The 288,358-nt window shown below is 38.4% G+C and overlaps 11 protein-coding genes, 1 long non-coding RNA gene and 1 other non-coding gene across 14 annotated transcripts in view; 5 read left to right on the top strand and 8 right to left on the bottom strand.

The window, feature by feature from the left end:
• LOC117297818 (ceramide glucosyltransferase-B-like) overlaps nt 1-7,628 on the top strand; it is a 16,958-nt gene extending 9,330 nt beyond the window's left edge. Inside the window, exons 7-9 of the mRNA XM_033780965.1 lie at nt 1,060-1,146; nt 4,523-4,712; nt 5,690-7,628. Coding sequence (XP_033636856.1) covers nt 1,060-1,146; nt 4,523-4,712; nt 5,690-5,854 — 442 coding nt within the window. The 3' untranslated portion in view covers nt 5,855-7,628. The remainder of the gene's footprint in view (nt 1-1,059; nt 1,147-4,522; nt 4,713-5,689) is intronic.
• A 4,972-nt stretch (nt 7,629-12,600) lies between these two features.
• On the top strand, nt 12,601-35,225 carry LOC117297987 (ankyrin repeat domain-containing protein 13C-like). Its single transcript, XM_033781195.1, has 11 exons — nt 12,601-12,779; nt 15,577-15,618; nt 19,814-19,918; nt 21,787-21,918; nt 22,461-22,672; nt 25,951-26,150; nt 27,706-27,796; nt 29,745-29,824; nt 32,295-32,361; nt 33,203-33,332; nt 34,849-35,225. The coding sequence occupies exons 1-11, from the start codon at nt 12,656-12,658 to the stop codon at nt 34,980-34,982; spliced, it is 1,317 nt and encodes a 438-aa protein (XP_033637086.1). The 5' UTR covers nt 12,601-12,655; the 3' UTR covers nt 34,983-35,225.
• Nucleotides 35,226-45,608: 10,383 nt separating this feature from the next.
• Nucleotides 45,609-79,384, bottom strand: LOC117297543 (E3 ubiquitin-protein ligase UHRF1-like). The gene is made up of 16 exons (XM_033780638.1): nt 77,803-79,384; nt 74,588-74,818; nt 70,725-71,101; nt 69,266-69,434; nt 67,153-67,324; nt 65,504-65,690; nt 63,362-63,485; nt 62,731-62,838; nt 59,859-59,963; nt 57,744-57,850; nt 56,472-56,634; nt 55,449-55,586; nt 54,511-54,649; nt 50,917-51,056; nt 50,263-50,361; nt 45,609-47,369 (listed from the first exon to the last, which is right to left on the bottom strand). Exons 1-16 carry the CDS (start codon nt 77,953-77,955, stop codon nt 47,223-47,225), a joined length of 2,559 nt encoding a protein of 852 aa, XP_033636529.1. The 5' UTR covers nt 77,956-79,384; the 3' UTR covers nt 45,609-47,222.
• A 1,486-nt stretch (nt 79,385-80,870) lies between these two features.
• Nucleotides 80,871-98,138, bottom strand: LOC117297415 (histone deacetylase 3-like). The gene is made up of 11 exons (XM_033780446.1): nt 97,997-98,138; nt 95,655-95,737; nt 94,270-94,494; nt 93,807-93,919; nt 88,795-88,928; nt 87,672-87,826; nt 86,345-86,499; nt 84,148-84,206; nt 82,442-82,521; nt 81,842-82,002; nt 80,871-81,242 (listed from the first exon to the last, which is right to left on the bottom strand). The coding sequence occupies exons 1-11, from the start codon at nt 98,058-98,060 to the stop codon at nt 81,170-81,172; spliced, it is 1,302 nt and encodes a 433-aa protein (XP_033636337.1). The 5' UTR covers nt 98,061-98,138; the 3' UTR covers nt 80,871-81,169.
• Nucleotides 98,139-100,462: 2,324 nt separating this feature from the next.
• Nucleotides 100,463-102,178, bottom strand: LOC117297417 (tctex1 domain-containing protein 1-B-like). Its single transcript, XM_033780447.1, has one exon. It carries the CDS (start codon nt 101,884-101,886, stop codon nt 101,437-101,439), a length of 450 nt encoding a protein of 149 aa, XP_033636338.1. The 5' UTR covers nt 101,887-102,178; the 3' UTR covers nt 100,463-101,436.
• Nucleotides 102,179-104,725: 2,547 nt separating this feature from the next.
• LOC117297414 (nuclear pore complex protein Nup155-like) lies at nt 104,726-143,786 on the bottom strand. The gene is made up of 35 exons (XM_033780445.1): nt 143,749-143,786; nt 141,663-141,829; nt 140,969-141,106; nt 139,959-140,055; nt 138,901-139,064; nt 137,873-138,036; nt 136,888-136,987; nt 135,932-136,097; nt 130,856-130,953; nt 128,871-129,050; nt 127,657-127,757; nt 127,283-127,447; nt 126,741-126,851; nt 125,513-125,675; nt 124,754-124,819; nt 122,157-122,304; nt 119,647-119,713; nt 118,957-119,063; nt 117,953-118,050; nt 117,146-117,279; nt 115,821-115,880; nt 114,589-114,720; nt 113,869-113,946; nt 113,291-113,351; nt 112,762-112,897; nt 112,295-112,445; nt 111,191-111,295; nt 110,453-110,607; nt 109,968-110,097; nt 108,987-109,100; nt 108,398-108,518; nt 107,294-107,404; nt 106,699-106,835; nt 106,139-106,245; nt 104,726-105,341 (listed from the first exon to the last, which is right to left on the bottom strand). The coding sequence occupies exons 2-35, from the start codon at nt 141,808-141,810 to the stop codon at nt 105,188-105,190; spliced, it is 4,167 nt and encodes a 1,388-aa protein (XP_033636336.1). The 5' UTR covers nt 141,811-141,829; nt 143,749-143,786; the 3' UTR covers nt 104,726-105,187.
• A 3,679-nt stretch (nt 143,787-147,465) lies between these two features.
• Nucleotides 147,466-148,314, bottom strand: LOC117297710. Its single transcript, XM_033780860.1, has one exon. The coding sequence runs from the start codon at nt 148,312-148,314 to the stop codon at nt 147,466-147,468; it is 849 nt and encodes a 282-aa protein (XP_033636751.1).
• A 2,828-nt stretch (nt 148,315-151,142) lies between these two features.
• LOC117298077 (extracellular tyrosine-protein kinase PKDCC-like) lies at nt 151,143-154,350 on the top strand. The gene is made up of 5 exons (XM_033781313.1): nt 151,143-151,169; nt 151,471-151,998; nt 152,669-152,794; nt 153,106-153,319; nt 153,856-154,350. Exons 2-5 carry the CDS (start codon nt 151,471-151,473, stop codon nt 154,083-154,085), a joined length of 1,098 nt encoding a protein of 365 aa, XP_033637204.1. The 5' UTR covers nt 151,143-151,169; the 3' UTR covers nt 154,086-154,350.
• A 4,308-nt stretch (nt 154,351-158,658) lies between these two features.
• LOC117297430 (RNA exonuclease 1 homolog) lies at nt 158,659-185,069 on the bottom strand. Its single transcript, XM_033780465.1, has 14 exons — nt 184,683-185,069; nt 180,578-183,231; nt 179,985-180,062; nt 178,959-179,354; nt 168,898-169,029; nt 168,145-168,391; nt 166,959-167,099; nt 166,479-166,592; nt 165,076-165,149; nt 164,020-164,130; nt 163,341-163,456; nt 161,004-161,142; nt 159,376-159,496; nt 158,659-158,762 (listed from the first exon to the last, which is right to left on the bottom strand). Exons 1-14 carry the CDS (start codon nt 184,786-184,788, stop codon nt 158,671-158,673), a joined length of 4,521 nt encoding a protein of 1,506 aa, XP_033636356.1. The 5' UTR covers nt 184,789-185,069; the 3' UTR covers nt 158,659-158,670.
• Nucleotides 173,502-176,873, top strand: LOC117297431. Its single transcript, XR_004519883.1, has 3 exons — nt 173,502-173,735; nt 174,537-174,633; nt 175,668-176,873. It is a non-coding gene; the product is annotated as an uncharacterized LOC117297431 (long non-coding RNA).
• A 9,728-nt stretch (nt 185,070-194,797) lies between the features above and the next one.
• LOC117298098 lies at nt 194,798-194,904 on the top strand. Its single transcript, XR_004519950.1, has one exon. It is a non-coding gene; the product is annotated as a U6 spliceosomal RNA (small nuclear RNA).
• Nucleotides 194,905-199,222: 4,318 nt separating this feature from the next.
• LOC117297626 (alpha-N-acetylglucosaminidase-like) lies at nt 199,223-221,702 on the bottom strand. Of its 2 annotated transcripts, XR_004519905.1 has the most exons (20): nt 221,539-221,702; nt 217,698-217,797; nt 215,756-215,913; nt 214,754-214,935; nt 214,315-214,533; nt 213,550-213,711; nt 212,979-213,053; nt 211,990-212,053; nt 210,852-210,925; nt 210,341-210,497; nt 209,622-209,771; nt 208,610-208,752; nt 207,412-207,571; nt 205,813-205,898; nt 204,602-204,706; nt 203,778-203,898; nt 201,354-201,460; nt 200,500-200,657; nt 199,694-199,818; nt 199,223-199,656 (listed from the first exon to the last, which is right to left on the bottom strand). XR_004519905.1 is itself a non-coding variant. In XM_033780753.1 (19 exons), the coding sequence occupies exons 2-19, from the start codon at nt 217,768-217,770 to the stop codon at nt 199,760-199,762; spliced, it is 2,253 nt and encodes a 750-aa protein (XP_033636644.1). In that variant the 5' UTR covers nt 217,771-217,797; nt 221,539-221,702; the 3' UTR covers nt 199,223-199,759. The 2 variants fall into 2 exon arrangements, 1 of the variants encoding a protein (XP_033636644.1); XM_033780753.1 differs by having other exon boundaries at nt 199,223-199,818.
• A 2,390-nt stretch (nt 221,703-224,092) lies between these two features.
• On the bottom strand, nt 224,093-280,400 carry LOC117297492. Its single transcript, XM_033780564.1, has 15 exons — nt 279,625-280,400; nt 257,021-257,180; nt 245,019-245,318; nt 244,252-244,381; nt 243,926-244,083; nt 236,082-236,248; nt 234,409-234,550; nt 233,577-233,665; nt 232,800-232,902; nt 231,801-231,902; nt 230,876-231,017; nt 230,100-230,236; nt 229,406-229,726; nt 228,492-228,634; nt 224,093-227,677 (listed from the first exon to the last, which is right to left on the bottom strand). The coding sequence occupies exons 2-15, from the start codon at nt 257,106-257,108 to the stop codon at nt 226,523-226,525; spliced, it is 3,177 nt and encodes a 1,058-aa protein (XP_033636455.1). The 5' UTR covers nt 257,109-257,180; nt 279,625-280,400; the 3' UTR covers nt 224,093-226,522.
• Between the last annotated feature and the right edge of the window lie 7,958 nt (nt 280,401-288,358).

The raw sequence follows: 288,358 nt of genomic DNA, 5'->3' as shown, positions 1-288,358 counted from the left end.
ATTGTGTCGTTAAAATCTCACGTTTTTAGCCTACACGAAGTTCCTGTTTTTCATGTCAGGTACGTACGTGCGGGCAGACGTCAGACTTGAGCATGCAACAAGCCCAAAGCGGCGACGTCACTCAGAAACAACACCATTTTTTGACGTTCACATTCAGGTATTTGCTCGCATAACGTGCAGCTAAACCTCGCTTTTGAACACCACCAGGGTTGTACTTGTAGCTAGATCAATTTTAGTGGTGGGCAATAAATCAAAATTCCACCAAGGGTGAGTGGATCAACAAAACTTTTCTTGTATAATAATGGAGCCATTATTGCTGAAGTGGGGCCAGGTTTCTAAATGTTATGGGGCCATGCAGTTAGTTGAATGGCCTTTTTACTGTGTTCTTTCTCTGTGATATTTGATACTCTTTATCATGAGCTGTGTCTCAGGTCAATCCACTATGGGCAATATTTTGAAATCTTTGCAGGGCAGCACAGTGTATTCTGCTCCGAGTGTTGGGCAAAAACTGTGAGTCCGGAACACCACACTGCAGAACTACAGCTATGTCAGATGTTTGATTTATAGACAAAGCCTATTGACAAAACCTAATACAATACATAAAGTGCACTTTGTATTTTAACTCAACATGGATGTACACAGTACATACATAAAATGAACTCATTTAAATGTACCATTTCAACACACTGGTGCTTGAGACTTGTATCAACTTCAGTTAATTTTCTAAAGGTTTATGGTTTACTAAATGTACATGTTAAAGTAAATGTAAGTATAATTTGTTTCTTTTTATCTGAAACACACACCCAAGCTTGTATACGCCTGCAACCATGAACCTCCTATTGTCCCACTTTTGTTTATACTTTGTTAACTTTTTTGCAATAGCTCCTATTGGTTTTGTACACGCTTTCCAACTGTGGACCTTTCCTGAACCATGGACCCTATTGTCCTCTTTTGTTATAGGTCCCCGGTTTGAATGTGTATACCTACTCATGTATACTAGTTCATGTAAAGCTTCTTTTTGCAGTCAATTTAATAACTCATGATCATTTTTTTATACAGTGGCCTGACTACCAAAATCAGTAGTTATCCTGCAATGCAGAATTCAGCTAATTATTCACTGGAATCATTCGGCAAAAGAATGGTCAGGTATGTTATCCAATTTTCTATTCGTCTAGAGTTGTTCATCTGAGTTAGTGTTGAACAGTGCTAAGTTGATTCAACTCAGCAACTTTCTTTAAAACCAATAAACCAAATGTTGGTTATGCTGGATTTAAAGAACAAGAAAAATGTCCAATTCAATGTTGTAAAGTACTCATTTTCTAATAGATAGAGTCCTCATTTAATTTTTTCCCACTCACATGAGTACTATATTTATTGGAAAATGGGTTCAAACACACAATTGTCTTTGACATTTCCCTTGCTCTTTAAAGTAGTATATTTTTGTTGGCAACTCTACCATTCAGTAGGATACAGGTGCAATGCACATAGATTAACACAACTATTACTTAAACACCTGTAAACTGGTTGTTTTTTAAACAGTTTCCATTAAGTCAACAATTTCAGGAAACCTGACAAAGAGTCGAGGTTTGTTTTGAAGGTTTTTTTTAAATCATTCCTTCTATTAGCAGCAGTTGGTATTTGACCTTCAATGTTATTTATCATGATCAAAGTTTTATCTGTAGTTGACATGTATTGTTAGTCATCCGGTCATATCAGGTTTTTTGTTCATGCCATGGACATTCACCATGGATCCACAGATTTCAGATTAGTTTTTATCACAAGCCTGCGTTGTTACAAACAAACTATACTACAAAATGATTTTTTTAAAGTGCCCTTACAAAATAATGTATCACAGAGCTGTACTCAGAAAGAAAAATAGGAAAAAAACAAGAAATACATGTACCATCACCAACCCTGTCGGGCCTTAGAAAGTGCATACCAACTTTGCTGATTTGTCATGTTATGTTAACTGCATACTTATATAACAGGTGCACTAATTGCTGTACCATAAAAGGAAGACTTAACTAGTCATGACAGTCTATATGTTGTCTTAGACTTAAACCCTTAGTCATAGTGCACTGTAATTTCTAGTTCTGAATAACCCTAAAATACTGTGAATGCAATGCCTACGCATGTTTCTAGTTCTGAATAACCCTAGTATACTGTGAAGCAATGCCTACGCATGGTTCTAGTTCTGAATAACCCTAAAATACTGTGAATGCAATGCCTACGCATGTTTCTAGTTCTGAATAACCCTAGTATACTGTGAATGCAATGCCTACACATGTTTCTAGTTCTGAATAACCCTAAAATACTGTGAATGCAATGCCTATGCATGTTTCTAGTTCTGAATAACCCTAAAATACTGTGAATGCAATGCCTACGCATGTTTCTAGTTCTGAATAACCCTAAAATACTGTGAATGCAATGCCTACGCATGTTTCTAGTTCTGAATAACCCTAGTATACTGTGAATGCAATGCCTACGCATGTTTCTAGTTCTGAATAACCCTAAAATACTGTGAATGCAATGCCTACGCATGTTTCTAGTTCTGAATAACCCTAAAATACTGTGAATGCAATGCCTACGTATGTTTCTCTACAATGTAGGCCTCTTGCATCATTTTTATGGAGTTTATATATAATACCTCATGAATTTTGACATCAAAATATCAAAAAAAAACATCTCAACATTGTCCTTATTCCTTTTTTTTAAAGCAAATTGTTTTGATAAAGTATGAAAAGTAAACATTTAGGACTTAAAGAATTTGAAAACAAAGTTTTTCGCAGTATTTTGCATTTGTGGTGTAACTGTGTGTGACTGACACTGTTTGTGGTACGCATTTGAAGTGATTCACAGTCCATTTGAAGCATTTCACATCCTTTGGGACAAATCTCATATGGCTCATAATCCTAAACACACCATGGACTCATAGGTTGCGTTCGTTTAGCTTCCCTGGGTCGACCCCGTGTGCTCATCCAAGTGGCGTCTTTTATTTTTTTCCAAGCAATTGTGGGCACTGATAATTACCCCACGTTCGTACTGGAAAAGTCACCTATTTTTTTCAGGACGACTGTGTGCAGATATTTACCCTTGTTCCACCTGGGGAAAAAAAATAAAGCACCACGCTCGGGCCAGCCCCAAGTGACCCACTTTTGGATAGGGAATAATTTGGATTGGGTAATTTGCTTACTTTTTTCCTATATAAAAGAATATAGCTGTTTTGGTAATAAGAATCTGTTTAAGTAAGTCAATATATAATGTCAATGTTTTATATAATGAGTAGGGTAAATGGCCTTAGCTTTCAATCCAAACCGGACCTACTTTCAGAAGCATAAACAAGTCCCAACAAAATACATGGACAATAGTGCTGGGCGAATAGTGAAATTTTGGTATTCGGATACCGCTGGCCAACTATCCGAAATTAACCGGATATTCAAATAGTTTTTTCGCCGCTAGGGGGTGCTATTTAAAAAAAAATAATAATAAATAAAAATTTAAAGATGGCGATTTGCTGTTTCTTTGATCGTGATTGACTCTACGTACGTGAAGGAAAACTTTCGTAATCTTTGAACAAATTACGTCAGAAATGTCATTGTTTTAATTCTTCACGGAGGTGAGCATAGTTAAATACTTAATTTAAGCTGTTTTATGCTGTCTTAATAGAAGTTTCATAAGGATTCAGTCAAAATATTCCTATCGGTTGTCGCCCGACGTCCGCGGATATTCGGATATTAAAGAATATTTGGTTACTTGGTTGTAACTACAGAACTATCCGGTTTATAAATAGCTATTCGCGCCCTATGCGGATATCCGGTTAAGAAAAAAAAGGCATTCGCGGTTACGATAGGAAAACCTATTCGCAATTAACCGGATATTCGAATAATTCGCCCAGGCCTAATGGACAAAAAAGAGGGGATAGGGATTAAGGGAAGGATCCAGAAAAAAAATCGTGACTTTTAGAAACAATTGGCGACTATGAACCAATAAAGTGGTAAGAACAAAGGATGTTCAGTATGAAAGGATTGATTACTGGACCATTGAAGTGGTAAATGCAATGTATTATAGCAATGCACGGAAATATGAAAAGGTAGGGTGTCAATGTTTTATAACAATGCACGGAAACATGAAAAGGTAGGGTGTCAATGTTTTATAGCAATGCACGGAAACATGAAAAGGTAGGGTGTCAATGTTTTATAGCAATGCACGGAAACATGAAAAGGTAGGGTGTCAATGTTTTATAACAATGCACGGAAACATGAAAAGGTAGGGTGTCAATGTTTTATAGCAATGCACGGAAACATGAAAAGGTAGGGTGTCAATGTTTTATAGCAATGCACGGAAACATGAAAAGGTAGGGTGTCAATGTTTTATACAAGGTTGTGCTGCTGTTTGTATAATTTGTATTTCTATTTGGCTTGTACAGCGTCATGAGCGTCATGTTGGACGGACCTGAATACTCTACAAGAGTCAATTTATTTTTATTATCATTATTACTATTATTATGATGTGACTTTTTCAGATGGACGACAGTTCGAACTTCTTCAGTACCTTCCACTATTATAATGGAACCCTTCTCCGAGGCAATAGTGTGTGGTATATGCGCTGCATGGGCTGCTAACTTCCTACTAGGCTGGGATCCAATTGTCTTCTTCATGGTTCACACTCTGCAGTGGTTCTTATTGGATTACATTCAACTACGTGCTTTGCAGGTGGGTGGTCAAATTCTGACATTGTTCTAAAATATTTTTCTGACTTACAAGGCACTGGACAATATTGGTAGTTACTCAAAATGATTGTTAGCATAAAAACTTACTTGGTAACTAGCAATGGAGACTGGTCTTTGACAATTACCAAAGGTGTCCAGTGCCTTTAAAGCACAGGGCATACACATCCTTGGGATCTACCCCCATCATTCAAAATTATGAAAAAAGGTGAAAGGTTGTATAGCACTACGACTTCTTATTGGCACCTGAACAAAGATATTGACAAAATAAGGAGACTGCTAACAAAGGGCTAGTTAGCTCAGTTGTTAAAGCACAGGCACGTTAATCCGGAGGTCGTTGGTTCAAACCCCGCTCTAGTCAATTTTTCTGTTTAACCCCAAATCATTTGACAATTTACCAAGTCAGTTTCCCCGATTTATTATTCGATAGTTATAATAAATTAAAAACAGTTTAGTATGAGAAATAGTTACAGCAACTTCTTTTAGATAATTATGTTAAGAGATGTTTTAGAAAAAAAAACACTTTGAAATGAGCCTCAGGCTGTTGCTCAATTCCAAGTCCTGCAATATTGGAAAATGTGCTAAATCAACTAGGGTTGTGTTTTTGTTGTTTTTTAAAACAAGTTAAAACTTTAACATGTCTGGTACTTCTCTATTCTGATCATTCTGAAAAAGTAAAAATCGTTGGTCCAGTATTATAAGGTCCTTATAAATGTCAGTTTGTAATGTCTTAAAGTCCTAAACTAATTGTACCATATTTTAAAACTTTTGGTACATATGTAATGAAAATATTTCTGTCGTTTGATAAAAGAAATCTGAGTTTTAGCCAATGTAGTCTAGAAAGATGTTTTGATTTATTACAAATATGAAGTTGCAAATAAGTACCTTATGGTACCTAGTCGACGAAATACACTTCCCTTTACTGGTCCTAAAGATTAATTTCTTTTTCTTTTCTTCCAAAAGGTGGAGCCACTTAATATGTCAAAGTTTGACTACACAGTTGCATGGGCGTATCGTGAGTGTACCACTTTGTACCACTTCTTGAAGGGTTGTTTTAACAATAAAGTAAAGTGGCGTACAGGAACTTTCCGAGTCAAGTGGGGTGGTTACTTAGAAGAAGTCCATTGATGAGTGAAAACATACTGAGGATCAAGTGTAATGCGTAAGTAGACTACTGCCTGCAATATCGTCGTGTTTGATGGATGTGTCATGAACGGGTTTACATTATCATGAATGACATCACATAACATGCTCCAGCATGAACAATTCCTTATATATAATTGAAACAATCACACGTACTCTTTTAGATATTTTTGTATAGGACTAAATATTAATCGTTAGATTTTGTATCAATTAAAAAGTGTGTTTATTATTCTCTCCTTTGATGATTTTGAAATATTTAAGAGTGTACAATTTTTTTTGTTTAACGGAACATGAACATTTGTTGTAGTTGATGTCCTAAGCCAAAGATAAAGGAAAATGGTTCAGTGTTTACTGGCACTAAGCCAAAGCACATAACTTACGAGCCCACCAATCACAATCAACATGGTCTGGAATGAATTCAAGTTTGCTGATACTGTGTAGCAGATACACTGGGACCATAGAGTTATATAACAGGACTAGAGGGCGCACTGGTGATGGTGCGTGCACAAAGCGGGACGGAACTGCATGGAGACACGCGCACTATTTTGTAAGATGAACGTTGCACGCACGTTGAATATGAAGTAGGCCCATATAGGCCTTGTATGATACATGCTATGCGATGGTGTTTTTTTTCCATTTTACAAAAGGCCGCATGCGCGCATGCCGGGCCATGTAACTAGGCCAGTGCGCCCTCTAGTTCTTACATATAACTCTATGACTGGAAATCTCCTCTTCTTCCTTTCTAGTGCAGCCTTCATAATTGAAGATAGTCACACTGCCAAACACACCGGGAGAACACCTTCTCTCTGCTATAAGTGTGTACTGTGGTCTTTAACGTGTGTTGGTAGTTTTAATAACAACACACGAGACCTACAGCTTTACGTCCCATCTGAAGGACAAAGCAATTTTTAAGTCTCTTGCTTAACAACGCAAGTGTCCTGACCGGGACTCAAACCCACACTCTGCTGATCAGATACAGCAGAGCTTGAGTTCGATGCTCTTAACCGCTTGGCCACAACACTTCCAATGTTGATCTAATGTCACTATCATGTTGGTCTCATCTCATTGGAGTAATTCCCATTGTACTAGTTGGCAATAAGTGTATTACCAAATCTGAAGACAGTCATGTTTTTAAAACTGTATCGTAGAAACTACGCTTAAAATCTTGTGTCTTTGGGAGAGTAAACTCAGTGTTAAAGCAGGCTAGGCCTAATCTTGGTTGTGGTAATCAACACCATTGGAAATCTGTTTGGAAACATATCAAATGTTAGGCTGTGCATCATTAAGTGGTGCTTTTTAACACGATTTAAAAAAAAATGTGAAAAATATGTTGGGTATTTCTCTTTAAAAAGGAGCTCAAATTTGACTGTATTATAGTTTCAATTCTGGTATGATGGGGTCGCATTGCGAACAAATTCACACGTAGTGTACATCTCATGTTAAAACACCGGACAGCATTAAAAATCCTTTAATAAACTTACTAATACATGTACATGTATTTGTTTCAAAATAACTTGCCCAAAGCTTATGATGGCGTATACAAAATTACAGGGATTACTTGACAAAGAACTATGGAAACAAAATTATTTTATTTGATTACATGTTTGTTTTATTGGTACACATTGAGGTGAATAATGCTGAAACTTCTGGGTTGTACACATGTATCGTGGGTTAGGGATGCTTAAACACTGGACACTATTGGTAATTACTCCAAATAATTATTAGCATAAAACCTTACTTGGTAACTAGCAATGAAGAGCTGTTGTAGTATAAAACATTGTGAGAAACGGCTCCCTCTGAAGTTACCAAATTCGAGAAAGAAGTAATTTTCAACAAATTTGATTTTGAGACCTCAGAATTAGATTTTAAGGTCCTGAAATCAAGCATCTGAAAGCATGTGACAGCTCTGTGTGATAAGGGTGTTTTTTGTATCATGATTATCTCACAACTTTGACGACCAGTTGAGTCTAAATTTTCACAGGTGTTTTATTTTATGCATCTGTTGAGATACACCAAGTGAGAAGACTGGTCTTTGACAATTACCAAATAGTGTCTAGTGTCTTTAAATATACTGTTTTATCAATTAATGAAGTCAAGGGTGGCTCTTGTTTTCACACAAGTTTTTACATGCACATGTACACTAATAAATGGTTATGAAGCTTATCACTTCCTTTTAAATTGATTGTACATAGATGTGTATATAATATATATACATTTATATCTTGTTTGTGTCGTCTACAAACCCTTAGTGCTACCTCTTCATAAAGCATGTGTGCAGTAGGCCAAAAGTAAAAACCGGTTAATAGAGCTGTACGAATGTCATGTATTCTTTTGTTGCAAGCTTAGACTTGCTTTCCACCATGAGGATATTCCAAAATTGTCAATGATAGATGAATGGTTATAAGGACACACAATTCAGATTGAATATTAAGTTTTATGCTTGCACCCACATACAGGTTTAAAATATATATGAACCGAACAGCATGTGGACTAGCATACTTTACAGAAATTCATTTGGATAACAAATCGCCTACAGTCTACTAAGTGTACACTGCCTTAAGTTGCCTAATACGTGTAACAGTTAGATTGCAGATTGTCATTTCAGCAGATTGTCATTTCAGAAAATTGTATGTGGAATCTGAAATGTATTGCAGCCTGTACACATGGTACAGCTAATTGCTTGATTACATTATTGTAACTGTTGAAAACTGCCTTAGTTTGGGTTCCTTTTAAAGATATATTACATAATTGGTTTTGCTAACAAAACAGTTGCTGGCACTGTGAGCACTTTATGTAATCCACCAGATATATAAGCTGACAAACCTGTAGAAGTTTGAGATTGATCGGCCACCTGGGTTTTAAACAAAAGTGAAATTTGCATGACATCGATGCATCAAGAAAAATAATAAAACACTCACTGAGCGATAAACTTCAAACACGAAATAAGATTACTTATTTCTCAACAATTATGACATTTCAGACAATAATATTTCATGTGAACTTTTCTACTATTATCATAACTAGACCATGATCTTTACGATTTTTTTTTCTTACCAATTCTGTTGACAGTAGTCGACACACATCTAAATACAGAATTACAAAATACTTGGCAACATACATTGTACATGTACACTCAACCAATTGTGCCAAGGAAAAACAACTTCAGAGGTCTCGGATTTAATGTTCATTTCTGTTGGATGGGGAAACGTAGTCCTGATGTCTATTTAGTGAAGAGTGGATAGTGTGACCATTTGATAAACCTTGTGTACATACTAGGCACCACAGATGATACAATGTACATAAAAATGTGTATAGCATTATGTCCTTAATAGTTATTAGACCATTGTATAATGAGGGGTACTATATTAGATATAAATCAAATTGTTTCTATGAGTAATGTGGCATAACAATTCATTGTTTTATGGCATCTGCTGGCTATAGTCAAATTAAGAAAATGCTAAGATTGGTATGTGCTTAACTGTATTGTTTCTGTTTGGCGCATACTGTATGACAATTGTAGGATACTAACCATAGAATTATAAGAAATAGAAGGTGCACTGGTGATGATGCATGCACAAACGCAACGGGACCACAAGGAGACACGTGCACCATTTTGAGAGATAACCTTTGTACGTGCGTTGAATGTGAAATACACCTCGTGTGTGTTGATAAATACACGCTATGCGATGCTGTTTTGTCAACTAAACGCAACGGGACCACAAGGAGACACGTGTGCCATTTTGAGAGATGAACTTTGTACGCGCGTTGAATGTGAAATACACCTCGTGTGTGTTGATAAATACAAGCTATGCGATGCTGTTTTGTCAACATAGAACATGGTTGCACACTGGGCCGCGTATCAAGGCTTGTGCGCCCTCTAGTTCTTATATAGATGATGTGACTTATGTTTACATTCAAACTGCCCTCTGTTGACAAAACACTGTACACGTCATGTTTCGCCGGACAAAAAGACGCATAGTCATGGTAAGATTGCGTGTACTTTCTAGCTGGCTGCCAAAACATAGGTTTTGTCCGGCGGTATGCGCACGAATCATGTTATGGTTTTCGAGTGATGCCAGAGGTCACATCGTCTATATATAACTCTATGATCTTAACTTACAATTTTGCAAGATTACTTCGTTTGGCTTCTAGCTTGTAGCTATTTAGGATTTGTTATTATAATGTTTGTACTGCTTCAAAGCAAACATTTTCTTATAATTACTTGGATATAAAAGCAATTTTAATTTTATTTATTAATATTGGTAAAAGTATTTTTGTAAAGCATTATTATTTGTACTAAGTTAAACAATTGTACACATTACACGTCTGTTTTATACATTTGTTTTAATACATAGATAATTAATTTTCCTTCCAGTAATCAGTACGGGAACATCAAGGATCATTTTAAAGAATCAACAATGCATGAGTGTAGACAGATTTTAAGTTTATGACGTTCAAATCAAATAGTATTGAACTGAAGACTGCCCTTTACATCCCTGTACACACTGTAGGTTATGACATTTGGGTGGCATCAATGGCTTGTGCGTATTAAATGCGCTCGCTTCTCACCAAGGTGACCCCAGTTCGATTCATGGCCAGGGCCATATGTGAGTTGAGTTGTGCGTTGGTGCTCTGCTGTGCAAAAGGGTTTTCCAGACTATCCAGTTTTCCTTCCTCGGGAAAAATCAAACCCTTTCGATCTTGGCTGTGCTCCGTGGTCATAATGGGTTGATGTGGCTGGCAGCCAAAGGCGCCCTTGCATGCCAGCTTCTCGAACACGTTGTAGCCGCATCCTTCGCAATTCAGCTCTTAGCTGCGAGTAAGGATGATTAGCCCCCCCCCATATTATTATATTTAGCAAAGCTGTTGAGGCTGTTAAAGGCAGATGGAGAAAATAAATGAGCAGATATCAGGAATGCTGAACTTACTGAGCAAGCCTGCCATCCTGCTTTTACCATGTTGATGCCATTGTCAGCTACTGAATGTTGGGTTTTTATGAGTTTTACATGGCTTTTCATGATAGAGTTGTATGCTAGTTTGCAAAGTAAAGCATGGGCCCAATTGCACGGTACTAGTTAAAGACACTGGCCATTGGTAATTGTCAACGACCAATATTCTCACTTGGTGTAACATATTCAACAAAAATAACAAAGCTGTGAAAATTTTGACTATATTGGTCATCGAAGTTGTGAGAGAATATTGGAAGAAAAAACACCCTTGTCACACAAAGTTGTGTGCTTTCAGATGCTTGATTTTGAGACCTCAAAATCTAATTCTGAGGTCTCAAAATCAAATTTGTGGAAAATTACTTCATTCTCGGAAACTTTGTTACTTCAGAGGGAGCCGTTTCTCACAGTGTTTTATACTAACAACAGCTCTCCATTGCTAAGTAATTTTTTATGCTAACAATTATTTTGAGTAATTACCAATAGTGTCTAGTGCCTTTGAGTGGGTATCATGATAATGGGAAATACTGTTTGCATTTCCATGCATCATGAGGTAGCAGGGCTTGCTATTGATTGTGTATGATGTATTTCATGACTTTCCACGCAGGAAACGGAAACAAACTCTTGTCAGTAGGATTTGAAGCTTTGCATGGTAAAAATAAGATATAGAAGGCTTTGCGGTAACACCATGTAAGCAGTATGCAGCATCAGAGTCCAGCATTCTCCAGAAGACGATCAGAGCAAACGTCGAGTTAACCAAAGGTTCTTTTCAGAACCACCCCAACTCATTTAGAAATAGTCATTACATGGTGTTACCGCAAACCCTTCTATAAACTCTTGTCAGTTCTGAATTATTTTTACAAATTGTGTAGTAAGCAGGGCCATAATGTAGACTACAAACAACATCATTGTGCATATTATGTATAGAACACCATAGGTAAATTCAGGGAATGGTTTTGACCAGCAATTGTGCATCGCAAAAAAAATAGACTGAACTTTCGTTGTGCACACTAAATGCCAATATTGAGTAGCAACTGATACTTTTTGTGTAGCATTTTGCTGTGCTATTCAATGGAAATCTTTCACTGTAATTACCATGATGTATTATTGACAAGTAGACATGATTCCAGATGATGTACAGTTACTTGCCAGGTGCTTCATTTATCATGTAAATTATCCCTGCTGACCACTAATTATGTCATTTCCCAACATTTGAAGAAAGTGTGTGGCTCATCATAACTTCTTTGTGTGTAATAATTATTAAAATGATTCTGAGATTGTAACCGTCTCTGAATATTTTTTTGACAACTAAAAAAATATCTTGTAATTGTTCTTTGTAAGTGTCTGAGTCTGTCTTTATAAGTGTTCCAAGCGAACCTGCCCAACCCCCCCCCCCCCCTCCCTACAACCAGTGCCCAATTTCATAGTGCTGCTAAAGCACACAAATTTGATTAGCATGAAGCTTCTCCCTTGATAAAAACAGGAATGCCAACCAAATTTCCACTTGATTTTCAGGGCAAGCAAACGACAGCTGAATACCAGTGAGAAAGCAACATGCAACAAATGGAAATTTGGTTGGTAATCCTGTTTTTATCAAGAAAGAAATTTCATGGTAAGCAAACTTTTGTGCTTCGCAGCTCGATGAAATTGGGCCAATCTGCCTAGCTATAATATAACAGCCGAGTGTTCACTGCTGACTGATGATCATGAATAATATGGGCCAAGTCCCTTGATGGATGGATCGATCCCAAAGAAATCGCGCTCCCGTAAGGACACACGTACAGCTGAAACTACTCTGTGTATACACACACGTACATGATGTCCATGTACGTAATGAATAATGGCTGCCCTTCAAAAAGGGCCACTCTCGGAGTATCCACTGCATGAAAGCGTGTTCAGCGACGATAAAAGAAGACTTTCTGCTCTTTTACGTAAACATGATGTAGCTGAGAAGGATGTCCATGGTATGTATTGAGTTGAATTAAATTGTATTATAAACAGATCTATTTATTTAACATAAATGCAAAGACTGCTGTGAAATCGATTATTTCATTTATGCGAGAGTACTGGACAACCAGCATAGCTAGCAATAGCATTTTAGTTAGCATGCCATTCCATAGCAAGTACGACCGGCACAGCAGTACGTACGACGACCGTGGTCTTAGAATGGTAGAAATGGAGTGAAATAGATAGCAAAGACAGGTACGACCGGGTTGAATATTGTACCGGTCACTTCGGCACCTCCATTTTGCAGTTGCTGGTTGTCGAAGTTTGCAAGTTGCAAACTCAGCGGGTCCTACTAAAAGCCGACAACTCGCCGACAACAAGTCCAGAGCGCCGACAACTCGCCGCCAACAAGTTTTAATTACCTCGAAAATTGCCAATATACCATAGATGTATTAGAACTATATGTGTTCTGTAATTTAAACATAAATTTAATGGAAAAAAATTCACGAAAAGTGTGAATTTTTAACCAGAAAAAAAACTGAACGTTCACGGAAAACGGTCGGACGCAATCTTGGCTTAAAATCGTGTTCGGACCAGTCCATTATGATGCGGGTGAGTCAGACTTAGCAATAGAGGGCGGGCGTCGTGCACTGTGCACACTGCAGTGAAGGTCTTCACATGAAGCCCGCCCTCTGGTGTTGACAAGTGCTAAATCTACCCGTATCATAATGGTCTGGTCCAAACACGGTTTTTAAGCCAAGATGGTGTCCGACCGCTTTTCGTGCAAGTGAAGTTTTTTTCGGGTTAAAAATTCACACTTTTTGTGAAGTTTTTCCATTAACTTTATGTTTATATTACAGAACACATATAGTTCTAATACATCTATGGTTTATTGGCCATTTTTGAGGTAATTAAAACTTGTTGGCGGCGAGTTGTCGGCGCTCTGGACTTGTTGTCGACGTTGTCGGCGAGTTGTCGGCTTTTAGTAGGACCGAACTCGGCACCCACAAACCACAAAAATTCGGCCAGCTGAATTCGGCACATTCAAAAATTTTGACACCTGGCGGAGGACTGTCGAAAACTGCCAACCAATGCAATATTATTACAATTTTTTAAACAGTAAGAAAATAGTAAGTATTTTGTATTATTAGACAGTATAAATATCACAAATTAGGCGTATTTATCTTTACATAATAGTAGAAAAAAAGGATGGAAGAGCTTCAGACATTTTACTAGGTAAAACTAGAAACCAAAATTGCAAGAAATTGGCTCCGTCTGACTAGGAGATGGTGACCTGCGAATTGACAGCCTACGGGGCCCGGGACCTTAAAGTTTGGGTTAACAGCATAAATAACTATTTGACACTATTTTTGAATATTTGTGGTTCATACAAATTGTGGCTATCTTTTTCTGCTTTGCATTTATGGCTTCCCATGCTTTCCAACCTTGGTTGACAAAAACCCTGTCGATGACATTGAAATAGAATAATAATAATTTATAATAATAGTGTGGCGAGTTTCCCGCGAGACTAATTTGAGTTCGGGAGTCCAGGGAGAAGTCCCACCGCTGGTCCGAAAGTTCCCCTTATCCCGAATCCAAATCATACCTCAGACCCGGGGAGTACTACAAGCAGTCTCGGGCTAAGGCTGCAGGCTCGTTTGGGTGGAAATCTACCGCCCGATCGGTTACTGTTTGTCTGTTGGGTCGGAGGCAGCAACGTGTCCCGGCGGATTTACCGCAGCACCAAATTCCATCCCGTCTTCCACAGCCCGTCACACAACTCCTGCTTGAAACACTTCTTACTTCATCATTTGCCAAAATCACACTGCCAGGTTTCCCGAGCCTCACCCGAAAAGCCAAGCCGTGGCATGCAGACGCCGCATGCACACAGGCACCCCGTGATTGGCCACTGCCTGCCTGCCTCTGCCCAGCGACAAGCCCGCTGCTGCATGAATGGTCAAAAAGACCCGCCACTCACTCCACTGACCCCATGACCGTACTCCGACCTACTTACGCAATAGAAGTTCATGACCCCTTACGAAACACACAGATTAGACTTGTGTTGGTCCACCCCAATTTCGTCACAATAGTAATAGTTTATAATAATATCAAAGCGCTTCTGACATTATTACCCCTGTTCACAGGGCCACATATTTCATTCCTTAAACCATCTCAGCTCCCTGGCGGAGTATATATACATACGCACAGCTGGTGCTGAGAGTTACCGTGCTCCAAGCTGATTATCTCTGCCCTAACAGGTTTCCATTTTACCAATGGGTGGATAGAAGCAATGGTTAAGTGTCTTGCTCAATGACACAATTTTCGCAAACGGAATTTGAACCCACATCCCGATGACTTAACCACCAGAGCGTATTCTCTCGGCCATGACACCCCCACAAGAAATGACTAGAGTTAATGAACATTGTTGAAAACCTCATTTATAATGTTTTATTCTCTTCTCTAGCTGTTAGTGGCTTTCATACCAAAATGCTAGTTCGCCAAAAGCGGCTAAAGGATAACTCTAAATTTTTCCACTTAAACAAAGTAAAAATCAAACACTGAAGCAACAAAATTTTGATGTTTCCTGTGTTTACATTAAATTTTATGTAGAATTCTAAAAGAAAAATGTTTTGCATGATTATTTCAACACTTTTTTACTGAAGGAATCGGCTATTAAAACAAATTAACTGTTCTTTATTACACAAACTGATACAAATCTACAATATATCTAATCATGTATGTTCTACAAGTACAATGTCAAATTGAGTCAAATGTAATGTATTATAAATGTAAATTACTTGTTTATTCTTACAGGGAATACAGCACTTCATCTGGCTGTCATGCTTGGTTATAAAGGTAGGCCCTACGTTTTTAATATAATGACATGGACATTTAAGATTACATGTGACTGTCATTATCTACCATCAGTATTATATCTTCAAACTTTGTGAGTTTAATGTCAATTGGTAATTGTCAAAGACCCGTCTTCTCACTTGGTGTATCTTGACATGTGCATAAAATAACAAACCTGTGAAAATTTGAGCTCAATTGGTAATCGATGTTGCGAGGTAATAATGAAAGAAAAGACACCCTTGTCACACGAAGCTGTGTGTTTTCAGATGCTTCATGTTGAGACCTCAATAGCTAATTCTGATTTCTGAGGTCTTGAAAACAAATTCATGGAAAATTACTTCTTTCTCAAAAACTACGCCACTTCAGAGGGAGCCGTTTCTCACAACATTTTATTTTATCAACCTCTTTCCATTACTCGCCACCAAGTAAGGTTTTATTCTAATAATTATTTTAAGTAATTACCACTTCAGAGGGAGCCGTTTCTCACAATGTTTTATATTATCAACCTCTTTACATTACTCGCTACCAAGTAAGGTTTTATTCTACTAATTATTTTAAGTAATTACCAAGGTGTCCACTGCCTTTAAGTACCCAGACCCTTTAAGATTCAAACTGTTAATGCAAGTTTTGAACTGGCACGAGCCAAATGTATGCAGCCAACCAACTTAAAGTTGGGCTACAGAATGCTCTGAAATAATACTTTTTTTAGAACATGTCAATGGAGTCCATATGAAACAAGAAAACAATATAACGAGTGGCTTACCTCACGTTTAAACATGCTAAAAATGTTTGTTTTTCTCTGAAACACTCCAAGCCAAAGTTCTGAAAAATGTGAGGTCAAACAAACCTGCGCAGCAAAGGAATTTGGACGTCATCGGTGCTATTTGATGAGGAAAAGAGCACCCTCAATTGGCTAAAGCTGGAGAACTGTGCACAAACTCTATTGGGAAATAACCCATTGAAGTCAAGGGGGTCATTGCGTATCATTGTAGATAAACAGTTTTTGACTCTCAGCTGAAAATGCTGCGCGGCACGGTGCATCTTTGACTTGAATTATTTATTAATAAATGCAAATTTTAAGCGTAAAATGGTTATAAACCATTCTACGACGTCTATTTGACAAAAAAAAGTAATAGGAAAAATATTCAGATTATCCTGTAGCCCCTGTTTAAATTGGGTCATTGGAATTTGCACAATCATCTGATAGCAACCTCTTTTGACTCAATTTCCTCTGACCGTTTGTTATCAATCCTCATCATGTTGATATCACTCGTTTTAAATATGGCCATAATGGTCTCCTCTCTGGATGAACCTGTCCAAAGTATTGATGATTTATGAACATGCAAATTGTTAGTAAATTACTTATTTCTAATTTGTGGTACATGTACCTGCTGCTAATTTGATAGAGGATTCGAACCAGACACTTTCAGTGGTCTAAAGGTTAAATTTTGTTGTCTAGAATATTGCGGGGGTGGTTGGTTCCAATCCATTCAAGTAGTATCCTGCAAATGTATGTCTGCATGACTCGTGAGAGCACTGTACTAATGAGGCATTTGGTGTAGGGTAAAACTCTAGTTATCCATCCATGATCCAATGACCCCAATGGAAATAAGTCTTAAAGGCAGTGGACACTATTTGTACTCAAAATAATTATTAGCATAAAACCTTACTTGGTAATGAGTAGTGGGGAGCTGGTGATGGTATAATACACTGTAAGAAACGGCTCCCTCTGAAGTAACGTAGTTTTTGAGAAAGAAGTAATTTTCCATGAATTTTGATTTCTAGACCTCAGATTTAGAATTTGAGGTCTCGAAATCAAGCATGTGAAAGCACACAACTTCGTTTGACAAGGGTGTGGTTTTTTTCTTCATTGTTATCACGCAACTTCACTGACCAATCGGGCTCAAATTTGTACAGGTTTGTTATTTTATGCATATTATGTTGAGATACACCAAGTGAGAAGACTGGTCTTTGACAATTACCAATAGTGTCCAGTGCCTTTAAGTTATTGGCTTTTTGGGTTATCCTTGGATAATTTTGTGCAGTATTTTTATCTTGTTTTTTATTTTGGTTTACATTAGACTATTTCATTGCCGTTTCTCCTGTTGTTGAAGTTGTTGTGTTTGTATTTTTGGCATGTCCTTGCTGTTTGTATAGACTGAACAAATACAATCAATCAATCAGTTTACAGTTTGGAATTTATCATGCTGGAAAGCACACGTATTTATGTGTATTCGATAGTGCTATATAGAATAGAACATAATGTTCTGTAATGCAAATGAATCTCTGTTGCTGAATACAGTGCTACATGCTGTTTATAATAGTGGTAATATTGTGTGAATGATGCTGGTATCATTGAAACACAAACACTGTAATTAAATTTCTCTGGCAGTAATTTTTTTTGCATTTATATGTATTTAAAAGGAATACTAGCGCTTTATGCGACAAGGATAAGTGTTTTGCATATAAAATGAGGGAGTTAAAGGGAAGGTACACTTTTGGTAATTACTCAAAACAAATATTAACTTAAAAACTGACTTGGTAACAAGCATTGTAGAGCTGTTGATAGTGTAAAACATTGTGAGAAACGGCTCCCTCTGAAGTAACATAGATTTGAGAAAGAGGTAATTTCTCACTGAAATAATAAAAGACTTCTAGCTAGAAGTCTTTTATTTCCATCTGAAAGCGCACATATTCGTCCAGCAAGTGTGTTTTTTCTCTCATCATTTTCTCGCAACTTCGATGACCAATTTAGCTCAAATTTTCACAGGTTTTTTATTTTATGCCTATGTTGGGATACACCAAGTGAGAAGACTTGTCTTTGACGATTACCAAACGTGTACCTTCCCTTTAAAGCAGGCTGAGTTAAAGGCACTGGACACCATTGGTAATTACTCAAAATAATTGTTAGCATAAAAACTTCCTTGGTAACAAGCAATGGGGAGAGGTTGATAGTATAAAACATTGTGAGAAGCAGCTCCCTTTAATATAGGTAATCTTAAAATTATTTTTGTATTCGGCCCCAAACCATCTGTCCTTAGTTCTCTATGCTGTGATTAAACAGTTGAAATCAATTGTTCTGCATTTTAGGCAATAGCGGTATGCACTGCTACTTCAAGTAAAGGATGATACATGTAGAAGGGCTTAAAAGGCACTGGACACGTTTGGTAATTGTCAAACACCAGTTTTCTCACAACAAACCTGTGAAAATGTTGGCTCATTTGGTCACCGAAGTTGCAAGAGAATAATGAAGGGGGAAAAAACCATTGTTACACAAATCTGTGTGTGCTTCAGCTGAATTTTATTATTATTGGAGTGAGAAATTACCTCTTTCTCAAAAACTGCGTAACTTCAGAGGGAGCCTTTTCTCACAATGTTTTATACTATCAACATCTTTCCATTGCTCATTACCAAGTAAGTTTTGATGCTAACAATTATTTTGCGTTATTACCAATAATGTCTATCGCTTTAATAGTACAGATTATCATACATAAATATTTTTACACTTTACAGTGTGTTTTGTACAATTGCTTGTGATTTTTTATACATGTACTGTGATTTTAAGTTCTGGAAGTATTGAAAATTGTTGCATACTAGGCCTATAAGATAGGATTTCAATTGCCTCTAGCTACTGGGCAATCTCAGTGGTCTAGTTGGTAAGACACTGCTTTAGAATTGCAAGGGTCGTGGGTTCGAATCACACCAAATTAATATACCTACAAACTCAGGAAAGTACAGAGTATACAGTGCTTATATGAAACATGTAAGGGTGTAAGGACAAAACAAAATTAATATTCTTTATCCCCGATGCAAATTTAAAGGGAAGGTACACGTTTAGTTATTGTCAAAGATCAGTCTTCTCACTTGGTGTATCCCATCATTAAGCATAAAATAACAAGCCTGTGAAAATTTGAGCTAAATTGGTCATTGAAGTTGCAAATTTGTGTTCTTTCAGATAGGAATAAAAGACTGGCCAGAAGTCTTTTATAATTTTAATGATAAATTACCTCTTTCTCAAAATCTATGCTAATATAGAGGGAGCCGTTTCTCACAATGTTTTATACTATCAACAGCTCTCCAATGCTCATTACCAAGTCAGTTTTTAAGTTATATTTGTTTTGAGTAATTACCAAACGTGTACCTTCCCTTTACTTGTATTGTGAACTAAATGTATGATTTGTTTGATGTTTTTTGATAGAGTGTATTCACTTGTTGCTAGCCCATGATGCACCTGTCAGATTAAAAAACCTTCAAGGATGGACTCCATTAGCGGAAGCAGTCAGCCGCGGAGACAGACAAACAAGTAAGAATTTGCATTCAGGGCAAAATTTCATAAAGCTGCTAAAGCATGAAATTTGTTCCTTGATAAAAACAGGATTACCAACCAAATTTGTATTTGTTGTATATTGCTTGTTACTGGTATTCAGCTGTTGTTTGCTTGTAAATCCTGAAAATCACATGGAAATTTGTTTTATAGTCCTGTTTTTATCAAAGAAGAAATTTCATACATTAGCAAATTTTTGTGCTGAGCAGCTCTATGAAATTGGGCCCAGGTGTTTTTTGTTGTTTCCTCCTGGGCAAGCTGTTGGTGGATTCTGCAGTGTCTGAATGAATTGTACACAGGTTAGGTTAAGCCTCGGGATATTAATTTATGTTGTTCTGAAGGGCATTTCTACTGGATAGCTTTTCAAGGGTACAATGTTATTTGAATAAACGTTTTAGTTATTGTACTTCATGTATGTTTTATTTATTTGTTAGTTTTGTTTTGGCCCCATGACCTTTAACATGTTCATGAAGTGTTTACCAATATCATAATGGTTGAAAGCATTTTGGTCACTGAATTACTCATTCTTCAAATTCACATTTGATATACTATGTATTTATTTATTTGTTTATTATTTACTGGTATACATAAATGACCAGCAGCATAAGCTGAAATGGTCAGAGTAATCTTAAAAATAGCAACAATCACATATAAAAATGCAATAAAGTGTAAAATGTATTACTTTACAAATGTTGCATAAAACAAGTACATTTAAGGGCAATTAGGGAATCAAAAATCAACAAAACTCACTGGTTCAATGGCAAAAGGCAAGAACATAAAAAATACAAACAATCACAAGAAAAATAAGAGGGATTTGTAAAAACAAAAGACAAGAAAAATAAAAACTACTTCAACATGTTGGCAAGTTGTGGAATTGTAGATTTCCTGTATCTCTCTGTATTGCATTTAATTGAGTTTAAACCAGACATGTTACGTGAGACCCTAGAATTAGTGCTCGATTTGGAAGGTGGAAGCAACTGTCTGTGATAGTCAATTTCAAAAGTCTATTCAGTTGTGAAGTTATTTCTGCAATCAGCCAGCGATGGAAGTTTGGTCAATTATAGTAGATGAAGTATTAGACACTTGTATATTTAACCAAAGTATACAACTGTACATACATGCATGTAAGTTGTACCGCTTAGTCAAGTTAGCTAAACAAAAATCATTCTAGATAAAGAAAATGAAGAATGTGAATAATATTAGATATTTTAAAGGGACTGGGTACTTTTTGTAAAACAAAACACAATGTCCACAGATTGACATTAAATTTACTTCGTTTGAAGTTAATGCTGGTAGAAAGTTTACCGAAAAATATTACATGCTGAGGTGCTGATAGTTTTACCAAAATGAGTAAAACATTACTTTTGTGACGTGTTTTACTCATTTCTCAAAAACTACAGCACTTAACGAATTCATATTTAATGGGAAGCTTTCTACCATCATTATCTTCAAACCATGTAAGTTTAATGTAAATTTGTGGACATTGTGTTCTGTGTTACAAAAAGTACCCAAATTAAATCATTTTTTGTCACAATGGTCCCGCATACATGAACATGCAAAATCTTTGAGTTAATGTTTATAACATGGACAGTTTTAACTTGATGTCAAGCTTGCCTGCACAATACCTGAAAGAGCACTGTAGTTGGACTTCTTTGAAGAACCAACCTACCCACAATGCGCGACATTGACCCCCTTGCATGTTCGGTGCACAAATCTCCAAAATTGTTTGATCAACTTTTAAAACTAACATGGTGGAAACAACTTAGCATGATTTTTCTACATAATTGACCAATGTTGACTTTGGGTGGTGACATGTAATTGTATTTGTGTGTTTTTTCCCTGAATAGTTACGATGTTATTAAGGAAGCTGAAACAACAATCAAGGGAATTGCTAGAAGCAAAGCGCCCTCAACTCATTCAAGCTTTAGAAGACCTAGGAGATTTCTACCTTGAACTCAGATGGGATTTCCAAAGTTGGGGTAAGATGATGTGAACAGTAACCATGGAGAAAAAATGAGTTGTATGGCCTTTGATGGTATGAAAGATGAAGGTTTGTAGCCAAAGTGGGCGGTTCTGGGCAGGCCTGCCCAAGACTCTTAATGTTTGCCCACCACTCTGAGCAAATTATATTGGGCTGCCCTGCACAGATTTCAAAACATTGTCCTGTGTGCATTGATCTGAGACACAGCTAATGATAAGGAGTATCAAATGTCACAGAGAAGAACATTCAAAAGACCATTCAACTTATTGCATGGCCCCATAAAACTAACAGTTTGGAAACCTGACCCCAACTTCAGCAATAATGGCCTCATAATTGAACATGAATAATTTTGTAGATCCACACGCACTTGGTGGATTCTGAAAAAAATAGTTTTATTGCCCACTACTGGTCTAGCTACAACCCTGGCAATTACACAGTGCAACTGGGTAACTCACAACCACCAATATTATTTTTGGGGGGTTATTATTATAATCTAACACTTGGATTTTTACCAAATAAGATCTCCCTTTTTCTTGACAGTGCCTTTAGTTTCCAGAATGCTTCCATCAGACACATGTCGTATTCTTAAGAGAGGAACGCGCGTACGGATGGATACAACGCTAGTTGATTTCAATGATATGAGGTGGCAAAGAGGCAATAACACATTTCTATTCAATGGTGATGCAAAACCAGATAACTCCTTAGTGGTTCTGGATAACGACAATAAACTCTACCAGAGAGTCCGATATGAGGTAAGCTGCTCATATCTTGCAGAATGTTTATCATTTTTAAAGCCTTTTCACACGACAGCAATTTAACAAGGGTCCCTTGCTTATTTTTAGCATGGTTACAAAGCTTTATAAAATGCACCTTGTGTGAAAGGAAAATAGTGTTTATACTTTCCATAAAGGACGGCAAATTTGAGAAGATTTCACTGTTAGGGACCTTGGACAGTCCACACATTTTTGTCCTTTCACGTGCTAGAATATAGCTAGGGACCCCTGCTAAATTGCTGTGATGTGAAATGGCTTTAGGGGACTGGTCTTGTAACAAAGGTATCTGTTATACTTGAATTAATTATTACCAGTAAAGAGCAAATGGGTTATTAATTTATCCTTGGTGAACTTGATTATCAACTTAATGCCAGTTATGTATTCCAAAATGTGTTGATTCCAAACTTAATTTTCTGCCAAAAACGCTCTTTCAAATCAGGGGTTTTTAATTGTGGACTGGTCTTTGGCTCCCCCAGAAGCTTTTCGTTTTTGGTCCACCAAGGTCAAATGTCAAGAAAGGGATTGGCTTTTGATGCATTGTGTTTACAAAACAATACTTTTCTTTTCATAGAATGTTAAATTTGCATCTAATTTAAATTTACTATTCCCGAGGTTTTCACAGGACTTGGGAGTATACAGTGCTTACACACATCGGTGTATGGGTTAAAACTAAAATTACTATGATACTTTTCTTGTTATTTATATACTTTTGTCCTAAAGGAAGGACACCTGTTTGATTGAGTGTGATATTTATGGTAAAATGTTTCTTCCTTCCGTGGTCATGCGATTCACATGGCCTTCCACTGAGTAACTAATTGACTGAAGCTGGACTTAATTTTAATTAGATGTTAAATTTGCATCGGGGATAAAGAATATTAATTTGTGTGTAAAAGCTTGAGCTAATAATCCTAATATTTGATATTTCTGTTCTTATCTTTGCTTGAACCTGTGGACATCATCTATGAACAAAGCACTACAAAATGAGACAGGTTAATTTGAATACATACTGAGTATCACATGGTTTGCCAAGCGTGCGATAATATTTGTATTCAGTGCACAGTAATATGGTGATGGGAACATGTATTTGTTATACATGTACTCTACTTATTGTATCTATCAATGGTGCTGATAATCACCCTAGTTCTTTTCTGGATACATTTTGGTTGCACAAAAGCATGGTTATTTTTCCGCCATCATTTATATCTCTTTGTCTACCAACCTACACAACTTTCCTTTCTTATGTGCAAATATGCACATTGCTGAGTATTTCTGACATTTAAACTGAGTTTGTTGGTGACTGTATATATAAATTTTCCTTACCAACTTTAATAATAATTTGCATTTGTAGTGTGCCAAATCAATCTTAACAGATGTTCAAGGCAGAACAGAGACAATTTAAACACAACAATACATGTGCATACCCAGTGAATTAGTTGAGTACAAACTGTGAACTTGACTTTGTTGTGGCAATTACCATGGTAACCACCTGATGTAAATTGAATTGATGCTAAACAGGAAGTGAGGTACACCGGCCTTGACTGTGTTGAAGCCAAAAGGAAATATCTCATTTCCATGACGTCAAAACATCCCGTTTCTATTACGTGAAGAAAACCTCCTTGTCAAATTCTTTGAAGTAGTCAATAAATTGTGCACACCCACATCACTGGTTAACCAAAATGCTGTGATAAAACTTACAGTTATTTGTTTGTGTGTTGTATTGATGATGGTGTGATCGAAAACTTACATCCATGACTCCTTAACTGAACAAGAAGTTGTTAAAACAGCGGCTTATTTTAGCATCAGAAATCCAAAACGGTTACTCTGAAATGTGTAAACCGTGTACAGTCAATTCTTGTAATAACAAGATCGCTGGAACTGGCCAAACTACCTAGATAACAGAAATGTTGTGTAGACAAACTCTTCACAAGCAGAACCTCTTTATAACAGGGCATTATTGTTGCAGAACAGTTACTTATTTATTCCATATGTCATCCTTATTGCCATTAAGAACTTCTCTCTAAGTATAAATGTTTTTGAATTGATTTTTTATATCATTGATTAAAGCCATTGGACACTTTCGGTAAACAGTATTGTCCAGGGCCCACACTTCGTGTATCACAACTTATATATAAAATAACAAACCTGTGATAATTTAGGCTCAATCAGTCATCGTAGTCAGGAGAAAATAACAGGAAAACCCACCCTTGTTTCCGCACGTTTCACCGTGTCATGACATGTATTTTAAAAATAAATCCGTAATTCTCGATATTGAGAATCTCAAAAAGTAAAGCATTTCATGGAATAGTATTTCAAGAGAAGTCTTTCACCATTGCCTTCTGTAAACCCTGTTTACAAGTTATTTGTAAATCTGTGAACTTTTTTCTTTTTTTTTCTGTACCGAAAGTGTATTATGGCTGTGAGAAGTGAGAAGAGAAGTGATACATTATAACAATGGGTTGTTTCTTAATAAAGGCCCTGGACATGTTTGGTAGTTATCAAAGAACAGTATTCTCACTTGATGTTTCCCAAGATATGCATAAAATAGCAAACCCGTGAAAATTTTGACCCAATTGGTCATCGAATTGTAAAAAGAATGATGAAAGAAAAACACCCTTGTTGCTTGACTTTGTGTGCTTTCAGATGCATAATAAAAGACTTCGGTTGAAGTCTTTTATTGTTTGAGTTAGAAAATACCTCTTTCTCAAAAACTTTGTTATTTCAGTGGGAGCCGTTTATCACAATGTTTATACTATCATAGATCTCCATTGATCATTACATTAAGTCAGTTTTTATGCTAACAATTATTTTGAGTAATTACGAATAGTGTCCAGTGCCTTTGGGGAAAAAGACAAACTCGATTTGGAAATATTTTCCTGACAACCAAAGTTGAGGGTGTTTGTCATAATCAATTGGATCAGTTGTAAATGGTTGCACTTTGCATGTTTGAAGTTATAACATCTATTGTTGAAGGGGTTAGATCAGACCTGTATGCTCTGTTCTTGAAAGGGCAAATTTTACAAATTCTACTGGAGCATTTCAAGGGCACCAAGGCATTTTCTCCTAGGTTAAGGGCACTCATGAGAAAACTGTAAAATTCTACTGGAGCATTTCAAGGGGCACAAAGGCAATGACTTGGGGGCATGGAGGCAATCACCTTTGTTGCCTATGTGAAGTATCAGACCTGTTAGATTATTTGGTGTCAATGTCTTATTATTCCATAAATTGACTGTCTTTACTCCATCTTTGCTTTCTTGTAGGAAACGGAGAAGGAAATGGAAGAGGAAGTAGACATTATTATGAGTAGTGACATTGTCACGGTAACCATGTCAACTAAACCAATCACATTCAATCGTGCACAGAGTGGCTGGTTATTCAGGGAAAACAAGAGTGAAATGGTTGGTAACTTCTATGCAAATTTCTACACCATCAATAACGTGATCATTGAGACAAGAAAAAGGTACATTTACTATCAGTTACGTTATAACAGGCCTGGAATTACATGTTGTATGATCTCTAATGTAAACAGTGCTGGTCATGAACCCTTTGTTAGTCACTGTACCACCCAAAACTGCCTGCTGTCGATTTTACCAAACTTGGGATTAATCTCACGACTTATAATAATAATAATAATAATAATAATAATAATAATAAACTTATTTAGAACGCGCCTTTTGCCAAAGGATACAAAGCGCCAGGTATTATTACTGCAAGGAGTGGGACGAAGTTTGAGATATAACACCTAATCCTTAGCACCATGTAATGGTTAACAAGGTGCTGTGGCGCAATATGCTGCCAGGAACACCGGGGCGAACCCCTTCTCTTTATGATAAGTGCACTGGGTTCTTTTACATGCGTTTACACAACACATGGGACCAACGGCTTTACGTCCCATCCAAAGGACAAAGCAATGGTTAAGTGTCTTGCTGAAGGACACAAGTGTCACGGCTGGGGATTCGAACCAACACTCTGCTGATCAGAAACACCAGAGTTTGAATTCGATACATTAAACCCATCCCAAGTTCCTAACTCGAGATAGGATTAATCCTAGCATTTCTTGAAATTGGCTGCAGGCCATTTACTCACTGGACGTCCTTTAACACTTATCTTGGGAATGCAAGTGGTACTGGTTTCCCTGTGTGGAGCAGACCATAGTATGTGCATTAATGCATAACAACAGCGACGATGTTATTCTGTGTAGTGGGGACCAGATAACTACAATGCTTTAAGTAGGATTTGAAACTTTGCATGGTGGAAATACGTTATGGAAAGGTTTGCGGTAACACCATGTAATGACTTTCTCCAGAAGACGATCAGAGCATACTGATCGAAACGTCGTGTTGAAAGCAACGGTTCTGTTCTGAAACACCCCAACTCATTAGAGATAGTCATTACATGGTGTTACCGCAAACCTTTCCATACAATGCTTTATGTACTATAATGTAAACTACAACAGCAAGGATGCGATTTGCAATCCATATATACATTACAAGTTATATAAATATATATTGTGTTGGCACGGATTATACTGACTGTTTGCATTTAAAGGCACTGCACTCCTTTGGTAATTGTCAAATTCTCATGCATACAAAAAAAACTGTGAAAATTTGGACTCAATTGGTCATTGCAAGAGAATAGTTGAAGAAAAAAACACCCTTGTGGAATAAATTGTGTGCTTTCAGATGCCTTGAATTTGAGACCTCAGCTGAGGTCTCTAATTCAATTAAAATATTTTTGTGAGAAATTACATCTTTCCCAAAAAATAATTACTTCAGAGGGAGCCATTTCTCACAAGCTTTATACTTTCAACAGCTCTCCAATGCTCGTTACCAACTAATCTTTTATGCTAACAATTATTTTGAGTGTCCAGTGCCTTAACATACATTGTAAATGCATGCATCAAATAATTGATGGTATCAACACGTCATTTGATAATCAGCAAATGGCTCAAGTTAAACAGTGAAATCCTTGTTGTGTTTGTGCAAAAAGCTGAATTGATTGAATTTTGTTTACAGGAGAGAGCATTTATCAGAAGACGATGTACAGAAGAATAAAACAGCTTTAGAGAATTTGAGCAAAGGTGCTGTGTTACCAACAAACCTCCAAGTAAGTACAGCAAACTTGAATCAATATAAATAATAATTATATATAGATTTATATGGCGCACTTATTGAAAGGAAAACAGCTGAAGAAAATACGGTAACTAGCAAAGCAAATGAGTTTTCAGTTTCTTCTTGAATATGTTGAGAGAAGTTTGACGTAGTGTTGCAGAAAGCTTGTTCCAGATAGCAGGTGCAGCTTTGACAACGGCACGCTGACGGTTCTACCAACAAAAAAGAACCTGAACAAAAATAAAAACCAATATCTTGTCAAGTGGAGCCTTTAAATTTTGGGCTCATTCATTTAGTAATTTATTAGGGTTGTGCTCCCAGTAAAATATAACAATTTAAGACTTTCAATTAGTTTAGAAATCTAATAGTCATTTAAAATTGTTATTTTAGAAAGCTATGGTTAGAAAAGATATCAGTGAGTTATTATTTCCAAGGGTTCATGGAAATCTGATATTCCAAGAAAACAGTTGTTGAGTCATCCTTGATCTACCCACACTGGATGACACATAATATGCTTTTCCTAGTTTGCCAGCTCATGCACTGCACTGAACTTATCACTAGCCTTGTCACTTATAAAGATGATATGGGGCTCTTATACTTGGACAAACAGTGGGCAAAGTGGGCAAAGTAAACCAACTGACTTTTCCCCCACAGATTGGCACTGCATTTATTATATAAAACATTTTATCACTAAATGGTAAAATGAAGTAGAGTGTGAATACTTTGTAGTTATATGAAACACTAGAATGGTGCCTCACACAGTTGTAAAATAGTGACAGGGAGAAATCTATGAAGAAAATAGTGTCCCATACTTGAACAAACTTTTACTATTTTAAAATGCTGAGAAAGAGCCCACTAAATGCGTACGAATGATGACCTGACTTATTTTTATTGTCCAGTGTTTTTCCAGTTGCCTAGTAATAGTTGTACAGAAGGACTAATACACAACATATTTTCATGGTGTATATCAACTGATACAGCACTGATACATGTGATAAGGTGTTTTTGCTGGTAGAATTATTTTGTTTTGCTAAGCTACTTTTAGCTCTGTGACCCTTGGAATAAGTACAAGCAGAAACGGCATTCAAAGCGACTCAGTAATTCTTAGTTTTCTTGGAATCTGTGAATCTGTTGGGTGTAGACACACAAACATTATCAGTACCAGTCTTCGGCCCAAAACAGAATGTATCTCAAAGCAAATTATTATGTAAAAAAAAAGAAAAAACGCGGGGGGTTTACATCAAACCCAAGACAGCTCTATGAAATGTGGCCTAAGACAGAAGTATATAAGTTAATCACCTGCCTGTACGTCTAGTGGTAAGGTCTGGTAGTTTGGTTCAAAAGTCTTAGTATGCCTTGTTGTTATTATTATTTATTTTCTCTTGTGAGGCGCTGTGTTAATTGTAGAGCTCCATAGAAATGTTTATTATTATTAATTATATTAAAGAAACCTAAAATAAATTCACAAAACAATTTGCAAATGATGATGCTAAGTTATTTCACCTCTCACATATGAATTGGAAATGTGATTTGAAACATGTGTATCTGATGCAAGTTGGTCTAATTCACTCCATCAGTTTGTTTGACAAGTTATGGTTTAGGGGTTGATTTTGTACTTCTTAACAAAAGACAAGTGTATAAGGCAAGAAGATTACATAAAAATTAGTACTGCACAGCGAACGATTTCCCTTGTATAGCAGAGCAAAATGCTACACAAAGTGTACCAGTAGCTACATGTAATCAAATATCATAATATTCTACTCAATAGTGGCATTCAGTGTGCACAAAATTAGTTCCGTCTAAATTTCTATACTGCAGGAAAAAACACAATGAACTCTTAGTGGGTGCTGTGACGTGCATGTGAGACATTTCATTAGAGTGAATATTACTGAAAAGTTTGACAAACGAAGTAAACTGTTTATCTCCTTTTCAAACAATGACAGCCTCATTACAGACAGTCATTAACATCACCACCGCCCAATGATATACCATGGACTGAATACATCAAAGCTAGACCAGGACGGTAAGATATCTAATTAGGCCTATAAAAAAAAGTTGTTGGATTGCCCTATCCCGACCGACCGTAAAAGTAACAAAATTGCGGTTGCGGTTTCTTTTTTGGGGTTTTTTTTTCGGGGTTTTTTTCTTCCTTTTTTTTACTTCCGAATTTTGATTTCATGAATATTGTATGCTTACAAAATGGTAGATTTGACACAAATGTTTGTTTTTGGCCAACTACTTTCAGTCGACAATAATTACCCAGTGCAACAGTCGTGGTTTCAACGTTCACAAAAACACAATGTACAAATGTAGATCGATTTCCCTCACACGCATGGATAGGGCGAGCCTGTGTCACATATCAAACCTCACGCCCGTTTATCCGATGTCATGATTTCACAAGGAACCAGTATAACACTCCATTGAATCACAGAGGGTTGCCAGTAATACCCATATATGGTATCGCTCGTTTATTGAACGGACAAAAAACCTGGTGAATGAAATGACTCTTGGGAATTGTTTTTGAAGGAATTTGCCATAATAAAGACGCAAAAAGAGTGATTGTAAGCAAGATGTATAAGATGATACCTTGCTTGTTTGACAACTAGATCATTCATGAAATGTTAATGCAGTTTGGGGCATACTTTGACATCTGAAAAAAAAGAAAAAAAATCCCAACCGACCGACCCAAGCAGCAAAATCGGGTGAAAGGGCAATCCAACATATTTTTTTGGGGGGCCTTATCTTAAATTGTTTAAAGACATTGGACACTATTGTTAATTAAGCTTGAGCAACACTGCTTTTAATATCCCAAGATGTATCGTCAGAAAATATTGCGATATTCGATTATATCGTGATTCATATTTGAACTCTTAAATTCTGACATCTTACGAACGTTCCCAAATTTTAATACTCCAAAAAAGTAATAACTTGAGTTTCATTATACATCTGTCGGGTGTACTGTCTACCCATGGTGTGAAAACCTGGGCCTTTCAGTTACACACACATACTGACATAAAGTGTCTTTTGAAGTGTCTACTGCGCATGACTGTTTTTACATGTGTGCATATTTAGCTAGATCCCGCCCATTTCATTCTAGCTAACCAGTAAGCATCCATAATGCACATGTGGTGACTTCTGCTGAGTTGTGGTTTGTATTATGATCCCAATGTGGTTTTCATTTCGCGGCACAGGGCGGCTCCACACACAGGGGGAAAATGATACTATAGTATTGCTTCTGTAATGTCTGTGTGAGACGGCCTGGGCGCTAAAGACTTTGATGTTGTTTTTTCAAATAAACCCTGTCATTTCGGGATAAATTGGGCAATCTTGCGGTTGGTTCTGGGACTAAATATGTTTTTAAACAGCCCATTGTGGTTGCAAGACGTCACAATTAGGGAATACATCGTGATACTTCATCAAAACCATGAATTGCCGATAATTTGATTAATAAAAAGTCTAGATGATATGGTAATCGTTTGAGAAATGGTATCGCGATTTTCGATAATTTTGAGATATCGGCCAAGCTTTTTGTTAACTACTCATAATCATTGTTAGCTTAAAAAAACTTACTTTGTAACAAGCAATGGATAGCTGTATAGTACATTGTAAGAAACGGCTCCCTCTGAAGTAACGTAGTTTTTGAGAACGAGGTAATTTCTCACTAAAATAATATTTTAATTGAATTTGAAACCTCAGCTGAGGTCTCGATTTCAAGTTATCTGAAAGCGACAAGGGTGTTTTTCTCGCAACTTTGATGACCAATTGAGTTCAAATTTTCACAGGTTTGTTATTATATGCACATGTTTCAATAAACCAAGTGAGAAGACTGGTCTGTGACAATTATCAAAGGTGTCCAGTGCCTTTAAAATGAACAAGAACATTTACTTTACCATCATTGTCTTATGACATTTATGACATATTTGTCCACATTCTATTGTGAAATAATACATGGTTATTGTCTGATTTTCTGAAGCAGTGGCATATTGTTATGATTTTGTATGTGACATCAGATTGGCAAACATTTATACTGAAGGCCTCTGGATCATAACATGAGTTTGCTTTTGTTGTCCCTTGCCCATCTTGGGGTATATTGTCATGTATTTTGTTTTTGTACTGTTAAAGGGACTGGGTGCTTTTTGAAATACGAACAACAATTTTGCCACGGTTTTGCAATAAACTCACACAGTTTGGAGATAATAATGGTGGAAAGCTTGCCTTCAAATATTTACTTGCTGCGGTTCTGTAGTTTTTAAGAAATAAGTAAAACAATGTCACAAAAATAGTATTTTCACTCAGTTTTAGCATGTAAAACATGTTTACAAGTTAGGGTTTAAAAATCCTAAATGTCAATATTTTTTACAATGCTCAAATAATTTTCTTCTAACTGAGACAAAGGCAAATGAAATAATAATTATTATTATTTTTGGTGTGGAAGGATAGTTGTTAGGGTATTGTCTTAACTTTATTCCGACTTTGTGTCTTATTGTTTGCAGATCCCACCTCGGCAGACAACAAGTATCTAAAGAAACAAAGAAGATATTCAAGGCTTCAATAGCAATGGTCAGTATCATCTTATTTATTTATTTTATATCTTTAGATATACACAATGATTACAAGTTTAACATGGGATGTCATGGTTTTACAAAAGTATAAAAACTGTCATCTTGAGATGTGTAAAACCAGACCTCTGCCAACGATAAAAATATTGGTCAACTGATTTTGTTTACTGTACACTTGTAATGTTTCATCTGATCGCTGATTTGCTCTTTTATTCTTAAATATTGGTGTTATAGAAAGTTGGAATCAAATCTTGGTCATGACATATGTTAGGGCAGAGATGGTTTCTGTTTGTTGTTAGTTTGTTTTTTACACTGTGCAAAGTTTCTCAAATTTAACACTCCTAAAACTGGTTCTAATCTTACAACTGTAGTCCATGCTTTATATTATTTTGTGTTTTAGTAGTTATCTTTTGATGTTCATAGACATGTTTAATTTATAGTTAACTTTCCTATGTTTTTGTACAAAAATTGTTTTATACATATTTTATTACTCGTTTTATTAATACTTGTATTACAACCAGATGTGGGGGGGCAGGTCTATGGACCACAGTAATTATTTTGCTTTTGTTTCTCCTAGTCCATCTGGAAGTATTTTTTGTATTGCCATGTACTGTTGAAATGGCTGAAGAAATTATATTAATAATAATAATAACTGGTTACTCGCAGCAGCGGCTGTATACTCCCAGGGAGCTGAGGTGGTTTAAAGAATGAAATATATGGCGCAGTGAACAGGGGTAATAATGTCAGAAGCGCTTTGGTGTGCCCTTCGGGATGTGATAAAGTGCTAAATAAAAATTGATGGTTATATAAGAAGGTTTGTGTTATCCTTTGTATGCATGTAGAGTGAGGACTTTCCAATGGAGATACCAGATCTGCTGAATATTCTAGAAGTACTAACACCGATGAGACACTTCCAGAAACTACGAGATTTCATCTCAATCAAAATGCCAACTGGATTCCCTGTTAAAATAGGTAAGCTATATTCATTTTGGTTTTACCCATAAACACCGATGTGTGTTAAAGTACTGTATATTCAGTACTTTCCTGAGTCCTGTGAACAAAAATCACAGGCATATTATTGGGCTGTGATTCGAACCCACGACCTTTGCAATTCTAGAGCAGTGTCATACCAACTAGACTACGAGGTTGACCGGTAGCTAGAGGCAGTTTGAATCCTATGTATAGCAGTGGGTACTGAACAGGCTGCTCTCGAACAGGCTGGTCTTGGAGAGAGCACAATGTAAGTTCAAACAATGATTATTATTATTATTACTATTAATAGATGTTAAGTTAACATTGGGGATATAAAATATTCATTTTGATTGTTTACACCGATGTGTGTAAGCACTGTAAACTCAGTACTTCCCGAATTATGTGAAAAACAAATCACAGGCATGTACTTGGGTGGGATTCGAACCCGGGACCTTTGCTTAAAGGTAAGCTGTTATGACTCATGGAACACTGTTTGCCCCCATGCTTTCTTGCCTGCTTACAGGGTTGTCCATTGATAATGGTTTTTGCCACAGACACAGCGGATCATGTTCAGGGCAGTCTTTGTATTTCTTATGTGTTGTAGTGCCAGCAGAACTACTCCTATTTTTTTGCCGGAAGTACCCCCTACAAAAGGTGGTGCACCCCTTGTGCACCCTAGTTCCGGCACTGTTTCAGCCTCGTGGTCATAAACTACCAGTGAAAATTCTTATGGTTTAGAAAAACTAACAATCAAGTTTAGAAACAAACAACAAGCATTTTGCTGTCATAGGATGAGATGAATAAATTGTGGGGTGTCTTTGCCGAGCGGACAAGAGCACGGAAAATGAGCTCTGCCGAACTGCTGTTTCTGTTCAACAGAGTGTGGGTTCGATACCCGGTCATGACACTTGTGTCCTTGAGCAAGACACTTAACCATTGCTTCTCTCCACCCAGGGGTAAATGGGTACCTGTGAGGGCAGAGATGGTTCTTGTGATTAATTAGCTTAGTGCCCTACATACAGCACAGGCTGTATGTTCCCTACAGAGCTGAGATGGTTTAAGGAATGCTTTACGGCCGTGTGACAAGGGGTAATAGTGTGAAGGCGCTTTGAGATGCTCTTCTTGAAGCGTTATATTAAAAAAATGACTATTATTATTATTATTGTATATTTGGTTTGCGGTAACACCATGTGTGTATCTACTTGCCAGGTAGAGTTGTTCTTAGAGAACTGTCTTGCTATATTCTACTGCCGCGGAGTAGATAATCGGAGGTTTGGGAGACTTCTCAGTTCTGAAAAGAACTGTCCTGCTTTTTAACTATTACCAGGGCGGATGGTATAGAAAATAGACTGGACTACTGCTTTAGCTTATAGGATCGTAATTAACTGTACTGCCGCGGAGTCAGTTCTGAATTGGTCTAAATGTTCATTGATACCTCACCATGCAATGCCTCAAGTCCTATATATTATTATTATTATTATTGATTGACGTTGATGAAATATATTGGTTCCCTTAGATGTGCCAGTCCTGCCTACCATAACAGCTCGAGTTACATTTCAAGACTTCCAGTATCGAGATAACATCGCCTCATCTCTCTTTAGAATCCCTCGGGATTATACTCAAGATTCAAGCCGCTTCCCAGAGCTCTAACACCAGCTAGCAAAACAACTCACCAAAGATTCAGGCAAGCGTTACACACGATTCCTCTGCTATCAATGAAGTTCTCTTCCAATTGCTTCAAGTATTTATTAACTTACTGAGTATCTTATGTTATATTCTGAGTAATATGTTGGTTAACTATTCATCTGATGCTTAAAGGCGCTCGACACTATTGGTAAATAATTGTTAGCATAAAATAACTTACTTGCTAACGAGCAATGGAGAGCTGTTGATTTTATCAAAATTTTGTGGGAAACGGCTACCTCTGAAGTAGTGTAGTTTTTAACAAAGAAGCAATTTCTCACTCAAATTTGACCTTGATTTTGAGACCTCAGAATTAGAATTTGAGGTCTCGAAATCAAGCATCTTAAAGCACACAACTTGTGCAACAAGGGCATTTTTTCTTCCATTGTTCTCTCGCAACTTCGACAACCAATTGAGCTCAAATTTTCACAGGTTTGTTACTTTATGCATATTTTGAGATACACCAAGTGAGAGGACTGGTCTTTGACAATTACCAATAGTGTCTGTGTCTTTAATCTAGTCAGTTTATTGTATTATCTGTTAAAGGGTGTGGGTACCTTTTGTAGGACACAGAACTCAATGTCCACGGTCTGAAGAGAATGATGGTAGAAAGCTTTTCTCAATAATTACTTACTAGAGTGCAGTAGTTTTTGAGAATTTAGTAAAATAAATCACGAAAATAATTTTTGTCTCAATGAGATGAAAAATACTCTAGCATTGTTTTACTCATTTCTCAAACTCTACAGCACCTCAACAAGAATATTTTAAGGAAAGCTTTCTACTATCATTATCTTTAAATGGTTTAAGTTCAAAGTAAATCTGTAGACATTGTGTTTTGTGTTCCAAAGTACCCAAATCCTTTACCAAGAGCCATCATAGAAAAGAAGAACAAATCATCTCTTGTAATCACATGATTATTAATTTGGGGGTATCTTGCCAAGATTTTACTCTGAATTAATAGAACTTCCATAAAACCTTTTTTTAAAGTACTTTGAAGGATTTTTTATCTACTCTTTTACTTCAAAATTTTAAAACCTTTTCTAATTGAAAATAGTCTTTGTTAATGTAGCTGAATAAGTTATTCTTTTGCTAGATTATTTCAACAAATCATGTTAAGCTCAAGATTTGTTCCTTTCTTGTATTGGAATAGTGTTAGCTTATTTTTGCGTAGTTTATAAGTGCAATCCTCATGTTTATTTTGAGCTAGACTAGTTAACTTCAAAATTGGACAAATACAACACTGAAAATATTCTTTGTTTTGGAGCAAGTTTGAGTGTGCACCACCATGGTTAACTAAAGGTTGACCATTTGCACTCGAACCCAGGCTGGTCGACTATTGGTTAGCTTCGAGCCCATGGTTTCTTCACTGGTCCTAATAGCATGTTCTATTCTAACATGTGTAAAGCGCAGAGGGAAACCAGTGTCACTATAGCGAAAATTAATGCGGAAAGTTGACTAGACTTCTAAACGAGTCGTTCCAGTGAGTGCGTCACAGCGCGTGTATGTTGCTGGTCAGTAGTCAACCACGGGTCAACTTAATGTGCCCACTCGAACTTGGTATTTATTGGTTGTTCTTTTATCACCTGAAATTTTCATTTTAATTCAGGATATTTTACGGGAGAGTTTGGTTATTTGTTAACAATAGCATTCCGCACTTGTGCTAAAAGTAGAAGCTAAGTTCCGGATTGCAGACAAAAGTGTCAGATGACATTTTTACACTAATGCAGTTTGCATGTCGATGACACAGTGATCGTGTAGGTGGTGTGGCATGTTTGTCTGACAGCCGTGTATTTTAACAAAAGTGAGGTCATAAGTGCGGGGTGCTTTTGGATGTATATCAGTTTGTTGGATCCAATGCTCCTGGTTAAATCTTATACACAGGGTGTGTTGTATTTTACTAATACTAAGCGGGAACAGTTTGGATGTAAGTATAGACCTTTATCACGGTGTGGTCATCTTGATTTTACTCCATTCCAAATCATTGTAACCTAACTGAGGCTGGACGATATAATTGTCTGGTGCCATGTTTGCGCAATGAATGTTAGCATTCATTACTGTTATTGGAAATAGGGAACATGACCAAGATGGTGATAGCGTGATAAATGTCTTTACTATACCTCATACATATTCATGACCGAGAGCCGAGTTCTCATTGGTCCATTCATTACCACGTGCCAGGTGTTAATTTTTCTAATTACCAAGCATGCACGCGAGTATTCACGCAAGTTGCACTACCGTTGCGCAACGTCATCTCCGGGCGCTATTGATCGTGGTACTGTTTTGTATACACGCACGAACAGTGCTCTCTTAGCGACATCCAACACATGAACAAACTTATCATGTGCATTTTGTTTCACAGTCATCATTTTCTCTTGCTCATAACTCATGTTCCGGTAACTGAATATGTATGAAGTATAGTAAAACAATTATAACATGGTTTATTTCGGGTGACTAGTCGATGAGCTCCCCTCGGTATTGGAAGTTGACCAACTAACCTCGGGAACTAGTTTGTCACGGCTTCGCCTCGGGAACTAGTTTGTCAACTTCCAATACCTCGGGGAGCTAATATAGACTAGTCACCCTCAAACCATGTTATATTTGTATCATACTCCTCACTGCCATGCACCAAACATTGCCAAGTTACAACCTTTGTTTACAGGGCAGTGCTTTTGCTCCTAGTCATTGTACTGACTACTGCCATGCACCCAACAGTGCCAAGTTACATTTTATAATCTTTGTTTCTTAGAGGGCCGTGCTTTTGCCCCTATTGTGGTGTTGGGTTTGAACACATTTTTTATAAATCGTTACTACAGCACTTCATTTTGTAAACAAATTTGTACTTCAAAACGTATGTTTTTATTTGCACTGTTACCGTTTTGCTTGTAACCAAATGGCATCTTTTGTTATAATTGGTCAGCTACATGTATACGTTGACATACATTGTGAGCTCCTCATTCAAAATGATTTTCTGATTGTTTTATTTGTCATTGCATCGGTGCATGACTGATAAAGAGATATAAAAATCACCTGTAGATTATTTAGACAGACATGTCATTTGATTCTAGATGATTGATTCATATCATATCATCAGGGTTGTAACTAGACCAATTGTGAGTCCTGGGTAGGCCTGCCCAGCACCGCCCACCATGGCTACAACACATCCATTTCAAACAGATCATACAGTTTCCAAATCAACCAAATAAAGTTATGAAAGATGTGGCTTATGGATTCATGAAATGTATGTGCTCATGAAATCCTTTTTTTTCCCCACTTTTTCAAACCAAAAAGTTGTTTATGTTTATATTTTATTCTTTTAAAGGCACTGTACACATTTGGTAATTACTCAAAATACATATAAGCATAAACACTTACTTGGTAACAAGCAAAGGATAGCTGTTGATAGTATAACAAATTTTGAGAAACGACTCCCTCTGAAGTAACCTAGTTTTTGAGAAAGCGGTAATTTCTCACTAAAATGTTAAAATACTTCTTTATTCCTGTCTGAAAGCACACTTATTTGTACGACAAGGGTGTTTTTTCTTATACCATTTTCTTGCAACTTCAATGACCAATGAGTCCAAATTTTCACAGGTTTGTTATTTTATGCATATGTGTTGGGATACACAAAGTTAGAAGACTGGTCTTTGACAATTACCAAAAGTGTCCAGTGCCTTTAACTCACTTAACTTCTGTAGGCCTACAAAAAACCACCATTGAACTATGGGTGCTAGTTATTGTCAAACAGCATGTAAAAGTCACATGTTGTTATTCTGTATGATCTGTCCCAGTCAAAGTTTCCCCTTTCATTCTTTCAATTCAGTCTGTATTTTGTCTTAAGGTATTTCAAGTTGAACTATCAGGGTGACTGGCAATTATACCATACATTAATCGATAGTTTGTTCTTGTCGCCATTTTGCGTTTTTTAAACTAACAAAGCAACACTATAAAAGTTTATATATTTATTATCTAACCACATGAAACCAAACAGTTTTAATTAAGAATATATTTAATAGACTGATCAACTTGGTTTAAAATAAAGTTGTGTTTTTTCTTTAAAAAACGTGTCAGTAAAACAAACGCAATCATAAGGTGGGAGCTCTGTTTGAACAAGAACGCCAGGTAGATGAAAGAGCTGGACTTCAGTAAGTTTGATCTCATATGATATGTCCAACAAAACAAAACTGCTCTTTTCAAAACCAATTGAACCTCACATAAAAAAAAAAAAAAAGACATTGTCACATTTTCATAAAATGAAACGCATGACCCAAATAGTTGGTCTAAAAAGTTTTATGCCATCTGATCGGAAAGTAATTATCTCTGGAATACCATTATCAATTATCCCTATTTTGTCACCATTATTTAGGTAAATCCATGATCTACTTAGAAATGGACTTTATTTGTTCAAGATTTGTTTGTGTTCTTAAAGCATAGCTCCCATCCAGTGATTGCGTTTTTTTGTACTCACCAAGTAAACTGCGCCAATAAAGTATCTAAACACTTACAAATGGTCAGATTTATCGGAACCTGAAATAGTATACAAAAAATTAATTGTACGTTGCTATTCACCGTTAATTTCTGCACGTTTTGACACATCTTGTGTTGCGCTACGATGTTGTTTGGTGGATTTGTGGACACTTGAGTGGCTTAAGGTCGAATTTCAAAAGTTGCAAAAGCCCCTATTCACCCCAATTCCAAAAGGGAACTCACATAAGCATCACACTCAGACAAAATGAAGACAAAAGACACAAACTCGTTTCGTTTACATGACCATGAAATTAATTGCCGTATCTTTAACTCTAAAACTGCTGTTATCCTGTCCTCCATTCTTGTTGTGTCCTCCATCATTGTCCTGAGCGGCAAGGAGTCGTCTTCTCATACTCTCAATGAGACCTCTGATCTGTCCCTGGTCAATCCCCTGCCATTTCCTGATCAGGATGCGTTGCAAACCCCTCGAGAGTGGTGTCAGGCTTTATGGCTTTGTTCACTTTCTTCTTCTGCTGCAGAAGTCACCCTCGGACGGCCACTCCTTGGCAGGTCGTCCACGTTTCCCTGAGCTTGGTAGCGATTCCACCATTTACTGACCGTCGCTGGTGACGTTTTCACCTGATGAGCTGCAGCTCGCATCGACCTACCGGCTTCTATCAAACAAACGGTCCGTCCTCTTTCCTGTTTGGTCGTTTGAGCCATCTTTCCTGTTATCTTGAAACACCCGTTTGCTTACCATTGTTGTATGCCTCCCATCTTTGACCCCTTTGCTTGGTTACTGACAATTATTGCTGATGTTCATCGCAACCGATTTATCCAAAACGCGACCAAAAAAAATCATTTATAAAAGGCAGGCAAAAGAAACGCCGATCTTACTCGTCACAATACAACGATTTAGCTTGAATAGGGGCTTTTGCAACTTTTGAAATTCGACCTTAAGCCACTCAAGTGCCCGTAAATCCACCAAACAACATCGTAGCGCAACACAAGATGTGTCAAAATGTGCAGAAATTAACGGTGACTCGAAATGAATAATTATTTTTTGGCATACTGTTTCAGGTTCCGATATATCTGACCATTTGTAAGTGTTTAGATACTTTATTGGCGCAGTTTACATTAGTGTAAGATCATGGGTGAACTAAACTTTGTAGATTAGTGGTGCTACACATAAATTATGTCTGGGTGTTAATTAACCAGAAAACTTCCTTTACCCACTGAGGATAGAAAATTGTACAGTTTAATTTTATGAGAAAAAAAGTCTGAGTAAAATTTTCCACATTTATATGCATATAGTTTTGTATTGCTTAGTTTTTCTTCAAGTGTTGTCAGTCAGTGTTTCAGTGTGTATAAGGCTCAGGTGAATCCTTCAGCAGCTTTATCATGTATCTCAATGTGAGTTTATATAACGCCCAAGCAGGGCCCCATTTCATGGCTCTGCTTACCACTAATTCGCTAACGATCACCATTCTCGCTTACGTGCAAACGCTGAATTTCTCTGCTAGCTGTATAAGCGTAGAATGCCTAGTAACGTGGAGTACGCACGCACATGAGCCAAAAGTCTGTGCTAACCCGTGAAATAAGCTTGGCATAAGCACAGAATTCCCTACTTCCGTAAGCACTGATTCTTTGGTTACAGTAAAGCAGAGCCATGAAATGAAGCCCTGATTAGTGCCATTTAATTGGAGGATTGTGCGCCATGTAACAGCAACGTACCATTGCACCCTATGTCATTCATCCTACATTTTTCGCTCTATCCAATTTGCGAACTATATCATTGCATGCACGTGTCTTTGATAATGCAGCAGTACAATTACTGAAATTCAAATGCATGAAGTCACTCATGAATCCAATTCTGCCGAACTTGTCAAATTTTGCCTGAAATGTGTACAAGCCTTGTGCACTTACTTGTCAAGTTTTGCCTGAAATTGCTTGAAAATGTGTACAAGGCCTTGTGACTTTGTGACTTTGTGAAGCTTGCAAATTGGCACTCCTAATAACCAAAGTGACTTTATGGTATGCTTTTTTGTATTCATATTTTCTGTGTACATCGAAGTATATACTCCTCAGGAAGGGACCAATGAGCACGATGACCTTGAGCTACTTTGGGTATCATTGAAACTGGGTACCAAATCTTGGCTTCTACCAGACTGTTAACCCATGAGCACGATGACCTTGAGCTTCTTTGGGTATCATTGAAACTGGGTACCAAATCTTGGCTCCTACCAGGGCCCAATTTCATAGAGCTGCTTAACGGTAAGCACATTTTTTCGCTTAACGTAGCAAAAATAATTGCTTAAAACCATTCGGATTCCATGCTAAATGTACACGAGCTTAAGCACGTAAACAATCTGCGCGCGGAGATTTTAGATCGTTTGCTTAAGCAAAACAGAAGAAGGCAGTGTATTTTGCACTGTGCATGGCCTAGGGCTGCTTAACGGTAAGCAAATATGTTGGCTTAACGTAGCAACAAAAGTTGCTTAAGCGTAAACCTATTTCACCAGCGGTTGCTAGCTTAAGCACGTAAACAAACTGCACGCGAAACATTTTAGATCGTTTGCTTTAAGCGAAAAAGAAGAAGGTGCTGCTGACAAAACGGCGGGCAAAATAAATGCGGAGTGCACTCGAGTGGCGATACAAAAAAATTCATCACCTTCTGTGTCTGATATGTATTATTTGTAATGGTTCAAATTGCCCATCGAAAGGTTTACACACTAACTTGAAAGTAAACAAGAAGATAATACATTGTACAGCATGATTCTGAAGCATTTTAGACACTCGTTTCGCCGTGTCATGACATGTGTTTAAAATAAATCTGTTATTCTCAATAGCGATAATTGTTTTAATGTTGCTTAAAAAGTAAAGCATTTCATGGAATAATATTTCAAGTGAAGTCTTTCACCGTTACCTTCTGTAAACCCTTTAAGTTATTTGTTAATCTGTGAACTTTTAATTTTAGTTCTGTTCAGAAAGTGTCCAATGGCTTTAGAACAAGCAGTACACAGATCTAGGCAAAGGAGACTAAAGGAGAGCTACACCCACTAATGCCCTTCCCCCCCAAAAAAAAAAAAAAAAAAATAGACATGATTGCATTTGTGCACAAATGCAGAGCTGTTTCGTCAATAAAATGTTCTTATTTCTGAACTGAATTTGAATTTTTTTGTGTATTCAAAGCACTTTGCCCAATCTGGCATAAATAAAACAATAATTCAGATTATACCATGTTCAGTTATTTCAGATTATACCATGTTCAGTTATTTCAGATTATACCATGTTCAGTTATTTCAGATTATACCATGTTCAGTTATTTCAGATTATACCATGTTCAGTTATTTCAGATTATACCATGTTCAGTTATTTCAGATTATACCATGTTCAGTTATTTCAGATTATACCATGTTCAGTTATTTCAGATTATACCATGTTCAGTTATTTCAGATTATACCATGTTCAGTTATTTCAGATTATACCATGTTCAGTTAGCAATTGATGACTTAGATGCACAAACTATTCAGATTATACCATGTTCAGTTAGCAATTGATGACTTAGATGCACAAACTTTAAAAAATCATAAAAAATCATGTGATGACGTCATGACTACATTTCACAATTCACAAGAAGTTGCCAATATCTAACAACCTACTAAGTTTGAACATGATCGCAATATTACTTCGGGAGTTATAATAGTTCAAAAAGTGCTCCTTTAAGGCCGCGTCACGTGACCCCTGATGATGTAATTGATCTGAAACTTCACACATATGATGCCTGCCTGACAGTAAACGTGTGTGTAAAATTTTAAGTGATTACAAAAAACTTCACCACAGACATGTTCAAAAAGAGTTTTTAACCTGCCGCTAGAGGGCGCTGTTGCAATGTGTGACGTCATTAATATTGCCAGACACTAACATCGTTGAAAGCAACTCTTTTTTTTTGCCACTTTTGAATTAGAGGCCACTTCCGGTTACGACCGGAAGTAGAGGTCATGTGAGGTCACCCACACAAAACAAAATGGAGACCTAATTTATCCCTACCCAATCCCGCAACCAGAAACCTACTGTCTCTTTTGGCTGATTTGATATAGATTTTCAAAGATTAAAATAAAAAACCTTTAAGATGACGTCACGTGACCGGTGATGACGTCATCATAACATCATTGCTTTAGGATCAACATTGCATCATTACCTTCGATCCCTGAAAGTTTCAATGCAATTGCTCTCTAGGAACTATGCAAAAAATAATAATAATAATAACAAAAACTTTTACAAAAACAAGAGCTGTTTCGCTGCGCTTCGCTACTAAACAGCTAAAAACATCCAATCAAGATTGGCTGTTTGGATCTGTTTGTGTGTTTGAACAAAATAAAAATTACAAAAACCACAATTAAGGTCCATCACCAATCGTTTAATCAATCCAAGTGCGTGGAAGTTAATTCAACATTATTAAACATTCAACATTTGATATTTAAAAAAATTGATTTTGTCCTTCAAACTCTTAATAGTAAATACATACACATAATAAGAGATGTCAAATTTGCATCCGGGATAAAGAATATTAATTTTGGTTTTTACCCAAACACATACACATAACCTGGAACAAATTTCCTCGCCCTACGCTTTGCAGGAATATTATGATGTGACAATTCCAGTTTATTTTGTGGCTTGAAGGGAATTTTAATATCCTAACAGAGAATAACATTCTAAACACAACCAACAAACCCAAACCCTGGGCCCAATTTCATAAGGCTGCTTAGCGACTGATTTTATGGTTACTGTGCGATTTCCATTTCATAGCGCTAGTAACGGTAAGCACTGCTAATGCACATGAAAAGACATGCTAACCTTCTGATGCTTAACGCACATGGATACATGTGTTCACTTGCACAAAAGTAAATTTTTCTGCTACAGTACAAAAATGTGCTTGCCGTTAGGCAGCGCTATGAAATTGGGTACAGGTGTGTGGGGCAATTACTGATGGTATGTCATATCCTGGAAAACCGAAGCAGAACACAAATGTCTCAAAAAGGAGCAACTAGTTAGCTTAAACAATTTAATAATGTCCAATATTGACGTAAGACCAATCAGAACAGAACGCTATCTGCCGTGTAACTTTACAACTGCATGTATAAGTAAAAAATACATTACAACATTATTTCAATTAACACAAAATACATTAAATGTAAAATATATATATCCTCCATAATATAATATGATTGAATTGTCTTTGTGATGAGTTTTACATTTTACAAAAAATTAGAACAATGTAGCCTTGAAGTCAAATCATTAAATGAAGAGAAACTCATTAATGCATTGGTCACAACAGGTCATGTCATCGACAATAGCATTCAATCATTTTCAACGGAAAGCTTTTCTGTACAATTTAACCGTAGCCCAACTATGGTTATTTATACCATTGCTTTTACCAACTCTCCAGTGCTTTGGGCCGCTGCTACTATGGGCATATTGGTGCGTTCCAGTGCTGCTACATGCTGGTACTATGGGCGAAGCGGACTCTGCAAACTAGTGCTATGGGCGTATTGGCAAAGCTGGTGCTGCTGGTACGTCTACCCCCCCCCCCCCCCCCCCCCCCCCCCCCCCCGAGGGACTTGAGTGACCAGAAGAGCAACCTATTTCCCGAGGCTGAAGGCTGAGGGAAATAGGCCCCTCTATTGGTCACTCACAGGCCCGAGGGGAAATAGACGTACACTCGTTACCTATCTGCCAGTCGATATGTGTTTTATAACACAGCTCGGTCTTAAATGTGAAATAACAGAAATCTGGAAAAGGAAGCTTTGTGTTTGCTGTTCACGATTCAAGTCAAGAGAGGGCGCTGTAACCGGCACTCTTTTTTAAGACTAATGCCCACTCGAGAACTTGTTCCCGCACACACGCGCGCGCGATGACTAGACTATATTAGTTCATCCCACGTGACCGTGTTTCCGCCAACCAGAATACAGAACAAGCAAGAGGTGTGTTATAAATTATCTTAATATTTGAACTATACCTGCCAGTCACTTATCACACTAGAATTGGCATTTTTGTATTTACTTTAACAGTCAATAGATTTTATACTATTAATATTTCCCAATACATTTAAAGGCACAGTACAATCAATTTGTCAAAAAAGTACTTTGTTTTAATATTTTTATAAAAGAAATATGTACAATAGTCGAAGCATTTGGATATAAAAAGCTACAGTTAACTACTCTCACATTTTGGCAGTACACTTAAAAAATGTTAAATTTAATATTGTTTAAAATGAGGTAAGAGTAAAATTTTAATGTAACGAGTTTTAAATAGAACATGAATAATTGGCAATTTATCAACAGTATATTACTCTCCACAGCTCAACATCACTTTATAAAGAAATAGAAAAATGTATTTACATATATTTTACAGTGTTGAAGGATTTTTGTACTCTTTAGTTTTGACTCCATAAAATAGCTGCATTAGCTTGCAAAGTAAAAGGGAAATCATCCAAATTCAGGGCATGTTTGTAAGGATCATTTATAATCTACTTTTAAAACATCTTTCTAGCCATATCAGTTTGATAACAAACGGTTTCAAACTTTTTTCATGGACCAACTCAACTGATCCAAGGCAACCAATGAGTGCGTCCTGTGTGTGCGATTTCATTGTGAGACCATTTTTATGGATGCACGTATGCATTTTTTTTGGCCATCAGTTGATGTTATGAACAATGACTAATAAAACTTGTAGAAACGATCTATGTGCAATGACACACAGACTATTAGGCAAGTAGACATGGAAATATTGAAGACTTTTGTCTTTGTTACAGATAGATCCTCAGTAGTGACCATTTTAAAATTGTTATTTTATTCCATCATAAACAAAAAAACTGCCAATCTCAAATACATTTTTTTTAAATTAAGCAAAAAAGAGAAGGCAATTTGTGGAAAGCACTTTGAAAATTAGTCTGAACGTTTGGAGATGCTGACCCTGCAGGGCAATCAACACACCAAAACCCAATCCTAACAGGGTTTAACATTCTGTAGCCATTCATTGTATATACATAAACAATACTAAAAATGATTCTCACTGTTATAACTGGATTTCAATTAACGTGTATCCCTACTAGGCTTCCATAAGATGCCTCCACACTAAAGACCATCTTTCCTATACATTTCATTACGTTGTGCTTGAGGATTGTTAAACTTTACATCATTCAGACCATCATAGTAATGTCAAACATCAATTTACTGCCTAAATTTAAACCATTTCAACAGGCATGAATGGATGATTAGCAATTCATTGTATTCCAATTCAAACATAGACTTGGATATTGAATCCAGTACTTTACAGTGGCCCTGTAGCAATGTAGAGACTTGATAGATACACGTATTTATTACAAAAAAGCCTACAGAGTATTGAACAACAGGCAGCGCACCTGCATTGCAAGTCTATTTGGAGGATTGTACGTGTGTACAAGGATGGTACACGTGTTTACGCGTAAACACGTGTACCATCCTTTTGTGTATATCTTGACCCCATAGAGACGCCCTGCGTGTTGTGGGTCTATAGATGCAATAGACGCCATCTTTACAGGCAAATTGCATTTCGGCTTGCAGGTGCGTCAAGCGCTTAGTTTGTTAATGAAACAACACTGCTTAGTAACCAATCAGGCAATGAGTTTTGTGAAATCTGCGCAAAACGCATGGCTGCAAAACGCATGGCCGTAAAGGTGGTTGATTTACGTCATGTGGGAACTTAACGCCCCACATTATAACCTGGAAACAGCTCCTTCAATATGACTTGTAGTTCTTTGTTGAATACCATACTATAGCCTTTACCCAAGTCATAACGACAGTAAGGACATTGGCAAACATCGGCTTTGAATGATCGCTGAAGACAAGACTGCAAAGAAATCCACATAAATATACAGTTATCGATGGTTTGCTAAAACTAAAAAGCATATCAGACATCAAATGGTTCAAATAATTAAACACTGACCAGTAAAAATCATTTTTATTTTAGTAACGACAATGCATTGCCAAATCACGCTCGTGTGTACAAAAAACGCAATCTACAATGTTTGCACAATCTTCAGATTGCACGCGGTTTATCAGAACCATCAATTTGAGCTGCCGTACAAACAAAACGCAAATTTACCGATTGCGCATGCTTTTGTTCTCCCAGCAGGTTCAGCTAAAATTCGGCAGACGCAAAACGCTTATTGCACACAAGTTTTTCCCGATTCGTTTAGCAAATTTGTTAAATGCGCTCCACTACTAGCGAACAGGCAGAAGAAGTGAGCGGAGGATTTTGGACATCATTTTTAGTCAATTTTTTTTTTTTTTTTTGGAAGGAAATAATCTGACACAATCGTACCTTCACAATAACCATAAACATCTCCTGTGTACCTCATGTGAGTTTTAATTATTCTAAAGAGGTTTTTGAACACTTTTTGTCAACAATTAAATCTCTGCAATTTTTTCTTATTTTTTTTTTTTTAAACTTGGGCGGCGATTTCGAAAGGCCTTCTAAAACTGGCAAAATTTTTTTCCAGGTGGGGGGGGGGGGGAACTTTGACAAATCTCACGCATAGCTGGCCTCTGGACTTGGCATCTCTGACATATGTTTATTGCTCCATGGTATTGTTGGTCACATAATGCGCAGTTGTTTGGGGGTTTTGCGGGTTGATTTCAAGAAAGGCTTGAAAGCAATCATGTGTTAAACCATTGAGTGGTTAAACAAAGTCGCGGTTGTTTTTGCTGCTTTTAAAAATATTTTTTTTATGAATTTTTTTTTCTCACAAAAAAGACGCCGGCAACCGACCGGCATACCCATAATAATATTGTCAAGAATCACCGTAAATCTCGTAGGCTTCTCTTCATGGATGTTGCAACTATCTTGATGTTGACTTTTTGTTGGGTTTTTTTCTGGACGAAAGTGGGAAGATTTTGGGAACTTCGGTATGATGTCTTATATTTATGAATACTTATTAAAACTACAATAATAGGCAATGTTTAAACATGATAAAATAACTAAACCGTAAAACTCATAGGCTTCTCTTCATGGATATTGCAACTATCTTGATGTTGACTTTTTGTTGATGTGGACGAAAGTGGGAAGATTTTGGGAACTTCGGTATGATGTCAGGGGTTTCCCTTAACTTTTTTTTTCAATCGCCCGCCGGGCGAGTCAACCACAATTCTCGATCGCCCGCAGGTTTTTTCAGTAGCCCGCATGTATTTATACACAAAATTTTTCAAAAAAAAAGCAAAAACGAAAATGAAGTTAAAATTGTTTTGGGTTTTTTTTTTAGGATTTTATATCTGAATTTTAACCTTAAACTATCGCTTTTCCATCAACAACAACTTTAATGACTTCATGGTTAGGGGGTCGGTTGATTTGAACATGTTTTTGAACTCCGTTTGCAACAAAATCTTCATGAATCAACGATCAGTCAACAACGCACATCGAGAAATAATTCAATGAACTTTGCCTCGCAACACCCTGTGTTGGCAAAAGTTGTCCATGTTATTGGAATTCCTCCAAGTCTGTACATTGTGCACAGTCTGCAGGCATTATGCACAACGTGCGGCAATTATTTACTCCATTCGCGAACGTGTATTGCATTGAAGTCTAGTCAAGAACATCATGAATATGGAATTATCAACAGCCATCAACGGCCAATCACAGCGTGCAGAGTGTTGGTCAGAATGGACTTTGGACGACTGTGTGTGTGTTGTGTATGTGCTGTGCATACTACATGGACGTACCAGTGGGCGACCGTGTACATGTACTGTAAGGATACTCGGCACCATGTGGTTTGTGCATCGAGTTTTCAATTAATTGTACTTGTTTTCTGAAACGACCAACAGCAATTCCGGTCCTGATCACGGCAAAATTAAATCTAGCAAGTATCTAGAATTGTCAAACTTACTAGTTTAAAAGCTTTAGTAAAAGTTTTCTGTGGGATTTTGCCACTGAACCCTCATTTATATGTGAAAAGAAATAATTATTTGACTCGCTCGGCGGGCTAGTGAGAAAGGGTTTTCACTCGCCCGCCGCTATTTTCACTCGCATTTGGCGACCGGGCGACTGCTAATTTCGAACCCTGGATGTCTTATATTTATGAATACTTATTAAAACTACAATAACAGGCCATGTTTAAACATGATAAAATAACTAAAGCGATCACACGTAACCCTCCCCACCGTAGATTTGAAGACAAAACATAAACAGTTGATGATATTTTAACAGTCGGTTTTAAAGTGTGTTTTTTTTATATAGTAAAACACTAACTTTTTTTAACAAAAAGTTCTTATTACATAGGAATACTTCGATGTCGAGTGCTTACAATAAACCATGGACTAAAAAACTACCAAAATAAAGATCATATTAAATTTTCCAATTTGCTCTGACAAATAATCTGACCTGTTTTTAAATTAATTTTAATAATATTACATTTTTAAAGAAAAAAATTCTCTCAAATTAATGAGCCCCCTTAACAGCACAATAACTTGGTACACATAAATAAAGTATGGCTTCCAGTGCAGTTAAGTTGACTTTGCCATTCATGATGAATTTTGAAATAGCGACGATCGGAAATCGAGCAGTTGGTATACAACAGTATACTATTAGTTTAAAATAAAATTGACGGACCAGTCAAAAACCTGGCGGACCAGTGAAAAATTAAGCCAATTGGTCCTTCTGGCCAACCCCTGTAGGTTATTTGTAAATCTGTGAACTTTTTTTTTTCCTGTACCAAAAGGGTCCAATGGCTTTAAGTAAAGCGACTTACCTTGCAGATATTATGCTGACATGGCATAGTGATTGGATGATATACAACTTCCTGGCAACATATGCAAGTAAACGCATCTTCAACTGCACTCAACAATTTCTGAGAACAAAACGTAAAAGAATTCAGTAGTACATCAAATTTGTAGGAAAAAACCAATTCCCAAAGAAAGTTAAGGCGATCCTTTTGGTTGACAGGTGGTCACATGATGATTTCTTTCCTAGTATTAAAAAAACAATCCTAGTATTAAAGACACTGGACACTATTGGTAATCGTCAAAGACCAGTCTTCTCACTAGGTGCATCTCAATATATGCACAAAATAACAAACCTGTGCAAATTTGAGCTCAATTGGTCGTCGAAGTTGCGAGATAATAATGAAAGAAAAAACACCCTTGTCACACGAAGTTGTGTGCGTTAAGATGGTTGATTTCGAGACCTCAAGTTCTAAATTTGAGGTCTCGAAATCAAATTCAAATATTTTATTGCGAAATTACTTAACAAAAACCACGCTACTTCAGAGGGAGCTGTTTCTCACAATGTTTTATACTATCAACAGCTCTCCATTACTCGTTGCCAAGTAAGGTTTTATGCTAACAGTTATCTTGAGTAATTACCAATAGTGTCCACTGCCTTTAAATGAATCTAGCCAACATACCTTGCCTGTTTGGATCTCCTGGGCTACCTCTTCCCACACCTTCTTGTTGGTTTCATCACAATCAATCAGTTTCTGGATGTCACTCGGAATTGTCACCTTGGATTTCTTGGGCGTTGATTTGGCAGTATCTTCTTCAGTTTCTACACAATCATAAAATAAATCAATTCTGGTTTATTTATTAACCGCACTGGCAGCCAAGCAGGTCAAAATGTACATTTACATTTTACATAAGTAAAAGAAGTTCATATCTGTAAAAAACTATATATATACTAGATGTAATTCTTTAATAAATTGCAAGAAAAACCCACAAAATGAAAATACAAGAAGCTGGAACCAACACTGGAGGCCAAGCAGGCCGAAAAGTAAGTATAGTTCATATAGGAAAAGATATATATCAATTGTTTATACAAGAAAAACCACAACAGCAAATACGTAAAGCTCAAACAGACAAAGAAAAGCTACATGTGAATGGCACTGAAAAAGATATAGACAAAATACCTAGAAATGCACAGCATAAGTATGGTTCTCATAGGAAACAATTTAGTTTAGGGCAAACTAGGATAATGTAAGGAATCATGGACATCTTGTACTTATCTATACCGTAATTTTCGGATTATAAACCGCGGTTTATACGTTGACTTTGACATTTTTTTGAACTCCTGCGGTTTATTCTCCGGGCGGCTTGTAAGCCGACGTATAAATATTTAAGAGAAAAAACGACATTTTTAAAAAGAAAGATCGTTTGTAAAATATTCTAAATAATGTTTTTTTTTTTTCTTAAACGAGAACAAAAACCTGCCTGTGTGATGACAAAAACCTGTTGAAAATCCCACCACAATTGTATTCCATGTTTCCTTTGTAAAACCATGGTAAAACGTTTATCAACCGCCCTCAGCTAGCTAGCTCCCCCTCTCAGCGCAACTCGGTTTAGACTAGACTGGTGCCCATCTATTTATCCGAGCGATCTCTACATGCTGACTTCAGACATTGAAGCTATACTCGTGTCTCAGCGAAATAGACTCGTCCCCTGTCTATTTTTCCCACGATCTTTATATACTGACGTCAGACATCCAGGCTACACTCGTGTCAGTCAGCGGTTTCTGGAATGGACGTACGCAAAGAACTATGCCGCTCCGGGGGGATCAAACAAAACGTTTTCAACCTGCCCCGATTGTTGAGTCCAGTAACATTGGGAATTTTATTTCCAGGCGGCGTAAATGCGAGGGCGTAGCGCATTCCGTCGGCGAACATCGCTCAATACGGTGCCACCAACATCTGTTGTGCAATCTCGAGATTGAGCAGCGCAATTAATAGATTGCTAGCTTTACGAACTCGCATGTGTGTACATGTGCTTAATGTGCACGCTGCATGATACATTACTACATACACACATACACACACGCTACGTCCGTCCGCCCGTCCGTCGTTGCAATAATCTGTTGTGTGGATCCTCGTTGTGGGACTACAATAAAAGGGAGGGAGAAACACCGGCCAACCACCCTACTTTAATTCCCTTATTGAAAGACCCATTTCAACCTTATTTCCCGTCTACTCCGATGTTTAATAAAAGTGAATCCCCTGTCCTTGTGATTACGCAAACAATAAGGAAGCGCATTTTGTTTCATTACTACCGCTATACAATAAAAGTGAGGGAAAAACTTTAGCCGTCCCCATTGTTATTTCTTTAATATTTTATAAAGGAATTTTGCATGTTTAAAAAATGTTCCTATATACATTGTAAACAGAAACAACAGTCATATACAATACTCTCGTTTGTGTTGTGGTAGCCCTGAAAAGGACCGTCTGAAGTTAATTTTTATTGCAAGCAACACGAACTCACTTACCTACAAATAAAATAGGATTAAACTTTGTCAACTTTTTAAATTGTTATTGGATTTTTTCAGTATCACAATAATAAACGTATTTTCAGTTGTAACTTTCATCAATAATTATCCAACACAAACAATTATGTGGTCCCGCAAAGGGGGTGCTGCCAGCCTACAAAAAGAATGGTATCCTATAATAGATCATTTCAATTATGATCAATAGTGTAAACTTCAATACATTTCCACTTTAATTACGACGCAACTCCCACATTGCGGCAACTATACAAGACTGACTGATGTGCCGCCCGCCTGTCACTGCACATCGCCACAAAGAGAACCGCAAACAAGCACGGCCCCTAAGTGTTCATGCATGCGGTGATTGGCCGTTTGATGATTGGCCGTTGTTGATTGGCCGGTGATAGTTCCATTCATAAAATCTTGGCTAGACTTCGGACGGATCGAGTAGAGCGGCTGCCCATTGTACAACGTACAACGTCTGACCCACGCTTTGAGGCTCGGGGCCCAGTCTAATCAAACGTGAACAACTTTTGTCAACAGAGGGCGATGCGATGCAGGGCAAAGTTCAACTATTTCTCGGTGTGCGTTGTCGACCGATCTTTGATTCACGGAGAGTTTGTGGCCAAAGAAGTTCACAAAACATGGCCAACACAACCGATCATCAAATCTCAAATTCTTGAAAGGGGTTGTTGATGAAAACAAAATATAACTCGGGACTGATAGTGTGAGATAAAAAATCACCCGTAACGCGGCAGGTTTGCATACTTCACTTCCGTGTTTTGAGGTTAGTTTTGTCATGTTTTTTTTTTTAATTTTGATCGCGGTTTATACGCCGCGCGGCATATACGCCGACATCTAAATATTTTATTGTATATTTTGAGGAAGTGCGGTTTATACGCCGCGCGGTTTATAATCCGAAAATTACGGTACGCATTAAACATATTACTACATACTCCTTATACATGAAAAACAATGGGGGTGAATACTCATCTTATGTACAGTCTATGACAAGTGTTTATCATTGTTATTTACAATATACACAACAAGGCATGTTTAAAGCATCTAGACACCTTTGCCTTTTGTCAAAGACCAGTCTTCTCACTTGGTGCATGGAGGAAGGAAGAGAAGGAGCTCGAACGACCCGCCAAACAGCAGAGTAAAGCCCGTTTTATACTTCATGCAAATGCAAATGCGAACGCGAAGCCAATGTTGACGTCACAAATTCACGTCGAATAATTCGCAGCAATTGCCCTCTGCTCTACTCACCTGCGAGACAAGAATTGTGAATATACACTTCTTCATTTACCGTTTGTGGTGTTTACATGGAAATATCATAGCATATTTTTACATTTTTAGCCACTTTCCTGTCACTAGCGGTGGTTCAAAATTTGGGTATTAGCACAAGAGGGTGGTTGGTATTCAATTGTGTTTTTCGATTTTATCAGGTCTCCAAAAAGTAGTTTTTTCTTTATTATATCCATACGACACCATAGTTGCGTGAAGAACCAAGTGCGCACGCGCAAACTTACAGACGCCAGGTCGCCCACTGTTTGTATAAGGTACGTGGGTGATTACAAGGTGTCGTTTAAGAAACCGCAGTACCACAGGTTCGGCTTTTGAAGTCCCTTCGTTCGAGCTCCTTCTCTTCCTTCCTCCATGCTTGCTGTACCTCAACATACCATTGATAGCAGTTTTACATTTTCATTACAAAATATGCCGACATTTTGTTGTTAGCAGCAATGCCTCTTACCTTTTCTTTTTCTCTTTTGACCTTTGCCCTTGTTTTGACCTTTCTTGACCGATTTGACCTCCTCTTCACTACCAGAATCTTTACCTCCGTTTCGTTCTTTCTCTTTGGTGGCCATTGCTTCAAGGTAACCATCCGGATACTATCAAATATATCAAAATATATCAAAAACAAATGTCAATATTTAAAGTTTAGACATGCAAGGTCAAGTTACAAACCTAGGCCAAATAATCCAATTTCACAAACTAGTCATAAGTGCAGATGTTTTACACAAAGAACTACATCAGGGTATCTGCACATTTCAAAAAGTTAAATTAAAGACCTTTTTAGACCCTTAAACAAAAAGTGGGGGAAAACAGGGTAGAAATAGCTAATCCTGCTTACACCTATTACTTTTTGACATTCAGCATAACTTGTTTTTTATTACATGCTTCATCCATTTCTTGTAAGGGAGGGATTTTTTATTGGTCTTATGGTTCTTAATGCCTTCAATTTGGGAAAATCAATTTAATACTTTGTAACGCTTCTTAAGGCCTTCACCTTGGATAGTTTAATTTCAGACACGTTAATACCTTTTAAGGATCTGTAAAAAAAAACCTGTACACGAACAGGTTTGGGGCTAACCCAACAAATCAAAAGGCCGACAACGCACAATTACTATTAAAGCCCGGTCCATACTTTCTGAAAATGCGAATGCGATACAAATTTTGATGTCACACATTGGCAATTTAGTAATTTGCATCAGTTGCAATGTACCCAACTTGTGAACATTGGCTGTGAAAACAGGGCTGTGACGCCCTAATTCAGATGGCATTCGCAGTCGCAGGAAGTATGAAACAGGCTTAAGTTCTCCCATATTTGGTTATTTTACTTTTCAATTCTCATTTCGACACAAACGGAAAATATGTTCTCAGAAGGAAAATTAGATTGAGTGACATTACCTCCATGACAAGACCAAGTGCTTTGATTTTCTTCTGTCCTTGTTTAGTCCATGGAGCATGCTGAGGGTCATCTCTACGTAGTAAATACCTCCATACTAAGAACCCACTTCTCCCTGTCTCAGGCCAAAACTTCACAACCTACAAAAGGAATCAAACAAATACATACATTGCTCTGTTACTTTGAAAGATGATGAAAATAATGAAACAGATCAAGAAGCAGTTTTAAAATGAAAAACTGAAATAGAATCCATGCAATAAGCCATTTGGGAGTTAGATTTGAATAATGTCTGGTACAATGCCTTGCTTAGGCAAAAGTTACAGCTTAAATTGGAGTTCCTCAGACTATATGGACAGTTGTTATGTCAAAATGGTTTGGGGCAATCTTTTGTATAGCAAACTCCAGATGAGCAAACATGGGTGTTCACCGTCTTTTAATTAACTAAGCAAAAGCTTGCCCTGAATCATGGGACATAGAAACCGTCTTTATAGTCTGAGAAACTAAAATTTAAGCAGTTACTTGTTATCCAGCAAGTCATTGTACCAGACATTACTCAAATCAAACATGGGAATGGCTTATGTGATGCACAATAAATATTGTTATACCTGGGTAACAAATTGTGAAGTTTTGTTAGTCAAGAACAAATCATTTGATATAACACAAAGATGCATGTTACATGGCTCGGGGGTCGGGTATCATGAAAAGTAATGTACACAGGTGTACATCACCTTGATCGTGTCCACCGTTGGTCAATTTCCAGCGCTGTGTACGAAACACCCGCGGGATCGAGGGAACAGTGAAGAATTGTTTCTTATTTGAGAAACTGTTCGTCTGCTAATTAAACTATGCATTACTCCATCATAATAATGTTTGAAGATGACAACAGAACTTCAAGAAGAGGAATAACAATGTTACAAAGGTATAACAAAACGGTGGCAAATGGCACCCACGCGTGTACAAAACGCCATGGATCCCGTCACAGCATGCAACAGTTGTATAGTGTTTGCAGAGTTAGAAAAGTGTACCTTGTAAAGACCATCATAGCGATTGCCTTCTTCTGGGGCATACTTGGAATGTTTTCGCCCCTTAGAGTTCCTGATGACTCGCACTGCTTTTCCTGCACGCCAATCTTTTGCTTCATTACCTTTCTTGGAATCTAATGGAGCGTTGCAGTTTCTGGCAAGAGCCCTAAACGGTAGAAATATACAATGACTGGGTTTAAGAAAAACTACTAGCTGCAGATCTGGCTTCAATCTGGGCCCAATTTCATAGAGCAGCTTAGCAGCCAATTTTTGTTATACACAAAAAGGCATATTAACCTTCTGGTTCGTACTGCACGAAAACAAATGACATCACAATGGAAATCCATGGTGAACGCCCTAATAAATATGGCCGCCTTATTTTTCTGCTAACCTCTGAAATATGCTTGCACCTTAGCATAATTTTTCTGCTACAGTTAGCCCAAAATGTTGCTTTCCGTTAAAAGCAGCGCTATGAAATTGGGCCCTGGCTTTTGATCTATAGATTGCTATGCCATGACTAATTCCTTATACAGTATCTTCACTTACATGTTCATTGTAGTGAGCTTTTGATCCATAGATTGCTATTCCATGACTAATTCCTTATACAGTATCTTCACTTACATGTTCATTGTAGTGAGCTTTTGATCCATAGATTGCTATTCCATGACTAATTCCTTATACAGTATCTTCACATACATGTTCATCGTAGTGTGCTTTTGATCCATAGATTGCTATTCCATGACTAATTCCTTATACAGTATCTTCACTTACATGTTCATCTTAGTGAGCTTTGATCCATAGATTGCTATTCCATGACTAATTCCTTATTAACAGTATCTTCTAGGCCTTGGCAACTAGTGAAATTTACTACACGACTAGTCGCACCTCAAACATTCACCACGACGACAACAGTCACAACCAATTTTTATTTCTCAAGATGCATTGTGGCAGTGTTTGCCGCAAGCGCTATATTTATAGTAAATTCAAGCTGAGAGGATTGGAGGATTGTTTCACTGATGTCTGATTGTAGTTTGTAGTTAAGTTATGTTGTCATAAATGGTCGTGACCAACACAATTGGTTCATAAAACAGGCAGTCGCGACTAATTTTTAAGTAGTCATGATTTTAGTTATACAACTACTTACTTTTGTAGTAGTTGTGTCAGCACGATTAACAGAGTAGTTGGAAAACGGTAGTCACAACTCGACTAATGATTTAATAGTCGCGACTACGACACAAGCCGCATTAGTCGCCCAGGCCTAGCATCTTTACTTACGAGTTCATCTTAGTGAGCTTTTGATCCATGGATTGTTCAGCTGTCCTTTTATTGCCAGAGAGGTCACGACCTCCACTACCAGTGTACAGAAACTCTTCACCTCTATCCTGCACAACAAATCAGATATAATCACAAAAGACTATTACAAGGTGGGCTATGTCACCTCATTATTAGACATGTATCTTGTACATAAAGACACTGGACACTATTGGTAATTACTCAAAATAATTGTTAGCATAAAAACTTACTTGGTAACGAGCAATGGAAAGCTGTTGATAGTATAAAACATTGTGAGAAACGGCTCCCTCTGAAGTAACGCAGTTTTTGAGAAAGAAGTAATTTCTCACTAAAATATTTGAATTAAATTCGAGACCTCAGCTTAGGTCTCGAATTCAAGCATCTGAAAGCACACGGCTTGTGCGAGAAGGGTGTTTTTTCTTCAATTATATTCTAGCAAACTCATTTCTTTGTGAAAGCCTTAGTTCACATGAATGTTACCTCTTTGTGAAAGCCTTTTTATGAAAGCCTCATAACAAATTGATAAATAGCCCAGACAGTTTGGCCATTCCTATTATTGGTCTAGGTGTTTAAGCTGTGGTCGTGGGATAAGGTACTCCCCTTCGGCTTGGGCCTTTATCGCACGGCCAAGACTCTGCCGACTCTGCCGGTGGCTACCCTTTTCAGGGATGCCAGTGACTCTTCCTTCACAGCCTGAAAAAATATTTGCTGCGAAGGAATGTGACCCCCCCCCTACTCAGACCCAAAAATATAAACATAAAGAAAGAAGAATTTCTGACCCCCCCCCCCCCCCCCACAACAGCAGACAAAGTCTGATTTTCGTCTCGAATATCTGTTTTTTATTTTTCACAAGATTCAAAGTCACCTGGAAAGATTTTTTTTTTCTTCAAACATTAGAGTATTTGTTTCTGAACAATAAAATAATTTTTGGAGTAATTGTTTTTAACGATTTATATGTTTACAAAAATAAGTAAAGTTGTTTCCGCCTACATGGGGAAAAAAAAAATTTCCCCTCTCTGCTCCTAATAACAATCTGTCTTCGCCAACAACCATGTTATGGTTTTGCGACTTAAGGATCGGTTGTAAAAAACTTAGCAATTAAATGTTCAATCACAAAGATGACCCATCAAAGCACATTGGGAAAACGGGTCTAAATACTTACCGTCAACTTGCTTGGTGCCGCCAACTCGCCAGCAACTCCTCCAAAATAAATTTAAAATCCACAAAAGATGCATAAAACTTTAAAGTATTAGCCTAAAGAGCGTTTGAAAAGTTACATTTCAGTTCTATTAATTTATTTTTTTGTGAATTTTGGTTTCTTTAAAGCCATTATACACTTTCGGCACAGAAAAAAAAATAACTTATAGGGTTTACAGAAGGTAATGGTGAAAGTCTTCTCTTGAAATATTATTCCATGAAAACAAGGGTGGTTTTTCCCTGTTATTTTCTCCCGACTCCGATGACCGATTGAGCCTAAATTTTCACAGGTTTGTCATTTTTTATATCAGTTGTGATACACGAAGTGTGGGCCTTACTGTTTACAGAAAGTGTAATGGCTTTAAGCTACAAAGCCGTCTGCGGCCATTTTGCATTTTCACAGAGCCTTTGTACAACCTCGACAACAGAGGGCGCTTTCCTGCATTTGGAATAGTCTTGGCTCAAGGTGTCATTGATTGGTACTGCATGTGTAGTATGCACTGCACTTTATGTTAATTGATCGCTGACGCGGTGGGTAAAGACTAGTTCATACCTGCCATCTGTGTGTGGTTCAGTTGTTGAGTTGACGGCGAGTTGACGGCACATATTATTTTCTCCGGCCAGATGAATAGGAGCGCCGGAAATCTGTTTTCAATAAATACATTTTCTCCGGCCAGATGAAATACCGAGCACCGGAAATCTGATTTCAATAAAATATATTTTCTATGGCCAGATGAAATACGGAAATATTTTTTCAAAAAATATTTCTTTTTCCGGCCTGATGAAACACGGAGCGCCGGAAAAACTCGGGAGAAAATTTGAAAAAGCCGGAATTCCGGCAATAGCCAGAAAACTGCATCCCTGCCTTTTATTCCCTTATTAATCATCTTTCCAACTCACCTCGTCATCTTCATAACCTCCTGCTAAGACAATGGAATAAGCTCCTTCAATCTCTCGGCCATGAATACCAGCAACATGAGGGCGATGTACTCCTGCTTCACTCACCTACATTAACAATGCACACAAAACTATTCTCAGTTTCCAACCTCGTCAAAGTTTGATACAATCATCATGGAAGTGCACCTGTACATAGTTTATCCAATATCGGCCCTGTTAAAGGCAGTAGACACTATTGATAACTACTCAAAATAATTATAAGCATAAAAGCTAAATTGGTAATGAGTAATGGGGAGAGGTTGATCGTATAAAACATTGTGAGAAACAGCTCCCTCTGAAATAACGTAGTTTTCGAGAAAGATGTAGCATTCCCCGAATTTGATTTCGAGACCTCAGAATTAGATTTTGAGGTCTCGAAATCAAGCATCTGAAAGCACACAACTTCAGGTGACAAGGCTGTTTTTTCTTACATTATTATCTCCTAACTTTGACGACCACTTGAGTTCAAATTTGCACAGGTTTGTTATTTTGTGCATATGTTGAGATACACCAAGTGAGAAGACTGGTCTTTTTACAATTACCAGTGTCCAGTGTCTTTAAGTCTATGTGCACCATAGTCACATACCATCATCTTTTTCCATCTATTAAATTGTGGCAGTACCCGCTGCTAAAACATAGGATTCAAAATGCCTCTAGCTTCCTGGCAATTTCGGTAGTCTAGTTGGTATGACACTGCTCTAGAATCGCAAAGGTCGTGGGTTCGAATCCCACCCGAGCAATATGGCTGTGATTTTGTTCACAGATCTTGGATAAGTACCAAGTATACAGTGCCAACACACATCGGTGTATATGGGTACAACCAACATGAATAACCAGTAAACCTGTTTGAAAAAATCAGAGTACGTTCAAGAAATCTAAGATATGTAAAACGGTTACTAAGCTTCTATTTTATAGCATTAATGCGAAAGTGCTATTGTAGCAGTATGCCATAAGCAGACTGACTCAAGTCTAGTGTTTACTTCCCATAATGCATTGTATCACCTTATAACATGGCCGCCCGCATGTAACAGTCAACTCTCATTATCTGGAATAAAGCTTTACTTATAATCATAACCTACGAAGTTGTATCTTCTTACATGGTGTCAGAGTAAACCACAATGGCCACTTTTGGATCGTAAGTTCTTCATCAAAAAGGAAATGTAGTTGATGTACACGGACCGCCTTGGCGAATATTTTACGGCCAACAACATAACGGGCAATCCTAAACTCCGTCGTTGGATCACAGACGTACAAGCTTATCAGCGATCTTCTTGCTCCAAAGAAACCAAACCATTGAAAAGCTACCCACCACCAAATCTCCCCTGGGAACATATCGGTGTTGACCTTTTCCAATGGAACGGCATGGATTACCTAGCCCTTGGCGACTCATACTCCGGCTGGTTTGATTTTGCCTCGCTCGACGACACCTGTGCCTCCACAGTTATTGAGGTACTAAAGAGACAATTTTCCATCCATGGGATCCCCCGCATCGTCATCAGTGACAACGCACGTCAATTTGATTGCTTTGCCTTCAAACAGTTTGCACAGTCATGGGGTTTCCAACATACAACAAGTAGTCCCTACTACCCTCAGTCCAATGGACTCGCAGAAAGCTCCGTCAAGCGTGCCAAACTACTCCTGGAAAAGACAAAACGCGAAGGATCCAACCTTTACCGGAACTTGCTGAACATTCGCAACGTCCCAACCGACCCCCAGCTTGGCTCACCTTCCCAACGTCTCATGTCACGCCGTCTTCGAACAACCGTCCCCACCTCGACGCCCCTCCTCAAACCCAGCATCAACACACGCGTCACGGCTCAGTTACGTAAGCACCACCAGCAGCAGAAGTCTTCATATGACAAATCCGCTAAGCCCCTCCGACCACTGAACCCAGGACAAGTTGTCCGCCTCCAAACACCCAAAGGACACGATCAGCTTGGCATTGTCAAGAAACACTCCGGCAACCCCCGATCCTATATCGTCAGTGCCCAAGGCAAGCTATACCGACGCAACCGGAGACACCTCCTACCCGTCTCCGAACCACCCCCACAGCAAAAGCACTTGCCCGACTTCTACGTGCCCCCCCAGGAACCGCTCCCTCAACCCGCCATCGCCCCGGCTCCTGCACCCCAGCCTGCCATCACCCGCTCCGGTCGCATTTCCAAGCCGAACCCTAAATACACGGACAGTTTTGTGTAACTGTTATTGCTATGCCAACACTGGATTTGTGCCGATGACCCGATTTCCTGCTAATGACTTTGGACTATCCCCCGACTATCGGATTTCCTGTAAATAGTTTGCTATTTTTACTAATAATAATCCCTTGTACACACATCGAGTACTAATTAGTCCACCTTAGTACTGTAGGCAGAAGTGTTATTTGTTTCACTAATTGATGTTTTCACCTCCTGTTCTTTTGAGGAAAAGATAATCACCATTGTTTCGCAACATTTAAGAAACCATTTTTTCTCTAAAATTGTTCCATGTTAAATTAGCTCAGTGAAGCAGTTGGACTCTAAATCAACAGACACTTATTTACAAACTCAGTAGTTCATACTATATCCATTTGTTATCCAAAGCTGTTTGTTTATTCAAGTACTGAAACAAAACTTAGAAGAGAGGATGTAGCAGTATGCCATAAGCAGACTGACTCAAGTCTAGTGTTTACTTCCCATAATGCATTGTATCACCTTATAACATGGCTGCCCGCATGTAACAGTCAACTCTCATTATCTGGAATAAAGCTTGACTTATAATCATAACATACGAAGTTGTATCATCTTACAGCTATTACCGAGATATCTGTGACAATGATAATGATTATTATATACTTTACCTGAACTCTAAACTTCCATGATTGGCCAACATGAATACCAGGGATCTCTCCAAAGTGATTGGGTGGAACGATGGTACAAACCTTGGTGCGACCCTGGCAAGCCATTCCCTGCACATATAATAATTATATCAGCGTCAAATTACAGTCTAACAATACAATATTTAGGCATTGTGTTGCGTTAAGGACTACTTTGTAAATGTAACAAAAACGTATATATTTGACTGGTGTTTTCAGTGCTTTAATAATCCTACGGATAAGAGCACCGAACTCAAGCTCTTGTGCTTCTGTTCAGCATTCTGTTCAGCAGAGTGTGGGTTCCAATCCTGGTCATAATACTTGTGTCCCTGAGCAAGACACTTTACTACAACTGCTTCTCTCCATGGGTAAATGGGTACCTGTGAGGGCAGAGAGGGGTTCTTGTGATCAGCCAAGTAGCGCATATTTGTCGCACAGGCTGTATACTCCCCAGGGAGCTGAGATGGCTTAAGGAATGAATCAAGGCCCAGTGACCAGGAGCAATAATCTTGGAAGCGCTTTGAGAGGCCCTTTGGGTGTAAAAAGCGCTATACAAAAACTGGTTATTATTGTTCCTAACATCTTGTGTTACTGAGCAACTTTGAATAATACTGACCTTTCCCCAATCTCTTGTGCTTCCGTTGATAGAGGACGCCATTTTGGCTTTCTTCTTGCTATGTTTGAGTTTCTGTCCAGCCATCACGACTTGAGATGCATCATTTTTACATAACGGACAATACCTGAAAACAACAAACATACAAAGCACACACTATTTACTATCTGGTACCTCATTAGGGAGATTCATGGGGGGAGTGGCCTAGCGTTAGGGAGGTAGTGCTTTCTGCTCTACCGGCCAGGCTTCGAATTGATGATACCCAAGCCTACTTATGTATGGACTGTAAAAGGGGTAACCCCGTTTCAGCCCTAGGAGTAGGTGGCAACAGCTCCTGGACAAAAAATAATTGTAGCCCACAACTTGAAGTGGCCTTCAGGCCTTGTGTGTCTGGCGACTGCATACAAGAATTAAATAAATAAAATAAAAAACAAGCTCAAGCTATAATGTTTGTCGGAGCGTGGGTTCAAGTCACAGTTGTTGATATTATGGTTCATGGAAGAGATTCAACATAATTTGTGTAATAGATGTTAAGACACATCGGTGTATGGGTAAAAACCTAAATTAATGGTCAACCATAATTGATTTATCGTACAGGGCCCAATGTCACGGCTCTGCTTACCGCAGAAATCTACATTTATGATCACCATTCTCCGCTTACGTGCAAGCGCTGAATTTCTGCGCGAGCGTAGGATGCCTAGTAACGTGGGATATACAAGCCCAGAAGCCAAAATTCCCTGCTAACCGCGTAAGCACAGAATTCCCTGCTTCCAATAGCGCTGATTCTTTGATACAGTAAGCAGAGCCATAAAATTGGGACCTGGTGGGTTGTCCTAGATGGGTAGTACGAAGAGGTCGTACCGATGGGTTGTACAGATCTGGATATATATTCTAAACACTCTTAATAGAGCCAAACAAGAAGAGAATATATTGAAGAAATTTCAGTTTTTGGAGGAAAAATGTGGGAGGAAAATCCCAGAGAACTCGTCCAGGGAAAACCTACAGTCAAGTAGGGATTGAAAACCCAATCCACATAAACTGCTCATAAAAAGTAATGAAACTTTTTTCAATCCAGTATATTTGTTATTATTTAATACTCTCTCTGTATATGGTATATATCAATGCACAGCTGAACTGTTCCTCTTTAAAATGATATCACATTAGCAATGATTACATGTTGCTGAATCTGGCTACATGCATAACAATGAGGCAAAGTCACAAATCAAATGTGCCAAAATTACCATTGTCTGTGAATGGTCATTAGGTAATGCTCATTATTCAAACCGATCAAGCTTTTCAGAACCATTATTGATTTACACAATGATTTGCACCAGTGAGCTCATCGGACACAATTAAACCCCATCTCATGAAAAACACCTTGATTGGTATTTGCAAGACGATATTCTACAGCCGAATGCAGTCCCGTACTTGCAAACTCTTGGACCAAATGCCATCTTTCAAGATGACAACGCTCGCCCCCATCGAGCCCGACTGGTGACTGACTACCTGAAAACTGTTGGGGTGCACCGGATTGATTGGCCCGCTAACAGTCCAGACCTGAATCCCATGGAACATCTGTGGGACCAGCTTGGCCCCGCTGTCCGTGCCCAGAACCACCAACACATCAACTGTGGCTGACCTAACCAGGTTCCTTATTGAAGAATGGAATGCCATCCCTCATCATCAGCGCATTACAAGACTTGTGTGCAGCATGGCGAAGAAGGTGCCAGGCTGTCATCAACGCCTTCGGATCATCCACTCGCTACTGAACTTTAAAGTGTATTAAGATCAGTAAGTTGTCTTGCTCTATACCAAACTTATTGTCTCAATAAAGTGTTTTAATTACAGTGTCAATTTGATTGTTCACACAGTAACACAAAATTGCTAATTTTGGCACATTTGATTTGTGACATTGTCTCATTCTCATTAATGTGGTCAAGTCCAGCAACATGTAATCATTGCAAGTGTGGTATCATTTTTAAGAGAAACAGTTCAGCTTTGCAATGATATATACCATATACAAAGAGAGTATTAAATAATGACAAATATACTGGATTGAAAAGTTTCCTTACTTTTTGTGAGCAGTTTATGTGGTATTCAATTCGGGATCCCAGAGGATATCAAACGATTTTTAGATGTACTTACCACTCTTCTACATCAGGTATTTCTTCCAATGGTGGGTCTAGGCATGCTAAATGATATGCCATATCACATTCATCACACATGAGCTGTCTATCTGGGTCGTCTTTACCGCCACATTTATGACATGCACACTGCTTACACTTACGCTTTGGGTTGTCTTTACAGTGTGCACATTCAGCCTTATTAGACCCTGGTTGGACAAACAAAAATCAATCAAAATGGTTGCAATGCACAGCTGAATACATGGTCAGGTAAATCAGATGGTCCTATAGATAGTGAATCCCTATCAACAACCTTTGTTGGTAAATTGGGTTTTTGCTTTTGACCATAATAAATCTAACCAGCCACGGACAAACATGTTGATGCTGCCTGTAAAATGGCCGACTTAAAAGTGTGAGATTTAGTGGGAACTATCTATAATTGCTAGATTTATTTCTATAGTAAAGGTTTGAGTGAACACCATGCAATCATAACCTCTAAATGAGTTGGGGTGGTTCTGAAAAGAACCGTTGGTTTCAACTCGACGTTTTGATAAGCATACTCTGATCATCTTCTGGAGAAAGCTGGACTCTGATGCTGCATGCTGCTTAAAGCAATCGCACAACATCGATTAACAGTATTGTCCAAAGGCAGCCCTGATACTACGGCTAGAAAGGGGCAAGGCAGTTGGCAATTGCCGTCGTGAAGTATCAGGGCTGCAAAGGCCCAAACTTCGTGTATCACAATTTATACATAAAATAACAAACCTGTGAAAATTTAGGCTCAATCGGTCATTGGAGTCAAGAGAAAATAGTGGGAAAACCCACCCTTGTTTCTGCACGTTTTGCCAAGTCATGACATGTTTTTCTCGATATTCTCAAAAAGTAAAGCATTTCATGGATAATATTTCAAGGGAACTCTTTCACCATTACCTTCTGTAAACCCTGTAAGTTATTTGTAAATCTGTGAGCTTTTAATTTTTGTTCGGTTCAGAAAGTGTCCAATGGCTTTAAAGGGAAGGTACACGTTTGGTAATTGTCAAAGACCAGTCTTCTCACTTGGTGTATCCCATCATGTGCATAAAATAACAAGCCTGTGAACATTTGGCCTCAATCGGTCATCGAAGTTGCGAGAAAATGATGAAAGGAAAAACACCCTTGTTGGACACATTTGTGTGCCTTCAGATAGGAATACAAGACTTCTAGCTTGAAGTATTTTATTATTTTAGTGAGAAATTAACTCTTTCTCAAAAACTACATTACTTCAGAGGGAGTCGTTTCCCTCAATGTTTTATACTATCAACAGCTCTCCAATGCTCTTTACCAAGTCAGTTTTTAAGTTAATTTTGTTTTGAGTAATTACCAAACGTGTACCTTCCCTGTAAGTATGTCAGAGTCCATAATCGATTCATTTTTGTTTAGAATGGTGACGTCATGCATAAATATTAGGAGAGGGGTATTAGTAGTTGTGGTGCAGAGTTTTTATTGTATTTTTTGCCAAGTTTGAGAAGCAAATCATAGCTTGCTTCGCATGTTTAGGGATACGATTTGCAAGAACTTAGCCATGTATGAATGTTTAACAACAATGAACCAACTGGGAGTTTCATGTTGGTGCTATCGATTAGCCACTAAGAGAATTAGCTCACCAGTCAACTTAAAACAAAAATAGCTTACTTTTGAAAGGTTCGTTTTCTCCATTGAGAAGGTCTGGGTCACAGGTCACTTCTCCTTGTTTCTCAATCTTGAATATTTCATCTGTTAGTCGAATACGGCAATCCTTCAATACATTTGCATCGATTCCAAGTCTGACATTACCAATCATTTCTTTGTATGTCCTGGTTGATTTCTGTGAAAAAAAAATGGAAAAAAAACTTGTTCAATTAATTCATTCAGCTGATGTGCAGCATCAAATTGCGGCCCTCCAAACATCGGATGGTGGCCCTCCAAACATATTGTCTTCCACTGCTGTACGCAGCTCTTCCCGCCTCAGGCCAGAGTCCCGGCACAAGGTGTTCACATAGGTGGATTGTGGTCTGCCATGGGAACTGTCTCCCCAAGTAGGGGCCCATAGCACCAGCCTGCTCATTTAGATGTTTATTTAGTAGTATTAATTTGTGTAAATGCTTTGATATGGTTTACAATGAGGAGCGTTCTAAATACCTGTTATTAACATTATGTCCGAGGCAGTGACCTGCTAATCTCAGCCTTCTTGTCCTAATCTTGGTGCTAACTCTTGGTAGTCCACCGTAGAGCTCAAAGTTTGTGATAATAACTTGTAAAATGCTCATTTCCTTAAAGGATTCGGGTACTTTTTCAAAATATCCACAGATTTACATTAAACTTACAGGGTTTGAAGATAATGGTAGTGGAAAGCTTCCCTTCAAATATTACTAACTAAGGTTGTGTAGTTTTTGAGAAATGAGTAAAACAAGTCACAAAATAGTTTTGGTCTCATGAGACCAAAACTATTTTAGCATGTAAAAACCCTTAACCAGTTATGATATTATACCAAAACCATAGCATAACTGGTTAACACGTTTTTACATGCTAAAACTGAGACGAAAATTATTACTTTTACTCATTTCTCAAAAACTACAGCACCTCAGTAAGTAAAATTTCAATGGAAGCTTTCTACTATCATTATCTTCAAACTGTGTAAGTTTAATGTATATCTGTGGACATTGTGTTTTTTGTTAGGAAAAAGTACATATACCCTTTAAGCAGGACACTTAACCATGATGCTTCATCCTTCGGATGGGACGTTAAGCCGTTGTTCCTGTGTGTTGTGTAGCGCACGTAAAAGAAGCCAGTGCACTTATCAAAAAGAGAAGGAGTTTGCCCCATTGTTTATGGTTTGATCGGCAGCGTGTTGCTATTACAGATTTTCCAACATTATTACCAAAAAATAGTTAATGGCCTGACATTTCGACCCTAGCAGAGTCTTTTTCAAAGGCTAACCATTTCAAACAAGACTCTGCTAGTGTCGAAACGTCGTCCATTACTATTTTTTGCACTTATACCATCAATCCTTTTGGTTGGTAAGTTGTTTGCAACAGCTAATTCTATTTTCTCATTATCACTTTCAGGGCATTTAGAAATGGGAACAAAGGTGTGGTGAATCGGTCTTGAACATTTTGTTCATGGTTGTGTGAATCCCATGGAACATCTGTGGGACCAGCTTGGCCCCGCTGTCCGTGCCCAGAACCACCAACACATCAACTGTGGCTGACCTAACCAGGTTCCTTAATGAAGAATGGAATGCCATCCCTCATCATCAGGGTCATGGTTGTGTGATAAAGCAGCATGATCCTTTATCACAAGGCCACAACCCTGCCAGTTTTAAACAAATGTTTAAAGGCACTTGGTAATTAATAATAATAATTGTAAACATACAAACTTACTTGGTAACAAGCAATGGAGAGCTGTTGATAGCATAAAACATTGTGAGAAACGGCTCCCTCTGAAGTAATGTACTTTTTGAGAAATAAGTAATTTTCCACTAAAATATTTGAATTTGATTGCAAGACATCAGAATTAAAATTTGAGGTCCCGAAATCAAGCATCTGAAAGTACACAGCTTTGGGTGTTTTTTCTTCAATTGTTATCTCGCAACTTCTACAACTAATTGAGCTTAAATTTCCCCAGGTTTGTTATTTTGTGCATATGGTGAGTTACACCAATTGAGAAGTAAGTTAGTGAGAAGACTGGTCTTTGACAATTACCAAAGGTGTCCAGTGTCTTTAAAACTTCGTCCCACTCTTTAATTTCCTTTTCATTAATACTGTACCTTAGCAGTGACTTGTACATCATACCAGAAACCTCTTTCCTTTGGTTCATCAGGATTGTAGTTGACCATCACCACATCGTTGACTCTAACGTCATCATAGTCAATCATCGTACGTGCACGAGGCCTTAAGTATTTATCTGGTAGTTTCAGTATACCTTGGTCTTCATACCTGAAACAACCAAACAGGAGAGAAAATAAAGAGAAGAATCCAGTTAGGATGGGTTAAGTTTGGCACACTCAGCTACATCTTTTGAGACCACATCCATCTTATATACATGAAAAGGCAGGTGTTTGATCAGTGCATCATACCTGTCCTATCGTACGGTGCTGAGACAAGGACAACCACCAAATGGCTTGAGAAAAAAATCAAGGGTGACAGAGAGAGCAATGGAAAGGAAGTTGGGTGCTTTGGATTAACCTCCCCGTGTCGATCCCCCGGTGCACATTCGGGTGAGCCCCTGACAAGAGCTAATCGAACGTTCACTCGCAGTGACGTCATGTACCTCGGGCCAGCCCCAAGTGACCCATTCCACAAGCAGGGCACTTGGGGCTTACTGGGGTGAGCCCCTGGAATGACGTCAAAGCTATTGGAACATACCGGGGTCGACCCGAGGAAGCTAATCGAACACACCCTATGATAAGAGTAACAAAGAAGGACAGGGTAGCGAATGAGGACCTAAGAAAGACATCAAGAGTGCAGGATATTATTAAGACGATTAAATAAAAAAAGTGGAGATGGGCAGGCCACCTAGCAAGGAGGCATGACAGCAGGTGGCAAGAAACTCCAAGAAACTGGACAAGAGAAAGAGGGCGACAAAACAGAAGATGGAGAGATGAACTAATTACATATGGGGCATTGCTTGGCAATAGACAGCGCAGGATAGAGTGAAATTGAGAATTGTTGAAGAGAGTCGGTGAAGAGGCTTTCCTCCTGCAGTGGAGTTTAACAGGCTAAACAGAGGACATACCTGTTATATACAAACAACATGTCTGAACAGTTAACACTTGCAATTGTATCATTATAAAACATAGGATTCAAACAGTCTCTAGCTACTGGGCGATCTCGGTTGTCTAGTTGGTATTTGACACTGCTCTAGAATTGCAACGGCAGTGGATTAAACTAGCGACTAATGCGGTTTTTGCGTCTATGACCCATAAACTCACCTAAGACAAGTACCATTTTCAGGATGATTCGGTTTATGTTTAGTTGCAAATATTTGTGGTTAGTGATCTTCATTGGTATATCATGATGTCCTGTCAAGGAAATTGTGTTGAGGAAAACATCTAATTTCCATAGAGAGTGAAAAGGAACATGACTTTCTGGCACTGACGACACCGCAGCGATTGTGCACAGCGCCCAACACTTCAGATTGGTGTATTAATACACTGCACCCATGGCTAAAACAGGTGGCAACCTTTTCTGTGTGTCTGTGATGAATTATTGTCTTGGTTTACCTACCCTTCGAACTTGACGTGGTATACAAAGCCATCGTCACAAGTCTGCAGTTTTGTGGGTGCTTCAGTTTTGATGTCCTCTGATGAATTGGTTCCTTTTGTATCCTCTGTAGTTTCCACGGCGACTCCATTCATACATACATTTTGTTCCTTCATGATACTGTTTACTTTCAAAGCCAGGCCATTATCCATCTTGGGGTTGTCGTTTTCATCTTTGATGTTGTGGTTGGCATCTACGAGTTTGGCGTCGTTGACATCAGTCGCTGTATCTGTGTGCTTCAGTTCAGTGTTTTCTTCTTCGGACGCTTTAGATAGATCTACGACACTAGCTTCAAACCACGCTCCTATGCTCAAGTCCAACGCATCAAGCAAGTCACCAATCTGTATGACACATGAAGAAATATGTACAACTTATATTGCAGTAGTCGAAGATAAGCTCAAAACCTAGGCTACACATGATTGTAGCAACACATAATACATTTAATACATTGTCAGGCTTGGAATGTATCTTTGAAAGGTCAAGGCCATTTTCATTAAATTACAAAGGGCAATTCCATTGGAAAATCACAATTAACCAATTGGGAAAATTTTATAGGGGCACCAAGGCCAAAACCAGGGGCAACGGCCTACATAGCCTGGGTGTAATGGGCAGGCCTGGGTTGTGTTATTCTGGTTTCCCTGTGATTTTACTTTTGGAGTTTATTTGATACATGATTTGAGGTATTGCATGGTGAGGTATCAATATATATTTGGTTTGCGTAACACCATGTGTGTATCTACTTGCAAGGTAAAGTTTGTTCTGTAGAGAACCGTCTTTCTTTTTTTGATATAATCAACAATAAGCCAAATTAGCGGATTGACAATACAGTCAATCACAACAGTGCGCCCTTTTGATTGTCCCCAAAAGCATTGTCAGCTAACAGGCCTGTATTTTTCATTTTTAAAATGGCAAGGGCACCAAGGCATTTTCTCCTTAGGCAAATTGTAAACTTCTACAGGACCATTTCAATGGCACCCAGGCAATGACCAGGGGGCATGGAGGCAAACTTGGGGTCTCGAAATCAAATTCATGGAAAATTACTTCTTTCTCGAAAAACTACGTCACTTCAGAGGGAGCTGTTTCTCACAATGTTTTATACTATCAACCTCTCCCCATTACTCGTTACCAAGTGAGGTTTTATGCTGATAATTGTTTTGAGTAATTACCAATAGTGTCCACTGGCTTTATGTCATTACCATGCCATAAAGTCAGTTTAGGATCTTTACATGGCTAACATGAATGCGCTTTAAAATGCAGAATATTGCAACCTTGCAAAACATTTGGGTTATACGGCGGTCAGAAAAGATGCATTTTCTGGTTGAAACTGAGGCCACATTGAATTTTGTGGTTGAACCAGCACATGGAATGTGTCTACAAATGCAAACCTGTGAGCTAAGGAATTTGCTTCACTTCCCATCAGGTGAGGCATAAAATAAATAACAATGTTATAATTTGCAGTGAAATGCACATTATTAACTAGAACATGAAGGAATGGAGTAACAGAAGGGAGCACTTCAGCCAAAAAATCATCTACTGACTGTTGGAGTGTTAAACATTGTAACTTTAAATCCCACGCCGCTGAGCAACCGCAGGAATGTGTGCGATAGAAAAAAAATCATCATAATTATTACCCAGACATAACCACAGACAAAAAAGTTAACCCCCTCCCCCAGCCAAAAACAAAATATGAAACCCCAGCCCTGATACTTCGCGACGGCAATTGCCGTCGTTGCCCCTACCGATTGCCGCAATGCCCTTCAAAAAAACAATTTTTCACGGCAATGATTGCCGTGCCCTTTTCTCATCATTGCCGCCGTGCCCTTCCTCCCGAAAACAAATTATATTCAACGTTGTCAAAGTTCGAAAATAAGCCCAAAAGTCCCGATGTCTGTGTAAATTTCACGCAACGAAATATACCCCAATTTCACGCACGTAAGGCACAACAGCAGATTTCAGGCCCGTTAGTCGTAGTTCTTTGCGTGCGACAAAAAAAATACTCGAAACATCGAATGCTAGAGGGCGTTTCGGAACAGAGCGATAGCGTGAGATTAAACGCCCTCTAGTGGTAAAATTACGCGAACCAACGCTAAACGCCTTGAGAAAAAGACTCGACGTGTCTTTGCATGCTGGGATAGTGGTTTTCCCCATGCTTGGTACATGTGATGTACCATCATGTACAGCATAGGCGTCGCGCACCGCATGCATTTATTCTGTCAACATTGTGTCAAAATGGAGCAGTTACGTGGGAATTTTAGCGTCTCTACGAAAAACAACACAACGTGCATGACCAATAGAAGGATTACGTATGAACAAAAATTATTTATTGTGTATTGTAAGTAGTTGTTCTTTATTTTGTTGAATTGGATGAATGCTTTCTTTTTTCATTGGGTAACAGTTAGTTAGATTAGAAAATGGAAAAATTGGAAGAACTATTTTTTACAGGCAACTCGGAGGTTTTTTTTCAAACTGCCGTCGTGCCCTTCGCAACTTTTTATGATTGCCGTGATGCCCTTCCAAATTTTTGAAAATTGCCTTGGTGCCCTAAATTTTTACAAAAAGTCAAGGCAAAACTGCCGTGCCCCTTAAAAGCCGAAGTATCAGGGCTGAAACCCCCCCCCCCCCCCCCCCCCGGGGTGGATTTCACAAAAAGTTGGGACTAGTCTTATCTCTAGTTAGGACGAGTTACTCGTCCGAACTTAGGACTATTCATGCAATTTGTATATCACCTAGGACTAGTCGTAAGTTAGGACTAGTCCTTACTTTTTGTTAAATCGACCCTAGATGTTTTAGTAGTTTTACTTTATGAAACACACACTGCTAATGCCATTTAAACCTTTTACAAGACAGCACCTAGAAAGAGCAAACAATATCAAATCCTGTAGGTAGGTCAGTTAAATTCAATCAAGTTATTTATCAATTGATAAACATCTTAACTGTCAATCACGGTTTACAAAGTTCAGTGTAAATGAAACAATGCCACTCTATGAAGAAGTTTTATCTTGGCAAGCCCTGTCTATAGTAAGCACTATACATTAGGCCAAATTAAAACAAACACCAGTTGATCGTCCACTCCCTCATCCTTTTTTGAGGCTGCATCATTTTTTTTTTTTTTTTAATCCTATTAAGTTTTAACTTATCTTTTAAGAACTATTAACCACATAAAGCAGGTGTTGACTTTTAAACTGAAGAATTGTGGCCAGTTTAAGTTAAAATGCTCTTTGGCCCCTAAATAAAAAACAAAAAGGCCCTCATCCTCTTCGTGGAAAACCACGATGATCAATTGATATTCTTTTCACTTTGCCTTATGTGGTTGGTGGTTACAAACAGCTCTCCTCAATGTCAATGACCTTTAACCCCACCCAACAAGTAAAGAAAGAAATGGACCACCTGTATGACCACACACACAAGTTTACCCCTGCGCTGTAATGTTCAAACCCATCCACATAACTCTGGTTATTTATAGCTCTAGGTAAGAATTGGTTTAGTGGGATTTGAATCCTTCAAAGGTACAAAAACCCTTGCAATATTTTCAGTGCCGAGGCAGACCACTCAATTAAGCAACAGGGGTGTAATAGGCTGTTAAGAAAAAGCCTGAACTCTGAGCGCAAAGTGCCAAAGAATGCGAGCTCAAAAACTTACGCGCATGAAGCCCAATTAGTAACAATCTTTGATTTTAAAAGCCCTATGGTTATATCTCCATTTCTTTTAGATTTGATCAGTGAAAAAAAATAAATAAATCCTTTTTTTTTTTAGGACAAACAAAAAATGGATTGTTTAAAAAAACAGACAAATCACATTCCTGATAGATTGTATAGCTTAATGCACACCTTGTATGTTCCTTCAGCTAGTCCTTCTTTACTTGTAGATGGTTGATCATCCGATTCCAAGACTACTTCACTGCCCCCTGAAGTACACGTAGAATGCTCGGAGTCACTGGTCTCTGATACAAAACCACTATCTGCTTTAGGCTCTTCGGGAATATACTCTGCTTTGATCATGATCTGAATGATATCATTCCGCCCAACGCTGTAGTCAAACAATGTCTGTCCATTCTCCAACTGAAAAATACCAACAAATCGACGATGCAATCAATCACTTTATAAATAAACACATTTTTAAACCAGGCCTGGAATTTCACCTTTGAAAGAGCAAGGCCATTTTCATTTTGCAAAGGCCACTTTCAGTGGAAAATCTTGAAGTCAATCGGAAACTTTTAAAGGGGCACCAAGGCCAAGACCAGGGCCAACGGAGGCCATGCCCTCAGTGTCATGCGTGTAATTCCAGGCCTGTTCAAGTAAAACTTCATGTATGCTAAAAATATTCATTTTGGTTTGAATACCCATATACACCAATGTGTGTACTGTAAGCACTCTGTATACTAGGTAATTTCCCAAAATCTGTGAAAAAATATCACAGGCATTATATATTACTCGGGTGGGATTCAAACCCACAACCTTTGCAAATCTAGAGCAGTGTCATACAATGCTAAAATAGTCGGCATGCTTCAGAAACAAGAGTGCATTATTACATTGTGTGGTGTTTCATGTGAACCAGATGAACTAGTGCTTTTCATATCCATTCAACAGTAATCCAGAATGCCGAGGGCCTAACCACAAATTGTAGTTTCAGTGACCACATTTCTCTGCTTTAGTGCACTATTCAGCAACTCCTAACAGTTGATTCATTCTAGTTGCTAAAGAGGAAATAATGTGGTTATGTTGAAACCAGCAAAAGAGACATGGTAAAATGTTTAAACATGAGCGAGTTTGCCATTGGCACAGAAGCTTACATGGATATTAATTAACGTGCTACATGAAAAGATGTGGCAATGTAACATGTTGAGCTTTCCTGATTCAAGGAAAAGTGTGAAGTATTGTAAAACAAATATTATACCATGGTTTATTTGTTGAATGCACTGTCAATATACACATGTAGCTACATATTGATATCTGTCACCCTCCATTTTCCTGATGGTTGAAGATCAGAGAATTATGACAAACCATAGGTAGGCTTACAAAATTAGATGGCATATTTTTGGAAAAGCACAGACTTCAGGGAAAAGTGTCTTGACATGGATTTGGATAAATACAGAATCACTTCTCTCAGTCGACCAAAAAGTGGTTGACAAAATCACAAAATTAGTGCTTTAGAAGAAGTTGCAGGGAATTACAAATCTTACAGTGAAATCTACCAGACTCTTTAAAATCTACCTGTCTATTTCCCCCAGTCATGGAGGCACTCAACTAAATGGGCTCACTCATTTTCATGTAATTTTAGGAAACATTTTGCTCAATAGTCCAGCCATGATGTTTGTAGATGTGCAAGCACGACGAGTAGTCTTTGCATAGTTTTCTCACAGCGCCACCGCAGCGGAACTCTAATCAGCACAAGCAATGCAAAGTAAAACCATGAAACAACATCCTTTACATAGCGACATGAAAGGTTAGGCAAGTCCATCAAACCGAACCAGCACTCGATGAATTTCAACAACTTCTCCGTCAGACAATTTTATTCGGTCAGACAACTCGACGGCTTGACAAACTGTCACTGACGTTTCAGTGAGCTCGACGGGTTAATCACATCAACCAGCATGACCTGCATGCTCAGTCTGATCAGAAGTCCACTTGTCCTACGGTTGGGAGACCGTACCACCTGTCAAGTTGTCTGACTGGTCGAGTTGTGTGAACCGTTGTTGAGTTGTCAGACCGTTGAGTTGTCCGACAAAAAGTTGTCAGATGAAAGGTTGTCCAAACTCTTGTTCTTCCTCATGACCGTGCGCATAAAACAATCATGGCGCTGATGGTGGTTATCGAGCGATTGCCAGCCCTGCACCAAAACGAGCGTGCACATTTTGAGATACAGTAAATTGACAAAACTGGGGATTATGGGCAAAATCTTGACATAAGGTGGGTGGAAAAGTTTCTGTATCCTGCCACCACCACACATTCATTATGTATGGAATAAAATAGCCTATTAATGAGTATCTTACTTACCAAAATGACATAAAAACGCATAGGCTAGAACCTTTCTGTAGGGAGAGTCACTACCAATAGAGGGCACCCTCGCGCCGCATCACTCATTTTGGCTATGGATTTTGCGGCAAGGTCGAGTTGGTCGCGCGGTGTGTAGCGCTCAGTCTGGTGTAAGATATGCGCAAGGATATTGGATTTTACTTGATGTTACATGGTTCATTCATGAAAATAACCGGATGTACTTTCAAGGTGGCCTTTTTCTGAAACCTTTTATGCCATTCGCAGAGAAATCAGACGAAATTTGTTGAAGTGTTGGTGGAAAAGAAACACTGGTATGTGCACATTTGTACGTTAAATTTTAGGAAAAGCGTAAAATTGGAATATATATAAAAGGAGGCAATTGTTGCCTGAATGACAACTCAATATAGTGGAATTTAAGCTATCAAATGATTTTTTTTTTTAAACGATTGGTCATCGCGGTTTGTCGCGATCGCCTTTTCAAGACAGCGATACGGCGGGGTTTTTCCAAACTTATGGGCTGGGGTCACGCTTATGCGTGCAGTTGATATAGAGATTGGCCAACATGTTATTCTTGAACAAAATACCATCAAAACACAATACTTGACTTAGTTTTGTACGTTTTATTCAAGAAAATCACACTTTTTGTTAATGAAAACAATGACAAAATTTTTGACCTTTGACCTGGCATAACTTGGGTTTACATGACCACAACGACCCCAAGAGACCTATCCAGCTAGGCCCTATGTCAAAATTAATCTATAGATGTCGTTTAAAATTTAGTGAATCTACCTACTGATCTACTCTGTAAAAATTTGTAAAAAAGTAGTTTTCCGTGGTTGACATTCCTATCAATCATGAATTGAAATTTGATTTTGAAGTTAATTTTAGAAATCAATTTAATGAGACGCGATCGAACAAACTTTCTATTTTTATATTTATAAACAAATTTTCGTTTAGTTTCACAAAGTAAAAATTGACTCCAGAATGCCAAACACTGTCGTTCTCACTGTTTACTATCTCAAACCCATTTTAGACGTAAAATACTTTACCTGCTTTCCTCGATAAAACAGTCGCTGTCGATCAAGCGGGGCACTGAAGGGGTCCACCAGTTTAGATCTCAACTCCTCAATTTTGGTCAACTTTGACAACCCATCCACACGAATGGACTTTTGCCCATCAAAAGTACGAACTTGTATCCACATGATAACTGTTTGCTCTCAATGAATGAGACTAAAACTTGTTCAAAACAGGTGTGAAATGTACAAATCTAGAAGTCAGCACAACTAACTAATAAAGGCAGTTCATGTAGAGATGTAATGCTACTGGCTGCGTACTGTTGTAGTATAAATAAGTAGCAAAGTAGCATGCATGCACTGCACGCTTCTCAAAAAACAAGCGAGAGGTTGTTTTGCAAAGTGTGCTCAAACCACTGCACCGTACTGATCTGTGGAACTGCATGATATGGTGTGTGTGCATACAGTACATTGTACATGTGAGTGCAGAGTGGCGGGAAACCTGAATGACCCCGGGTCAATATTTAAAGTGAGCGCGTAGCGGGAGTAGTCTTGATGCAAGTCGTTTCTCGTTTCCTTCCACAAACAGCGCGGCCAATTCAACAACAGCGCCCGCATCGACCGCCCATATACACTCAGGTTTAGGGTAAAAAGACTTTCAGGCTGTTTTTTCACACACACAAAAATGAAAAGAAATCTGAAGTTTACTAGTTGTCTGAAAATATATGTTGGAAAAGGAGTTAGTTTGATTAACTTTTTCGTTGCTTGCGTTGTTATTTTATCAATTGTCTGTTTATTTATTTACCTATTTTTTGTTGATCCATCCATATTTTGATCCACCATTAGCCAAATCACCATTAGCCAGAGTCTAGTGCAACATTTACACTTACTACAGAAAGGTGGATTGAGATCTGACATTATTATCACACCCACAGATCAAGATCTTATGTTGCGTTTACACCAGTGCTTGATCCAGCTCTGGTCCCACTTATCTGCAATGTGCAATGAATTCACTGCAATGTGCAATGAATTCACTGCAATGTGAAATGAATTCACTGCATGCAAGTAGTGTGTCCAGTCAATACATTTATTGTTGTTTTTATCAAACAAACAAACTCATTAAAGGTTTTTAAAAAGCAGCTAACATGAGATGGATTATTTTACTTAAAAAACAATTTGTTAAAAACAAAAAACACAAGAGAAAAGAATTTCAAAATACAAATAGCTGGTACATGTACAAGGATCTGCTGTGCATGGTTTATTTGATGATCCTTACTGCTTGATCCAAAGTGTATTAAGGTCAAACATGTCAACCCTAAATAGAAGCATGGAGGTAGGAATGCTCGCAGCTGCCATTTCTTAGATTGTGTCTGTAGTACAGCCACATACTGAGTACAAGTTTAGTAAGTCAATCTAGGGAACAACATCTTGCTCACTACAACAATCACAATACTTTATCCCACAGAGAGCCATAACTAACATTGTTTTTTTCGATCGACAACACTTAGAACTGTGAACTCAGAGTAACTAAGAGAGCTTTGCAGTAACACTTTGTGAATATCTCTTTTTGAGTAGTATTGGTTCGAAAAAGAACCAGTGGTTAACGACTCAACGTTTTGATCAGTATGCTCTGATCGTCCTCAGGAGAAATGCAGAGCATACTGATCGAAATGTTGCAACGTAAACCACCGATTCTTTTCAGAACCAACACTCCTCAAAAAGAGGTATTCACATGGTGTTACCGCAAAGCTCTCTGACTTTTATACTTCCACCATGCAAAGTTTGAGGTTCTTAAAATAGTTAAGAGATATGTGACTGCCTATCCATACATGTACATGACACATTAAAGCTATCAGTTGGTGTCTTCAGTGAACCAGTTGGGATCTTTACATAATTTACACAAATACGCCCTTTCACAATATACGCCCTGTATTCACACCATGCACACTAAAGCTAATTAGCACCTTAGTAACATAAGTTGCAGCATGTACAATTAAGCCCTTTCACTCAAGAGAAATTTAAGCAAGGTTCCTTTGCTAAATTGTAGTATGGTTGTCAAATTTTACCAAAAATGTGTACTGTCTAAAAAATGTCCCTTGTAAAATCTTGTCAAATATTGCTTCATTTTACAAACACGCTAAAATTAAGCAAGGGACTCCTGTTGAATTGCTGTCGTGTGAATAGGGCTTTTGTAAATATTTTGCCCAGATTTGTCAAATTAAAAGTACCTGAACATATTACAAAGCGTGCTGGTTCATTGTGCACATGTGTTACAAAAGTGTTGAAACTGGTTTTGTAAATACGGATAAGATGCTTGCTTGGCTTTGTACAATGCCTTTCTATCAGACTGAATGGGCCAAGTAACTTGTTTATTTGGTTCTGTGCATTTTATACACACTGTACTCAATACCACTTTAAAATCTTAAGCAAGAAAATTGCATTAGCATTGATGTCAAATTATTTAAAGGATTTGGGTACTTTTTGTAACACAAAACAAAATGTCCACAGATTTACATTAAACTTGCTGAGGTGCTGTAGTTTTTGAGAAATACTAAAAAAAAATGCCATGAAAATACGTTTTACATGCTAAAATAATGTTTGTATCTTGTTTTTTACTCATTTCTCAAAAACTACAACACCTCAGTAATTAATGTTTTAAAAGCAAGCTTTCTACCATCATTATCTTGATGATAAGACAGAGTTCCTTCTATTTGGGTCACGTCAACAGCACTTAATGGCAAGGCTCCCCACTATATTTCTGAACTTCTTCAAGTTTACACTCCATCAAGGAATCTTCGATCAAGTTCCATGCTTCTTCTCATTGAACCCAAGTCTCGACACTCATGGGGTGACCGGTCGTTTTCTTCAGCTGCGCCCTGCATCTGGAACTCTCTGCCACCTAATCTTAGATCTTGTCTTTGTACCACAACATTCAAATCTCTTCTCAAAACTTATCTTATGTCACAGGTTTTCAAGGACTAATTTTGTTGTGTCTGTTTTTCTTTGTTTTGTTTGTTTTTTGTTTTACTGCGCCTTGCACACCCAGCAGGGTGGATACGTGCACAATACAAGTCTTATTATTATTATTATTATTATTATCTTCAAATCGTGTTAGTTAAAGTAAATCTGTGGACTTTGTGTTTTGTGTCCTACAAAAAGTACCCAGACCCTTTAAAGCAACCTTGTAATGGTTTCTTTTAAATACAACTTTATAAGCTGTACATTTATAAACATTCTCCAACACATTGGAGATAATGTCTGTAGATACGTTGATTGTACATATAAAAACAAACTCAATGCAACACATACATGTAGTCAATGGATGGAAAGCAATGTTGACAAGCATTCCAGGATAAGACGACAAAGACAGACTAGCATCAGCAACATGAAAAGGTCCACAGTGTCATACGTCTAGTACCCCGTCTTCTTTGTCTTGATCCTTCTCCCCATCATAAAATTCATTGGCTGCTTCAATCCTAAAGGCAACAACAGAATCATGTGGTTAGTAAGTAGTTATAAAACTGTAAATTGATTCACCATTGCAAAATTCTTACCAACAAAAAAGGAACTATCGTACAAATACAAACAAATATTATCATTCATTGAAAGATGGAATGTTCCATTCAACTCGGCTCCCACATTTCAACTTAAGAATACATTATAACCATCGCACTCAAAAATATTCATTAATTTTATAATCACAATAGTCTATCAATCAATCAAATGTCATTTATAGAGCGCTAAAATCAAGAGTTTGTTCTAAGGCGCTGAGACACAGTTGAATGGTTAGTAAGCCTGCTGGAACAGGTGAGCTTCAAGGAGCGTCTTGAATGAGGTGGGTGAGCAGGTGTCGATTTCACTAAGAGTTGACTAGTCCTAACTTTGGACTAGTCCTTGGAGATATAAAAAACTAAGGCTAGTCCTAAGTTTGGATGAGTAACTCGTCCTAACTCGAAGTATGACTAGTCTTTTAAAACTCTTTGTGAAATCTACCCCTGGCGTTTCTGATCTGTATAGGAAACTTATTCCACATTTGGGGCCACATACAGAGAATGATCACAGTATTCATACTGACCTTTCATCCTGTTCCTTGGTGCTACTCCTAACATCAGGATCTGGTTCTTCTGTTTCATCTAAACTGAGTAGATCTGGAGGTACGTCTTGCATCTGTACACTAGGAGCATGTGCTATACACTTGAGATTCTCTTGTACTGTCTGTCTCACCTGGTCAATGTACTACAAATAAAATAAACCAGGATTAAAGACACTGGACACCTTTGATAATTGTCATAGACCAGTCTTCTCACTTGGTGTATCTCAACATATGCACAAATTTGAACTCAATTGGTTGTCAAGTTGCGAGATAACAATGGAAGAAAAAACACCCTTGTGTGCTTTCAGACCAGGGGTAATAATGTTGGAAGCGCTTTGAGACGCCTTTTGGGTGTGAACAGCACTTTTATACAAACTGGTCATTATACAATTACATTTGGGGTTTGACTTGTCTGACCTGTTTTGGTTATTCATTTGATGCTCATGATTTTGTCCATAGAAGAGCTTTCTAGGACAAAATCGGTGGATATCAAAACCAGGTGACGTAAGTTTCACATTTGAATCATATGTCTCCATTTTTGAGATCACACTGTATTGTATAAGTATTTATACACACACTTACTTGTTTTGTATTCAGGTTTTCAATTCGTGTCGTTGTGTCCGGATGTAAAGTGAAATCAGGAGCAAAATATTCAAAGTAATCTGTAGTAAGAAACGAGAACAAGAAATAATTAAAGACAATCACCATATTATAAATATAAAAAACCTACTATCAATGTATTCATTCTCTTGAAGGCAGGCAGGGTATGGACCGTATCGAATATTACGTCAACATACAAATACCTGCCCTACATCATGGCATCTACTGGTAGAAGAAAAGCAGGTTCTGTGTTCCCCATTTATTTCTCCTCCACGCCACAACTATTTTCATTCCACATACCACCAGTGGCCCAAGGTCCCTTGCGGTCATCACAAATTAAGTATGGCATGCGCGAGAGTATTTTCCGGCCAAAAACACGCCCATTTTATGTAAATTGCCCACGTTCGTCCTAGGAAAAAAAAATACGCGGCCGCCACGGCCGGGTCTCAATCACAACTGTACATACGCCACCAACGATGATTTTCATTCAGTCCTACGTTTGTCGTAAATGTTGATTACATGCTCGGGAGACTGATACGGTTTGCATTTTGTCCTTAGCTTTGACAACCGCCCTCAACATTTTGTAATAGTTAGTTTGATTTTCGTTTTCAACGATTGCCGATTGATGATTTGTCTTTATTGTTACTGTGTTAGTATTCGTCCCTATTTGACTTTGTACTGTTTGTGTTTGTTCTTTTTAAGGATTCATTCTTTTAGCGTTTGGCTGCCTTTGTTTTGTTTTTATTTTATATTTGATTGCATTTTGTTTTATTAGTTTGATTCAGAGTTCCTCTTGTTGTTGGGCTATAAAGCTTGATTTGGGAATTGTTCATTGTTTAAAAACAGTTTGCTTTAATTGATGTTGAGTTTTGTTACCTACAATTCGACTTTGTGTTTGTTGAACAACTTCTTTCTTTGATTATTGTTTTGTCCTTTAGTTTATAAATTTGTTAGTTTTGGCCCTTTTGGCCGCCCATAATTCGATACAGTCTATACTGTTTGAAGTATAGAGGCCACAACTGCTCTTTTCAGAGCCAACACTCCTCCTAAAAAAGATTTAAACATGGCGGTACCATAGATATAGTTTTTCCTAATGTATAACAACATAAATCCATTTCCAATGGAGTTATCTGCTTGGGAAGCCAGTTAGAACTGGTTTCTTCAGACAGGATAACTCTAGATCAAGACACAGCCAACTGATTACAATATGAGAACACTAAACTACATTTTTTTTTCAATTTGCATGATAAAGCAAGTAAGCTGATGGAGGAACAAAACATATTTCACATCATGCATCTTGACAGAGCAGTCTCTGGGAGGTGGCTTAGCTTTTTACAACTTCAGTAATGTGGCATAATGGTAATTACAGAGCAAACACTTGATTGAGCCAATGAGACCAATTTAAGAACTCACTCCGCAGTAGTGCAGTTAATAACGATCCTGTTGGCTAAAGTAGTAGTCCCAGCTGATTTTCTATACCTTCCGTCCGAGTAGTAGTTAAAAAGCAGGACAGTTCTTTTCAGAACTGAAAAGTCTCCTGAACAATTTGATAAATCTACTCCGCGGTAGTAGAATAAAGAAAGACAGTTCTCTAAGAACAAACTCTACCTGGCAAGTAAATACACAAATGGTGTTACCGATTCTAACCAAATATATAATAAGCACTTCATTGGTTTGTATTTACTCACCATTATAAGGAAGTTCATTGCTAATATCTTCATCTAGAAGTAGTGCTGTCTCAAACGTCCTGTAATATGACAAGCACATACATATTTTACCAATCATCGTCTAATCATTCATAATTCTTCCTTTAGCACTCAAACCTAACTAACCATAAAGGTAGGATTTGAAAACTTTGCATGGTGGAAATATGATATAGAAAGGTCTGCGGTAACACTATGTTTCTCCAGAAGACGACCAGAGCATACTGATCAAAACGTAGGGATGGAACCAATGGTTCTTTTCAGAACCACCCCACCTCATTTAGAGATTGTTATTACATGGTGTTACCGCAAACCTGTCTATATCCATAAAGGCATTTACTCCTCAATGCCGCACAGAAATTCAAAAGATTTTTTGCTGTACCCAGACATCCCCATATAACTTTTGTTGTGATTATTTTAACTGTCAAGATGAGTTTATTTTGTAGAGGATGAAACTATACCTTTTGAATGCTTTGCACAGTTGTTTTGTTTGCTTAAACCAATGACAGCTGCCAGTTTGGAAACATGTGACAGGTCTCCATTGAATGCTTTGCACAGTTGTTTTGTTTGCTTAAACCAATGACAGCTGCCAGTTTGGAAACATGTGACAGGTCTCCATTGAATGCTTTGCACAGTTGTTTTGTTTGCTTAAACCAATGACAGCTGCCAGTTTGGAAACATGTGACAGGTCTCCATTTTTAGTACACTTCATATGTTATGTCAATGTTTTCTGCCACTACTGGAACAATTGCTCATGTATGCGCTATGCATAGACTTTAACTGGTACAATATACTGCCATTTTGTACAATTGTGTTGGCATGATTGGTCAGAGATGTCTCTTGTGCATTACAAAAAAGAACGCTGGGTAAATGATTGCCACGATAGAACACAACTCTGGTACAGAACAGGTTGTTTATCTCTTGTGTAAAGGCAGTGGACACTATTGGTAATTACTCCAAATAATTATTAGCATAAAACCTTACTTGGTGATGAGTAATGGGGGAGAGGTTGATAGTATAATAAAATTGTGAGAAACGACTCCCTCTGAAGTGACATAGTTTTCGAGAAAGAAGTAACCTTCCACGAATTTGATTTCGAGACCTTAGATTTAGAATTTGAGGTCTCCAAATCAAGGATCTAAAATCACACAACTTTGTGTGACAAGGGTGTTTTTTTCTTTTGTTATTATCTTGCAACCTCGACAACCAATTGAGCTCAAATTTTCACAGGTTTGTTATTTTGTGCATATGTTGAGAAACACCAAGTGAGAAGACTGGTCTTTGACAATTACCAAAAGTGTCCAGTGTCTTTAAAGGCAGTGGACACTATTGGTAATTACTCAAAATAATTATTAGCATAAAACCTTACTTGGTAGCGAACAATGGAGAGCTGTTGATAGTATAAAACATTGTGAGAAACGGCTCCCTCTGAAGTGGAGTAGTTTTCAAGAAAGAAGTAATTTTCCGCAGATTTGATTTCCAGACCTCAGATTTAGAATTTGATGTCTCGAAATGAAGAAACTGAAAGCACACAACTTCGTGTGACAAGGGTGTTTTTTCTTTCATTATTATCTCGCAACTTCGATGACGGATTGAGCTCAAATTTCCATAGGTTTGTTATTTTATGCATACGTTGAGATACACCAAGTGAGAAGACTGGTCTTTTACAATTACCAATAGTGTCCAGTGTCTTTAACAGTTTGATTTAATTTTTGGGTGAACAAAGAAATTTAGACAAATCTTGCTGGGAGCATTCACAATAATTAGTGATTTGTTAGAAAGTTAAAGGCACTGGACACCTTTGGTAATTGTCAAAGACCAGTCTTCACATTTGGTGTATCTCAACATATGCATAAAATAACAAATCTGTGAAAATTAAGACTCAATTGGTCATCGAAGTTGAGAGAGAATACTGGAAGAAAAAACACCCTTGTCACACAAGTTGTGTGATTTCAGATGCTTTGAATTTGAAAACTCACCCGAGGTCTCCAAATCAATTCAAATATTTTAGTGAGAAATTATTTCTTTCTCAAAAACTACATTACTTCAGAGGGAGCCATTTCTCGCAATGTTTTTAACTATCAACCTCTCCCCACTACTTGTTACCAAGTAAGTTTTTATGCTAATAATTATTTTGAGTAATTACCAATAGTGTCCACTGCCTTTAAGACAATAGGCTTACCAGCAGCGAGCTACGTTCCTGACTGTATATCCTCCACCACCAAGCACTAATGTAGGTACGTTGAATGTCTTAACAAACTTGACGCATTCTCCGTGGCCTTTGATACTGAGATTGAAACATCCTAATCTATCGCATCCCAACGAGTCTGCTCCACACTGTATAGCAATACAAACAAAATAACACATTTAATAATAATATTCGCTTTTTATATGGCGCTTTATTACAGCCTGAATGGCGTCTCAAAGCCCTTCCAACATTATAACCCCCTGGTCACTGGGACTTAAAGGAACACGTTGCCTTGGATCGGTCGAGTTGGTCTTTGAAAAGCGTTTGTATTCAATTTTTGTAAAATGCATATGATTAGAAAGAGTATTTAAAAGTAAAGTAAAATGATCCACACAAGTATCACTCGAAATTGCGTGGTTTTCTTTTTACCTCGTCGACTAACACTGTCTGCCATTTATGGGAGTCAAACCGTGTTAGTTCGCAAAGTAAAAGGAAAACCACACCTTTCTAACCATATTCATTGTATAATAAAAACGGTTCAAAAGCTTTTCAAAGACCAACTCGACCCATCCAAGGCAACGTGTTCCTTTAAATCATTCCTTAAACCATCTCAGCTCCCTGGGGAGTATGTACATGTATACAGCCAGTGCTGTGTGTTAGCGCGCCCCAAGCTTATCATTCACATAAACCATCTCTGCCCTCACATGTACCCATTTACCCCTGGGTGGAGAGAAGCTTATGGTTTAGTGTCTTGCTCATATTTCTTTTTATGTAGACGTTTCATATCAATGAATAACCTGTCAGTGCATTACATGTTTGTGTCCCCATTGTTTTGTCCGTACTGTCACCGTTTTCCTTGAATACAATTCTTTTGTCTTTGTCTTTATAGGTAAGGGGAACAAAAAGCAATTGCTTCTCCCTTTTCTTAGATGTAAATGTCACATAATTATCTAAATATTTATTGTTCAATATCTAGAGCAAGTTTTCATGTGTTTAACTGAACATCGTTATCACAAGTTGTATTGATTGATGTTCACATGAAATAAATGTATATGAAATGAATACTAGTGCATCCGTAAGAACACTAGACTATAAATACAATGGCAACTGTCTTACTTATGACTATGGACCATGGAACACAGCCAGAGATCGAATGTGTTTTATTTTTTTCAGAGGGAAGAAAACCCTCGTGGCACAGCAGAGAACCCCTCACGTGACATACATGTATGGCCCTGGCCGGGTATTGAACTAGAGTCACATTGATGAGAGGCAAGCTCTTTACGCACAAGCCAACCGTTCCCAAAAATGGCGACTGCCTTACCTGTAGCACAATACAGCTAGGTCTGTAGAAGTCCATGACACTTTGAATAACCGGCTTGAAGAGACCAAAGTACATCTGATCATCGATGCCATCCTTCAAAGGTACATTAATGGAATAGTAACGTCCACTCTCCATACCGATCTCATACATATCACCTACAGAAACAATAGACAATGTAGGAATCTTGTAGTGCCTTTAAAAGAAAGGAATCATCTCTTAATTGGGTCTTGATATGTTTTGTAGATACCATTTGGCTATGACATCAATCCCAATGAATGAAGATGTTCACATGTTGTATAATTTATCTGTAGGTATTTCGACCTCAAAAGTTGTAAAGTTGATGAGAAAACAAAGGTGAAAATCACAAAATAATGTTTTCAGGAGAGTCGCATAAATGTGTTGTACATGCTAAAATAATTGTTGTCTCACTGAGACGGAAATTATTTTTAAAAAGTACAGCACCTCTGCGATGATTTTTTGGAAGGGAAGCTTTCTGCCATTATTATCTTTAAACCATGTAATTTTAATGTCAACCTGTGGATGTTTGTGTTTTGTGTCGTACAAAAAGTACCCAGACCCTTTAAAAGCCAATTGTAAAAACATGTTTAGTTTCAGAATCCAGCATTTTACTTCTCATTAGGACTATTTCACATATGGATTCCTAAAATAGAACTGTTGTTGCCAAGCGGGCAAGAGTACCCAATTCAAACTCTGGTGTTTCTGATCAGCAGAGTGTGGGTTCGAGTCCCAGTCCTGACACTTGTGTTCTTAAGCAAGACGATTAACCATTGCTTTGTCTTTCGGATGGGGTGTAAAGCCGTGTAAAGCCGTAAAAGAACCCAGTGCACTTATCAAAAAGAGAAGGGGTTCGCCCCAGTGTTCCTGGCTTTGGCTGCAGAATGTTCTGTAGCACCTTGTTAACCCTTATCAGATGCTACATAATTGGGTCTCAGAATTCATAACTTCAATAACCTATCTTACTGTATAAATGTATTGACTAAGCGCCTTGAGTACCTTGTTGGTAGATACGTGCGCTATATAAGATTTAAACATCAATATTATTATTATGAAAATTAAATGATCATGGATACATTACTATAACAAAGGAACAAGCGTGTCTTACCTGTACCAGGGAAGAAATGATTACCATACTTGTGGAATGAGACTGTCATAACTCTATCCGTTAGGTAGAATGCTTCTTGTACACCGTCACCATGATGAATATCAATGTCAATGTACAATACACGAGGATGATATCTGAGGAGGACACAATCAAAAGTTCAAATTAAAATTCAATAGTGGTTTATTGAATACATCACCAAATAAAAAGTCAAAGACTATGGGAATCTATGGGAATTTGGTTTACAATATTATAACGAAACACAAAAAATATGTACACAATTATGTTTTAACATAATACAATAGAAAAAATATTACTTGACTTAAACAAACATGAACTGTGATAGCAGCATTTAAAAAAAGGAAAACCCCCAAAACTGGTTGACTTGACACAAAATTAAAAGCAAAGGGAGAGCTTAAAGGAACACGTTGCCTTGGATCGGATGAGTTGGTCTATAAAAAGCGTTTGTAACCGTTTGTTATAAAATGCACATGGTTGGAAAGATGTTTTAAAAGTAGAATACAATGATCCACACAAATTGCCTGGTTTTCCTTTTAGTTTACGTCGGCCATTTACGGGAGTCCCCATAAATGGCCGACTGTGTTAGTCGACGAGGTAAAAGGAAAACCGTGAGGCATGTTTGTGTGGATCATTGTATTCTACTTTTGCAGCATCTTTCTACCCATAATAAGCATTATATAACAAACGGTTACAAACACTTTTCAAAGACCAACTCGACCGATCCGAGGCAACGTGTTCCTTTAACTATACAATTGTATAAGACTTTATATAACGCCCAAGCAGATCCTTGCCACTTGATTGGAGGATTGTCCGACAGATGGCTGGATTGAAAACCATAGTTACAAAGACTCACTGTGCTTCTAAGTTCTAAGCTCTTCAAAAAAAGTTAACCTCATCTTTATATGAGAAGTGTTATGTAGACAAACTTGGTATTTCTATATGAGAACAAGTATTATACAACTAACTATTTGATGCATGGCGTGTCATGGCCTAGTTGTTAAGACATCTTCTTTGAAATATGAGGCCCAACAGATGTACTTTCAAATAAAATCAGTAAAAAATCAACAAAACACCAAACACAGAAAATATAAGCCTGACAGAGGAGGGCAAACGGTTGACAGAAAAACAAAGCAAATATTGTCTGTAATTATTTTTTATTCTGGCACAAGACTACTGTAATTTCGCTGATTATTGCAGCCTCTCATACCTAATATCTATCAAAAATAAAAACTTTGTCAAGCGTCCATATTTTTTTTATAGGTAAAAAACGTCAGTTTCGAACACAATTTTTGACAGATTTTAAGTGACGATCGCCAACAAATGACAGATTTGCGTGACGTTCCAGACTTTATTACCTTCGCACAATCCACATCAAACATACCTGAACAGAAGTTGATTTAGTTTCCAAAAACTAGCGATCTGAAGAAAGTATTTCCGTTGTAAATCATCTGAAAGACATTTTGGTTTTTCGTCTGCAGCTGTCCGATGGATTGTCGAACGGCAGTAAATGCCGATGTCGATTTCTTGACAATTTCGCCCGAGTATAAGATCGCGCGGAAAAACATGTGCTGATCGCGCATTCCGTAAAAACACTGAGGGTGCCTGACTACAACCAGACGTTTGAGGGGGTACGTCTCGTGTCAAATGTCAACTCACAGGCCAATCGGAAAATTCATGAATGTCGTGCGGAAGCAAATGACGGACAAGGAAAAATTACATCGCTGGAGATTTGACCAGGTATCGCAGCAATCATTGTCACAAAATAACTATTATTTAAATGTTTTTCATTGTATTTTTTTCAAACTTATTGAATGTCTTAAAAAATTGGTTAATTCACGTGTTTCCTATTGTTGATATTTTTGACGGAAAAAAAAGATGAAAGGAAAATTACTTTTTTTTTTTTTTTTAATTGTCAGACTTTGATTGTCTTTTGCTGTTAAATTATTTGTCAACATCCCCCACCACCTGCGCATTCAAAAGTAAAATAAATCCCCTGCAAATATGAACCTTGGATCATTTAAATACCTCAATTATCTAACAGGTTGTTGAGGTCTGTCAAAAATGCTGATGTCAGGGACTCAAAATCTCCTATCTTGATTTATTTGAAAGGCATATGGGCTGTCAAAATTGTGTATGATATCTTGCTAGGTACCTCTTAGTTTATTACAATGTATAAATAAACAAAATAGCTTTGACTTATGAAAATATCAGGGTCCGAATTTCAGACTTACACATAATAAAGAAGATGCCTTAAGAGCACCGAATTGAAGCTCTGGGCCCAATTTCATAGAGCTGCTTAACGGTCGATTTTGTGCTTAACGGGTGCACCTAGCAAGTTTTTCATTTCATAACCTTGCTTAAGCAAGGTTTTTTGCTTAAAACGGCAAAGCAAGCAAGCAAAAAGGGTCCTTAAAGCCCCATTGCTTAAGCACCCTGTTTAAGCGCCGGGCCCAGTTTCAAAGAGCTGCATCCCGTAACGGTCGATTTTGTGCTTAACGGGCACACCTAGCAAATTTTTCATTTCATACCTTTGCTTAAGCAAGGTTTTTTGCTTACATAGGTAAGCAAACAAAAAGGGTCCTTAAAGCCTCTATTTTGCTTAAGCACCCTATTCACACAGCGCATAATGCAACACTCATTGCAAACGATGTTATTGTGCCGGCACAGCGGTGATTGTACGTGCGTTTGTATGGTAGGTGTAGCGAATAAACGAGTGTCTAAAATGCTTCAGAATCATGCTGTACAATGTATTATCTTCTTGTTTACTTTCAAGTTAGTGTGTAAACCTTTCGAGGGGCACTTTGAACTATTACAAATAATACATATCAGACACAAAAGGTGATGAATTTTTTTTATCGCCACTCGAGTGCACTCCGCATTTATTTCGCCCGCCATTTTGTCGGCACCTTCTTCTTTTTTGCTTAAGCAAACGACCTAAAATGTTGCGCGCGCAGTTTGTTTACGTGCTTAAGCTAGCAACCGCTGGTGAAATAGGTTTACGCTTAAGCAATTTTTGTTGCTACGTTAAGCCAACATATTTGCTTACCGTTAAGCAGCCCTAGGCCATGCACACAGTGCAAAATACACTGCCTTCTTCTGTTTTGCTTAAGCAAACGATCTAAAATCTCCGCGCGCAGATTGTTTACGTGCTTAAGCTCGTGTACGTTTAGCATGGAATCCGAATGATTTTAAGCAATTATTTTTGCTACGTTAAGCGAAAAAATTTGCTTACCGTTAAGCAGCTCTATGAAATTGGGCCCTGGAGTTTGATTGCTAGGGTATGGGTTCGAGTCCCAGTCGTTACACCTGTGCCAAGACAACTGTGTCTGCCGCTAGCTCCTACAGGCGTCAAGAGAGGGGGGGCGACTGCGAACCTTACCTGCTACTACGGGACCCGCAACCTCTTCTGGCCAGGTATGACACCTGCTATTACAGAGATGCGGGCACGCTGCTCATCATGCAACCGCATGGCACCCTCACAGCCGAACGCACCCCCACCCCTCCACTCAACCCAGTCTACCCATTCCAGTGCCTTGTGTCCGACTACTTCCACTACCGTGGCCGGCACTACTTGGTGGCTGTGGATAGATACAGCAACTGGCCAATTGTGGAAGAATCTGCTAATGGCGCGGCCGGACTTATTTTTGCCCTGCGTCGCATCTTTGTTACCTACGGCATCAGTGACGAACTAACATCCGATGGTGGCCCTGAGTTCAAGTCTAGCACAACAACCACATTCCTGCGCCATTGGGGTGTGACCCATCGCATGTCATCGGTCGCCTTCCCCCACAGCAATTGCCGTGCAGAAGTGGGAGTAAAAACTGTGAAACGCCTCATTACAGACAACACAGACGCCAATGGCTCACTGAACACAGACGCATTCCAGAGGGCCATGCTCCAGTACCACAACACCCCTGACCGCGACACGCACCTCTCTCCAGCCATGTGCATCTTCGAATGACCCATTAGAGACTTCACCTCCATTCATCCCACATGACATGGAAGAAGACCCTCCTCTCGCGGGAAGAGGCCCTGCGCAACCGCCACATGCGTGCTGCTGAACGCCTTTCCCAACACACACACATGTCCTTCCCCCACTAGTCGTTGGGGACTATGTCCGCATCCAAAACCAGACAGGCCCCAGCCCCACCAAATGGGACAAGACTGGTATCGTGGTTGAGGTGCGCCAGTTTGACCAATATGTCGTGAGAGTGGATGGCTCTGGATGTGTCACACTTCGTAACAGAAAATTCCTACGCAAGTATACGCCCGTCTTACCCTGTGCACCTTTGGCTATGGCCCCCGGCCCAGCAGCAGTCTTGGTTCCTCCAGCCAAGGTGGCAACACCTGCATCTCGCAGCTCTGTCCTGCCGCCTTCTACCAAGCCTCACCCGCCACACACTGATCCCTCCGACACTGCGGACGACTCACCAGGCCTGCCAGCACCACCACCAGTCATCCAGACGCCTCCTCCCCTATCAAACTTTCACCCAGACTCACCTCAGCGCCCGGCAGCCGCTGGCCCTGTCCCCCGAGCTCTTCGGGCCCTCCTGCCTCACAACGCTCCTGGACACAAGGAGCATCCCATCCCTGCCACAGCACCCCTCCCTTCGGCCCCCACCCCCGACTTGCACACACCTCCCGTGCGTCGTTCCACTCGTCAGACCAGCCCTTCAGCCTGACAGTTTTGGAGACTTTGTTACAGCATTATCGTTTTATGGAGGAACCTCCAGTTCTCTAGTTCCTATACGTTCCGTTCCTCCACCGAGTTGTGTTCATCTGTTGCTGTTTACCATATCAGTCTCTTTGTCGCTTCCCTCCAACGACTTGGGGGGACATAAAGAACTATGACTCTTGCTTCTTATAAGTTGCCCTGTTCTTTATTTAATTTCAGATCCTGTCAGCATTGCTTTAATCAGCAAATAGTCTTATACTTATTTAATGAGTGACTGGCGACTTACCCCCCCCCAAAAAAAAAAAAATGTGTAACTTACTTGAGTAGTTCAAGAATGCCGATGACAATGTCATTGACATAGCAGAATCCGGAGGCTTCAAATTTCTTGGCATGATGTAAACCTCCAGCCCAATTGACTGCAATATCACAAAGCTGTAAAACAACATTCATATCAATTGTTATAATACAGTAGCCTACCTTAATAGATTATAAATCATTCAGAATCCTATTCAGGCACTTGCCTGACTTAAAGGGACAAATTGCCATGGATCGGTACCCGCTGCTAAAACATAGGATTCCAACTGCCTCTAGTTATCGGGCAATCTCGGTAGTCTATTTGGTAAGACACGCTCTAGAATCCCAATCGAGTAATATGCCTGTGATATTTTTTCACAGGACTCTGGAAAGTACTGAGTATACAGTGCTAACACACATCGGTGTACGGGTAAAAACCAAAGTTAAAAAAGCACAATAATCATGAATAAAGTTAAAGATTTTCTTACATTATTATTGAGTTTTGTAGTTCCTTCTAACGTCGCTCCTGTATACATGGAACAGAAATCAAATAGGCCAGGAAATACTGGACAATCGTCACCAACGTTGAAGTGACTGAGATGTTTGGTAAAGGTTTGAATATTCTGTGGTGTTACTCGATGTAAGAAGTCTATGTAATCTTCTGAGTGGAAGCGACACATGTCATGCATGTTGGCTTTGTATGGGCGATACACCTGCACAATGGATTAAAATGTTACAATACAATAAGTGAAAGGCAGTAGAGGCTGATTTTACTAAGTTTGATCTTAACTGTGTATCAATTAAAAGCGTTATTTCACAAAACAAATTACTACATGGTAATACCATGGGAAATCCTTCCTCCATGGTAATACTGACAACTAACCATAAAGGCACTGGAGACCTTTGGTAATTGTCAAAGACCAGTCTTCTCACTTGGTGTATCTCAACATATGCATAAAATATTAAACCTGTTAAAATTTGAACTCAATTGGTTGTCGTCGAAATTGTGAGAAAATAATGCAAGAAAAAACACCCTTGTCAAACAAATTGTGTGCTTTCAGATGCCTCGAACTCGAAACCTCAGCTGAGGTCTCGAATTCAATTCAAATATTTTAATGAGAAATTACTTCTATGTTACTTCAGAGGGAATCTTTTCTCACAATGTTGTATACTATCAACAGCTACCCATTACTTGTTACCAAGTCAGGATTTATGCTAATATTTATTTTGAGTCATTACCAATAGTGTCCAGTACCATTAAGATGAACATGTAAAACCAAGCCCTACAACATGTTTAAGTAAGAGTGGTACTAAACCCACTTCCTAGTGGTACACATGTTCACTGGTATTGCAGAATTAGTCAACATCCCTGATGGCATTAATTTGCAATTTTTGGTCCAGAGTATATTATTCCTAAGCCACTAAACTGCCAGGAATTCCAAATTATTTCCATGCTCAGAATATTCTTTTTGTGAGAATATCGTTTTCGCAAGGAGTCCAAGACTTTGAGGGGAGGTATTAATTGGTAATCAAATATTTGCAGCAAGAAACACAAGTACTCTTTGCCCTCTTTGTTGCAAAGCATAACGGTAAATGCAAGCATTGTGCTATCTGCCAAGGGAATTCCTTGACACTTTTTTAAAATGTCTATACATGTGTCTATCACTATCAGGCTTTGGTTTGAGTAAATTTGAATATTCTGATGGTGCCTTCAGAACCTTTACAGAAAGTCATACTGTATAAAAACGCCTGGAGTGGCTTTCTAAACATACAGTCTAGTGTGGTTAACCACCTCCTAACTACTAAGCTTAGAACCAGGTCAATGTGACTCTAAACAGATCAAAGCACATTGATTGACAAGATTGAGACTTACTTGTAGTTTTTTGTAGAGTCCATAGTTGAGCACCAGATTATGTGTCAATGACAAACGATGTGGTTTCATTGGATGGCCTGGACCTATTTAGGTTAGCAAAGTTATAATAATAACATGTAAATGTTTCAACTTTGGTATGGAAAATAGTAACGAGCAATGTAGGGCCTTACGACACAGAAATTATCAACCGACTGCCCACTCTCTCACCTTGATGGTGGCATCGAAGCCCTTCACCTGGCTGAGGACCAGAATGTGATCAGCATAGTAAGGACATCATCATCATCCCAAGTATGAACGTACTGAGTTTCATGTTGGGCCGTTATGGCTCTGTTTTAACATCGATCTTATAATGGATAGTTGCCAGCAACTATGATAAGACCAAACAGAGCCAACAGCCCAACAAGGTGGGTTACTGTTTTTAAAACTTTAAAACTACAAACATCTGCAATGTAAAAATATAGGACAAATGCATAGCCATCTTAGAGACTAAATTTGAGTTGACTGAACAGCTTAACTTTTCTTTCAGCCATCAAATGCATATACATCAAATGTTATCCAGGCTTACTCCTAGAACTATTTCGGTTTCGTCCGCTATCGTCTCCTGCTTACTCCTAGAACTATTTCAAATTTGTCCGCTATCATCTCCCGTAAGTGGGAGATAATAGCAGACGAAACCGAACTAGTTCTAGGAGTAATCCAGACTCTGCTGAACATGATTATGGTCCCTCCATTCTCCTGATGGTCTCTGACCGTCAGGAGGATTTCTATAATCGCACCCTGAGTTCTTGCTGCACACCGGCTGATACGTCATCGGCCACCACCCTCCTAGTTTAGCCTTCTTTCAAGGCTGCAAGACCAACCCAGTAAAGGCAACTACTGGGATGATGACAGGACACAGGAGAACATAGACAGGGATGTGTACAAACTTAAGTGCCTGTTGAGGTTGTAGTTGTACTTTTTTGTATCCTGTACAATATCTCACTTGAGTTTTTGTTTCATGAGTGATAAAGTGGCAATCAAACAGCGAAAACAGATTTTTGCAGAAACATTTTAAGGGAGCAACCACAGCAGTCCTCTTTCTTAGTGTGTTGACATTTTGTAAAGCTTTCTGTATCCTGCCACCACCTTTTCACTCATTTTGTTGACCAAACAAAAGGCATTGCGTTGTTATTTTTAGTCAATTATTCCCAATTTTATTTCATAACAAATGAACAACTTCAACAAGCGACAAGTGGTGGCAGAATACAGACATTTTCCTCAACCAATACCGTAGAAGAATGATGTCCACATGAAAAATGAACAATGATGCAGTGCGTGTGCGCGCTGTCCGTTTGCATTGCACGCCGTTCACTCATAATGGCGCACATGCACTGTAGCACTGCAACATTGTAACACCCCTTTTACAGAATGGTTTAGCCTTATGAACCTGGGATTTCGCTCCGAGATCTGGTAAGTTTTTGTCCATTTTTCTTCGAAATATTTCCTAAATGGTGTTTTGAGTATTATGGCAGGCTGCATTAGACATTGCAGATTAAGTTCGTACCCTCAGAATTTGTGTCATGATTTTTGAAAGTGGTAAAAATAGGGCAAATCTGGTGACTAGCTGTCAAAATTGTACGTGTTGGACCAGATCAACCGTTTCCGCTCGAAACAAACTCGTAACCCTCCGGCCTGGCGGCCGTCGGGAGGTGGGTTACGTAATCGCAACTAGTGACACGCAAGCTTGCACCTGTGCTTATAATAAGACAGTTTCTTCAGTCCGATTGGTTGAGAGCAACGGCCCGGACAGTTATGCAACATCACGCGATACACGTGACGCGCACAGCATTCCCTTATTATAAGGAGTTGTTTACCCGCGGGCCTTACCATTTCCTAGCTGGAGGGGTGTTGTGTTGAAGAACTCATTGAACAATTACAATTTTTGCATTTATTTTACTTTTTGACCAAAAAGTGGTGATGTTTTTATACCGAAAAGGTATTTTAATGGGAATCAAAGTGTGTTGAATCAGTTTTCGGAAAAGTTTCCGTATGGCGCCACCACTTTTTCATTCGATATGAAATAATATAAGATAGTATCTAATTTACCTCAGTGAGATATCACTTTTTGTAAAAATGAGTGAAAAAGTGGTGGCGCCATACGGAAAGTTATCCAAAATATCAAGAACCAGGCCTCGTTGGGTTTGAAAACCTCTTCACCACACATTGATTCCCTTAATTAATAAAAGTTAAATCAGATTGGCCGGCCGAACAGAACAATCACACGGTCACCGGTGGGTCAAGGAAATTGTAAGTGTCTACGAAGTGTTTAATACCATTTGAAGAAGACAATTATTTTGACATACCATAATGAAAATTACCGACATCTGCATCATAGAAATAGGCAATTGTTTGTGGGGTAGACATCATAAAACAATACCAACGCAAACAACTTCAAATTAGTGCTGCATTGCCAGTGCACTTGAGCTCTATAATCTGTGTATACCGTACGCGCAGTGTTCCTCTGAAATGGAATGGTACCACTGGGTATTATACGAGGAATTTCTGTAGGGGGAGGTTGGGTTTCAAACCATGGATGTCAACTTTTCTTGTTCTCTATTTTTTTTTCTTTATTGTCCGGCCGTGCACGTTATCGTTCACTGCCTGATATGAATGCTGCCACCACCGACCGCTTCAAGATCAATGTATTGATGCGTTGGTGTAGAGTTCTGCTTCAAATTTTACCACTTCGATGAAATTTTTGTTGATATTTTGGAATTTTGTCATTAGCTCTTTTGGTCCACATTTAGCTTGTGTAGGATAGGCCACACGCGCACGTCAATTAAAGTATAGTGATTGTCAAAGCAGGAGGCCTGCTCTCCCTTGTGTAGGCCTAGGGGGCCTATTGGTCAAGGCATAATTTATACATGGAGAAAATGGATTTGGACTCATGATTGGTCATCAAAGTTGCAAGAGAATAATGAAAGACAAAACACCAATTTAAAACAAAAAAGCTTCAGCCTGAAGTATAAATAACTCATTTAAAAAAAGACTATGCCACAGAGGGAATCGTTAAGCGTACTATGGTATAGTATCAACAGCTCTAAATGCACAACTATTTTGAGTAAGCACCTCCTGTGAATACCGGACACTTCGGCACCTCGCAAACTCGGCACCTGCAAACTCGGCACCTTGCAAACTCGGCATCTTGTAATCTCGGCACCCACTCGGCACCAAGAATGTCGGCACCATACAAACTCGGCACCAACCTTTTATTGACTGACAAACTCGGCACCAAGCAAAAATAATCTCGAAGAGTCAAGCGGTTAAAATAAAGTAACGTACGTGTAATTACACAATAAAAAAGAGTTTGATAATTAGTAGCTTTGTAAACGCTGTTCATGGCAAAATCACTAGTTGGGAGTTGATAAGTAAGAATTCCGAACTTTCGAGAAAATTTGGGCCCACAGGAAATTTACCGTGGCGCCGCACCGAGTTCAGTCTACAAGTTTTTTTAAAATGTTGTTTAGGCTGATTGCATCCATGTCGGTGAAAGTGCAGCGCAATTTGTTTTTATGATTTGGGCTTTGAACATTTAAAAAAAGGGTTTTGTTTAATTTGTTTAATAGTTTTCAATGAAATTTTGCTTTAATAGAGCGTGATTTGCCGAAAGACGCCGGCCGTGACCGGGGACTAATTTACCGACGGACTACTCGCGACAGTTCTGTGCGTGAAAGATTAAAGATCGTTTGGTGCACATGATCCTTTCAGTGTTATTTTTTTTCCGTCTCGTGCTATTTTGCTATAACGTCGCTTCTACTTTCTGGTAAATTGTACGATAGTTAAAATAAGTGTTATAATAACTTATAACAGGATCAAACTTTGTATGGGACTGGGGGACTGAAAATCACAGCGTGAAAAAAAATCGAACTTTTTCAGCTGGGTACCGAGTTTGTATTTGTACATGTGCCGAGTTTGTGGGTGCCGAGTTTGCAAGGTGCCGAGGTTGTAAGTGCCGAGTTTGCAAGGTGCCGAGTTTGCAGGTGCCGAGTTTGCAAGGTGCCGAAGTGACCGGTACCCCCCCCCCCCCCCCCTTGTAGGCCTATCGTTTGAGGCGTAACAATAAAACCGTATGCCTATTGGTTCAGTCTTCTCCACTGAGCAGCTTTTGATCATATTAAACCATTTTGAGAGCCATTTCACTTCGAGGTAATGTGGTGGATACCCACACTATTGAATCTGAGAAACGTCACCGTCAGATGGCATGCGTTTCTCAGATTGTTATTCCGTCGGATCCAAAACTAAGCTCAACAATCCGTATATAGGCAATACGCAGTGCTGCATAGATGGAGAGTGGGGACATTGACTATTGTTTAATCAATATTGGACACCTTGTAGCCAGTTTATGGACAAAGGAAGGACCATCTATCGATAAAGGGACAATGGTTTACTACCAATGATGGTAACCAGTGAAGGCTTTACACTCTAGCAACCAAGCCAGTCGATAAATTGGGATAAATACTGTCCTATAACGGTACAATTCTGCACCTCAAAGGCGTGGAGGTAGCTGCCCAACGGGGTTGGGCAAGCAGAGTGACTGGGTACGCAGTCTAGTCACAGCGGGGGGCAAATCGACGTAAATTCAAGGGACTTTATTTTAGGGCGATGTTGCAAGCCCGCCAAGTTTACGCTATCGAAGGGGACAGTAGGTGTCACGAGTGTGGCATGCGGCAAGGGGCGGTGGTTGGGAGGGTGGGGTTTTTAAGGCTTAATAAAACAACCGATCATCTGTCATAACTTTTATTAACTGATAGTTTATTGCTAGGGGAAAATTAAACAAATGATTTTCGGCGTGTCAATTTAATATCTGATACAAGACTATATCAAAATACAAACCACAAGCTCTAAACGACATGTTCTTAAAGCATTGACAGCCAGACTATCAAACATGTATGCTCCAAGTTCATCTTAAATTCTGCCTTGCACTCGATGAGATTTTGAGCCAGTTTTGTTAGAAAATTGGCAGGCTTATGGACTTTCCGATAGCTTTAGCCTGTTATTGAAGTTTTGTTAAGGATAACATTATTTACTCTGCAATTTACGAGTTATAAACTTGAAAATCATCTGCTGGGACCAACTGCAAACCCATACCCAAAAATTCAATGACTTTATTATATTTCCCCCATGCACTTTCAAAACTTACTTCAAACAATTAAACGTGTGTTTTGAAGGTCCGCTCAATCCCAATATTTGTAAAATAAACCTTTGGAAAAATGTCATGTTATCTTGAAGTTTATGTACAGCGCATAATGTACCAAGTGAGTGTACCTAGTATTGTTTGTAACCATGGCATGTGGATGTCAGCATTGCAGATACAAATATTTATTGTGACAATTATTGGTAGGCCTACTTCACAAAGTTTATGAACAAGTCGGCTTTGTTCTTCCTTAAAATAAATTGTTTTTGATATATTTAACGAAAATCATAAATTTAATGCGCTCCTTCTCATAAAAAATGAAGCATTCCATCAAATAAGAACAACTAAATTGATACACACACCTTTCATTTAAATCTACAATTTACAGTTATAACTTGTACTAAAGCTACTTTCGCTTTTCCTCTCAAACTTGCGCCGTCACGGCAAACAAGCCATTGTGGAGGACGTTTCTTGCTACTTGACTTCCATTTTATGGTTGACTGGAGTATATCATCAGCGTTAGAAAGAGAGAATGTAAAATTTCACAGCAGACCGCAATACAGTCACAGCGTCAATATTTGCCAGTGTCACTTTCAAAACGAAGAAGTGTTATTCTTGATATATTCCGTACACTGTTCCCAGAGCATAAAGTGAGCCATTCTTGTAAGTGAACTCTGAGTAAGTGTCGAACTTGTCATTCCACACACACTGACTGGCACATGAAGATGCACCGTTACTAAGGGATCCAATAGTAACCACGGCAACGATTTTGTATCTGCTGAACTGCAAATCCTTGACTTTATTTTTGATAGTGTCTGCAAGATGACGACAAAGGTGCGGACATCGTTCGGGGTCGTACTTCGTATCCTGAAGCTGGCTTTCCAAGACATCTTCAATGATACCACAAGCTTTGTGTGACATGAACTGTAGATCGGGTTCCATTTTATAAGTGCATTCGTAGCGGGCTGCTGGACGTGTTCCTCCCAGAGGCCCGCCTCCACGATCGTTGCTACGCTGGGTAGAAGCTGACAACTTGCTGACCGACGTCTGTGCCATCATGATGTTCTTTTACCAATAAACGACTGTCGAACTATATCAGTTGATGCAAACTCGGTGTGTGCTCACAAGTCTATTATACTTTACAGTGAATCTATTGAAAGTTGAAGTTCACAGATTCATCGATGGTTGAGCATAATAACCTTTTTGTTACATCCGTCTGCAACATCAGCAAATGCTTTGAGAGCGAAACAGTCGTTTTTATTCAGTTAAATTCACTACTATTCAAAGCTGATATGCCTACGTGCACGGCCCAAAGTTTAACCAGAAAACGGAACACAAAAATGTACTTATGTGTTGATAGTATCGTAGCTGGCTCCGAGTGACTTGAAAATTGAAACGAAACATCAAGCCATCTGTGTCTACCGGCCGGCGTTTGGCAACCGATTGATCTTACATCGATGGTCCGCTGTTTATAAAAGGCATTCGGTTTTGTTCAGTCGGCTATCTACAACAAAGGAGGATCGAGATCTACAAGAAGCTTGTTGATATTGATTAAAGTGCGTTAATCAATATCAGTAAATTGCCCAAACCCTGGCTTCATTTTCACTATAGAGATTAGTGTTAGTTTATCTCCGTAAGACTCAACTGAATATTGTTCGAGTTGCTAATTTTTTTAAATCAAATTCACGCCTTTTAGTAGGTTTTCAAATTTGGCCCCCCAAAAACGTAAATTTGTTCATTAATATTCATGACTTGGGGCAAAAGTCCTGAATATTGTCGTAAATATTGTCATAACATTAATTTGTCTTTTTTTCACTGCTTCAATAATTAAATTAAATTTAAATGAAATTAAATTAATCTTTAATAGATCCCAAAAGGGTAATTCAAGCTTGCATACAGTCGTCAATCTTTGTGTCATTTCTAATGTTCAGTACATTTGTCAATGTCGACCAAATGAAAGTGAAAACCCCACAAATCCTTGTTGCTTATTGCCCCAATCGCAAACAAAGTGCTTTTGTGATGTTTTCTCTAAAATGTGCCACCACATTAAGATTGAAATATTCACTGGTTCCCTATGTAAGGTTTATGAACCACTCTCCAGGATCCAATGATGATTTAAACTGGTAAATAAGACGATCACCTGATCTCTGTCTCTTTATCTGTTGCAGAAAATGTTGGATTTAATGAAAAAGCTAGACATTCAAGCCAAAATGTACGAGTATATTGTTTAATTACAAAAATGACATTTTAGTTTTATAAAAATCATACAGAACATTAAAGTCTATGTTATGTTGATGGACTGCAGAATAAGCTTGAAACATGGTCAAGTTCCAAGTCGTCACACTTTGATAAAGATTCCTGATTCAGGAGTAACATCATTAAAAGGTGGTATATTACTATACGGCCAAGTAAAGACAAATACCAGTTGATCGTCCGGGGTTTTCCAAAAAAGAGGAGGATGAGGGCCTTTTTATTTATTATTTCTTTCAAAGGTGGCCGCCAAACAAATTAATTCCAACTGGCCAATAAAAAGGGTTAAAATAAGGATGTGGCAAAAAAAAAAAGGACGATTAACTGGTATTTGTTTGTTATTTGGCCTAAATACAGACTTGCAAATAAAGATACAAAACTACTGTTTTCAAACCATATTAATCTAAACAAATTTCACGACAGTGTGTGTTCCTTTGTAACAATACCTTTTTCCATGATCTTCATTAAACATAAAACAAACTTCAAAGGACACTGTTGGTAATTACTCAAAATAATTGTTAGGGAAAGAGCAATGGAGAGCTGTTGATGGTATAAAACATTATGAGAAACGGCTCCCTCTGAAGCTACGTAGTTTTTGAGAAAGAAGTACCGGGTAACTTCTCATTAAAACATTTGAATTGAGTAATAGACCTCCGTTGAGGTCTCGAAATCAAGCATCTGAAAGCACACAACTAGTTCTATCGCAACTTCAGCGGCCAGTTGAGTCAAAATTTTCACAGGTTTGTTGTTTTATGCATAAGATGAGATACACCAAGTGAGAAGACTGGTCTTTGACAATTACCAAAGGTGTCCAGTGCCTTTAAATGAAAAATAACATCAACTTCAACTTTAATTTTCTTTGGCTAAGAAAAGAAAAAAAATCAACCTATGCAAACTGCCTACATGTACATCATGTAGCTCCAATCTGAGAGTTATATTAATAATAAATGAACATAAACAATGAAGCTACTCACAAGTCTGAACTACTGTCCGTTTGTACAACATGCAAATTATGTAACAAAAATTAACCTAAATATTTTGAATAGTTGTCCTGCAAGATCTTTTGACACTTTAGACAAATGTTCTCTTTACTCTAAACAGAGTGCCCCAACCAGTATGAGATACAAATGTAGATAACCAATGCTGTAGTCAGACCTGTATGCTTCGTCTTTGAAAGTGCAAGGGCACCAAGGCATTTTCTCCTTGGTAGAGGGCACCTCATGTGGAAATTGTAAATTTCTACTGGAGCATTTCAAGGGCACAAAGGCAATGACCAAAGGGCATGGAGGCAATTGCATTTGTTGCCTCTATGAATTCTCCGGCGAATTTGGGTTCTTAGCTTAGTGAACTCACACTCCTCACATGAAAGCAGTAATATCAGATCAAATTGATGGCACCACTTCAATAGTATTTGAATTCTTGGAAGCCTAATACAGACTGGAGTTTCTTTTTCAAACTTCATACAGAACACCACTTCAGAAAATCAGAACTAATAAGGAAAAGCGTATTTTCTTCAATATCCCCCTGATTTAGTCATGCAAATTGGCACTAGGTTTAGAGACGTTGTGCAGGCCTGTATGCTTCGTCTTTGAAAGGGCAAGGGCACCAAGGCATTTTCGCCTTTGTAAAGGGCACCCTATTAGGATATTATAAATTTCTACTGGAGCATTTCAAGGGCACCAAGGCAATGACCAGGGGCATGTAGGTAATCACCTTTGTTGCCTACGTAAAGCATCAGGCCTGGTTGTGCCACAATGCAACAAATCACCAACTTGAATACTTTGAGGTTTAGAATAGATTGTTGTAGGAAACCAACTTGCTTGACACATTGATGTATTGAACAAAATTGTTTTATCACTACAGTACATAACATTCATCAATTATTTACAAGTAATTTGAACCATTCCATTTCCCCCCAAAATGAAATGTATGCTTTGTTCCCAAATACATTCATAAATCAATGCTTCTGTTCAGGATTAAAATATGACATACTTCACACCAGTGGTTTAATGAACACATAAATATCCTTGGCAATATCGTCGAGTGCGCATAATTTAATCCACTCTAGATGAGTACAACAATTAAGTGGACTCTATTAATAAGCAGTTAGTTAGGATTGGGCAATCTGTAAGCGATCTAGCTTAGCTTGTAATTGCTTGAAGCGACTCAATATAGATTGTACAGTTTGTGGTCTTCCTGTTGTAGCTTCCAGCTCCACCTTGTAGTTTGCAATAGCATCAAGAGACACGTTAATAAACTGTCGCCTGAAAAAAAGGACATCATTAATTTAATAATATTGAATGAATAACGACTATAATACATTTCTTCATCAACTAAGCAAATTCTTTTAGGTATATATTTTTATTGTTGCCATGGCTTTTCAGGATTTTTGTATCTAAAGTGATGAGCTTTTTAAGGTTTTTATATTAAAAAAACTCCGTAAATAAATTCATTCATACCCAAAACAGTTATTGGTAATTACTCAAAATAATTAACTTCATAAAACCTTTCTTGGTGACGATAAAACATTAGTATAAAACATTGTGAGAAACGGCTCCCTCCGAAGTGACGTAGTTTTCGAGAAAGAAGTAATTTTCCACGAATTTGATTTCGAGACCTCAAGTTTAGACCTCAAGTTTAGAACTTGAGGTCTCGGGTCTCGAAATCAAGCATCAGAAAGCACATACTGTGCAAGATGAAATCGCGTATGGTCTTCTCTACCACTTAATCTTCGATCTTGTCTTTGTACCGCAAAATTCAAGTCTCTTCTCAAAACTTATCTTATGTCACAGGTTTTCAAGGATTAATTTTTTTGTGTCTGTTTTTCTTTGTGTTATGTTTTGTTTTTGTTTTGTTGTTACTGCGCCTTGAACACCCAGCAGGGTAGATATGTGCGCATTACAAGTCTTATTATTATTATTATTATTATTATTATATTATTACCCCCTAGAAGTGATATAAATAGAAGTGATATAGAAGTGATAGCGCCCCCATGCGTTAAAAAATACAGCGCACATGTGCAAGCGTATATCTGTCCATAGATTGTGAGTGAGTTTCTTACCGTTCATGAACAGGTACAACGTTAGGAGAATCAGCAAATGTATCGAGTAATGCACATATGACATTGAGTAGATGCAATGGTTGTCTACACGTTTGCCAGAAAGGATCCTGCAAATAAGAACATCAAGAAAGTATATTGACTCCTTATCACAACAACCTGTTTATTATAATAAGCATGGAAGCTAAAGCCGTGTTCCCATAAGACTTTTTTTGCTAAAGTACCACAACTTTTCTGTTGAATGACAAAGTTAAATCCAATGGGAAGGCATGGTAAAGTGACCTCCCTGTTAACTAACCCCGACCGTGATGTAAACACTAACAAGCCGAAAGTGGTTGCGGTAGACTTCCGCTCAGACACGGTAATTTAACAGGGCTGCTTAAAGTACAATGGGTAACAGCTCCATGCTGTAAACTACTGCAACCTAAAGCGGAGTCTGATCAGCTGATGAGTAGGGTCGGTGCCTGTACGCATCGGTAGTATTAGAGTTGTGGGAATGCACAAGTTAAACCAGATACATCTATGCAACTATACAGCATTACATCTATGCATACAATGCTTACCTTTGCTTTGAAGTGCCCATCGTATATAGTGTGTAGCTTAGACATTGGAGTACCAATACTCAGAAAGCATCTAAACACCCACACAGTCCCCCAGTTCAATTCACAACTCTTCTTCTCCAAATAGAGAACCAAAAAGCCTGTCAAGTAAGTAAGTAAGTGTAATATAAGAATTGGGACTAACCATCTTCTTTAGGTTCAGTCAAGCAACAAACCTTGACTTAATTTTCAATTAAACTCAAAAATGGAATTTTTGAAAAACTGAATTTGCACATGGAAACATCAAACTTGTTAAAAAATACATGAAATAAAAATTAACAATATGAAGAATAAATAAATAATAAATTAATATTATATACATAGTCAAAAATACATTGGAAAAACCAGAAGCCACAAGTATACACACATAATAATATTAAAAGGCATTTAGAAGACTGACGAGTTGAAGAGTTGCACTTTGCTCAAGGACACAAGTGCCACGACGGGGATTCGGAACCCACACTCCGGTGACTTAACCACCAGAACTTGACTCTGATGATCTTAACCACTCGGACATGACACTCTACATTCTACAATCCACACTCTTCATTCACCTTACCTGTTGGGAAGTATCGTTCTGATGTGAAGTATTTACGGCCCAATGATTGCAGTTTATTGGTTAAGATACCAATCCTGCTCTCATGTGGTTTACCAATACTGTCATTAAGATCTGCAGCAAATTTCAAATAAGACAACAAGAAAACCTGCTCAATATACACAGATTGACTGAATTACACTACAGTGCTGTTCACACGACAGCAATTTAACTGGGGTCCCTTGCTTAATTTTTTAGCATGGTTGTAAAATGTAGAAATGTTGACAAGATTTTGCAAGAGAACTTGGACAGTAGAAACAAAATTGTTGTACTTTCACACAAGGTAGATTTTGTGAAATTTTATAACCATGCTACAATTTAGCAAGGGACCGTTGCTAAATTGCTCTCGTGTGAAAGGGGCTTTAAACTATCCCTAGACTACATCATCTGCTGACAATATAGATTCCAAACTGGACTGATAACTTGTTCACTGTAGCTAGCAGCCATTTCTGGGCGGTACCCCAAATACCATAAAGTAGGAGAACTTATATAGGTATAGAAAGGTTTGCGGTAACACCATGTAATGACTATCTCTAATGAGTTGGGGTGGTTCTGAAAAGAACCGTTAGTTTCAACTCGACGTTTCGATCAGTATGCTCTGATCGTCTTCTGGAGAAAAGTCGAGTTGAAACCAACAGTTCTTTTCAGAAACACCCCAACTCAATAGAGATAGTCATTACATGGTGCTACCGCAAACCATTCTATATCGTATTTCCACCATGCAAAGTTTCAAATCCTACTTATATAGGTAGTTGCATAAAGAAGGAATATAGTGGAATAGAAATTAATCACACAAAAGAAAACAGTTTAATTCTTAATAAACACAATAAAGAAATCAAACCTTGAACAAGAAGGTGCATTAAAATGCTGGCCTGTTTGCTTCGTGTTTGAAAGGGCAAGAGTACCAAGGCATTTTCTCCTTGATAAAGGGCACCCTATGATGAAGTTTTAAATTTATACTCTGGTGCAGCATTTCATATGCACCAAGGCAATGACCAGGGGGTCATGGAGGCAATTGCCTTCAATGCCTCTTTGAAGTATCAAGCCTGAATAAGGATACTAGTTTACCTTTGTCAATGATTTGTTGCCACAGAGATTGAACCAGTTGTTGTTCATAATGTCCAGCACAGTGAACAATAGCAAGTTGACATTCATAAAGATGGAAAATATCAGCAAAGTCTCCATACAGCTACAAAGAATAATAATTTATTAAATTTATATTGCACTCTCTCCAGGACCAGCCTCTTCGAGGGTGAATTACATTAAAATACCAATAAAACTTACACAAGACTAATAAGAATAATAGAAAAGAAAACATCAAAATTACACAAAAACAAGAATTTGTTTTAACCATTATTGCTGCGTCCTTCGGATGGGACGTAAAGCAGCAAGTCATGTGTGTTGTGTAATGTACTTAAAATAACCCAGTGCACTTATCGCAAAGAGAAGGGGTTCGCACAAGTGTTCCTGGTCTGATCAGCAGCATATTGTGACACAGTACCCAAGTAAACCATTACATGATGCTATAAAGGAATAGGTCTCATACTTCAAAAAGCTCCACATACCTTGCAAGAGAAAACACTAAGTGCTTAGATACGCCTCTTGGGGTGTTATGAAGCACTATAAAAGAACCTAGTAATATCATTGTTATTATTACCTTAGAAACATCTTGTAATTCCACATTAAGTTTAGACAATGCTTCTTGATATCTAGGATCAGCTGTACTGAATCTTGCAATAGACTCATAGACCTGTAGCTGAAGATTGGCCACCTATAGGAAATCAACAACATCACATCAAAACATGTATGTAGTAGGACTTATATACAGGGATGTGATAGGCTGTTGAGAAAAAAACTGAATTCTGATCACAAAGCGCAAAAGCATGCGAGCTCAAACTTGTGAGCATTAAGCCCAATATTAACATTTATTTGGGTTTTAAAAGCCCTATTCTGCAATCTGGGACGTCATTATACGGTTTTATATAACACCCAAGCAGATCCTTGCCATTTGATTGGAGGATTGTCCGTCACGTGATAGCAAATAAAAGTACCATTGCACGCCGGGTCACTCACCGTGCTTTTTCGTTCCATCCGAAAAGTACCATTGCACGCTGCCAGCGTGCAATAGTACTTTTCGGATGGAACGAACAAGCTGAGTAAAAACATCACTGCGTGCGCGTGTCTTTGGTAACGCAGCAGTGTTACTGCAAGGCATATTAGTAAAATTACTAGCACTCGGCTTCTACAATTAAAAAGTGTTGGCCTACGCTTTGTTTGTTTTGAAAGTTGTATCTTTCAATCAAAATAACATAGATCTACTTGGATGTTATATAAAACAAATAATGAATGTTTTTTATGCTGTCTTCACAGAAGTTTCATAAGGATTCAGACAAAACATTCCTATCAGTTGTCGCCCGACGTCCGCGGATATTCCGATATTAAAGAATATCCGGTTACTTGGTTGTAATTACAGAACTATCCGATTTATAAATAGGTATTCGCGCCCATTGCGGATATGCAGTTAAGAAAAAAAAGGCAATCGCGGTTATGGATAGGAAAACCTATTCGCCATTAACCGGATTTTCAAATAATTCGCCCAGGCCTAATATTCAGACATGACTTAGGTTTGTTTAGTTACCTCCAATTTCTCCTCTAGTTCTTGTAGGAATTCTCCTTCACTGCTTACACTAGTTCTTAGATTACTACTCTTAGCACACATCACAGCACGGGATAGGTACTCAATACGCTGATGTAATATCACATCAATGCTGCAAACATCAACAAATAAATAATAATAATCAACAGTTTGTATATAGCACAAAATTACAATGACGTCTCAAAGCGCTTTTGGAAAGTAAAAGAGTGAAAACCAGCCCTGTTAAAAAAAAAAAAAATCAGAAAATACAGAAAGAACTAAAAAATGCATACAAAGAAAAATACAAGTTGTTTAACCAAAAGAACTGCTTCAAATTAGATTTTCCATCATTGTTACGCCTTCTAACACAAAGGGCCAAAATGGTGTTTATGAATAGAAAAAAGAGTAGCGAGTCAGACTTTAAACAGTTGTTTAAACAGTTTGAAGAGGCCAGTAAAGACCTTGTCGCCATTCTTTCATTCCCTTACCTATGTCTTTCCGCTAGTTTGAGTAGAATCCTAGCAGCAGCTGGATAGTTCCCTGACTTCTCATGATACTTCCACAAGAGATCCATCATTTGTAGATTATCAGATGAGTACATGGCGGCACGCTTCATATACTCTTCCACATACACAGATTGAATCTACATAATCATAAATACATAAGATTTGTACACTTCAATTTAAAGTTGCAACTACTTTTAAGCTTTATTAATTTTGATGTGTGTTAGCTCAGTATACTCGGTACATTCCCTAGTTCTCTAAACACATATCACAGGTATATTACTCAGTGGGATTCGAACCCATGACCTTTGCTGCTTACTTTTAAGCTTCCTTATGCATTTCTGAGGCCTTTGTAAAACAACAAACTCCGTAGAAATACATAAGGCAGCTACCCTCTCATGGACATATAACACAAGCAATACAGTGAGCACTTATTATTTAAAACATGTCACCACTGCTTTATCCCATTGGTGAGCTTAGTTGCCCCAAAATACACTCAAATACACTTATCATAAAATGAAGGGGTACGCCACTGTCATCCTGGTCTGATTGACTGCATATACACCAACTTGTAAACCATTACAGTGTTACTATGTAAACGAGTTGGTCTCAAACTTAAAAAACGTTATTCCACAATACCTTGCAGAAAAATACTGAGTGCCACCGAGTGGCGGATTTGAGCGCTATATAAGAAGCCACTATTAATATTTAATCTCATCTTACCTCAAGAAGACGATCCTTTAGACCCTTCTCCATTAACCAATCATAAAGAGCCACATGGAACAACTCATCATCTGAAGCTAAGGCTTTCTTCACCATCTCATCCATCTAAGCAAGAAACAATGACAACATTCATTCCATCTAAGCATTAAAGGCACAGGACACTATTGGTTATTATTCAAAATAATTGTTAGCATAAAAACTTACTTGGTAACAAGCAAGGGAGAGCTGTTGATAGTATTAAACATTGTGAAAACGGCTCCCGCTGAAGTAACATAGTTTTTGAGAAAGAAGGAATTTCTCACTAAAATAATGAAAGACTTCTGGCCAGAAGCCTTTTATTCCTATCTGAAAGCACACTTATATGTGCGACAAGGTTTTTTTCTTTCATCATTTTCTGCAACTTCGATGACCAGCTTAAGGTCAAATTTTCACAGTTTTGTTATTTTATGCATATGTTAAGATACACCAAGTGAGAAGACTGGTCTTTGACAATTACCAACGGTGTCCAGTGTCTTTAACAAGAAACAATTAACATCATTCATTAAATATCACCCATCAATCAAGCACATTTAAGGGCATACACAATCTCATCTTCAGCAATATGGTCTGAAAAAACCCATCTAATTTGGGTTGCAGAATGTTGAAGTATTGACATGTTTTGAAGCAAAGAATTGAAATGCCACAAGAAACAGTTGACTGTGAAGCTATGTACATCATTGAAGATTCATACTTGTTATACCTCGGTAACAAATTGTGAAGTTTTATTGGTCGAGAACCAACCACGTGATGTGATACAAAGACGCATGTTGCACGGCTGCATATCGCGCAGGGTAACATGAGTTTTGTTTACCGGTGTATATTACCTTGATCGATTTCCAGCACTTTGTACAAAACGGCCGCGGGGTCGAGGGAACAGTGAAGAATGGTTTTTTATTTGAACAACTGTTCGTCTGCTTACTAAACAGAACTTTGAGAAGAGGAATAATAATGTTACCAAGGTATAACAAAACAATTGTTTATTTATTGAAAGTGACTGTGTTGGTGAAGAGGTTTTCCTCCTGCAGTGGAGTGAAACAGGCTAGATGACAACTGTGTGATACTTACATATGTTTTAGACTCTAGACTGGATAGTCTATTAGGATCAGTCTGAGCTGGAGGCCCTGGGTGTGTTGGTACAGCAGGAGATGTAGGATGGGTCTGACTCAATAGTAATAACTCATCAAGAATATCGGTTATACACTTATAACATTCATACCTAGAACAAAACATAATCATTATATTAATTTATTATGCGCAAAATTTAAAACAAAATATATACAGATGCACATTACAATAGTAAAAATAGAGATGTTAACAATTATTTAAGAACATTTAAATATGGAATATACACTGTAAAATCGAGAACAATAGGTAAAAACTATCAATAGAAATTACACATCAGCCGGCCAAAGGTCACATTAATTTTTTTTAAACAAAAAACCTAACGAAATAAATGGGTCTTGAGCAATAGTTGACATCTGTGCCAAGAGGTCTACAAGGAAATGACTGAGTGAAACATGACATATCCTTACCGTGCAGTGAATGCTTGAAAGCCTTGAACATCCTCTAATGGTTTACCATTCTTATAATGATGCAAAGCTAAGTTCTGGGGATCTCTCTTCTCAGCGGCTGACAGACTTAAATCAACAACTCCGTCATAAAACCGCACTGTCAAAACAAAAGGTAATATGAACAGTTATAAGAACCTTCAACCAAATTAAACAGATATGAAATTTGGACAAGGTGGTCTCTTGGGAGTATACAGCCTGTGCAACATATAACTCGGCTTAATCAATCACAAGAACCGTCTCTGCCCTCACAGGTACCCATTTACCCCTGGGTGGAGAGAAGCAGTTGTAGATGTCTTGTCCAGGGACACAAGTGTCATGACCAGGATTCGAACCCACACTCTGCTGAACAGAAGCACCAGAGCTTGAGTTCGGTGGTCTTATTCGCTCGGCCACGATACCCTACAATGCTGCAGCGTTAGTTATAACTACAGTAGATGGTATTATTGATTACAATGCAGTATAAGGTGTGCTGTCAGTATGCAAATCTTACCTTGATGATATTCACTGCATACTGCTGAGAGAATCAACTTGGGACTAATCGTCTTAAATAACTGCAATAAGAATACAAACATAATAGTAATAATAACAGTGGCTTCTTGTTAATTGGATTAATGTGGATACACTCTGGTAACCGTGTTATCTAGCCCTATGTTTGCAGTCTCCCAGGGTTGTGTGGCAGCAGTAATTATAACATCAATTTACCCAATTTCATAGAGCTGCTATGCACATCAATTAACTTAGCATGAAATTTCTTCCTTGATAAATATAGGATTATCAACCAAGTTTGCCTTTGTTGCATATTGCTTTGTTACTGATATTCAGCTGTTGTTTGCTTATCCTGTGGAAATTCCGAAGTTGTTATCAAGCCAAAAATTTCCTGCTATGCAAATTGTTGTCCTTAGCAGCTCTAAAAAATTGAGTCCCGGTTTTATTAACAAGATTTATGTGACAATCATTGAGTGGCTAATTACAAATAATTAAATTTCACTCACCAATCCAAAGTCAACAGTAAAATATAGGAGATTTCCTAAGTTACAGCAATATGACATCAAACTAGTGTTACTTTACCTTCAATGATTCCTGTAACATTGCATTTCTGTTAGAACGTGTCTCTGCTTGCTGAGCTCCTTTAACTAACTCATTTGCCTGGAAATTAAAACAAGAATCATTAATGAAGGATGAAACATTCAAACGTCTCAAACCCAGGGATGTGAACGGCTGCTAAGAAAAAGTTTGAACTCCGAGTGCAAAGCATGAAAGCATGCAAGCTCAAAAACTTGCAAACATGAAGCCCAATATTAACATTAATCTTTGATTTAAAGCCCTACTTTGCAAAATAAGCACAAAAGATGGTACATGTGTTTACGCACCAACTCATTCATTCATTCAATAAGGTATAAGGTTTAGTAAAAATATCACAAAAATACACGACAGAAGTTAAAAAGACTTACATGTAAATTTGCATTATTACATTCATTATTGTAAAAAATTTCAAAAAACAACACATTGACTAAAAAAAGAAACGAAAAGCTGTAGGCATAAATGCACAAAAATTGATAAAAATTTACCCAACCTCCAAACCCAAAGTGTATTGTATCAATTTAACAGAATATTTACTAACTGTTAGAGATACTTGGTGATGAAATACCAATGCATGTATAAACAGGTGTTCCATTCTTTTGTGCATGTTTTGAACCCCTAAATGGCAGACAGGAGAAGCGGGTGCAAGTGCATGGCAGGTTGTGCAATGGGTCTAAAGCAGTGACCTATGACCTTATGATGTCATACCTTGGAGCACACAGCATCATCTTGACTGTATATAGATGGGCAGATTTCGCGTAGATTGCTACTTATTGCATCAGTGGTAGCATTGTCTCCAATGTAGTGATTGATCAGTGATGTTATCAACATGTCACAAACCTGTTGCAGCAACAAAACAACAAATGTCAATATTGGATAACATCGTTCTATTAGCTATGGTACAATATTGAATGGTTCAAAATGAACTCACCCATTTGTGATTTTATTTCTTATTGACTTAAGGCACTGGACAATATTGGTAATTACTCAAAATAATTGTTAGTTAACACCTAGGTAACGAGCAATGGAGAGCTGTTGATAGTACAAAACAATGTGAGAAACGGCTCCCTCAGAAGTAACATAGTTTTTTAGAAAGAAGTAATCTCTCACTAAAATATGTGAATTGAATTTGAGACCTCAGCTGGGGTCTCGAATTCAAGCGTCTGAAAGCACCCAACTTCATGTGACAAGGGTGTTTTTCTTCCATTATTATCTCGCAATTCAATACCCAATTGAGTTCAAACTTTCACAGGTTTGTTATTCTATGCATATATTGAGATACACCAAGTGAGACGACTGCTGGTCTTTGACAACTACAAAGGTGCCCAGTGGCTTTAAAGTGTCAAAGTAGACAACATGGGATATAGACCTTTCTTTTGATGATAAACAAACCGCCTTGGTTGGCATGGTCGGCCGAATGTTAGTAAAACACAAAATTGTAATAACAGATATTTTAACAACGTTCAACATTTTCTGCAAACTTTCAAATAAATAAAATACCTCTCATAATTAGTTGTTTTGTTTAAAACAAAATCAACATATTTGGTTACATTGTAACCCAAAATAGCGATCTTTTCTTGATTTGCACTTATGGCTTTCCATAGTTTTCCAAGCTGGGTTAGCGCCCATAACAGAATGAATAGGAAACAAGAAGAAATGTTCAGTTTTTTATTTTGGAGAAAAGGGGACTGAAAAGCCAATTCACATGCAAAGTTTCAGTCTGAGGTGGGATTCAGAAGTAAAAAGGCAGGGGAAGAAACCACTGAGCCAACCCGATGCCTACTGGGACTACCTTGATAATAATAATAATAATTAATTGAACATATATTGTGCTCTCTCGAGGACCAGCCTTTTCGAGGGAGCATTACAATAATCAGTACAAAGGAGTGAAAATAAAATGGTAGTTCATTTGAAGAGCGCCCTCTATTGGTTACACTTACCTCCTTGCCATTTATGACCAGATCTCTCAACGTCATCTGCTTCAACTTATTCTGAACATCCTAATATTTAATAAATAAAAAAAGGGAATTGCAGCAATAGAGTCTTACTATATGCAGAAATTGAACATTTTTAAGAAGAATTATGTCTATTTTAATTAAGGTACTCATTTTGCAAGCTGTCCACGGAATACTTGACAAAGCATTTTACCTGTACAGGGCGAGTCAAAATGAAGTTGACCGAGATTTATGAATAAATTCTTTTATTCGTTTTTTCTAATAATATGGAGAGAGTGCTTGTCAAAAATTGCTTTCCTGAAATTTTAAGTGTCATTTGTTGGTTTTTGAAAAAATCAACAATTCCAGTCAACTTCTTTTGACTCACCCTGTATCTGTACTTGATTGATAGTGTATGAATATACCTGACATGGACTAGAGAAAGCTAGTCAAAACGTTGTGACCAATTTAAGAACTCACTCCACGATAGTGCAGTTAATGACATTCCTATACACCAATCCAGGCGCGCAAGTGCTGGGCGCCGCCATGGGCGCCGCACGCAACTGCTGCGATGTTTTTGTGCCTAGTTTTATGCACAAAGCCACAAATAAATCGTTTTCCATTTCACTTTTTATGGGAATTGAATGTCTTCCTCGACCATCTATGCCATTTCCCTGATGTGGCTGCTTGATATAACAACGTACCACATTCTTGATACATTTTTAAAATCATTCAGAAAGTAAAATACTGAAATTCTAACAAAATACCTTGCCGATGTATACATTTTAGCGAGTATTATGCAGTTTCCGTGTCTTTAAACCCTAACTTGCCTAAGAAAAGCACCATATTCAAGATGATTCAGTTTCTATTTTGTTGGTGGTCAGTGATCTACATTGGAAAATCATGATGTCCTGTTAAGGAAATTGTGTAAAGTCGTTGAGGAAAACATCTAATTTCCATAAAGAGTGAAAAAGAACACGATTTCCTCATGTCTTTGTGCACAAAACTAGGAACACCGCAGCAATGGCGCGCGGTGCTCAACACTTGTGCGCCTGGTGCGCGTTGGATTTCTCTATAAGCTAAAGTAGTAGTCCCAGCCAATGTTCTATACCTCCGCCCAGGTAGTAGATCAAAAGCAGGACAGTTCTTTGCAGAACTGAGAAGTCTCCCGCACAATCCGATAAATCTACTCCGCGGTAGTTGAATATAGAAAGACAGTTCTCTACAGAACAAAATCTACCTGGCAAGTAGATACACACATGGTGTTACCACAAACCAAATACATATTGATAGCTCACCATGCAATGCCTCAGATCCTATAAAATGTATACCTGTGGTAATGCTGCAGCTAGAGAATGGAACTGATGATAACACAGTAGTTTAAGTAGAGCCAATACTTCACAGCTTTTCTTGATTAACTGATGCAAACTCTGCAAAGCTTTCTTCTCCACATTCTCAGCATCACCTAAACACACCACCAATATGGCTCATTGTTATACTGTTCAATGTTCACATTGAGACTTAAGCCCTTTTCACGCAAGGGTCTCTTGCTAAATCGTAGCATGGTTGTAAAATTGTACAAAGTGCACCTCGTGTCAAAGGACAAAAAAGTATCCAAGTTCTCTTGCAAAATCTTGACCAACATTGCTACATTTTATAACCATGCTAAAAATAGGAAAGGGACCCCAGTTAAATTGCTATCATGTGAATAGCACTCTACTATACTACTACTACTAAATACTAATATGGATTTATAACTTCCCCAGAAAACCAATCAAGGCGCCTACACAAATATAGAACATTTTTCAAAGTGAACAAAAAAGAATGGCAGCTTTCACTTCTCACTGCTCTCCGACAATATTGTATTTTTTCTTTTGTTTTGTTTTCTACTTATGTTATTTTGTTTTTCCTGTGAGGCGCTGTGTTAATTGTAGAGCACCATAGAAATGGTTATTATTATTATTATAATTATTATTGTAGTTAAATTAAACCCAATGTAAGCCTATGTGAAAAAGAGTGACTTTTAGGTCCCTCTTTAATCCTTTTTAATCTATCTTTAATTTAAGAATTTTCCCCCAAATTTGTCATTGCAATTTTTATTTGAAAATGAGATTATTTGTTAGAACTTGTTTGTTTACCTTGTTGCATTTGGTTGTGTTCTCTTTGTAGCTGTCCCATTGGTCCTCCTATCACAGAATCAGGTCGCACAAAACTTAGCATCCCAGTAGATATGACACTACAAAGAGCAATCACAACAAAACCAAGACATCAATTAATGGTATCAAAGCTTTCATCTTAACACAATATCGAATACTGAAGTCTTATATAGCACATGTATCTACCAACAAGGTACTCAAGGCGCTTAGTATATACATTTATACTGAAAGAGAGGTGATTGAAAGTGATGAACTCTGAGACCCAATTATGTAGCACCTTATAAGGGTTTACAAAGTGCTACGGCGCATTTAGCAGCCACAGCAAGGAACACCTGGGCGAACCCCTTCTCTTTTACATGCGCTACACAACACACAGGACCAACGGCTTTACGTCACATCCAAGGGATAAAGCCATGGTTAAGTGTCTTGCTTAAAGGCAGTGGACACTATTGGTAATTACTCAAAATAATTATTAGCATTAAACCTTTCTCGGTGACGAGTAATGGGGAGAGGTTGATGGTATAAAACATTGTGAGAAACGACTCCCTCTGAAGTGCCATAGTTTTCGAGAAAGAAGTGATTTTCCACGAATTTGATTTTGAGACCTCAGATTTAGAACTTGAGGTCTCGAAATCAACCATCTAAACGCACACAACTTCGTGTGACAAGGGTCTTTTTTCTTTCATTATTATCTTGCAACTTCGATGACCGATTGAGCTCAAATTTTCACAGGTTTGTTATTTTATGCATATGTTGAGATACACCAACGATGAAGGATATTCTTGGACAATTGCCAATAGTGTCCACTGCCTTTAAGGACACAAGTGTTACAACTGGGGCTCGAATAAAGAAGGTAATATTGGACAGTGTGCTCTAAACAATCCCAATAAAGAAGGTATTAATAGTCCCTTCACATCTAATGCCCAAGACATAGACTGATGACTGAAACTAAACAGGCTCTGCTATCGTAATCTCATCTGTCTTACCTTTCAGCTACTGCTGTATACTGTGAGTTCTTATCTAAGAAGTCATTCAATGCTTGCAATTCATCCAGGACCCATCGTAACTCATTATCATCAAAGTTAGTCATCAGCTGAACCATGAAGAAAGTATAAACAGTAATGGATACAAGAAATTTATTTTCCAGTATGTGACTTTTTAAAATGAAAAATACCACTACTAATACAAAGTTGCTACCAATATTGGTACTAGGCAAAGAAAGTATCCACAATTTATGCTCATATACTGAAAAACAACATTAAAAGTGTAAAGGCACTGGACACTAGAGGTTATCACTCAAAATAATTGTTAGCATAAAAACTTTCTAGTGACGAGCGATAGAGTACTGTTGAAAGTATAAAACATTGTGAGAAATGGCCTCCTCTAGAAAAACGTTTTTTAAAAAGAAGTAATTTTTCACTAAAATATTTGAATTGAATTTGAGACCTCAGTTGAGGTGTCGAATTCAAGCATCTGAAAGCACACAACTTGTGCAACAAGGGTGTTTTTTCTTCCATTATTCTCTCGCAAATTCAACGACCAATTGAGTTCAAATTTTTACAGGTTTGTTATTTTATGCATATGTTGAGATACACTAAGTGAGAAGACTGGTCTTTGACAAATACCAAAGGTGTCCAGTGTCTTTAACAAGACATGTTTGCAGAAGACTATCTTACCAAAGCTTGTTGAGATCCATATCCAACAGATGGAGCCTGAACTGCAACAAGTGAATCCCAAAGTGGTCTGTGTGTTTCAAACATAAAGGTATTGAGTCAATATACTGGGGTTAAGCCCGGTTCATACTTCTTGCGAATTGCGAAGCGAATTTGACGTGAAAAATGTATCTGAAATGAAGTATGAACCAGGCTTTAGACAACTGTGGACTTTGAGACCAGGCCTAAGATCTACATCTACATCACACATACTCTACTTCCCAAAACTCGTCTGGCAAGTTACAGAGACCATGCCTTTTCAAACTGCGCAATGCGCCTCTGGAATTCCTTACCAGACGAGCTGAGGGACACACCTGATCTGTCAACATTCAAACACAACCTCAAGACTTTTCTGTTCAATCTGCCAGAACTTGCTAGCAATCGGCCCCTTTGAATGGTCTTAAAACACTGAGCTTGCTAGCAATCTGCGCCTTTGAATGGTCTTAAAACACTGAACTTGCTAGCAATCGGCGCCTTTGAATGGTCTTAAAACACTGAATTTGCTAGCAATCTGCGCCTTTGAATGGTCTTAAAACACTGAGCTTGGTAGCAATCTGCGCCTTTGAATGGTCTTAAAACACTGAGCTTGCTAGCAATCTGCGCCTTTGAATGGTCTTAAAACACTGAGCTTGCTAGCAATCTGCGCCTTTGAATGGTCTTAAAACACTGAGCTTGCTAGCAATCTGCGCCTTTGAATGGTCTTAAAACACTGAACTTGCAAGCAATCTGCGCCTTTGAATGGTCTTAAAACACTGAGCTTGGTAGCAATCTGCGCCTTTGAATGGTCTTAAAACACTGAGCTTGCTAGCAATCTGCGCCTTTGAATGGTCTTAAAACACTGAGCTTGCTAGCAATCTGCGCCTTTGAATGGTCTTAAAACACTGAGCTTGCTAGCAATCTGCGCCTTTGAATGGTCTTAAAACACTGAACTTGCAAGCAATCTGCGCCTTTGAATGGTCTTAAAACACTGAACTTGGTAGCAATCTGCGCCTTTGAATGGTCTTAAAACACTGAGCTTGCTAGCAATCTGCGCCTTTGAATGGTCTTAAAACACTGAACTTGGTAGCAATCTGCGCCTTTGAATGGTCTTAAAACACTGAACTTGCTAGCAATCTGCGCCTTTGAATGGTCTTAAAACACTGAGCTTGCTAGCAATCTGCGCCTTTGAATGGTCTTAAAACACTGAACTTGCAAGCAATCTGCGCCTTTGAATGGTCTTAAAACACTGAGCTTGCTAGCAATCGGCGCCTTTGAATGGTCTTAAAACACTGAGCTTGCTAGCAATCTGCGCCTTTGAATGGTCTTAAAACACTGAACTTGGTAGCAATCTGCGCCTTTGAATGGTCTTAAAACACTGAACTTGCTAGCAATCTGCGCCTTTGAATGGTCTTAAAACACTGAGCTTGCTAGCAATCTGCGCCTTTGAATGGTCTTAAAACACTGAACTTGCTAGCAATCTGCGCCTTTGAATGGTCTTAAAACACTGAACTTGCTAGCAATCTGCGCCTTTGAATGGTCTTAAAACACTGAACTTGCTAGCAATCTGCGCCTTTGAATGGTCTTAAAACACTGAGCTTGCTAGCAATCTGCGCCTTTGAATGGTCCAAAAACACTGAACTTGCTAGCAATCTGCGCCTTTGAATGGTCTTAAAACACTGAACTTGCTAGCAATCTGCGCCTTTGAATGGTCTTAAAACACTGAACTTGGTAGCAATCTGCGCCTTTGAATGGTCTTAAAACACTGAACTTGCTAGCAATCTGCGCCTTTGAATGGTCTTAAAACACTGAACTTGCTAGCAATCGGCGCCTTTGAATGGTCTTAAAACACTGAACTTGCTAGCAATCTGCGCCTTTGAATGGTCTCAAAACACTGAGCTTGCTAGCAATCTGCGCCTTTGAATGGTCTTAAAACACTGAACTTGCAAGCAATCTGCGCCTTTGAATGGTCTTAAAACACTGAGCTTGCTAGCAATCTGCGCCTTTGAATGGTCTTAAAACACTGAGCTTGCTAGCAATCTGCGCCTTTGAATGGTCTTAAAACACTGAGCTTGCTAGCAATCTGCGCCTTTGAATGGTCTTAAAACACTGAACTTGCTAGCAATCTGCGCCTTTGAATGGTCTTAAAACACTGAACTTGCAAGCAATCTGCGCCTTTGAATGGTCTTAAAACACTGAGCTTGCTAGCAATCTGCGCCTTTGAATGGTCTTAAAACACTGAGCTTGCTAGCAATCTGCGCCTTTGAATGGTCTTAAAACACTGAACTTGGTAGCAATCTGCGCCTTTGAATGGTCTTAAAACACCGAACTTGCTAGCAATCTGCGCCTCTGAATGGTCTCAAAACACTGTGCACCTTATAAATGTTAAGTTATTATTAATGTCAGCACTAAGTACTGTAACAATCAGTGTGTACAACCCTTTCAGAAACGTCAACACAGGCAACTTCAAATTGATTTTCCCAGTTCTTTTGCCTCACCTTGTTATTCTGCCAAAATACAGACAAAGTCCCTTGAACTTTCCTGAGAACTCCACATCATTGGAGCTCTGTGTTTGACCTTGTTGCTGCCTAGCCTGGACTCCACCAGTATTTGGTAAGGGAGTAGAGGCTACAGTGGGCTGCAAACCTACAAGAATCAGATTAAAAAAAGAAAAATGAGAGACTGGAATAAACCCTTCGCATGAAATATGAGAATTACATTCACGCATGTGTACAGACCCTATTTGTTGGAAAACGCTATAGTGATATGCACTAAGCACTAAATTTGGGTAAAAAAAACTCAGAGGAAGGCCACTTGGCCTAAAAAGCTCCAAAAAAGAAAGGGGCACCAAGGCCATTTTCAAACCGTTATTTGTTGATGATTATGTTATTATACTTTCCACTGATTTCAAGATGGTGGTCAACTTTCCAACCCATATTTATTTCATTGTCGCTGTTTACATGCTGTGCAATTTAAATTGAATAAAAGTTTTAAAATATTTGTTGCTGAATTATGTACAGTTTTTTGCAGCACTCACATTGCAAATGATTACCCCAGTAACTTACAGCACTCACATTGCAAATGATTACCCCAGTAAATTACAGCACTCACATTGCAAATGATTACCCCAGTAACTTACAGCACTCACATTGCAAATGATTACCCCAGTAACTTACAGCACTCACATTGCAAATGATTACCCCAGTAACTTACATCACTCACATTGCAAATGATTACCCCAGTAACTTACCCCATTTTACCCCCCCCCCTAATTCATCAACATATATAAACTTCCTTCTGCTCATCTGAAAACAAATCATTGCTCCAGAACAAAGAATTGTTGAAAAAAATCACACAGAAAAAAAATTGAGAAAATTAATTCCCTGCGTGCTAATCTAAAGAGAAAAGATCAATCCCTGGCTCACCGTCACCCCAACTCTGCAAGAGACAAACAAGCCCAACCCACCCCACTCCCACCATCAATCCCTGGCTCACCGTCACCCCAACTCTGCAAGAGACAAACAAGCCCAACCCACCCCACTCCCACCATCAATCCCTGGCTCACCGTCACCCCAACTCTGCAAGAGACAAACAAGCCCAACCCACCCCACTCCCACCATCAATCCCTGGCTCACCGTCACCCCAACTCTGCAAGAGACAAACAAGCCCAACCCACCCCACTCCCACCATCAATCCCTGGCTCACCGTCACCCCAACTCTGCAAGAGACAAACAAGCCCAACCCACCCCACTCCCACCAACAACCGGGAGGCTCAACAAAATCAGCAGATTCGGAAAAATGAACCTAAAATTTAATGTAAATCTCTTGATTTCTTTTTTGATTATAATAAATACGATTCTGAAAATTAAAAACGAACCCCCGACCCCAAAATAATTGGCCTAGTATTTAGCTATGTAAGTTGTAACGAGCATGCCGACGTTCATGCCACGCTAGACTGCTAAAATGAATACTATAAAAATGTAAACAAACGCACCTAATTAAAAAACACTTCAAAACGTTGGCACTTTGCTGCCACTCTAGCCATTTCACCTTCCTGCTTATTTTTGGCAAGTTGATTAATCAATAATGAACTTGATGGAGTATGATGATTTCCAAAATTATGGCTCTGCTGTTACCTCAATATCATCAGATTTTGACGTTTTACAATGACACGCTTGTTGTGTGTACACAAACATGTGTTTGGCAATGAAAAAGAAAGTCGCAAGGCGGGCAGGTCACTGGTTGTGCTGTGTCACAAACATTAATCCAAAACCACAAGCCTTGGACACCAGTGAAATAGCCAGGGGAAAAACATAGACTGTATCCAGCCCCCGGCCCACGCCTCTCCGGCCCCATCCCCTACAAATACAGTTCTCAATAAAAAAATTCAGCGCGAAATTGCGTAATTTAGTGTAGCCAGTTTTTACATGGGAGTAGTCTGGTGCTGCGTTTTTAGTAGTAAACAGCTCAGCTACGTTTGATATGGCTACCGTGCCTCGTTCTCGACACATTTTTTATTGCAAAGCAGCATTGTGAAAACAAGTGCGTGGGATCGTACGTTCCGAAACAATTTACCTTCATAATTAAATAACACTTTCGAATAAATAATGCTATGGAATCAATGGAAAAGGGCACGACGGCCAAGTGGCCGTAAGGTTCGTGATTTTTACAGGGGCATCACAGCAATTCGCTGGGGCATCACGGCAATGGCCTGCAGAGGTGTGTTAAGCAAAATGATATGTCCAACAAAACCAACTGGCTCTTTTCAGGGCCAACAATAACCCCAAATACTCTTTTGAGAGCCAACTTGCCCTCCTTAAATGAAACACAAATGTAGTTGGACAAAAATGTTTTTATGCCATCTGATTGAAATAAGCATACCTGTGGAATACCTTTGTCAATCACCCCCATTATTTCACCATTGTAAAGGTAAATCAATAACCTACTAAGAAATGGACTTTTATTTGTTCAAGATTTTTCTTATTCTTAAAATAGTAGCTCCCATCCAATGATTGTTTTTTTTTCTACTCACCCGGTAAAAAGGGAAACTGGGTAAGTGACTGATAACTTATTTCAATATTAATCAAATGATTACCTGATACAGAAGGAATAGATGCAAACTGAACATCAGGTCTCTGCCCGGTAACAGGTGATGTACCCCCTGTCAATACAATCAATATTAATCAACTACATAATAGAGGTTCATTGCAAGTTTACTGCAAAATGATCCCGGCTAGATGCTTTTTAGAATCATTCCCAACTGGGTTTTCCGCTGAGTCTAACAATATTACCCATATTATAGAGACCCAAAATACCAGTGAGGGTAACCTCTAGTAGACAATTTGACTGGGAAGAAGGAGATGGGCCATATTTACCTTGCCCTCAAAATTAATACATAAATTTTTCCCAAATGAGGATATTATGCCAGATTGAGGATACTAGCCAACTGGAGTATGTGTCTCACCAAAGAGGTTAGTTTGGGTATTTGGGATGTGACTTCCATACACCAGATCCCCATTTGAGGATATTATGCCCGATTAAGGATACTAGCCAACTCAGTTTTTCAGTTTTCTATGACACTGTTTAAAAAAAATAAGAAGAGGAAATCAGCTAATCAGCTAAAAAATTGCATGCCTTCCACCTGGAATATGTGTCTTACCAAAGAGGTTAGTTGGGGTATTTGGGATGTGACTTCCATACACCAGATCCCCATTTGAGGATATTATGCCCGATTAAGGATACTAGCCAACTCAGTTTTTCAGTTTTCTATGACACTGTTTAAAAAAAATAAGAAGAGGAAATCAGCTAATCAGCTAAAAAATTGCATGCCTTCCACCTGGAATATGTGTCTTACCAAAGAGGTTAGTTGGGGTATTTGGGATGTGACTTCCATACAGTTTCATCGAAGCTGCTCCACCATATTGAAAGAATGCTTGCGTTGCCCAAGCAGTAACTTGAACATCACTTGATGCCCTTGAACATGCTAAGATGAGACAGGTTGCACAAGCTTGATCCTCCTGTAAGTTCAACAACAAGATGGTTATTTTAAAATAGAATAAAAACTAATATCACCATTGTTGGAACAAGTATCACAGCATCATTCCTACAAATTGTATACACCATATTGACACCTTGCACACACGTCACACGTGGCAACTGCGCCACGCTCACCACTTTGTTGGGCAATAGGTTTACCTTGTAAACACTGTGTCGCCTAAAATGCGCACTTCACTGAATAACACACGTTGACATTGCCCACCAAATGGCGCATTCAAGATTTTTCCGATGATGACATCAGGTGAATTGGGTCAATTGACCCATTTCACCTGGCGTCATCATCAGAAAAATCTTGAATGCGCCATACTGGTGGGCAATTTCACTGTGTGTTTTCTATGCCGTGCGTTATGCAGTGAAGTGTGCATTTTAGGCGACGCGGCGTTAATACACGTAAACCTAACTGCCCACCAACATGGTGAGCATGGCATCAGTCCCTGCGTGTGACGCGCGTGCAAGGGGTCAATAGGCTGTCAGCTCGCTACAAGAATGACTGCATCATAGTCAAGCTTCAGGGTTGTTGGTAGGCACCAGGTGGAATATTTGCCGGAGGGAGGGAGAATCTCCTATACGACTGCCAGCATACCTGCAGAAGCACTGCTGCTGCCCCAGCCTTAGGGTTTGAAGTAAGAGTTTGCCTTCATCTAGAAGGGCTGCCTCCCAAGGCTTATGAGCCCCTCCTGCCCGGGTTTGAGATCAGAGTACCTTATCCTAAGTAGCCCCTCCTGCCCGGGTTTGAGATCAGAGTACCTTATCCTAAGTAGCCCCTCCTGCCCGGGTTTGAGATCAGAGTACCTTATCCTAAGTAGGATTTAAGACTTACAAGCCCTATCTGCCCGGAGCAATCTGGTTTTAATAAACACATGTATATAAATATCTGATGTGTAATAAACACATGTATATAAATATCTGATGTGTAATAAACACATGTATATAAATATCTGATGTGTAATAAACACATGTATATAAATATCTGATGTGTAATAAACACATGTATATAAATATCTGATCAACTAGTTTGTCTTTACCTTGTGCAGTTTAAAGAAGCTTTCAACCACAGGGTTATCTGGTCCCATATTGTTGAGCATGAGCTGACGCAGCTGATCCACTGGACGCAGTTTATTCACCAGGTAGCTTCCCTGTATAGAAAACCATTCTCAATCTACTTCAAATTTGAGCAAATTATTACATGCACTTATATTTTCTTTGCGGTGAACAAAACAAATATCAATGAACAGTCATTGCTTTCAACTACTAGAGCTTCTTCCATTTTTTATGGCTACATATCATTTTCATTTGCCGCACCGCACCGTTTATTTGCAATAGTCTTCCTCTGCATATTCACCAGGCTACTTCTTTACAAATTGTTCAAGTCTCTGTTAAAAACTTATTTGTTTGAAGCTGCTTATTTGTATAATCTGCTTATTTGTAATTTGTATCTTTCTCTCATTGTATATTTTATTGTTCTGTTTATGCGCTTAGAGGCTTTTCGTATAAGGCGCTTTACAAATGTATTTATTAGTAGTACTATTATTAGATGTTGTTCAGTCAATGCTATATTATGATTTACCTTTGAACTAAGCAGCACATATGAAGGTGATGTAACAGTGTGTTGAGTTACTACACTAGGTGGTTCTGCTTGTCTGGGTCTCTCTACATCAATCCTTGGTGTCAGGAGTGGGATAGATGGAACCTCAGCTAAAACCCACGTCCTACTCCCAATCGAATGAGTCACCTACACAAAACATATCACAATCCATCAGTGTCATACATCTGGTTAAGATGGGGGGAGTTTTTTTTATGCAAGACCAGACACACAATGCCTGAAGGCCACTTCAAGGTGTGGGCTACAATCAACTATTTTTTTGTAGGGGCTGTTGCCACCTACTCCTGGGGCTGAAACCGGGTTACCCCCTTTACAGTCCAAGAAGATTACATAATTACCTGAGTTTCCATGAGTGAGCGTTGGAATGGGAATGAATCTGGATTGAGACACCATAAGTGATCTGACTCTTCTGTTTGTGAGCAACATAACAGCATTGTACCTGAGTAAACAACAAGGGTCATTATATTTTTATTGAAATAATAAAAATAATAATTATAATAGTGGCTTATATAGCGCTCAGATCCTTCACGCAGTGATGCTCATGGTGCTTCAACATTATTACCCCTGGTCACTGGGCCTTAAATCATTCCTTAAACCATCTCAGCTCCCTGGGGAGAATACAGCCTGTGCTGCCAAATATGCAGCACACTAAGCTAATCAATCACAAGAACAAATTCTGCCCTCACATGTACCCATTTACCCCAGGGTGGAAAGAGGCTAAGGTTAAGTGTCTTGCTCAAGGACACAGGTGTCATGACCGGGATTCGAACCCACATCCCGATAACTTAACCACCAGAACTTGAGTCCGCTGCTCTTATCCGCTCAGCCACAACACCGCAGCAACTTCTTCTTTACCCATCCAGTCATTGGCAATATGAATAGAACACAAGAAGATTATATAAAAGCAGACAACAAAATAGCATTGTAAGCATACAAAAGGGACGTAAAGCCATTGGTCCTGTGTTGTGTAACCAACGTAAAAGAATCCAGTGCACTTATCGTAAAGAGAAAAGGCTCGCTCCGATGTTCCTGGTTTGATTGGCAGCAGTTTGCGCCACAGCACCTTGTAAACCATTACATGGTTCTATGTAGAAGGCGTAGGTCTCATAATTCAAACATAGTCCCACATACCTTGCAGGAAAACAATGTATGTTAAAGCTCCTTAAGCATCACTGAGTGACGGGTATGCAAGCTATACAAGAAGCCACTATTATTGTTATTATACATCGACGGAGTGAAATAGACATAACGACTTATAAATAAAGATACCGACACCATCAGCTACAAGAAATATAAGGCGTAGTCCCATAGAGAACTAGAGGGCACACTGGTAATGCTGCATGCTGAACGCAACGGGACCGCAAGAAGACACGCGCCATTTTGTGAGATCAAAGATGTACGCGTGATGAAGTAGGCCTACTTGTTGCGTCGGTGTGTATGTATGATAAATACAAGCAAGGCAATGTTTTTTTTCTTCAACAAATGGCCGCATGTGCGCATGCCTTGTCCATGTATATAGACCAGTGCACCCTCTATGCGTAGCCCGCATTACCTTGACTGTAGACAGCAGCATGTACATTGGTTGGTCGATACTGAGAAGCATTAGCAGTGAATCCAGGAGGTAGTCTAATATGAACCAGGCATAGATTAATTGGCCTATCTCGAGATCCTACATGTACTCCACCAATTGAACCTCCTTGGAAAGGAATAGTTGTAAAATACAACCGCACACCTGCAAGAAATAATCCAAGTAGGACACTATTGGTAATCCAAGTAGGACACTATTGGTAATTACTCAAAATAACTGTTAGCATAAAAACTTGCTTGGTTTAACCAATAGAGAGCTATTGATAGTATAAAACATTGTGAGAAACAGCTCCCTCTGAAGTAACGTAGTTTCGAGAAAGACTTCAGGCCTGAAGCCTTTCTCAAGCATCTGAGGGCACATAAATTTGTACAACAAGGGTGTTTTTTCTTTCATTATTCTCTTGCAACTTCGATGACCAGTTGACTCAAAATTATCTATTTCATAAGCTGAGCACAGAGTAAAATAGAAACAGTGTTGCATGTACATGTAATGTCTAATGTCATTGCCCATTACACGAATAGACAAAAGCCGCATTCGCATTGGCCGCTACTAGAGTGCTCAGGCATGCAACTGCCCGTTGAAAAAAAAAGAGGACAATTTTCAAAGGCACAACGCAATGTCCCGCCACGGGACATGATACCCACAATGGTACCCTAGAAAATGTTGAGGTTTATTATGCTCTTAGGTGCATTTTTAGCATGTACTAGGCTTATTCTACATGATTGTAGCTGTACACTGTTAATGCCAGGCATATATTAGGCTAAACAAAAAACGTCATTCCAGGAGCTCACCCGGGTCAGCCCCAGTGCCCTGCTTGTTGAACGGGTCACTTGAGGCTGACGTCACCACGAGAGTGCGAGTGTGATCGTTCGATTAGCTCTTGTCAGGGGCGGCTCACCCGAATGAGCACCGCGGGGTCGACACGGGGAAGCTAATCGAACACACCCAATGTTTACACACATACGCCGCATTCCCTTTCACCGTGACACGAGTACTTTTTGTTTTGTTTTTAACATGAAAAAAAAATTAAAAATCTGTTTTTTTTTCTTTTTCGTTTTTTTTTTCGGTTTTTTTTCACATTAAAAAAAAACAAAAAAAACGCGGAAACGCGTAAGAGTTGCATGCCTGAGTGCTACAGAAATGTCTGTGGGGTCCCTTGCCTAATTTTAACAGGGTTGTTAAATGTGGCAATGTTTGACAACATTTTGCAAAAGAACTTGGACAGTAGAAACTTTTTGTTGTCTATTCACCTGAGGAACATTTTGTAAAATTTTACAACAATGCTACAATTTAGCAAGGGACCCTTGCTAAAATGCTCTCGTGTGAAAGGGGCTTAAGTTAACAGCTGTTCGCGCTTGGATTAATTTGTGTCCGGTAACTTACTAGGGACTAGTTAATGGAAGTGACGTGACAGTGTGGTTAAGTTACCGGAATGATGTGTTGGCATTGGACTTCTTGTCCCTGTTAAGTTAACATTGTTAAGTTGCAGCGACTTGAAACAGCCTGCTAAGTTAACAGTGCTGTGGCAATAGTTTTACCACCCCGATAGGTTACCGGCTGTTCACACTTGGACTTAATATTGGTAAAAGTTAACAAATTGCGGTGGTAAGTTCACCGTTTAAGTCCAATGCGAATGCCGCTAAAGAGACTATTCAAGCTTTGTAATGGTTTGTGCTCACAACCAGAATAAATACTGGTGTAGAATTGATAAATCAATCAATCAATCAATCAAAGGTCATTTGTAGAGCGCCAAAATCAAGAGTTTGTTCTAAGGCGCTGAGGCACAGTTGAATGGTTAGTAAGCCTGCTGGAACAGGTGAGCTTTACAGAGTGTCTTGAATGAGGTGAGTGAGCTGGCATTTCTGATCTGTATAGGAAGCTTATTCCACATTTTGGGGTCATATACAGAGAATGATCCCTCTGCAAAAATTAATGTATATTGAACGAACCCGTTTGTGTGACTGCCACAAGATGTAATCTGCTTGACTCTGTACAAGGTATAGCAGCAATGTGAACAACCTGCTTGAAGTTAGATCGATCAATGTTCCTTTATAATAAATACAAACAAATCAAATCATTTTGTTACTCGAAAATGAAGCAGAATTTAACCTAGCGTAGGAGATATGTGACCCGCTCTGTCGTAATGAGGAATATCTAGTAAATTTCATTTTTGCGTTTACCATCCTAGTCCAAACAAGCAAATCTTAACATTTTAAATGCAATCAAAATCAAGATCATACGAGCTTCCTGTCTGAAATAATGTGGGATTTTGGATGACCTTGACGCTTAATTTTACAACCCATTTTCAAAAACATAAACACCAGAAAAATTAATTTTTAAAAACGCGACGTCTCACACGCACTCATTAAAATAATATTTTTTACGAAATGAAAACATTGGTTTTTAACCCCGGCATAGTCGGACCAACAGTAGGACCAAAATGTAACAACAACCCAATGATAATATTAATTATAATATGTAGACAATTTCAAAAATAAATTTGACAATTTGTACCTGAAATAGTAGAGCGATTTCCGTTGTTATTTCCAACTTGAAATGCGAGTTTGTTCCGTCATGACAGGGTGCAGTTACATCACCCTCGTCGCGTCCGGCCTTACATTGGCTCTGCTTCAAGACCATGACCAGGGAACAGATTTCATTCGCAATTTTTCCGTGCATGTTTCTCATGATTTTAGTGATACTTCTCACCCAACACCAAGTTTAACTGAAAGATTATTCCTTTAGCATTCAGAATTATTTGGGTTTGGAATAATTCAACCTCGAAAACCCCCGAAATATTGATGAAAATCAGACACTGTTTTGTCATGGCGGTGTGGCAACGATCGTTATAGCTTGGCTCTCTCTAGTGCCGTGTAAAACCTGTATGTACATGTATGCATGGGGCTCCCTGATGGTGGTGTGTGCGCATAGCTAGGAGCCAAGCTAGCTACATTTTGTATGACGTCACGTAGCAACAGCACTGGGTCGGGTAACGGCCTCGCTGCATAGATAAACAGACGCCTCGCTCGGTATGTAGGTAAGCCGTACTAATCTCGCGATGCGAATCATATGAATGAAATAGGTCAGGTGACGGAAACAGGTTTCCTTGAACCACTGTAACAAGCAATGCAGTCGCCCAACGTGTTGACGTAATGTATATTTAGATAGATGAGGTCACTCGCTTCAAAAAAGTATCTCGATGTGCTTAGGGCAGCTATCGCGATTGAAAAGGGGCGATTTTATCTATTTGGAGTTTATTTCCAAACATTTTTTTTTATAATTAGGACAAAAATATGGCTCAGAAATCATCTGTTTTTGCATCTTTATTAATCTTTTGACGAAAAGGTAAGACCACAGCAAGTTTAATCAAGATTAAGGCATCCTAAAAGTGCAGAAATAAAAAAATTTAAAAAATCCAATATTTTTCAATAATTTTCTGCTTTGATTAAGTTGGGTGTCAGATTACATGAAATTATACTTTACTCGATATTCCTCATTACGATCAGGCGGGTCACATATTTGGTCATACTTAAAGTTACCAGCTTTTCATCAAAATCTTAGCCTGCCCCGGACTCACAATTTTTGCCCAGCACTCTTAAGCAAAATACATTGTGCCGCCCAGCACAAATGTCTCCTAGAATAAATTAAAATATTGTCCAGTTCATTGATCATTGAGACACAGCTTATGGTAAGGATTATCAAATGTCACAGAGAAAGAACACAGTAAAAAGGCCATTCACTTTATTGCATGGTCCACTAACATAAACAGTTTGGAAACCTAGCATCATGCCTGAAGCTTGCACTTCAGCAATGATGGCCCCACAATTAAACATTAACAGTTTGGAAACCTAGCATCATGCCTGAAGCTTGCACTTCAGCAATGATGGCCCCACAATTAAACATTAACAGTTTGGAAACCTAGCATCATGCCTGAAGCTTGCACTTCAGCAATGATGGCCCCACAATTAAACATTAACAGTTTGGAAACCTAGCATCATGCCTGAAGCTTGCACTTCAGCAATGATGGCCCCACAATTAAACATTAATAAACAGTTTGGAAACCTAGCATCATGCCTGAAGCTTGCACTTCAGCAATGATGGCCCCACAATTAAACATTAACAGTTTGGAAACCTAGCATCATGCCTGAAGCTTGCACTTCAGCAATGATGGCCCCACAATTAAACATTAATAAACAGTTTGGAAACCTAGCATCATGCCTGAAGCTTGCACTTGAGCAATGATGGCCCCACAATTAAACATTAATAAACAGTTTGGAAACCTAGCATCATGCCTGAAGCTTGCACTTCAGCAATGATGGCCCCACAATTAAACATTAATAAACAGTTTGGAAACCTAGCATCATGCCTGAAGCTTGCACTTCAGCAATGATGGCCCCACAATTAAACATTAATAAACAGTTTGGAAACCTAGCATCATGCCTGAAGCTTGCACTTCAGCAATGATGGCCCCACAATTAAACATTAATAAACAGTTTGGAAACCTAGCATCATGCCTGAAGCTTGCACTTCAGCAATGATGGCCCCACAATTAAACATTAATAAACAGTTTGGAAACCTAGCATCATGCCTGAAGCTTGCACTTCAGCAATGATGGCCCCACAATTAAACATTAATAAACAGTTTGGAAACCTAGCATCATGCCTGAAGCTTGCACTTGAGCAATGATGGCCCCACAATTAAACATTAATAAACAGTTTGGAAACCTAGCATCATGCCTGAAGCTTGCACTTCAGCAATGATGGCCCCACAATTAAACATTAACAGTTTGGAAACCTAGCATCATGCCTGAAGCTTGCACTTCAGCAATGATGGCCCCACAATTAAACATTAATAAACAATTTGGAAACCTAGCATCATGCCTGAAGCTTGCACTTCAGCAATGATGGCCCCACAATTAAACATTAATAAACAGTTTGGAAACCTAGCATCATGCCTGAAGCTTGCACTTCAGCAATGATGGCCCCACAATTAAACATTAATAAACAGTTTGGAAACCTAGCATCATGCCTGAAGCTTGCACTTCAGCAATGATGGCCCCACAATTAAACATTAATAAACAGTTTGGAAACCTAGCATCATGCCTGAAGCTTGCACTTCAGCAATGATGGCCCCACAATTAAACATTAATAAACAGTTTGGAAACCTAGCATCATGCCTGAAGCTTGCACTTCAGCAATGATGGCCCCACAATTAAACATTAATAAACAGTTTGGAAACCTAGCATCATGCCTGAAGCTTGCACTTCAGCAATGATGGCCCCACAATTAAACATTAATAAACAGTTTGGAAACCTAGCATCATGCCTGAAGCTTGCACTTCAGCAATGATGGCCCCACAATTAAACATTAATAAACAGTTTGGAAACCTAGCATCATGCCTGAAGCTTGCACTTCTGCAATGATGGCCCCACAATTAAACATTAATAAACAGTTTGGAAACCTAGCATCATGCCTGAAGCTTGCACTTCAGCAATGATGGCCCCACAATTAAACATTAATAAACAGTTTGGAAACCTAGCATCATGCCTGAAGCTTGCACTTCAGCAATGATGGCCCCACAATTAAACATTAATCATTTTATTGAACCGCTCGCCCTTGGTGGAATCAAAAACATTAGATCTATTATAGCCCACCACTAAAATTGGTCTAGCTACAACTCTGAGCAAGTTCAAGTGGGCACATTTTAGTTGACCCGTGATTGACCACTGACCAACAATGTACATGCGCAGTGACACACTCACTTGAACGACACAGTTTGAGATCTAGTCAACCTTCCACCTTTTCGCTATAGTGTCACTGGTTCCTCTCTGCGATTTACCAGTCCTCGAACTTCGTGTTCTAAAGAGCATGGAGGGCATCACAGCAATTTTGTAAGTGTAAAAGGGCACCACTGCATTTTTTTAGAATTTGAGGGGCATCCTGGCAAAAACTAAAATGTACAAAACTTAACAAAGGTTTAAAAAAATCGCGCATGTAAAATCAATGCAGCTTCATCATCACATCATTTTTGACTTTGCGAAAACACCCCGCAAAAACTTCCCCAAAACAACAAGACAAAACAAAATAAGGAAGAAACAAATCTTACGTTATACAGTAAAATAATCTTTCTATCGATCCAAGGTATCGTAATTGGCGTCATTTTGGTAAAATAAAGACTACACGTTGTGTAATTTTCGTAAACAAGGTAACATTTCTGAGGAACTGTGCTGCGCAGACCATGCTTTCGCGGTTATTGCGTGCATACCAGCGAAGACTATGCTGTTGTATGGTGTAAGCGTGCACACCAGCGATTGCAATTCGGGGGGGGAAACCCATTTTCCAAGCATGTGCAGACTTGTGCAGTCTTAGGTTGAGGCGTTATCGTGTGATGCACTGTGATATTTTGCCAATAGAGGGCGTTTATTATCGTTCTATTGCATTGTTCTAGCGCTCAATGTTTCTTTCCTTTATTGTAGAACACAAAGTAAAAAGACTACGTGCCTTTATTGGAAACCATGGGACTGCTGCGTGCGTTGTAGCGATCGCGGATAGGAGTAGTAGGTCTGTGGTCTGTGTTTTGCAGAACTTTTTTTATAGTGAATTTTTTTTATGATTATCCCAACAGTAAAAGTGTAAACATACAAGCGGACATTTAGTGTGCATTTAACAATTTTACAAAAGGGCCACCGACGGCTGTTGGATAAAAAGGGCACGGCACTATATTGCCGTGAATTGTCGTTTTCGAGAGTATCACGGCAATGGCACAGGGCTCTGACGGCAATTGCCGTTGGTGCTGTCGGTTATTTCGAGGCCTGCTTTACACATGTTAGAATTAAACATACTGTTGGGACCAGTGAAGAAACTATGGGCTCGAGGCTGGTTCCAAATGGTCGACTTCAGTAGTCAACCAATGGTTGACCAGCCTGAGTTCCAGTGCAAATGGTCAACCTTTAGTTAACCATGGTGCACACTCGAACTTGCTCCCTGATGATAGAATATCCCAATATACTGTTTTTTGAAACTAACCTTGCATAGAAGATAGCTTGTTTCATCATTGAGTAGTGAGAGACTGCAGTGACTCGACTCATACTACACCCATCGGATCCCATGTCATACACCTGTATTGTACCTCTCTCTGACCGCGTGTACAGAATGTGTCTAGTTTCATCTATAGTTATCTCGGCTATGGGATCTAATGAAATACAGAAAGAAAACAACTACATAAAATTTCACAAAGAAAAATTTGCATCAAAACTTTTGTAGTTTAAGTCACTTTAAAGAAACTTGACACTATTGGTAATTACTCGAAATAATTGAAAGCATAAAAACTTAGTTGTTAACGATCAATGGAGAGTTGTTGATAGTAAAAAATATTGTGGGAAACAGCTCCCTCCGAAGTTACGTAGTTTTCAATACGAAGTAAGTTTCTACTAAAATATTTGAATTTCATTTTGAGACCTCAGAATTAGATTTTGAGGTCTCGAAATCAAGCATCTGAAAGCACACAACTTTTTGTTGTATTGTATGGTTCAATATGAACTCACCCATTGGTGATTTTATTTCTAATTGATTTAAGGCACTGGACAATATTGATTATTACTCAAAATAATTGTTAGTTAACACCTAGGTAACGAGCAATGGAGAGCTGTTGATAGTACAAAACAATGTGAGAAACGGCTCCCTCAGAAGTAACATAGTTTTTTAGAAAGAAGTAATCTCTCACTAAAATATTTGAATTGTATTCGAGACCTCAGCTGAGGTCTCGAATTCAAGCATCTGAAAGCACCCAACTTCATGTGACAAGGGTGTTTTTTCTTCCATCATTATCTCGCAACTTTGACGACCAATTGAGTTCAAATTTTCTCAGCTTTGTTATTTTATGCATTTGTTGAGATACACCAAGTGAGAAGACTGATCTTTGACAATTACAAATAGTGTCCAGTGTCTTTAAACATTTTACAATAATTTCAATATCAACTTACCATCTTCTGAGAAATTAAGAAATGAAGGCACTAGAAACGAGAGAGAGCTACTAGAATGGTTGACTTTACGACACTTGCGACTGAACCATCCATCCTGGGCCTGGATTGAATTAGTAACAAATAACAAAAATAAACTGTTAAGATCAGAGAACTTCCTAATCAAATATTGATACGTTTTTTTCTTCTAAAAATCTGCAAAATATAGTCGATAACAAGTTTACTATACTCCAATAGGCAGGTTGAACCTAATGAATATGCCCAAATAAACTTGGGAGTTGAGGCAGTCCTGGAGTTACACACAGACCACAGAAGCCATGGCCACAAATGCCCCATGTCTTGGCCTTGTTGCCCCTTTACAACTTACCCATTGACTTTAAGATTTTTCAATAGAAGTGCCTTTTTCAAAATAAAAATGGCCTAGCCCTTTCAAAGATGAAATTCCAGGCCTGGATTAACACAACAATTTCATCTTTAGTAATTCACATATACTTTGTTATGTGATTGGCCTTTTAAACTATTGAAAATGATTGTTAAGTTATCTAACAATGTGGAGACAAGTCCTGACAGCGATGTGGTTCTCTACACCATAAAGTAAAGTAATTTTTTCAAAGAAGAAAATTGTTTTTGTAGACAAACAATTAACAAACGGATATTATTTGAAAAATAAAGTACATTAATTTATGAAAATTTGAACAATTACTTCCTCAATCTAAATACCAGGAAAAAATAAAGTAGACAAAACCGTCCCTTTTTTCTATCGCCCCCAGAAAGTAGTAGAGAATAGTGAGGGTAACTTTGTCAGGTGGCGGGGGGGGGGGGGGGGCGACTCTGTCAGGAGGCGACTTTGTGAGGGGGCGATTTTGAGAGGGGCCATCTTGTAAGTGAGGGGGCAACTTTGTAGTGGTCGACTTTGTGGGGAGAGTTGACTGGTTTCCATTTGGATATGTATTGCCAGGAAGATTGTTATATATGTAAAATGTTGTACCTGGTACACAATCTCATACAAGCAGCCATCCTTGCCAGCTAAGAAGATTCGTCCATTGGGTGTTGATTTGATACTCAGCATGTACGTACTGTCAGATGGTATAGAAAACAATGGGTCTGGTAACAAATGCATCTCACAGCGACTGTAGTCATTTCCAGTTACATCTAAAGGGGAGAAACAAGTATTTATATTGTACTGAAATTAAAGTGCACATGTATTTAGAAAACAATTAGTTTGTGTGAGTATCTTGAGGCCATTAGAGCGATCCTGTAGAAAATAGTGCAAGAAACAAGCTTTGACACTAATTTAAAAAAAATGTGGTGCAATATGAAGAAAACAAAATCATGTCACACTTCAGTTTTAGCCGAGTGGTTTGTAATTTGAGGATCATGATTGGTCACATTAAGGGCAATGGACATTTTTAGCATAAAAAGTGACTAGCACTTTTTAGCATAAAAACTGACTAAAAACAGGCAATGGAGAGCTGTTGATAGTATAAAACATTGTGAAAAATTAGGTAATTTTTTGAGAAAGAGGTAATTTCTCACTCAAATAACAAAAGGCTTCAGCTGCGGCCTTTTATTATGCATCTGAAAGCACACAAATTTGTGCAACAAGGTGTTTTTTTTTTCTCCTGCAATATTTTCTTACAACTTAGTTTAACAGCATAAAGTTTCACAGGTTTTTTACTTTATGCATATGTTGGGATTCACCAAGTGAGAATACTGGTCTTTGACAACTATGTACCAAATATTTCCAGTGCCTCTAAAGACCAGTCCTTTGCCAATGTTGTCGTTTTGATTGAGTGGCATGCTTATTAACTACATATTCAATTCAATTTAATTCAATTCAATTCAATTCAGTTCAATTCAATTCAATTCAATTTCATATTGACAATGAAAATTAAGCATACAATTTAAAACAAATAACAGTGAGTAAAATAATGAAAGATGGATGCCACATAATTCAACAGTAATAAAATGTATAGACATTTCAAAGATAATATCTAGTGTAATTAACATACATACCATCATGTGCTTGACCAAAGCTGACTCCAAGAAGTACTATCTCCACAGGGGTCACCAAACACAGTAAGAAGCGAATATGACTTTGGAAGATATTGGGTTTAGGTCGCACCAACCCAGCACAAAGTATGGTTTCACTTAAACCATCAAAATAAGCCAAGTCACCTCTGAAATCACAAATACAAAAATATGAAACCATCACAATAAACTACACTTACTGGAATAGTCTGATGCAGGCTCAGTGTACAAGAAACACAGTGCATCTTAAAGAACTAACATCCATTTTATTTACAAATTTAAAAGTAGGCCCGACCCGAGAGGGCACTGTTTGTGACGTCAATCGAGGCGCAATATTTGAAGAGAAAATGTGTAGTCTGGCCCCGTACACTATGTCTGGGTACCTGATCGGTATGATGCCTACGTACAGAACTATGGTCACGGAGCAGACTACACGCTCTGTATGGCTGCTGTGTGGAGGGTCCACTCAGATTACCCAGCAAGGTGAATCGCATGCAGTGCCAACACAAGATAGTGAAGCTTGGCGCAAGCTAACAACATGCCCTCAAAGTTGAAACAATACCCGATTTTGTTCACGTTATGCAAATTCTCCTTTAAGTTCGTCACGTCTTTCAGGTACCTTCTTCAACTTCCCACTAGCTGGAAAGTTGTTGGGATCGCATCATGTTTTAGAAAAGAACTTTTCTCTTCATATCAAAATGTGTGGTGTATTCCGGATTGTGAAGCACGACGGCACAAATTATTTGCTGCACAGCGCTGGAAAAGACATCGGCCCGGACCACTTTGCAAACTGACCCCATTTTTAGTTGTTTTGCTGCCTCCAGCAGCAATACACATGGTCAACATAGCCGGAAAAATGCAAGAAATAAACCTTTTTTTCGAAACGTACAAACTTACGACTAGGACTTGCATGTACTTGCACGTACTTGTGTTTGATGTTCGATCGAGGCAAAGTCTGTCTCGATTGACGTCACACTATCTATTTTTTAAACATATAAATCGTTACAAACAATTACTAAATAAATATTTTATTTTTAATTTACCCATCTTCATAGTTCCAGACAAAAATGTCGCTGTCCACTGACAGCCAAGCTCGGCTTATCTCTGGAAACACTCCCATCATGCAGTTACATTGCATGTCTGAATTGCACACATCAAGGAATCAAGTCAGAATAAAATCCAGTTCTCCACTAAATAGGTCAAAGATTGACATTGATTTTCTAGAAGTTTATCAGGAAAAAGTTGAAGCCCTGCTCTAGTTATGTAAAAAGAAAAACGAAAAACCCATTCAGCATTCAGCAATGAACCATTTAGCATTGCACTGGTGGTTACCAATGGGAATCAAGAACCCATTTGTTGACTACACCGCAACTTCACTTAACAAGAACAGCAAGTTAAAATCTCGGAATAGTTGTCAATCATGTAAAATGTAAATTGATTTTATTAATTGACTTCCAAACTAACCTAACTCAATTAAAAACAGTTTTATTAGCCCAATGTTGTGCTTGTTTGTGGGGAACCATGCACACCCTACTACTGTATGCACACAGTTATCCAACTCCTGTGTCTAAACCCTCATCTCTGTACACGTACAGCCATTATATCAAGCTTGCATTGATATTCTTTATCCCCGATACAAACTTAACATCTATTATTCTATTGATGCAGTACCCGCTGCCAAAACATAGGATTCTAACTGCCTCTAGCTACCAAGGGCACGGTAGTCTAGTTGGTAAGACACTGCTTTAGAATTGCAAGAGTCGTGGGTTCGAATCCCACTTGTGTAATATGCCTGTGATATTTTCTCACAGGACTCGGGAAAGTCCTGAGTATACAGTGCCAATTACACACATCGGTGTATGGGTAAAAACCAAAATAATATTCTTTATCCTTGATGCAAATTTAACATCTATTATGCATTGATATTACTGCAATTGGATATTCCGAGCTTTGAATACTATGAGGAAACTCACTTGTCCTGCGGACCTCGTATTAACAAGAGTTGACTGTATTGCCAGTAATTCAGGCCCATACATTGGTACAAAAAGGATACGTCCAAACTGTTCCACAAGTTCTGGAGGTAGAGGTACTTGCTTTGCTGGACTGAGTTGTGGCAAGTCCGCTAATCCAACAGAAGATGATGATAATGATGGATAATCCACATCACTAATCCCACTTACAGTAGCATGAGCTGTCAAATAATGAAAGCATAACATTCAATAACATACAGCTAGAATGGTAGTCCCCAGTACATAAGCTATAGACCTTTATCATGGTGTGGTCATCTTGATTTTACTCCATTCCAACTCATTGTAACAAAACTGAGGCTTGATGAAATAATAGTCTGGTGCCATGCACAAATAATGTTAGCATTCATTACTGTTATTGGAAACAGGGAACATGACCAAGATGGTGACAGCATGATAAAGGTCTACATAGAGTATCATGGTAACACCAAACAGAATAAATCCTGAATGGGAAACTTGTATGCAGCATGCATGATGATGCACATGAAAAACGGTCGGCTGGGTTCGTTGTTCAAACAAGTATTAAAACAAAAACTTTTATTTTAAACTGAAATAGAAATATAGTTATTAAATGAAAGAAAATATATTTCATATTATTAACAACAGTATTTGTGTGTATAACAAGACCTTTTCCGGCATTAAGTTCACTTGACCAAAGCTAAAAGCACTGGCCTTGCCCCTCTGCGATCCAGCGTAAATTTGGAGCCCTTGGTTACTCACCTGATGAAGTGACATTGAGAAGCTGAGCTAATTCATTGTAGGTTTTATCCTGATTGATGAAGGAATCTACATGTTGACCAGCAGTCTGTAGATTATTACGTGCAGTGGTCAATGCTGGACCAACACTAAAGGATGTTTGAGCCATCATACTATCCGCAAGTAGGCAACTATCAATGCAAATAAAAAACAGCCAATCACAATCAATAGAACATTTATTTCCACATTTGCACATGTAGGCATCGTCCTAAAAGCCAAGGTTTGTGATGGATGAGTCTGTTACAACAATACAAGACACAACAGGATAAACACCACTAAATTGAAGAATAAAGAAAACATATACACAAGTTTGATATTTTACAATTGGCAGTGCCGGTAGCCGGGTAGTCCTCCCCAGAACTAAGAGAAAAATACACTATGCTGCCCAGCATAGATTTCACCTAGATTGAACTTCAGCTATGATGGCCCCATATCTTACCTTGTCTAAACATGAATAATTTCGTTTTAAAACTGCTCTCCCTTGGTAGACTACAGTTAGGTATAGAGCCCACAACTAAAATTGGTCTAGCTACTGCTAATGCTCGATAGACATACATGTCCAAAACTAATACAAGAAATGCAAACTTTCTTAATGATAATGTCTCTAAATGGAATGTCTAATGTTTTAATTTTAAACATTCTTTTTTTAAGGATTCTTTTTAAATGTCAACATTATAGCATTTTATAAAATTAAAGAGACAAATTCCTTCAGGGGAATATTTTGAAGGCTAATATGTCTGTTTTTTTAAAGTCAGATTAGTTGAGGGAGGAGGGTTATGTTGTCGGAACTTAAGTCAGATATGAAAGATAATATTTGTACACATTTGGCCCTACCTATCTACCTATGCTGAAATAATTTTGTTTTTATTTATTTCTAGTATTGTTTCACTCTGTGAGTATTAAAGCATTCACAATTTAGACAAAGAACATTCATTACTCCATAGTCGTCATGATTGATAGTGACAGTTAGTGTAGTTTATGATCTTCCTGTCATTGTCAAGCAATAGAACTCTAGTAATAATTCCCTCTCTAGTAAGTCAAGTCAACATGGTCAAGCCTTAAGGGGATATTATTAAGAAAATCGCTCTAAATTGCCTTTGTATGATTACAAATTGTACAAATTAAATAATTGTGGGAAAAGTTTTCTTATGGGTGAATGTGTATAAATGGGTACCTGCAAGATCTATTTGATCTTGTGAATGAAAAAGCCTTTGGAGCGATATAAACTGTTGCCAAGGTTGTATACTCCCTAGGGAGCTAAGAAACATCAAAAGGGATTTTATTGGCCCTATGACCAGGGCACTAATGTAAAGTGCATTGATACGGTTATTGTGAAATGCGCTATATAAGAAGTGTCATTATTATTATGGTGCCACCACTTTTTCATTCAAAATGAAATAATAATAATATAGGCCTATCTAAATCTAATTAACCTCTCATTGACAATGTGATATCCCTTTTTGTAAAAATTAGTGGAAAAGTGGTGGCGCCATACGGAAAGTTATCCCACTTTTTATATCATTAGAATTTCTACTAGTCTACTCACTACACTAACACTGTGAAATCAGTGGTTAGCTTAGTTGCGATAACGTAACCCTCCTCCCGACGGGTATGGTTAGCTTTGCCTTTGCATTTGGCTTTGGGAATAACTGCTGGATTTGAACCCACACAAACAACCATGACGATAGGGCTGGACACATTCAACATTGGGGCTATAAATGGAGAGTAATGAGTATGGCTTGATATATTTTTAAATGAGTATACTGCAATCATTGAGATCCTTCCTCCGTATGACACGATGACACAACAATCATTGCAAATCTAAATCCCAAATCTCCATTGTACTATTCGCGTCCGAATACTGGGCAACAACAACGAGTTGGGAGTTTGGGCAGTTGTAAAAAACGACCCGGTCACAGAATGTATCGAGGGTTTATTTGGACACTTAAATACACACACATTTCTACATAATACAATTTTGAATACAGCATTACAATACACCTAAATAGAATGTTTAAACCTGGTTGAATTAACGTCATTTATTTATTACCAACAACGGAGTCCATGTGATCCGTACCATGCAGTTAGTCCGCCATTCACTACACACTAAATTTCACTGCTAACCTCTTTCCCCCAACTCAAGCAAGGTGAATTGCCGTGTGTACATTTGCGTTGAGTATTGTGGGTACGAGCAGAATTGTTTGAGAGCGGTGTTCTTGTCGGGCTTTGAATGCAGAAAAGGCGCCAGACCCGACCCATCACCCCAAACCCATTACCCCCCCCCCCCTCCCCTCCCCCTCCCCACACCCCTATTTGACCACCACAACCCAATGATTTAATGACAGTCACGAAAACATTGGGTGTTTATTTTTTTCAGTATGAGTGACGATACTCACTCAACAACGTTTATGTCACAGTAGGCTAGGCCTAGCCTACTGTAATGCATAGGCCGTGTCCGAAACGACGACTTCGGCTACAGCTACGTCTAGACGGCTCTGGTCTAGATCAGCGCGTCTACCAGTGTTGAAGAATAGGCAGACGCGCGCGATCTAGCCGTAGCTGTAGCCGAAGTCGCCGTTTCGGACACGGCCTAATTAAAAAAAAGTTGTGAGAATTTAGTCTCGAATGATCGAAATAGGCGCGAATAGGGTCTGCACCAACTGGTTCTTAATCTGCACAATCTTTCCTGGCCTCGCGGACATTCTGGGCACTGCCAAGTGAAGGGGCCGGGCAGCCTGGCAGGAGATTCTGTGACCCCCGCCCTCTCCCCCCCTCCCCCCCCCCTCAATTTCTGTCAAGCGTGCGACGGACTGTGTACACAGCTACGTCTGTGATATCGCCCTCTATTGAAACATCCTCCTTCACTCCGGGGGGGGGGGGGGTCAGAATGAGTCTCCAGGAGTCATCCGTTGATGACAACACTGACAACGGAGTTTGTCTATCTCCCATGACCTTTTGACAATACCAGCGGGTATTGTCAAAAGGTTACGGGAGATAGACAAAGTCCGTTGTCACTAGTAACAGACATGTGCCACTGACATTCCGAAGTGGCTTATTGCTCGTTACCAAGTAAGTTGTTATGCTAACAACTATTTTGATTAACTACCAATCGTGTCCAAATGCCTCTAGGCCTAAGCACAACTGTTGAAAGTATATCTGACGAAAAGACACAACTAAAAATACACAAACCGCAATATGTTTGTCAAATTCCACAACGAACAAATTGATTCGACAAAAGTTATTAATGATTTACAAATACTTTCAGTTTATTAAAGGCTACGGGTACAACAGCACACATCATACAAAGATACTAACCAAACAAATTAAACTTATCAATTCACAAACAAATTAATCATTCACACAAAGTTAATGTTGTAGATCTATGTTATTATGCTTTGAGAGAAGCTCCTCGCAATACTCTACGGTGCAATAAAATACAATATACAAATATCATGTCCACCAGGTAAAGAGTTATAGATTAGTTGTTTAGTATTGTTTGAAACTTTGCATGGTGTGGAGAAATATGAAGAAACTAAATAGTAAACTTGAAGACGAGCAGAGTATACTGTTCGAAACGTCGAGACCAAACCAACCAAACCGGCTCTTCTCAGAGCCAACACTCACACAAAAGATATTTACACATCCGCAAGTTAACTATTTATTTGTAGTTTTTTCCTAGTTTAGTTGTTGTTGCTGGCAATAATGCTGGCTTACGGACCATATTGTCAATCAAGCTACAATACTGCACGCAAGTTTCAGGCTTAAAACAGTACCTATTCGTTGAGAAAACAGGTGGAGACAAAAAACCTGTCACTCTAATCAACCACATCTCCGACCGCAACGATCACAATCTTCATAACTCACCTTATTATTCAATATGAAGAGAGTTTTGGAGATCAGATTCAAATATTTCGACATTAATTGTATTGATTTTTAATCAATGGAGGCATTTCAGGCGAAATCATTTCGCAATATGCTTCCATTTCCATAGCAGGTGAGCTTTTGAATAATAATAATAATATCGAACGCACGTATATTTACCAACAAGGTACTCAATGCGCTTAATATAGTATACATTTTTAGAGAAAGATATACATTATAGGTTATTGCAGTTGTTAATTCTGAGAACCAATTATGTATCATCTTATAGTGGTTTACAAGGTGCTACGGCGCATTCAGCAGCCACAGCCAGGAACACCGGGGCGAACCCCTACTCGATAAGTGCACTGGATTATTTTACGTGCGTTACACAACACGAGACCGACGGCTTTACGTCCCATCCGAAGGACGAAGCAATGGTTAAGTGTCTTGCTTAACCAAGTGTCATGACTGGGACTCGAACCCACACTCTGCTGATCAGAAACACTAGAGCTGAGTGCTGAGTCTGGTGTTCTTATCCGCTCGGCCATGACACTTCAACTTAAAACCACACTTCCCCCCTGGATCATAGTTTTACCATTTGCGTATAAACCTGAATACCTAATTTAATAGACGTACATTACAGTAAAACGGGCGATCAAACCGCCTGATATAAAGAAACACAATGCACAAAGTTGCATTCGTTTGACCAGCAGCACAGAGCTATAATAGTTCGACTTAAAAAATCAGTTAATTATTAAGTATCGTTAAAGCATTGAACTATTTTATGAGTTTTTTTAAGGCACTGGACACCTTTGGTAATTGCCAAATACCAGTGAGTATTCTCATTTACTGTTTCCCAACACAATGCATGAAGTAACAACTTTGTCAAAAATTGGGACTCAAAAGGTCATCCAAGAATTTTTTTGTAAACCCCCTTTTAGCACAAATTTGTGCTTTCAGATGTCAAATAAAAAGGCTTCAGGGCTGAAGTGTTTTATTATATTGAGTGAGAAATTGGCTTACTCACAAACTATGTCACTTCAGAGGGACCGTTTCTCACAATATTATACTGTCAACAGCTCTCCATCACTCTCTTATGTAAAAGAGTGAAAAAGCACTCTTTCAAGAGCCATATGAAGGACAACTCTTTTTCGAGTGGTCTTCCACTCTTTTAGATTGAAGTTTGCATCTTTTTGAGTGATTTTTCACTCTGTCCTGGAGTGAAACCCCTCTAAAAGAGTGGAATAACCACCACTCTTTTTGAAGAGCCATAATAGGAGGGACAGGTCAAATTAATGTAAAGAGTGGTGTTTTTCACTCTTTTACATTTTAGAGAGTAAGCTTTATGCTTACAATTATTTTGAGTAACTACCGATGTGCCCAGTGCCTTTGTCATTAAAACTGTCTGGTAGTCACAATAAGCCTACTGTGTGACTATTTTATCATTCACAGTATTCCTTTTGTGAACCACTATTCTCAACAAAAAATAACATAATGTTTTGCATATGTCATAACGAGCCATTTTCATTTTGTGTTTTTTTTGCACTTGTAGCTTTTTGTGGAGTTTTTTGGATGGAAAGCAAGCGGGAGCAAAGACATCATGAGGACTTCATGTATCTAAAAACAATATCATTAATGTTGTGTTTTTGCTCCATCTTATTTGGAGGTAAGATTGACAAGGGTTCTGAACAGAAGTGGTCACATCCCCTTTCCTGACTCCTCCCACCCCTCACTCCACCACTGTTCTCACGACTGGTAGTAATTTTTGAGATGTGCAGTTTTTTTCACAACACCGTAGACATACTTCTGCATGCCATCAGTTTCAAATAAAAGAGCTCACTGTGATTTTGTGTATGAAGTCAAAAAGGTTCTCGTAAAGAAAGCAGTTGCTCTTCATGTTTTAATCTCATTCGTAATAAATCCCGAATATTGTAGCAACGCAATACATTGATGGATTTTGATACCGATACGTTACAAATGAGTCAACTTCTACATCCCAGATACCCCTACTACAAACACGTACAGCCTGTTGCTGGATCTCACCAATGTTAACCACTGTTATTAGTTTATAACGCTCGATACACAAATCTTTCACTTTCTCCTGAATATCGCCAGCCAGTAACTTTGCTTGTACTTTACACAATGTGGCGTCATAGCACATTTTATCCAGTCTTTCTGGGATCATCTCTTCAAAGATGTCGTTAATTGTTCCACGAAACTCACCAAACTTCTGTGGTGGTACCAATTGGTAAGATGGCTCAACAAAAGCATCCAGATCTGACGATAGAGTCTTTCGGTTTGGACGGTCAGTGTAAGTGATGTAACTTCTTCCACGACGTTCAGCTAAGCGCTGAGTGGTTCGAAGCTTAAGATTACGGGCAAGACGTTTAGTCACAAGAAGTTGTCTAAATCCGACCACAGATGGTCCAGATGGATGCCGCGGCTGACTTCCGCCATGGCGATCAGAACAACTAGACATCTTTCTAGTCATCAAAGCTCCCGAACTTCTTCCCTTTGCGGTGGATAACTTTCGACCAGTTGAAGCACTGGAAGCAACCGACATCTTTCTGGTTACGCCGACAGTGGACATCTTTCTGGCTACACCAACAGTGGACATCTTTCTATCCGATGGTGAATGTTTCAGAGCTGAAGTAGACGGTTTCCGAGCCAAATCACCTGTTTGTTGATGTGCTGCGTGATCCTTCTGCCTTGTAGTCATGTTAATCACTGACGCTGACTTTTTATTAGACGCCATTTCTTGCGTGAAGGCAACTTCAGAGCGATGTATTTATCCTTTGCGTCCCAATGCTCCAGATAGAAATGAACTTCACCAAATAAAGTGTATAGAATGTAAAGGTGAGGTCACTTTGTGTTTGTATCACTGATGAAGTTTTCTCTACTTGGTTTCAAGTACGGCAATGTGGGAGGTTATAGTTTACACTTCATTTCACGGATCATTTTGGTAAGCATGGGTTGGTATATCAACGACGGTGAGTATCGTATGCCAAGCATAAAGTCAACAACACTCTAAGATTCAATCAGTTCCCGTTGACCAGTTAGGAACTATTTTGAAGCTGAAGTACACGATTGTAGATTATTGGTTAATTATATAAGCAAATTTGAAAATGTCTATTGTAGTTTTCCACTCGTTTAATTCGAATTTATATGCAATGTTACGGTCGAAGAGCGTTTGCGAAAGATAACGAAATCTTGTAGACAGGTGGCGATGAGTTTGTTCTGCTGCCGACTATTAGGCGGGTAACTTGGTGAAACATAAGTACTGCAAAGTCCTTACTACAAATCGCTTCACTGTACACGACACCATGTACTTCTAGGTTTTTTGTTACCATACTCAAACAGGCAGTTGTTTAAGTGTTTGTTTTTTGAATTCGGTTGCCAAGGCCTTATTTAAATACATTGTTGATGAGGGGACGATTTGTGCAACTTGAACCATTATTCGAGTCCGTAAACATGGTATGTACGCAGTGGGCGAGATTGTAACCTGGTTTGCTTTTCGCCTTAGCGGCCTTTAGGATATAACGGGATACATTGTGGCCTAAATGGTTTCTTGCAAAGACCAAGTTACCTCCTTACCTACTGCCGAGCATCTCCAAAAGATTGAGTCACGCAAGTTCCGGACTGTGTTAAAATACCATTCAACCTAAATACAACGGGTGAACCAAACAGCTTTCATGAGTGCGAAAACAAGACAAAAGCTGTTTTTTAATTAGGCGATGCCACTTTGCGCGTATTGCCTTAGGGCATTCGAAAGCCGGCAATTCTCCTGGCATGCCACCATGTAATTATAAACCTAAAGGGTGGCTCTGTTTTGTTTTCAAGTTTTGAGAAGATGTGTGCTCAAGAGCAATTTGAAGTCGACTTTAACACCTTTGATGCCCGTTTAGTCGGTTCACTCATGCGCACAATCAGAGCCGTCATCCCTTGCTCCATAAGTTCCACAGTTATAGCCTGATGTAGGCCTATTATTCATGGTGTACTAAATGTGGGGTCTCACACCCACATCAATTACATCTGAAGATGTTTTTCTCAAAGATTTAAGTAACACGCCCACTCTAAATTGAGTACTGGAGTGTTGTTTACTGTCACACTATATCAATGACAAATTCACTCAATTAATTGGATCTCCGTGCCGTGAAGGATTAGTTCACAACAATATCTTATATGTTTGAGATCAGCAATCAAACTTTTGACTGCTGGTGCAATGCCAGTGTTACCATCCGCATCCGGTTTTGGCAACCGTTGCTTCTGTGATTTTTTTATTTATTTTTATTTAGCAAACAACAAAAGAGATATATTCAAATGCTTAATAAATCATGCAAGAAAAGAGATATCTGACGAAAGTAACACCAAAAGCTGACGACTAATTTCCAAGAAAAAAGTGACAAGATGGGAATAAAAAAACACCGCTCGTATAGAGTGGAAAGCTTGTTGATGTAGAGTTTGTTTTTGCTTATTTTGAATGAGAACAGAGGGGTGCGTTGAAGGAGGAGATGAATCAATAGATGTGTGGTTATAAATGGGTTGACTAGACTCATTTGGTTATTGTCAAAGACCAGTCATCTGACTTTGCATATTAGCCTATGCATACAATATCAAACCTGTGAAAATTTGAACTCAAATTGGTCGTCGAAGTTGCGAGAGAATAATGGAAGAAAAAACACCATTGGTGCACAAGTTGTGTGCTTTCAGATGCTTGAATTCGATACCTCAGCTGAGAATTTGAATTAAGTTTAAATATTTTTAGTGAGAAGTTACTTATTTCTAAAGTAAACTACGTTACTTCGTCAGAGTTTTTTCCCATCATGTTTTATACTATACACAGCTCTCAATATTGCTCGTTACCAAGTAAGTTGTATGCTAAGTGTCCAATGCCTAACTTAATCCAGGGCCAATTGAACTTGGATAAATCATAAAATGTCTTTAAAATTACGTAATTATTTGTGATGTAATCTTATAGAAAGGTTTGCGGTAACACCATGTAATGACTATCTCTAATGAGTTGGGGTGGTTCTGAAAAGAACCGTTGGTTTCAAATCGACGTTTCGATCAGTATGCTCTGATCGAAACGTCGAGTTGAAACCAACGGTTCTTTTTAGAACCACCCAACTCATTAGAGATAGTCATTACATGGTGTTACCGCAAACCTTTCCATATCGTATTTCCACCATGCAAAGTTTCAAATCCTACTGATGTAATCTTGATTCAAGGTGACATTAACCTCATCAAGTACAGCCAACAAAAGAGCAAAGATCCCATCTGCTGGCCTGCCCGTTTGGCGTTGCCAAATATTGGGTTCAAATTAAAGTTCAACCGGAAAGCCATTTCAGAACAGTGGAAGGGGATCTCTAGACTCAGCGGGTCAGAATAATATATCACCCTTTTATTCATACACAAACATACAGACGAGAAAAGTCAACATAATTATGACTGCGAATTCGACCTTTGTACTACAAACAAATTCAGCTCGGTCAGAGCGCACGTAGTCAATGCCACAATATTGTATGCTGAAACTGTTTTGGGTAAAAATATTAATTATTTGATGCATGGTCTGGTTGCTGTTGTTTTTGTCTTTGCTGCAGATCTGAAAGGGTAAGTGACAAGGCTAATTTTCACACATAAAAACAAATAGGGGGCAACGATAAACAAACTTTATTTGCCGATAGTAACAGGCCAAATAGTAACATTTTCCACGTTCACCAAGGCACTCTGAACCAGAACATTGTAATGAGGTGCTCTTTGAAGGGAAAATGGAAGAGATAGTCATTACATCATCATCATCCTTCGTCCTTGGACGGAAAAGTAGAAGCATGAATGACGTTACCTTGTTGATAAAAGAGTACCATTTTATTTCCATTTGATAAGTCTGTTTCTTAACTTCATCTCATGACAGATGAGTTCAACAGTGACACTTTGTAAACATCAGACGTCTCCGTTCATACTGGGCCTTTACATCGTTGCAGTATTTGTGTTGACTCTTCTACCATTAGTTGTAATCATCCACACTTTGGACGGTTTATGGTTGCAGCACAGAGACTTATTGCCCAAACAACGGGAGATCACAGTGCCACAAAATGTGATCCCCTGGTTGAACCGTAGGAACTCTCTCATCAGACAGCTCAAAGTTCCCGAAGAAACCGTAGTGAGGAGTCTTCAAGATGGGCCCCTGTCATGCCGAGATATAGAGGCTGTAGAACTAAAAGAGCGTCTTGGACGAGGGGTGACTAAAGATGTATACAGAGGTGTTTACAGAGGAGAGTCAATCGCCGTCAAGGTGGTCACTAGCAAAGTGGAGGACATCAAAGCATGCATGAGACGAAAGAACTACCACAAGTTCTCAGACTGTTTTGTACACGCCAACTACAAACTAATGAAAGAAGTGGCATTGTCCATGCAGCTCGATCATCCAAATGTTATCAAAGTCAGTCAAACCGGGTCACAAATATGGCTTAATATTTAAAGGAAAGTTACAGAATTGGTAAGAAGAAACAAAAATCGTGAAGACCACAGATTTACATAAAACTTACACGGTCTACTCTAATTATGATGATATAGTTGAAAACACCCCTTGAAATATTTCTGTCTGAAATGTCATATTTTATGAGAAATGAATAATCTAACTTCGCGTTTGGAGTTTATCGCTCAGTGAGCGTTTTATTCATTTTTATTTTGGCATCGATGCAATGCAAACATTTTGTAATCATTTTTTCACTATTCTCTCGTGACCCAGATGGCCGATCGTTCTGAAACTTCAGGTTTGTCAGTTTATGTATATGGTGGATTACATAAAGTGCTTACACTGCCAGCAACTGTTTTGTTAGCATAAACCAATTCTGTAATGTTCCTTTAATAAAATGTAATTCCCGTTTTTATATTTCAAGTTAAGCCTATGTGGGGCATATGCCTATCTTGAAATGGTACGCCAAGACTTCCAACAGATGAAGTAATTGAAGTGAAATTATTCGTGATGTCATCATAAACAATGCTGAAATCTTGTTTGTCTTTTCGGCTTGTTTTTTATTTATTTTATGTATCTGTTCTACCATTCCGTTAATCAACTGTTTGATATATTTTGTTGGTTAACTGTACAGAGCCTTGGAATGTGTACCAGGAGCAAAACGGCCATGTCTAAACATGGCATGATAGCGATATACGAGATTGGTGACAAGACTGCAAATAGCGTATTGAAGAAACTACCTTGGGACACACGATTAGATGTAAGTAGTGTATGGACAGTCACACAAAAAGATGTCTTATTGGCGAGGTTTAGCTGCAAAAACGTGAACGTGAACATCAAAAGAAATTCTTTCTTTGGACGTCGCCACTTATGGGCGTATTGCATGCTCACGTATTATGACGTCTACGCGCACTACACACGTACAATACAATATATTTGTGTTGTATATTTTTGTTGTAAAAATGTTATTATGTGCAAACAGAGGAATCGATTTTTATGCCGGCATGACGAATACATACTTAATTTAATTTAATTTAATTTAATTTAATTTAATTGATATCCCGGTTACAGATGAGTATTGAGATTGCAGACCTCCTTGACTACTTACAAAGATCACCCCTTGGCTCTTTGGCTGTATGGGACTTTAAAACACGACAGTTTGTCATCGTAAAAGGCAAGATCACACTGGTTGATTTGGATGATTTATCGGCGCAGGAACTTTCATGTGAGAAGCATACAGATTGCAACATCAAGGTGGACACCGACTATGGGCGGGAAAATATCGGTGAGTGAACCCATTTGGGCTGTTGGCTGCCTGCCATGCCACACCAATACTGAAGAATATGTGCTCCATTCGATCGTTCACCACACTCACTTGTTGAGCCTACAGAACCCATTGTGTCTCTTTAGCCGATAGATCATTTACTCATAGATCCAGAATTTGGAACAAACTTTCTGGAATACATCAGAGATACCACCTCACTGCATACAAACGAGACACTCCTGAAAGCCCACATGAAAACCCATCAATAATGTTTCTCCTGTTGGTGCCACTCATCAGCGCCGAGCAAACTTTTGATTTTGGCGCTTTATAAACTTTCGTTTGAATGAATGATTGGTTGATTGATTGGTTGATTGATTGGTTGATTGACTGACTGATTGATTGATTGGTTGATTGATTGGAGTCCATATTGTATTTGGATACCGCTATGTAGGCCTATCGTTGGTAACCATTGTCCGTCAACGCAGATGGATTTTAAACACAGTTTAGTTTCTTAATTGACGAATATATAATTGGTACACATGATTCTCTTTTTACAGTTCCCAACGACTCTGGTCTGGTACCCTGTGTCAACTCTACATGTTATGGCCTGAATTCTAAATTCAACGTAATAAGTGCAATGAGGGGGCTTGTTGGACAGGCTTTACTCAGCGACCCGCCACCTTTCATAAAGTATCGCCTGGATAATATAACAATGGCTGCTTCACAAGGACAGCTCAATGCAAGTCAGCTGAAGGGAAGTCTGCAACAATTGATAATTAATCAATGATGAAAATAATATGGACGACTTGACAAGATCAAATCATCTTATAGCGAGTGGTTTGCCGCCATAAATGTCTGGAATTCGGACATCAGATCTGAATAGTACAGTAGGCATATTCCATTAGCTTCGGATGGGACGTAAAACTGTTGGTTCCGTGTGTTGTGTAATGCACGTAAAAGAACCAAGTGCGCTTATTGGAAACTGCCTAACTGGCCTAGGCCTAAATGTAAGAAACATATATTTGTCTGAAATCAGCCTGTCTGAAATAGATGTATAATGTTGCTATTTTATTGTTGATGCGTTAAACGTGTATAGTTTTTTATTTATTGTTTCGTGTATTTGAACTTCTTTGTGTATTATTAATTTATTGTAACGCGAAGTTGAGATTTATTGTGGGTTTGCAACGTTAATATTTTCTGTGAATTCTTTGGTACTTTATTTATAGGCATTGAAGATAAAACGATGAATCGTATCTTTCTTCTATGATTTCTTCTTTACTCGTTTCGGATAGGTTTCTTCCACATAGCTGCAAATTTGTAGTTCAAATTCAATATTGCCTCTTGCCTTGACTTTGAAAATTTTGTTACTATTTTTTTTCAAACTGTACTCACTGATCCATCTGCCATCGCGCCGCTCATCACCCGTCGCCCCAACGCAATTTTTTTCAATGAGGATGTTTTTCTGAATGGATTTAAAAACATCCGGAAAACTGAGGATGGCAATTGTGATGTAAAGAAGAAAAAAACACCGCTCAAAATGGACCCATCCATAAAAAGCCGATTAGTTTTGCGTGATCACTTCTTGCAGACCCTTCCCTTAGTGTAGTGCTTGCTCATTTGAACCCCGTCACTACAGGGTGTTTCGAAAAAAAGTATATATTTAGAAAAACGTATCCCAATTGGATTTTTTATAAGTCAACAAAAATTTGGCACTAAGAACTGGTGGACCAAGGTCATAGCTTTTAAATTTCTACCAAATCAATCCTCAGCTGTTCCGCATGAGTGAGCACTAGCTTATTACTTTTGTCAGAATTTAATTGGATTCCGCATAAAAGTGAAAGGGTTTTAAAACTGCTGGTCATCTCTGTACATTTCAACATTAATGCACTGAATTGAGTATGGTTCGTCCACAGTACTCATCACAGCAGAGATCCTTTCTGGTATCAGAGTACCATTGTAATAACAGCGTCTCTGCAGTGCTTCAAGGGTTCTGACAAACATTCGCTGTTCAACACGAGTAACACTTTATAAAAATGTTATGAAATACCAGGCTACTTAGAGCAAGTCGGAATCTGACCAAAAAACACACGATCTGGCCGACCTAGAACCGGTCGGTCTGCTGCAACCATGCAATGTTGCATTTCTCATGATGATTTCAGTTTGGTCTGCGTCCAAACTTGGTAGACTCATGGAGGACGACTGAGGGTTCATCCGACTTCTTAATTTGTGAGCAACAAAGCACATGTCTCACCTCCCCTTCTACGGTGTTTGATTTTGTAAAAATCTTTTCACTTTTGTGCGCAAGCCAATTAAAATCTGACAATAAAATATATAGATATTACAGTTTTCTAATAGCTGGAGTCCATAGGAAACATTACAAAATATAACGGGTCTCTTACCTCACTTTAAAACATGGTAAAAATGGTTTTTCTACAGAACGCTTCAAGCCAAATTTCTGAAAAACGCGGGGTCAAACAAACCTGCGCGACTAAGGAATCGTGACGTCAGTGGCGGCTATAGACCTTATCGCAACTACCAATGCGCACGCGCAGACTGTTGAATGAGGTGCATTGTGGGACATATATGGATCAAATTTGGATACCAGCAAGACCACAATGCACCTAATTCATAGCTTCACGCGCGCGCCCGGTATTTGCGAAAAGGTCTATTTGGTGTGGAAAATAGCGCCCTCAGTTTGCCAAAGCTGGAGAACTGTGTTCACATCCAACTAAGGGAATATCGTCACTGGCGCCAAAAGGTCATAATAAATCAGCCGTTTTTGACTCTCGGCTGAAAAAGCCGCGCGGCCGGGTGCATTTTTTACTCGAGTTATTCGTTACTAAATGCAAGTTTTAAGAGTAAAATGGTTATTAACCGGTATCTATGATGTCTATTTGGCCATAAAAAGGTAATAGTTGACATATTGAGATCATCCTTTTTTGGCTCTTTAACTGTAGATAAAGCAATGCAAACACAATTGCACAGTACCAATAATTAGTACAAATGTAACAATACAACACCAAAGTAAATTTAAAGACATGACGTAAATATCCGTTTATTTTGTTTCAACTTTCTGCCTTTCTCTCTTTAACATGATAGACAAAATTGATAGCCAAGCAGGAAGCCATAATATCGTGTGCCTCAATGCACACATCGGAAGGCAATAACAAAGACTCCAAGTTAGTGAACAGCATTCAAATATTCGATTCCTGACTTTTAAATATCAAGACACTTATCCATAACTTCCACTTTTTAACAAAAAGCTATTCTGCATAACAGCTATTTTACTTAAAATGTCCCCACAGATGTATCAAATATAAATTTTATCTTTATACCAACAAAATATAAAATAATGACAAACATAAATAAACTATCAGGCAATAATAAGGCTTGTTAAGAAAATTAATTCAGTGTTGGGTTCCCTATTTGACAACGACCAAAATGACAATGGTTCTGTATTCCCTCATTAATGAAGCAACTTGCACAATCCTTTAAAGGCAGTGGACACTATTGGTTATCACTAAAAAATAATTAAATAATTTATTTCTCACTAAAATAATAAAAGACTTCTAGCTAGAAGTCTTTTATTTTTATTTGAAAGCACATCAATTCGTCCAACAAGGGTGTTTTTTCTTTCATATTTTTCTCCCAACTCCGATGACCAATTGAGCTCAATTTTTCACACGTTTGTTATTTTATGCATATGTTGAGATATAAGTGAGAAGACTGGTAATTGACAATTACTAATAGTGTACCTTCCCTTTAAATGTTGACTGTGAATGTGATCAATCTATCAATTCTCTTTCAATAGTATTGAAGTATACTTACACATAAACAAATTAAATAAATCTTCTCCAGGCTTGTTCAACTTATCTTAATTCTGGTCTTATAAAACAAAACATCTAGTCCAGTAAAATTTTGAGCTCCAAGCCCTGTAGTCTTGTGGACGTCGCCCCCCCCCCTCCAAATTCGAGCCCTGTAGCTGATTTCACAAACTGCTAGGATTATCCTAACTTAGAATTAAGCTTAAGGTTTACATGTTACAGTTCAATGCTGGGACTCGTCTTAGGTCTAAGGTTTACATGTTACAGTTCAATGCTGGGACTCGTCTTAGGTCTAAGGTTTACATGTTACAGTTCAATGCTGGGACTCGTCTTAGGTCTAAGGTTTACATGTTACAGTTCAATGCTGGGACTCGTCTTAGGTCCTAAGAATAATCCTTAGTAAGGAACTGTTTGGTGAAACCGACGATTGGCTGGCCCATCTCAAACCGACGATTGGCTGGCCCATCTCAAACTGCAAATATTTTTAGCATACACAATAGCTTTTCTTTCTTTCCGTTTTTCCATTGCAGATTATCTCCAGACACTTAATACTTCCATAAATAATCACACACTTAAACTCCTACTCGACTTTCATACCTTTTCTACACAAACACATGGAATTAATAAGAACACAACAAAAGACATCATACACTGAACAGCATGTGTTATGTGCCATGCCAATGGGACATCCTTTCACTGCTCTGAAATCTGTTGTACAGGTCCATTATTGTAAAGTTATTTTACCTTTCAATATTTGAATTTGCAAAGGACTCACTTGTACAATTTGAAGTCATATGAAGAGTCAGTGGTTAAAAACAGCAAGCAATGACCTAGTCAAACCAGTTGAAGAGATCTTAGGCTGAAGGAGACTTTTGAGACGCTGGCGGCAGCAGACATATCGTTCCTTTTTTGGCGGCTCTGAGAATGCGCGCGCATGCTCAGTATTGCGCGCATAGGTCTGAGCATGCTCACTACTGTGAAGAAGGACCGCCTAAAAGTCTCCCCTTGTAAGGGAGACACTGCTTAATAGTCGCATTACTGACATCAACTTGGTTCTCATCTATATCAAAGTCACTCCACTCTGCTCCCAGTTTGAGGAGACCCTGTGCAAATATTGTCCATAATACTCATGGGGGGTTTGGTTATAAATGACTTGTACATGAGATGCTCCATGCCAAAACCAAGTAGTATATGTTAAACTCAAATCTGGGATTATTTGCTAATCAAAAAGACATGAAGAAGAGCTCTCAAGTAACAACTAATGAGGACCAATCTGACGGGGGGAAAATGGTAGCGCCCTCTATTGAAAATTAACAACTCCGGTGTCTTTCTGTGCACAATCTAGGCATTTAAGCAAATGGCGCGCGGTGCTGAACACTTGCGCACCCAGTGTGCATCTGATTGGTCTACAGGGGCAGTATTTCACATGTTAAAATCAAATTGTTTCGGAGAACTGGGTAATCATAGAGGGGGACATCACTGTGGTCTTAGAGTCATGGTAGACCATAGATGCAACACCCAATACCAAGTCACTGTTTAGTAATGGATCTATTTACTCCTTTTCTTTGCATCTTGCTTGGCTTTCCAGATCATGAGTTCCATGCAGCTTGCAGCATCTTCTTTACTGTCATGTCCACCAACTGAAAAGAAAAGCCCACATACACTGTCATCATCATCATCATTATCACCAGTTAGCATCATGCATTTCTGCACCGACTGCACGACTTGTGAAACGCTTCCAAATAGACCGGTCTTAAGCTGCCACATCTGCCTCCTCCACAGACGACCCAGTGCCAAGTCTGGAGAGGTCCCTCTGGATTACATTATTCCTTGTTGTCCTAGGACACCCTCATCATTACTTCCCATGGGTTGGTGACCAGTTGGAGAGTTGTGATATATTTAAAGTGTTCAATCATACAGTAAATATGACCTTTCTTAATGGATTATTGATGGTGCTTCACCACTGATTGTTAATTTACCATTATGCACTCACTGTTTGCCCCATACACTCATGGTTTCCCCCAAAAAAATCTTGCAGACCGGAACACTAATACTACCACAGACATCATACCCATCAAGGACAACAAGACATTACCTCTAAAGCAACTTACACACATGTTAAATTATGGCGCAACAAAAGTGACAGAATGCAGATTAAAACTGTGCAGGATGAATCGAAGATATCCCCAGTAGTGATAAAAATACTATTGAGAGCGCCCTCACAAGCTCATTAAGCAAGATTGAAGAACTTACCATCATTCTGGATGATTCTGTTGAGACATTCAGCCATTAGAGTGCGTAATGCTCTCTTGAAAGGTAAACCTCGTCTATGTGGGAACAGCACAGCTGTGTCTATGACTTGACTATGAATCATCTATGGAATAAATCAATATCAGTAGATTTATCAGCAACTTGTTCTCCATAAGAACATTAACCCTCCTACTGTATGATCATTTAATATCATCTACAGTGGTGTAAACCTCCTACTGTCTGACCATTCAATATAATTGATTTGAACGATAGATAAACTATACAAGTTACTCGTCTTAATTTTGAGACTGGCCAGACGTTTTAATATCTCTTGGGACTAGTGTTAAAGGGACTGGTCCTGCCTCTTTGCGGGATTGCTTGTAAGGGACTGGTCCTGCCTCTTTGCGGGATTGCTTGTAAGGGACTGGTCCTGCCTCTTTGCGGGATTGCTTGTAAGGGACTGGTCCTGCCTCTTTGCGGGATTGCTTGTAAGTGTATTTCCTATTTGGGACTAGTGTTAAAGGGACTGGTCCTGCCTCTTTGCGGGATTGCTTGTAAGGGACTTGTCCTGCCTCTTTGCGGGATTGCTTGTAAGGGACTGGTCCTGCCTCTTTGCGGGATTGCTTGTAAGTGTATTTCCTATTTGGGACTAGTGTTAAAGGGACTGGTCCTGCCTCTTTGCGGGATTGCTTGTAAGGGACTGGTCCTGCCTCTTTGCAAGATTGCTTGTAAGGGACTGGTCCTGCCTCTTTGCGGGATTGCTTGTAAGGGACTGGTCCTGCCTCTTTGCGGGATTGCTTGTAAGTGTATTTCCTATTTGGGACTAGTGTTAAAGGGACTGGTCCTGCCTCTTTGCGGGATTGCTTGTAAGGGACTTGTCCTGCCTCTTTGCGGGATTGCTTGTAAGTGTATTTCCTATGGACACCTTTTGAAAGTATTGTAAGTTTAACTAATCTTTTTATAGTAGTGCTTTTCCATAACTTTTTAAATTTCGCGGTTTGTGGTTTTAACTATTGGCTGGTCCATTTTTGTGGTTTATATTTTTAGAAAACGTTTATGCTCTTTGATTATTTTTGCTCTTATTTGCAGCTATTTTGAATGTGTACAGCGCCTTGGGGTCCAGTCATGGATGTAAGGCGCTTTATAAGCATTGTTTATTATTATTATTATTATTATTATTATTATTATTATTATAAAGTCTGTAATGATTTCATGTGGTGAATGAATCAACGGTCAACCCTCCAACTGTCTTTACCATTTAATATCATCTACAGAGGTGTTGAATAATAAAGTATGCCAGCCTGCGTTATGATATCATTTGGTGAATGCATCTACTGGTACACAGTCAACCCTTCTACTCTCTAACCAATCAATATCAATGGTATGGCACTGCTCAGTGTGAAGTCTTACACACTGCCACAGCCACTAGAAGTATGTGCTTTACAGGGTGCCGTAAACACAGAATTCTTTGGTAAGCAGTCCCATGAACACCTGCTTCAATGATGTTCGCAAGTAGACGTGCATACGGCCTGCCCTATAAGATGGCAACTTTCACAGCAACAAAGGGGGTTATTTGATACAGTATATAGCAGTGTTGTTGTACTAGATGTATATTGATAGAGAAATGTTACCTTGAGGGAAAGTAAATCACTCTCCAAGCTATGCCCAATTATAATACTCTGACTGCTACACATACTAAGCAAAACTGCTTGTACGTCTTGCAGAGTTGTAGTCACATCTTTCAAATCATCTTCTGTTATTCCACTAAATCTGTAAAACAAATGTCAGTTGTTATTGTTAATTGCTTGGCATTAAAACACATACAAAATATAAACATTAACACAACAAAAGCCAGGGATATAGCCTCCTGATGGCCGGAATTAGAAAAAATTACCCAAAGGTTTACCAATTACTAATATCTCTGGCCAAATCAACAAAAATATATTACACTTTTACACATCTATATTGATTTACATTAAACTCACCTGGAAGTGGTATTTTGTCAAAAAAAAGCTTTTTTTCATTAAGATGTGTGTTTTGATCGGTGGAATATGAATAAACAGTAAACTAAGATTCTAAAAAAAATAGTTCCCATTTTATTTACAAATTTAAAAGTAGGCCCAACCCGAGAGGGCGCTGTTCGTGACGTCAATCGAGGCGCGATATTTCAAGAAGAGAAAATGTGTAGTCTGGCCCCGTACACTACGCCTGGATACCTGATCAGTATGATGCCTACGTACAGTACTACGGTCACGGAGCAGACTGCATGCTCTGTATGGCTGCTGTGTGGACGGTCCACTCAGATTACCGAGCACGGTGAATCGCATGCAGTGCCAACACAAGATAGTGATGCTTGGCACAAGCTAAAAACATGCCCTCAAAGTTGAAAAAAATACCAGATTTGTTTCACGTTAGCAAATGCTCCTTTAGGTTCATCACCTCTTTCATGTTCCTTCCCCGACTTCCCAATAGCTGGAAAAATTGTTGGGATGGCGTCATGGTTTAGAAAAGAACTTTTCTCTTCATGTCAAAATGTGCTATGTGAAGTGTTTGCTGCACAGCCCTGGAAAAGACGTCGGACCGAACCACTTTGCAAACTGACCCAATCTTTAGTTGTTTTGCTGCAGCAATACAGCTGGTCGACATTGCCGCAAAAATGCAAGAAAAAACTTTTTTCGAATGTACAAACTCAGGACTAGGACTTGAATTTACTTGCACGTACGTGTGTCCAATATTCGATCGAAGCAAAGTCTGCCTCGATTGACAACACAAAAGGGGTAGGCGGAGTCATCCCCCAAACAACTTTATTTATTTTTTTAAACATATAAATCGTTACAAAAAATTACTAATTATTTTATTATTTTATTTCCAGGTGACTTTAAGCCCCAAAAAATGTGATTAACACTAGACAACATTAGAAAAATGCTGAAAAGTTAAAATGCTGAATGGATTAAAATGCAAAATAACCCCCCAACAGGCAAAGAATTAATCCTACCCATCTAAGAAAAATTTAATAAATAAATAACTAAATAAAAAACTAAAATATTGGCAAGTGAGACAATTTTGTTGAAATGGTCCCCCCTATTAAGTATAAAAATTGTTTGTTTTATTGAAAACATTATTAAGAGGCAGGAGTTATAGAATGATGAGGATATGAAAATCTAAATGATTGATTTCTAACATTATTGAGAGACCTTATTGGGTTACTGAAGTGATTAGCGCTACAATCTTAGCGAATAGAATGACTGCTGACATGTTCAGAACTCATTCATCTTTAATTCAATTCAATTCAATTTTATTTGTCATGGCAGCATGAAAATCATTTCCTCCGGATATATAGAGAATGAGAAAGGGGAGGAATGGGAAATAAACATGGGTGTAAAAAAGGCTAAGGGAATACAAAAAGGAAAGGGAAAAGGACAAGCATAAAAACAACACCAAAAACAGGACATCTTGTCATTTAGATTCAATGTATTTCTTAAAATCATACTCTGAACTAATGTTTGTTCTTCTTTTAGACATTGTTAGTACTCTTTCACAGGTCTCTTATAGGATCTGATATAGGTCTGGAAAAAAAAAAGCTTATATGCAGAGTTGCTAGCACTGAAGGCCCCGTATCAATCATTAAAGCTTAAATCATTACCGCATACCACTCTTATTCAGCACATTGCTACATTTCTGGTTCTGGAATCAATTCAATTTCAATTAAATTCAATTAAATTCAATTCAACTCAGTAACCCTTTTTGTGATATGGCGGACGGAATGCTCCAACACTATTGGGTTTGGGTAAATTTGTGTGTATATACACCCAAACCAAACAGTACACTCCTATCACGTCCGGCATACCTCAAAAAGGCTAATTCAAATAGAAAAAAAACCCAGCCAGACAGACAAACAAAACAGAACAAACAGACATACATCAGACAAAAGGACAGACGTACATAAGGCATGACACAGGAGAACTTACCTTGTGTTGTAGTCTACTATTTCAGCATTTGGTTTGACCAATGTGTCATATACACAATTAAGTTTATCATCAACCACAGTTACTCTTGTTAACTCCAGACCTTTCACTGTGTAACACTGCAAAGATCATTAAAAGTAATTAGACAACTTTACTAATCTCAAAGTCAACGAAATTACATTGCTCGCACAAATTTAAAAAGCACCATAAGTATCAAAAGTAACAAGTAGATTACAAATTTTGCATTGCATTGATGCCCAAACAAAAATGAATAAAATCCTCACTGAGTGATAAACTCCAAACGCTAAATTGGTTTATTCATTTCTCATCAAATATGACATTTTAGACAGAAATATTTAAGGGGATGTTTTCTACTATCATCATCATTAGACCGTGTGAGTTTTATGTAAATCTATAATCATCACGATTTTTTTTTCTTACCAATTCTGTAACGTTCCTTTAAGAATGCTTACGCAAATTACAAGCGTCCACTAACAATGATAACAGTATAAATGGTCAGTCTCAATTGACAAGAAACGAAACAGGCAGATAGCAACACTTTAAAAAGAGTAAATTACAGAAAATCTATTTAACATATTGGATTAAAAAGACATAAGCCCCATGTTGTCAAAATATAGTTCACGCAATTGATGATGTTAAACAAAACAATATAACTACTTACCATTTCACAGTCCATAGCATATAGCCCTGGATTGCCATTGGCTGGTGGGGACTTAGCTACAGTTCTCATGAAACCAGTTAAATTATTTGTCTTATCATCAGTTACATGATACTGAAAAACAAACAAACACATACAAAGGCTTTCGTCAAATTTATTATACTTATTAAATAATACAGTTATTTTCATATATTAAAAATTATCTGCCAATGTTTTGAATGTTGCAGCTCAAAAGAAGAAAAAAAAAACAAATCAAAATAAAACAAGAATTGTGAAAAACTTTGTTTTTGATCAAAAGTGAAGTTGTTTATCGATGTATAGGAATATAACTTTTCTGTCTGTTTAGCAGAGTGCGGGTTCGAGTCCCAGCCATGACACTTGTGTCCTTAAGCATGACACATGACCATTGCTTCATCCTTCGGATGGGAAGTAAAGAGGTTGGTCCCGTGTGTTGTGTAACACACGTAAAAGAACCCAGTGCACTTATCAAAAAGAGAAGGGGTTTGACCCGGTGTTCCTGGTTTGATAAGCTGGATGTTGCGCCACATCAACCATTACATGATGCTTTAAAGGAATAGGTCTCATACTTCAAATCGTAGCTCCACATACCCTGCGAGTATTGTTATTTGTTATTATAATCATGCCCATTAAAGCCATTATACACTTTCGGCACAGGAAAAAAAAAAAAAGGTTCACAAATTTACAAATAACTTACAGGGTTTACAGAAGTTAATGGTGAAAGACTTCTCTTGAAATATTATTCCATGAAATGCTTTACTTTTCGAGAAAACATTAAAACAATTATCAATTCTCGACAACGAGAATTACGGATTATATTAAACACACGTCAAGACACGGCGAAACATGCTGAAACAAGGGTTGGTTTTCCCGTTATTTTCTCCCGACTCCGATGACCGATTGAGCCTATATTTTAACAGGTTTGTGTTTTTATATATAAGTTGTGATACACGAAGTGTTGGCCTTTGGACAATACTGTTTACCGAAAGTGTCCAATGGCTTTAAAGGACATAATATTGTAGAAATAGAGTTGTAGTTTACCTTAGAAACACTGCATCCTTTGGCACTAGAGTCACCAGAACAGCATGTAAACCGTCCTTCTAAAGTCCCTCCAACTACAAACAGATATATTAATCAATTCAACTTATTATCAAATAATATGATGTCACCATTTAACTACCTGCCGTAAAACATGGCGTCTGTAAGCAGGTGTGTGTGTGTGCGACTATGCAAACGTGTGCCATCGTGTCCCATAGAAATCCAACCGGGGGCGTTGAGTACTGCATTGATGTACGCTTTTTGATGCGCATATGGCCTGCAATACAAGATGGCCACTTGCATAGCAACAAAGGGGCTATTCGACAACGCCTATTATTATTGTGCTTTATTATCCATTTTCTATCAGGTTATCAAAAAAGTGTACATGGATCGATAGCTGGAGAAATGAACCAATTTTATACCAATTAAAATATGACAGAAAGCCCACATTTGATTTAGTTCAACTCAATGCATATTTATTTTTCATGCTGACAATAAGGGAATCAATGTGTGGTGAAGAGGTTTTCAACTAGTGGTTTAAACCCGCGCCGCGGCCTGGACTTGATAATTTTGCCGAGACGAAGTCGAGGTAAATTATCAAGAACCAGGCCTCGGCGGGTTTAAACCACTAGCTGAAAACCGATTCAATACACTTTGATTCCCAATCATAAATACCTTTTCGGTCAAAAAACATCAACATGTTTTGGTCAAAAGGTAAAATAAATGCAAAATTTTTAATTGTTCAATGATTTCTTTCAACACAACACTCCTCCAGCTATGAAATGGTAAGATCCTCGTGTAAACAACTCCTTATAAGGAGATGATGTGCGCGTCGCGCGTATCGCGTGATGTGGCACAACTGTTTCAGCCATTGCCCTCGACCAATAGGAATGAAGAAACTGTCTTATAAGTGCAGGTGCAAGGTCGCGTGTCACGCCCATGTTATAACAATATTTACGGGTGTTATATCATCCGTTCGAACAACCCCTCGTGATGCCCTCTCGACCAATCAGAATGGATAAACTGTCTTAGGTATTTATGAATGACAATTAAGCATACAGTTGAAAACAAATAAAAATGTGTATAATAATGAAAAGATGGATGCCACTTAATTCAACAGTAATAAAATGTATAGAAATGTCAAAGATAATATCGAGTGTAATTAACATGCAAGCCAACATGCAAATTTTCTACCTTCGGCCCAGATAGTAGTTAAAAAGCAGGACAGTTCTTTTCAGAACTGAGAAGTCTCTCGACAAATCTGAAAATATCTACTCCGCGGTAGTAGAATATTTCTAAAATAAGAAACTCTACTTGGCAGAAAGATACACACAGTGCTACCGCAAACCAAATAAATATTGATACCTCAGCATGCAATGCCTCAAATCATAGAAACCTTTACTTACCCTTATTATGCCAAAATTTGCCCCAGTGGAAGATGCAGTTTTCTCTGGTGATGTAGTGGCCATCGGAGCGACGCAGAAATGTCTTACCACATCGACAGCATACATATTGGTTTGCTGCAATAGGGAGAATAAGAACTTATTATACAATGGTTATATAACAATACAGGGGTCGATTTCACAAAGAGTTAGGACTAGTCCTAGCAGATATTAAAAAACATTTAATGCTAGTCCATAGTTCTCGTCCTAACTCGAGATAAGACTAGTCTGAACTCTTTGTGAAATCCATCTCCATTTCTTTTAAAATTTGATCATTCCAAAAACAAAATGTAACAAAAAATAAAATGGGGGGGGGGGGGAGCGGATAAAAATATTCCAGAATTTCTTTTTGTGGGGCAAAACTAAAATGGAATTGAGTTTACAAAATGATGATGCAGTAATTTAGCCATAGTAACCACATCAGACAAGGCCTTAGCAACCTACGTTGATTTCCAGTGGATTTCTTTGAGTCGTCGACTTTGATGACAGCAAGACCTGGTGTCTCAGAAGGTCGGGGATAGCCATTGTCAACTAGTTGATCTTCAGTCATTAAATACGTCTTGAGAATCTCATATAAATATGTGCCTGTTAGAACAATAAAGGTTCAATCAATTCAATGTTATGTGGATATTTTAACAACAAACACACAAACAACTTCAGTCATTAAATAATAGTATCAAAGTCTTATAATAGTGCCAAGGTACTCAAGGTGCTTTAGATACATTTATACAGAAAGAGAGGTTATTGAAAGCTATGAATTCTGAGCCCCAGTTATAATAGTATCAAAGTCTTATAATAGTGCCAAGGTACTCAAGGTGCTTTAGATACATTTATACAGAAAGAGAGGTTATTGAAAGCTATCAATTCTGAGCCCCAGTTATAATAGTATCAAAGTCTTATAATAGTGCCAAGGTACTCAAGGTGCTTTAGATACATTTATACAGAAAGAGAGGTTATTGAAAGCTATCAATTCTGAGCCCCAGTTATAATAGTATCAAAGTCTTATAATAGTGCCAAGGTACTCAAGGTGCTTTAGATACATTTATACAGAAAGAGAGGTTATTGAAAGCTATCAATTCTGAGCCCACGTTATGTAGCAGAATTTTGTCTTCAGAATCTCATACAAATATTAGCCTGTCAGACTAGTAAAGCTTTCTTTTTAACAACAAACATACTAATAACTCAGTAGTGAGCGTCATTTTCTGATTAATAACCATTTGAGCTTTAGTCATTCTGATTATTACACAATTATACTTTACAACACCGAGATGAAGAATAATAGATATTGATCTCTGGATAGAGACCTGTCGCAGGCTTCCAAGGATTTTCGCCAAGTAACAACAAGTTAAGCTTGGGCGATATCGATTTATTTTATTCACGATATATCGCCGACAATATATCGCGATATTCGATATAATCGCGATTAATTAAATTTGACATCATCAGTCTTCAAACTCCAAGTGAAAGTTGTAGAAGAGACAGTCATGGCATAAGAGAGGTGTTCTAATGACCTATTCTTCTGGTTTTACTCCAAACCTACAGAGGAGGAAAACCAAAACCCCAAAAGAGAAAATAATCTTAAAAGAGGAAATCTCACAGAAATCTCAGTAGAGTATCATGTTTGACTTACCTTCATATTTTGGCAGTTGAGCAGTGGATTGATGAGAGCGATTTAGAGTGAATGTGTGTTGAGTGGCTGCCTTACCACCAATAACAGCTTCATGTGAAATACTTCCTTTGCTAGTTGGTGATGTGACTTTATCTGGTGTATCCGTCGTCTGTGCACTACGTAATCTCTTCAATGTGTTGACTGATAGATTCAGATAAATGTTTCTTGAGGATGCTCTCTCGTATACAGACTTCTCTTCCTTCAAACCCTGAACATCAAACCACACCACATTACCAATATGAGTAGGATTTGAAACTTTGCATGGTGAAAATACGATATGGAAAGGTTTGCGGTAACACCATGTAATGACTATCTCTAAATGAGTTGGGGTGGTTCTGAAAAGTACCGTTGGTTTCAACTTGACGTTTTGATCAGTATGCTCTGAACTGATCGTCTTCTGGAGAAAGCATGAACGCACCATGATTAAGTATATGATCTGCATTAGGCCTGGGGGACTAGTGCGACTAGCGTCATAGTCGCAACTATCAATTTCACAAAAACTTCAGCACCTCATCACACAGCAAGTAATATTTTAAGATAAGCTTCCTATTCCTCAAACAGTGCAAATTTAATATAAATCTGTGTTAAAACTTGTTTCAAGTTGCAAAAAGTACCATAATGTGTAGAAATGTGTATTTTCCTCATGAAGTACCCTTTCAAGACCTAAGTTTGGGAGTAATGGTTTATGCATTGATGGCAATGAGGTTGAGTTACCTGCTGGAAGGCCTCCTGCTCTGTCTGTGTAGTCTTAAGATACTCATCAATGAACAGATTCAGATAGCGTTGTCTGATGTTACATGGAACCTTGCCTGCTTTGTCTGGTGGTATGATGGGCCGGGGGTTCACCTTATTCAATAAAGATAATACAATTCTCATTTCAAAAAGTTGCATCCCCTCAAGGTGACCCTCTGGCTGCTGCTTCCCAAGTTGTATTGTAATTTAGGTGTGATCCCTGGCTACACGGCAGTTAACGGTTGTTGTGTGGCTTCTGACGGGCAACCCCAAACAAATAAATTAACAAAATAGGGGGATGTCGCCAACAGAGGGCTAGATAGCCCAGTTTGTAGAGCGCCTGCATGTTAACCCAAAAGTTGTTGGTTCGAATCCCACTCTAGTCAATTGTTTGTTCCACCACAAAAATCAATTGTTATTTCAGATACATTTATTTCATGTCAACATCAATCAATACAAAGTGTGAAAATACTGCTCAGTTACACATACACTAGTACCCCCCTTTTAATCACACGAGATCACTTTAGCAAGGGTCCCTTGCTAAGTTGTAGAATGGCTGAAATTTTCACAAAATGTTCCTCAAGGACAACAATTGTTTGTACTGTTTAAGTCCTCTTACAAAATATTTTCAAACATTGCCACATTTCACAAAAATGCTAAAATCAAGCACGAGGGACCCCAGTTAAAGGCAGTGGACACTATTGGTAACTAGAGGTACATGTACAGTTTTTGTTTACTACAAAAACAAGGTGTTCGTGGTGAGTGAGTGAATGAATTGGTGACAACATTTTACCTCATCAATCCAATGACTGGTTAAGGAGTTATGATTTTTTTACAAATTAAACACCAACTTCCGGTTTGCATCGGATAAAAGGTCAAATAGGGGTTACTTTTTATGTAGCGCGTGATAAGTTTATTAAGAACTTTTAAATGATGGATGGGTTGTAAAAATCCAATATTTGGTTTAGAAGTTATGATTTTTTCAAATATAAAGTTTTAACTTCCGTTTTGAACCGGAAGGTACTGTCAAATGAGGTCACACTTGGTAGCGTTGGTGATGTCTTTTGAGTTCTTTCTTTTGACGTATAGATGATAAAAATCAAATCATGTGGTTTAGGATTTTTTTATTTTTCAAACATTATATATCAATTTCCAACTTTAACTGGAAGTCAAGGTCAAACAGGGTCGCATATTGTATAGCACGTGATAAGTCTATTAAGACCTTTCAGATGATGCATAGATTGAAAAAATCCAATGTATGGTTCAGATATTATGATTTTTTTCAAATAATATAAAATTTAAACATCCGGTTTGAACCGGAAGACAATTTTCAGGTCACAAATTATAGCGTTAGTAATGTTTTTCAAAGCCTTATCTGACGATGTTCAGATAATAAACAACTAATTTCTGGTTCTGGAGTAATATTTTTTCAAATAATTAACTGCATCTTCCTGTTTAACTGGAGGTCAAGGTTTAATAGTCAATGTTGTGTATCGTTTCTTAAGTTGTTACATACCTACCCAATGACGTATAAATATATAAAAAATCAAATGTGTGGTTGTGAAATTATTTTTCTTTGACCAATTATTTTCAACCTCTGGTTTGAACAAGAAGCCAAGTTTAAACTGATTTCATTTGTGTAGATCCTGACTAGTTCATTAAAACCTTTCAGCTGATGTATGACTTGTAAACATTTTATAATTATGTGATGGACTATCTGAAGGTGTATAATGTATCTTATAACATCAATGCAAATGTATTCCTACTTGTAGTTTTGGTGCGAGACATTGTTCATTATTACTCAACTATTGCGATTCACCGCGATTCACTCAGCGCTCGATGTTACTAAAAACGTTACAGCGCCCTCTTTCGCTGGACTAAAGAGAGCACTTTTGGGAATTCCCCCAAAAAACTCTGCGCTTGCACTACATAGCGTACATAGCATGCGTTGTTGATCAAAATGGGGTAAACGCGTGGGTCAACAGGTGCTTTGACGTCCCTTTTCGACTGATGTAAAGGTCCAAATTTTTTTATTTCTGTGCAAAAGATTGAGCGGGATTGCTGTTTTACAATCTGAAACAAAAATTACGTTGAAATGATCAGTAGTTTTAAAAACATGAATACGATAAGATTTTATGAAATTTTCAACTTTCGTTTTGCACTAGGAAGTATTAAAAATATTTTACGTGTTCTGTGAAGCATTTGTCCAACTTTTAATGATCTATCCGATGATGTGTAGATTGTCAAAATCCGAATCATAGTTTTTGAGTTATGATTTTTACAAATATTAAACTTTGATCTAACGTAATTCAATTCCCGATGACGTCATAATGACGTAATTAAGTATGTGTTGTCTTGATACTGAGGTTCAACTATCTGTTGAGTTTTAACATTCCATTCAATCTCAATCTTGAGTTATTCCGTAGAAAAGCTCGAAAGTTGTTTTTTGACGAAAAAAAAACGAAGGTGAACTTCGACCCAGGGTAATCACCCGGATGCTAAGGTCGTACGATTTTGGCGTTAACTTTTCAAATGTTGCCCCAGCCTTGGTCTATCAGATGCGAAAACTTTGAACATCATAGCTTTCATATTCGTTGAGATACAGCAAAACGAAAATGGTCCCTTTTCAACTTTAAAAACCTTGTAATTTGACACCTAATGACGTCATCATGACGTAATGAAAACTGTGCCGTCTTCGTATTGAGGTTCAATTGTCTGATGAGTTTCAAGGTTCAGTTTGGCTTGAATCTTGAGTTATGCTGTAGAGAAGAGTTGACGGTGAAGAAGAAGAAGATGGAGAAGAAAAAAAAACGGAACAAAAACAATAGGTGTTCGTGCTGAAATGCACGAACACCTAATTACTCAAAATAATTATTAGCATAAAACCTTTTGTGGTGACGAGTAATGGGGAGAGGTTGATGGTATAAAACATTGTGAGAAACGGCTCCTTCTGAAGTGCCATAGTTTTCGAGAAAGAAGTAATTTTCCACGAATTTGATTTCGAGACCTCAGATTTAGAACTTGAGGTCACGAAATCAACCATCTAAACTCACGCAACTTCGTGTGACAAGGGTGTTTTTTTTCTTTCATTATTATCTCCCAAGTTCGATGACCGATTGAGCTCGAATTTTCACAGGTTTGTTATTTTATGCATATGTTGAGATACACCAACTGTGAAGACTGGTCTTTGACAATAACTACATTGTAATAGTGTCCACTGCCTTTAAGTTTCTGTCGTGTGAATTGCAATTATCTTAAGTACAAATGATGACTTGCTCTAGTTATTGAACAAAAAATAGATAATAATGTGACATTAAAGTGACACGTTGCCTTGGATCGGACGAGTTGGTCAATACAAATCGTTTGTTGTAAAATACATATATATATGGCTAGAAAGATGTTGTAAAAGTAGAATACAATGATCTACACTAACATGCCTCGAAATTGCATGGTTTTCCTTTCACTTTGCGAACTAACAAACAGTTACAAGCGCTTTTTATAGACCAATTCGTCTGATCCAAGGCAACGTGTCCCTTTATTTTATTTCATGTAGGAAAAAGGAGAAGCAAATGCTTTTTGTTCCCCTTCCCTATGAAGACAATGACATAAGAAAACATATACACTGTACAAGAACAACGGTACCGGTAAGTATAAAACATGGGGACACCGACATGTTAAATGCATGAGTGAGACCACTGGGCAATAAATTGTAGGTGTCGTAAAAATAAAACTAAGATGTAAATAAAAAATTTATAAAGCAATCAATATCCTATTCAAATTAATTTGTATATTATATGAAATTGCCAAATAAATAAATAAGAATGTATTCTTAAAGGTTACGAAAAGATAAAACACATGTATTATTATCTGTATCTGTACCTGTATTGTTGAGCCGGCAAAAAAAAATTCTAAAGACACATCACACCAGCTTTGCGCATTGTGTGGATGGGATGGCTTAATTTTTGAAGTGCTTGGCGAGAGCGTCTTTGAAGATATCTAACTAATGAGTTGCTGGAAATCACACTACCGGGTAAGGCGTTCCAGTCCTTGATGGTGGCCGGAAAAAAACTGTTGCCGTAGATTTTGGTTGAGTGACGAAGTTGATGAAATTGGAGATTGTGCATTATATCTACTCCTACACTAAACTACTCTAAACTACTCACAGTTTCTGCAAAGACCAGTACGATTCGAGGCTGTTTAGCAGGTGAGGCAGATGGGCTTGATGTTGCTTTTCGTTTCGTCCCACCACTCCCAGTCCCACTGGACCCGCCAACATCTGTCTTTACTCTCTTGGATTTGGCTCTACTTTTTGTCTTTCTTTTTCTGGTCTGTTTAGTCTTTGACTTGGCTTTTGTTTTTCTTTTAGTTGAAGTGGTTTTGCTCTTACTTTTAGGTTTTGCCATTTCTTTCAAAGGAAATGCTGGTAAAAATGTTAACTGGATCAACCATCTACATGTACAGTGACATAGAGCGTTTTCGAATCGAAGGCTCAGGCTCAGGCTTGGGCTTCAGACTGATGCAGCCATTTTGAAGCCGCGTACGAATCGGAGGCTCCGGATCGGGCTTCGAATTTGAGGCTTCGATTTTGGCTGAAAACAGCGCCAGGCGAAGCCTCCTCAAGAGGTGGCTTCGCCAGGCTTCATGACGTCAGATTCGTGATGATAAATCTTTTTCTTGCGGCAGCCATTAAAATCCTCGGTTACCGTTCAATAAAATTGACAAATTTGGCTCTTTTGATTGTGTTTTACTATTAATAACAACAGTCTTCACCTGATATATCACCCATGAGAAGGCGAACAATTTGCATCAATGATATTAAGGTAAGTTTTGATATATAATGTAAATTTGTATGATAATTTACTTCGCGTTAAACATGACGTGTGCCCATAAACTTAGTGCTGCATCTAATTCGTGAAAATTGTCTTTTGGTTTTATTCTCAACATTTACTGATGAAGATAAGCTACATGCGGGAATTATTTGACAGGATAATATTTGTGAAAGTAGGGCCTGTCTTCTTAACTTGGTTATGGTTTATTTTTCGTTGGCAGAAAATTAAAATTCCTTGTCTGCTGATTAAAAACGACAGTTGTTTATTATTTTTTATAATCCCAAGGCCGAGAGCTGGATAGTGATATTATTAGTTATAAATCTTGCGGTTTCGTTTAAGCTGAACCGATTATTTTATATAAACATTACATTGAACACTCTTGTTACTTATGAATAATATTTCGCTTTGTTCCTTTTTTTCAAGAATGTTTTTGTTGTAGGCCTACTTTTTTAATAATAATATTTCATATTGTTTACTTCTGACTGATGTACCGGGTAGTAATTTATTTGAGTTTTCTGAAGGGAAATACATTTCTTGGCAACTAAAAAAAAAAGGTTACATGATTACATAAATTTAAATATTAGCCATGAATGAATGAATGATGATACATGTACACCTGCATCAACTTATTAAGCAGAGGCTATATAAGTATGGGTTGGGTGTTGAGATGGGGGGGGGACTTTGCTAGAAAAACACCTTTTGCTTGTGGACTAAGGATTCCAACTTTTTTGTAGAAGAGGACTGGCATTCATCAACATTCTTACTTGTATTAACTTTCATTGTACAATGTAGATTTGGAAGAGTGACTTTGGTGTGAGGAAAACCACCCGGCCGAGGTTCAAGTCTAATAGGGGCAAAAGGATACTTGAACACTGCCCATATCTGTCAGGTACGGTATGAATCCCAAAATTGGTTTTTACCCATATACACCAATGTGTGTTATATAAGCACTGTATACTCAGTACTTACCTGAGTTTTGTGAAAACAAAAATCACAGGCAAATTACTCAGGTGGGATTCGAACCCACAAACTTTGCAATTCTAGAGCAGTTTCATGCTAAACTAGACCACCGAGTTTGCCCAGTAGCTGAGGCAGTTTGAATCCTAAATTTTAGCAGCCGGAACTGCAAATGATATTAAAATTGCACCAGGTTACGAGTATTCAGTTTGGTTTTTACTCCGGTAAGTATTGAGTATATAGTGCAAACACCACATCGGTGTTTATGGGTTAAAACCAAAATGAATACTATAAATATCAAGGCTGTGGTATTATTCACTCAGAAAAAGACGACGGTCTAAACCCACCCGTATACACTGTGCGTAGTAATCACACCGCACGACCCACCCGTATACACTGTCACATTGCTGAAGTAATCCGCACTCGTACCACTAACCGCATGCGGAGGCTGTGTACGGGGGCGTCGTGTCGTGCGATGTGCCGGATGTGGTTAATTTTACGCTCAGTGTACAATGTATACGGTAGTTGCGTTTTTTCGGAGTGACAATTTGACTGCCTTAGCAAGGCTTAGCAAGGCTAACCCGACATCCTTTTGAGATGTTTCCGATAATCAGTGGTGATCTGGAGTTCGAGAGACTTCCAAGTCAATCCCCTCTTGAATGTTAACCTTTGTTTTTTATATCTAAGGGGGGGGGGGGGGTAATAGAAAGTAAACTCTCTAAACCAACATTAAATCCCAAGAGCTAAAAATAAATTTTGTTTAGATACATTGTACAATGATCACCCAAATGGTATGATAATGCTATAATTTTGCAATTTATAATGTTGAGGGCTGCATTGATTATTTGATCATACATGTACTCAAGCATTGATTATTTTATTATACTCAAGCATTGATTATTTGATCCTACTCAAGCATTGACTATTTGATCATACTCATAAGATTGTATCTTCTTCTCATTTCAGTTACAAGGATCTGCAGAAAAGCATCAATGTGAGAAGCGTAACATGTGCTAGCCAGTTCCGCATCAAAGCGAAAGACCTGTTAGTTCATTTCAGAACAATATAAGATGTCACCAGTAGGCCTGGGCAACAAGTGAAGTTTACTACTCATCTAGTGTCAAAAACATTGTAGTCACGACTTTGACACTAGTTGTGACTATTTTAAACTCCTAAGATACATTGCGGCAAATTCTTTGCCGCAGGCCCAATCAAGTAAAATTTGTGCTAAAAGGATTGAAGTTGTAGGGAATAGGCAAGAGCGACACAATGGGAGACTTTCCAACGCTAGGTGGCAGCAGACTTACCGGGTAAACTTCCATTGTTTACGTAGTTATGAGCTTGCACATAATTCTGCGAACATGGCTTTACCCGGTAAGTCTGCTGCCACCTATCGTCCTAGAAAGTTTCCTAGTCGTGACTGTTTTTGTAGTAGTCATGGTAGCACGTCGAGTAACGTGAGTAGTTGAAAAATGGTATTTGTAACTCGACAAGGCAATCAATAGTCTCCACTTCGACACTTGTCTGTCACACTAGTCGCTCAGGCTTAGTCATCAGTAGAGGAAACATCACTGGTGATTAAGCAGAAGAAACTTCACCAGTGTCGATAAAGATATAAAGCTCAATTCTAACTCTGTAAAGTAACATAAAGCAAGCTGACCTGTCCTTATTTGCAATTTTTTGCTAGCAACTATTCTACAGCTGAAAAATACAATTAGAAAAAACTTGACAATTCCGAAATACTAACCTAACAGTTGACGAAATAATCATGTTTCTTGACTTTAAAGTGGAGATCATCATAATTGCAATGAACTTAAAAGTTGTTAAGTAACCTAACATTTTCCCAGCCTCATGGGAGAACACAAACAATTATTTATTAGCACCGTCTTTGTAATCTTAAAAAAAGTTATTTAAACAATCAATTGCTGTAAATTGATACTTCTTTTGTTTAAAAGTAACTCAATTTATGATAAAATAAAGTTTTCATTGTAGTGCAGTATAGCTTGTATGCAGTTTTTACTTGATAGTCAGAGTAATGTTATTTTTATTCTAAAAGAATACTATAGTTTTCAAATAACAGAACATACCTTTCGAAATTTCCCTGCTTTCCAGTTTCAATGCAAGGCATGTTGTTGACATATATTACAACAAAATAAAGCTATGTTTTCAGAACATTTTTGGTCCGTTTCGTTGTTGATGAAAACAACCATCATTTGTTGGCTTTCACTAAAATAAGTCATTTTACAATCAAGTGAAGCTAAAAAGTGGGCTGCTCTAAGTTATTGAGGTATTTTTACAATATTAAACCATCAGAAAGCAAATATGAGCAAATATGCGTTTGTTACAATACAAATGGTATGATTATGTGTTTTGTGGTGGTGTTATTTTTTGTTTTGTTATACAATCATTAAATAAATGCCTCACACACAAAAAGCAGACGACGCACGTTTGTTCTCGTGCATTATTATTTCCCCCATGATCCACCACGAGGGCCACATGAAGCCTAATCCCGCCGTCCGTGAAGCCGAAGTGTTCGAAACAATTTCGTCGCCATGTTGTTTATTGTGAAGCCTGAGCCTCACTGAGCCGGAGCCTGAAAATCCCAAGCCTCAAGCCTCAAGCCTGAGCCTTCGATTCGAAAACGCTCATAGTCTCACTCACGTCACTACTGATGAATGAACACTACACACAACACAACAGAAATGTGCACCACATTGAAATGCCCACTAGGTACAAGACTAGACGGTCAGAACTGTTAAAGTTGGACAGCGCCCTCTATAGTTCAAATAATGCCAGTTTTAACAGACCATGTGTCAAAATTATTTTGTTATTGATTTCTGATATAAATAGTGAGAATTTAATGCATAGTATGCTTATTTCAGACAAAAAATTATTTGTCAAAGTAAGGAATTGAATGTTAATTTTTTAATATAAATTATAATAATGGGGTTTTATTTTAGTGTTTCTATAGGCATTTTTCCTGCAACAAGTGTCTGCTGCATAATTCACAAGTTCATTTTAGATTTCTAATAATATTATTTCACTTCAGCCGCTTTATTTCACGTCTGCTTTGGCATTTAATTTAAAAGTTTACAAAAAAAAAATTAAAAATTCTTCTATGATGTTCTTAACATTAAAGGCAGTGGACACTATTACAATGTATTGGTAATTGTCAAAGACTAGACTTCACAGTTGGTGTATCTCAACATATGCATAAAATAACAAACCTGTGAAAATTTGAGCTCAATTGGTCATCAAAGTTGCGAGATAATAATGAAAGAAAAATAACCCATCTCACACAAAGTTGTGTGCGTTTAGATGGTTGATTTCGAGACCTCAAGTTCTAAATCTGAGGTCTCGAAATCAAATTCGTGGAAAATTACTTCCTTTTAGAAAACTATGGCACTTCAGAGGGAGCCCTTTCTCACAATGTTTTATACCATCAACTTCTCCCCATTACTCGTCACCAAGAAAGGTTTTATGCCAATAATTTTTTGAGTAATTACCAATAGTGTCCACTGCCTTTAATTAGTGTTCTTAATTTCTGTTCATCATTCATTTGTGTACAATGTCAATATGTTTGTTATGTATATTTTTCTTTAAACCAGATTGAGAAGACATTTTTTTTCCAGCTATACCTTCTGATGTGACATTGTTTTTAAGTTAATGTACATGCTCATCTTAATTCGCAATGGGCCCAAAAATTAAATAAATATTAATAACAATGAATTAATTGGGAAAACACTTGTCACATATTCTATTACACAGTAGGCAGTAACATTGGATAATACAGACAAGAGTGAGCTATTCCTTGTATCATTCTTGCATATTTACTTTTGTGTTTAAGATATGGTATGAGCATTTACTGGTGTGTAAATAATAAATATTGATTATGAAGTGCACTAATCCACAAAAGTGCGTATTGCGCTAATACAAACAATAACATAATACAAATGTACAATTACTAAAAACAAATATTTAGGCCTATAAGCCTAAGCTAAGAATAAATCCATAATGCAACAAGCAGAGTCTTTATGTAATCATGTAAGTGTAACATGAGCACTCAAATTGAAATACATAAATAGAGAGAGAGAGAGAGAGAGAGAGAGAGTCAGAAGGTACACAGAAAAAAGCAAGGGGTAAACAATTAATAAAGAACAAAGCAAGGGGAGGGGAGGGGGTAGACAAGGGGGAGACATGAGACATGTAATATGATGATAAAGATATTTTGATAATGACATCACAAATAATGCTCACCTTCTGTGGTAAATGGGCAAGTCGTCTCTCTCCTTTTGGTGCTGATATTGCCACTGTCTTGCTTGGATGTCCAGTAGGATAAGATGCACTATGTCCAATGGAATACTTCTGTTGAATCTTAGCATTGATTCCCATGACTGGTGTGTTGAAGGGTCTAACCGTAGCTGATTTATTAGGAGGAGTCTGCCGTATCTGTAACGGTGGAACGTGGGCTACACGCTTTTTAGAGCTAGAGGAACTAGTTTGATTTGTTGCAACTTTTACTTCGGGAGATGTGGCTTTCAGGGTGTTTTGCTTTTCTTCAAGGTGTTGCTGGGCCTGCATGTAGCGGTTGTGACATACTTGTAATGGACTGGGTCGTACCTTGGGCCTTGGAGTGAACCTCTTGTGTTTGGACTGTTAAAGTAAAACATGTAATTGACAATCAGTTAAACTGAACAAATCTTGAATTCAAGACTTACAATTAAAAGCAAGAGATATACTTCACACACACTTCTCAATCAAAATAGACGTGTAAGTTAGTTCAACGCATCTTCTTCACACACTGGAAGGCTGGTTATGGAACCAAAAAAAATGAAAAAGAGATTCCAGGCTTTCAGCTACCCCCCCCCCCCCCCCAAAAAAAAAAAAAAAAAAAAAAAATAAAAGCTCATAATGTACACACCTCAAGTAAAATCAAGAAAATAGTCATAACAAGAAATTAACCAACTTTAGGTTGGACAAAGATTAGGTCTTTATAACCTTGAATGAATGATTTGTTTTATGTTCAAACTCTATTATGCAGGGCCCAAATGGAATCCAGTTTGTTTGTACTGATTAGGCTCACCCTGGCTAAATAAAGGAAATAAATTAAATAAATAAAGAAAGAAAAATTGACTAGAGCAGAATCTGAACATGCAAACCTCATATTTATGTGTTGGCACTCTGCCAGTTAGACATTCAGCCCTAATGTTAGTGGTCTCCCTATTTTTCAATCTAAAAAACCTGATCATAAAAACAGCAATTATTTATAGATTACATACATACCACATCAAATATGGATACATGAGCGACTCTTTGCTTTGAAGTAGACATAACCAAGTCCTCTTTCTTACACTCTTGTGGCTGCAAGCAGCAACAAAAAACAGACAACTTTAAAAAAAATTGGGGGTAAACATCCACCAGTGCAAACATTACTAACAGGGTGAATAGGAGATTATGAAGAAATGTTTAGTTTCAGATATTGGGGGAAAACCCCAAATGAGGAAACCTACACTGGACACCTTTGGTACTTGTCAAAGACATCTCAACATAATTATGAATAAAATTACAAACCTGTGAAAATTTGAACTGAATTGGTCTTCAAAGTTGCTAGAAAATAATTGAAGAAAAAATACCCTTGCCGCACAAGTTGCGTGCTTTCGCTCGAATTCGAGACCTCAGCTTCTCAAATTCAATTCAAATATTTTAGTGAGAGTTACATCTATCTCAAAAACTTCAGAGGGAGCCGTTGCTCACAATGTTTTATTCTATCAACAGCTCCCCATAACTTGTTACCAATTAAATTTTATGGTAACAATTATTTTGAGTAACCCCTTCGAGATCAAAGCAATCTTTGCCATTATTTTATTTCAGCTTACCTCTTTCACTTTCTCTTGCACTTTGTTGGGTTGTTTTAAAGGTTCCTCCTTGAAAATTTTCAGACACTCTTCAAAAGTATCGGACTCTGAGAAGGTTGCATCAAGGTCGTTATTGTCGCTGTCACTGATTAGTGTGAAGTCATCATCGGGGTTATTCATGGCATTATCATTATCACTATTATCACTACTATCACTCATCATGACAGCCCTCAACACCTTCCCAGGACTGTGGGATATTTTCTTCTTCAATCTTGTTTTTTCATCACTCTTGATTTGATGGATCTCTGGAACTTTACCGGATTTCTTGTCTGTTTGTTTGTTTGTTTTGTGATTATGTGGCAAATGCTTACTTTCCTTGGGTTTTTCAACCCCATGTTGAGGAACAGTCCTGCTTTTGGGACCGGTTTTTCTTTTAACACTCTTTGGCAGTGATGTGTGTGATGATTTGTCAGCTGTGAAGCCATTAGTGTCTCTTTTGGACAAAGTTGTAGAGCGTTTTGGATCGTCAGTAGGCCTATAACTAGTGAACCGAGTGCTGCTGTTTGTATCTGAACTTGAGTAGCAGTCACTGAATAAAACCATCTTCTTTTCCTCTCCATGTCTTGCCAGTTGTTCATCAGTGTTATCACTATCACTGTCTTCTCCAAACAGAATTATATTGGAGGACTTTCGGTTACATATCTTGGCAGGCTTCTTTGTTTGGAGTAACTTTCCTTTATCGTCATGTGTTGAACGAGCTTTCTTAGTTACATTTCCTTTATTAGGTTGATCATTATCAGAAGGGCTAGAGCTTATGAGAATGACATCATCATCTTGACAGCTTGGATTTCTTGCAGTAATTAAACCGTTATCACCGCATTCATTCAAAGATTGTGTAGTTTTACATTTGCCTTGCTGGTTATTGCCACTTAATGGCTTTGCTTTTTGTTGTTTCTTTTCGCATATTTTATTGAAAAAACTTGACAGCAGTTCTGAGGACACTTTCATTCTTGGTTTTTCTTCTGGTGAGTCCTTTTCGTTACATTTATCGTCGTTGATTTTACTTTCATTTGTGTCAGAGTGCTTTGTGTTTGCTGGAGTAGCATTTTGCGTTTCCTTGGATTTGGAGGTCAAGTCCTTGGATTTGGAGGTCAAGTCCTTGGATTTGGATGAATTCAAATTTGGTTTGGTTGTATTCTTATTTTTAATCTTTGACTTGGGTTTTGAGCTGGATTCATTCTTTCCTGTCCCATCTTTGAGTTTTCTTTTTTCAGGGGTCTTTTTTCTCACTTCGGGTTGTTGTTTGGCATCATTGTGTTTTTTTAATTTGTTTTTCAATTGACTGCTCCCTTTAGTGATGGAAGGATTTGCAGACAGTTCCGTTAAGTACTTGGTGGGATTCCATTCATCTTCCAATGAGGTATTGAGGTGATCATCTGGACGGTAATCTGAAGGGCTGTAACTGTAACTTGGAGTGAAGGGTACATCATTGTCAGACGGTGGGTGAAAATTCACATCTTGAAGGAAATGCTTTGGCTGTACATTACTCAGCCACAGTTTGTCAGTTTCCTCCTCAGTGCATTCCTCGTCTTCTTGCTCAACATCTCCATGTTTTAACTTCTTGCGTTTTGATTCCTCATCTGTTGATGATGAGTGGATTTCTTGCTCTTCAATTATCATCAAAGCATCACTGTCCGATGATTGGTCACAATCATTTGTTTCTGGGAACTTTTTCCTTTTCTTTGGAAGGTTGCTTTTCTTCAAATGTTCCTTTGCTGTGAAATTTGAAAAGGGATCATACTCCAAATCATTGGTGGGGTTTGGCGGGACGGAATCAACAGAATACTTTGTAGTCGGAGTGTAGTTTGCGTGAAGAGATCCAATGTCTTCACCACCAAGCATTGGCTCATATTCATCGGCACCATCGGCAGAATCAACATTCTCAGGATTGTCGAAACTGTATAAACCATCCTCCTCGTCACTAGGCATTGCTGCTGTGTCATTTGCAGAAGTGGTGCTGTTAGATTCTTCAGTTTCCTCCCCAGAAGCACAACTGTCTCCATGTTCATCTTTAACTCCATTGGGATTACATGCACTGTTATCAAGAGGATCGTACACAAGATCAGTGTTACTCTTTGAACAAGCTTCATCAAGAGAGTATTTACTCGATGGAGAAGACAAGTCACTCCGTACAGACTTTTCAGGATTGCTGTTTGTATACAAGTTGTTTCCAAAGGGATCGTATTCATCGTTATTGACAGGATGGTCCTGGTTAAGGGTGTACTTCTCCGTTATTGCATTAGTTTCTGATGTTTTTGTTGAATAATAGGTAGCACCTTTGTTTCTTCTAACTTGTGTTTTCTGAGAGTTTGAATCTGTTCCTGCTGAAGAACTGATCTGAGAGAGTGGTGTAGGAACATACATGGGAGCTGCATTTTTGGCATGGCCTCTCTTGGATGCTTTGGCAGCCATCTTGTGTCTTCTTCGAGCCAAAGCGATCTCTGCAATTGGAGTGGGTACATACTGCACAGGTTGTTTCTTAGCTGCGAGTTCTTGTGGGACAGGAGAGGATGATGGAGGACTTGCATTAAGCATATACTTGCTGACATCAGCTGTTTGAGGATATACACCATCAATATTTCCTTTAGGCTTGGTTGACTGTAGCTTCTCTGTCTCTGTAATGTAAATAATTTAAAAAGTTATTTTAAATGAAACTAGAACAAGCTAGTCGAAACCTTGAGATCAGTTCAAGAACTGACTCCACGGTAGTAGACCCAGCCAATTTTCTATACCTTCCGCCCGGGTAGTAGTAAAAAAGCAGGACAGTTCTTTTCAGAACTGAGAAGTCTCCCAAACATCTGATAAATCTATTCCGCGGTAGTAGAATAAAGAAAGACAGTTCTCTAAGAACAAACTGTACCTGGCAAGTAGATACACACATGGTTTTGCCGCAAACCAAATATAAATTGATACCTCACCATGCAATGCCTCAAATCCTATTACAAAATAAACATCCTCAAAGTTCCCTAAATTTATGGTGTTTTATAATTGACTTTACCACGTTCTAACAGGCACCATTTTGAAAAGGCAATCGAAGTTTTCTAAAATGAACTTCCAAGTTCTGTACCCCCTGTGCCTGTAGCTAAATGACAGGACTTAATTTGATTAACCGCATCCTTCTAGTATGCAGTGTTGAACTCCAATTTTGTAAGGATAACAATCTAGCTTCACTGGGCTGGAATTTGGGGACAAAATCCACAAGACCACAGGTCCTGATCCCAGAGTGTTTACACGAATGGAACATTTTTTACAAGACCTGGGGTGGATTTCACAAAGAGTTAGGACTAGTCTTATCTCGAGTTAGGACGAGTTACGAGTCCTAACTTAGGACTAGCTATACTTTTTTGATGTCTCTTAGGACTAGTCCTAACTCTTTGTGAAATCGACCCCAGGAAACTGAAGTCACACAAGAAGGAAAAAACAGGGATTAAAAATTATTACACAAGATATTGGGCTATTTTGGCTTAAAATTGGGGAAAATACCATTATCGATTATACAGATAAAAAATAAACAGGGTTCAGGCAGTGCACTAAAGTCAAATTTGCACGGCGCATAAAAGTCGGTCGTCCTACACAATATATGTAAATTTATAGAAAGGGAGATAAATACAGTTTATTTTCTGTCTATCTTTTTGGTTTTACGAACAAAATTAATAAAAAGTTGAAAAACAAATGACCACCAGACTTGTTTACTACTTGTTTACTACTACTAGTAATACTAGCCCCTTGCAAAATCCACTAGCCTCCCCACGTCTGCAGTCCATTGTAAAGTTCGAGCCCTCTGCTGAACAGGACTCGACTTTAGTAGAAAATCAACTGTAACGCAGGGCTCGTAATTTTTTGTTTTTTTCCCTTTTTTTTGTGTTGATCCAGTCTGACAAGTGACTGAAGGATTTAAAAATGTTGATTCAGCTTATTGTCCTTTGAAAATCAAGTCCAAGCAAAGTCCCATAGAGTAGACACCAGACTTGAATGATAGAAAGGCCCTGTTTTATCATGTATTATTATTGTTACTCTATGGGGGAGCACTCTATCTAATAATATTATTTATAACAATTGCCCTTACCTGCTTGATTGCGGACATGTCGAAAATGACAGTAGGGACGTCGACAAGTCCCATTCGAGTAAAATGGGCAATTTAGTCCACGAAAATATCCCGAATTAGAAAACATTGCTGCACCGACTGGGCCGGATGTTTAAAATTGAGATTTTTAGACTGTTGTTATCATAATTGTAAATCTAACACTAACAGTCAAGAAGATGTTCAAGAGAAGAGATTCCACTCTTAAGACAATGTCTGAGACGACGGCAGACTCTTGAATAATGGGCATACATTATCTGCATCCTGCTTTACTTTCTCTGCATTATGTTATGCACTTCAATATGAGTCTTTGACATGAGAGAGCCATTGACAGCTAGTGTACGGACGGATGTACCTGAACGTACTAGCACAATGCAATCGCACGTTGTAATTTAATGTACAACCTATGGAGGGCGCCCTCAACTGTCTAGAATCTGAGCCGTACAATATACGGCGGCTCTGTCTCGTATACAACTTGACTGCTTCGAGTGCTATGGTTAAAACGATGACTCCCAAGGTGATCCCCGGAGCCTTTTCCCGAGGCGAAGCCGAGGGGAAATAGAGCGCTACCTGGATCACCGAGGGAGTCATAGTTTTAACCATTGCACGAGTAAAAACAGTCAATATTTGTTTTATAACACCCCAAACATTTCTAAATAATGTACTATTATTATTAAGTTACAGACCTGAATGATACAATCCACGGACGACGCGAATACAGATTGTAAAAACTTTTACTGATGTGCTGCACCATAGTGTCGTGCAATCCTAAATGGTTACAGACTATTAATTTATCATCCTCGTACACGCAACGGACGTCTGCACGCCGTGTGCTAGTCTTCGGACTAGCGCACGGCAAACCGACGCACTATCACACGGCCGTCGTCTCTAGCAATATGTCATGTGACGCGCTCTAAACCAATGAGCAGGCAGAATACTTGTAAGGGGTGTTATAAAATCAGTTGTCTAGCAGATCCGTGTACATTATAAATCAACTCCAAATAACAAAACACTAAAAAAACAAATCTCCTAATTGTTTTACTATTTTTAAACTAGGGGAACTAAAAGTAGCGCCGAGTTCTTAAACGGATCCAATCACTTACCATTTTAAAAGAGAAAAACCAACCTTTTCAGTACCCAAGAAGTGAAAAGAAGAAAAACCAACCTTTTCCGTTTTAAAATGTTCAATAGGAAAAAGGAAAAAACAAATCCCTTATCCTTGACCGTTTTTTAATCTTAGAAAAGAAAACCAGGAAAACAAATCTTATAACCATTAAATTGTTTACCTTTTCAAAAACCTTCAAATAAAGAAGATGAGGAAAAAGAAACCGTAAAATGTTATATTTTATTATTAGCTTTAGCCAAAGAAAACAACTTTTCATTTAAAGGCATGATGGACACTATTGATTATTACCTAAAATAATCGTTGAAAAACTTGTTTTAAATTTGTATTCAGTTTGTTAAAATTGCAATATGGAACATAAACAAAAACCACAAAGCATACAAACTAACCCAGGTATCAGTGTGTGGAGAGCTGTTGGAGAAACGGCTCTCCCCCGAACTAGCGTTTTTTTAATAGAAAGAATTTATCACCTAAATAATTTGAATTAAACAAGAGACCCCATCTGAGGGATCGAATTCAAGACATCTGAAAGCACATCACGCCCGTGCGATGGGTGTTTTTCTCAGGGCTCGTATTCTCCCGCAACTTCGATGACACTAATTATTCAGTCACCATGGAGGAAGGTGTGAATGTGATTAAAGGCAGTGGACACTATTGGTAATTACTCAAAATAATTATTATCATAAAATCTTACATGGTTATGAGTAATGGGGAGAGGTTGATAGTATAAAACATTGTGAGAAGCGGCTCCCTCTGAAGTAATGTAGTTTTCGCGAAAGAAGTGATATTCCACGAATTTGATTTCAGGACCTCAAGTTTAGAATTTGAGGTCTCAAAATCAAGCATCTGAAAGCACACAACTTCGTGCGACAATGGTGTTTTTTTTTCTTTCATTATTACCTCGCAACTTCGACGACCGATTGAGCTCAAATTTTCACAGGTTTGTTATTTTATGCATATGATAGATACACCAACTACGAAGACTAATCTTTGACAATTACCAATAGTGTCCACTGTCTTTAAGTAACTTATTTTGTTTGTTGGTATGGTTTGTCCATGGTTTGACTATGGAGGAAGCATGTGTGACAGGGCTGGATAATAATCATTTATAAATATCCATTGTTGAGGGTAACAGAGAGAAGATTACAATACATTAATTGGTATAACCCCTATATAACCATTTTCTTATTTTAGCTTCCCCCTGGACAAACACTTTCTCTTTTTAGCCCCCCCCCCCCCCTCTCTGGTAAAGTAACACCTTGATGCGCTCTCTAATTAGAACTTTCTAGAACAATAAAACATGTGCTAAAACTTTCCTAATGCAAGCCACACACTTAGTATGCAGACCGGCAGTAAAGAGTGAACACCACACAAAGTTCTGCTCTTGCTTCAATTTCATCTGCCCCTTGCTTGGTCTGTTGTGGATTTGGTTTTCAAAGCTATTGTGATTTAGTTTGTAACTCGCTTTGATACTGTGTTGGGTTTTTTGGTTTAGGTTATCATATTTTGGGTTTTTTATTACTAGCCTATCCTACAGTTAAATTCTGCTGGGTTTTTTATATTAGTTTTTGATTCAATTCAAAGCCAAGGGTTATTTCAACATTGTCACTGACTCAGGGAGTACAGTCAACTCATTAGTTTTCACAAGTGTTCTTGATCTGATTTTTTTTAGTATTTGGTGAAAACGGAGATATAAATTGTTTATTGTTGAATCTATTTTAGACAGGATTTCCAGTTGAATTTATTGGAATTGTTTTTGGACTTCTCCATTCAATTTCTATGTGAGTTTTTGAGTGGATAAAATAAATACAAAAAGTCAGTGGTCATTGTTTTGGTTTTTTTTGTATCAAATTGCCTCGCGTTCTTATCCTCACTCGATTTAAGATTTACACTTCTCATTGCAAGCGAGTTCCCCAAAGCGTTTATTATCAGAAATTAAATTTTACTTAGTAAATCTCCAAGTGTTCCATTTTTCCAGTTTACACATGGTTTGACGGGACTTGATTTTGGATTTATATAGGCTGAGAACCTCACATTTCTACATCCATGCTCACACCAGCTCCATGCTCACACCATGCAAAATGAACTGAGAACTTGTCACATCATGGAGGGAATTGAAGATACCCTCCATGGTCACATCAATGTGCCCCTCCCCAACCCGGTGAGAAAACTTGAAGGAAAAAGTACAATATTATCTTGAGACGAGGAGACAGAATCGGAGATAAACAGTTTGATCACTGGGTGTGATATGCATCTACTACTTTTTAGGATTTTGAATCTTGTTAGGAGACAAAAATGAAGATAAACAGTTGACCACAGTGGGCCAAGGTAGAGCACGGGTAGAGTATTTTCTTCCTATAAGCTTGTGAACCACTCCATGGTTCATCCATGGAGGTAGGATGGACCATGGATGTATAAATGGATGAACTATAAGCATACGCACCATGTTGCAACCAAAATAGCGTTACCGTTCTATATACCTCCATGCGTGGACCCAACCTATTCTATGTGGATACCACATGGCGCCTACGTCCAGTAGCCTATACAAACAAATCAAAATTGGCTTATTCCCATGTTGACAACTGGGCCAGTAACCCTATAGTTTGACAGATTACGTCCGCCCCTCATGGTGCACCATCTGTGTACCTAGTCCATGTGTACACATAATACACAGCAATCCAGATTTTCCATCCACATGAACGGCCGGACGTGGCATTCCTGATGGTGTCAGTAATTGATGAATAGTATAGCCATTATTTAGGCATGCTACTAACCAGAAACTACAGCCCAAGGCCTTCATGAATGGCAAAACTTCTGCTTGGGAAGTGGTCATCCCAACCAGCTCACTGTCTGAACTAAAACATCTTCAGGTAGGTTTCTTATGGTTTCTGCATTTTCTTGCTATAATATTTTGTGCAAAGTGTGCGGTTTCCAAAGTGGCCGTGACATTGATGGGGTTTGGAGAGGACCAACAACTCGCGATTCGATTTTATTACCAAATCTCTATTTTTGAAACTTCTCCGTGTTTTGAGTTTCCTTCAATACGGTAATGCTTGTTTCCGTAATTCTACCCCCACACAACACAATAGACTGTTTGTTAGGATTGTATTCGGAGGTCTCGCAACTAGTTTTTTGATCATCAATCCTGATACATTCAACTATTTAAGTTGAGGAATTGAGATTGGTAGTTTGCTTTGTGGGCCGACGGTGGGATGTCACAGCCTTTTTGAGATATGACTTTGCATACATCATCATCATGGTACAAGAACACTACATGTATTTGGTTTGGGCACCCAAGAAACTTTGCTCACTATAGGCCTACTTGAGGCAGTGGACACTGTCTATTGATAATTACTCAAAATAGTTATTATCATAAAACCTTTCTTGATTACGAGTAAAGGGGAGCGGTTGATAGTAATGGTATAAAACATTGTGAGAAACAGCTCCTTCTGATGTGATGTAGTTTTCGAGAAAGAAGTAATTTTCCATAAATTTGATTTCGAGACCTCAGATTTAGAATGTGGAGGTCTCGAAATCAAGCATCTGGAAAGCACACAACTTCGTGTGACCATGGTGCGACGAGGGTGTTTTTTCTCAACTTCGACAACCGATTGAGCTCAAATTCTTTCAGGTGTGTTATTTTATGCATATGTTGAGATACACCAACTGTGAAGACTAGTCTTTGACAATAATAGTGTCCAGTGTCTTTAAAGGCTACTTTGGGCTGTACCTCCATGATTGTATAACATGGACTGGAAGAACATCTACCGCCATGGTTGTTGTAGCTAGTTCAACTTCTCCATGTTTTTTTTTTTTTCAGCAAGCAGTCCTTGTCCAAATCTGTGGTGCGGTACGACTTTCATGTTTCCAAATTCCTTGATGTCGCCGTCGCATCATCGCAGCCTGTGCATCCAAGTAAGTCTTTTGACTGAATTAATTGGGATACCAATCCCCTTTTGTATGATGGCCATAAACATTTTGCATGGTGCTTAATGGTGTTGTAGATTGTCAGTTCACTAATTAATTTGGTCCGTGTCTACTGAAGAGCTTTACAGATAATAGTGGTGGGACGGATGGAGTCTGTAGGTCTATAGTCTGGAAAGGGATCTTTGTTGATGGGGTGATAATAATTGCTAACAATTAAGGGTGTTGCTTTGTTTATTTGCGGTTGAGTATAGGCACTGGACACTATCCCTAGACATAAAATTGTTAGCATGAACGCTTTACTTGAATGAGCAATGGGAGAGTGGTTGATAGTATAACCATGGAGGAATGGTATAACAGTTCAAAAACAATGTTATACATTTGTACATCAAGCCATTGTTGTTTAACTTTCGTGAAGCGGATGCAGTAACAGGAAGTTCACGCGCCCACGTGTTGATCAAAAGCAAGTCCATGTCAACCATTGGCCGTCATGTTGCCAACAGTTATTTTGTAACAGACTTGGCAGCGCGGTACTAGAACTGTGTTCAGATTTGTAATGCATACAATATAGTTACAAGTAGCGAAGATTAAAGAATATTTTCATAAGTTGCAGCTATTACGGAGCATCCAGGACGAAGACTTTAAAGAATTACATGTACAACTTGTAAAGTCTCTTCCAACTGAGATCGTGGCGATTGTGATCATGGACAATGGCAATGAGAGGCTGAGAGTGGAGGAGACGATACAGGTTTGTAAAAATGGTTTGAGCTTTTTGATTGTACTTGTAGGGTTAGAATGATTATCTTGACATGGGCATTGAAAAGGAAGGGCCCAGACTGTAGGATATTATTTTTATAAGGCCTACTCAATGTGGGGGAAAACAGCAATCTTTTTGTTCAGTTGTGGTGTAGGCCTCTATACTCATCACAAACTATAGGTACACGTGTATTGTTTTGCTATGGAAAATACGGTCGTATCGGGCAATCTAGTGGGTTTATAAATAGTCATGCAATGGACGATTACAATTTTTTACATGAGTAATTGCAAAGAGCGTTAGGGGATTGTGCCCCCCACCCCCCAACACCAAAAGTCCTCACTGTTAAACACAAGACCAAACCAGGCGAAGGATTGGAGGGGGTTCGTCGGGCAGTTTGTTTTTAGGGCCTAATGATCATTGTCTCACTTCTCCTTGTACTGTAGACCTGCTATACTCTACGGCCCGTTGCAACTTGTAGTTGACTCAACCCACCAATGTGAAGGGAAGGGGATCATTTGGCGATGTCACCAACTGTAGAATCACTCCATTTGTTAGTCGGCCCTCCATGACAGGCCAGAGTGTGCGGTAAGTAAGAACATAGAGCAAGGACTATGGTGAGATGTATTCGTTAGGATCTAGGTTATATCCACATGATTGCATTGTTGAGATGTGGGGTGAGCCAGGGAAACAAATGAACAGGATAAAACATGGTTTGAACACAAAACTGAAAAAGAACTTGAGAAAACAAATACTCCAGGATTAAAATTTCAACGATCTGTGAGTCATCTTGTTATCCAATTCTGTGAACAGAAAAACAACAACAAAAAACATTTATTTTTGCTGGCTTTGTTTTTAAACATCACCATAAGTATTCACTTTTCAAAATGTATCAAGGAAGTTTAGTATTTCCCAAGTGCACTGGGACGTCAGAACAGAATTTTGCAAATAATTGGACCTCTGACAGCTGGTCAAATGAGGGCGCCATTTACAATTAGTGGTGAACAAGTCAATAATCTATGAGCAGGCGTTTATGGTTTAGGGTCATTATAATGTGGACACAGCTATTCAGATCCTAAATATTGAACTTGAAAAAATCAGCAGCTGGCTCTTAGCAAACAAATTGTGTATTAATCTACTTAAATCAAACTATATGATATTCTGTTCCAGACAACATAAATATACCCAATCTGTTCCTCTAGTCTTGAATGGTGTTAATTTAAAATGTGTTACAATTACCAAATTTCTAGGTGTGTCAATTGATGAAAATCTTACTTGGAAGAGCCATGTCAGTGAAGTTTCCAGCAAGATATCAAAAACTGTTGGTATTATGAATCGATTAAAGACCTTCATTCCAAGTGATATTTTACTTATTCTTTATAATTCCTTTGTTCTTCCGTACTTAAATTATTCAGTTCTAACCTGGGGCAGTTCCTCAGTGAATTGTGACAAACTTCTTTTCTTACAAAAGCGAGCTGTTAGAATTATTTCCAGTGCTGGTTACCGTGATCATACTGCCGACTTATTTGTAAATCTAAAATTGTTAAGATTAAAGACATTTACTACTTAAATCTAGGTAAATTAATGTACAAGTATACGAACAATGCATTACCTGGTTGTTTTATCTCATGTTTTGAGTTAACTTCCAACATACATTCATATAATACCCGTAGTGCTTCTAGCAAAAACATCCATGTCTGTTACAATCGAACCTCACTCTATAAAAACAGTCTTATACAGCGTGGTGTGAATTACTGGAACGGTCTTAATGAGTCCATTAAAAAGTCACCCTCGCAGTCAATATTTGTTGGTAAACTGAAAAAACAACTTCTTGATACACACGCTTAATTTCTGATTCTTCTTTTATCATTTTTCGTATTACTATGTCTTAGCGACTGCATGATGCACACATGTCCTGTCATGTCCCGTCCTGTTTCGCTGTCTGTCCCTAGGTTAGGGTACAAAAGCTTTTCTGCTTCACCCAAACCTTAATGTTGTCCCTTAAATAATTATAATAAACTATACTTAATGTATACAAGTAATGTTGTAATTTAACCTCTTACAACCATTGTATATTATATGTCCAAGGACAGCATTGAAATAAATGTATATTGATTGATAATGGATTCGAAGCTGTGAGTTGAGGTCAGCTTGACACTAATTTATTTAGAGCTGGAAAATTCGACAGTTTCACAATTTTGGAAAATCTTGCTTTATGCTTTCATGATCAACAAAATTCAAACAATAAATTAATTTCATACATTGTGAAATTGTGGGCTTTATAGACCTAATACTTTCACTTTTGTTTATGAATTTGGGAAAGTTAAAATTTTATTAAAGTCATTCAATGGATTTAATTTCTCCCATTTGTTCTACTATATATGTTCATGTTTGTTTCAGACAAGTTTTTAATTATTTCATTTTATCCTTGTCCCTTTCGAATAATCAATGTGTAAACTCTTTGTTTTAATTTGGATAAAATGCTGTAATTTTGTGTTAAAAGAATATTTCCTTGAAACTATAAAGAATTTTGAAGTGTCTATTTTTTTCTTTCAGGATGATGGATAAAGAGAATGATGAATGTTTCAGAGCCAGAGTTTGTAAGCATGCTAAAGGAAACATTCAGGGTGAGTGCAATGGTTTATTTATCATTCTGTTCAGATCAGCTTGTTCTAAACTGAAATAATTCTTTCCGATTTTAAACCAAATTTGCTTCACTTATTGTTCAATATTGTTACATATGAACTATTTGGATTAAGTTGTTGCAGTTAGTTTCAGCTTCTTTCAAAATGTTTCTCTATGCTCGTTCTGAAATTGTTCTAGACTCTGTGTTCCTTATGATTAAATTCTGCTCTTTTCTTTTTAGTTTTTCTTAAATTTTGTCAACTGTTTGCAAAGGTAAACTTTTCAATAAAGCTTTGAGTATTCCTTTGTTTAATTTCTCCTCCAGCACAACGAAAGCTATACCGAGACTGAAGGAACACAGAGGGAATGTATCAATGCATTTTGGCAGTCGGTGTTCTCCCCTTAATTTTTATTGTTGCTGATCCTACGGTTTGAGATTCTGTTGGAGGTCCATCTGACATCTAAAGGTAAGAGTCAGTGACAAGAGTTTGACATCAGCATAACAGTTGTACCACTTCTTTTCATTGTGCAGGGCAACGATCGTTGAGAATGGAATACAGTTGAAGAGCCCTGCCTAAAGAACACCAGCTGTCTCAGAGATTAACAGTCATGGAAGACAGTTTTGATGTAGTTTTTGAGTGTAGTGTCTGGATGAGGACCAAACTAACAAAAACATAAAGTGACTTCAATTCAATGCATGTTTTCTTAGACATAGTGTTTGATGGGAACACAGAGAGACAGGTAAGTTCAAGACATCTTTCAAGGTAAGAGTAAAAGTGTAGGATGTGACATAAAACATAAATAGTCTTTGTACACAGGATTATGAGTGGACAGGAATGGGAGATCTGTCAACTAAGCAGCCCTGCCTGATGTTAAAGCACCAGCTGTCCCTTCATCAGAGAGTCTACATAGGTTTAGGTCTGTATAGTACACCTAGAGTTAAACAGAATGCTAAGGTGCCTGATGTTAAGCGCCTGACAGTCAAGGTGAGACAAGTGCCTGACAATCAAGATGAGACTTCAGTCAAGAGGATTGTGCTTGAGTCTTCACACAGAGAAAGGTTTTCGACTAGATGGAAGACACAGAGGCGAGTTCAAGGCATGCTTTCTTTGATAGTTATCCAGAGAACTCCTGGTGATGAAGTCTTCAGCTACAACAGTCCCCAAGAGGTCCCCTAGACTTGTTTGTTTGTACACCATGCTGGCAGCAAGCTGCTCTGTTCATGGACACTGCTGTTTGTTATGCACACAACTGCTGTGCACACAATGGTTGAGTTGCCACATCAGATGCACAGAGCATGCGTGGAGGCTATTGATAATGTAAAGCTTCCTTTATTGCCTGAATGACCTTTGTGTTTCCTCATTCAACCGGCTGTGTGTGTGTGCATTAACTGTGTCACTGCAGGAAGGTATAGGCACTCTGTTAGATTTAGACGTAATGTAACAAATATGATTACATAAATTAATATTTTATCATGTTTGGAAGCTCTTGATGGAATAATTTAAAAAGCAATTGTGTAGAGAATATTCTTGTGAGTAGTTTGAATTGAGAAGTTTGAATGAATAGCTTTCAGAGCCTATGGGACGGCTGTGTGTATTTTGTACTGACGGAGCAATGATTTAGTGACTCTAAGCTAATTGCTCTATATAACTAGGAGGTGTTAACTAGTTAGTCGTGCTAGCTTCGGCTGCACATATACTAAAATTGGAACGATACAGAGAAGATTAGCATGGCCCCTGCGCAAGGATGACACGCAAAATCGTGAAGCGTTCCATATTTTTTCATATTTTTGAGTTTCCCGCTTTTTTTGGTATCTTGGTTTAGCTGTTAGAGAAGTTTGGGCCACGTATACACCATAGAAAAAAATTTTTTCTAAGATTTTTTTGTTTCTGTGAGATCAGCTGACCTCTTAGCTTCCTTTTGCTACCTCATGTGACTTTTCTGGTGGTCAGGTCATGAGGGAGCCACGTTGATCAGTCTGGATCTCAACCCCTACGCTAAGAGCCACCTTAACGGAAAAACGAGTTTCATCGGTCACCTATGAAAAACTGCTGAAGAAGTCATATTCTTTTCAACTTTCAGGGATACAACAACCTAGAAAGGGGGTTGGTTAGCCGTCCCCAGGGAGTTCAACTTGGTATCATGGGGTGTCTAAGTCCATCAGAGACCCCCCCCCAAAAAAAAAAAAAAAAAAAAAGTTTTTTTTTTTTTTTTTTTTTATATAATTTTTTTACCAGTTTGGTTTGTTGAATGCCTATCTTTGTCAAATGATATTACAATTGACGCCTAGTTTTGAATCTAGTTTAATGCGTCGTTATGAATGATGGACATCACACTAAAGGTCTACATTATTTGTTTACTTTGTATTGTTGACTTGGTCAAAATGAAGTTACAGTACAACATGCGAGATAAATCAACAAGATTTCTGTTTGACCGTTTTGGGGGAATATCTTTCCTTCGGCAGGTAAGCCAAACTTTGATGCTCCCCCCATCACAGGGCAGGCAGAAGATCGTTCCCATTAAGGCTTTATTTCTTGTAATTCCACATTTCACAACTTGCCTACATGTTGTAATCATAGAGTAAGGACAGAGTTTTTGTAGTTTGTATTAATGGTTTTGTTAGTCCTCTTTTACTTTTCTATTATATGCCTTTTTAGTTTGTCTAGTGATAGTTTGTATGTGTTTGTACCAGTGAGCTGCAGGAAATCTATTCTAAATATGTTTTTTTATGAAGGTTTTGTAAATGTACTTTTTTCTGTTACCCTTTAATATGCCATTGTTTATATTGTATTTGGTATGTACATTGTACTTTTAACCACTGCTAGTCATTTTGTTTGTATTTATATATGTAGGCCTACATGTATAAGTAGTATGATAATTCGAGAGTACAATCATGATAAAGCTGCTGTGTCTGTACATTCAGTATTGTGCATACTTTGTTCTTCCTTTTCTCACTACCAGTTCTTCCAACAGCCATCCAGACCATAAGTTTTGTGGGATACACATCAAGGTAATGTAAGGATAGTTTTTTATCAAATTAAATATATCGACGTGATGTAGGCCTACTTACTTATAGTACCCCTCAAACACACCACCCACATTCCTGGCTATTACCCCAAGGTTCCCCGAAGTACTGACCTGAGAAAATCCCATGTTGACCATGCATACGGAGCCAACAAGGTTTCAAGGTTTATTTTGTTTCCCCAGTAACATATCTAAAACAGGCAATAATATCATAATTCAAATAGTACAGTTTACATCAAGTAGCCTTGTTCTAGACAATATGTTATTTGAAAGTTGTTCCTAGGTGACATTTATAAGTGATGTTTGGTTGCCATCACACCCGATTTTGTCCATTCAAACATTATAATTGTCTTATGTTCTGATTTAGTTTTAAGAATATTACATTTTGTAAATGTCAAGCTAGTGAGATGTATCGAAAGATATTTTGCTGAATAAATCGATGAAGATGAAGATAAACGTAATTATGTGTCTATGGAGTTTTTCCTGCAATCGTTGATATGGGGGTAAGTTCCGAGATCTTTTATGATCGGTTGTGTATGAAGTCGGAGGGAACATAATGCAAATCTAATGAATAAAGGTAGAGACACCACATAAGTGGCACAAACAATTGGAATGTTTGTGTCGATGGAATTCAGCACTTAAAAATATCTGTGTTCACAGTCGACTTGACAGAAGTTGTTTGTATTCAGGGAAGATGCCAACCACTTGAACAATTGAAGTGGTTTGATTGATGAGCAAGATCAGTTGGACTTCCTTGAAAAGTGATATGTTCTGGCCCTACTTTGAGGATTTAATTTTGGAAAGTGTATTTAAACAGGTTGAAGTTCAACTTAAGTTCATATGGATTCATAGATTTTGTTTACTGGGGTGAATTGACGATGTTGAAGTTCCTTGAATCTGCGAATCACCAGAATTATAAAACTAATTATGGACCACTTCTATCTCCCTGATGACTGCTTTAAAAGTGTTTTTGATCAACTGGGTTTAGAGAAAAGATCAAGAAGTCACACACGCCTGGCTTTTACAATCGTGGTGATAAAGAAGGTGAGTTTAAAGTGAATGACGGTCATCCATGTGCCGATTATCTCGTCATCGTGGTCAGGCGAGTTCCTCGGGTAAAGAAATCCCTTTATTCAAGGTAGGCCTACCGGTAATCGCAGAATGAGGATCATGGTTGTTGATCTATTCCGTGAACTCTATTTCACAGCATGGCGACAATCTAGCGAAGATCATGGGAAACACTGATTTCAAAAGTGTATAATTGATTGTTGAAACAGCAAAAAGGACAGATGAAACCAAGTGTAGACCTAGATTGTCTAAGATAAGAGCAGATAGAGAGGAGAAAGATCCATCAGCTGAAAGATCCATCTACATGTATACAAGTCGGCAAGTTCTGCTTTGAGCATTCGAAGTCTCAGTTTTCTTAAACGTTAGGGCTGTTATAATTAAATTGTTTGCATAAACTAAAGTTTGGCTAACGTTCAACCCTAGCAGGGTTTTACTGGAGGAGTAGCTAGAACTCTGTTCCACAGGGTCAAACATTTTGCATTTATATACATAATAAAGGTCATTTGGTTGGCAACAGATGCATGTCCTCAAGTTAATTTGTGTTAACATGTTCATACTTCCGAGCAAATACATAGTTATTTACCCCCCACATAAATACATAGACAAAGTTAATGACCAGATTATCGGTGTCGGTCTTTAACTACATGTACGTTCCCTAACCTAACACTTAGGTAAAGTAACAACAAATGATACACACAGTACATCATGCGGATTGGTTATGGATTATTGTTTTATTAAAAAAAACACAAAAAAAAAAACACAACCACAATAGCCCAGAGTTTCAGAAATAACAAAACGATGATCCAGTTCAAGCATGGTTCAAGTGAACACACAATGCAGAGTTCAGTTTCTAGAGCCAGTTTTTACTGGAAAATATTATACTAACAGAAAATAATCGACAGACAAGTATTTTAATACTAGAACGTAGTTTATAATGAATAATAATGGCGCTATTCATGCATTAAAATTCCATAGAAATACAACTTTCTTAAAGTTAATTTAACGTTAATTTGAACTTATGTTTATGAGAGAGCTTTGCCAAGTCCCCCTGTTCAAAGATCATCTAAACATCCCCAACAAAAACAAACCAACAATCAAACAACAATCTAGGGTTCCGAGTCAGATTCTGATATTAATGCAAAAGGTTGATCCCATTTATAGTCAAACTGAAACATATTTAAAGGCACAATGATAAAATCGTTCGGGGCACGTGGGAAGTTAACAAAATATATATCCACTTCATTTCCTTGCATGATTGGTCTTACCACAATACCATGGAGGAATTTATTCCTCCATGACAATACTAACCACTGGCCTGAGTGGGACAGGCGGTTCAAATTCTAGATTTTAGCCGCGGATTTTGCTACGATTAAAAAAAGGTAATCTGTTATTTGATGTATTTTGTTCCATAGCAGACTGCATTATTTTATAAAAGTCGGACAATGTTTAATCTGCCATATTTAGGAATGATAAAAAATAAATTTGGACACAGAAGTAAGTTATTTTAATTATTATACAATTGTCTTAGAAAGCAAAAGGGGTACCGCTCGACAGTGAAAAACAGATACAAAATGGCAAAAGTAACATGACTATTGCAAGTACAAAATGTAGATGGGGATAAGTATGAGATACTACAAGGGAAGGCCACACAGCAGTATAAATTTCCTCAACAATAATGATGTGCTACCCTGGCCATTCATTTCTCCCTTTATAATGAATTGTGAACATCATGGATTTCGTTTCCAGGGATACAGAAGTGGTGCATTCAACAAAATTTCAACAGAGAAATCTGGGTTTTGACAGAGATACGAGATTGACAAGATGACAATCAGTTAAGGTGGATGATATACCATTCAGTGAGGTGCACTTTCTTAACTACCTAACCATAAAGGGCCCAAATTTTATAGAGCTGCATATAAAACACAAACTCAGAAAGAAAATAAACACAAACCAAATTTGCCTAAGCAGAAGAAGGTCAATAATGGGCAAAATTACCATGTCTCACGGTTTCCTGGTTATTTGCTTTGCAGAATTCTGTTAAAGGCAGGTTATAGTTTTGATAAATTGTCAAAGACTAGTAACCTCGTGGTAAATTCCAATATTATAAGCATATTTACAACCCTACCAAACTTTCTGTGCAATTGGTCAATAGTGAAAGAAAAACACCCATTGCATAGAAAAAGTATAAATAAAAACCACCAAAACAGGGAATTTGTATCTAAGTACCAAATTGTATATGAGTACCAAATTCAGCGCTGTATTCTCTTCATGTAACACAATTTACAAGATTTTTGGGGTTGAACAAAGAATTGACTAGAATGGGATTCGAACCAACGAACTCCGGATTAACGTGCCGGCACGTTAATCCGGAGTTCCCCAAAATCCGGAGGTCCCTCAACCCCAAAAATCATTTCAAAATTTACCCAGTCAGTTTCCCTTGTGGTTTATATTGATACAATTTATAAGAAAGACTATTGCATTATTGAATGGTTTGACTGGACTTTCATTAATTCAGTGTTAGGTTATCACCAGTCTGTTATCTCCTCATTGCATTTCTCCTTTGTACTTCTCATACAACATCTCAGACACAACAATTGTGTCTCCTGAAAATAGGATGAGAAAAATACATCTTGAAGGCCTTGAACTAACGAAAATTTTGCTCTAACATTATATTTATTTTGTATTTGCTTTTGATTTTGTTACCTTTCCATATACTGATCATTTCTCATACTGTACAATTTCTACCATGAGTATGGAATAAACGTCTTATTGAATTGAAATGAATTGAATTTGTAAAGAAAGAAAAAATTTACTTCTGTGAATTTCCCTGCCAGTAAATGTCCCAATAATTTCTGCGCTTGATTGATTGAATGATGGTAATTTGTTTTTGTTTTATTTCAGGGAAGTTTGATCAATAAATCTTAAAGGATTTGGGTACTTTTTGTAACACAAAACATTATGTACACAGATTTACATTAAACTTACATCATTTGAAGATAATGATAGTAGAAAGCTTACATTAAAATATTACTTGCTGATGTGCTGTAGTTTTTGAGAAATGAGTAAAACAATGGTACGAAGAGATGTTTTACATGCTGAAATAATTTTCGTCTCATAAGACAAAAATTACTTTTGTGACTTCATCACCTCTACATCACCCCGGCAAGTGATATTTTGAGGGAAGATTTCAACCATCATTATCTTTTAACTGTGTGAGATTAGTGTAAATCTGTGGACATTGTGTTTTGTGTCCTACAAAAGTACCTAGACCCTTTAAAACTAACCTTGTGGGGTTGTGGTGTACTCCGTTGTATCAAACGACCATGGACTCTCAATAGATTGGAAGCACATCTCATTGAAGTTAGCCTGGTTCCAATGCCAGCCTTCCTTCATAAACATCTCAAACTCAAAAGCAAAGTAGCTCCATCTTCGATGATAATACCTGAAAGATAAAACAACAATTCTCTTGCATAAAGCCGGAAAATAAATGAGATGTGGAACTCAAGGCCGAGCTGGAACAGGGCTGTGTTAAATTGACTCAAGGTCATCTCCCAATGATTGTTTATGGCATTTAATTGCTTTTGAATAATAACATTAAAGATTTTGGGTAAAAATAAACACAGCATGAAGAACCAAAAGCTTTGGGCGGACAGCAGATGCATATGCATATGACACAATGACTTTCCAACAGGATTAGAGAGTTTCCCCTAAAGATCCTGAAAAAGTTACCCTATGATCCACAAAAAAAAAAAAAAAAAAAAAAAAAAAACAGATGTTAAAGGGACACGTTGCCTTGGATTGGTCTAGATGGTCCATGAAAATCGTTTGCAACTGTTTGTTATAAAATCAATATGGTTAGAAAGATGTTTTAAAAATAGAATATAATGATTTTGTGTGGTTTTCCTTTTATTTTGCGAACTTACCCGGTCGGCCATTTTATGGAGTCAAAAACTTGACCAACAAAATGGCCAACCGTGTTAGTTCAAAAACCATGCAATTTCGAGGCATGCATTTTATAACACAGTTTCAAACGCTTCTCATAGACCAACTCACCTGATCCAAGTCAACGTGTCCCTTTAAATGCAGATGTCTACAAGCAAAATATGAGTGATATGCAGTTAATGGGGTGAATACTCACGATTTCACGAGGCCAGCCCACTGTTTATTTGCATAATCATTAATCTCAGCGTGGGGACCCCATATGGTAATCTGGCACCGTGCATTATACTGCAACCATTTCTGCTCCTGAAAGGAATAAATAGAATAATAAATACTACTAAACAGTGCTCCAGTATAGTGCTATTTCAAGGAGTATGATCATAGTGCTTAACAATCGAACCATTAGCACAAATATATACACCAAATTGTGAAAAATAGATGAACCAAATTAATCCTAAACAAATATGGAGACTTGAAACTTTTAACTTACATCAAATTCTCAAGGCTATATTTCATAAAACTTTTGTATTCTTACAGGATTTTCAAACTTACTACATTACCACTTAAGGATGGAAAAGGTGTTTGGGAACAGTACATAGCCAAGTTTTACAAATGACAAATATGTATCTTTAAACACATTGATCTGTGATAACAATTCTGAAATTCTAGTCAAATTCTGGAAATAAATAGGCCTGGCTATTAGTATGTAATATAATAAAATAACAATAATAACAATAAAGACATTTGTAAAGCACCTAACGCAAAAAGCCTCTATACACATGAAGAACAAACAAATAAACAATGAGAGAAAGACACAATGACAAATAAGCAGATCATAAATAAGCAGCTTCAAACAAATGATTTTTTTAACGGAGATTCTAAACATTGTAAAGAACTAGCCTGGCAAATATGCACAGGAAGACTATTCCAAAGAAACGGTGCAGCATATAAAAATGATCTCTAGCCTTAAAAAACTAGTAGAATCTTGGGGATGATCGTTAAGTTTGAGTAGGGGAATAGTGGCCCTTTTCACACTGTAACTCTTATCCCCATGGACAGCCCTGGGGAGGCTCGTGATTCGTTTGACCACACGAATACTTCATGGTTTTACCACTCACCCCTACTCCGAAGCAAGGGGGTGGCTATTCCCCGGGGTAAGCCCATTTGGTGGCAGACCGGGGAAGACCAGGGGAAGACCGGTTGCAGACCAGGGGAAGACCGGGGGCAGATCAGGGGAAGACGGGGGCAGATCAGGGGAAGACGGGGGCAGATCAGGGGAAGACCGGGGGCAGATCAGGGGAAGACTGGGGGCAGATCAGGGGAAGACCGGTTGCAGACCAGGGGGAAGACCAGGGGCAGACCAGGGGAAGACGGGGGCAGATCAGGGGCAGATCAGGGGAAGACTGGGGGCAGATCAGGGGAAGACCGGTTGCAGACCAGGGGGAAGACCGGGGGCAGACCAAGGGAAGACGGGGGCAGATCAGGGGAAGAGTGGGGGCAGATCAGGGGAAGACCGGGGGCAGATCAGGGGAAGACCGGGGGCAGACAGGACAGAATTGTTTAGCCAGTTTCCCATTGTATGTTTTGTTTTTATATGGTTATTTATACACTGGCTTAAAATGGATTAATTTCTAACAAAATTCCTTCCCGTCACATTTCCGTCCTGTCGCATGTATATCATAATTAATCCTCCAGTAATTGAAAGAAAGAAACATGCAAAAATTATTCTTTTTCTGTATGTTAGAGTATGTGAGGGTATACTTGATTATAAAATAAAACAATGAATTTAGTTGCATTAAATTTGATAAAAAATTTAAAAGATAATTGAATGTTTCAAACACATGTTTCTATCGATCCGTCCTGTCGCGCGAATAAATTTGTGTTACTATGGCAACAAACTAAATACTATTCAATTTTTTTGGGAGCTTGCTTGGGTCAGTTGGTTCCTTGTTTACACACCATAAATTAATTTGTGTTTTAATGGTTCTATTATTAAATTCCGTCCTGTCACACAAACGATACTTTTGGCTTTGGCCCTGCCGGGGCAGACCAGGGGAAGACCAGGGGAAGACCGGGAAAAGACGCAAGGAAGACCAGGGGAAGACCCGGGGTAAAGCAATTTTATAGTGTGAAAAGACAGGCCGTTATTAACCTTTGGGAATAGAGTAGTGTGAAAATGGGTACTAGCAAGAGTTGAAACTTTCCTAGTTGAGTATGTTTACCAATAATACTAATACAAAATTAAAACAATAAAACACATTTATATATCGCCAAATCCATTTAAAAAAAATGCTCCCAGGTGCTTTACAAACAGATATACTAAAACATTAAACCACGAAAAATAATAAATCATGAATAGGTCCAAATTAAGATCCACATAATGTGATCCTTAAACAATAAAGGTAAAAGTATAAGATATATATAAGCAATCAATCACAACAGTAAAAAACCATGTAAAATATAAAGATCCTGAAAAAGTTACCCTTAGATCCACAAAAAAAAAATATTTAACATGAAACCAGTTAAAAAAACGAAAAAAGGAAAATGCACAAATCAACGATAACAGCCATTGAATCATTTTCAAGGGATCGTAGAATTAAACCTACTTGGCAAATAAACGAACCTTAACTGTTGTACCCAGTGCCTTGGCCGACTCCAGCCAGTTACCTAGCAGCCAGTGAGAATCGGTTCCCAGGAGAGTATCCATGTCCAACAGTACATCAAGGAACTTGTTCAGATTGGCACTGATTGTGAGGAAAGAGATAACTCGAATAAAAAATAAAGACCTGTAATGTGAAACATATCCACCATGCTGGGTGTTCAAGGTGCAGTAAAAACCAAAAACAAAACAAAAGAAAAACAGACACAACAAAATTAGTCCTTGAAAACCTTTGACATAAGACAAGTTTTGAGAAGAGATTTGAATTTTGTGGCACAAAGACATGATCTAAGATTAAGTGGTAGAGAGTTCCAGATGCGTGGCGCAGCTGAAGAAAAATATATAAGTAGTGAATCTTCATGGCTTCTGTAGTGTCATCAGTGTTAGCATGTAGGCTTGGGCTGAATTAAACAATTATGTTATAGATAATGTGGTGGGTTGAAGGATAATACAAGTAAAAACTCACATACTATACATTACACAAAAATTGTAGTGAAAATTTAAACAAAAGATGGCAAGTAAAAGCAAGACACAAATGATATATCTAGAACCATCGTATTAAAACCAAGGCCACTAATTGTCAAATGTAAGCAGAAACATCAACCAGACAAGATGAAATGGGGAAAAATAGCAAAATAATAAATACAATAAATAGATGAAATATGAATTTGTACAAATTTGAAAAAGGAAAGATCGAGGCCCGGTTGACCAAATCGACCCACTCACTTCCTCTTGTCCCTCCTCAAGTCAGATCCTTCGACTAAAAAACATGGCCCTCACCCCCTTACCTCGCATATGATATGTTTCGTGCAGTATAAGCTGCCAGGAATCTTTGATAGTAGACATTGGAGAGGTCCTGAAGCACTTGACGTCCAACGTCCACCAGGTCATACCTGAGGCGAAAGAAAAAGCCTCATTCCGTAAACTGTTCAGCTAAAAATATCGCTTAAAACAAATTTATTTGCAAGGCAAAGTTAGGAAGGGAGTCAGCTATATGCAAGGTTAAACGGTGAGCATACTGGTGACCTTTATCTGCTAAGCAAACCTCTGTAAATTTCTCTCCAAATGTTGGTGTTCAGCAGCTATTCAACATCAGCCAATTTCATAAAACTCTCAAACACAACAATTTACTTGCTTTGCACAAATAGTTACCAGCCAATATACCATGTAATGTACACCTCTTGTGGCTAGTTCCCTGAAGATTTTGAATTTGCAAACACATTTTTGTAAACAATATGTTTCTGCTAAATAAATAACAACAATTTATGACCTTGCCCTGGTCCCTTCTCATATCGAGTAACTCCTGTTTTCCATATGTAAAGGCATCTCTATAACGTACATGTAAACTTCTACCAGAAAAATCTTAGGAGGCACCAAGTATCAGGCATGCTTTGGCAATCATCTTTACTGCTTCAGCCAAGTATCAGGCATGCTTTACTGCTTCAACCAAGTATCAGGCATGCTTTACTGCTTCAACCAAGTATCAGGCATGCTTTACTGCTTCAGCCAAGTATCAGGCATGCTTTACTGCTTCAGCCAAGTATCAGGCATGCTTTACTGCTTCAGCCAAGTATCAGGCATGCTTTACTGCTTCAGCCAAGTATCAGGCATGCTTTACTGCTTCAGCCAAGTATCAGGCATGCTTTACTGCTTCAGCCAAGTATCAGGCATGCTTTACTGCTTCAGCCAAGTATCAGGCATGCTTTACTGCTTCAGCCAAGTATCAGGCATGCTTTGGACATTTAAAAAAATTTTCCTGACAAAAATAGACTGTATTGAATTAGCCGTCACTAATAATATATCTGCCCTACAACATGGCATTAGTGCGCGTGTGCGTGTAAGTGCTGGTGTCATATAAGTAAAACCCGGAACGCTGCGTGTTGCATGCTTCATTGAGGCCTACAAGATGGCTACTTCTATAGCAACAAAGAGGTTATTCAATACGGTATATAGCCCTGACTCCTCACAATTAGCATTGCAGGCCTACTATAATCAGTACCTGAAGAGGTCACTGCTACCCAGTTCCGCTGATGCATTAATCATAAGCAGCCAAGCCTGAGCAATTTCTGTCCAATCATACCATACCTACAACAATAATAATAATTTATTAAACTTATATTGCACTCTCACCAGGACTAGTCTGTTCGAGGGGTTATTACATAAAAATTCAAAGAAAAAATTACACAAGAATAATAAGTACATTAGAAATTACAACATCAAAATTTACATGCAGTAAACGGTCAAAAGGGTAATTATATAAATCCAAGAAAAATTTAAAGGCAGTGGACACTATTGGTAAATACTCAAAATAATTATTAGCATAAAAAATTTCTTGGTGACGAGTAATGGGGAAAGGTTGATGGTATGGAAAATTGTGAGAAATGGCTCCCTCTGAAGTGCCATAGTTTTTGAGAAAGAAGCTATTTTCCACGAATTTGATTTCGAGACCTCAAGTTTAGAACTTGAGGTCTTGAAATCAAGCATCTGAAAGCACACAACTTCGTGTGACAAGGGTGTTTTTTTTTCTTTCATTATTATCTCGCAAGTTCGATGACCGATTGAGCTCAAATTGTTACATGTTTGTTATTTTATGCATCTGTTGAGATACACCAACTGTGAAGGCTAGTCTTTGACAGTTACCAATAGTATCCACTGGCTTTAACTAATGATATTTTACAAGCACATCATACATCACTAACTGCTTTCTTGAAATGGAATGTTTTGATCTGAGATTTGAATAAACTTAGTGAGTGTAATTTACAAATATTAGGTGGCAAACTATTCCATAAAAAGATGAATGCAAGAAGATCTACATTTAATGCAAACCAATTCAAAAAGTGCATGGGAAAAAAAATGTGTACAGTGTAATTCACTTGGCGAAGAAAACACTTTATAAATAAATAAGAAAAGTTGATTCCCTAAGAAGTTGAATACATTATGAGCACTACAGTTGATAACTGGTACCCTGTACCATTTCTCAATAAAATATTAAATAAAATTAGAGACCTCAGCTTGGGTCTCAAATTCAAGGCATCTGAAAGCATACAACTCATGCGAAAAGGGTGTTTTTTCCACTATTCTCTTGCAATTTGTCTACCAATTGAGTCCAAATTTTCACAGGTTTGTTATTGTTTGCATTTATTAGGATACACTAAGTGAGAACACTGGTCTTTGACACAATTAAAAACACTGGACACCTTTGGCAATTGTCAGAGACCAGTCATCTCACTTGGTGGATCTCTACATGTAACAAACCTGTGAAAATTTGGACTCAATTGGTTGTCGAAGTTGCGAGATAAAAATGGAAGAAAAAACACCCTTGTCACACAAGTTTGTGTGATTTCAGATGCTTGAATTCGAGACCTCAAAATCTAATTTTCTGAGGTCTTGAAATCAAATTCAAATATTTTAGTGAGAAATGACTTCTATTTCGAAAACGACGTTTCATCAGAGGGAGCAGTTTCTCAAAATGTGTTTTACTATCAACAGCTCTCCATTGCTCAAAATACCAAGTATTTTTTTATGCTAACCATTATTTTGAGCAATTACCAATAGTGTCCAGTGCCTTTAAAGACTAAAACAATTATGAATGACTCACGGCTGGCTGACTGGTTAATGAGGGCCTCAAAACTAGGGCATTGTGGTTGTGATTTGTGATCCCCTCAACTAAGTTGTAGATCGTGTCTTTAAGAATCCTCCATGCAGCTTGTGTATGAATGGAAAATGATCCATAGCGTCTGACTGCGTAAGAATCAATCCTGAGAAATACAATCAAATATGAAAGTCAAACATAGTAAATAGACAACTTGCATTTGGCCATCATCTCAGGGGTCAAACAATGGCAAATAAGTGCACAAATAAATGTTTTTTTTTAATACATAATAATATCAATATTAATAAAAGTGGCTCGCTTTTTTCTGTATCTTTCCCTGAATCCCTTTCCCCTCTTTTTTTCTATAAATGGATATGTATTTGTTTGTACTTGTTTATGGCTCTGAAAAGATCTGGTTTGGATTGAAAGGTAAGGTCATCTACTCTTCTCATTATTTTAATAATAGTGGCTTCTTATATAGTGCTCATATCCATCTCTCAGTGAATTTCAAGACGCTTCACTATTCAGTTTTGTTCCTGCAAGGTATGTGGGACTACAGTGGAATTATAAGACCTACTCATTTTACATAGCATCATGTCAAGTTTTACAAGGTGCTGTGGTGCAATATGTTGCCAATCAAACCAGGAACCCTGGGGCGAACCCCTTCTCTTCATGATAAGTGCACGGGGTATTTTTACGTGCGTTCACAACACACAGGACCAACAGCTTTACGCCCCATCCCAAGGACAAAGCATCATGGTCAAGTGCTTACCTTAAGACACAGGTGTCATGACTCTGATCAGAAACACCACCGCTTGAGTCTGGCGCTCTTAACCGCTAGGCTATGACAAACCACAAGTTATGTCTTACTAGCCCACACTTTGCATGGTGGAAATACGATATAGAAAGGCTTGCGGTAACACCATGTAATGACTATCTCTAATGAGTTGGGGTGGTTCTGAAAAGAACTGTTGGTTTCACCACTTTTCAAGAGTTGAAACCAACGGTTCTTCTCAGAACCACCCCAACTCATTAGAGATAGTCATTACATGGTGTTACCGCAAACCTTTCTATATATAGCCCACACTTGCACCCCATCCACTATCAAACCCCATAAATGCTCAAAACCAAATCTAAAATCGAAAGTTATCTTTCATTAGGCATGCAATTGTTTCCTAGCTAATCACTATCATTCTATGCTCACCATGCTGTGATATTTACAGGAGCATTGCGCCATGCAAGGTCGTTCATGAATGCGAACATGACATCATTTTGATTTATGCCTTCTGGAGTGAGACCGGTACCCATCATGGTGGAACCAGGGAATAATCTGCTTGTAAACACAGCCTGCAATCAGAAACAGAACATAAAACTGTAAATGTGAAGGCTATACATCTACTGACTGAGAGGTGTTACAAGTTGACTTCTCTGCTTTAACAAATATCATTGTTAACTGCTCAGCAAAAATAAACAGGATACCAGTCATAGATGGTAATGTACACATATACATTGGAAGGGCATTTTGGCTGGCAACCTTATTCTGTCAATTGTAATGTGTTTGTGTCAAGTTAATTTTTGTGCTTAAGCAGCTCTAGTATTTAGATGAAAGGTATGAAAGGCTGTGCCCAATTTCTTCAAGCTGCTTCTAAAAGGGCTGTTTTTACTATTACATCTAATGTGTATTAAGCCCTGTATACTCTGTACTTTCCCCGAGCAGGTAATTCACTTGGGTGGGATTCAAACCTATGACCTTTGCATTGCTAGAGCAGATGCTTACATAGACCACCGAGCTAGCCCATTGGCTAGAGGCACTTCAATTAGGTATACAGGTTTATTATATTTACGTTTTTTAGGCCTAATTATTGGTTTATTTCATTAAAAAGAAACATAAAATAAATGTACAGTATGGCAACCTATAGGTTGAATTGCACTGGTTCAAAATATAAAATTTCTTTAAAAGTATCTTAGAGGTTTAACACAAAATTGGTAATAAGCAAGAATCATAAACAATAAAAACACCAAACAATTAGCCAGCACAATACATTATTGTGACTTAATTAACATAACCAAAGATACACATTGTTGATAGAAAAACCATCATTACAAAATCCATACAGATCACAGCTGGATTTAAATAAAAACAACAAAAACGTAGGAAAAGTACTGGGCCGATAACAAACGATATAGTGATGAATGACAGAAATGTTACGTCGTACCTTATTGACAAAGTCCAGTCTACCATACAATCCATGGTTACCACCAAAGTTGTGAAGCATACACCAGATAAAAGGCTGACCATAGAAGGAATTGGTTCTGTCATAAGCAGGCCCAGTGTCTGCCGCTAAATCCAATACTATCATGTGACCCTGCAAATAGAAACAACTTCCTTAAACATGGTGTTTTGACCCCTTCCCCGGGCGTCATCACATGATAAATGCTATAATAATTTGATTTGCGGTAACACCATGCGTTCATCTACTTGCCAGGTAGATTGTGTTCTTTGGAGAACTGTCTTGCTTTATATTCTACTACCGCAGAGTAGATTTTTGGAATTCAGCACACTTCTTAGTTCTGAAAAGAACTGCCGTGCTTTTTAATAACTGATAAATATTGTTTGTACACTACATCTTCACATGCAAATTGACTTCAAACATAGGCAGACAGTAGCCCCCTGCACTGTTACAGCAAGACATCAACATCTAACGATAACGGATTGCAGGGGTTGTGTGTTCCAATCCTACCCAAGTAATAGTAAGCTTGGGCAATATTTATTCACAGGACTCAGAGAAATTATTGAGGGACAGTGCTGATCACACAATGGAACGACATGAAAACGAAAAATAATTGTAGACTGATGTCACAAATTGGTATTTTGTAAACTTTACAAGATGAAATGTGACAACAATACTAATGAGGACAACAAGAAATAACTTGCCAGTGGTACACCTAGTAAGAAAGCCTTGATGCGTTCTTTGTACCAATAACTTGCGTTGTTAAACAACCAGCTCTGCATCAACCAAATCCCACTGGGGTCTGCTGATGTTATCGTCTTGTACACGTTTCTACTGGAATTCGCTAAATACTGCAGATCACTGGATGGAAGAAACAAGAAAGGAAACTAAACTAAATCAAACATCTTTTTGTGCTGCTTATTCAAGGATTTGGGTACTTTTTGTAGCACATAAAACACAATGTCCACAGATTTACAATAAACTTACACGCATTGATAAAGATGGTAGATAAATATGGTGGAAAGCTTCTCTTAAAATACTACTTGCTGAGGTGCTGCAGTTTTTGAGAAATGAGTTAAACAAGTCACAAAAAAAAAACTTTTGTTTTTAAAATCCTAAATTGTTCCTCACTACTCATTACTCACTGCTCACTACTCATTACTCACTGCTCACTACTCATTACTCACTGCTCACTACCCATTACTCATTACTCACTCTGATAAGGGAGCCATCTCATTAAACAGGTCAGTGTTGTAGACATGATCAGTACCATTGTATTCTGATATCATCTTAAAGACACAACAAGGGAAGAACATTACAACCCTGAAATTTGTCCATTCATTCTGATTTGGATGACCCTAACTCACCCCTTGTATAGAATAGAAGAATAGAAGTTTTATGGTTTTATTGGCAACCTTATGAAAACCGTTGGACTAAAGGGTCTATGTACTTTTTGTAGGACAAAAAACACAATGTCCACAGATTTACATTAAACTTACACAGTTAAAAGATAATGATAGTAGAAAGCTTCCCTGAAAATATTACTTGCTGAGGTGCTGTAGTTTTTTTAGATATGAGTAAAACAATATCATGAAAATAATTAAAAATCTAACTACACATTATGTCAAAGAGCATTGTTACCAAATCTATGAAGTAGCAATAAAAGTATACATTAACAATTTTAAAAATTCAGAGAACAACCAAGACAACTAGAAAGAGAGACAACACAAACTAAAAGCTCAAAATAAATAGTTATATAACTACAGCTGGCTGGATGTCAAATTACCCAAGTCGCCAACAGGATAAGTGAATGGTTGCAAGATAGAATTCTAGTTTAACAAAACAATTAAATTTTCACATCCCTCCTGATAATTCAATGCCTTGATCTATACTAGTTCATTTTTCATTTCCTACATGTAATTGATACATTCTTATGGCAGATTTGTATGTCAACTACAACAGAACTTCCATTCATAAAAATAGTGTTGTGCAACGAAGGAGTTTATTGAAATAGTCTTCCCATAAATTTAAAGCAACTTGCTACAATCAGTACATTTTCAAGAAAACTTAAACATTACTTGTTAGATACATATCTGAATGGCATCATAATCTAATGCTGTTCGTTTTATTCAGTTATGTTTTTTTGTCTCAGCTGTCAGCTTGTGTATACGTGTGCGTCTGTTTTGTCTGTCAAATAGGGAATAGAACAAAAGTAACGTTGATTGCTTGACTTTTTCCTACATATTGACTAATGTACTGTGATTTGGGTGCATTGATTAATTATTTGCTTTTGTACAATGTAGTATCTGTTATTTCCGAGTCAGTATGAACAAATGTTTCCATGGCAACTCACCTCTTTAATGAATGCTCTCCCAATCTGCTGGTACAAAGGCTCTGAGGGGTCTAGAAATTTTACACTTTCAGGAAAAAACACATACAAAATATTAACTTCCCAATAATATACTGACTATTTACCACACAAATAAATACAGAATGGTATTCCAAATTATTAGGTTTTGAGATTACTGGCTCAATGCTTTAAAGTCACATGACAATTCTCACTTGGTGTATCCCAACATATGCATAAAATAACAAATCTGTGGAAATTTGGACTCAACTGGTCATTGAAGTTGTAATAGAAAAAAGAAAGAAAAACACTCTTGTTGCACATATTTGTGTACTTTAATAAAAGGCCTCAGTACTAAAGTCTTTTAGTGAGAAATTATCTCTTAGTAACTTCAGAGTGAGCCGTTTCTCACAAGGTTTTATACGAACAACAGCTCTTAGTCTTATTTGAGTAGTTATCAATAGTGTCCAGAGCCCTGTATAACTCACTGGCCAGTTGTTTTGTTAAATTTCCAGCCCAGACACATCATGGAGAGTAAATGGCTGTCAGAGCAATAATCTACAGTCAAATCAAACATGGATTCTGCTCAAGACAAGCATCTTAACTAAGCCTGGGCTACCTGTGTGACTAGTGTCGTAGTCGTAGCTTTTGATTCATTAGTCGAGTCATGACTACTTTTTTTCAACTACTCAGTTAATCGTGCCCCCACGACTACTATAAAAATAGTCGCAACTACCTGTTTGATGAACCAATTGTGTCCCTCACGAATATTCATGACAACATTATTTACTTACGAACAAACATAATAAGACATCAATCAGTGACACAATCCTTCCATCCTTTCAGCGTAAACTGTACTATATTGCACCTGCAGCAAACACGACGCAATTTGTCTTGGGAAATAAAAATGTCACAACTAATGTCAAAGTCCCTACTATTTGAGGTATCAATTTTCACTAGTCGTCCAGGCCTTTTATAAATAATTGAGAACTTACCAACAGTACTTTGGATCCTCGCTAACAAAATGCCCCCACTTGGTCATGGTGGTTACTTTGGCATTGGGGAATAGCCTGCATTAGAAACATGTAGCAAGAAGATTATAAGTAGGGACCATTCCACAAATGTACAATGGAAAAAACTTTGATTTTGTCACACCAATAAGTTTGTTTTCTTAATCATTCTTATTTCCATTCTTGTTACTAATACCAAAATAATTACAGTTTTAACGTCACATGTTTTGTGAAGGCTATTTGGGACCCGTTTGCACTGAAAACACAATTATGAAGGAATATAGCTAAAACCCATAGACGCTGCTTCTACTACAATGGAACAGGGGCCGACAGTGGGCCAATTGTGTGCCAAATGTGGGCTAAACATGGCAGGATCTCCATGGGCCTGGTTTGGTTGGAGCTGGATCTCCTAGGTCGGGAAGCTACTTTCTCTCTCAACACTTCTTTTGAACTTCAAAATAAGCGTAGCTGGGTCGATGCCGATCATAAGCAACACAAACGTCTTATTCAGAACAGAATGCTGGGTGAACGTGGTAAAACGGACTAACATACAAACCTTGTTATAGCATCAGGAACGTGTCCACCAAAAGCCGGCAAGACAGGTGTCATTCCAAGTTCCCTCATCCTCGTCAAGATCTGATGTTGAAGCTGGAGCTGATTGGCATGCCACGAGGGAGTCAGGGGACCGCCCCAGCCTTTCATGTTCCCCATGCGTGCCCTGAAGGATCAACATGGATAGCTCAATGTTTATGTCAATGTAACCAAAGTGAGGCTGAACGGAAAAAAATAGTCTGGCCCCTCTTGCTCTTGTACAAAGGGACAAGACGGACATCTACACAGAGTCAGTAGTAAGGTCTACAACCCCGACTCCCATGAATGATTTACTGGGATTCTTCTTCATTGTTTAACTTCCTCTACTTTAAATATTTAAAGTAAAAAAAAAATTAATGGCCTGACATTTAGACCCTAGCAGAGTCTTTCTTGAAGGCTAAATGACAACACAACAAACATGAACAGGTAACTCAATGTAGCATAAGCAGTGAAGTAGAAACACATGAAAAGAGAGAAAGAGAGAGAGTCAGAAACAGGGAGGTAATAGGCTGATGAGAAAAAAAAAACTTTGAGTGCAAAGCTAGAAAGCATGCGAGCCTGAAATCGAAGCCCAATTATTAACATTTATCTTTGGCTTTAAAAGGGCTAATCCGCAATCTGAGGCATAATTATATGGTTATATCATCATTTCTTTTAGAAATTGATCTTGAAAAAAATATATATATGTATACATATTTTGTTTTTCACATCCCTGAAGAAAATATTTTACCATGCAAGGAAAGCAGGTCCGCCAAAGTGTGTGTCCAGTTCTTCCTGGGTGAATCCCATCTTAAGATAGACCTTCTGCCAGATCGCCTCCTGGGCAGTGAAGGCAAGAGGTAGGTTGATTCCATTCATTGCCATCCAGTCTATCTCATGCTCCCAACGAGTCCAATTCCAGAAGGCGAAGGAGTAGCTGACCGTACAGACATTCTGGTAGTACCGGAACCTATGCAATAAGAGCGTACATTCATTAAAAGAAGGGTGTCATGGCCGAGCGGTATCAAACTTAAGTTCTATTGGTTAAGTCATCAAAGTGTGGGTGCGGGTCCTGGTCTTGACACTTGTGTCCTTGAGCAAGATACTTTATACTATAATTGAGCAATGGGTATTTGAATAAAGGTCTATTGTCCAAGTAGTGACAAAGTGACAAATGAAAGAATGTAAACCTGTTTGGACTGGTTATCTTCACTGCTGGTTGGACTTTAGGTAGCGGTGATGGCACCTTTACTTGATCCCCTGCCCAGGAGATGTGGCATCCACAGTAATTCTTCAAGTAGTGATAAAACCCCCATGCCGCTGCAATGCCTGTGGTACCGGTGATGTTGACGAAGCCCTCTTGTGTCACAATCTAAAAGCAAAACGACAGAATGGGCAGATCGTGTAGAGTTATACATAAAAACCAGAGTGCACTTGTGCACAAACGCAACGTCGGTAAAAAGGAAGACCACTGCACCTTTATTTGAATCAATTTCAAGGAGCTAAATGTTTATTGTAACAGCATCAAGTAGTCTTAAGTTCAGAAAGTTATCAAAACTATAGTCTGCTTTCAAGAATGCATGATCCGTTCCTTTTTAACGCCCAATCAAAATGCAACTTAAGACAATGGACAACTTTGTTTATTGTCAAAGACAGGTCTTCTCACTTGGTGTAACTCAACATTTTGCATAAAATAACAAACCTGTAAAAGAAATTGAACTCAATTGATCGTCGAACTTGCGAGAGAATAATGGAAGTAAAAACGCTCTTGTCACACAAGTTGTGTGCTCTCAGATGCCTTGAATAAGCCTTTTTGGTGGACAAAATGCTACAACACTATAAGTTTTGTGTAAATTTGTGTTTATACATCTAAACCAAACAGTACACTCCTATCACGTCCGTCATACCTCAAAAAGGCTTATTTAAAACCTCAGCTGTAACTCGAATATTTATGTGAAAAGTTACTTCTTTTTCAAAAGCTTTGTTACTTAAAAGGGAGTCATTTTTAACAATGTTTTATACTAACAACTGCTCTCCATTGCTTGTTACCAACTAGTTTTTAAGTTAATAATTATTTGGAGTAATTACCAATAGTGTCCAGTGCCTTTACATGTTTGTGGGTTATGGTTAGCCTTGTGGAGTATTGAGGGGAGGGGGGGGGAGGAAAGGGGGAAAAGGTTGCTTATTCTTACCTGAAATGTATCAAGGTTTGGTGGTCCTAAGGATGGGTTGACTAGAATCTTGAATTCATTGGCTCGATTTGGTATGAGTCTCTTGATCAATGCAGTAACGGCCACAGCTTGATCTTGACTTGATGTCTTTGTCTTGATACGAGCTAAAGCGTGAAACGCTGAACAAAAACAACAACACCCCACCATTTACCAATCTATATATTCTTGGCAAAACTTTAAGTTAAGAAAAGTCTGTTTGCTGAAGAGTCAATACCATTTATGACATTTGCTTGTTATAAATGCAGGCTTTGCAAGTTTTCCATCTAAAAGGAAACTTTGACCTGTGCCTAGTGATGGAACTCTCAAATTTGCAACACATTTGTGTATGGTGGTGGCTTAACTGTGGGAAAAATTAAATGTGTATGCGTGTACTAGAGACGTATACACATTCAAACTGGGGAACTATATAACAAAAGAGGACATTAGAGTCCATCCACAATTGGAAAACGTGTACAAACCCAATGGTAGCTGTTGCAAACAAAGTTACAGTTTAAACAAAAGAGGGACATAAGGCGCCTTGTAAAAACCTCCCGGGCGTTCCTCCTCTGACAGTCTGCGGACTGGACAGAAAATACCGCCGTTGCTAAGGACCTCGGACAGTCCGCGGAAGAACGGCCATGTGCGTTGAAGCGCGGCAAAGTAAATGAGCTATCCTTGCCGGGCGCTATTGTTAGTATAACAATAAGTCTCATGAATAAACAAGTTGTATTTTCAGGTCATGAATATCAGCAGCTTGGACGCGGACCGGCCGTGCTCTTCCAGAACAATACATTTTCTACTCACGAATACCATCCTCCTGGAAGTGGACAGGCCGCACCGACAAGACAATTACACCATCCAGCGCATGTGATAATCAGGGAACAATTTCGCCTGTATCACATCGCAATTTGTGATGCAATTTTGATGATTTGCTATGCATCGCAAATGTTGCTATCCAATTTGCGAAGCATAATTTGCAACATTTATGCTTGATACAAAAATATCGATTTTTAACTTGAAACCATTCACATTTAATCAATTTTCCCGCAAGAAAAACGATGCTAAATTAATAAGAAATCACCGCCGCCGCGACTACTAAACGTTTTCTTCCATGATGTTTAATACAATATGCTGCTCTGGCAGTAGGGCAAAATCGACCAATGAAAACATTGTGTATATTTGTTTATTGGTGACGGTGACTTGGGATTTTATAAATAAGAAACTAATGTTTTCCGCTTGGAAAGTAAGAACGAACAGTTAAAATTGTCCCCTGGATACTCTGACCCACTTGGAACGGAGTTTGCACGTAGCCTGGAACTTTTGTCAGTCGAAGCCGGGAATAAAGACAACCATTTTTCAAATTCATGTTTTGGTTATGTAGGCCCAACCAAGTCTTAAAAATCACACATTGGAGGAAATGGATTTTAGTTACACATCCACCTACGTTCCTCCGCGGTTCCGCCGGTCAGCTCATAAGCTGGACCTTACAATGGCGGACCGGTCGCTCCGCGGAGCCCCCGGAATATTCATGTTTATTGACATGTAAATGAGCCGTCGTGGCCGTGGACATGCCCGGTTGCTACAAGTTCTTTTGTTACAAAAATCCGCGGACTCCCGCAGAATGCACGCGGAATGGAACGGCTTGGAGGTTTTGGCAAGGGGCCTAACAGGTACACAGTTGCAGGCGGATACAAGCTTGTAAATGTGTGTGCTGCGTAAATCTATTAGCCTTTTTTAGGTATGGCGGACGTGATAGATGTGAACTGTTTGGTTTATGGTTTTATGGGTGTACATGTATACAGACAAATTTGTAGTTTTGTGTCCAGAATATATCTCAAAATTGCTTTTGAGTAGTATCATACGAAAAACTCAGTGTACAATATTAAACTTTAAAGGGTCTGACAAGAAGAAAAAGGCAAGTTACCTTTACAATGACAACAAACAGAGAGAATGAAGACGGACAGTAATATGGACATGAAATGCTGACAGTACATCATGATGGACTGGTGATAAGCCTTCAAAATCTGTGGAATATATAAAGCACAATCAAAAACTCGTCATCAATCAATGCATGCGCACATAAAATTTCCAATAGACCTTATGCGTTGGCATGGGCCTGATACTTCACAGAACGGAGGCGTTTGCCTCCATTCTCCCCCGGTGCCATTGAAACTTTGCAAAGGTTTTTCTTTAAAATTCACATGCAGTTTTACAAAACTCTTCATTTAAAAAAAAAATCTCAAGATAATCCTCCTTAATTTTAAAGCCTAGGTTCAAATATTTCCCAACAAAAAGAACGGTTTTAGTAATGACGCACTACTGAACACTCGCATTTTTTAAAGTGAATTCTCTAAAGACAAACGGTTCTTGTTGCAATGAAACTCAGCGCGTCGGCTTAGCTGGAAGTCGCACATGGACTGCATATTATAATTTAACCTGTTGAAGTTAATTTAAGTTGAAGCCTTATTTGTAGTTAAATTTGAACTATCCACTCTACATGCTAAATGAAAATCTTAAAACAGTTTTGCTAATTTCTCATAAACTTTAGCAACTCAGCAAGTAACATTTTAAATTGAGGAAGCTTTCTAGTTCTATCATTATGACCATTCTTAAAGCCATTGGACTCTTTCGGTAAACAGTATTGTCCAAAGGCCCACACTTTGTGTTTCACAATTTATATCGTAGGAGGTCCTGTTTTCGAGGTGTCCCTAAAATCGTGGCAAATCTTTTACCTCTCTGTGCGCAATGTAAACAGTCCCTAGATAAAAATTGTGTGGTTGTATTTGCCAAGCAAAGAGTCTCCTCTCCCTTGACCAAAACTTAGAAACACGTAAGGCTCCACTGGATATTTGCACTTGTAAATGCAAAAAGTTTGGTATTTTAGGCATTCAAGGTAAAAAAGTATGTCATAATGTTGAGGCCATAAACAAATATTTGCCCACTGAAAAAGTTTCATCAAACACTATTTCAATTCACAATTCATGATGATCAAATCATGTGACGGAATATTTTGCTGAGCATTCTGGAAAAAAAGATACAGAGGCTTAAAGACGCCATGTGCCTTATATAAATTCTAATATTTTTGGAGATTTTTATTTTTTAACCCTCATATCAATGTTATTATTAATATTAAAATTTAAACATCAGCTTGTTGGTTCAATTATCAGTGTTTATTTTTACGCTTTATTATACATATTAAAGGCAGTGGACACTATTGGTAATTGTCAAAGACCAGCCTTCACAGTTGGTGTATCTCAACATATGCATAAAATAACAAACCTGTGAAAATTTGTGCTCAATCGGTCATCAAAGTTGCGAGATAATAATGAAAGAAGAAAACACCCTTGTCACACGAAGTTGTGTGCGTTTAGATGGTTGATTTCGAGACCTCAAGTTCTAAACTTGAGGTCTCGAAATCAAATTTTTTGAAAATTACTTCTTTCTCCAAAACTATGGCACTTCAGAGGGAGCTGTTTCTCACAATGTTTTATACCACACACCTCTCCCCATTTATACTTGTCACCAAGAAAGGTTTTATGCTAATAATTATTTTGAGTAATTACCAATAGTGTTCACTGCCTTTAAGGAAAAAAAAATTAAAATAAAAATCAGATTTTAAAGCCAGTAATTATTCACACTTTTTATTATTTTTTTATTTATTTTATTTTAACCATGGTAACTTTTAAAATTTAATAAAAAAATATTTTGAATAAAATGAAGACAACTGCTGGCTATAGAGTCATACACAGAGTCTCAAAGAACACTTGTAGTCACTGCAGATGTTTCTTCCATGTATGGCTTCACCGGGAAACCATACTTTCTTGTTTGCCATGAAAACAGGAAAAACTCAAAACAAATGGGGCCAGTTGAAGTCATCAAAGATCGGTGTGTGGTGTGAACACTTCAATGTCCATCAAGTTTTAATATGTTTGCATACTTAATATAAACAAATGAAGATAATTAGGGCATCGGTTGATATATGGCATCATTATTTTTTTCCCAATTCAAAGAAAAAGGCATAGTACCGTGAAAACTGGTAAGAGGAGGATATATAAAATAGGAAACCTGTGAAAATTTTGGCTCAATCGGTCATCGGAGTCAGTAGAAAACAACGGCAAAACCCACGCTTGTTTCACCGTGTCATGACCTGTGTTTAAAATAAATCCGTAATTCTCGATATCGAGAATTGATAATTGTTTTAAAGTTTTCTCAAAAAGTAAAGCATTTCATGGAATAATATTTCAAGAGAAGTCTTTCACCATTTTACCTTCTGTAAACCCTGTAAGTTATTAGTAAATCTGTGAACTGTTATTTTTTTTCTGTTCCCAAAGCGTCAAATGGCTTTAAACCAACTCCTAGAATTATGAGGTTCGTTCCGCTGTCGTCTCCTGTACATTTAACGGGAGACGATAGCGGAACAAACCTCATAGTTCTTAAGTAAAGAGTATACATTTTATAACGTTAAACAGTTTAACTGTGTGTTCAACTCAAGTTAGTTTAAAAAGTAAGTCTGTGGATGTGTTAGCCCACCTTGTTGAGCTGTTAATGGCTCCGCTTTTAACATCGATCTCATCACTGTTGCCAGTGATGAGACCGATGTTAAAAGCAGAGCCATTAAACAGCTCAACAAGGTGGGCTACAAACTTGTGTGTTTTTGTGTCCAAAAAGTACCGAAACCTTTTAATTCTTTTTCTTCTTCCTTTAAAGTGCTGCTTCAGAAAATTTGAAGATTAAAATTTAAACATCAGCTTGTTGATTCAATTATCACTGTTTATTTATACGCTTTATTATAAATATTAAGAAAAGAAATAAAGAAAAAAAGAAATAAAAATCAGATTTGAAAGCCAGTAATTATTCACACTTTTTATGATCTTTTTTATTTTTTTATTTTTTGCAAGTTACCATGGTAATTTTTAAAATTTAATAAAAAAATATTTTGAATAAAATGAAGACAACTGCTGGCTATAGAGTCATACACAGAGTCTCAAAGAACACTTGTAGTCACTGCAGATGTTTCTTCCATGTAGGGCTTCACCGGGAAACCATACTTTCTCGTTTGCCGTGAAAACAGGAAAAACTCAAAACAATTGGGGCCAGTTGAAGTCATCGAAGATCGGTGTGTGGTGTGAACATTTCAATGTCCATCAAGTTTTAATATATGTTTGCATACTTCATATTAACAAATTAAGATAATTAGGGCATCGGTTGATATATGGCATCATTATTTGTTTCCCAATTCAAAGAAAAAGACATAATACCGTGAAAACTGGTAAGAGGAGGATACATGGTGCAAGTAAAAACTGGCCAGCAAGATTACTAACTAGGTGAGACCCTCAGTGCATTCTTGAATGCATCTAGAGAGGGTGAGAGTGCAGGGTCTGTCTTCAAGCAGTTCCAGTCCCTAATTGTGCGAGGAAAGAATGATGATACATAGACCTGATTGCTGTAGTGCGGGATGTAGAATAGAAGCGAGATCCATGTCTTCTGGTCTGGAATTGTGGTTCAGCGAGGTGTGCTTGCCAGTTGATTTTTAATGGATGTATCATACTTTATTTCTTTATTTTTACCATTCGGCAATCTTCCTATATCCTCATGACCTCAATCCTGCCACCACGTCTTTTCAACTCAGTTTTACAAAAAGGAATATCTCAGTCAAAGTTTAGGTAACGAACGAAAAAGTGGTGGCAGGATACGGAATTTTTTTTCCGCCATTTATGATTTATTTGTAATTGTACTTTGTAGTCTTACACGCACAAAATACTTACAAATTCGTCTCTATTTGCAGCCTTGGTTCGTACGACGTTCAGTACAAGGTCCGCATTGATCTAAATACTAGAGGTTTGTTCCTGGTTCGAAGCTACCGATGCCAACTTTGCATCTACATTCAACAACTCGCAACACAAAAGTAAAAGCCATACAATACAAGGTCAGGCAGCAGGCAGCAGAGCGGAGGATTCTGCAAAAAAACAAGGACGTTTCAACAAGCGCCCTCTGCCGACTGAGTAATGCACAATATTGATGAGATGCTTCCAATAATTTATAACTTTTTCTTTTGCACTGTTTTGAAAAGAAAACCATAACTGAAGGAAATCAACTGAAAATTTGCATGCCTGCGGACTGTGTGGGTATTAATTCTCATGGGTTTTCCTCTAAAACTTAACTTCTATCCTTGTCTACTCGTTCTAGTCAAGTGAAATAAGTCAATGACCCCCCCCCCCCGAGTCGTGTATGCTCTTAAAACTTGTGCAAGCATTGTACATTGTAATTTCTTCTTTTGGGAAACTAACAAAAGCAATTATAGTAATTTTCATGAACCCTGCCACCCCCCTTTCAAAATGAATGGGGTCAAACGCATCCTGTAATTTTTGTTTATCCAGTTAATTGTTTTGTTTCAAAACGCAAAACGACAACCACATCAATATTACGTAAAGTTTCATATATAATTTTCACAATAAAGATGCTAATTTCATTGGTTTTAAGGACATGTTTAATTCCTCCATTTGAAACACATGAACTTGCTATTAAAGCAAAAAAAAGAAAATAATCGAAAAATCCAGCCAAACTAACTTGGGATGCTTGACAGAGTGGTCTTATTCTGACTTGCGCTTAGCAGCTGGCGCTTAGCAAACATACATCAATGGACCAACAGTCTCAGCAAAGCCACTGTGTGAAGTTGGTCATAGGGCCCAATGCCATCGAAGAAGACCCCAAACACCTCTATTAAAAACGGGTTAGGTTAGCACAAGGGCTGTGTATAGTTGTACTAAACAAAAGAAATCCTGAAAAAAATGTGCGACCGTTCCCCTTTAAAGCCATTGGACCCTTTCGGTAAACAGTGTTGTCCAAGGCCCACACTTTGTGTACCACAACTTCTATATCAAATAACAAACCTGTGAAAATTTAGGCTCAATCGGTCATCGGAGTCGGGAGAAAACAACATAAAAACCCACCCTTGTTTCCGCGCGTTTCGCCGTGTCATGGCATGTGTTTAAAATAAATCCGTAATTCTCGTTAACGAGAATTTATATTGTGTTTTCTCAAAAAGTAAAGCATTTCATGGAATAATATTTCAAGAGAAGTCTTTCACCATTGCCTTCTGTAAACCCTGTAAGTTATTTGTAAATCTGTGAACTTTTTTTTTTTTTTCTGAACCGAAAGGGTCCAATGGCTTTAACCAGAATACAACAGAGTGTTAAATTTTAGAGGTTTACAGACTCTCCATACATTAAAACAAATACAACTCTAAAGGTTCAGTTATAACATGAGCTCTGTCTTCCTTTATTATGCTGTTAATTTCACATCTTACAACAAAAATATAAAGATGAAAAAGGACTAAAACAATCATGAATTAATGGGGAAAACCGTGACAAATCTTGGGCCTTTGTACATTATTTCTGACTGTTACCTTGACTAGTTTTGATTAGAAAATAAGTTTCTATTACTTGTAGGCTACCTGATGTCTTGTAAAACAACTTTTTTCTTGGATATCTCAGGAAAAACTTAAGACAAAAGTACAACAAAGACAAAGTTAATAACACTGCATTTTAAAAAGATCACACAAAACATGCAAATAACTGAGGAAGATGATAATATAAAATGGTGCTTCGTTTTGTGAGCTTCATTCAAACCAATAAAATTTCAACATGCTTTTTTTTCAGACATGCAGATATATGTTTTACATACAAAAATATTCACATAAAGTCTCTAAAATAGAAGTTGCGACCATCATCACATAATCTTAACTACACTGTACATAATGGGTTATGGCAGATAATCTTCATGTACATATATTTGTTAATTATTTACAATCATACATTACACACATGCATAAAGTTGCAGCTACAGTTTCTACAGTTTAAAAAGAGAATCGTATTTTAAATGTATTATTTCAATGTGTTAAACAAGATCAAGTAAATCACTGAAAGTTACATTTGTAAATTTGATATAATTTACAAAGACGAGAGATACAGTAAATGTGATATCTGCAGAGGGATCCAATAAAGGCACTGGACACTATTGGTAGTTGTCAAAGACCAGTCTTCTCACTTGCTGTATCTCAACATATGCATATATATAACAAACCTGTGAAAATTTGAGCTCAATCGGTCATCGAAGTTGCGACATAACAATGAAAGTAAACACACCCTTGTCACACAAAGTTGTGTGCTTTGAGATGCTTGATTTCAAGACCTCAAATTCTAAATCTGAGGTCTCGAAATCAAATTCGTGGAAAATTATGTCTTTCTCGAAAAGTACTCCACTTCAAAGGGAGCCGTTTCTCGCAATGTTTTATACTACAACCTCTCCCCATTACTCGCTATCAAGAAAGGTTTTATGCTAATAATTATTTTTAGTAATTAACAATAGTGTCCACTGCCTTTAAAAGGTTTTTTAAAAGGGGAACCAAAGTATACTCAGTAGGCTGGTGCACCTCGCATGTTGGCCTGACAGCAATATAACTATACATGTAAACTAGCTCTATGGTGTTAGTAACAATTGGGTTACAGAATTATACCAGTCCTAACTCTACGATTATACACTGCACTTCCCTTCCAAATGGATTTGGTCAAGTTTAAGGATTTGGTCAAGCTAGGAAGAAATGTACAAATAGAGGACCAAGAACCTTATCCCCAATTCTACGTCTTGTCAGTTTCTGTAACTTTGTAACTACGAAAAGGGGGAAATGACCAAGCACACACAACTAGGTCATAGACAGTGTTAAATGTATTGACACAATCGAAGGTGAAGTTAGCTGATCAGCTGACAAGCCTCACCAAGGGCTTCAAGGTATTGACCTAAGGTCCAAGTTAAAGGCTCTGTTTAATGTGAAATTCTGGGCTTATGGTATCCCTCGACAGTTGGTTGCTATAAGCTCAGATTTTAGCAATGTGCTATGAAATTAGGCTCAGCTGTTTAATTTGAGCAACTAGCTTCAATATATAAATCGACATATATTTGTTCTACATTTGTTTCTACACACTCAGTTTATGATATATATACAACAGGGCGGCTAGTCCATAAGGTCAAATATCTTTGGTGTAAATCTTGTCTCAAAACAAGTATTTTCAAACTTTTAAAAACATTTTGACAAAAACAACATACACTTACTCTTCCTGACATATTTTTTCAGGAGTCTTGACTCTTAGAATTTCATTGCAATTATGTTAAATGCTGATGAATACGATAAAGTAAAAACAAATTTCGTCCATATCTCATGATTCCTAGAGTATAGCTGCCATTGTTAAATACAGTTGTAACAAAAATATTTTGTTCAGTTTTGGTTTTGCATCTTTCAAATAATGTGATCTGTTTTAAGAAAGAACAGTCAAATTGTACATTGAATTTCTGAAAAACATGATTTCGTATAATAAAATCTTTTTGTTTACATTGATGATCAATTGCGTGACTACTCATCATGAGTAAAGCCAGCACTCTTAGGGCCTTGTCACACTTGGCAACTTAGAGGCAATCAACTGCAGTGCAAACTACAAGACCACTTTGGTAGCACATGAGTAACTTTTCAAACAATGTCTTAAGATCCCCAAGAAGAATACATGTGAACATTGAAATGTGAACGAATTCTCTTCTTGAAGATTGCCTGGAACTGGCTGCCTGTAAATTGCCTAGTGTTACATGGTCCTTAGAAAACATCGTGCATGTTTTTAGAGCGAACTTTACATACTCAATTTTCACCATGAAGATTTTGTTTGAGAACAGTTTAAGCAATTTTTGTTTTGGAACAATATAAAAAACGGAAATCTGTTTGCTTTTGAATTCCCTTTCAAGGACAAAGCCCTTCTCTTAAAGTGTAACTAGGTTCTTTTTCTGTGCATTGCACAACATTCAGGACCTATGGTTTACATCCCATCCCATCTAAAGACCAAATTTACAGACACGCAACTTTGTCATTACCAAAAATTCCCACAACTTTTCTGTGGCACTGTTTTGAAAAAAGAAGATGAAATCAGGTTATCAGTTGCATGCCAGAATTTATGAATTTTACAAACCTGCAATTTGTCTATCTACACCATTTTAACATGAATACAACAATTAGTAAACCTTAACTCTGTCCAACTTCAGGGAGAACTCAACTCTACTGTCACAAGTAGGAGCTAAATTTGTAAATAATTCTTTATATTTACATGTTTTAAACAATTTTTAATAAATAAAAGTAAGTCAAAATAGAGGTGGGAATACAATCCTGAATACAGTTGGTGTTAAGTTCCAAACAAATTGAAAAATCAAATATTAGTGGAAGAGATGCAATTGCAAGTAACAATATAGCAAAACCAAACAAAAAACATAGCACAACAATTTGTGTGTAATTCAAGTCCAAAATAAAACCACTTTATCAAGTTGTTGTATGAACCAAATCATCATCTCTGGTGGGTAAAGATAAGAAGACAAAGCTCCAAGAGTTCAATGTCTTGTCAAGCTTTTAATATACGTTTTCCAACACTCGTTGCCCCATGTCTTGGCCTTGGTGCCCTTTCAAAAGTTTCCCTTTGACTTTAAGATTTTCCAGTGGAAGTCCCCTTGCAAAATGAAATGGCCTTGCCCTTTAAGAGATGAAATTCCAGGCCTGTAGGCGCTTCATGCCCCTGTTACTTCATTACAGTTTATGGTAGCATCACAGTGTCCTCAGTTTTCAAATAAATTTGAATTGCTTTGAAACCCTCATCACAGAGGAATCTTTGTCCCTCAGACTTGACTTTTCACTTCGGCAATTCTTCATAAAGTTTGAAAGCTTCACACTATTGAAGTCTCCATGGGGCTAGGTGGGGGTAGTTGACACTGCATGACATAGTCCTGACAGCTGGTGTCGCTGTTGCCACAGGACACTGGCAGTGGAGAGGAAATTACTGTCGGGGATCCGGGAGTCGATGGATTTGCCCTCGGTGAGATGTTTCCTCCGATGACATCGATGTAGTTGTCACTCCCTGAGGATGATAACCTAGGAAGTGGAGAACGGACAGACGGCATGAGGCTTCCAGCTGGAGCCGGTGATGAGAACGCTGTCGCAACGATGATGTCATTCGCCTGGGGTCTGAAGTTGTTGTTGCCATGAATATCTGGAATCTCCTTACTGTTATTGTTGAAGCCTAGTTCCCCGTGGAGTCCGTCCATCTCTTCTTTACCCATGTCTATAATGGTAGTAGGCTCAATTGTTTCTGGACTTGTATCTGATGGCCAGACTGACGCATAAGGTGGGGGTGGAGATGTAGGTATTGGCATCTGCATCCCCATTTGGCTGTAGGCTGTATCTGACTCCTCTCCAGTATCTTGCCGTCTCAAACCCGCTGGAGGAAACTGTTGGATGAGTGCCCCTACCTGTACATAGCTCATATAACCAGATTGACTACCTGAGCGCTGTTGTTCAGGGGTTGACGGACCAGTTGAAGGTGTTCTCCTGGCGATTACCGGTGACACTCTTCTGGAGGTGTACTGGACACTCTCTAGGCTACCTACCCGTCTCTGAACGGGTTCAGGAGATGTGGCCTCACTTGGAGGCAGGGTGATTCTGTAGCTTGTAACAACCTGGGTTTGGCTTACACTATCATCGTCGTCATCGTCCTCAGGATGATTAAACACTGAGTCCACTTCATCAGTCTCCTGCATTGAGAGCATCCTCTGCTGTTGGAGGTCAGAGTCAGATTGACAGTACCCACTGGAGTAACGATTGACTGACACACCGCTTCCTACCTCCAGGCTCATATTCTCCATCTCACCATTCATTTCATGGAACCCTTGGTCACTGCTACTTCCACTGCTTGAACCCATGGACACAATCCCTTGCCCTTTACCTATCAACTCATTGGTGAACTCACTCGTTCTCAAGACATCATAATCTTCCTTCTCTTGCCGACGTGAGGAAAGACGCCCATTGGGTTTAAACTTGTCATTCTGTAAGAAACGACAAACAATTATGATTATCAGTTCAGTGATAAGAATAATCTTGATGATTTTGTCTCAAAACTTTTAGGTCTCAGTCTAAGGCTTACTCTTTGACTAGCATTTCAAGCTCCTAGTCTCAGTCTCTTTCTTCCGTTGTTTCAGACAGGTAGCCAGAGTCGCGCAGAATCTATTAGATTAGGAGCGACTCTCTTGGTTTCAGTCAGGCGAACTTAACATAACATTTACATTGTTTCGGCTCATGACAAGATCAACGTCTGAAACCAAGGCGCTCCAGAGTTGTTTCAAAACGACTGCAACGGTCGAATCTTTCAACTTCCAGAGCTCAGCCACTCCCAACTGTTTCAGACATCAAACTTTCACGTACTTAATTCAGAATTTGGTTGCGGAGCCTCTCTGGAGCGCTTATTTGAAATGGGCGTTAGTCTCTTAAAATCCAGTCTCAGTCCGACTCTTTGACTAGGATTTAAAGCTCTTAGTGTAAGGGGTCGTATGAAGAAAAAGTAGTAATTACTGACAAGAACTAGCAAAAAGTAAAAGCATAAACTTCCAAGTAGAAATCATTCAGTATAAAAGCATCTTCTAAATTCCGTATGAATAAACTTATTCTTTTACTGCAAAGTATTCACTTAATGCTTTGGAGTAAATACTTCTTGAAAACAATGGCTGAATGGCTCTTAACAAAAGGTTTCCTTTGTATTACAACTCCCATTCACATCTATTTTTTATTCATATGACCCAAGGTGCTGTCTTAGATATCTTATGTCGTAACTGCACCACTGACTTATATGGTTGAGAAACTTACCGAGAGTTCCAGAATTCCATTGATGAAAAATGGATCCGGCACAGGTTTCATGATGGAGGAATTGCGGATTGAATAGCAGAGGCAGAGGATCAGCAGTACCAAGGAGAATGCCACAATCAGTATTATGATCATTATTGTTGTATCTGATCACAGGAGAAACAAACATCAATACACACAGTGTCAGTTTATACTTTCAGTAATAAGAGGAAGAAAATCGCTGCAGAGTTCGCCTTAATGTTTACGGTCTCACTAGTTTGTCAACAACTTTGTTTTGGGATGCAAGTGAGAAAAGCCATACAACCTGTACATGCCAGGGATCAAACCCAAGTTTATGATACAACCTTGGAAGCGGCAGCAGAGAAAACATTTTAAGGAGATGCAATTTTTTATTTCAATTATCAAGTAATAAACCACAAGGGAAACTGACTGCTAAATATTACACAATTTTGGATTTAAGGCAAAGTTTACCTTAGGTTTTTGGAACTGTTCGATTGTTTTAATCCAATATAAATGTAACCAACTAAACTAATATGTGAAAATTTCATTCAAAAGGGTGGTTATGTTTTTAAGATATTGCTGAAAATCTGGAGCGAATATGTCCAACAAAAATAATTTGTAAAAGAAATACAAAATCTGAGAAATACTTCTGACAGTAACACTTCTCAGTTCAAATTGTTGAGGATAACATCTTTTTTACATCACCACATTACTTTCAAAATGCTTTATACTATCATGGGCTGCTGTAGGCTTCTAACAACAAGTTTTTATTGCCATTCATTTTAGGAGTCCATTGCCAAATGTATACCTTCCCTTTAAACTTAATGTTTTTGTCTGACAGTGGCACATTAGAGGATGGCTATTGTGACTGTTTATAATAGAGGAACATAAAAAGTGAGAATCATGACTCTACTTACATGGCATTGCACCCCCGCACATTTCCTCCTCTATTTTCACAGGAGTTCGAACCATCTTCTCCTTGCCTCCACTTCCAATCATGCTGAAGATCTCAAATACAAACGGCACGGCTTCATCAAATGCTGAGCAGTTAATTGTAAGGGTGATGGAGGAATCGGAAACAGATTTGTTGATGCTAGACCCCGACGGTTCTGTCAGCGGTCTGTACCTGATATTGTACCAACTCATCGGGCCATCAAACACCTCTGGTTTCTCCCAGTCAATTGTGATCTTAGTTGGAGAAAACCTGCGTACCACTAACTCTTGGGGTTGTGTCGGTTCTGCAAACAGGACATACAAAAAGACACGTTTTAGTAGTTAAGAATAGTACATTTCATATTCAATGAGCAGTAAAATATTGATATTCAAAGCGACACATCTTTCATTCTTGCAGTTCTTGAAAAAACAGAAATGTTTCCATAAATCATCCTTATAGAAATATTGAAATAAGAGTATGAGCGAATAAGTTTAGAAAGTCTAGCTTGTGAATTAGAAATAGTTTTTTTATCCCAGGGTAGGAGCTGAATTTATTTTTACGACAATGAGCACAAATACAGAAAAACTAGCTTGATTTTTACAGCAGAATGAGTTTTAGTAGGAGCACCAGTGTGATGAAAAACAATGACACAATTAATTACTTTACAAAATTTGTACCTGCAAAATCCGTCTGAACTTGTTGGCTGACTGTGGTACTGGTTCCAGCACTGTTTTGAACACTGATGGAAATTGTATACTTTGTATATGGCTGCAGCTCTCCAATGGAATAATTGGTTGCAAGTCCATATATGTAGCTATTGACAAAAACAAAATATAGTATAAAATAATAAGTATAAGTAACATTCCACAGGGCCCAATTTCAAAAAGATGTGTAAGGATGAGCACATTTTTGTCATAGCTATAACAGAAAAGCATGCCTAAGCAAAAGTGCATTTCATAAATGAGCAAGAAGATTTGACAGTATGTATGTGTTTGCATACAAAATAGATTTGCATTGTTGCGTCACTCATCTGCATGCTTACAGTAATTGCCAAGGGGTTGATCCATAAGCATAAAACGACTGCTTGAACGCTTTATGATATTGAGCTTAGACTATAGAGCATGTGACCATTGATTTCTGTTTAATTATCACCATACATCCAGAGGAATTCAATTCAATAATACATTTATTCCATACTCTTGTTGGAAAAAAAGAACAATTGTGAGAATTAAACAGTACATAGAAATGTAACCAAATCAAAAGGGCATAAAATTGTACAAAAACAATATACTGTTTTGTTAAAGCAAATAATAAATAAATAACTAGGAATTAACTATGAACAAGAGAGGATGGAGAGCATGAGGCTTCTAGAGAAAGCCGAGGCTTATACACAACAGCCTTATACAGACAAACAAACAAACAAACAAAGGAATAATACTTGGGGAGAACTTACACATTTCTAGAGTTCTTGGAGTCTGTCCATTCAATAAAGTAAGTTTTGACCACACCCTTGGGGTTGGAGGGCGTGTCCCACATTAATTGGATACTGGTGGGCGTCGGCTCAACAGATCGGAAATTCTCAACTGGATCTGGCACTGAGCAAAGTAAACCAAAAAAAAAAAAAAAAATGTTAAAAATGTATTTTTATAAGACTTGAATCCATGAGTGTGATATCTAACTGTATTGTATGGCCTATATCATAACCCTGATCTGACACACTGTTCCATCTCTGTGTATTGTGCTATTTTAAGCAGAGCATCCTGTTTGCTTGAAGTGTGGAGAAAAAAAATTGCCAAAGTTCTTAAGGGTAATAAGCATCTTGAAGTACACGGACACAAACAGGAGAGCGCTTTTTGGTTTTGTCAACTTTTTTTCATTTCCACACAAATGGAAGTGCATTTGGCATAATGCAAGGGCTATTAGAATGCAGTTTCCACCATTTTTGAACACAACCAATGTAATGTGGGGATGCATTTTTCTCCATTTTCACTGGAAATCAACCAAACAATTTTTGTTTAACTAGACAAATAAATAAATAAAAATGATAACAATAGTTATCAGTGAAAATGGAGAAAAATGGAGAAAAATGCATCCCCACATTACATTGGTTGTGTTCAAAAATGGGGAAAACTGCATTCTACTAGCACTGACCCTGACACAGTTAGGAGAGAAGCCAGCAGCCAATTTCATACAGTTAGGATTAATCCTATCTCCAGTTAGAACGAGTAACTCGTCATAACTTAAGATGGGTTCAAAGGTCCTTACATCTTTGGATACAGAACTGAACTCATCCAAAGTACTAAGATTAATCCTAAGTTAGGAGGAATTTTGTAAAATTGATAGCAGGATGTACAAACATCAGGCCATTGGAGTCTTACCTTCAGTCAAATCACCGACGATCAAGGAACTGTACGGCCCAACAGCGCCCTCTTTAGTGAATGCTGCAACTCGCACATCATAGGATTTGAAGTTGTCAAGGCCTACAGAGGGAAACATTATTATCATATTAATCAAGTCAGTAGAACTAATTGCCATTGTCTTTCTAAATTTCTAACCATTTAAAGAAATAAAAACACTTAAACACTGGAAGTCAGGCATGTAATAGTTTGTTTAAAACTGCGAAGCGAAGTGCAAAGCGAGAAAAGAGTGTGGCTTACGAGCGTGAAGTCTGCTAGCATACACTTTTCTTTGGTTTATTATAAAGCCCCACTGTGCAATTTGGGGAATTTTATACGGTTTCATGTTCTTGTTTTAATGAATTTTGTCTTAACTATGGAAAATTTATTTTAAAAATTTATTTAAAATATTCAATTTTGTATTGTTATCATTTTTATTTATTTATTTGTCTAGTTAAATTGTTTGGTTGATTTCCAGTGAAAATGGAGAAAAATGCATCCCCAATGTTTTCAATCCAACTGTTCAAGAACAAAAATAAGGAGACCCGACAAAACCACGTTATAGTGAACTTTTGTAAATAATTCAAATTCCAAGATGATTATTGTTCATTGTCCGAGCACCACTTTTAAAATAGGCAAAGTAAGGTTATTCTTACTAAGCTAAACAAAAAAGAAAAAAAAGAAGCTTAATTTAAGGCTTACAGGGAGTGGACACTATTGGTAATTACTCAAAATAATTATTAGCATAAAACCTTACTTGGTAACGAGTAATGGGGAGAGCTGTTGATAGTATAAAACACTGTGAGAAACAGCTCTCTCTGAAGTAATGTGGTTTTTGAGTAAGAAGTAATTTTCCACCAATTTGATTTTGAGACCTCAGATTTAGAATTGAGGTCTCAAAATCAAGCATCTGCAAGCTCACAACTTTGTGTAAGAAGGTTGTTTTTTCGAGTACTTGGAACATTTGCTTAGCATGTTTACCTGGTATGACATACTGCGGTTGATAGACGGTGACATTACCAATTTGTTTACTCTCAACTAGGTATCCTCTGATGAGCCCATTTCTTCTCTCTGGACTTGGAGCCTGAGAAGGAATCATATTAAAAACTTGATTTATATTTGGTAAGAAAAAACTTGTCTAAGATCACAGGTTTACATAAAATATTTAGGGTCTAACGATGATGATAGTAAAAAAAGAAATAAAACTAATTTCCTGTTTGGATTTTATCAGTGAGTGGGCATTTTATTCATTTTTGTATAATCAATGTCATGCAAAATTTGTCATTCGTTTTTCACTATTTGCTTTTTACATGTTTGTCAGTTTATGTACATGGTGAATTACATAAAGGCATGTGCTTACACTGCCAGCAACTGTTTTATTAGCAAAAACCACTTCTGTAATGTTCCTTTAAATGTTAACATCTATTAAATCGTTGCAGTACCGGCTTTATAACAAAACATAGGATTTGAAGTTGGCAAGTCATGGGTTTGAAACCCACCCGAGTGCTACGCTTATTGTATGCTTTTTGCGTGAGAAAACGTAAACCAGTGAAGTGGTAATGACAGTATATAGTTAATGACAAATAAACTTAAAGGTCTTTTTTCTAAAGTCAAATATCAAAAATTTGATTTTCAATAAAAAATAATACAGAGCCCATCCAATGGTGTAGCAACCATTGAGAGTGTTAGCTGCAGTTTATTTGTATACTTTTAGATTTTATATTTATGATTCGCACACAGAAACAAAGTTGGTAGTACCTTCCATGTTAAGACAATGTCCCGTTTATAGAGGGCAGTCTTCCCAGTCTTCATGGAACTGTTCAGGTGGAGAACGGGGCCGCTTGGTGCTTTAACAGAAAGGTGCACATTAAACAATATTTTAAAGCAAAAATATAGTTCTTGGTGAAAATTCAGAAAATAGTTAATGGCCTGACGTTTCGACCCTTACAGAGTCTTTCTCAAAGGCTACATGACAACACAACAAACATGAACAGGTAACTGAGTGTAACATAAGCATGTACATTGTAATACTTTAAAACACCAGTTGGCAGCAAACAGACCATGTGCACTAAAAAATATATATATAAAACAAATAGGCCAACATTCATGCGCCAAACTAATTATCATTTTGTGTAACCCACAATAATACTTTTGAATAATATAATAACATTTGGGGGTCTTGCAACTAATAGATTGTGTTGACTTAACAATGGATTCAAACATGGGGTTCTTAAGCCTCAACATTTGAGGAGAAAGGTTGAAACTAGGCTTTTAAGTTGGTCCAATTCGGCTTGGGAAGTGGATAAGTGCTTCATGAAAGTTGGCGACAAATCAGTATAGGAAAAAGCTCATTTTGGGGGGTCTCTTTTATGCAGTAATGCGCAAACATTTTGAATGGGTCAAGTTGTCCGAAAATGGATGTGATTGGTTTTTGAGAGGCTGAAAGACTTTTAATATTATTGAGTATTATATCTGCATTAACTCATTGAATTCAAGTATTAACTTCAGCCTAAATTTGGTATCACTGTACCTTCTTGCCAAATATTCTGTGGAAAAAAATACTATCGGAGAACCCTGAATAGTCCCTTACCAATCTCAGGTGAAAGGTTAGTGACCCCCGGGGACCATTCACTCCAATTATCTGCAGACTGAAGTTTACTTGCCACCATCACAGTGTAGTTACTGTATGGCCATAGGTTAGACACTGTATAGCTAGTATTGTTGACTTCCACCTGAAAAAGGTTTTGACACAATCAGGTAATAATTACTGACAAATTATATTTCTTGAAATTCACTATACATAAAGTTAATATCGGTGCTATTCCCCCCCCCCCCCCACCAAGGAAATATTTCTGAAAAACTGCTGAACCTTGGAAGATACCAAATCACCTTAGTATGTTAACAATCCATGGCAAACATAACAAATTTTGTCAAAAATAGGGCACATATCAAGCATGGTATAGCTTATCCACACACTTCCCCATACATATTTGAAGGGCAACAATCGTGAAAAAAACCCCATAAAAAACCTTTAATTTGTTCACGGAACTCAGCAGCACAGACTGACCCATTAAAGCATGCATACATCATTGGTACGTGTCAAACATAAACATGAACTAACAAACCTGTGAAAGTTTAAGCTCAATCAGTTATCAGAGGGGTGTCAGAAAGAGTGGGGAAAAACCTCACAATTGATTTCAAACATTGCGTTTGCATTTCTAAATAATGATTTTGCTCATCTCTCAAACATCAAGCATTTCAAGCTAACTATTTCTTGAAGCCGTGTAAGTTATGTGAAAATCTGTGAACACTTATATTTTTGATCTGACCAAAATTGTGCCCACAGTGTAAATAGACTGGTGACTCATTGAGCTCTAACCTGTAAAGCATGGACCAATCATAGCAACATATAAACAAGAATAGAATCCCATAACTACATGTAAACAAGCTTTCGAGTTGCTGTGTCATGCCTATAATGTATTGGACAACTGTAGAGTGAGTGTGTATGTGTTGAAAGCATCACAGCAGAGTAACAGTAAACTGCTATTCACACGACATCAATTTAACAGGGGTCCCTTGCTTAATATTAGGCATGGTTTTAAAATGTAGCAATTGTTAGACAAGATTATACAAGAGACCTTAGACAGTACAAGTTGTTATCCTTTCACACAAGGAACATTTTTGTAAAATTTTACAACCATGCTACAATTTAGCAAGGGACCCTTGCTAAATTGCTTTTATGTGAAAGGGGCTCAAGTTACTCTGACTGGGCTAAGCTAAATGAATCGCACTGTCTACTAAAGACAAGGTTCTTTGGAGAGTATCATGGTGTCTGTGCACCTATTTTTGTCTATACGCCTTTGATTTGTTTTGTGCATATTTTATTTTATATTGGTGTACTTTTTCTTAAACTGTTTTCTCACTTGGTATATCTCAACATGCATAAAATAACAAACCTGTGAAAATTTTAGCTCGTCGAAGTTGCGAGATAATAGTGAAGGAAAAACACCCTTGTCACACGAAGTTGTGTGCTTTCACCTGCTTGATTTCTCGATCTCAAAATCTAATTCTGAGGTCTCAAAATCAAATTCGTGGAAAAATACTTCTTTCTCAAAAACTATGTTACTTTAGAGAGAGCCATTTCTCACAATGTTTTATACTTTCAACATGTCCCCATTACTCGTTACCAGTTTTATGCTAGTAATTATTTTGAGTAACTACCAATAGTGTCCACTGCCTTTAATGAGCGGGGTGGGGACTTACAACAGTATCCTGATTGGAGCCTTCAGCTGTATAATTAATCCGATACTCTAAGTAGACATGAGCCTTCTTCCATCCCTCTGGAATAGCCCACTGTACTCTCATGCTGATCACATCACTCTCTCCCAAGGTGAAATCCACTAAGATGTTTTTGGGCACGTTGGGAATCGCTGAAATGGAACAAAAAGAAAAAGTCACTTAGAGTTTAAGGTACTGCCGCCAATTTCACCAAACTCTTCATAACTTAGGATTAATCTTAGGACTTAGGACAAGTAAAGTTACTCGTCCCAACTCCAGATAGGGTTAATCCTAGCATTTTGTGAAATCGGCTACTGGACACCTTTGGTAATTGTCAAAGACTAGTGTTCTCACTTGATGTATCCATAGAGCAAGGAACAAAAGGAGTTACAACTCCAGTCTTAATCCCCGATGCTCAAATTAATCCGATTAACGCTGCACCCACCTCCAATGGAAACACTATGGATGTGAACCGCAGCGACTGTAAAAGGCTGTACACATTCCGACCGCAGCGAGCTCTTTGTACCCCATGTGTGTTACCGCCTTTCGCTGCCGTCGCTGGTATCACGCCGTTTTCCATTCATAATAACAACAATGTCAGCCACGTTGCATGTGCACAATGCTACATTAGAAACTGTCGACTTTGAGCCTTTTACTGAATTTTGAAGCAAACAAATCAGCCTTTCCTGTGATGAATTATGACATTTGTTAGGTTTTGCTGATCAGGAAATGAAAAGTGTAGCAGTGATTGTTTTATCATGAAAAGAATGTCGCTGGTCTCCGGCCGTTGAAAACAAGTTGAGATGGTTTGCAAACGCTTTTCCCAGTGGGGGATATGCATTTGAACGGTAGACACAAAATTACTTTGCCACCATCACAGTGTAGTTACTGTAAAATCCCCCCCCCCACAGTAGTGTGGGTAGGGTCTACGAACGAATACTTACCTGTAGAGCAAATTACTACAATTGCATATTCCCTATGCACCGCTAGGTAACACTAAGACTTTTTTACAACAAGTGCAACAGCGCCCTCCATCGCCCAGTGCACACCGGCGCGAACGCCATGCGCAATCGCCCTCTTTCTCGGAAACTCATACGTACAAGTATACAAGAACCAAGTATAGTGGGGCAGGCGGGAGGGATGCTCTACAGGTAAGTATTCGTTCGTAGACCCTACCCACACTACTGTGGGGGGGGAGTCTACGTCACTCTACTTACCTGTAGAGCAAATTACTACAATTGCATAGACTAGCACCGCTTTGGAAGGCGGTGGGTATACGCGGGACTATTGCACATCATACAATTATTATGGCGTCATGGCAACGAGGCGCGACCGGAAGGAGGCACCAGCTGTTGCAAGAAATAAGAAACGCAAAATATGGGGGCCACATTGTCCGTACACGACCCGGGGGGTGTCGTCCCAATAGGACAAGAAAAAACATTATCAATGTTAAACAGTGGCACAAATATATGCCATACAGACAAGAACTCACCGAGGGTGAAGACTTGATGCGAAGAGGACTAGCGGGAGGATGACCCACGGGAGGCCGACTGCAACACCGCACGGCCTGCCTGGCCGTCAGTCTGGAGTACGTCCTTCAGGTAGCACTGTGAGAAGGTTGTAGCACTCTTCCAACAGGCTGCCTTGGTTATCTCCTCTATTGGTATACCTTTAAAAAAAGCCCAAGAGGACGACACCCCGCGTACGTCGTGGGCGTGAATATTGCCCTCGGCCGCCGGCCACCCGCCCGGAACCGAGCGGATGGCGGTAACAATCCAGCGAGCTATAGTATTGCGCGTTACCGGTTGATGAGGGGTTGTCGAGGCCAAGAATAGTTGGTGATGGCCAGAGCGGATAGGCTTGGTGCGGCTTATGTACCATTTAAGCGCCCGGACAGGGCACAAAAGCCTGTCAGCCGCGACCACAGAGAAGGATTTTAAGTCCGGAACGAAAATGTCCGGAGGCTGAAAAGAATCAGACTGATTCTTCGTCAGAAAACCTGCGGAAGGAACCAGCCAGACACCACCGGGTTCCCAACGAATGTGACCCGGTGCCAATGTCAGGGCGTGGAGCTCGCTACGTCTACGCGACGTAGCAGCCGCCAGCAGAAAGGAAAACTTTATCGACAACTGCAGCAAAGGAGCGTTGCTGAGGGGTTCGAATGGGGGATCTGCTAGAGTGGATAGAACACTCTGGAGGTCCCAAGACGGGACAAGTTTGCGTACCGGAGGCCGGGATACAAACATGCCCCTTGCCAGCTGACAGATCGCTCGATTGGTAGAAATCGAGGAGCCATCAGGAAAGCCCTCATGAATGGCTGCAATGGCCGACCAGTAATTTTTAACCGTGGCGGTCGCTAGCCCACTCTCGTAAAGGTAAAAAAGAAAATCCCCTATGTCCTTCAGAGAAGCACTGGGGGGACGTATAGATCGCCGTCTACACCATTTAAAGAAATGGCGTAGTCGGCAATCATAGATCTTACGAGTGGAGGCACGCCTCGACTGGGCGGCAAGCTCTGCAGCCCGGCGTGAAAGGCCTGCTGTGCGGAGCGACTGGGTGATAACACCCAGCACGTCAGGTGGAGTTCCCTCGAGGCCGGATGAATCATCCGGAACTGGGTTGATAAAGGAGATCCGGACGTTGAGGCAGGACCACCAGGCGGTGGACCAGGAGCCTCACGAGTCGAGGGAACCACGGCTGACGCGGCCAGAACGGGGCTATGAGGAGCACCCGGCAGTGGGCGGTCTCTATCTTGGTCAACACCCGGGGGATGAGCGAGAATGGCGGAAAGGCGTAAGCCAGGAGGCCCTCCCACGGAATCGACAGGGCGTCGATCTGCCATGCGTTGGGGTCTGGAACCCTTGAGCAATACGTTGGCAGCTGATTGTTTGCCCGTGAGGCAAACAAGTCTACGTGGGGCCGATCGATCAGCCGGAAGAGGGTCTGTGCCACCTGAGGGAGCATGGACCACTCTGTCGGGGCAATCCAGCCCCTGGAGAGGGCATTGGCTGTCACATTCTCTTCCCCCGGGATGTGGACTGCCGACAGAGCAACGCCCTGGCGGATGCACCAGTGAAGGAGCTCCCAAGTCAGGGCACACAACTGCGCCGACCGGGTACCTCCCTGGCGGTTGACGTAAGCCACGACCGTGGTATTGTCGCACCGCACGAGCACCGCGCGTCCCGACACCGGAGTCTGAAAATGCCGAAGGGCATTGAAGACCGCCATCAACTCTAGGACATTGATGTGGGACGAGCGGTGCTCCGGGCCCCACTGTCCCGCGATCTGGCGCGGGTGGAGGGTCGCCCCCCAGCCCTGCTGTGACGCATCGGTGACAATGGTCACCGAAGGCTGAGGGGGGCGGAACACGCGCCCCTGAGTGAGATGGGCCTCGTCCAGCCACCACCGCAAGTGCGGGATCAGCCAGGGCGTAGTGGGTACCGGCAAGTGGATAGGGTGGTTTCGAGGGCGGTAAAAAGACAGCAGATGGAGCTGAATTGGCCGCATCCGGAGTCGACAAAAATCCACCAAGTCCACCATGCTGGCCATAAGGCCAAGGAGCCTGAGCCAAGCCCTTGCCGGTGCCACAGCCGCTGGGAGAAAAAGGGACACGCACTGAAAAAGATTCAGTACGCGGTCCTCCGTAGGGCGGGCTAGTCCCCTCGGTGGGCGGAGATCGAGAGCCGCTCCGAGGAAGGTAGGGGTCTGCGAGGGTATCGGGTGCGACTTTTCAGTGTTCACTAGAAACCCGAGATCGGAAGTGAGGCGCCAGGTGAGCCTGAGCGCCGCATCCGTCGCCGCCCGCGATGGCCCCACTACCAGCCAGTCGTCGAGGTACATGAATATCATGACCCCGCGCCTCCATAGAGCAGCCCCGATTGTCTTCACTACCCGGGTGAACACTCGGGGCGAAGTGGACAACCCGAAGGGCAGGGTAGCAAACTCGTACATGACGCTGTTGTACATAAAGCGTAGGAATTTGCGATCCTCGGGCCTGATGGGCACGTGGAGGTATGCGTCCCTCAGATCCAAGCTCGCCCCCCAGGCGGGTGTGACGATAGATTCGAGAATGGTCCGCAGCGTCTCCATACGGAAGCGCTGCGGACGTATGAATCTGTTGAGGGGTTTCAGGTTTAAGATGGGGCGCCACTCGCCCACCTCCTTCTTGGGAACCAGGAAGAAGGTGGACATGAAACCCCTCCGCGCCCCTTGCATGGGAGCGGCGTAAATTGCTCGTTTCTGGAGGAGGGAGGAAATCTCCCCCTCGAGAGCCAACCGCTTCCCCATGTCGGACGGAATTGGCGTGGGCCGAATTATCATGTCCGACGGGGGGATCCCCGTGAACTCGAGCGCGTAGCCGTACTCGAGTGTCTCGAGGACCCACCGGTCAGAGACAACCTGTCCCCAGGACCCCAGAAATTTTTGAAGGCGGCCCCCCACGGGTCCGTCGGTGGGAGGCCGCCTTGAGGCAAGCGAGTCACTTGCGCCATGCCCCCGGGAATCGGGAGTTTGGCGCATAAAAACCCCGCCCCGATTGAGGGCGCTGGTGTCCCATCTGGGTCGGCGCGGCTCGGACACTAGATTGAGTGTCGGCCCTGCCGCAAAACCCACCACGGGCGGGCCGCTGAGGTTGACGCCGTGGGATGGTATAGGAGGCTTGCTTCTTCGCCTTGACATGGGCGCAGCCGGTTCCTTGATGCGCTTGGCCTCAGCTTCCATGGATTCTTGGAACTGGCCCGCAAAAAGGTCGGGACCTGTGAGCGGCAAGGCGTCAAGACGCTTGCGCGCTCCCACTGAAGGAAGGAACAGTGCGTCCAACACATTCGCCCTACGGGAAGACGTAGCCAGGGTGGAAATACGTGAGAACTGGTCCAGGATGGTCCTCAAGCCATCATCAAGGCAGTGCAGGGCAGCGACCACGAGATTGGCGGGAACCGCCGAGTCGCCGTCAGCGCCCAAGGCCAAATACTCGGAAAGGAGTAACAAGAAAGAAGTGGACCGCATCCCAAAACGGGAGGCTGAGTCCAACTTCTTAGCCACTTCCTCCAATTTCCCACGGGCCTTATCGGCGAAGGGACGTTTGGAGGAAGTAGCCCCCCGGTCGGCAGTGAGTTTATCCGATGCCGAATCTGGGAGAACGGGCGTTGCAAAATACTTATCGAAATCCCCTTGGGGAAAACGATAGTAAGCTTCAGTGCGTGAAGCATGGCCCGCCATTTCCCTACCTGCATAACTGCATCCATACGATATGTGCAAACATGTTCCAGGGGCAGAGTCGGGAAAGTATTCTGGACCGATGGAGCTGGACCCGACCTCTTCTTGAAAGACTGGCGTTCAGAAGGAGGGGGGTCGGCCACGGCTGGCAGGTTCAGCGCTCGGATCATGTCCCGCTGAACGAGCCGCAACTCAGTCTCACGAATTGACAACCGCTGCATAGCGGACAACTCATCCTCTTCCGGGGACAAGTCATCCCCAGGGGGGCGACTCTTCCGGGGACGAGTCATCCCCAGGGGGGCGACTCGTCCCGGGCGAGTGCCCAGTACTTTTATCATGGCCCAAAGATGAACCCAAATCAGAAAATTCTGACGCCGGGTGCAAACTGATCCCCGACAGGGATGTTATAGTCCTGGCGGTCACAGGTGGCCCCACAGGGGCCAGGGATACCGCTGGGACACAAGTCTGCGTCGGCACCGGTACCGAGCGGTGGCACGGCGGAGACGCCGGGGCCCTGCTCACGGTATGAGGGATACCGCTACCCGAGGCCACCCACTGGTGGTCGAACGGGACCAGTGCGTCGACCCGGGCCGGAAAACCCGGCCGGGCTGACACGCCATGAAGGGCAGACAAAACGGGCGGAGCCACTGGGCCATGGCCCTGCTCCAACCTGCCCGCCAGGGTGGCGGTCAACGCTTGAAAGGCCTCCATGAAGTCGGCCCGTGAAAGCGAGTCACCGCGGTGACGTTTGCCCCTGTGGGAGGAATCACTGGAGCTCAAAGAGCGCCGTGACCTTTTCCCCTTTTTGACCTTTTTCCCTCAACGGGAAGAAAGGGATGGGGTGGCCTCAGATGTCCCTTCGGACAAGGGTTGTGTCACAGGGACCCCAGAGCAACGGGTAAAACCCGAGGATGAGGACGGACCCACCGAGCGCGGGATACCGGGGGAACCCCAGTTCGCCGGCTCGGCATTGGCAATCTGCCTACCGACCGCCAGAGCGCCCAGCCCGATGGCATGAGCGGCCGGGTTACGGTCGGCAAACCCAACCCCGTCCCCCACCACGGCCACCGAGGGAGATTCGGTGGGGCTGGATGGGGAGTGGCGTACTGAGACACGCGGAGGGGGGACCCCCTCCGTCCGCAGTAGGCCAGTGGGTGGCTTAGCGGCAGGCGTGGAAGACCCCGGAACGGGGTTTCCTTTGCCTGCCTTATTCTTCTTGGAAACGGCCCGGGTAGCAGGAATTTTTGTTTTCTTGCATGTGCCCGGGCGTTAACCTTAGACAGGTTGGACCCCTGGACGCTGACCGACGAGGGGGAACGGGAAATGTTCCCCCCGAAGTCAGCGGGGTCCACGACCGACGCAGCACGCAGGGGCTGTGAAGGTTGGGAGGACTGCGCCGACGACGGACCGTCAACGGCGTAGCCCCCCGAGGAGTCGAGCTGTCCCGGGGAAAGGGAAGTATCCCCGGTAGCGACAGTGCGACCCCTCCCTGCCTTTCTAGAACTCATTTTATCAACTAAGAAATTAATAAAGACGACACACACACTCTACAAACACGTCTTTATCAAAGTAACAATAATAAAATAACACAGTGTATTTTATATCTCAAAGAGACTCGGTTTAACGGAAAGTAACAATTTTCTAGGGAGCCTAAAAAATTAACGTGTCACCTGTTCGGAGCTAAGAGAGAAAGAGGGCGATTGCGTATGGCGTTCGCGCTGGTGTGCACTGGGCGATGGAGGGCGCTGTTGCACTTGTTGTAAAAAAGTCTTAGTGTTACCTAGCGGCGCATAGGGAATATGCAATTGTAGTAATTTGCTCTACAGGTAAGTAGAGTGACGTAGACTTACATATTTTTACTTTTTTTTAATAACTTTTAGACAATTTCGGGTAGGATATTTTTGGTTGAGAAAATTGAGAGAGCTGTTATTATTCAACTGATTTTGTGTTTGTTTTATAAGAATATTACAAAGAAGTAATTATTATTGCATTTTTGTTTGCCAAAATCATTGAAATGTTGTTATTCTTAGCTTAAATCATCCTTGCCGTATGCCGTTGGTTGAGAAGGACGCTTGAACGCAATGCACTCAGTGTATTTTTCTGTGGCGTAACCACAGACATATAATACCTAGTTCTTTATACTTCGCTCGTTAGGAAATGCGCCCGCAGATGTTTCTGCCGATTAGCGCTGGTCGTTATCCGCCCACAGTAACACACATGGAACCTTTGAAGACTAACTAGTTGTAACTCCTTCTGTTCCTTGCTCTATGGTGTATCTCAAAGTATTCATACAATAACAAACCTGTGAAAATGTTACCTTAATTGGTCGTCGAAATTGCGAGAGAATAATCAAAGAAGAAACACCCAAGTCGCACAAGTTGTGTGCTTTCAGATGCTTGAATTCGAGACCTCAGCGGTCGAGGTCTCAAATTCAATTCAAATATTTTACTAAGAAATTTCTTCTTTCTCAAAAACTACATTACTTCAGAGGAAGCTGTTTCTCACACTGTTTTATATTATCAACAGCTCTCCATTGCTCGTTATTTTGAGTAAACTAACAGTATTTAGTGCCTTTAAGTAGAGGGCTTTTCTTAGCATGTGTTTAAATATCTTACTGTGTTTGGGTATAGAAAAGCGGGTCGAGCTAGGCGAGGAACAATTGCCAAGAACATTTTCTTGAATGACTCGAATTTGCATCTCAAAAATGCTTGCATTTATTGTAGCACGATTGTTGTCCCATGCACGTTCCAGTGTCTTCCAATCCTCTGCAGCACTACAAAAAGACAACATAGAAAAGTAAAACTTAGAATGAAGTCAAACTTAGCCCTATGTTGGCATTGTCCCTTTTTTGACAATATCTTTGTTCAGGGACGCCAGCCAGTCAGTGTACTTATTACAATCATAGTTTAAAAAAATATAATGAGGAAAAATGAAAACTTACAATCTGTCCCTGTATTGGAAGTAATTTTTCCGGACCCTGATGGAGTTACCTCCGCCATCCCTCCAAGTACACGTTACTTTCAGTGCATCATGGCTAAAACATTCAAGATCCCTCGCTGGAGCAGGAAGTACTGTCAAATAAATAAAGGATAGAAGTATTTTAGTGTTTTTTAATAATAGTTGCTATAGTTTCACGATTGAGCCTTTGGCCGGAATGGCGTGTATTCCAATAAACAAATAGTATGGACATTAATTATGTTGTGCAGAGACCTATATAAATATACTCTACTGCGCAGCACAAGGAATACAAAAATGCAGAGAAAAATCAAATACATAAACAGAGCACGAATTAATAAAATGGGTGAATAAAACCAATAAAGAAAATAAATAATGATTGAATGCCATTTGACAGACAATCATCCAACCAAATGACAAAGATCTTCTTGCAATGTATGGCCGTTTGGAATCCATGACTTCTGTGTTGTATTCGGCTTCAGGCTTGGTGTTCTCTCATCTGGGGCCCTGAGGTTTTACGCAAAGCATGCACAATTGTCAAAACAAACGAGGGCCATTAGCTAGCTTGAGCGTAATCTGGAGCCAAAGCCATGGTTTCTAAAAGGACCTGGATTTGTTAAAAAGCAAAACAAACAAAACCTAGTAGTTTTAAGTTATGACTGTTCATAAAAGTACAATTTGACGTGTTTTTGGTGGTCCCAAGAAACCGCCTTGTGCATCAATGGGTTAAGACACTTTTCATGTTTGACTTACGTGCAACATACACCTCAACAAGATGATCAAAGTCATCACATTGACCAGAATCCTGCAGCACACATTGAAAGTAGATAGCGTTGCCTCGCATCGGCAGATTCTTGATGCGGATGGAGGATGTTCGACCGTCGATCAACTCCACTGAGTACTGCTCCGCTATGGGAATCGACTCTAAGCTATTGGAACAAGCTGTCCAAATGATATCGGATGCATTCTTGGTCTTAGTCTGATTCAGTGTACAGTTCATGTTCAGATCACTGCCATTGAGAATAAATGGTGTACGATTTGATGAAATGCTCCCTGCGAAATTTAAGGGGAAAAAGTAAATATAAATAAAAACCCAATATTGTTGCTGCTTTCTGAATTTTGTGTAGATGAGAAACCAGAGGACCTACAGCATCTAGTAATTGAAGCCACGCCCTGTTCTTACAGACCATTTTACGTTTTTTTCTGCTAAGCAATGACAAAGATATTCAAAATGCCTGATAACATTGTGCCACACACATTTAACAAACAACCAAAAAGCTTTGCCCAAACCATAACCATGTGACATAGCAGAAATTCTCTAGTCTGAGGAATTTAAATTTAAGCAGCAACTTAAGACTAAGCAAGTCTTTGTACCAGACAATAATCAATAAACTCGCAAATGGCTTCTTGAGCCCTGCAGACCCCTAATTGCTGTGGTTTCCGTTGCTTTTATTTCTAGGTGCCCTTTGTAAATTTCCATAAGGAGTGCCCCCTTACCAGAGGGGACACTGTTCAAGCCCCCCCCCCCCCAAGGAAAAAGTTCAAGGCCTTTGAGAGACAAGTGACAGCACAAGAATAAAAAAGTCTGATTTTTATTGAGCCCACTGGCAGGAAGATCACTAGATGCAAAGTCAATTTTTGTTTCTGTCTATATATATCCAAAATGCCCTCGGATCCAGACTTGTACATCCTCAATCGAAAAGCCATTTCTCGGAAGACATCCTGACTCTGTTGACACAAGTGCCTCTAACCATCTATCTCAGAATAAAGAAAGAAGAAAAAATAAGACTCCGAGAAGCTGGCACAATAACCTTTGGAACTCATTGGGGGGGGGGGGGGGGGGGGAAGGGGGTCTTTCTTGTTTACAACAAGAACTTTGTAGACTGCACTGAAACATGCCCTTCAGCTTAGCCTCCGAGTTTCTGTTTACATCAGAGTGAAACTTGTACCCTGTGAGGTGGGATGCCAGCGTGTTTCCTCAATTTTAATTTTACTTTAATGGTCCACAAGTAAGTTTTATGACTGCAGCATATAAGCAGCAACTCTTGAACATATCCTTTTTATATGATTGTTTATTTTCACTATTTTGAGAAAAGAGTCCCTTTAAAGTAGAATTGATTTGGAAAACTTTTCACCCCAAACATGTGAATCTGAATGAATTGTTTCTTAGATATCTGAGGGGGTGTCTGTTCGTGAATGCTGTGGTCAGAGGTTCAATTGGTACCAACTATCACCTCGCTAAACATGGATGAATTCAACTTTCTTGTGAAACTACCGTGACAGGATTTCTGCTGTTTTCTCAGCAAATGGTCACTGAAAACAGGACAGCTGAAAATTTCAAATAAAAATGACATTTAATGTGTCTTTCTTTGTAATTGTTGCCTATAAATCAGCATTACGATGAAAACCCAATTAAATGACCCTGCATGAGTCTTAAAAACATACTCAAAACATATTCAAATTTATGCCATCTAAGAGTAAGAAATGAGCAGATGCAAGAGATTCGACACCCTTGTTGTTCAATTCCAATAATCAATACACTCTCTCTGCGCTGCCTGTGCCGCCACTGCATAGCACAGGCTTGCACTGGCCTATTTACGTCAAGACACCAGAACAAGAGGCACTCTCTTACTCACAGTAAATTGTCTTATCAAAACAGGACAGCTACACAATATCAGCCCAAGCAGTTTCTCAAGTGCCTAACAATATTATCAGTCCAACATATAAAGAATTCTAAAAGATGCTGTTGCATAATAAAAGTAACAACAATTGGAGAAACCATGGGAGTGGGGTGAAGAGGTTGTTTATAGGGGAGCTAAGGGCTCTCAGTTCTCCTCTAGGTAGCCTTGGATTAATGGATTCCTAGAACCACATCAAAAGGGCAACCTTCAGGTGTGCCAAGAGAAAGTGACAGCCAGGGGGCTCTTAGGGTCTGAATAAACTCACCCCTTACATAATGAGTCCAGACAAGCAGGTATTGCAATGAAAGGTGTGACTGCAATCTTGGTATTCATTTGGAGTAAATATCGTTAAAGCCATTATACACTTTCGGTACAGAAAAAAAGAAAAAAAGTTCACAGATTTACAAATAATTAACAGGGTTTACAGAAGGTAATGGTGAAATACTTCTCTTGAAATATTATTCCATGAAATGCTTTACTTTTTGAGAAAACATGATAAAAATATCAATTCTCATCAGCGAGAATTACGGATTTATTGTAAACACATGTCATGACACGGCGAAACGTGTGGTGGGTTTTCCCGTTATTTTCTCCCGACTCCGATGACTGATTGAGCCTAAATTTTCACAGGTTTGTTATTTTATATATAAGTTGTGATACACGAAGTGTGGGACTTGGACAATACTGTTTACCGAAAGTGTATAATGGCTTAAAGAAAAGGGCCATAAATTTCTTATCTGAACAAATTTGTATCTTATAAAGTAAAATCTTTCAGAAAAGGTGAACAAAGTAACAGTTGGTCAATGACACTCAGAATAAATACCACAAAGGGAGAATAAACACAACTTGGTGTAGTAAATAAAAACCTGGGAAGTGGTAAGCACTGGAATGCACTGGAATGCTCTTGAAGTTGATGTTGCAGGCTCAAATCATTGCATGTGGATTATTTGAAGTAGTAAGTTATTGTTTTTAGATTCATATGTGTATAGTGTCTTGAAATTGATTTCTTGATTTGTCGCGTAAAGTATCAATGGGTCGGTATTTTGTGAAGTTTTGAGTTACAAGTTCCTAGTCAATGTAAGTGTTCTACATTTTTAATCATTGTATCTGATATTTACAGTCACTTGTACTATAATTTGGAGAATTGTAATGCACATCGTGATCCAAAATACACAATAATGCTGAGCTATTATTACTATTATTATTGTTGTACGTCAAGCAAGTTTCATTACTTTACACTTTGCCAAGTATTATGACATCAAATCCATATATTTGTCTTCCATCAACTCATTTTAATCCCAGCCTCAAGGGGTCAATCACTCATCTCAAGCTAACACTTCAAGACCTTCTTATTTCATCTCTACAGATGGTCAAGTTACAGCAACGCCTAACATAATCTCAGCAACCCATGAAAACAAAACAAGAAAAACCTGCCTTGTATATCAGTAGCGACCCGCAACTCTATAAGGGTTCACTGCTTGGACTGATTTAGAGCATCATATCTACCCTCCAGCATGGGTATTCACTTTCATTCCAGGAAATCTGTGACCGTTTCTATGGCTGCCATGTCCCCTGTAGGATAATGAGGGGGCCGGGTGCCCCTGTCATTGGGGACGTACTTATCAACCAGCCCAGAGTACTTACTTGCAGGTGATATTTTTTTGTTCACTCACAACCCACTCTGCCTGCATATTCAGCGAAAAAAGGGCATTTTTTTTCCAGCTGGGGCTGCTTTTCTTGGTCAGTGGAGAGCGATAATCCCTTGAATGGTTAAATAAGTTCACAGTACTATATTAGGTTTTATTAATCATCCCGCAAGTAGAAAGAGGCTAGTAGGGCAGACAAGGTGTAGGTTTGAAGGCAGTGAACAAAAATGTGGATATAAATTTGTGGATGTAAAACAAGGTTAAGTGATCAGTTCAGTTAGATCTTGAAAAAGGAGATGAGATTTCTAATCTTTCCTTCCCAATACGAGACAAGCCAGGATGAAGGTAAACCACAATTTTATTCAAAAGGTTTTGGATACTTTTTGTAATGCAAAACACAATTTTCCCAGTTTACATTATTAAACTTACTCAGTTTGACGGTAATGATGGTAGAATGCTTTCCTTAAAATATTACTTGCCAAGGTGCTGTAGATTTTGTGAAATGAGTGAAACAATGTCATGAAAATACGTTTTAAATGCTAAAATAATTGTTGGCGTCTCCTGAGACAATTTTTTTTCATGACTTGTTTTTACGCATTTCTCAAAAATTACAGCACCTCAGCAACTAATATTTTTAGGGCAGCTTTCTACCATCATTATCTTCAAACTGCTTGAGTTTTATGTAAATCTATGGACATAGAGTTGTGTGTCCCACAAAAAAGTACCCAGACCCTTTAAACCAAAGGTAAACCATTTCCTGAAAAGTCTAACTTGAAAATGGGCCAGCAAAGATCTTTGATGGCACTTGAACTATTTTTCCTGTTAATGACACGACAGACTGCGCTCATTACTTTCACATGATGACAGAGAAATATCTTGATTGAAAGAGAGTGCCCTGGCTTTTGACTGTGATTTCCACTTCAGCTCTTAAACTCTGGCTCTGCCTTTGTACTCTAATTACTGATCAACCTGACTAAATTTCTGACATTCTGACTTTGCATGCTTAAACTTTAAAGGCACTGGACACTATTGGTAACTACTCAAAATAATTGTTAGCATAAAAACTTACTTGGTAACGAGCAATAGAGAGCTGTTGAAAGCATAACACATTGTGAAAACACCTCCCTCTGAAGTAACGTAGTTTTTGAGAAAGAAGTAATTTCTCACTAAAATATTTGAATTGATTTCGCAGAAACTGAAAGCACACAACTTCGTGCGACAATGGTGTTTTTTCTTCCATTATTCTCCCGCAACTTCGATGACCAATTGAGTTTAAATTTTCACAGGTTTGTTATTTTGTGCATATGTTGAGATATCCAAAGTGAGAAGACGGGTCTTTGACAATACTACCAAAGGTGTCCAGTGTCTTTAAATCCCACAGCTTCAGAAAATGCTGAGGAGGGGCAAATTCACCATTGTTCTATTTGGAATTTTGAGTTAGGAATTCCCAGCACTCCATTTTACCATAAACATTCCACACAATGAACCTTCAGGGGTTGAGTGTCATTGCTGACAGAAAGGTCTGAAACTAGGAATGAAGCGTTAAGAATGATGTTGAAATAATAGCCTTTGGTAACCCCTCAGGTGATTGACTCTTAAATTGATCTTGTGATAAATGTCTTGGTATTGAAGTTTAGATCATTGGTTTCAGACCATGTAGGCCTTACCTGTGATATCATATGTTTACAAAATAGGACACAGAGCATGGACTTCATGCAGGAACGATTTGTACACATCTCAATGGAAAAAAACCTGTTAAAATGTTTTATTTTTATGGAGATTCAAAAAATGCTGAGGAGGCGCAAATTCACCATTGTTCTATTTGGAATTTTGAGTTAGGAATTCCCAGCACTCCATTTTACCATAAACATTCCACACAATGAACCTTCAGGGGTTGAGTGTCATTGCTGACAGAAAGGTCTGAAACTAGGAATGAAGCGTTAAGAATGATGTTGAAATAATAGCCTTTGGTAACCCCTGGAGTTATAGATTTAAAGGAGCTTTTACAAACAGTAAGTATCCTCAGCACTTCAACATGTAGATCTAAAGAGCATGATGACCTCAAGAGCATGATTTCTTTGTATCTGAAGAAACGTAAAGCTACTTTTTACGGTCCACCATGCAGATAGAAACAAATCTGAAATTTCTTACTCCAAAATCTGTGAAAAATAACAAATTTGTCAATTAACTTTCAGTGAAATCTTTTTTTGATTGGTCAAATAGCGTATAGAAAAAGCCTGTACAAAACGAAAACTGTTCTGCGGTGTTTATCTTGAAATGTGACAATTCTGATTTGATAAAAACATGCACTGGTTGTTTGTATTGCATGTTTTGTTTTACCAAGTACTGTTCAAGTACCATTAAACCAAACCAAGGTCAAAGAAGCTGAGGTTAGTGAAGGTCCCAAACACTTCACTTGAAGAGTTTTATGCAACCGCTGTGCAATAACCTATCGGTAATGATTACCGCCTCAGGCCTACTAACCGCATTATCATAATCATTCAGGAGGAAATATGTCATTGGGATTCTATATTCAAAGACGTAGGTTGGTAGTTAGGCCTAGGTCGTATATTGAAATTTACTTCATGGATAAGTTTTCACCTTAACTTGTAATGCAATTGCAGATTACTCTGAGAGTTTTATCCTTTCTTCCTATCCTAATCTTATTTCTTTTGTACTACTGTACTAACAACATTATCATAATCATTCTGGGTGAAATATGTCATACATTCAAATACATTGTTTGGTAGTTGAGCCTATGGAATATGACACGGACCAGCTTTCACTTAAAATGCAATTGCAAAAGACTCTGAGAATTTTGTCCATTCCAATCTGATCTTATTTCTTTTGTCCTGTGTGAGGTTCTCCCTTAACAGTGGTCCACTTTAAAGCCAGATGGTAGTAAGAGCACAGGAGACCCAGTCGACAGGCATCCCTATTTTATTATATTATTGACTACTGAAAGAGCTGGTGGACCAGTAAACAGACAAGCTAACTGGTCCTGCTTGGTAGTCACTGAAAAAGGTACGAACAAACACTGAAAACCATACAAAACTGCGTCTTTTGATCAGGTGATTGATTCTTAAATTGATCTCGTGATAAATGTCTTGGTATTGAAGTTTAGATCATTGGTTTCAGACCATGTAGGCCTTACCTGTGATATCAAATGTTTACAAAATAGGACACAGAGCATGGACTTCATGCAGGAACGATTTGTACACATCTCAATGGAAAAAAAAAACCTGTTAAAATGTTTTATTTTTATGGAGATAGGAAAAAGTAGCATGTCTGTAGACTTGTTTGACTGCTGTTACTTTATGTTTGTGTAAATTATGACACAAAGTGTAAAGTTTCCCTTGTGACCAGCAGTGCAGTTCTCACCTGTCATTGCTAGAAAGACCCTGGAATGTACAAGGTCATCTTTTCTGTAAATAAGGTCATACATGGTCTATAAATTGCACAAATAATACACGCCCATGTCTGATACATTGTCCTTATAAATGTTGTGTATTTTTTTGTTTAGTAAAGGCCAGGGCACCCTATATTTCCATGGGAACGTTTCAAGGGGCGACCTGGCAATGACCTGCTGTCGATTTCACCAAACTCTTCCTAAGTTCCTAACTTAGGATTAATCTTAAGACTTTAGGATGAGTTAATTTCCGTATCCGAAGACATAGGACACATTAAACCCATCCTATGTTGGGATGGGTTACTCGTCCTAACTCGAGATAGGATTAATCCTAGCGCTTCATATGGGCATTAAGGCAACTGTCTCTGTTACCTCCATCAAGTGTTAAAGACACCGGACACAATTGGTAATTGTCAAAGACCAGTCTTCTCACTTGGAGTATCTCAACATAATTATGCACAAAATAATAAACCTGTGAAAATTTGATATTAATGGTCATGGAAATTGCGAGATAATAATGGAAGAAAAAACACCCTTGACACACAAATCAACAATGTAAAATTTAAAATTCTAACACGGGTATGCAAATTATTCAAAGACACAAGTTTCCAAATAAAACCCTAGGCCATATATTGAATTAATTCTTAATTGGATTGTCATTAGTTTCCCTCTTAAGCCTGTAGTATGCTGGGAAGGGAACAACGTGAGCTGCATATTTATATTGCTATTTAGCAAGCTAACCTCTGGGCCCAGTTTCATGGCTCTGCTTACTGCCAAATTCAGGGCCTACGATCACCATTCTCTGCTTACTACAACAAGCGCCAAATTTCTGTGCTAGAATGCCTATTACTGTGGAGTACACATGCGCACAAGCCAAAATTCCCTGCTAACCCGTGAATTACGCTTGATGTAAGCACCGAACTCTCAACTTCAACAAGCGCCAATTCTTTGCTGACGGTAGGCAGAGCCATAAAATTGGGATAAACTGTGGTTAAAAACACAAGAAAGTACTGTTCAATGGTAATATTATCCTCATTCAGGATGTGAAGAACCTGACTTTCTCAAATTATTTAAACCTCATATTTTTCTAAAACAATTATTCTTTATCTCATGGTTATGTCATCTGTTCTACAATGTTCCTCCATTGAAGACCAGATCCTACCCAAGTAGAATTGCAAATATTGTTGGTCCTGTGTGATCATTTTTCTTTCATTACAGTCCTTTTTCATGAACAAACAAATTCATGGCCATGTGGATTTTTTGGCTAATAGCCCACTAATAATTTTAATAATGGTTGTTTCATTTTGTGACATTTAATATTATTATTCAATCCAGCAATTTTTCCTAAGGGGAAGTTGGTACTGAATAAAAACAAAAATTCCCAATCATTTTCTCATACCTAACCTTCCTGATTATTTTCTCGTACATGAAATATGTTTATCTAGGCAAACAAAATGATAATCAACAGCAAAAATGAAAAAGGGCGACTGTGGTGTACATTTCATGACGCCAAACACACATGAGAACACATCACTGATCCATGCTGTGAGAAACCATGATGGGAAAGTCCTTTCAAGGATACTCTCAATTGTTTTTGAAACAACATTCTGGAAGTTTGATACCATGTACATGAAGTACTGGAATAACATGGTTTGATATGGCCTATAGTGGTCAAACACACCAGACTCAAGCTCCGGTGTTTGTGATCAGCAGAATTTTTTTCTTGAACAAATAAAATCTTATTTTAGACAGAACTTATTTTAGCACCTATAACGTATTAACCAGTATTGGTATTGTCAGGAACCCAACATTATCTCACTACCATATCAGACGTACAAACAATTGTGCATATTAGGCTCCCCTAATGTGTATTTTGTGGTTGTCCCTTGTCCCTGGTATAAACATAACTTTTTATAGGTATGTTTAATTTTGTTAAAAGCATCATCTGGTAAAATAGTTAAGAAATTATTTTCTTTAAAAATAAACTCTTCGGCCAAAAATTGTGCCATGCACCTTTAAAGACAAATCTATCAAAGGCAATCATCTAGGAAGACTTGTTAATTTGAATTAGTTAGCTTGAGTACCATTTGACAGTCTCCTGCAATCTAGGAAATGTCATCACAAATCAATGTTGCTTATTTTAAATGCGGCAACAAAAATAACCTAGACATGAATATATTTGCCAATTCCTGACCCAAAAAATAAATGTGCAGATGGGAATAGAATTGACTCTTCCATAAACCAATAATGCATCATCCCTTTAAGATTTCTTACTCATTATCATATCAGGTCAGATTCCTGTACTCCACACAGCAAACAGCAGTCCAGAACAAAGGTTCATAATGAGCTAGTCTTGGTACCAGACTCTTGGTACCAGACTCTTTGGCAGTTCCCCAGTCCCACACGACTTTCTAGTACAGATGGGGAGGTGGATTAGTGTGAAAATCTCCGACAGCGTCTTGTGCTAAGACTAATAATGAGCCATGGATTGCAATGGTGAAGCAAGTCTAGCATGATTCCTGAAGAGGAGATGACTCACTGTACATGCTGTCTCCTCAAACCATGGAGCTATGCTTAAAGGCACTCAACACTATTGGTAATTGTCAAAGACCAGACTCGGTGTATCTCAACATATGCATAAAATAACAAACCTGTGAAAATTTGAACTCAATTGATCGTTGAAGTTGCAAGATAATAATGGAGAAAAAAAACACCCTTGTCACACGAAGTTCTTTGCTTTCAGATGCTTGATTTCAGGACCTCAAAAACTAACTCTGGGGTCTTGAAATCAAATTCAAATATTTTAGTGGAAAATTACTTCTTTCTCAAATGTTACTTCAGAGGGAGCCATTTCTCACAATGTTTTATACTATCAACATCTCTCCATTGATTGCTAAAAGTAAGTTTTTAAGCTTACAATTATTTGAGCAATTACCAATGGTGCCTAGTGCCTTTAAACCATGAACTAGCTCTATCCTCAAACCATGCTCAAACTGAGTATGCACTCTCATGCCCTGCATTTATCATGCTTCAAAGGTTATGAAGCCAGAGTAATTTTAACACGAGTGCGTTGCTCAAGTCATGGTTGCTAAAGCCATCCAACATTGATTTTTTTTCATGTGAAATTAATTCTACTAAATAACTGTATCATTGAACTGAACTAACTCATTTGATTAATTTGTTTGGGTTTTTGGTAGAAATATTTAACAACTAAAGGACTTATCTTTGCTGGGTTTTTTTTTTTTCAAAGAGTAAATTAATTGTCAAGGGCTATTTAATAGTAGTTTTTAGTTACCCATACCATCATTTGTGACCATATTTCTCTTGAGGATTGGTACTGCCGCTGGTATAAACTTCAGTATCTTTGTTTTTTTTATACTAAAACTAATCTTTTCAAATATTTTGTTTTAAATCGTTTACCAATTCTGCACTTTTCTTTCAAATAAAAGAAACAGTTCAAACTACTTGGTTCTTTGAACAGCTTTAAAAAGCTTGGCGTTTTGACAAATTGGGAACCAGAAATTTGAAGCTTATAAAAAAATATTGAGAACACTTTAATTCAATGTCGAAGCCTTGCACAGGGGGTACGGAACTGGTAACAATAACATTCAGGTCACCACACAGAAAACCCGATCTGTTTTCAGCACTCTTCACCAATAACTTATTCATGAGTTGAAATCGAAAGTAATAAAGGAAACATGGGAAGTCCTTTGCAGACAGGGGAAAAAAGGGATGATTACCAAAATCTAAGTGAGACAAATTGACTTTGAGAGGGCTCAAAGGTCAGATCCAAATCTGATGTTGGAATAACTCGACAAATTGTTATTCCTTTCAGCACTCTACGAATGAGTCAGCCCAAGATAGAAACCAAGATATTGTGCTTTCTGCATAAAGACGTTCGGTTCATTCTGATCCAGCTGTTGCTAAGTGTTCTTTTTGCGTTTCCGGATTTTGTTTGCCTTTAAGATGACAAAACAAGTTAAATACACCAAAGGGGAAACTGGCTGGGCACATTTGGATTCAGTTTCTGGTAATTCAGTTATTGGTGCCGAAAAAGAGAAATTCACAGACATGCAAAAATTTAAAGACAAAATAAAAAAATAAAAAAATTATATATATATAATGGCGGTTTAATGGCTTCTGACAGGCACCCCCGAACAAAGATATTGACAAAATTGGGAGACCACCAACATAGGGCTAGATAGCTCAGTTGGTAGAGCGCCGGCACGTTAAACCGGAGGTCGTTGGTTCAAATCCCGCTCTAGTCAATTTTCTTTGTTCAATCCAAAATCATTTAAAAAAAATGTTCCCAGTCAGTTTCCCTTGTGGTTTATTACTTGATATTATATATATATATATAATAATAAAATTAAAATAAATAAAATTTTCCATGCAAATAAAAAGAAAAAATTTAAATACTTTTTTGTAACATAAATTTAGGTTCCCGACAATACATCAAGTCATTAAATCTTTGAACAATTGCTGTAACCCTCATTTAAAGATTGTATATATGAAATTATGATAGCTTTCTTGACTAGAGAAAAACAGGTATCCAATGTTTCAATGTAGTTTTTAGTGTCAACTTGGCAACAAATCTTGCATTGCATCTCGATAAATTTTATAAAGTTTTGACATAAACTCGTTTAATATAAAAGCGTTTACCGGTAATCAAAATATAGTTAGTATAATGTGGGGGCACTACATGCCTCCCTTTGGTTGAAGTGACAACTCAAATGAGGGGAGTGTATATGAACCCCAAACAGCTTGAAGGATTCAACCTTTTTTTAGCCTAGTGGGGGAAATGAGGGATAAAATGCTATCATTATGCAATGAGAAAATAGAATAAGCTGTTGCAAACTGCTTACCAACCAAAAGGACCTATGGTATAAATGCAAAACAACAGTTAATGGTCTGACGTTTCAACCTTAGTCTTTCTCGAAGGCTAAATTGAGAAAGACTCTGATAGAGTCCAAACATCAAGTTGTTAACTATTTACTGCATGATGTTCACAAAACTTACATGATGTCTCTTGATTTGCAACCACCATCAATCCTGGGACCAGAGTGGTGATCACTCCGATCAGCAATAAAATAGTACCAGTTGCCATGGCTAGACGCAATGCAAATTAGATCTCACCAAAGGCCTGATGAAAACTTCTGCATCAAGGACTCAAAATAATCTGCAGAGAGAAGAACGAAAATTGAAATTGGAGATTAAGTTCTAATCACTCTTATAAACCTTTTCAAACCACTTTATTTTTTAACATTATTTATTTCCTAAAAAACTTTTAAAAATGGAGAAGATAAAAAGATTTATAAAATTACATCAAATATACAGTATAAGGGACATCAACACAAGATAAAGAACCAGGACAACCCTGACACTCTTGGACGACCCCCAGACATATTGAAAAAGTATGAAACAAAAGGATTGTCAAAACGATCTGAGTAGCAGACCGAGAGTATCAAGGTCATCACATTCAAGAAACTGATTACGAAACAAAACTGTTTTGACACTATAACAAATACCAAATATTTTATGTTACACAGTTCCCTATTACATTATACCACACAAAATATGTAGTCACTCACTCACTAGAACATATTATCTGCTGTAAACGCATTTTAGTACCAATTAACCTACATCATTCCTCTGCCTAAGGAAGGAACAGGCTGTTAATTTTTACTACCACAAAACAGGAAAGGTTAAACAACTTGGATACTTTCCAAAAGTGTTGGTGCCTATTTCAGTGAAAGAAACTACACATGACTAACCTTTAATGATCGCTAATTATTGTGATATTATATGTAGACCTATAACTTAGTTGACAAGCTACTCATTCATACATATATATCTAGGAGCATATTTCTCATACATCTCCTCCTCCATATAACCTCTTCCTGATGTTGTATCCTTGAGGCAAATCTTTGACATCAATCATTCCAAGACAATTTATCTCAAAATTCCTATCTCTCTCCAAGAATTCTGATCCCTGTATTCATGTATATTATCTAAATGTACAAAACATGTGTGCACGTCATACTCGGTTATTAAAGTGAATATCCACTTCCCTGAGAAAAAAAATTCAAACCCCATGGATGGAGGACCAATCTGAAAGCAATCAATGCCTTTAATAGTCGTACAATAAAATGCATTCCAACCACGGCATCTTTACATGGCAAAACACTTTTATGTAAAATCTCTTCCAAGAACAAGGGATTTAGAGTAACAAAGAGCGCCCTCGGATAGTTAAACTCTGACACATTGGACAATACACGATAGAGAGGTGCTTAAAAGGTTCACTTGTCAATACAATCAGGATCAATCTTCTTATCCCCCGTTTGTTCGCAAACACCACATAAATACCACACATAAACACCACGCATTCACACCACCCCTTGGGCACTAAAGCCGATCTAGGATTTTGAGGTTTGGTAGCTAGGTATACACCTCCATGGTATACATAGATATATATATAAAAAATGCCTATTAGCCGGACATGTTCTTCAATACAGCAAGTAGATATTCGCATTTGTTGGTGAAAACATACAAACCACACCAGAGTCAAGATCCACAGTGATCAAGAAAAGAGTTGATAGACAACTAAACGTTAATAAGCTTGTCTGATTAACTTCAAGGGTTCATCAATAGACATGTGCAGTAGTACCTGAAGGTATAGCCATTGACTGCATCCAGAAAAAGCAACAATGATCCACAGTGATCAAGAACAGAGTTAAGAGTTAATTGACAATTAAACAGTTATTAGCTTGTTTGATAAACTTCAACTGAAAGGGAATTTCTTCATAGACACGTGCAGTGGTACTTCAAGGTATATTCATTCTTGATATATTAAGAGTGAAAGTTTCACTCTCTCGTCCGAGTGGTGTCAGCTTCGCTATTTTGAGGGTGAATATCAATCTGTGTCACTCTTTCTGAGTGAAACTGAGGCAAACTTCACTCCTAAATCAAGTTGAAAGTGCCCATCATTCACACTTAAAAGAATTGTCCGCCATTTGGCTCTTTGCAAGAGAGGTATGACAAAACGAGTGGTTTTCCCTCTTTTACCTTACGAGAGTAAGACTGCATCCAAACCACGCCAACTATGGTTATACAGCTGTGGCTATTGGCTACATATGACAACTGAGAGTAAGACTGCATCCAAACCACGCCAACTATGGTTATACAGCTGTGGCTATTGGCTACATATCACAACTGAGAGTAAGACTGCATCCAAACCACGCCAACTATGGTTATACAGCTGTGGCTATTGGCTACATATCACAACTGAGAGTAAGACTGCATCCAAACCACGCCAACTATGGTTATACAGCTGTGGCTATTGGCTACATATCACAACTGAAGGTTTTTCAGTGAAACAGCCATAGCCACTGCATATGCTTTTCATTCTGACATGACCTAGTTGGATGGTTACACCCATATCTTTCCACACCCCTATGTTTCCACATCCAAAGCCAATTTTCCTTACCCTAACCTTTAACCCTATCCATAACCTTAACCCTAACCCCAACTCTAACCCTGGTATCTCGGGTGGATTTCACAAAGAGTAAGAACTAGAGTTCAGTCCTAACTTAGGACTAGTCCTGGGAGATATTAAAAACATATGGCTATTCCTAAGTTAGGATAAGTTAGGACGAGAGTTAGGACGAGTAACTCGTCCTGAGTCGAGATAAGACTAGTCTTAACTCTTTGTGAAATCCTCCGCAGGTTTTGTTTGGAACAGAGGGTTTTTAGAACTTCAGTGATGTCAGAATGTAGAGTAGTCACCAGTTGGACATAATGCTTGCCATTTGAATCAAATGAGCAGGAGAAACGTTCTTCTCTTCCCATTGATGCTTAGTCAACATAATCAGTATGACTAGGTAAAAAAAAGTTTAGTTATTATTATCAAGAAAAAAACAAGAAAAACCTTAACACTCCGAGTCAATGTATACATTTAAACACAGAAGACAAACTTTTCAAACAATCACAAAGTTGTGGCACTTTGTTTTTCAATAAGGTAGGGACCATTTCAGGAAAACTCCTGCAAGTTTTGAAGCTTTTCAAACTCAAATTGGATACTTACCGGCTACGGCCCAAAGAGTCTAGAAACTTGTTCAGTGGCTCCGCTTGTGCATAATAAATTCCAAACAAAAAAAGACACCTTAAAAAGTTTCCTGACTGTAAAATATTCCCACGGCACAAATTAATCGCTAGACTTAACAGCCACGCCCCAAACCTCACAACATCATTCCATTGGCTAAACTGGGAAGCCCAGGTATAAATATGTAAATATTTTAATTGAAGTTTACCTTTTGCTCAAAGTACTTGGAATCAAACTGGAAAAACCTTATTAGCAGTTCCCTGAAACCCAGGGAACTGCTAATAAGCATCATTATTCATTCACTCTGGCAAGCTGTAAATTATTAAAGACTTTAATAGAGCCAAGTTCCAGGGGGCAGATTAGATGAAAGTTCACACTTGAACCAGGGTCCTGCCCTGCCTCCTAGGCAGGTAATTCATCTACAGAGAATCCATAAATTTAGGCACTCTGACTGCAACACAACAAAACCCCTGTCTGACTCATTATTATAAACATGTGTGCTCTGCTCTGGTTCAAGTATGCATGGATGATACATGCCTAAATATTTACTCTAACTACTGCCAGTCACTGGGTATATTTGCCAAGAAAATTATCCTCATTGTCTGAAATACGTTTTCCTCTATATTAAAAAGAAATAAATACCCCCAAATAAACAACAAATTCCACATTTAGATTGTTATTACTATTAGTATTAGGTTGTCTTTATGTGTTGATAAAATTACTCATTGGTGAATCAGTGAAGGGGCATGAAGAAGAGTCTCAAACACTTTCTCAAGAGTCCCTGGTTTTTCTTACCAGTTCGATGATGAAAGCAAATTAACATTTATTGTACTCATTTGGCATGACAGCTATCAGGTTATTTATCCACAGATACAATCCCCCTATGTTTATATTTGACTCATTTCTGGTAGAGTCATGTCACAAAACAAACAGCCAAAGACTCTAAATTAAGTTCAAAGAATGATTGTATGATTTCCTGTGCTTCCAAGATGATTACACCTGGACACTTGGCCGTTTTTTAATTCACTCCTTAAACCATCTCAGTTCCCTGAAGAAGAATACAGCCTGTGCAACAAATATTATGCACTACTAAACTAAATCAATCAGAAGAACCATCTTTGCCCTCACAGGTAACCATTTACCCTTGGGTGGAGAGAAGCAATTATAGTTGTCTTGCTCAGGGACACAAGCGTCACGACCAGGACCTGAACCCACACTCTGCTACACAGAAACACAAGAGCTTAAGTTCGGTGATCTTACCCCCTCAGCCAAGACACCACACAAAATGTGTGCAAGATAGTCAAATTCTAGACTTGTTGACAAGTCGTTATGATGGTCTTCCGCAGTGAGATAGTCGAGTTATGGTGGTGTAATAATAAAACAGGTTTCTGCGAATGAATCCTGCTCTTGCGAGACCACTGCTCTTGCGCAAACTGCTGGTTGCCGACTTGTACTCCCCATTGGACCGTAGTCTTGAGAGCAATGGTCTCGCACGGCCAGCAGTCTCGCGAGAATACCGCGGAGAGATTTGGAATAGAGTCTGAATGCTATCATCACGACAGATGTTTAACGACTTGTCCACAAGTCTAGTCAAATATGGGCTCTCTACCCCTGCATTGTTAACAATAGAGGAAGGAAGTTAATATTACAGACACAAAGATCCCTCCGAGACGCATGTCCTGAGTAGCAGATGTCTCCAGAAGACTTTAACAGGCATCCAGGCCTAGTAACAAAATATTATGCTAACATCACCCACAAGAAAGTCTTCATGTGAAATGATCCTCCATGTGCAGTCTGAAACATCACAGTCAATCGCTGTCAAACTTAGATTTAAAGTGCTTCTTTATTAATGCAATACAACTTCATAGCCTGGAAAACATGGGGGTTAAGTGAGCTTAACCCTACCTACTTTAAAACGTAAGGCTACATTTTTTACCAGAGAGGAGATGAGAAGCATGTTTGAATTTTCCTTAAAAGAGGTAAAAGGGGATGTGGAGGATGTTGTTTTCAGTCAGCTTAATTTGTTATTTGTGTGTTAGTTGTTTTTTCTCAGAAAATTAGAGTTAATCCCCCCCCCCCGCCTCCTCTTTTCTATTGGTGTCACTATCTGATGTGTCACCCAGGAAGGCACAGTGGTCCACACCTGGCAAAGAAAATATCCCCAGCTAGCTTTTTACTCTTACAATCTGGATTACTGCAGAGGTACACAGGTAGATTACTGCATTGTTATCTTGGAAAAACTGCTGCCGTTGTTGTTGGCACAATGATAATAGTTGGCAATTAAATAAAGCTAATGGATCAAGACCTGGAGTCTGTAAAGTACAGTCTGTCCCCAGCCAGTTTGGCTCACCAGGCCCGTGTTTATATCCTTATTTCCTTGGCATTAAATGACTGAGAATATTTCTATTCCCCCTGGACAGGATGCCAGTCCACAGCGAAGCTTAATCCCCAGCTCTTCCTGGTACTCATATAGCTCCCGGGTGGAGAGAAGCAGATATGATTAAGTTCCTTGCTCAAGTGTCTCAATTGACCAGGCCTGGATTGGAACCCACCTTCTCTAAACTACAGAACCTGAGCCATAGACCCCTCGGCAACAACACCCCCGTATGCTGTTGGCAAAACTGCGCTAATAAGGCCCTTCTTTTACTCGCCGACCGGTCCCAGGTTCAAATCCCTTCAGAAAAATAGACGTTTGCAAAAATAAAATAAAAAATGAATGTGTCCTTATCACTCAAATAAACGGTGTTGAATGCAACAGGATTGTCGGAAATTGTTGGCATTCCAAATCCGTTCATTGACCTGACATTAAACTTACAATCTCAGTTGCATAGATTTAAAAGTTAGACCCTGCTGCTGACCTACAGTATGTATGCCACCCTCAAAAAAATTGGTAACAAGAAATAAATATAAGAAACTTTGTGGACACCCTAAAACAGCCAAGTGCTTTGCTCCACTATTACAAAATGTCTAAATTAAGACTCAAAGTGTACGATTCCATGCTGGAAACGCCAATTAGGAAATTAACGTCGACCGTTTGAAAATGATATCTCATTTAGGAATGTGGTCACAAGGTAGAAAAACAGTGATTTCACTTGACATTTTATAACTCTGTCAACCGGCGACTGTGGCCCAGACGGAGCTCGTTCTATTAAATGTTGAGCTAATTATAACCTAGTTCTTTCTTGGAACTTTCTTCAGCTAAAACAGGTTATTCATCAACCGCAAACTACTGCTTCTAACATAGAGTTACATATTTCTGCCAATTTAAATTTATCCATCAAATCTCACAGCTTTCATATGGAAATACTGTTTTCTTTGAACATGGGATAGAATGGATAACAGAGCCCTACCAGACAATCTTTTAAAGGCACTGGACACTTTTGGTAATTACTCAAAATAATTGCAATGCTAGCATAAAAACAAACTTGGCGACAAGCAATGGAGAGCTGTTGAGGGAATATAAAACATTGTGAGAAACAGCTCTCTCTGAAGTAACATAGTTTTTCGAGAAAGAAGTAATTTTGCATTAAATATTTGAATTTTTAGACCTCGAAAGCACACAACTTTGTGCAACTTAGACGACCAATTGAGTTCATATTTCACAGGTTTGTTATTTTGTGCATTTATTGAGATACACCAAGTGACAATTACCAATAGTATCCAGTGTCTCTAAACAAAGTTTTAGATTGATTTTGCTTCAGAAATACATAATTTTTGGGAATGAAAATATGACATGGTTTTTATACTTTTGTTTCCCATTGTCGTTGAAAGAACATTTACTTTGCGTTCTCAAATGTGAGCTGAGCTTCTCTTAACAAGCAAAATATTCAAACACGCAATATGAAAACATTTCAAAGTAGTTTGATTTCAAAGTAGTTTGAAATAAATTGATCCTTCTATATTAAACAGGAAATCCAAAATCAACCGTCTGGTCATCAATTACCTTTTTTCAAACAGGAGATTTTTCAAAGCTTAATAAGAACTAGGCTAGGAGTAATCCTGGTCGCCCAACACACACATGCAACGAAATGCTCTTCGCTAAATGAGCAACACTCAGTATTTTCCATTTATAGACGGCACAAATAAATTAATCACTTGGCAGTCTCCGCACCACTCACAAAGAAATCCCTTTCATTATTAATCAATCTTTTCCGCCGATCTTAACAGGTTCTGACAATTTCTTTGAAGTTTGGCGCAGGCACAAACGCCCACTCTGAGCTCTCACATACTCCGCCATGTTTAAGATGCAAATCCTGCCTAGGTACAGTTGAGTCTTATCGGGATCAGCACACTGGCGCAGAATTTCCCAAGAGCCAACAGCAAGCATGAACCTATTTTTTTTAAAGAGGCAGGACAGATTCAGCATGATTCTGTCTTTATCCAACCGCCTTATAAACCTATTTAGGTGGACTTTTTGAGTAAATTGTAAAAACAAAACGGAAAATAAATTTGACTATCCATGGATATGGAGGTGTACTTTAATGACGCAAGTGAAGAATTGTTGTTTCATCAAATTGATTTTTTTAAATCTTGAGTACATTTAGTACACGTCCGGTAGTTACTCAAAACAAATATTAACTTAAAAACTGACTTGGTATAACAAGCATTGGAGAGCTGTTAATAGTATAAAACATTGTGGGAAACGAATCGCTCTGAAGTAACGTGGTTTTTGAGAAAGAGGTAATTTCTCACTAAAATATTAAAAGACTTCTAGCTAGAAGTCTTTTATTGTTCACACAAATTCTTCCAACAAAGGTGTTTTTTCTTTCATCATTTTCTCGTGACTCTGATGACCAATTGAGCCCAAATTTTCACAGGCTTGTTTTTTATGCTTATGATGGGATACACCAAGTGGGAACACTGGCCTTTGACAATAACCATACGTGTACAGGGCCTTTAAAACATTGCTCTTTGATTTTCATATTTTTTCTCAAAAACTTTATGACTAATGAAGCTCAATTTTCTACAGGTATATACATACAGTATATCGTCATTCACAGTGACTAGAGATTCATGTCATACCTAAAAACTTGATCTACAAAAGGTATCAAAACATAACTAAAAACATGTTTTAAAAAGTTGTTATAGCAAATAAATAATAATAAAACAAATATAAATAAACTCTAGAAACAAATATTATTAATACAAGAATGAAAGCCGTTTAAAGGCAGTGGACACTATTAATTACTCAAAATAATTATTAGCATAAAACCTTTCTTGGTGACAAGTAATGGGGAGAGGTTGGTGGTATAAAACATTGTGAGAAATGGCTCCCTCTGAAGTGAAGTAGTTTTCGAGAAAGAAGTAATTTTCCACGAATTTGATTTCGAGACCTCAAGTTTAGAACTTGAGGTCTTGAAATCAACCATCTAAACGCACACAACTTCGTGTGACAAGGGTGTTTTCTTCTTTCATTATTATCTCGCAACTTTGATGACCGATTGAGCTCAAATTTTCACAGGTTTGCTATTTTACGCATATGTTGAGATACACCAACTGTGAAGGCTGGTCTTTACCAATTAAATGCCTTTAAATTCTTAAATGGTCGTCTGACTAACTTTCAACCATTAGGATTGCCTCTGTCCAGGAAAAAACGATGTCAATGTCATGTCTATAGTAGCAACAGTTTGTTAAAGGCACTGGACACGCTTTGTAATTACTCCAATATTAACACAAAGACTTACTTGGTAATGAGCAATATAAAACATTGTGGAAAACAACTCCCTCTGTTCTGAGAAAGAGGTAATTTTTTACTTAAATATTTGAATCTGAGAAAGCATTTTCTGTCAATATTTTCTAGCAATTTTGATGACCAACTACGCCAAAATATTGGTCTATGACCTAAAATTCACTAACTTTTAATATACCTTATTCACATCACAGTTAGACTAGACTGACCTTGACACACTGCAAATCACTACACCATTTCAATCTAGTGTTGACCTGTGGGGAGTGCCCCATCCATGTTAAAACCAACACTGATCAGAAGATGGGTGAAAGCTTTTTGATCCAGGTAGAGAACTACACATGCAGCAAAAACAATGATTTCTCTTCATCCCAGAAACTTTGATAGAAGAGCGGATTTCAACCGTGTTGAAACATTATGAAGTCGACACAAATTGAATTGAGCTGTGTAGCTTTCAGTATGGATCAGTTCTTGATAGTGTGAAAAGACCTAGAATGGTTTCAAGTAAGTGCTTTTCAATATGTGAAAGATCTCATACCTCCCCCAAAAAACGAACGCTTTATGACTTCCATGTAACATTGACGGAAGGAAGTTGCGGGAACACACACATACTGAAACACTCAGGACATCAGAGACTGGTGCTCTATCATTAACTGTTCCTTAAATGGCACGCACCTGCATTCAATTTGCAGACATCCAATTAGAGCTATAATTCTGAAGGCTGGAGGAACGACACTGACTGTGATGGGTTAAGAAGACAGTTTATGGAAATTATCGCAATTCAATCATTTCCACTTTTTAAAGGCAGGGATAATAATAGAGCCATGAGGTTTAGCTATCTAGGCCAAGGGTGGCTCCTTGGAGTTTTGGGAAGGGATGGATTCAAGAGATTTGGCCGAACTGACATATAAACATTATAAATTCTTGTAACTGCACTTTGTAGAAAATATATTAATAAGTTATGTATAATTTATTCTGGAAAAAATGTAGTACATCAGTGGTTTTCAATCTATTTTTTACTTTCCTCGTACCTTGAGCCCAGATTAGATGAAAAACTTGAATAGGGTCACTCAGAAATCCTGGAAAACTTGTTAAAACTTAAGTAAGGCGTAGCACGTGCATGTTTAAATCATTGATTCTTTGAAATTCCCTGTTTCTTAATAGTTTATCAATGGTGTTCAATACCCTGAACCCAGGTATATAAGACGAAAAACTTAATTTATATATTTGGGGTCACTCAGAAATCCTGGAAAACTTGTGAAAACTAAAGTTAGGCGTAGCTATTCAAATCAACGATTCTTTGAACTACCCAACTCAAGTAGAGTTTATCATTACGTTGTGTTACTGCAAACCTTACTATATTGTATTTCAGTTATACAAAGTTTCAAATCCTACTTGAACTACCCTGTTTGCCCTTTATTTCAAAAAGAAGTGCCACATTATATTTTCCCTACTCCACAGGGATGATCTGACTAATTTTTTTCAATCTTTGTTGGGAAAATGAGCCCAAATCCCAGTCTTCCAGAAGCACTTTCCTTGCCACTCTGCGATAATCCCAGGATAACCCAGCAATCATTCTCCCACAAACCAACACAGAAAGGGAAACTCCCCACGGCTTTAAACCAAAATGTCATTATCCTTCATAAAGATGACAAGACGGGAAAAAAAAACACGTCTCTCCCAAGAGATAGACAAAAAAAAACATCCCACTGATATGGGTTGAGAGAGATTTTGTATAAGTCGTGACACTTTTAACCCTCAGCTCATTGATCAACTTGTAATAATATTCCCCCATTAGGATTAGAAAAATAACCCCAACTCCATTTTGAATGCATGAAAAGAGCGATTACCATGAGCCCTTGAGACACAAAGATCCCTGATTCGTTTACCTGAGAAGATTGATTTACCTGCAGTTCTCTGTATCAGTTACAAAGTTCAAGTTGTAGTCATAACACAACGGACTGAACAAATGATGACCAGGTTGAGTCTCTGTCCTTACTCTATGGTTGAGTCTACCAAAGACTAGTTTCACTCACACATGACCTCAACAATATATTGTAATGTCAACTTTTTTTTTTTTAATGGGACATTTAGGGGGCCTAAAGGGTGTTCACAACACCAGTATTAAGTTGAAAATATGTATATTTACAGATTTGCAGATAAAGTGCCATTGTTTATTTCTCTGCGAGTGGTCCTGCTGACTCCTTCATTGCTTCTCAAAGCACAACCAGCACTTCTTGTTCTGGTGTAAATTTTTATTGAGGGTTTCTAAAAAAAAATCTTACTTGGTGTATCCGAACCTGTGTATAAAATAACAAATCTGTGAAAACTTTGACTGAATCGGTCATCAAGGTTGCAAGAGAATAATGAAAGAAAAAACACCCTTGTTGCACCAACTTGTGTGCTTTCAGATGCCCAAACAAGCTTCAGGTCTGAAGTAATCTGAGTGAAAAGACAGCTCTCCATTGCTCAATACCAAGTAAGTTTTAATACTAACAATTGTTTTAGTAACTACCAAAAGTGTCCAGTGCCTTTAAAGTTAAGAAGAAGACTCTTTACTCTGAAAACTTATTCTTTATGTCACTTCAATTGTCCCATAAATTGAATTTTTTAGACATACTTCTACTGAAGCATTGTCCCCAGAGCAAACAAGAAATGTTTTCAACTGGAGATGTCAAAACATTACAGTGTCAAAAGAAATGTACCAAAAAGCCCACTGGTTTCAATGAATACCGCAAGCCACAGCCTCTTAAACAAAAAAGGAAACCACAACACCACATTGTAAAAACTGGTGGTAACTGGTGACATGGTGACATGCTGGGAAAAAACATGTACACAATTTGCTAACAAATTTGAGGTGGTGATATGTGATATGGGGGGGGGTTAAATGCTAAATCAGGGCAAGAGAGGCTATGGGCAACGGACCCCTTTGTGTAATTCCAAGCTGGGTCTTAACATTTCTTTTAAATTTTTCAATCGCTTTAACAACTGCGGGGTCACGAAATCTGTGACAACTATCAGTAGTGATACTCTCATTTCCAGTCATTCAATATACAGTAACATGTATTGATACCCGGTATCATACAATACACCATGCAACCTGTGACATCAAATGCTTACAATAGAGCCTGCCAGCACAAATTGAACACAACACAATGGAAAAAACACATTCGAGATTGCACCGTATGATTTTTTTCAAAAATTTGATGACAAAAGGGGGGCACCTCACAAAACTATATAATAATTTTGGTTTTATCAATATACCCCGATGTGTGTTAGCACTGTACAGGCCTACTCAGTACTTTCATGAGGTCTGTGAAAAAATCACAGCCACATTATTCAGGTGGGATTCAAACCCACCACGACCCTTGCAATTCTAGAGCAGTGTCTTACCAACTAGACTACCGAGACTGCCCGGTAGCTAGAGGCAGCTCGAATCCTATATTTTAGCAGTGGGTTGGTAAGACACTGCTCCAGTTGGTAAGACACTGCTCTAGAACTGCAAAGGTCGTAGGTTCGAATTCCAACCGAGTTATATGCCTGTGATTTTGTTCACAAAGAGCTCGGGCAAATACTGAGTAAACAGCGCTTAACAAACATCATTGTAACGGATAAAACTAAAGTTGTCATTCTTTACCCCTGGTGGAAACTTCCATCTATTAACTCACAATGTTCAGCTGCTTCTTGTATCACCCATGAATTCATGTTGAAATCAGGACCCAAAATGTAAAAATTTCCCAACAGAACCAGTACCTTGCCTGCCAAAAAAGCACTTGAATGTATGAGGTCGCGCATTCTATTAGGTGCTATATTAGGCGCTAGTGAAAAAGCGCTATATAAAAACTCAATATTATTTTACTAATTAGGCGTGCAGAGCATAACTGTATTTGAGTTTTTATATTATCATTAAATTTGTATCAGGTTAACGAATATTAATTTTGATTTGAACCATAAACCAATGTGTGTTAGCACTGTATACTCAGTACTTTCGAGCGTCCTGTGAAAAAAATATCACAGGTATATTACTCATGTAGGAGTACACATAATATCGGAGTAGGCCAACACATAAAATTGAGACTGATAAATTCCCTGAACTTATAGCTCCATGGAATGCAATGTATTGACAGCCTTGGCATCTGTGCCCTCTGTTTTTCACATCTCCGCATGGGTCCTTGACACAACCAACCCCACTTCTTGCCTCTAAGGCATATATTGCACAATATTAACAACACTCATGGCCAATATATAGCTTCAGAAATTATGCATACAAAAAAAATCAATGAAACCATCCATGGACGAGTACATTAAAGGTACTGCAGCCAATTTCGTGAAACGCTACGGATTAATTCTATCTCGAATTAGGAAGAGTAACTCGTCCGAGCTTAGGAGTCGTTTAGGACAGGTCCAATGCATCCTAACATCTTTGGATATGGAACTTAACTCATCCTAAGTCCTAAGATTAATCCTAAGATGTGAAGAGTTAGGTGAAATTGACGGCTGGACACCTTCGGTTTTGTCAAAGACCAGTCTTCTCACTTGGTGTATTGCATAAAATAACAAATCTGTGAACGCTTTGGCTCAATTGGTCATCAAATTTGTAAGAGAATATTGAATGAAAAACACCCTTGTTGCATTATTTTCTGTGCTTTCAGAAGCATCTTCAGCTGAAGTCTTTGAGTTTCACAAAATCTATGTTACTTCAGAGGGAGCCGTTTCTCACAAAATACCATCAACAGCTCCCCATTACTCGTTACCAAGTTAGTTTTTTTTGCTAACAATTTTTTTGAGTAATTACCAAGCGTGTCCAGTGCCTTTAACATAAAATTGCAACCACACAACACCACAACCGCTCAATTTAATGTTTAGCACAGTATTTACAATCCCTTGAGCACTGTTTGAATGCCTGGAATTTATTTCTTGTTTCATATATTGGGCAAGTTTTTATGGGTGTTTTGATATCGCTCACCTTCTGTTTTTGTATGATGTGTCCTTCACAATGCAGCATCCCCAGGGGCCTATTTCATAGCACTCCTTTTTTCATAGCACTGCTATTAACTGTAAGCATACAAGAAGGCATGCTAACCTCTGACGCATGGTAAACGCGCAAGCTGTCCGCTTCATTTTCTTCCAAACCAGTAAAATACCCTTTCACCAAATCAATTTAAAGAAGTTAGATTCCCTGTCACAGTGTCCTAGCTACAATAAACAACAAAAAACTGTAGCTAAAAACACTAAATATATTTCAACAGTTGATGTAAAAGGGTTTCGAAATTTGCAATATTCATGGCCACAAAAATAACTATCACTTGAGCACTTTCAATTACAAGAACTGTGAACTGTATGAGGCAATAAAGCCATTCTCATGGTGGAAGTGCACACATAATACACATCCCACTCAGACTCTTAAGATGGATGTTGCAACACCTCATTCCTCCTCCAACATCACATAAATTACTTCCCATGCATCAAATGCATGATTGCACACCCGCTATACTCGCTATTGATTTGTGTGTGAGTGTTTGTCAAGACTTGCAAATGACGTTTCCTTGTTTCCAAGTAAATGTCAACATCGTGGCTGTTCTCTTTCATACCTCTAGTTATTGATCTAAAAACCTAGATGAATATTATGAATAGATGAACGACTCGTCCAGAAAATGTCAACCCCCATCAATCTTGGTTTTTGCCAGAAGTCACAGATAAACATCTTTATTGTACAGACAACTAATCAACAGATGCATGGCCAGAGCTTTCCGAATTAACGACTCTAAAATTATCAGAACTCCATGTATGTTTTTTTCGGTTAAAACTTGTGTCTTATAATAGTTCAAAGGAATGACCAATAAAACTAAAATGATCTATCTTTTCTTAATCAGTGAAATTCTTTATAAAGATTTATTGTGTTTAGCTGAAAAATCTATATGCCGATGTTATATTTTAAAGAACTAAAGCTTTCAAATTGCCTCTTCAGTGTCCAATAAAGACTTTATTTTCAGAGATACTTTCATTGTTATCGGAATTTCTGCAAGGGTGTGCATCAGACAATTTGTTCTTTTCCAAATATATTTTATATGAAATTTTGAGAACTGCATCATTTTCTTGTACCTTATATTTGAACATTAAAACTACTCAAAATTGATTCAGGCTGGAGTCCTTGTTTTATTCATTTTACTGGCGGTTTTATACAGATTGTCACCATTCAGTGTTCAATCAATCAATCAATCAATCTTATACAACGACTCAAAGAAGATTGGCTCCACAAATTTCCAATTCCATCCTCCTGGCTACTCCAGGACTGCTCTAATGGGATGTTATAGTTTTTATGAAGGGTCTTGTAAACTGTTAACTTTTTATTTGGGGAACCAACTGTGTGCAGAGTTATATTACCATTCAAAACTATTCACTTGAATGGTTTCAGATGATGCAACTTGTTTCAAAAAAATACTGATTGTAGGAGGGTTAATATGTGATTGTTTATACTTTTACATGTACAAATATCTTTGTGACCCTTTCAGCTACTGCTGCTGATCATTTTTGTTTGTATATAATTATCTTAATAAATAAATAAATAAATAAATAAAATTAAAATATAACGGTTAACTTAAAGGGTGCCATTTTTGTGTACAGTTTTCTTTCATGGCGCTTTCTACTACTGGTTAGTAGTCACAGGTTACTGTGATGTCACAGGTTTCTTTGTGATGTAAGTGGAAAATAAGTTATTACTTCAGGTAGTATATTCAAGGCCAACTGAAATAGGTTTTAAAATTATACATGTACAGTATTCACTACAGAGAATTACACATTTTTATGATCAGGATCAATGTTGAATGAGTTATTTGGCCAGATGGTTGTTACATGTACATAGCCTCCATTAGTACCTGACATTACCTTACCAGATGCTATTCAGGGTTTTTGCAAATAATGTTGCCATTGATATGCGCACATATTTGCAATTGATTACCACAATAAGTTTTGCATACATCTGCGTACATATTACAAATAATTTCACATCATAATGCGTTTGCAATTGATAATTTTACAAAATTCCATACCGCATGGTGCAAATATTTGCGAGTAATGCGCTGTCTCTTAGTGAACCATTAAGTTGTCTTGACATGAAACTAAAATTGAACATACAAAACAAAATGTACAATACATTAAATAATAATCAATATGTAGGACTTGCTAAAAAAGTACAATTGTCAATAATGGTTTATAGCGTATCGCATGGGAGATATTGAGAAAAGGGTTTAACCTTTAAAATCAGCATGTTTCTCAAATACACCCAAACAATACCTCATTTATGCTTAAAGCAATGGATTGAGGCACAAACAATTGTGTGTGGAGACTCGGCATTGCTGACTAGAGAAGCCACTAGCTGTGCTCAATTGCAAAGGAATTTGTGTTGGAAGACATTTATAAGGTTCTCAACCTTGGTCAATTGCTGCACAGTGGCAATCTGTGACTGAATGAATGGCCATACATACAATGACAGGAAAATATGGTACAGAATTACTTCCTGACCAGCGCGTGCATGGGATATTTTGAGGCATTTTAGAGTATGCACTGATGAAAGTGACACGTTACATTAATGGATTGGACGACAAGAAGTCTTTTTTGAAAAAGGGTCCAAAAAGAACCAACTTCAAAGAATTTTCTTCAGCAGTTCCACCAGCGTCAGGATGTGCTGCACAACTTAGACTCTTATGACAATACAATGTACTATCAGTAACTGTTGCGTCACATAGATCATTAAAAAACTTTTAAAGCCCTTGAAATTAGAGAAACACCAATGAATTAAGAGCAGGAAGAAGCCCTATCAAAATTGCGTATCAATAAAGTCAGATAATAGGCCTGGAATGTCATCTGTGAAAAGCCAAGGCTATTTTCATTTTGCAAAGGGCACTTCCACTGGAAAATCTTAAAGTCAATGTGAAACTTTTGATAGGGTTCCAAGGCCAAGACCAGGGGCAACAGAGGCAATAATTCCAGGCCTGAGATACATGTGCACGAAGGAGATTGTGATGATTACAAAATTGAGAAGACAAACTGTTTGTACTATAATCTGACTATAGACTGACCTCTGACCCTTTAGGAGAAGACATTCCAATGGCAGTTGCAGGTCTGACAAATTGATAAAACAATAATCCAACATAGAGAAATTAATTTCCAGTCTAGCTATAACAGTACCACATAAAGACAGCATAAATATTTAATAACCTGTTTGCGCTCAAGAGGGGCTTGGTGTTAAGTTACATTTTTATGTTATAAAGATGAAGAAAATTGCAAACATTACTATTTTTATTGGGAATAAAAATGGACCATAAACTGCATTTATGTAGGTAGGGATAGGAAATCATTTTTCCTTTGTAAAAAGAGTGTTTCTAAATGAAATCTCTGCCTAATAAAATTGACAAAGCCCAACTTGAATGCACTTTATTTTTTGAAGAAATAGCAACAAATCTTTCAAAAAAATAACAAATTGTATCCTTTAGCACAGCTATGGCCCTAAAATACTAACTTTAGTCACCTGGGTCCCAAGAACATTGCTTTTATGTGTGAAGGAAACAAAGGTTGCACACTTTTCGCATGCATTGTGCGAGACTTGCTCAGGCTACAGCAACAGACCAAACACCTTTGATTGTGTCATGATACGACTAAGCATTTGGGTTTTAGGAGAAAACAATCTAAGTTCATGAGTACTTAAATAAACAAATCAAATCAGTTTCTCCCTTCCCCTGTCCCATCAAACATTAATCAATCAGTCAATAGAAATTTATTTCATCCTAAAAGCCAAGGCTTGCGATGGATGTGCCCGTTACGACAACACAAAACAAGGATAAACAGCACCAAATTGAAGAATAATAAATAACATTATGACAAGTTTATTCTCTTATGACTGCCTCAATCATTACCAATGATCCTGCCAGGTGTACTTTTTCTTTCTCTGAAATCATTGATTGCATATATTGCGAGTATATTTGAACACCCTATTTCTTATTTTATCACATGTGTTTAATTTTCAAATTTTCATTACAACCATAGTCAACTCTACTGTGTGAAGCTGGGTTCATACTTCCTGCGAATGCGTTTGCGATACAACTTATAAATCACAAATTCACAACGAATAATTTAGAACAGTTTAAATGTCAAAATTTGCTTCCCATTCGCATTGGCAGAACCTGCCTTTAGTGAAGCTACAGCTTTTTTGACTATTTTTCAAGCCCGAAGCTTCTTATTAATCTTCATTGGTGCTTATTTGCACTGCTATTGACATTCGGTTTGTCATAGTGACTCAGACTGAAAACATCATTCATGTACATGGTGACTAAACCTGTCAAGAGAGACAGAAATTGTATCTGGGGAAGAGGATTTAAACTTCTCCAAACAATATTCCAGATGCAGTTGCATCTAGGCTGACAAATTTCATCTTTTTTCCCTCACAATTATGAAGATGTAAAATTAAGATTAATCTCTGAAACAGACAACACAATTCTCACACATCTTCCCAAACTCACAGACTTAATTTCAAAGGTTTGACAGCAGCCTAAGATGTAGCCTAGAGATGGCTCCAGCAAACTGTTGAGTCATTAATCAATGTAAAGTGCTAAGTGTGCATAGCATCCAGAAACTCTTTGGGACTGTCACTATGAGTTAACATTTTAATGAGACCATGCAAGGCTGTTTGTCAGGACTGACTTTTCTTTTGCTTTCACATCCAAGCAGTGGCTCGGTAGAATATTGAGTGAGAAATTCTGAACAATGATTAGTGGAATTTACTAATGATTGGGGATTTTTTTTTTTATTCCTTAAAATCACTGTTCATACTAGTATGGTACTACCAGGAATCAACCAGTATAATACTAACTATAAATGAGCACTTTGAGACATCATTGGATGAGATAAAGCACTGTTGTATAGTGTATAACAACTGCCTATTGTATTATTCTTGTTATCGTAAGTAGAAGTCCATTTATCCTAAACTGAATTGATTACTATTTCTTAATTGTAATATTCAGTATGCACCATCTGGACAGTGACAAGTCTAGTAGCCACTTTTACCAAGGTCAATTTTACACTTGACATGACATGATCTTATTATGTTGTTTTCAAGGCAACACCTAATAGCACTAAAGGTTGCAGTTGCTGTTTGTAATATTGCCTCTACAGAAGTGTAGGGATTTTTGCTGTATTTCGTCTATGAATTGCAACACAAAATAAGTCAGCTGTTTCTCATAAATCATAATTCTGTTCAGTTCGTTTTCGGCAATCAGTGCGCAAGAGTGTTCAGTTAAAGGCAGTGGACACTATTGGTGATTACTCAAAATAATTATTAGCACAAAACCTTTTTTGGTGTCGAGTAATGGGGAGAGGTTGATGGTATAAAACATTGTGAGAAACGGCTCCCTCTGAAGTGAAGTAGTTTTCGAGAAAGAAGTAATTTTCCACGAATTTGATTTCAAGACCTCAGGTTTAGAACTTGAGGTCTCAAAATCAACCATCTAAACGCACACAACTTCTTGTGACAAGAAATGTTTTCTTCTTTTATTATTATCTCGCAACTTTGATGACTAACAGGTTAGTTATTTTATGCATTATGTTGAGATACACCAACTGTTAAGGCTAGCCTTTGACAATTACCAATAGTGTCCACTGCCTTTAAAGCATTTTACTTTACTGTAGATCAATGGAAAATTCCAGGACAAAATTATCATGAGCATATTTTCTATGACACACTAGAAATAAGTACATTCCTCCAGAGTAGTATAGACGGAACAAACATCTAATAATTTTATACACAATTCCAAATGGATTGTTTTTTTAAAGTCCCCAGGAAATATATTTGTTTTCCTTCAAACATTAGAGTATATGTTTCTGAACAATAAAATAATTTTTTGAGTAATTGTTTTTAACGATTTATATCATGTTTAAAAAAAAAACAAATAAAGTTGTGTGGGGGGTGACTCCGCCTACCCCTTTTGTGACGTCAATCGAGGCAGACTTTGCCTACATCGAACATCGAACACAGTACGTACGTGCAAGTACATTCAAGTCCTAGTCGTGAGTTTATACGTTTCGAAAAAGTTTGTTTTCTTGCATTTTTCCGGCAATGTCGACCAGGTGTATTGCTGCTGGATGCAGCAAAACAACTTAAGATTGGGTCAGTTTGCAAAGTGGTCCGGTCCGACGTCTTTTCCAGTGCTGTGCAGTAAATACTTTGAGCCGTCGTGCTTTGAGAATCCGGAATACACTAGACATTTTGACATGAAGAGAAAAGTTCTCTTCTACTGGAAGATAATAAAAGTTAAAAATAATAGGGGCTGGTTTGATTCAACGTGCATACAAAGCAGTTTTTATGAACATCAAACCCAGTAGAAGCCTTAAATTAAGCACTTCAAACCTACAATGCAGGCCTATACAAGTGCATGCAGGCCACTGAGGCCATGTCCTCCCATGCCCCTGGTCATAGTGACCCTTCAAAAGTTTCCTATTGACGACAACAAGATTTTCTAATGGAAGTGCCCTTTGTAAAATGAAACGGCCTTGCCATTTCAACGATGAAATTCCAAGCCTTGTACTAGCAGTTCCACAGATAAGAAAATAAGTGGCAGCTAAACTCGCAACTAGGCGTCTGTTGCATTGACCTAAAAACAACATTTCTCAGACCTTCATGAATCTGAGGTACTTTAAACTCCTGAGGGGAGAATTCCCCATACTCCTAAGCACCAATTTTCACAAATTAATGTCAAAAGTGAAATTAACTCCAGAAATTAATAAATTCTGACTGTTCATGATTTGATTTTAAGCAAAGTACCCTTGGCGATTGCAAGATGGGATTAGTGGATTATTATTTTTGGTACATAATCAAAGCTAATAAACAATCCATTTCTGTCCTGTTGTGAATCAAAAGTTATGTATTTTGTTTTCCAAATTAAAAGAAAATTATACATTTTTACAATTTCAGAAGTGGCTTTACAATTAAAGAGGGTGGCTAATTTGTTCACCTCGAACATCAAAGGTAAGGATGGAACTCACATTACATAAAAGTTTCAGGTCTATTTACTTCTTGCCGTGCAATTAGAAACAAATTGTAAATTACACATTATAGGGAACTGCTCATTTGTCCCTGAAGACAATACAGCCTATATAGGCGCAAGCAAGTTGGTGGGTTTGTTAATTTGTGGTATTCTACTGTGTACTTTGCGCTCAACAGGGATCCATTCAATCAATTCAAGAGCAAACTGTACAAACACAATACAAACACTCGACTTTCTCTGTATCCTAGGAGGAAGTCAAGGCAGTTCTTGCATTCTCAAACTCTCTTTATGTTTACTTTGCTTCGAATCAAAGCTCTTGGTCACATCCCCGACAGAGATCTACAATGGATAATGCATACAAATTTTGACTATTCGGTGTGCTAAGGCTAAAAACAGTACGTTCAAATCCATGTAGCACTAATCTTGGACTCTTTAGAGGAGTTCGTAATCAAAGATAAATCCATGGTACAAACGAGACAAGTTCGTAATCCATGCTACAATAAATCCATAAATTTTGATAACTGTAAAATCTGGTATAATTTTATTCTCCTTCATTTAGTAGGGATATATATTGGGTGTTTACTTGGCTTATTGCAAATTATGAAAGACCATTTTTGAGGTAGAATTCTTTTTTTGACAGAAATTCTTTATTGTTTCATGAAAAAGGCTAAATGTTTCAATCAAATAATTTATAAGTAGGCACCTACTTGCCTTTTATAATACCTCCGGGAGATTTTAGACAGAATTGTTGTTTGTTTTTTTACTTAAAGGCAGTGGACACTATTGGTAATTACTCAAAATAATTATTAGCATAAAACCTTACTTGGTGACGAGTAATGGGGGGAGGTTGATGGTATAAAACATTGTGAGAAATGGCTCCCTCTGAAGTGCCATAGTTTTTGAGAAAGAAGTCCTTTTCCACAAATTTGATTTCGAGACCTCAAGTTTAGAACTTGAGGTCTCGAAATCAACTATCTAAACGCACACAACTTCGTGTGACAGGGTATTTTTTCTTTTATTATTATCTCGCAAGTTCGATGACCGATTGAGCTCAAATTTTCACAGTTGTTATTTTAGGCATATGTTGAGATACACCAATTGTGAAGGCTAGTCTTTGACAATTACCAATAGTGGCCACTGCCTTTAATTAAGAAACTTAAAAAAAAAAAGGGAACAGACAAAAAGACAACTTGAATACTAACTTTTATAACTAGTGGCAATTTTTTTCACTCATGATAAAAATTACGGAAAAGTTTTCGTATGGCGCCACCACTTTTTCATTCGATATGAAATAATTTGATACCTTATTTTTAATATTTAACTCAATGAGATATCCCTTTTTGTAAAATTAAAAATTAATGAAAAAGTGGTGGCGCCATACGGAAAATTATCCAAAATGACATAAGTTAGTAGTTTACTACACACAAAAATAACCCAAAGATCTTTGACTATTACCCTGATGATTTTTGTAGTGCAATCATCCATAAATAGACTGATTCTGAGTCTGGGTTCCCTGACCGATAACAATAGTAATAGTCACAATGAATAATTTGATCTAGTATTATTATTATTAAAAATGAAAAAAATGGCAGGCTGATTCAACAAACATTCTTACCAAATTAAATTAATTTATGCTAGCTGCATGATTGGAATGCTCAAAATATTTTATTGCAAAAATATTGAGCATTACACTTACACTTACTATAAATACAGATGTGAATGACTCAATGTGATTGCACTGCATGCAACAACAATTTTGTAATTATTGAAGAAAGAAAAAAGTACCAAAATGTACTCTTACCATGTGTGTGACGCCACAACTGAACTTCTAAAATAGATCCAAAAACAGTCGACAGGCATGCAGTCAAAAACTGCTCCGGAGTGCAAAACGTTCACCACACCGTACACAGTGTGTTGTTGTCACTTTGTCCGGCGGTCCCGTACTGCAGAGAGAGGATCCAAGCCAGTCGGTCCAAGCCCGTCCAATCACGGGTAGTCCTAGCTCTGACGACTCCCGGTCCACGGCGTGAGGATGGACTCCGAGAACTGCGTGCTGGTAGTCCACGATTATACAGTCTCTGAAATGACGGCTTTCCTACCTCATTTCAATATTAGTAGGTAGCACACCACGTGCCTCCACAAGCTCTAAAAAATATTCGGTCTTCAGAAAATGCAAATAGCGTACAAAAGAGCAAGGGTTTTCAGACGACTTGATACTGACAGTTCCACAAAGCAATTCACTATTCAGCATTTAGCATTCACGTCGTGCGCTGTTGGTACCGGTGGTGTACGTGTGCACTGCCAATGCAAATAGTTGTGTTTTCTGCACTGAGTGAATGACTCCCGTTTCTTCTGTCCCTATTTCGTGTCTGGTGCTGCAATGCTGGGCGCCGTATTTTAATAATTCTATTAAACGGGGGAAGTAGCTGTAATTTACCTATATTAGTTAGGCGATATTATGACAAAACTCCACATAAATGTATGCAGAATACTCAGCACCCCAGTAAAGTAAATCTCATGGCATTCGGATCACACACACAAACACAAGGCGAGCTGCCATTCTACACAGTACCACCATCACATTGCGCAAAACCAAACCAAGCACTTTTCCAGGAACTGTGTGAAGAACGTCATCGGATTACTCCATTAAGTTTGTAGTCGACAAAACACTGTGGGTATACTTTGTGGAGGGTCCATGCCAACTTTTTTTTAAATCTCGCATCCTTTTGGGTGATTCTTTATTTAAGTGATGTATAAATTTTGCCAACATCTCACAGTGTGCACAATGAATGGATTATCACGAGTGTTCACACACACGAACACGCCCTTTGAATAATGGTAGATCCCAGTCTTATTGAAAATCCTTGACTAACACTTTTAGCGAAGGCGGTACAGTAGGTAAGGGGTCGGCCCCTGTACTATATTTTATATAAAAAAAATAACAAACACAAAGAAACTTGTTTTTAAGACAATAAAACGAACAAAACAACTTTGGCTTCAGTATGGCCGTTGTCTCCAGCTTAATTTTTTTATAAGTATTATGAACTTCGATTTTCTGTTCCCAAGCAAGATTTATGCTATTCGGTAGGGGTCGTTGGCACAGGTTGACACGCAATACTGCATCGCCCGCAGCTAGCATTCCATCGATTAGAAATGAAGAGCATGCGCTGCCAAGAATTGCGAGACGCCAAGAAGAAAAAGGAGAGAAATGTGGGGGGGGGGGCACATCTTACCGATGCTTCAATATCAAGAGAATATTATTACAAGACGAAAGACTTGGAAGAGTCTGAAGACCATAACTTAAATAGGACCAACTTCGTATCAATTCATCACATCGTGATGATCAACACTTGATCTGGGACTAACATCATTTTACAAATTTAAACAGGAATTTTCACATTTTTATACGAAACTTGATTGTTAAACCATGGTTTAATGGTACAAAAAAATGGTTAAACCCACTGTATATAGGCCTACACCGACTCATTTTTCCCCTGAAACAAAAGATCAATCAAAAAATATATATATAAAAAAATCAACAATTTGCATAATGTAATTTTGTAATCGAACACAATCTCAATGCATTGTTTTGTTCTGTGGGAATTTTCAAAAATGGTGAACTTGTATGCCAGATCAGAAAATATCATAGGGGGCCTACATGACCCCCCTCCCCCCAATAAAATATTTCGTTATCAACATTATGAGAATTTACGGAGGAGGTCACTTCATCTCGAATTCCACCCAAACACTAATTGATTTAAGTATGGTTTCACGTTTTCTGATATGTAGAGTTCCCAGAAGTTCCCCGTTGGAAATGTAAACCATTGGCCTTTTACTCCCCCCTTCACTCACCACACAGCCCCCGCCCCCCTGCCACCACACCCCCACCAAAACAGAAGGTTATCTATCTGCAAATTTACAGAGAGCTCGGATAAACCTAGGCCCTATAAAAAAAATTATTGACAATATATATTAATATCTTGACGAGTCAAAGGCGAACCCAATTGGAGGTTGGAGCCTCAGGGCGAGGACAAGTGCAAAGAAAGTCACTTAAATTGAAGAAACGCAAGATCGTTTTTTGTTTACTCTCAATGTTTTAATTATATAACTCATGACCAGTCAACAACCAAACATGCAACTCCTGACCATATCCAAACGTCATCAGCGTTTGCTTCTTTTCGACATGTTTTCCTTTCGTCGGTTATTCGTGCATTAAAAATAAAAGGTCTGCAATCAATCCTACCAATCCGAATTATTCACTTTATGTCCATGGGTTAAACTGAACCATTGATATCATGATGGTGACACTTTTTCGCAAACAAAAATTAGCCTATGGAGCTGGGTTTGCCGCATTCATGGAATTTTCCGCCCAGTGATGGAAAGTGGGGCACATCTCAGATTGATATGTCAGAAGTGCTTATAAAAAGTGTGTCTAGTATGGAAGGCCTTCAGACAGACAGTACAGCGACTCGATTTTTCATCCCCTAAAATAGCTTCAGAGGCAAATGCCCCTGGAATCAGGGGCAATAAGAACGGCCACTTGACCCCCCCCCCCCCCCCTCGCCACCAACCTCCCCTCCCCCTGAAACACAAACTTCTCGCTGTTGTGATGCGCTTAGAGCAAGGAACAGAACACTGGGGAATGATATGAAGAAAAAAGATGGATTCAAAAAAAGGTAATAAATACGAAAACCCTCTCGACGCCTCATTTCCCTCAGTATGCCGTCATCGTCTGCAGCACAAGACTATTTCCCAAAGATCGGCCACCAGGAAAATTATCACTTTACGTTTATCGATTTACCAATTAGAAAGTAATCATAATGCAGACAAGGCAAACGATCGATCAACCCTACCAGTGGGTTAACTAATGACAGCTATTATAGCCGGGGAAGCCCTGTATAACGGGACTCATAACGGTACTCGTTTGGGTAGATGTTAGTTTCCAAACGCCAGGAGTCGATCGTTACACGTGAAAAGGATCCGAAATAACCACACTGGTAAGAACGCTTTTAGACTTGACCAAGTCCGTCCAGAATTTGTCTTGTTGCGAGTCGATCGGACCCACTGCAGGGGTACATACGTATCACTCTCCACGTTGCAAAACTTCTCAACACGAACGTACGTTATCATTCAAGTTAAGGCCAATCAAAGACTGGTCTATTCCCTTTCAGTACACAAGAGATTCATCTAGTTCTGCTGATTTTATTATATTTTTATGAAGCTGTCTGGTATTTATTTCAGATTTTTAAATATTTAAGACCGAGAGTCCCCCTAAAATTGCTTCATATACTGTGACAAGTCACTGTGCCGTGCGTACAGTTTAAGATTTCATTTTATCATAATTTGATAAAGCTCCATTGTATTTATTTTAGATTATTGAAAATTAAAGAGCACGCGAGTCCGTTTGCAGCAAAGGCTACTGTGCGTGTGTAAACAACGTACACCGCTGTGTGCACAGTTTACGATTTCATCAACGCCACGGGTCGATTTGTAAAACGGTTTATCAATACGGTATTATTCAAATTAGACCAATCAAAGACTGGCATTACCTAAACAAAGCATTCATGTAGCATTACTGATTTTATCATAATTCTAAAAAGCTCCGCTATATTTATTTCAGATTTTTGAAAATTACACACGACGAGTCCCTTTGCAGCATACTTTGCGTGTGTATACAACACCGCTGTGCGCACAGTTTAAGATTTCATCAACGCCACGGGTCGATTTGTAAAACAGTTTATCAACACGTTATCATTCAAACGAAGCCAGTCAAAGACTGTCATTACCTAAACAAAGCATTCATGTAGCATTACTGATTTTATCATAATTTTATAAAGCTCCGTTATATTGATTTCAGATTTCTGAAAATTACACACCACGAGTCTCTTTGCAGCACACTGTGCGCGTGTACTACACTGCTGTGCGCACAGTTTAAGATTTCATCAACGCCACGGGTCGATTTGTAAAACGGGTTATCAATACGTTATCATTCGAACGAAGCCAATCAAAGACTGTCATTACCTAAACAAAGCATTCATGTAGCATTACTGATTTTATCATAATTTTATAAAGCTCCGTTATATTTATTTCAGATTTCTGAAAATTACACACTACGAGTCCCTTTGCAGCATACTGTGCGCGTGTACTACACTGCTGTGCGCACAGTTTAAGATTTCATCAACGCCACGGGTCGATTTGTAAAACAGTTTATCAATACGGTATCATTCAAATTATGCAAAACAAAGACTGGCATTAACCAAACAAAGGATTCATGTAGCATTAGTGATTTTATCATAATTTTATGCAGCTCCGTCATATTTATTTCCGATTTTTGAAAATTACACACCACGAGTCCCTTTGCAGCATACTGTGCGCGTGTACTACACTAACACTGCTATGCGTACAGTTAACGATTTCATCAACGCCACGGGTCGATATGTAAATCGGTTTATCAATACGGTATCATTCAAATTAGACCAATCAAAGACTGGCATTACCTAAACAAAGCATTAATGTAGCATTACTGATTTTATCATAATTTTATAATGCTCCATTATATTTATTTCAGATTTCTGAAAATTACACACTACGAGTCCCTTTGCAGCATACTGTGCGCGTGTACTACACTGCTGTGCGCACAGTTTAAGATTTCATCAACGCCACGGGTCGATTTGTAAAACAGTTTATCAATACGGTATCATTCAAATTATGCAAAACAAAGACTGGCATTAACCAAACAAAGGATTCATGTAGCATTAGTGATTTTATCATAATTTTATGCAGCTCCGTCATATTTATTTCCGATTTTTGAAAATTACACACCACGAGTCCCTTTGCAGCATACTGTGCGCGTGTACTACACTAACACTGCTATGCGTACAGTTAACGATTTCATCAACGCCACGGGTCGATATGTAAATCGGTTTATCAACACGGTATCATTCAAATTAGACCAATCAAAGACTGGCATTACCTAAACAAAGCATTAATGTAGCATAACTGATTTTATCATAATTTTATAATGCTCCATTATATTTGTTTCAGTTTTTCGAAAATTACACACCACGAGTCCCTTTGCAGCATACTTTATGGTGTACATCACTGCTGTGCGTCAATTTACAATTTCATCAACGCCACGGGTCGATATGTAAATCGGTTTATCAATACGTTATCATTCAAACGAAGCCAATCAAAGACTGCCAGTACCTAAACAAAACATTCATGTAGCATTACTGATTTTATTATAATTTTATAAAGCTCCGTTATAGATATTTCGGATTTCTGAAAATTACACACTACGAGTCCCTTTGCAGCATACTGTGCGCGTGTACTACACTGCTGTGCGCACAGTTTTAAATTTCATCAACGCCACGGGTCGATTTATAAAACAGTTTATCAACATGTTATCATTTAAAAGAAGCCAATCCAAGACGGTCATTACCTAAACAAAGCATTCATGTAGCATTACTGATTTTATCATAATTTTATAAAGCTCCGTTATATTGATTTCAGATTTTTGAAAATTACACACCACGAGTCCCTTTGCAGCATACTTTGTATGTGTACATCACTGCTGTGCGTACAGTTTCAGATTTCATCAACGCCACGGGTCGATTTGTAAAACAGTTTATCAACACGTTATCATTCAAACGGAGCCAATCAAAGGCTGTCATTACCTAAACAAAGCTTTCATGTAACATTACTGATTTTATCATAGTTTTATAAAGCTCCGTTACATTTATTTCAGATTTTTGAAAATTACACACCACGAGTCCCTTTGCAGCATACTGTGCGCGTGTACTGGGTACTACACTACTGTGCGCACAGTTTAAGATTTCATCAACGCCACGGGTCGATTTGTAAAACAGTTTATCAATACGGTATCATTCAAATTATGCAAAACAAAGACTGGCATTAACCAAACAAAGGATTCATGTAGCATTACTGATTTTATCATAATTTTATAAAGCTCCGTTATATTTATTTCCGATTTTTGAAAATTACACACCACGAGTCCCTTTGCAGCATACTGTGCGCGTGTACTACACTAACACTGCTATGCGTACAGTTTACGATTTCATCAACGCCACGGGCCGATTTGAAAAATCGATTTATCAACACAGTACTTTTCAAACGAAGCCAATCAAATACTTTCATTCCCTTAACAAAGTATTCATGTAGCATTACTGATTTTATCATGTTTTTGTAAAGCTTCATTATATTTATGTCAGATTTTTGAAAATTAAAGACCACGAGTCCCTTTGCAGCGTATTGTGCGTGTGTACAACACTGCTGTGCGCACAGTTTAAGATTTCACCAACGATTTGTGGAACAGTTTATCGAAAGAACCCGCCCTTTGATGGTCGTTCGCTGATCGTCCTACAACTTACACGAATGTAGAAAACGATTGCTGGTGATGAACTGGAAGCAATGGTTTGCATGTATTCAATTCCAAATAATATGAAACAAACAACTTAACTTATATCTAAACTGAAGACACGCCGTTTTGTTTCTCTTGTGAATGGGAGTAAGACAACATTTATTGAATTTAGCAAAACGAGTATAATGAAGTTTAAGAACAATCTGTTAATATAAAACAATAAAAGCAGTGAAAAGAGTTAACAACTGTTTTAAGCATTTGCAAGTTTCGACGAGTAACAAATATAATGGCAAGTTAATCCATTAATTTTGTTATGTGCATGGTGTTTATACTCGTAAAGTTCACCACTCAAAAACTTAACAATTCATCCATTAGAGATAGCATTCAAGTTCGCTGGAGTTTCTTGAAGGGTGTGTCTTTTCATTTAAACTCATTTTTGGCCAGTCATTTTTTGGATTGTGCAATGTAAAACATAACACTTGGTTAAAAAGTTGCTTCCTTTATTATTTAGGTTTTTTGGTCAAATTCTGCAAATGAGCAGTCAATTTTATTTTCATGCGTTCGAATTCAAGCTGTTTTGCCTCTCCAGTTGTTACTGCGTTTCAAATTCAAAATTCGGCCATTCAATTTTGTTTTGAGTCGAGTCAAATTCCTGTAGTACTCTGTTCAATGTAGCGTACCGTCATTCTTGTTCGTGACACAACCGCCTCAAGAAGCGTCTGCGAATTTGAATGCTGCTTTGATGGATTTTAAATTGAATGATTATTTTGTTAAATCGAATGCAACATTACCATTAGGCCAAAAATTACAGTTGAACAACATTTGCCAAGATACCTGTCGCACAATTTTTTTTTTTAGGTAAGTCTTGGTCATTTTCCATTACATACACCTCCCCCCCCCCCACCAACCCCCAAAATAAATACAAAATGAATGAATAAATATAGGATGGATTCTCCATTTCAAAAGGTTGCGCTCGATCTAAAATTGAATGCAGTACCTACCGTACCTACCAGTACTCGGAAAATGAGTAAATGACGCTGTCAAATTTGCTGCATTGTCTCCACGGTTATTATTAGACCGTGGGATTCATCATAAAAAAGGGCGCTAGTTTTCGAGTTATCTGCAACTACCTAAACTTTTCCCCCAGATTTACTTATGGTAGACTTTCATAAAATGTTAAAGTTGTCAAGGGTAAAACTTGCACAGTAATGAGTTGTTTTAGTTAGAAATTAATTACAAGAAAAAAGCGCCCTCTGTGGTCGAAACTGGAGAACGGTGCTCAAACTGTATGGGCAAATCAATACGGCACAAACGAATTGGGAAGTTACCGGATATTTTATTTTAGTGTCCTTTACAGGTTAACAGCTTTTTTCGCCAGATCTCAATTTAATTATTATCATTTACGAAAATATTAAAAGGTTTGTTATTCTGTACACCATTAATTTCCCCCACAGTGTTTTTCAATTGTTTGAATTACTGTCACCCACACACAGGCTTTAATTAAATCTAAATTAAATAGATAACTTGAAAGGAAATAGAAGGATATTGTATATATACAAGAGATACACATTTTTATTTTCTCACCATTTTTTGGTGTATTTCTTTCTTCTCTTCAGATGCCACATTTGTGGTATAAAAATCATAAATAAATCTGACGGAGCGTTAAAAGAAATACATTATAAAATCAGTAATGCTACAAGATTGCTTTGTTAAGGTAATGGCTGTCTTTGATTGGCTTCGTTTGAACAATAACTGTTTTATCTATCGACCCGTGGCGTTGATGAAATCTTAAACTGTACGCACAGCAGTGTGGTACACATACAAAGTATGCTGCAAAGGGACTCGTGGTGTGTAATTTTCAAAAATCTGAAATAAATATAACGGAGCTTTATAGAATTATGATTAAATCAGTAATGCTACATGAATGCTTTGTTTGAGTACTGGCAGTCTTGGATTGGCTTCGTTTGAATGATAACGTATTGATAAAGCGTTTTACAAATCGACCCGTGGCGTTGATGAAACTGTAAACTGTACGCACAGCAGTGTTGTACACACGCACAGTATGCTGCAAAGGGAATCGTGGTGTGTAATTTTCAAAAATCTGAAATAAATATAACGGAGCTTTATAAAATTATGATTAAATCAGTAATGCTAC

This window comes from Asterias rubens, chromosome 12, assembly GCF_902459465.1.
Source record: "Asterias rubens chromosome 12, eAstRub1.3, whole genome shotgun sequence".
Classification (NCBI taxonomy): domain Eukaryota; kingdom Metazoa; phylum Echinodermata; class Asteroidea; order Forcipulatida; family Asteriidae; genus Asterias; species Asterias rubens.
The sequence above is the reverse complement of the archived record's forward strand: the minus strand, read 5'-3'. Positions and strand labels throughout refer to the sequence as shown.

Bases quoted from the DNA above. Each gene is read 5' to 3' on its own strand.
- LOC117297987 (XM_033781195.1), top strand. From the start codon at position 12,656: ATGGCTGCCCTTCAAAAAGGGCCACTCTCGGAGTATCCACTGCATGAA. The intron at 19,919-21,786 runs GTAAGAATTTGC...TTCCCTGAATAG, and splicing joins CCGCGGAGACAGACAAACAA to TTACGATGTTATTAAGGAAG. The intron at 29,825-32,294 runs GTAAGATATCTA...TATTGTTTGCAG, and splicing joins ATCAAAGCTAGACCAGGACG to ATCCCACCTCGGCAGACAAC.
- LOC117297543 (XM_033780638.1), bottom strand. From the start codon at position 77,955: ATGTGGATACAAGTTCGTACTTTTGATGGGCAAAAGTCCATTCGTGTG. The intron at 65,691-67,152 runs GTAAGCTATTTT...TTGTCCAACCAG, and splicing joins AGAAAACGAACCTTTCAAAA to GGTCTAATAAGGCTGAATGT. The intron at 50,362-50,916 runs GTATGTTGGCTA...TTTTGTTCTCAG, and splicing joins AGGAGATCCAAACAGGCAAG to AAATTGTTGAGTGCAGTTGA.
- LOC117297415 (XM_033780446.1), bottom strand. From the start codon at position 98,060: ATGATGTCTACCCCACAAACAATTGCCTATTTCTATGATGCAGATGTC. The intron at 87,827-88,794 runs GTAAGACACGCT...TTGTTTCTGTAG, and splicing joins TCATTTCTTCCCTGGTACAG to GTGATATGTATGAGATCGGT. The intron at 86,500-87,671 runs GTAAGGCAGTCG...ATTGCTATACAG, and splicing joins CTAGCTGTATTGTGCTACAG to TGTGGAGCAGACTCGTTGGG.
- LOC117297417 (XM_033780447.1), bottom strand. From the start codon at position 101,886: ATGATGGCACAGACGTCGGTCAGCAAGTTGTCAGCTTCTACCCAGCGT.
- LOC117297414 (XM_033780445.1), bottom strand. From the start codon at position 141,810: ATGATGGCTCAAACATCCTTTAGTGTTGGTCCAGCATTGACCACTGCA. The intron at 130,954-135,931 runs GTTAGTTTCAAA...TTTATTATAAAG, and splicing joins CAAGCTATCTTCTATGCAAG to GAACATTGATCGATCTAACT. The intron at 112,446-112,761 runs GTAAGGATATGT...GTTTTGTTCTAG, and splicing joins TTTCAAGCATTCACTGCACG to GTATGAATGTTATAAGTGTA.
- LOC117297710 (XM_033780860.1), bottom strand. From the start codon at position 148,314: ATGGCGTCTAATAAAAAGTCAGCGTCAGTGATTAACATGACTACAAGG.
- LOC117298077 (XM_033781313.1), top strand. From the start codon at position 151,471: ATGAGTTCAACAGTGACACTTTGTAAACATCAGACGTCTCCGTTCATA. The intron at 152,795-153,105 runs GTAAGTAGTGTA...TCCCGGTTACAG, and splicing joins CTTGGGACACACGATTAGAT to ATGAGTATTGAGATTGCAGA. The intron at 153,320-153,855 runs GTGAGTGAACCC...CTCTTTTTACAG, and splicing joins CTATGGGCGGGAAAATATCG to TTCCCAACGACTCTGGTCTG.
- LOC117297430 (XM_033780465.1), bottom strand. From the start codon at position 184,788: ATGTTTTCTAATTCGGGATATTTTCGTGGACTAAATTGCCCATTTTAC. The intron at 165,150-166,478 runs GTAAGTAAAGGT...ATCTGTTTGTAG, and splicing joins CAAATTTTGGCATAATAAGG to TTGGAGGGACTTTAGAAGGA. The intron at 158,763-159,375 runs GTAAGTTCTTCA...TTTTCTTTTCAG, and splicing joins CAGAATCATCCAGAATGATG to TTGGTGGACATGACAGTAAA.
- LOC117297626 (XM_033780753.1), bottom strand. From the start codon at position 217,770: ATGATGTACTGTCAGCATTTCATGTCCATATTACTGTCCGTCTTCATT. The intron at 201,461-203,777 runs GTTCGTTTATTT...TATTCCTTTCAG, and splicing joins CACTGGGTACAACAGTTAAG to GAGCAGAAATGGTTGCAGTA. The intron at 199,819-200,499 runs GTTAGTTTTAAA...TCCTATTTTCAG, and splicing joins GTACACCACAACCCCACAAG to GAGACACAATTGTTGTGTCT.
- LOC117297492 (XM_033780564.1), bottom strand. From the start codon at position 257,108: ATGGCAACTGGTACTATTTTATTGCTGATCGGAGTGATCACCACTCTG. The intron at 233,666-234,408 runs GTAAGGGACTAT...TTTCTGTTAAAG, and splicing joins TAACCTTTCACCTGAGATTG to CACCAAGCGGCCCCGTTCTC. The intron at 231,018-231,800 runs GTAAGACTCCAA...TACTTTGCTCAG, and splicing joins CGTCGGTGATTTGACTGAAG to TGCCAGATCCAGTTGAGAAT.